Consider the following 288,358-nt stretch of genomic DNA (forward strand, 5'->3'; position numbering starts at 1 on the left):
GCTGAGGAACTCTGGGAGTTGAAGTCCACAAGTCTTAAAGGGACCAAGGTCAGAGACCCCTGCCCTATCTCATTTCAGACAAATGGCTGTCTAATCTCTTCTTAAAAATCTCCAATGTTGGAGCATTCACAATTTCTGGAGGCAAGTTGTTCCACTGATTAATTGTTCTAACTGTCAGGATATTTCTCCTTAGTTCTAAGTTGCTTCTCTCCTTGATTAGTTTCCACCCATTGCTTCTTGTCCTGCCTTCAGGTGCTTTGGAGAATAGCTTGACTCCCTCTTCTTTGGGGCAGCCCCTGAGATGATATTGTAAGATTGCTATCATGTCTCCCTTAGTCCTTCTTTTCATTAAACGAGACATACCCAATTCTAGCAACTGTTCTTTATATGTTTTAGCTTTCAGTCTTCTAATCATCCCTCCCCCTCTCTTGATAGCTATCCTAATTGTTATCACTGCCAGGAAACTTCTCCTTAATCCTAGGTTGCTTCTCTCCTTGATTAATTTTGGGAAACTGACCCCTTCTCCTTTTTTTTGTGACAGCCCCTCAGATATTGGAAGGCTGCTATCATGTCAATATCGTTGTCAGCTTTGGAAGCCATATTAGCCCGGAAGCTTCCATGCTGCCACTTTCTCATGTGTGGGAAAGTAGGAGGGGGGATTTAGTAGAGGGGCTGTCTTTAGACATGATAGCATTCTTCCTGTCGGTCAAGGTCAGGCCGATCCTGCATCTGGAGGAAGAGTGGTCCGAGTGCTGTCTCGAGATGGGACGGTTGGCGATTGCAGCATGTGATCGACTGAGGAGTGAGGGGATGGTTTGGGGTTTTTTGATTTACTGAGGGAAAACCCGGACCTCTCAGATTCTGGTTCTCCCAGATGTGCCAATTTACCTATCCTAGTAAATAGAACTTTGAAAGTTGCTTGCTTCAGAGTTTTTACTTGGAGTTGGGGTTTTGTTTTGTTTTTTTGGAACACTGAGATTCGTGTTTGGAGACCTGGCACATTTACCCTCGTCCAAAAAAAGAGAGTCCCATTTAAGCTCCAGAATGCGGCTGCGCAGGTGATAGAGGGAGCACCTCATTGCTCGCATATAACACCTATCCTGCGCGGCCTGCACTGGCTGCCGGTAGCCTTCCAGGTGCAATTCAAGGTGCTGGTCATCACCTTCAAAGCGCTCCATGGCTTAGGACCGGGCTATTTACGAGACCACCTTCTGCCACCGATAGCCTCCCAATGACCAGTGCGCTCCCACAGGGTGGGCCTCCTCAGGGTGCTGTCGACCAAACAATGTCGGTTGGCGGCTCCCAGGGGGAGAGCCTTCTCTGTGGCGGCACCGGCCCTTTGGAATGAGCTGCCTCCGGGGTTGTGCCAACTCCCCGACCTCCGGACCTTCAAACGTGAAGTTAAGACTTTATTATTTTATCGTGTGGGACTGGCCTAAGCGTAATTTTAAATTGAAATTTTTAAATGGGTTTTATGGTGGTCTATGACTGTTTTAGTTCGATTCGGCCTATTAAATATTTGGTTTTAATTCTGTTTTAAATTTGCTGTTTGTATTTTGTGTTTTTAAATATGGCTGTAAACCGCCCTGAGTCCTTCGGGAGAAGGGCGGTATAGAAATTAAATTATAAATAAATAAAATAAATAAATAAAGCTGGTGAAACAACTGGTGCGGAGTGGTTGGCTTGGATACAATCTGGTTTTCTCCTCTCGTTTTCGATTCCAGCCCCCACAATTCCTGTGCCTTGGCAATGCCAAGAGGAATTGATGGGAGCGAAAAATCTAAAATAGCTCAGCCCTTCTGCCAAGAAACAATGACAAAAAAAACCCAAAAAAACCAGCAACCCCTGAGCAGAGTAGAATTCACACTGGCAGGTCATTTTAAGATCTGTAGCAATCAGGAGGAAGTTGACAAGGGGACTTGGGGTGCCATCTGCAGAAGCCAAGAATTACAGGTGGTCCTGGACTGATGACCACAATTGAGCCCAACATTGCTGTCGCTAAAGGAGACATTCGTTGAGTTTGCCCTGTCTTACGACCTTTCTTGCCGCCGTTGTTAAGTGAATCGCTGCGGCTGTTAAATTAGTCAACTGTTGTGAAGTGATCCAGCTTCCCCGTCGGCTTTGCTTGTCAGAAGGTTGCAGAAGGGGCTCACGTGAACCCAAGACGCTGCAAACCGTCATAAATATGAGTCAGTTGACAAGCGTCACTAAACAAACTGTTGTAAGTGGGGGATGACCTGTACAGGCAACCACAGGGTACAAGGTGATGCTTCTCAACCTTAGCAACTTTAAAACGAGTGGATTTCAACTCCCAGAATTCCCCAGCCCGCATTGCGGGCTGGGGAATTCTGGGAGCTGAAGTCCATCCATCTTAGAGTCCATCCATCTTAGAGTTTCTAAGTCAGGGGTCTCCAACCTTGGTCCCTTTAAGACTTGTGGACTTCAACTCCCAGAGTTCCTCAGCCAGCAAAGCAAAGCAAAGCTGGCTGAGGAACTCTGGGAGTTGAAGTCTACAAGTCTTAAAGGGACCAAGGTTGGAGACCCCTATTCTAAATTGAGGAGCATTGTGTCCTATAGTTGTAGCTGTGATCTGGACTTGTTGACACACACAAACACCTCTTTGCACACACACATACACACACACACACACACACACACACACACGCACGATCTTTGGACCCCTAGGGCAGGGGTCTGCAAACTTGGCTCTTTTAAGACTTGTGGACTTCAATTCCCAGAGTTCCTCAGCCAGCAAAGCTTGGGTCCTTGAGTGGCTCAGACTGCTAAGACAGTCTGTTATTAACAGCAGCTGCTTGCAATTACTGCAGGTTCAAGTCCCACCAGGCCCAAGGTTGACTTAGCCTTCCATCCTTTACAAGGTAGGTAAAATGAGGACCCAGATTGTTGGGGGCAATAAGTTAACTTTGTATATAATATACAAATGGATGAAGACTATTGCCTGACATAGTGTAAGCCGCCCTGAGTCTTCGGAGAAGGGCGGGATATAAATGCAAATAAAAAAATAAAAAAAAGTCCACAAGTCTTAAAAGAGCCAAGTTTGCAGACTCCTGCACTAGACCAAACCGTCCCTTTGCTTTTGCTTAATGGTCTAATGCACCGTTTCTCAGCCTCACTCTAAGATGTGTGGACTTTATCTCCCAGAATGCTGGTTGGGAGGAATTCTGGGAGTTTGAAGTCCGCAAGTCTTAAAGGAGCCAAGTTTGCAGACCCCTCCCCTAGGGCAAACGAGACCGGGTGGGGAGATGGCGAGCAGCGAGTAGCCGCTCCTCAGCGGAGCCGAGAGAAATCCGCGGCATTGCCCGAAGCTGCTTGCAAAAGGGAATATTTTGAACCCGGCAGCTTTTAAGGAAAGGAAAAAGTACCAGTAACATCTGGGAAGCGGAGGTAAGCGGGACCACCCGGTTTAAAAATCCCCCTTCCCCCCACCACCTTCACCGACCCCACTCTCCAGGCTGAAAAACTACAAATCATAAAGAAAGGAAGTTTTGAAAGTGAGAGTGTGAGACCGTCAGAGAGAGAGAGAGAGCGCGGAGAGCGAGCGCATGGAGCGCTGAAAGGGAAAGTGAGAGAACGCGGAGAAAGACGGCCGCCTTTGCTACAATAAAACGAGCCGCCCAGAGATACTTTTAAAAGAGACACTTTTACTTTTAAAGTGATACTTTTAAAGCTGAGGCGAGCGCGTGAGAGAGAGAGAGATTGAGAGACGGAAGGATTATAATCACCTAAGGAAATAGAAAGAAAGAAAAAAATAGAGAGCAGAAGGAGGAAGCGAAGAAGAAGAGAAAGTTGAAAGGACAGGAAGAGAGGATTTGAATTGCGAACTAAACGGCCACGCTGAGCGGAGACTTAAGACTCACCAGCACCAAGCAAGCCAGTGTCTTAAGAGAGGATATAGCAGCCCAGATATAATTCCAGCTCGAGATTCAAAGGCGGTTTATTTTTCTTTCTTTTTCTTCTCCTGTTACTATACTTTTGAGTATCCCTCCACCATTTTAAACTGTACTGAAACTGAATCTATCGCCATTCCAAAAAAAACCAAACCCCAACCGGAAGACTACAAGAAACAAACGGATGCTTATCTCCCAAACAAAGGAACCGAGTAAATGGAATGCTAATTTTTTGAACAGAGCTCCTAGTGCTTAAATAACAATCTGTGCATCCTGAAGGGAGATCACTTCCTATAGCTTTGCCCTGTGTGTGTGTGTGTGAGAGAGAGAGAGGGGGGGGGGAGAGAGGGAGAGAGAGAGCGCTTTAGGGGCGATCGCTCCCCCGCATCCTCGAGAGAGCTTTAGCCTCCATCCTGAGGGGAGATCGCTTATTACAGCCTTGCCCAGTGAGAGAGAGGCGCTTGAGAGGAGAGAGAAGGGCGATCACTCCCCAAAACCTCCCACATCCGCTCCCACTTGAGGGAAAAGAGTGAGGAGATATTGATATTAAACCTTAAACCTTGCCATTCACGATTGGTATTGGACAAATTAATTGGTAAAATACAAACGGAACATCGACCATGGCAAGCAAAAATTCCAACGGACCTGCCAAACGCCCTCAAACAAAAGTTGCCGCTACAAACATTGTCCAAAATGAATCAATAATATGCTATAAATGTAATGAATCAATAAAAGAAAGTGAAGAATCCAAGAAATGCCGCCTATGCATAAACTATGCCCACTACTCCTGCCTGAAAATAAACAAATCATTAAACAAACTCCTACAATCTGATCCTGCATTTATCCATCTATGTTCATCTTGTCTTCCTAAATTAGACTGCTTAACTTGTATGACTGATAGAGTACAAACCATGAAAACAGCTATAGAATCACAACAAAATATCATTGACTCCATTCAAACAAACTTAGAAAAAAGAATACAAGAAAATATCAGGCAAACAAACTTAGAAAAAAGAATACAAGCATGTTTAGATCGATGTTTCACTAATTTTGGGGAAAAAAATACAGCACAGGAAAATGGGAACTCAACAGATCAAAATCTTTTCCCAATCCAACAAACATTGCCTAATACACAACCTAAACCACAAACATCTACCAATGAACTAAACGACCTAGCTATAATAGTAAATGATGCCTTTGAGAGAGAACAAAAACGTCAAAATGCTATATTATTTGGACTAGATAATACAAATGAACCAGATATCGATAAAGTACGTAACATCATTAAAAATTACAATTCCTCCACCTTCCACCCTAACGAAATAACCGAAGTCTCCAGAGATGGACCTGAATACAAAAACAGTGATGGCTCAGTGGCGCCTAAATTCTGTAGAGTCATCTGCATAAATGAGTCCAGCAAACGTAATTTCATTCATGCTATAAACACAATGGCCAGAACCAACCCCAGCCTCAACAAACTTAGAGCAAAACCTGATCTATCTTTTCTGCAACGGATTCGCTCCCGTGAACTTCGCGCAGAACTCAAGCGACGGCAAGCCGAAGGCGAAACCAACCTTTACATTGACTACCGTGCTGACTGCATAAAAAGCAAAACCTACAGTCAAGTGGCCGACATCCAACCCCCCATTGATCAAAGCATCCAACCATCCATCGCACTAAACTTCCAATCATCTGTCGTACAAAACCCTCAACCAACCGTCTTTCAAACAACCAACCTCCAACCACTCGTCGTACAGAACCTCCAACCATCCATTGTTCAACCAAACGTCGTTCAACCAACCAACCTCCAACCACCCGTCATACAGAACCTTCAACCATCCATCGTTCAACCAAACAACCTCCAACTGTTCGGCGCTCCGAACCTCCAAACAACTGTCATCCAAAACTAGGTACGCACGCCTCTTATTTCCTCTACACCAAACACTGCAGATCTTAAATGTAAATTGATAAATGCAAGAAGCATTGTAAGCAAATTGCCTGAATTTATCCTCTTGTTAAACAGTGGTACATTTGATGTTATATCCCCAAAGCTTTAACCAAAAACTGTCTACAATTGACCTCACCCCATTCCTAAGAGGTCTGTAAGGGGCGTGCATAAGAGCACAAGAGTGCCTACCGTTCCTGTCCTATTGTTTCCTTTCATTATATCCAATTAATATAGTTTTTTTAAAAATTTGAATTTATATCCCGCCCTTCTCCGAAGACTCAGGGCGGCTTACATTGTGTTAAGCAATAGTCTCATCCATTTGTATATTATATACAAAATCAACTTTTATTGCCCCCAAAAATCTGGGTCCTCATTTTACCTACCTTATAAAGGATGGAAGGCTGAGTCAACCTTGGGAAGTTGGCGGATCCCTGGTGGTAGCTCGTTCCAGAGGGTTGGAGCCCCCACAGAGAAGGCCCTCCCCCTGGGGGTCGCCAGCCGACATTGTCTGGCCGACGGCATCCTGAGGAGACCCTCCCTATGGGAGCGCACTGGTCGATGGGAGGCTATCGGTGGCAGTAGGCGGTCCTGTAAATAACCCAGTCCTATGCCATGGAGCGCTTTAAAGATGGTAACCAACACCTTGAATTGCACTCGGAAGACCACTGGAAGCCAGTGCAGCCTACGCAGGAGAGATGTTATATGGGAGTCACGTGTCGCTCCCTCTATCACCCGCGCAGCTGCATTCTGCACCAGTTGGAGCCTCTGGGTGCTCTTCAAGGGGAGCCCCATGTAGAGAGCGCTGCAGTAGTCCAGGCAGGAAGTGACGAGGGCATGAGTGACTGTGCACAGGGAATCCCGGTCTAAGTAGGGACGCATTTTGCAATATCCTTCCCCCAGGAGTGGGGAGGGAATGGGGATTTTGCAATATCCTTCCCCCAGGAGTGGGAAGGGAATGGAGATTTTGCAGTACCCTTCCCTTGCCAAGCCCACCAAGCCACGCCCACAGAACCGGTAGGTAAAAAAAATTGGATTTCACCATAGCTAGCTAGCTAGCTAGATTTATTCCTGCTTATTAGGGTCACAAATTTAGAATGCCAGATTTCCTGGCAAGCAAAATCTATTTTTAATAAAGTTAAAAGTAGTCTGTTTTCAGAAAAAATACTCTCAATCATAACCAGGACTCTCTTGTGTTTCTTAGTTTAATTAGAAATCTCTTTGGATGTAACATTTTTTTTAAAAAAATACGAAAATGCGTTTTAACAAATGTTAGCGCAGCACACAGTAGGAACATCACAACAGTGTGTGTGTGTGTGTCTTAATGGGTCCTATTAATCATTTAAATGTTAAGTTCATTTCCTCCTATAATCTCATTTTATCACCTCCTTTCTTCTTGCACTTTAGGTTCAGAGTGACTCAGGAGGGACATATATTTTGTCATCCCAATCCGTTTCTTGCATTTACCTCCACCGCTGTGCTAGCCAATTACCTTTCTCGTGGGTTTTTTTTTTACTGGTAATTGCTATTTGCTTTCAGAAGCAGGCAAACTTTTTAGAGTTCTAAATTAGCCTGATTTATGAGTCAGAAGGACAGTGCGCCAGCAACAACGTCACAATCGCAGCTGCAACAACTGGGGGTCTTCTGGAGCCATTGAGGAGCTCATAATACCAGAGGGTTGTGATAAGAGACCGCATATTTAGTTTTGCATATATCGACGGAAACAAGGATTATATTTGCTAAATACTGGAAAAATGAGAACACCCTGTCAGATGAGGAAGTAATTCTGCCCAAGGAGCTGCTGATCCAGTTTTACTGAGGAATTATTGAGTCTGTCATCTGCACCTCTAGACTGTCTGGTTTGGTTCTGCAACCCAAGAAGACAGACACAGACTTCAGAGGATTATTAGAACTGCAGAAAAAACAATGGCTACCAACCTGCCTTCCATGAAGGGCCTGTATCCTGCACTAGTCAAAAAGAGGGCTGTGAAAATATTTTCAGACTCCTTACATCCTGGACATAAACAGTTTCAACTCCTACCCACAAAATGACGCTACAGAGCACTGCACACCAGAATAACTAGACACAAGAACAGTTTTTCCCCGAATGCCATCACTCTACTAAACAAATAATTCCCTCAACACTGTCAAACTATTTACTAAATCTGCACTACTATTAATCTTCTCATCGTTCCCACCACCCATCTCCTGCCACTTATGGCTGTATGACTGTAACCTTGTTGCTTGTATCCTTACGATTTATATTGACTGTTTCCTAGTATGATTCGATTGCTTATTTGTATCCTATGACTATTATTAAGTGTTGTACCTTAGAATTCTTGATGAAGGTATCTTTTCTTTTATGTACACTGAGAGCGTATGCACCAAGACACATTCCTTCTGTGTCCAATCACACTTGGCCAATAAAAAATTCTATTCTATTCTATTCTATTCTGAAAAAAAATTAAGACTGTGCTGAAATGGACAGACTAACTTTAAAAATAAAAGATAAAGAAGACAGAATATTATTTGATATAGAATAGATTTTATGAGTGGTTAGACAAGAGGTTTTTGAGGAAGAAAGACTATGAATGTTCATATTAAAAATAGAGGTGGTTTATAACTACAATCATTATAATGCTTCCTGCCTGGGCAGGGGGTTGGACTAAAAGACCTCCAAGGTCCCTTCCAGCTCTGTTATTATGTTATAATTAACAAAAATGTAAATAAGCCAATATAAAAAGAAACTTTGTTAAAATTATTTGGTTATATTACACTATTATTCTCAGTACATGTGTTATTATTTGATTATTCCTGTTATTAGGTCATGTGTTAGTATTTATTACTATTTTCTGCCTGGTCTTCTTTTTCTTCAGCTTCTTCAGGGAAAAAACAGAAAGTCCAATTGCCTCTTTAAAAAAAGCACCTTTGGGATAAAGATGACCTGGATGGCTGAGAATCTCTATAGACACCTAAAAAAGGTCTTTATTTTTCTTGGAAGTGACAAAGAATGTGGAGTATATAGGCCATAAAACCTCTTGCTACAGGGCCTGTTCAAGCACCGACATCAGAGGTAGTATTCAGCAGGTTCTGACCAGTTCTGGAGAACCGGTAGTGGAAATTTTGAGTTGTTTGGAGAACCGATAGTAAAAAGTCTGACTGGCCCCGCCCCCCATCTATTCTCTGCCTCCCGAGTCCCAGCTGATCGGGAGGAAATGGGGATTTTGCAGTAACCTTCCCCTGGAGTGGGGAGGGGATGGAGATTTTACAGTATCCTTCCCCTGCCACACCCACCAAACCACACCCACCAAGCCATATCACGCCCACCAAGCCACGCCCACAGAACTGGTAGTAAATATTTTTGAATCTCCGCGAATAATTTATGGCTTCTAGGGCTAGCCAGGTTTGGGTTGACTTGTATTCATGTGGCAGTGAGGAAAGTTTGAGATTTCCCCGTTGTTCAGGTGGAGCAGGCAATCTCCACTATCCATGTAGCTGAGGTTATCTGCAGACCATTGTTTTGACAAGTTCTGCAGGAAAATGGACGAATTCTTAAACTAAACTCTCCAAAACCGTTTTCTGCAAGCCCAGCAGAAGAATTTAAAAAGTTAAAAGCCTGCAGTGATTTTGTAACAATTTATTTGGCCTATTTTTTTTTAATGGTTCCTTTTTTAAAAAAAAAATATCGTGGCTTCTTGACCTATTTTACTGTTTTTACAAGGGAGGGAGGGAAGGGAGGGAGGGAGGAAGGAAGGAAGGAAGGAAGGGAGGGAGGTGAAAGGAGAGAGAGAGGGAGGGAGGGAAGTAAGGGAGGAATGGAGGGAGGAAGGAAGGAAGGAAAAAAGGAAGGAAGGAAGGTGAAAGGAGGGAGGGAGTTCCTAAAATTGAATAAGACTTCAAAGTAGAAAGGAAGCAAATAATTAATGATGGTTAAGCCATCACCATGGACTGCTAGATTGTAAGAAGTTTGGAGCGTAAAGGAAACCGATTATCCAGAAATTGTGAGAGCTTTATTTCTGTAATAAAGTGGTCTTTAGCTGTCCTCTGGTGGATGCACACAAGCTACATGCAATAAACACTATTTTAAGAGGCTATGAGCTGTTTTTCTCTGGTTTTTGGATGCAGTTAATGTCTCTGCATGATGCAGAAGACATAAAAAAAATAGCCATAGCAGTAGTGTTCCATCTCCTCAAAAAAACCCTAAACAAACCCAAAACCAAGAACAGTTAGGAAAGATGTTTCTTAGAACTAATAAAACAATAATAACCCAAAGATATTTCTTAGAACTAATAAAACAATAATAACCCAAATTTTACAGTTCTCAGTGATTCTTCAACAGGTATAAAGTTACACAAGAGGAACCAATAGAACTTTGGCTACTATTTGTATTTCTTGGAAACTATTATTTTAACCACTTGGGAGAGACATATCTTTTCAAGGAAGAAATTTTTTCTAAGGGGCTGCCACAAAGAAGAGGGGGGTCAACCTATTCTCCAAAGAATCTGAAGGCAAGACAAAAAGCAATGGATGGATACCAGGGGTGAAATCCAGCAGGTTCTAACAGGTTCTGGAGAACTGGTAGCGGAAATTTTGAGTAGTTCGGTGAACCAGAAAAATACCACCTCTGGCTGGTCCCAGAGTGGGGTAGGAATGGGGATTTTGCAGTATCCTTCCCCTGGAGTGGGGAGGGAATGGAGATTTTGCAGTATCCTTCCCCTGGAGTGGGGAGGGAATGGAGATTTTGCAGTATCCTTTCCCTGGAGTGGGGAGGGAATGGAGATTTTGCAGTATCCTTCCCCTGGTGTGGGGAGGGAATGGAGATTTTGCAGTATCCTTCCCCTGGTGTGGGGAGGGAATGGAGATTTTGCAGTATCCTTCCCCTGGTGTGGGGAGGGAATGGGGATTTTGCAGTATCCTTCCCCTGGAGTGGGGAGGGAATGGAGATTTTGCAGTATCCTTCCCCTGGAGTGGGGAAGGAATGGAGATTTTGCAGTATCCTTCCCCTGGTGTGGGGAGGGAATGGAGATTTTGCAGTATCCTTCCCTTGGAGTGGGGAGGGAATGGAGATTGTGCAGTATCCTTCCCCTGCCACGCCCACCAAGCCACGCCACGCCCACCAAGCCACGCCCACAGAACCGGCAGTAAAAAAAATTGAATTTCACCATTGACAGATACTAATGAAGGAGAGAGGCAACCTGGAATTAAGGAGAAACTTCCTAACAGTGAGGACAATTAACCAGTGGAACAGCTGGCCTCCAGAAGTTGTGGGTGCTCTGCCACTGGAGGTCTTTAAGAAAAGACTGGATAGTCACTTATCTTGAATAATATAGAGTCTCCTGACTGAGCAGGGGGTTGAGCTAGAAGACCTCCAAGGTCCCTTCCAACTCTTTTTCTTCTTCTAACCCATCTATCCAGTCCCCTGGAATGACCAAAAACAAGAGTCGCTCTCCTTTTTGCTTGACTTACAACCAACTTTTATTTAGTTGCCATTCAAAGGTTCTGAAAAAAGTAACTTGTGGCTGGTTTTGCTACTTTACAACCGTTGCATGGTTAGTTCATTGAAGTTCAGACCCTAGGCAACTGGTATGTCTTTATGACAGTTGCGGGGTCCCGTGGTCCCGTGATCTCCTGACAAGCGAAGCCAGATTCGCTTAACAACCCGGTCCCTAACTTCACGAATGCAATGATCCACTTAAAGAACGGAGACAAGAAAGCTGTAAAATGGAGCAAAAGTCATTTCACAACCGTCTTTACCGAGCAACAGAATTTTGGGGCTCAGTTGTGGTCCGTAAGTAGAGGGCTACTTGTAAGTATCTTTTTAGGCTTTTGAAAGATGCTTTAATACAGGGGTTCTCCAACCTTGGCAACTTTAAGCCTGGAGGCAGTGGTGGGATTCAGCCAGTTCGCACCACTTCGGGAGAACCGGTTGTTAACTTTCTGAGCAGTTTGGCAACTGCTCAGAAATCATTAGGGCAGAGAACCGGTTGTTAAATTACTGGAATCCCATCACTGCCTGGAGGACTTCAACTCCCAGAATTCCCCAGCCAGAAAAGCTTACTCTCTTGTAATCCCTTCCTCTGCAATCTCTCCACTTTAAGAGATTAAGAGAAAAAGAAACAGATACAGCTGGCTAGGGAATTCTGGGAGTTGAAGTCCACCAGGCTTAAAGTGGCCAAGGTTGGAGACCCCTGCTTTAAAATCCCCAGGTACCTCTTCTTGCAGTGAAATATCCCCATCCACAATTCCTTCCTTCTTTCTTCTTAAGAGTTCGTTCGCAGTCGTTCGTTCGTCTTTCTTATTGGAAGAACAGTTTAGATCCAAGTCAGGCAGAGCAGGGTAGGATCTAAAACATTAGTCACGCTTTGGTCTAGCGATCCATCAAGATAGTATCAGATTTTAATTGCTAGGCCTTGGGACATACAGAGAGAGACTCTGCAGAAGCAACCTGCTGGGAAGGCCGGGCCCATCTGCCAGAAGGCACAATGATACTCTTAACAATTCCCATCCCCAGAAGTGGCAGATGGGAGTGTTGTCAAGGAGAAAGTCGGGTCACTTTGCTAAGTAGAGGAAAATATTAGGTTTTATTCAAAGGAAGGGAAGGGGAGGAGAGGGAGAAGGAGAGAGAGAGAGAGGAGGGTTGGGCACAGAACACAGCACCAAGTAGCAGCTTCTGGGGATGGGTGAGATGTTGGGCAAGTCCAGAAAATTGAAGCAGAAATATTTTGCTTTAGAAAAGTTTCTAATTCTGTGGAAAAGTTCAGCGGTACTAGGCAAGAATTGGCTCTGTCTTTGATTCTGTGTGTGTGTGTGTGTGTGTATGAGAGAGAGAGAGAGAGGGAGGGAGGGAGGGAGGGAGGGAGGGAGAGGTTGTTTAGAATAGAATAGAATAGAATAGAATAGAATTTTATTGGCCAAGTGTGATTGGACACACAAGGAATTTGTCTTGGTGCATATGCTCTCAGTGTACATAAAAGAAAAGATACGTTCATCAAGGTACAACATTTACAACACAATTGATGGTCAATATATCAATATAAATCATAAGGATTGCCAGCAACAAGTTATAGTCATACAGTCATAAGTGGAAAGAGATGGGTGATGGGAACTATGAAAACGATTAATAGTAGTGCAGATTCAGTAAATAGTCTGACAGTGTTGAGGGAATTATTTGTTTAGCAGAGTGATGGCAATGTTTAGAGCAATGTTTCTCAACCTTGTCCACTTGAAGATGTATGGACTTCAATTCCCAGAATTCCCCAGTCAGGAAAACTTGAGGTTGAGAAACACTGGTGTTGGGAAGTGTACCAGGGGTGAAATCCAGCAGGTTCTGGAGAACCGGTCGTGGAAATTTTGAGTAGTTCGGAGAACCGGCAAATACCACCTGTGGCTGGCCCCCGAGTGGGGTGGGAATGGAGATTTTGCAATATCTTTCCCCCAAGAGGGGGGAGAGAAGGGGGATTTTGCAGTATTCTTCCCCTGGAGTGGGGTGGGAATGGAATTTCCCCAGGAGTGGGGAGGGAACAGAGATTTTACCTTCCCCTGCCACACCCACAGAACCGGTAGTAAAAAAAATTGGATTTCACCACTAAAGTGTACCCCAGGGGGAAAATGCCAGGGACCTCATAGCACCAGAAACCTCAGAAATCGGTGCCAAGAGATTCAATTCTCCCTTTAAGAAAACCAAGAAGCACCAGCTGAAAGAAAAAAACCAGAACAGCCCTGCTAACAGAGCTGACAATAGAAACACTTAAGTAGAGCCATTAAGATAAGGGGAATCAGGCTAAAAATAACTCACCTGGAACTTCCCTTTTCCTCTTTCTTGGCAGAATTAACCCCCTAGGATAGGAAAGACAAGGCCCCCAGGAACAGGATTAACCCATTAAGGCAGTGTAGGAATTTAGCACCCACCCCCCTCCTAGAAGAATGAAATATTTTAGAAAATATTTAAAAGGCAGAATATTATATTTCCCTGGATGAGAAATGGAGAAACATGTTTTAAAGCCAAGCAGCTTCCTGACTCCCCCCCACCTTTGTCAATGGGCCATCATCTGCATCATAATAGAACCCATCTAGCAACTGAAACTCACCACATGGCACCTGGGAAGATTACATCAGCCAGCAAGGCTAGCTAAGAATTCCACCCCCTGGGAGTCTGACAGCCAATCAGGGTACTCTTCTTGTGCCCCAGAAAGTTCAAAGCTCAGAAAAAGCATAAAGCCAGGGAGCACACAGGATCTCAGCCCTTTTTCTGTTCAGGAACTCAAGCCATGTGATCCTGACCACCATTAAACCATCTTTCCAAGCAGCCTCCATGTTTCCAGTGTCTTTGTCCCCACTTGGAACTGAACCCAGATGGATATTTCTTCCAACAGCAGGAAACATGAACTAGACTGGAGGCACACAAATAAACCCATCAAACTGCAGGAGCTTCAAAGGAGAGTTAAAGAATTAAAAAGTTTGCTTGCATCCCAGGAACGCTGCAGCTGTGTCACGCCTGCTTTTTGCCTTCCTTCATTAAAGAATTGCACTTTCTGGCATCTGCTTCGGAATTCATTTCTTTTCAGCGTCCGTGTTTTTCCCCAGCTGAGAACGAACTCAGGAAATTTCTTCCAGCATTGGTTTAAAGCAGGGGTCTCCAACCTTGGCAATTTTAAACCTTGGAGGACTTCAACTCCCAGAATTCCCCAGCCAGCAAAGCAAAGCTGGCTGGGGAATTCTGGGTGTTGAAGTCCGCCTGTAGGAAGTTAGCACCCACCCCTCTCCTAGAAGAATGAAATATTTAGAAAATATTAAAAAGGGCAGAATATTATATTTCCCTTGATGAGAAATGGAGAAACATGTTTTAAAGACAAAGCAGCTTCCTGCCTCCACCCCCACCTTTGTCAATGGGCCATCATCTGCATCATAATAGAACCCATCTAGCAACTGAAACTCACCACATGGCACCTGGGAAGATTACATCAGCCAGCAAGGCTAGCTAAGACCCCCCACCCCCTGGGAGTCTGACAGCCAATCAGGGTACTCTTCTTGTGCCCCAGAAAGTTCAAAGCTCAGAAAAAGCATAAAGCCAGGGAGCACACAGGATCTCAGCCCTTTTTCTGTTCAGGAACTCAAGCCATGTGATCCTGACCACCATTAAACCATCTTTCCAAGCAGCCTCCATGTTTCCAGCGTCTTTGTCCCCACTTGGAACTGAACCCAGATGGATATTTCTTCCAACAGCAGGAAACATGAACTAGACTGGAGGCACACAAATAAACCCATCAAACTGCAGGAGCTTCAAAGGAGAGTTAAAGAATTAAAAAGTTTGCTTGCATCCCAGGAACGCTGCAGCTGTGTAACGCCTGCTTTTTGCCTTCCTTCATTAAAGAATTGCACTTTCTGGCATCTGCTTCGGAATTCATTTCTTTTCAGCGTCCGTGTTTTTCCCCAGCTGAGAACGAACCCAGGAAATTTCTTCCAGCATTGGTTTAAAGCAGGGGTCTCCAACCTTGGCAATTTTAAACCTTGGAGGACTTCAACTCCCAGAATCCCCCAGCCAGCAAAGCAAAGCTGGCTGGGGAATTCTGGGTGTTCAAGTCCGCCTGTAGGAAGTTAGCACCCACCCCTCTCCTAGAAGAATGAAATATTTAGAAAATATTAAAAAGGGCAGAATATTGCACGAATCAAGAAGAGAGCCGTGAAAATATTTGCAGATCCCTCGCATCCTGGACATAAACTGTTTCAACTCCTACCCTCAAAACGACGCTATAGAGCACTGCACATCAGAACAACTAGACACAAGAACAGTTTTTCCCCGAAGGCCATCACTCTGCTAAACAAATAATTCCCTCAACACTGTCAGACTATTTACTGAATCTGCACTACTATTAATCGTTTCATAGTTCCCATCACCCATCTCTTTCCACTTATGACTGTATGACTATAACTTGTTGCTGGCAATCCTTATGATTTATATTGCTATATTGATCATCAATTGTGTTGTAAATGTTGTACCTTGATGAACGTATCTTTTCTTTTATGTACACTGAGAGCATATGCACCAAGACAAATTCCTTGTGTGTCCAATCACACTTGGCCAATAAAATTCTATTCTATTCTATATTATATTTCCCTTGATGAGAAATGGAGAAACATGTTTTAAGGACAAAGCAGCTCCCTGCAACTTCTGCCACCCCCCCACCTTTGTCAATGGGCCATTAAGGCCTCAGCCAACTCACTCATTCCCGCCACCTTTGTCAATGGACCATCATCTGCAACACAATAGAACCCATCTAGCAACAGAAACTCACCACGTGGCACTTGGGAAAATTACATCAGCCAGCAAGGCTAGCTAAGACCCCTACCCCCTGGGAGTCTGACAACCAATCAGGATACTCTTCCTGTGACCCGGAAAATTCAAAGCTCAGAGAAAGCATAAAGCCAGGGAGTGCACAGGATCTCATCCCTTTTTCTGTTCAGGAACTCAAGCCATGTGGTCCTATCCACCATTAAACCATCTTTCCAAGCAGCCTCCATGTTTCCAGTGTCTTTGTCCCCACTTGGAACTGAACCCAGATGGATGTTTCTTCCAACACGCCAAGGCTTAAAATTGCCAAGGTTGGAGACCCCTGCTTTAAAGGACTTCATTTCACCCTCATCCATATTTCAGGCTACAAGCAGAAAAGCCACAATTTTTATTCTTTTAGAATCTTTCATACTGTTTTGAACTCTTCTTCCTTGTGATCTGTGACATTCTGGGCTGTGAATGCTTCATTCGTAGCAACATCGTATCGTCTCTCATCTTTTCCTCCCTTTAAAATAGGGGTCTCCAACCTTGGTCCCTTTAAGACTTGTGGACTTCAACTCCCAGAGTCCCTCAGCCAGCAATGCATAGAGAGAAGGATCTAGCATTCCTGACACGCTTTAACCCCAGAGGCATCTCTTTTGCTAAACCTAATGTATGAACACATTGCTCATAGAAGTAGCAATAGACTTATATACTGCTTCAGTGTTTTATAGCCCTCTCTCTAACCAGGGGTCTGCAACCTTAAACACTCAGAGCCATGTGGACCCATTTCCCACAGAAAAGAAAAAACCCGGAGCCACAAAACCCTTCCCGTGGCTATTTCTTGAGCGGCCAAAAACTAGCATACGTAGTTGAATTAAACGTTTTCTTCTGAAACTTTTCTTTTCTTGGATTTATCTGTGGTTGGCCTACCGGGGGTTGAAAAGCTCAATAAATTGCATGTCGGCAGGTGTCGCACATTGGTGGTTGTGACGTATATTTTGAGTGACAGGGAGCCGCAGCAGAGGGGTGAAAGAGCCACATGTGGCTCCAGAGCCGCAGGTTGCTGACTCCTGTTCTAAGCGGTTTACCAAGTCAGCATATTGCCCCCGACAATCCTCATTTTACCGACTTTGGAAAGAAGGCAGACTCGGCGAGACGCGAACTCCTGGCCGTTGGCTGGAATTAGCTTGCAATACATTCTTAACCATTACGGCTCATTTCATGTGGCGACATAAAATTGGACTTACCGGCATCAAGTCCAGGAAACCAGTGTTACAATACATTCGGGATGGCCGTCTTAATCTTAATGGGGAGACAGCAAGTACCCTGATTTCAGGCACAGCCTTCCATAACAGGACAGTTAAAAACAACCAGTTTCGCTAGCTACAAAATCCCAGCAGGTTTTGGAAGACTGAAGTCCATTCTAAAAACCTGGCTGGTGTTTGCTGTTAATTCTGTAGGTCAGGGGTCTGCAACCTTAAACACTCAAAGAGCCATTTGGACCCGTTTCCCACAGAAAACACGGAGCCACAAAACCCTTCCCGTGCCTGACTATTTCTCGAACAGCCACAAAACTAGCATATGTAGTTGAATTAAACATTCTGTTTTCTTCTGAAACTTTTCTTTTCTTGGATTGGATATCATTTGGCGGTTTTTGAGTGACAGGGAGCCGCAGCAGAGGGTTGAAAGAGCCACACTCGGCTCCAAAGCCACAGGCTGCTGACCCCTGCTGTAGATATATTGACCAGATAGCTCAGGCTGGGCCGGATAGCTCAGGCTGGTAAAGCCTGTTATTAAGAACACAAAGCCTGCAATTACTGCAGGTTCAAGCCCGGCCCAAGGTTGACTCAGCCTTCCATCCTTTATAAGGTAGGTAAAATGAGGACCCAGATTGTTGGGGGGGCAATAAGTTGACTTTGTAAAAATATACAAATAGAATGAGACTATTGCCTTATACACTGTAAGCCGCCCTGAGTCTTCGGAGAAGGGCGGGGTATAAATGTAAACAAAAAAAATAATAAAAAAAAATAAATTGTGTTGTAAATGTTGTACCTTGATGAACGTATCTTTTCTTTTATGTACACTGAGAGCATATGCACCAAGACAAATTCCTTGTGTGTCCAATCACACTTGGCCAATAAAAAATTCTATTCTATTCTATTCTAGATCAAGATATTGGGCAGCCGTTAAAAAACAACAACAGTAGTTTTAATCACCCTTTTTGTTTTGTGCAATCCAGAATATGCAATCACACCGTAAGGAAAAAGCTGCTATTGCTTCATGCTTGAATTAGAATCGTGGCGACTTTTTAAGACTTGTGGATTTGAACTCCTACAATTCCCCAGCCAGCCATGCTGGCTGAGAAATTCTGGGAGTTAAAGCACACAAGTCTTTCAGAATCAACAAGACACCCCACCTCTGCTATGGAGATATACAGGTAGTCCTTGACTTGTCACCTCATTGGAGGCTCATGTTTCTTTTGCATCACTTTTATGACCTTTTGTGCCAGTTAAGGGAATCACTGCAGCTGTTACGTTAGCAACGCGATTGTTAAGTGAATCTGGCTTCCCCGTTGGGTTTGGTTGTTCAGTCACAAAAGCTGATCGCGTGACCCCAGGACACTGCAACCGTCATAAATATGACTCAGTTGCCAAGCATTTGAATTTCGATCATGTGACTATGCGGGGTGTGTGTGCGTGTGAAGATACTCTTGTGAAAATGCCGTAAGTCACTTTTTCAGTGTCGTTAACTTTGAACGGTCAGTAAATCAACTGTTGTTAAATCGAGGACTACCTGTACAGGTAGTCCTTGACGTATGACCTCAATTGAGCCCAACATTTCTGTTGCTATACGAGACACTGGGTAACTTGAGTTGTGCCCAATTTTACCTTTTGGTTAAATCGCGGCCGTTGTTAAGTTAGCAAGCGAATCTGGTTTCTCTTACTAACTTTTTGCTTGTCATAAAGATCATAAAAAGGACTTGATGCCAGGATCCCCGGATCACTGTCATCAACACGAGTCAGTTAAGCTGATCTGAACTTCGATCACCCTGACCATGGAGACGCTGCAATGGTCGTTAAATGTGGAAAAACAGTTAAGTGCCGTTGTAACTTTGAACGGTCACTAAGCAAACTGCCATAAGTGGAGGACTACCTGCGTAAAGCCCAAGTGCTAATTTTGCCTTTAAGGACAGGAAGACGCCATGCCCTGCGGTTTAAGGACTTCAAGAGTGGCCTGCCAGAGGGTCTAGAAAGCAGCAGAGCAATCAATGGTCAAGACCAGTGGTCTTCAAACTTGGCCGCTTTAAGACTGGTGATCTTTAACTCCCAGAATCCTCCAGCCAGCTATGCTGGCTGGAGGATTCTGGGAGTTGAAGACCACCAGTCTTAAAGCAACCAAGTTTGAAGACCACTGGTCAAGACCAAGACACAAACGCCATCAACCTTTCAATTAAAACACCGTTAAACTAGGTCATTGCCATTGGAAAGATTTTCCCTCCCCCCGGAAAACACAATTTGGGAGACGACTCTAAACGCTTCAAAGCTTGCAAGGAACCTGTCCAAAGACTTTATTTTCACGTCCCATCAAAATTAGCCATGGCCGCCGCGTAATCATAAGCACCGTAGAACTTATCATAACCCTCCTTTCCATGTCGCCTCTTCTCCTCTTCGTCGCGTCATTTCTTCAGGCCTATATTCTTTCTCGGATCACCTGCCCCTTTCCGTTTTCCAAAAAAGCAGCGCGCCTTCTTTTTTTCCCCCAAAGGCTTCGAACAACATGCCAAAATTGTCCCGTATCGAGCGGCTTGAACGTGGGGCAACCTCCGAGCCCACGCCCCTCCTCTTATTTTTGGGCAGGCTGGGTGATACGAGACACCGTGTTTTTCCTCTTCCCAAAAATCCCTGCCCCTATCGGGCGGGGATGCGACATCACCCACACGTCACCTCCGTTTAACAATGTTCTTTTTTTTATTATTATTATTGTTATTATTATTTCCAGTTTATGGTGAAAAGATGCTCTCTCTCTCTCTTTTTTTGAATCTTCAATTAAATACTCCGTAAAGAAAAAAAAGAAAAAGAAAAAAAGAAAAGAAAAGAGAAAAACAAAATATTTACAAATTCATGTGACCGGTAATTGCATCCTTTTGTTTTGTTTTTTAAGTTTGTTTGTGGTTTCCATTGTCGTTTTTGCTTTTTGTTTGTTTGTTTGTTTTCCTTTCCCGTTACAAGCGCGCAGCTCCGTTTTTAGCTATCCAAGCGCAGATGAAGCGGGTCGCGGCTGCCCTTAATCCGTCCGCTCTGAGGCGGGCACCAGGCAGGACGGCGAAGGGTGCGAAGGGGTGAGGTTGGCCCAGGGAGGCCAAGGCAGCCATGGTGAGGGTCAGGGAAGCTCAGAGCCGCCCTCACCTCTTGGCCGGTGAGATGCCGGTAACTCCCGAGCAGCCCAGGTGAAGGGTTTTTGAAATGATTTCTCTTGCGCTTGCAAAATTGTTTTCCAAAGAAATATCCATTTGGGGTTGGGGTTGGGGGGGGGTTATGTTAATTCCAGGCGGTGATCCCCACCCCACCCCAAAAAAAGTAGGCGATGAGCTGAGAGGATCGGGGGAAGAGCCGTTTGTGTGGACAGTTTAAAGAGTTCTATTCTCCAACCTCAAAAAAGATTTAATAAGTCTATATTTATATTTTATATATATATTTATATAATCTCTATATTTCAGCCATAAAGTGGGGAGGGAGGGGTGAGGGAAAGAGGAGAGAGAGAGAGAGAGAGAGAGAGGGAGGGAGGGAGGGAGAGAGAGATGGCAGGAGCATAGGCATTGGGTTGGCTACCCACCCCTTTTCCATCTCAGACATGTGTTTCAGGGTGCTTTTGCACCAGGATTGGGCCCCCACCCCCGCTCATGAAAATCATTCAGGCGCCTGGGCGGGCGCGCGCCCAGGGAGGGGTGGGGGGCGGTTGAGGGGGGGGGGCTGAGCGGAGTGCCCACAGCAACACCTACCTCCTTGAGCATCAATTTATTATCGTCAGACACAAACCAATACAGGCTGTTAAAACCAAAAAAAAAAAAAAAAAAGAGGAAAAAAAAATCCCAACCAAAAAAAAAAAAGGGGGGGGGGGGAAAGAAAAAAAAAAAAAACAAGTCTTATGAGGGCAGGCAGGAGAAAAGTTGGCAGAGGTCAGCCCTGCGTCTCGTTTCCCACGCCAGCGCCCAAGGGAGTCCGGGCTCCGAGGAGGGGCCAGAGCAGCGGGGCAGGTTCGGGCTGCCCCCGCCGCCCTCCCCTCTTGAGGGCTGCTCAATTGTTATCGGATTCGTCCTCAGCTTCACGCAACCAAGTGTAAAAGGCTGTGACCGACTTGAGGGCGACACCTTTCCCTTGCTGCTCGGCTGGGTCCTTGCTCGACTCCCACTTGTAGAAGGCGTCCTCTTTAATGACGTCCTCGTCGTACAAGGCATCGAAGAACATTCGGAGGAGATCTGGAAGCAAGGAGAGGACAGGTCAGCTTGTGAGGACTTTTGCCCGCCCGAGCCTTGATACCGGCAGTCCTCGACTTACAACCACAGGTGAAGGCCAACGTGTCTGTGGCTAAGTGATTTTTGCCCCAATTTTACCACCGTTGTTAAGTGAATCGTGGCAGTTGTTCATGTTAGTACACATAGTCCTCGACGTACAACCAGAACAGATCCCCAATTTTATGTCACTGAGACATTTGTTAAGTGAGTTTCGCCCCATTTTGAAACTTTTGTCTTGCCGTATTTGTTAAGTGAATCACTTGCAGGTGTTAAAATGAATAACATGGTTGTTAAGTGAATCTGGTTTCCCCATTGACTTTATCAGGAGGTCACAAAAGGGGATCACATAACTCTGGGACGCTGCAACCGTCATAACTGTGAGTCAGTTACCAAGCATCTGAATTTTGATCTTAAGACCATCGGGGGTGGGGGGTGGGTGGGGTTGCTGCAATGGTCGTTAAGTGTGAAAAACAGTCATAACAAGTCACTTTTTTTCCAGTGCCGTCGTAACTTCCAAAATGAACTTGTGATATGCCAAGGACTACCTGTACCACGGTTGTTAAGTGAAGCGGGCTTCCCCATTGACTTTGCTTGTGAGAAGGTCGCGAAAGATATTTGGGCGGCACCGGGACATTGCAACTGTCACAAATCCACGACAGTTGCCAAGCTTCTGGATTTGGATCATGTGACCGTGGGGATGCTACAGCGGTTGTTAGGTGTGAAAAAATGGTCAGGAGTCCCTTTTTTCCAGTGCTGTTGTTAACTTCCAACAGCCGCTAAACAGAGGGTGGAAAGTCAAGGGCTACCCGGAGTAATATTTGCCCTTTTATAGTGGTAGCAACTTCATCCACAAGGGAACAGTTTTTTATTAAAATGCTTCAAGTTGTGAGCCTAACTATCCAAGCCCAGTTTCCTTCCTCATCGGAGAAAGGTAAGACAACACCTGGCCTTCCCGCCCAACCCTCCCCAACATGGCGCCCTCTAGATAAATTTGGACTACATCTCCCAGGACCCCAGATCAGTGGTGAAATGTAAAATTTGTTACTACCGGTTCTGTGGGTGTGGCTTGGTGGGGGCGGGGGTAATGTGACTGGGTGGGCGTGGCCAACTCCCCCCTCCTTACTTTTAAAAGCATTTTTCTATAACCTCTTCGGCTGAAGAGGTTGTAAAAAAATGCTTTTAAAAAGGCTCTGACGATCCCAGCTGAGTTGCCTGCTCGTCAGAGGCGTTTGTTTTCTTTTAAAAGCATTTTTTTTTTGCCTTTAAAAGAAAGAAAAGCCTTTGATGATCAGGCAACTCAGCCGGGATCGTCAGAGGAGCCTTTTAAAAGCATTTTTCTATAACCTCTTCGGCTGAAGAGGTTGTAAAAAAAATGCTTTTAAAACGCTCTGACGATCCCAGCTGAGTTGCCTGATCGTCAGAGGCTTTTGTTTTCTTTTAAAAGCATTTTTTTTTTGCCTTTAAAAGAAAGAAAAGCCTTTGATGATCAGGCAACTCAGCCGGGATCGTCAGAGGAGCCTTTTAAAAGCATTTTTTCTACAACCTTTTAAAAGCCTGTGATGATCCCAGCTGAGCCGCGCGATCATCAGAGGGTTTTTTTTTGCACTTTTAAAAGCATTTTTTCTGCCGAAGAAAAAATGCTTTTAAAAATAAAAAACAAAACAAAAAAACCCTCTGATGATCACATGGCTCAGCGGGGCATGAGGGGGAGGAGGGATTTTTGCTACCGGTTCTCCGAACCACCCGCCGCCATCACTACCGGATCGGGCAATCCGGTCCGAACCGGGAACGTTCCACCCCTGTGCCAGATGTACCGTGCAGGGAGATTTCCAAGTTAAAGAGTCTCGACACATCTGGGAGATGGCCAAATTACGAAAGGTTGGCAATGAAGTTTGCCTGCAATATTTCTTAGAACCAAGCAGGAGGGCTGGATTTCAAACGGCAGGACAGGAAAAAATATATATATATCAATTTGATGCATTTTAAAAGAGCCCTGCTGGTGCAGTGGTTAGAATGCAGAATTGCAGGCTCATTCTGCCGACTGCCAGCAGTTCAATCTTGATCGGCTCAAGGTTGACTTGGCCTACCATCCTTCCGAGGTCGGTAAACGGAGGACCCAGATTGTTGGGGGAGGGGGGGGGGGAATAGGCTGACTCTGTTAAATTGCTTAAGAGAGGATTGTAAAGAACTATGATGCAGTATGTAAGTCTAAGGACTATTGCTATTTTAACTATCGTGTTTTTTTGGAGTATAAGTTTTGGGGAGGAGTATATTAGTTTTGGGGAGGAAAATAAGAAAAAAGCTGATTGGCAGGTGGATTGGCCTCCCGGAATATCCCCAATCAGCTGTTCCCAGAGGTGAATTTTAGCAACAGGTTGCTTGGTTGTGAGCTCTTTCCCTTGTTTTTTTTTCCTGCCTCTGAAACTTTGGAAACTCCGTTTCAGAAAAAACTTTTTTCTGCCTCTGAAAGCCTCCAAAACAGACCTTCAGAAAAAAAGCCTCTGAAGCTCTGTTTGGGAGCTTCTTTTCTGAAGCTCTGTTTGGGGGCTTTTTTTCTGAAGCTCTGTTTGGGGCTTTTTTTCTGAAGCTCTGTTTGGGAGCTTCTTTTCTGAATCTCTGTTTGGGGGCTTCTTTTCTGAATCTCTGTTTGGGGGCTTCTTTTCTGAATCTCTGTTTGGGGGCTTTTTTCCTGAAGCTCTGTTTGGGGCTTTTTTTCCTGAAGCTTCGTTTCTGATGCTTTTCTCAGCCTCTGAAACCTCGTCTGAGAAGCTGAGCGGCGCTACATTCAGAGTATAAGATGCACCCAGATTTTCACCCTCTTTTTTGGGGGGAGGGGGGGAAAGGTGTGTCTTATACTCCGAAAAATACGATACCTTGAAAGCATTGCAAAAGCCTGCTGAGCAGGCTATAAATTGCTGGTGGTTTTAACTGAGTTTCATTATTGTTCTAGGCAAACTCCTTTTTGTTTTCATTTGCAAACCCCTTTAAAGCTGGCAGCGTGTGAACATTTGAGAAACAGAAATAGAAATTAAACTGTGCAATGGCACTTTTGAGGGTTGTCCCTCCAAGGCTTTGGAGGACGGCATATAAACCTGGCGCTCAGGTAATGCACACCTGATGTTGATCGGCAAGAGGCCCAATGGGGATTTGTAGTGTTTTGTGGGTTTTGTTGCTTGCTAGGAAAACAGTGACAGTCAACACTGTTCGTGCCTATCATTCAGCACGCCATTCCTTGAGAAATACAGTTGTCCTTGACTTACAAAAGCTCATGTATTGACTGTTCAAAGTTACAACGGCACTGAAGAGTGACTTATGACCATTTCCCACACTTACGACCACTGCAGCATCCCCGAGGTCACGCAACCAAAATTCAAATGCTTGGCAACTGACTCATATTTATGACGGTTGCAGAGTCCCAGGGTCATGCTCTCACAAGTGAAGTCAACGGCAACGCCAGATTCGCTTAACAATTGTGTCACTAACGTAGGAAGTGCGGCGATTCACTTAATGACCGTGGCACGAACGGTCCCAAAACGGGGCAAAATGCACTTGTAACCAGTGGTGAAATCCAATTTTTTTTTTTACTACTGGTTCTGTGGGCGTGGCTTGGTGGACGTGGCAGGGGATGGATACTGCAAAATCTCCATTCCCACCGCACTCTGGGGCCAGCCAGAGGTGGCATTTGCCAGTTCTCCGAACTGCTCAAAATTTCCGCTACTGGTTCTCCAGAACTTGTCAGAACCTGCTGGATTTCACCCCTGCTTTTAACTCTCTTGTTTAGCAACAGAAATTATGTGCTCAATTGTGGCTGTTAAGTCGAGGACAACCTGTATTATTTTAACCTCATCAAAATGCAAAATGCAGGAGGAAGAAAAAGGCCAGCTTTTAATACCCAATGATAATCAAGTCAGTGAAGTTTGAATATATATACCTTTATATATATATATATATAAAGGTAAAGGTTCCCCTTGCACATCAGTGCTAGTCGTTCCTGACTCTAGGGGGCGGTGCTCATCTCTGTTTCAAAGACATCTCCATGGTCATGTGGCCGGCATGACTAAACGCCAAAGGCGCACGGAAGGCTGTTACCTTCCCACCAAAGGTGGTCCCTAATTTTCTACTTGCATTTTTAACGTGCTTTCGAACTGCTAAGTTGGCAGAAGCTGGGACAGGTCACGGGAGCTCACCCCGTTACACGGCACTAGGGATTCGAACCGCTGAACTGCCGACCTTTTGATTGACAAGCTCAGCATCTTAGCCACTGAGCCACTCTGTCCCACTTGAATATATATATATATATATTCTAATCTTCCTATCTTTTTTTTTTTTGCAAACCATCTGCCAAGAACGTCTTCAAAATTCAGCCTTAAGGCCTGATAATTTCAGGACTACTTTCTGTCACGCTGATCAAAGGATGTTTCTCGGTGTCTGTAATTTTCCCCCTCCATTATAATCAGGCCCATGTGTCTCGCACCAAAAATATCAAAATCCTGCTATCTGAATAAAATGATCAAGTGGAAGAGCGCAGCTGGTTCCTAAGGTATCTGAACCAATTTGTCCCTCTCCTGATGCTTTCTGTTCTGCTTCAGTGTCCCCATTTGCTAACCAGCTTGCCTAAGGAGGACGGGGTTTAGAAAGAAAGAAAAAAACAGAAACGTAGCATTTTTGAAAGGCACATTGGTTTGATGGTTTTGAAAAGTCCAGTATTGAAGCACTGGGGGATTTTTTCCCCCCCTTCCGTTTCCTCTTCATCCAAGCAACTAATGATTTCAGAGATCTACTGGATTTTAGTAAAAGGTCAGGGAATCCTTGACTTACAACAGTTCATTTAGTGATCGTTCGAAGTTACAACGGCACTGGGAAAAAAATGACTTATGACCATTTTTTCCACACTTATGACTTTCGCGGCATTCCCCCATGATCGTGTGATCAAAATTAAAAAGCTTGGCAACTGGTTCAGATTTGCTGTGTCCCAAGGACAGGCGATTTTGTGACCTTCTGACAAGCAAAGTCAATGGGGAAGCCAGATTCACTTAACAACCCTTATTACTAACTCAATAAACTGCAGTGATTCAGTGAACAACGGTGGCGAGAAAGGTCGCAAAGTGGGGGCAAAGCTCACTTAACAGCTGTCTCAATTAGAAACAGAAATTTTGGGGACTCAAATTGTGGTCCTTAGTCAAGGACAACATATCCAAAAAGGTGGCCAGATCATATAAGGGCATCAGGCTGCTCAGGATTTTATTTTGACCTGACCTGTCCTTTAGTCTTGAAGCTGCTTTTCCCAAAATGCAACTGGGGTGTTTTTTTTGTTTGTTTGTTTGTTTATTTATTTATTTATTTATTTATTTATTTATTTAATCAAATTTGTATACCTCCTATCTCCCAGCCCTGGCTCCATGCCCAGACAGGCTGAGGAGGAGGGGCACCTCCTGCCCCAGCCCTGGCTCCATGCCCAGGCAAATAAAAACATATAAATACAAATTAAGATCACAATTAAAAAACTTATTCTAAAGCCAAATTAATTAAAAATGATATAAATACTAAAACCAATTAAAATCAATATAAATTTAAAATCTAGTTCAGTCCTGCGCAAATGAATAAATGTGTTTTAAGCTCACAACGGAAGGTTAGTCAGTGATGGCTAACTTTTTTGCCGTCGCGTGCCAAAAGCGGGGGGAACGGACGGAGGGAATGGGGTCATGCGAGCGTGTGCCCACACCTATAATTCAATTCCCTCTGCTCTGCATATGCATGTCTGACCCCCCCCCCCACTCCCCTCCGCTCTTGGCACACAATGGCAAAAAGGATACCGGTGGGCCTGGTAGGCCCATTTTTCGCCCTCCCCAGGCTCCAGAGGCTTTCTTGGAGCATGGGAAGAGCGAAAATGGCCTTCCCCACCCCTCCTGAAGGCCCTCTGGAGGCCAGAAATGGCCCACTTCCCGACTTCAGTTGGGTCCGGAAGGCCTGAAAATCAGCTGGCTGGTGCGCGCATGTGTGCTGCAGCTGAGCTAGGGCAACGCTTGCATGCCCACAGATATGGTGCCACATGCCACCTGTGGCATACGTGCCATAGTTCGCCATCACAGGTTTAGCTTCTCATCCAAGAAGCTTCTTCAGTTCAGAGCTGGTTCAGAACTGAAGAAGGTTCTTGGATGAGCAGCTAAATATTTTCAAAGAAAAAAAAAATGCAAGGAAATCCAATCGTCTTTTGGGAAAAGCACCTTTGGGACAACCATGACCTGGATAATTGTGACTCCCCATAGACATCTGTCATTTACGATTCAAAGTCCAATTCTCACAAGACAGAAACAAGCATGCTGAGCGAGTACAGCTTTCCCTGAAAATAAAAGAGTCGAGTGGAAAAGAAGCCCTAGCGTGATTTTTAAGGATGCTTGTAATGTAAGCCCTACCCCCAAAAATAAGCCCCAGTTAAGATTGTCAGCCAGACGAACACATTTAGTACCGTATTTCACCGAAAATAAGCCCTAACTGGAAAATAAGCCCTACTGTGTCTTTTGGAGCCAAAATTAATATAAGACCCGGTCTTATTTTCGGGGAAACATGGTAGCAGAGTCTGGGCTTGCTACTCGGGATGAGTTCTGCTCGGTTTCTCCATTTGTGGATGGGGAATTCATGCCACTGACTTCATGTCCTTCCCTCCCTCCCCCTCCCTGTCCTGGTTGGGATCATTTTGTGGAACGGAGAGGGGACTTACTTGCTGGCTGGTCCAGCTTCACCACTAGGGCTTGTAAAGCATAAAGGGCCTGGAGCTCCTTATCTTCATCGCTCAAGTATTTCTGCAGCAGTTTGGCTCGGCTCTTAATGACTAGACTGTCCATCCGGTAAGGATTCTCGACTGTAGCAGAGGAAGGAAGGGTGAGGTCAGCTGAACAAATGGACAGTGGACAGTTTTCTCCCTAGCCCCAAGGACCGAGGCTAGCAACATTCACAACCCCCTCCCCCACGGCCCTCCCTCTGCTTCTAATAGGATCCTGGGAGGGCCAGGGGGTCCCATTCCTCAACATTGCCTGCTATGAGAAGAGTTTATTCTGACTCTGGGCCACTCCTATCAAACACAACTGGATTCGGTGAAGGGTTAAACTTGGCCAGTGGGTTTGCACTGTCCTCGCCACCTCTCACACTGTGGGGAATCACCAAGGCCCACAGTACTCGGCACTGGCAAGACCTTTTTATTCCTCTCTGCTCCAGTGGGACCGGTCAGAATTTGGGATCGGGGGTGAGAAGAAAGCAGCGAGAGAGGATTGCAGTATTGCAATGTAGTACTGTAGGCTACTTCTGCTAACTGCCGACAGTTCAATCCTGACCGGCTCAAGGTTGACTCAGCCCTTCCATCCTCCCGTGGTCGGGAAAAGGAGGACTCAGATGGCTGGGGGCAAGATGTTAATTCTTTAAACCGCTTAGAGAGAGCTGCAAAGCACTGTGAAACGGTATATAACTGCTATTGCTATTGTCCTTCAAGGCCTAGCCCAAGAGGAAATGGTTGGGGGGTGAAAGAGGAAGACACGAACTTCTTGTATATCTGAAGCCTGATGCGGCAGTGAAGCCAATTCCAACTTAAGAGAACCACTAAAACCCTTCAATCTTGCACTTTAATGGTGGACTATGCCAGGGGTCTGCAAACTTGGCTCTTTTAAGACTTGTTGACTTCAACTCCCAGAGTTCCTCAGCCTGGGAGTTGAAGTCCACAAGTCTTAAAAGAGCCACATTTGCAGACCCCTGGGCTATGCCAATAGTGGGGAGTCCAAATGCTTCCGGTTACACACACCTAACCAATCACAGCCCTTCGTGGCCTGGATCCAGGTGACTTGAGAGACCATCTCACCCCACTGGGACTGGCCAATATCACTCGTGCTGGCAGAGGAGGCATACTGCTGGTCCCGGCAGCCCGATCATTCAGACAGGCGAGGTCCAGGAGGAGGACCTTCTCTGCTGTGGCTCCTGCTCTTTGGAACAGGGATCTCCAACCTTGGCAACTTTAAGCCTGGAGGACTTCAACTCCCAGAAGTCCCCAGCCAGCTTTGATAGTCCTTGACTCTGGACCAGAATTTCCGTTGCTAAGCAAGATGGTTAAGTAAGTTGAATTCTGGGAGTTGAAGTCCTTCAGGCTTAAAGTTGCCATGGTTGGAGACCCCTGCTCTGGAACATCTTGCCCCCCTCCCCACCTCCAATGTGAGGTTGGCCCCAACCCTCCTATCTTTTCATAATGTCCTAAAAAACTGAGGTCCCAATGGGGTAACAGCACGGTGGAGGTGGTTGACCGAGTAACAACAGATTCCCCATGTCTCCTTAAGATTTTGATGTTTCGTTTTAATTTATTTATGTTTTAATGTATACAGACAGATACATTTTTATGACTGTAAACTGGCCAGAGTTACTCTATAGTACGTTGGGCCGCCAATCAGTCAGATAAATAAATATTCAGCACGTCATAGTTGAACTGCCTTGCCTTCCCAAGCCAAGAAATTAAATTAATTAATTAATTAATATTCAGCACATCTCATAGTTGAACTGCCTTGCCTTCCCAAGCCAAGAAATTTTATTAATATTCAGTCTTGCCTTCTCAAGGTCATTCCTGCCTCAAAGATGGCGGATTTATGGAAAACATATCCCAAGCCATACTGCTGGCCTAATCAAGTTTAGGTCAAAACACTCTCCTTAAGTTGTCCCAAAGGTGCTTTCTCCCCCCCACCCCCAAATGACAACCAGACGTTTCTTGTTTTTTCTCTTTGAAAACGTTGTGCTTCTCATCCAGTTCTAACTGAAATTAGAATGAAAGAAGCTTTTTGGATGAGAAGCGAAACGTTTTCAAATAATTTTTAAAAAAAAAAAAAAAAGTCCAGTTGTCTTTTGAAAAAACATCTTTGGGACAACCATCACCTGGATCAGGGGTCTGCAAACTTGGCTCTTTTAAGACTTGTGGAGTTCTGGGAGTTGAAGTCCACAAGTCTTAAAAGAGCCAAGTTTGCAGACCCCCTGACCTGGATGATTGAGAATCTCCACGGACATCTCTCCTTCAAGTGGAGATATGCAGCTCTGGATGAAAGGTCCTTGAGACGGGAATTCTGCAGTCTCCAAGTTTGCCTTCCAAGTCTCTGCCCTGCCAGCTTAGGGGTCCTGCCAGCACCACCAGCCGTGGTTCTGTAGCCCAACCCATACTGAGGGGGGTCCAGACAACTAGGAAATGCTACTGAGGGACTACAGGGGGACTGCTCTTCTCAGCTGAGAGCACCCAATTTTGCTGCATGGGATCCCCAGAATATGTGCCTCCTCCAAAACCCCCCAACCCAACCCAACCCAACCCACCCCACCTGCCCTTCGATAACAGTAAAGGCTTACAGACTACAGCGGAATGGCACACTGACATCATCAGGGCCCTGATAAACATAATGGAGGAGACCTGTTGTTCACTCAGGTTTACCTGACAGGAGAGAGAGAAAAAAAATGCTCAAAATTAGTGGTCAGAAATACAGGTATAGTCCTCAACGTTACAACAGTTCATTTAGGGACCGTTCGAAGTTAAAACGGCACTGAAAAAAGTGACCCGTTTTTGTTGTGATCTAGGCCCAAGGAGTTATTACCAGACTCAATCGATGTCCCAAACAAATGTTTTATTAGAACAGCTAAGAATTACTTCATTCTCAGCTTAATCCAAATTAATTCCAAAATAAATCCTTCAGAAAAAGTCCTTTGGCCTTATCACAACCCTGTCTTTTTTGGCACCCTGCTAAAGGCTTTTCTTGGCAAAGCCGCATGAGAAACCGGCTAGAAACAAATGTAGCAATGTTGCTTTCCTACAAAGAGCCCAAGAGCCGTTGCTGCTCTTTTAAGCCTAATGGGAGGGGCCAATCAGCTCCTGGCCTTACTCCCGAGTCGTCCTTTTTGCTTTAGCTGCTCTTGCCTTCTGGCAGCTCTTCTTATGTGTGCATTAGGAACAGGCTCCTCCTGTTCCTCTGCCTCTCTGCTGTCCGCCTCTGGAAGCTCTGGAGTCCACGCATTGCTCCCAGACGGCCTTGGCCCCGTCTCTGCCTCTGACGCAGAGCCCTCGTCTAGGCCTTCCCCTGGCTCCAGGACTGGCCCATTGTCCTCCCCAGCCTCCTCACTCTCCGACTCCACTGCCAGGTCCACAGGCTGCTGGTGGACCACAACACTCAACATGACAGCTTTCTCCATGGAGGGTGAGAAGTGGAAGGCTAGATTTAGACTGAGGAAAATACGGTCTTTGGTTCTCATCCAGGTAGTCCTTGTGTCAGGGGTTCCAAGTAATACATGCATATCAAGCAAAACTTGAAAACAGAAAGAGATTACAGGGAGTCCTCGACTTACGACCACAATGGAGGCCAAAAATTTTGGTTGCCATTTAAGACAGTTGTCGGGTGGATTTTGCCCCATCTTACGCTCTTTTTTTGGGGGGTCAGGGAGCAGTTGTTAAATGAACCGTGTAAGTCATTATGTGAATCTGTCTTCCCTCATTGACTTAAGCTTATTTGAAGCTAGATGGGGACATTACTGTTGTGGCCTGCCAGTGGCCAGCAGAGCTGGCGGCAGACTCGGACAGTGAGGAGGTTGGGGAGGAACATGGGCCTGTCCTGGAGTCTGGGGAAGGCTCTGATGAGTGTCCTGTGTCGGAGGCAGAGATGGGGCCAGGGCCGTCCAACAGTTATCAGCTACCTTTGGAGTTGGAGATAAGTGGGGCTGAAGAACAGCTGGAGCCTGTTCCCAATGTGCACATGCACAGAGCTGCCAGGAGATGGAAATAGTTAAGGAACAAGGGCCGACTCAGGAGTAAAGCCACAGGTGGATGGTGAATGGCCCCTCCCATAGGGAATAAAGAGGAGCAAAAGGGGAATGGAGTTTGCAGGAGACAATTAGTTCATTTCATGAGGGTGAAGATCTGTTCCTGACTCTCAGAGATTCCTTGCCAAGTATTTTCTTGTACAGCATTGCGTTTGGAATGTATCGGACCTGGCAGCTCTCCAAGCCTGATAAGGTCTGTGGTTGTCAATTCACCCTGGAAAGACTGTTTGCCGGGACTTTGCTGGGTGTGAATGAGAGGAATTCACATTAGCTTAATAAAAAGGGGTTTTGTCGGGACAAGGAGTCGGCTTTGTGCTTTTGTGAAGCCTAGGTCAGAACAATTACAAACAGTGACCATATGACCCCACAACCGTCATAAATAGAAACCAGTTGCCAAACGCCTGGATTTTGATCACGTGATCGTGGGAAGACTGCAACGGTCATTTAAGTGTGGAAAAAGTCACCCTTTTCAGTGCCATGGTAACTTTGAATGGTCGGTACCCAAACGGCTGTAAGTCAAGGACTACTTGTAGTTGATCCTGCCCGTCCTTCCCTCTCTGCCTCCCCACTGGGAAAATAGAATTCTTTATTGGCTAAATGTTATTGTCTCCGGTGCATAAGCTCTGAGTGTACACACAGACAGAGTGATGGGTCATAGAGATCACAATCATAGTTACAGTCATTAATGCAAACAAGTGATGAATCATAAGATACTAACAGGAGAAGGATATAGGAAACTTGAGAAGATGAGAATAGCAATAAAGTCTACTTAACGCTCCTGTCTTAGCCCTTCAAAGGATTCCTCACCTCAATCCAATCATATATTCTTTGGTTATTGGCATTTTCTTTTAATAGCTTATCTAGTTGTCTGCAGAGTTCTTCAGAGGTGAGCTCTTTCCGACTAGGGGCATCCGAACTATCGCCCATGGTATATTCGACTTTCTGGAAACAGAAACAAAAGTGGAGCGGATGTGGTTAGGATAACAGGCACCACTGGATGTCCATGGAGAGTCTCAGCCATCCAGGTCATGGTTGTCCCAAAGGTGCTTTTTTCAAGAGCCAACTGGACTTCCTGGTTTTTATTTGAAGAAGTTTCGCTTCTCATCCAGTCAAGAGCTTGAAGAAGCTTCTTGGATGAGAAGTGAAACGCCTTCAAAGAAAAATCAGAAAGTCCAGTTGCTTCTTGAAAAAGTACTTTAAAACTTGTGGACTTCAACATGCAGAATTCCTCAGCCAGAATTCCTAAGCCTCCAATGTTGGAGCATTCACAATTTCTGGAGGCAAGTTGTTCCACTGATTAATTGTTCTAACTGTCAGGAAATTCCTCCTTAGTTCTAAGTTGCTTCTCTCCTTGATTAGTTTCCACCCATTGCATCTTGTCCTGCCTTCAGGTGCTTTGGAGCAGGGGTCTCCAACCTTGGCAACTTTAAGACTTGTGGACTTCAACTCCCAGAGTTCCTCAGCCAGCAAAGCTCGCAAACTGCCCACAGCATAGAGATCGATCCTGTTGAGCTCAAGATTGACTCAGCCTTCCATCCTTCTGAAGTTGGTAAAACGAGGACCCAGACTATTGAGGGCAATAGTGCTGACTTTGTAAACTGCTCAGAAATGCTGTAAAGCATTGTGGAGCAGTATATACTGTGTTTCTCCGAAAATAAGACCTTGTCTTATATTTTTTTGAACCCTGAAATAAGCACTTGGCCTTATTGGCACACACTCAAAAGCCCAATTGGGCTTATTATAAGGGGATGTCTTATTTTGGGGGAAACAGGGTTATTGCTATTGCTACTACTACACCAAAAAAGAAAAAAAAAACATAAGGAAGGCTGAGCGCCAAAGAATTGAAGCCTTTAAACTCTGGTGCTGGAGAAGACTCCTGCGAGTCCCTTGGACTGCAAGGTGATCAAACCAATCAGTCCTAGAGAAGATCAACCCTGACTGCTCTTTAGAAGGCCAGATCCTGAAGATGAAACTGAAATATTTTCGCCATCTGATGAGAAGGAAGGATTCACTGGAGAAGAGCCTAATGCTGGGAAAGATTGCGGGCAAAAGAATGGGACGACAGAGAATGAGGTGGCTGGATGGAGTCACTGAAGCAGTCGGCGTGAGCTTCAATGGACTCCAGAGGATGGTGGAGGACAGGAAGCCCTGGAGGAACGTTGTCCCTGGGTCGCGATGGGTTGGACACGACTTCACAACTAACGCCACCAAAAATAAATAAATAATAATGCTGGTTCAGGCCTAGTTCGTGAGAGCAATGAGGAAGCAGAAGGCAGCATTTAAAGAAGAGTTTTAACCTTGATTTTCTGCCGTTTGGATACCATCACCAACCTTACCACCTAGCGTTTTCTCCTTACCTGCTCTGTGATGAACTTATTGATATCCTGGTTCTCCGGCAGAAACTCTTTCCAACTCAGTCCACCTTCTCTCCATAATGTCCCTGCCTTTTTGTGGCTCTACAGAGAGAGAGAGAGAGAGGGAGAGAGACAATCTTTGCACCATTTTGCACACAACCTCACTGAAAGGACAGCCATTCCCCTGGCTTTGTACCTGGAGGGCTGGAACTGGGAGGCATCTCCAGATGGGATGGTGCTTTGACTGGAACCCTGACAGGAACTGCTTAAGAACTCTGTCATTCATTTAACAACCACCTTGGTCGTCAACGAAAACTCTGACCCCAACAGTGGTCCTAAAGTCAAGGGCTACCTGTCCATCATCCATCAAGAAGGCCCTGCTATCAACTCCCCACCAAGCCACCTGCTCCGAGCTCACAGCTCTTCTCCAGATGTGGAAGGAGAGTGAAAGATTGTATTGGATGTCATTTGGGATCAAGTGAACCAAATGCTGCAAAATACAGAGCATCCTAGAGGTTGATTTATCTAAACGGGCTTCTCCTAGGTCAGGGGTCCGCAAACTTGGCTCCTTTAAGACACGGGGACTTCAACGGTCCCCAAGTCTTAAAGGAACCAAGTTTGCAGACCCCTGTCCTAGGTCACCCAACGACAGGGACCCAATGACGGTGGCTAAGCGAACATGCAACCCACAACGGTCAGTCTTCTCACTCCTTCACAGAGGCCATTAAAGCAGATGGTTGCTTGCAGGAGAACATACCATTCCTTTGCAAAGTAGGCCCAGGATTTCCACTAATAGAGTTGTGGCCTTGCCAATAGGGACTAGGGGCTTAGCGATCTCCCTGAAAAAAAAGGGGAAAGAAAGTCATAAAGTTAAAGATGAATGGAAAATGATGGATAAAAGACTGCACATTTAAATATGTTTATGAGACACAAAAATAAAATACTTTTTTGGAGAAAAAAAAACAGAACAGGAAGCAAGGAGTAGAAAACACAGGAGTGTTTATGGGGATTCTCAAGGATCCAGGTCATGATTGTCCCAAACAGGGGTAAAATGCTCTTGGTTCGGACTGAATTGCCCGATTTGGTAGTGATGGTGGCGGGTGGTTCAAAGAACCGGTAGCAAAAATCCCTGCCCACCCACCCCCATGCCCAGCTCTGAGCTGCATGATCAGGTGTTTTGTTTTTTTTTACTTTTAAAAGCATTTTTTCTTCGGCCGAAAAAATGCTTTTAAAAGTTAAAAAAAAAAGCCTCTGATGATCGCACGGCTCAGCTGGGATCATCAGAGCCTTTTAAAAGCATTTTTTCTACAACCTCTTCGGCCAAAGCAGTTGTAGAAAAAATGCTTTTAAAAGGCTCTGGCGATCCCAGCTGAGTTGCCTGATCATCAGAGGCTTTTTTTCTTTTAAAGGCAAAAAAAAATAATGCTTCAGAGTCTTTTAAAAGCATGTTTTTACCACCTCTTCAACGGAAGAGGTTGTAGAAAAAAATTCTTTTAAAAGTTAAAAAAAAAGTTGGCCACACCCATCTAGTCACGTTACCCCCTCCAGCAAGCCACGCCCACAGAACCGGTAGTAACAAATTTTACATTTCACCACTGGTCCCAAAGGTACTTTTCCAAAAAGCAACTGGGACTTCTTAACTTGTTTTTTTTTTTTAAAAAAAGGTTTCGCTTCTTATCCAAGAAATGTCTTCAGTTCCAACTTAAGAATTGTCCGCCATTCAGTTAGAACTGAAGAAGCTTCTTGGATGAGAAGCGAAACCTTTTTTAAAAACAACCACCACCACCACCACCAAAGAAATCCAGTTGCCTTTTGGAAAAAAAAAACACCTTGAGGGCAAAATGCAGGGCTGTCGCTCAGCTTACCTGAAAAGCTCTTCCATGGGAATCCCGCCTTCTCTCAAAATGGGAGTGATAATCTCTGCCAGGTACAGCCATATATGGGGTATATCAATCTCCATGTCTTCCCCGATCTCCAGGATCTCTTGCAGCCTGGAAGTCGAAAGCCAGGCGTGAGGATCCTGCCAGCTCTAGGATTCCTGGCGGCGTGTCGTCCTCCTCCTTCCCAACCCTTCCCCAGCGCTTCCTGGCGAGAGGCAGCCAACCCCCCCACAACTTACCCTTTGTAGTACTGCTCCTTGGAGAGGTGGCTTGCCTTGACCAAGTGGTACAGCAGCAGCCCCATGTGCTCGCGAGCGATGGTGCTTCGCTCTAATGTCGACTCGATGCCATTCCGGACAAAGATGTAGAGCTGAGTGGGGCAGCCCAGTTCCTGTACACACTGTAGAGCTTCCTGGAAAGAGAAAGGAAGGAGGGGAGGGGGCTTCAGACCCTGCTAAAGATCGCACCAGCAGACCAAGGTCTGGCCACAATAACAGAGTTGGAAGAGACCTTGGAGGTCTTCTAAGTCCTGTTTCCTCCTCTAGCAGGAGAACATTTGTACCATTTCCAGACAAGAAGCTATCCAATCTCTTCTTGAAAACCTCCAGTGTTGGGAGCAGCCACAACCTCTGGCTGGCCCCAGAGTAGGGGGGAATGGAGATTTTGCAATATCCTTCCCCCAGGAATGGGGACAGAATGGTAGTATCCTTCCCCTGGAGTGGGAGGGAATGGGGATTTTGCAATATCCTTCCCCCAGGAATGGGGACAGAATGGTAGTATCCTTCCCCTGGAGTAGGGGGGAATGGAGATTTTGCAATATCCTTCCCCCAGGAATGGGGACAGAATGGTAGTATCCTTCCCCTGGAGTGGGAGGGAATGGGGATTTTGCAATATCCTTCCCCTGCCACGCCCACAGTAAAAAAAAATTGGATTTCACCACTGCTTAAATCAAATGGCCTATTTTTCTATTTAAGCCACAGGAAAATTTTGAATTAATAAATTCCCCCAAGGGTGGCCGTTGCCACCCTTGGGGGACAAAATACAATATTTTCAAACAGGTAGAGGTTTTCATTTGCTTGCTTCATTCGCTCCTTGTTCCAGAGTCAGAAGCAAAGAAGCAAATCCTGAGATGGTTTAGCTGGCGGTTTGCACAGAATTTACACTGTGCCTTATGTGCAACCAGAATCTGAAAATAACATTTAAGACAGCACAGTACTTGAGCAAAATGATTTGGTTGAGATCGGCATATGTGGGACTGCTTGGGGTAGATTGCAGAGGTTGACACCGAAATACAATTTTATCCTATTATATCTTAAATTATTGTATTTGATTCCAATTTCATTTTAGACTGTATTTGATTCCAATTTCATTTGAAATTATTTTTTTTAATTCCAATTCCATTTGAAATTGCATTTTATCCAATTCCATTTGAAATTGTTTTTATCAAATTTTAGTAATAATTTGTTTCTGGAACTCTGCACTTTGATATGGCCCAAGCGCTAATCAATAAATAAAGATTGAGACTGTGGTTTTACACTGATGGGAAAATCTGAAATCAGAGTAAAATAATAATAATAATAATAATAATAAAAAAAAAAATCATCTGCTGATGATCCCAAATGCAGACTCTGCAAAGAAGCAGATGAAACCATTGATCACATACTGAGCTGTTGTAAGACAATAGCTCAGACCGACTACAAACAACGTCACAACACAGTTGCTCAGATGGTCCACTGGAACTTGTGTCACAACTACCATCTGGCTGTAGCAAAGAACTGGTGGGATCATAAGCCTGAAAAAGTGATTGAAAATGAGCATGCAAAACTACTGTGGGATTTCCGAATACAGACTGATAAAGTTCTGGAACACAATACCCCGGATATCACGATTGTGGAAAAGAAAAAAGTGTGGATAGTCGACATTGCTATACCTGGTGACAGCAGAATCAATGAGAAACAACTTGAAAAAGTCACCAGATATCAAGATTTGAGAATCGAATTGCAGAGACTCTGGCATAAACCAGTGTAGGTGATTCCAGTGGTACTTGGCACACTGGGAGCTGTGCCTAAAGACCTAGGCAAGCACTTAAAAGCAATTGGCGCTGACAAGATCACCATTGGTCAGCTGCAGAAGGCCACCTTACTGGGATCTGCTTGCATAATACATCACGCAGTCCTAAACGCTTGGGAAGTGTTCGACTAATGATCCGTGATACCAAATCCAGCAGTTATCTCGTTTGCTTTGTATAGTGTCATTTTGTGTAAATAATAATAATAACAATAACAACAACAACAACCACCACCACATTCCAAGCAGCCTCTGAATTTCCTCTGCCAGACCTAGCAGGAAAAGTACGTCCTAGCCTGGTGCCGGCACATCATTCATCCAAGATCCTGTGCTCCCCCATGTCCCAAAATATCAGAGCTTCTGAATCGCTCCTCCCACTGCCAAAGTCTACTTTGGGCCAGGCAAATGCAACTATGGTCCCATTTTATGGGCCTTCTTCCTATCACAGGCCAGAACAAACCTTCATATCATTGATGTGTAGGTATTCCTCAGTGATGGCCTTGGCTTTCTTCTCCAGCTCTTCCTCGGATAAGGCAGGTTTGGCGGGCGGTTCGGGAGCCACTGGCTCACGCTTCACTGCAGGGAGAGTGAGATGCATGTGAGAAAAGCAGAGAAAAGGAAAGAAATATTTCACGTTGGAAATTTCACGTAGGATTTACGTCGTAATACAGAAGATTCCGTAGGATTCTGTAGAGCATGGGCCCTCAAACTACGGCCCGCGCGGCCCGCTGAAGCCATTAATCCGGCCTGCGCAGGACCACAAGGTTGTCCCGCCCGTAACTCCCCACCCACCCTTCAGTAGAGCGCAAGACTTGCCTTCGGGAGCCCTGCGGGCTGGAACTGAAAAGTAAGCCCAACAATTTTGGCCTGCAGAATGCTGCTGGAGAGGTGGTCGTGAAAGGAAGCCAAAAAACGGGCGAAAACGGCCTGATTTTGGCCAAAAAAATGAGCCAGTTTTGCCTGGTTTTAACCTGCAGAACGCTTCTGGAGCGGGGTGGGGGGATGAAAGGAGGCCAAACAACAGGCGAAAAATGCCCATTTTTCACCTCCCCTGCCTCCAGAAGACAGAGAGAGATATAAAGAGAGAGAGGGAGGGAGGGAGGGAGGGAGAGACAGAAAGAGCGAGAGAGAGAGAAAGAGAAAGAGAGAAAAAGAGAGGGAGAGAAAGACAGAAAGACCGAGAGAAAGAGAGAGGGGGAGAGAGAAAGAAAGAGAAAGAGACAGAAAGAGAGAGGGAGAGAGAGAAAGAGAGAGAGAGAGAGAGAAAGAGACAGAGGGAGATTTCTCAAGCTCCTTGGAGCTGAGAAGAATTGCTGCAAAATTGAGTTACCTGAAGTGGACCACTAGAGTCTTAAACAACTGAAAAAACGATCTAGTAAAGAGAAAAGGCAACCAGGAGAGCAGCGTGCAAATAAAACATCCCCAGAAGCAAAACAAAGTAAAGTTTAATTTGTGTGCATTGTTCAATGGACCGTTAAATTGGCCACGCCCACTTAGTCACATGACCTAGCCATGCCCCACCCAGCTGATCCGCCCCCCCCCAACAGTCTGAGGGACCGTGAATTGGCCCTCTGTTTAAAAAGTTTGAGAACCCCTGTTGTAGAGCCTTGGTGGCGCAGTGGTTCGATTGCAGCATTGCAGGCTAGTTCTGCCGACTGCCAGCAGTTCGATCCTGATCGGTTCAAGGTTGCCCCAGCCTTCCATCCTTCCGAGGTTGATACATTAAAAACTCAAGATTGTTGGGAGCAATATGCTGACCCAGTAAAACCGCTTAGCGAGGGCTGTGAAGCGGTATATAAAGTCTAAGTGCTACTGCTACTATCAAGGTGAGTACAAAGACAAAACCAGAGTTTTTCTTTTGGGTTTCATGGATAATGACTTTGAAAGAAAATTTGGGACGTCAACATATATGCACGCAAATGGAAGGACGCTTTGATTCCCACAATGGACAACCGACTGCAAAAGTTGATGGAGCTAGCAGAGATGGCTAAATGACTGCTTTGATTAACAAAAACGATTAATTTGGAAACCGCTTTTGGATTTTGTGCTGGGGGAGGGAGGGAATGAAACTTTTAATTTCAGGTTTTGCTGATTAGATAGGTTTGTTATTACGTTGTTCTTGTTGTTGGGTTTGGTGGGCGTGGCAGGGGAAGGATACTGCAAAATCCCCATTCCCACCCTATTCTGGGGCCAGCCAGAGATGGCATTTGCCGGTTCTCCGAACTACTCCAAATTTCTGCTGCCAGTTCTGCGAACTACTCCAAATTTCCGCTACCGGTTCTCCAGAACCTGTCAGAACCTGCTGGATTTCACTCCTGCCCTCCACATCGACCTACACTTTTTTCCTCTTTCCATTTCCCTCCCTGGTTTTCCTATTATTTCCTTTTATATTTCTGTATCTTATGTATTTTGATAAACCAAAAAAATGTTGAAATGGAAAAAGGAAAACAAGAGAAAGAGAAGTCAAGAGCTCCTTCTGGCCTGGAATTGGGGTGGGAGGAAGGGAAGGAGGGAGGGAGATACACCTTGCTTCAGGTTCTTGTTTGCACACACACACCCCCACCACTCACCAGGTTCTCTGCTTCGGTCCCGCTCTTCCGTCATGCTAGCCACTTTGCGCACCGTTTCAAGGACTCCTTGTCGTTCACGCTCCCGGCTCCGGTCGTCCATTTCTTTGCTGAAGCTGCGCTTGGTGACCGGGGTTCGGTTTCTCTCCGCCCGCTCTACCCTCTCGCTTCGCTCCACGCGGTCACCTCGCTCCGCCCGCTCTACCCTCTCGCTTCGCTCCACGCGGTCACCTCGCTCCGCCCGCTCTACCCTCTCGCTTCGCTCGCTGCCTTTTTCGGAGCGGTCGCGGCTGCTGCTGCTTCTGCAAATAGAGAGCCCAAAAGTCCCTCTCTTAGGCTAAGGGCACCCTTTCCAGCACTTTGTGGAAGAACCCAAAAATCTCTCCAACGGAGGGGAAGGTTGCCCTCATAAGGATCGCCCATCGTTTAATGCCCCCGTTGCATGAAGTGGTACAAAGGAAGGGGTAAGAGTTAAATAAAACTCCAAGGCAATCTCAAACCCGGAAGAGAGATATCATCACCTCCCAAGTATCTAAAAAGGTTAAATCGTTGACTAACTGGACCAAAGTTTATTAAATTGAGGTGTTTCATTACTCATCCAAGTAACTTCTTCAGTCAAAATGAAAATGTTTAGTTAGGCAGAGGGTCACTGGACCAACTCTTGCCATATTGACTGCAAAATGAAATGCAGTATGTAAATGAAGACTCCATCAGCCATGCCAAAAGGTTAAATCACGGCAAATGGAACGATGTTTATTAAACTGAGACATTTTGTTATTCGTCCAAGTACAGTAGTGGCCAAAATTGTAAAAACCTTTTGGGGAAAGCGTATTTTCTAAAACTACATGGTAACTTTTTTTGCCGGAAAACAATGTTGATAAGCTTCGTCTTCTTGCATTTATTTTTGTATCGGTGTCTTCTGAACGTTTCCCAAGAAAGGCCTTTGGCAGTTTGCCTAATTGGACCAAGGCTGGTGATAGGACTGAGGAATTTGTGTTGGGAGGAATTTGCTTTAATTTAGTTGAGCTACGCTGGGAATGAAGCAATTCTCAACTGTTCGAATAAAATTTGTTTGTTTTTACACTGACTGAGTTTCCTGCTATCTACTGGGGCCTGGGTCACAACAAGGAAATTCTTACAACAGAAGCGTAAAGAAGCCACACGTTGCTCCCATGTAACACCTCTCCTGCGCAGTCTGCACTGGCTACCTGTGGTCTTTCGGGTGCACTTCAAGGTGTTGGTGACTACCTTTAAAGCGCTCCATGGCTTAGGGCCAGGGTACTTACGGGACCGCCTGCTGTTACCGAATGCCTCCCACCGACCTGTATGCTCGCACAGAGAGGGACTCCTTAGGGTGCCGTCCGCCAAGCAATGTCGGCTGGCGGCCCCCAGGGGGAGGGCCTTCTCTGTGGGGGCTCCCACCCTTTGGAACGAACTTCCCCCTGGACTTTGGCAACTGCTGGACCTTCGGGCTTTCCGCCGAGAGCTGAAGACCTATTTGTTTGTTCGTGCAGGACTGGCATAGGATTTTAATAGGATTTTTAATTAGTTTTAATGTTTTAACATTTTAAAATTTGGGGTTTTATTCTAAATGTTTTAATTTGGCCATTTGTATAATAAGTTTTTTAATTATGGTTTTATGTGTATATTGTTGTTGTTTCTTATTATGGCTGTAAACCGCCCTGAGTCCTTCGGGAGAAGGGCGGTATAAAAATTTAATTAATAATAATAATAATAATAATAATAATAATAATAATAATAATAATAATAATAATAATAATAATAATAATAATAATAATAATAATAATAATCCCACCAACCTTTGAACCACACGCCGAACATCTTGGCTCTCTGCAGGAGCTGACTGTTGTAAGGCTGAGAAACGATTCAAAGTACTTGTGGCCGGGCGATTGGCGTCAGGAGGAGCTGGAAAGAAAACGGCGGGTGAGACGAGTTCAGAATTCCATGGCATCCCCCATTTCGCAACACTCCTGCTAAAATGATTGCCACCTTACCTGGTTCAGCAGGTTTGGCACCCGAACCACCACTGCTACCTTTCCCCCAGCTTAGTCGTCCACCAGGTGCAAAGAGCTGACTATTAGTGTCAATTGAACTAGGCTGTAAAAAGGAGCAAGACAAGACACAGTTCAATTGCTTACTATTTAGTATGCGTGCTTTTCTGCTGTCTTAAAATGCGCCACCTCCATCTCACGGGCAAACACGTAACAACTTCAACAAATATCTAAAACATTACAAGAAGTCCATCAAATATGTTGCAAGGAAATCGTTACTTATGGCAATTCGAAGTACTCCTCAATGCCCTCATTCATCCCAGGTGAAGTCCCAAAGGTGCTTTCTCAAGAGGCAACTAGATTTTCTTGTTTTTCTTTGCGGACTTCCACGAAGCTTCTTCTTCGGCTTTGACCGGATGATGGGGAATGGAAGCATTTATATTCCTTGCAGGCAGCTGGTCATTTGCATCCTTTTAGAGAGCTGTTGAGGTCACTTGGAGGTTTATCTGTGTCCTCAGGGTCACCCGAATAGTGCAAATGGGTGCTTTCTGCTTAATTAAGGCTCCATATCCATTTGCACTACCCAGGTTATCCTGAAGATAAACCTCCAGGTGGCCTCAACGACTCTCTAAAAGGATGTAAATGGCCAGCTATCTGTAAGGAATATGAATTCTTCCATTCCCCACTATCCGGTCAGATCTGAAGAAGCTTCTTGGACGAGAAGTGAAATGTCTTCAAAGAAAAACCCGAACATCTTGAAAAAGCACCTTTGGGACAACCATGACCTGGATGGCTGAGAATCTCCATAGACATCTCAAGGGAAGGTCTTATTTACTTAACTATTTCCTTAACACATTTATGCAGTTTTATGTTTATAAAAAGGGGCCTCTGGTGGCTCAACAGACCAATTCTGTCTGTTATTAACACAGCTGCTTGCAATTACTGCAAGTTCAATCCCCACCAGGCCCAAGATTGACTCAGCCTTCCATCCTTTATAAGGTAGGTAAAATGAGGACCCAGATTGTTGGGGGCAATAAAAGTTGACTTTGTATATAATATACAAATGGATGAAGACTATTGCTTAACACAGTGTAAGCCGCCCTGAGTCTTCGGAGAAGGGCGGAATATAAATTCAAATTAAAAAAAAACACATTATTATAACATAATGTGCAACAAATTTTGAGCCTTGACCCTTTAAAAATAAAAACCAGAGCATGTTAACTAAGGACGATCAAAAATCAGGATGTACAGATATGTGTGTGCCGCCTTCTTGCAAATGACTAGTCCTGCTTTCTGTTTCTAGAATATTTGTCAGATCTCACTTTCCACGTTCATAAAAATAAAATAATACAAACTTATTAACAGAATTCGTCTGGAGGAGATGCAAAGTAAGTTTAAGACGACTTGGGTCCGTCCTCCCCGCCCTTTCCCAAATCCCAGGAAAAAAGCAAGGCTGTTCAGTATTATGTTGGTTAGCATAATAACAACCACATTCAAAGGCCATAAAAAAGCAATCTAGATTTTTGGTGACCTAGGCAATCTCACTACAGGCTGATTTTTGAGACTTTTACTTTCCGTCTTCTAGAAAAAGAACACACACACCCCTCCAATTTTACTAGTACCCAAAACCTGTTAACCAACTTACCTTAGTGATCTTGGTTAACCTGCTGGGGTCAAGAGGCCGGTTACCCTTGCTGATGGGAACGGTGTTCCAACCGTCGTCTGATACTAAGTTTCCTCGTCCCCCTGCAGAGATAAGACAAGTCAATAATTCTGGACTTTGGGGAAAGCTAGATGTCAGGGTTCCATGAGCCTTGAGCCAAGTTTCAAAAGAAATCCAGTTCTTTATTAGGAGCAACATGTTCGCCCAGCACATATCCAAGTGGAGTCAGCTCTGCCCCACATAATTCACGGCCCCACTATGACCCTGTTTCCCCCTTCCTCCCAGGGTGTGTCATAAATCACATTCTCCAACCGGAGCACTTTCTCAGGCTGTAGAAGAAAATACGCCTCTCCGGCTGCCTCTGGTAACCTGGGATACAATCTGGAGTAAAGTATGCATGGAATGTGCTTGTGGTCATGGCAGCTCAGCTGTTCCATCAATTCCCCCCTCCCTCCTGCTTATAGCAACTCAAGAACTGGCCTGGAATGTTTTACGAGTTGACACTAGAACTCTATTTCCACTGGAGCCAAGAATTTGCTACTTTTGGAGTACAGGTGGGTCCTCGACTTATGACCACCACTGAGCCCGAAATGTCCGTTGCTAAGCAAGAACGGTGAATCTTGTCCAATTTTACACCCTTTCTTGCCACGGTTTGTTAAGTGAATCGCTGCAGTTGTTCAGTTTAGCAGCACTTAAATAAATGTGAAATAAAACTTAAAATTCCTCACTGATTTTTCTCGTCAGGAAGTCGCAAAAGGGGATCACATGACCCCAGGGACATCGTAACCGTCATAAATGCGAGTCAGTTGCCGAGTGTCTGAAATTTTGATCACGTGACCATGAGGGATGTGGCAACGATAGTGTGAAAAACGGTCATTAGCTGCTTTTTTTCCCCAGTTGTAACATCTGTCACTAAACGAATGGTTGTAAGTCGAGGACTACCTGTAATTGGAACTCTTGTGATCGGAAAACATTTCCGATCACAAGCGTTCACATAGAATTTGATTCACATGGAAACAGTGTCTATTTCTCTTGGGTTCCGCCTCACCTGCAGACGATGGAGGCCCTCTCCTCTTATCCTGCTTGGACATCAGCTGTTGCACTTTAATGTGCTCCCGGTGCTCCTCCATCTCGGCTTCCTTGTGAATCTGATCAATGGTCTTAGGACCCTGATCGCCTCTCCTTGGGACCCAACTGTTCTGCAAAAGGCATAAGGAAAAGCAGGGAGAGGCATTACCGCGTGCAGATGGCTCGGCTGCTGGAAACCGACGATGGCGGACCAGGGATGAGAGATACGAGCGATGGACAACACAGCTCCTGGCCATATTTCTAGGTTGGTCTTCCCTTCTGCTATCGATTGTACTTCAATTCTTTAAAATGAGGGTGTCCCAACTTGGCAATTTTAAGACTTGTGGACTTCAGTTCCCAGAATTCCCCAGCCAGCACTGAAAGGACAATTTCCAACTAGGCCTGTTTGGGTAAAGGTGGCTTAGGACAGACTTTCCTAGTTAGATGTCTTCGTCTCGACCCCACTTCTTTGCCCCAAAGAATCTTGACCCAAGAGTGGTCAAATTGGTGCCTGCTGCCACCACTTCTTGATCTTCCCCACTTTTTATATGTGTACTAGATCAGGGGTCGCCAAACTTGGTAACTTGGAAGACTTGTGCATTTCAAACGCCCAGAATTCTTCAGCCAGCCATGCTATGCTAGCTGGAGAATTCTGGGAGTTGAAGTTCACTTTATGAAAGTTAAGAAAGTTGGCAAGGTTGAGACACAGTGGTATCAGCGATATATAATATAATATAATATAATATAATATAATATAATATAATGTAATGTAATGTAATGTAATGTAATGTAATGTAATGTAATGTAATGTAATGTAATGTAATATAATAATATAATATAACATAATATAATATAGCATAATAATAACATAACATAACATAATAACAGAGGTGGAAGGGACCTTGGAGGTCTTCTAGTCCAATCCCCTGCTTAGGCAGGAAACCCTACACCATTTCAAACAAATGATTAAGCCAACATCTTCTTAAAAATTTCCAGTGCTGGAGCATTCACAACTTCTGCAGGCAAGTCGTTCCACTGATTAATTGTTCTAACTGTCAGGAAATTTCTCCTGAGTTCTAAATTGCTTCTCTCCTTGATTAGTTTCCACCCATTGCTTCTTGTTCTACCCTCAGGTGCCTTGGAGAATAGCTTGACTCCCTCTTCTTTGTGGCAACCGCTGAGATATTGGAACACTGCTATCATGTCTCCCCTACTCCTTCTTTTCAATCAGACTAGACATACCCAGTTCCTATAACCGTTCTTTATATGTTTTAGCCTCCAGTCCCCTAATCATCTTTGTTGCTCTTCTCTGCACTCTTTCTAGAGTCTCCACATTTTTTTTACATCGTGGCGACCAAAACTGTATTCCAAGCGTGGCCTTACCCAGGCCTTATAAAGCGGTATTAACACTTCACGTGATCTTGATTCTATCCCTCTGTTTATGCAGCCCAGAACTGTGCTGGCTTTTTTGGCGGCAATACTGATAGTAATAATAGAAATAGTGGTGATTTAAACTCGAAATGAATAGGAAAGCAGGAGAGAAGGTATTAACCTCTACCATTAATAACTCCGCTCTAGCACTGATGATGTTACTAGTTTGGTTAATGAAATGCCTGCAAGAAAACAACCAAGCTCAGAGGGCACCAAGGACCCGCAATTCCACACAGCTGGCCTTGGGAGGTAGAGGCTTCTACTTTATTTACCCAGCTGGCCTGTCCCAGAAAAAGGGGAAGGGGATTGTCATCTAGCCCAGGGACCAAAACCGAGCTGCTACCTGCACCTTACCCGCCTGAGGTCAATCACATCCTGCAGCATGAACCGGATCCGCGAGGACGTTTTCTTCTCCTTAATTATTTTCTCCATCTGGTTGAAGTACTGGTCCATTCGAGGCTGAAGAGCAAGAAATGAAAGTTGGTTTATTTACTCGGCGTACGAAAGAAGAAATGAAGTGAGACGACACGATCGAAACAGGACAGGTTGTTCTCAGGTTACAAGTGGTTCCTTTAGTGACCGTTCCAACTTAAAACGGCACTGGAAAAAAAAAGTGACCGATGACCGTATTTCACAGTTACGACCGTTTGCAGCATCTCCATGGCCACGTGATCAAAAGTCAGCTGCTTGGCAACTGGCTCATATTTATGACGGTTGCAGTGTCTGTCCCGGGGTCACGTGATCCCTTTTTGCGACCTTCTGGCAAGCAAAGTCAATGAGGAGCCAGATTCCCTTAACAACCGGGTTACTAGCTTAGCAACGAGAGGGATTCACTCACCAACGGTGGCAAGGTAGGTTATAAAACTGGGCAAAACTCATTTAACGAATGTCTCTGTGCCACCAGGGGTCTAAAAGTGATGATTTTGAAGCCAGAATTTGAAAGGTGAAATGAAGGAGATTGACAGAAGCCCTTCTAATTACATTCAAAGGGAAGTCTGCAAACCGAGCTAGATTTCCGCTGTCTTCCTGGCCACAGCCATTAAGCTTCCTTGGCTGATTCTCAAACCTGAAAATTAACCATGGGCATTGTACGTGCTATAACAGGGATGGGCAACTATGAAGTCACGCAGTGGCACCATGGTTAGAATTCAGTATTGCAGGCTGACTGTTCTGACCTGGGCTTCCTAAGCAGACTCCTTGTCCCGACAGTTTTTATTAAGTTACTGTGAATTCCACTCATTCACATCCAGCAGTCTTTCAAGGGAGAATTTACAGTCACAGACCTTATCTGGCTTGAAAAGCTGCCAGGCTGATATCTTCAAAACTTGGCAAGAATTCTCTGAGAGTCACGGAACAATTAAGCAAACTAATTGTCTCCTGCAAACTCCACTCCCCTTTCGCTCCTCTTTATTCCCTATGGGAGGGGCCATTCATCAGCCACCTGTGGCCTTATTCCCAAGTCAACTCTTGTTCTTTAGCTGTTCCCTTCATCTGGCAATTCTGTGCATGTGCACCCTGGGAACAGGCTCCAGTTGTTCGTCTGCCTCACTGATTTCTGACTCCGAAGGCAGCTGATACCTGTCATACGGCCCTGGCCCCATCTCTGCCTCCAACGCAGAGCCCTCTTCAGACCCTTCCCCAGATTCCAGGACTGGCCCATGTTCCTCCCCAACCTCCTCACTGTCCGAATCTGCTGGCAGGTCATAACCCTGACTCTGCCCACTGCCAGCAGCTCAATCTTGACCGGCTCAAGGTTGACTCTGCCTTCCATCCTTCCAAGGTCGGTAAAATTAGCACCCAGATTGTTGGCAGGCAAATATGCTAATCATGTAGGACAGGGCTGTAAAGCTCTGTGAAGTGGTATATAAGTCTACATGCTATTGCTATGGCAACTTTACAGCCTGAGGACTTGAGGTTGAAGTCTGTAAAGTTGCCATAGTTGCCCATCTTTATGCTACAATGTGCCCTCGGCACACTACCTGAAGTATGCCCCATCGGTGCTTTTCTTCTAAGAGGCAACTGGACTTTCTGGTTTTTTTTCTTTGAAGAAGTTTTGCTTCTCACCCAAGAAGCTTCTTCAGCTCTGACTGGATGGTGGGGAATGGAAAGATTTATACTCCTTGCCGACAGCTGGTCATTTGCATTCTTTTTTAGGGAGTCCTTGAGGACATTTGGGAGGTTCATCTGTGTCATCGGGTCACCTGAGTAGTGCAAATGGGTGTGGTGCCTTAAGTTAAGCAGAAAGCACAGCTCCACATCCATTTATTTATTTATTTAATCGTATTTATATACCGCCCTATCTCCCAAGGGACTCAGGGCGAGTATTTACACTACTCGGATGACCCTGAGGACACAGACAAACCCGCAAGTGACCTCAACGGCTCTCTAAAAGGATGCAAATGACCAGCTATCGGCAAAGGAGTATAAACCTTTCCGTTCTCCACCATCCAGTCAGAGCTGAAGAAGCTTCTTCAGCTCTGACTGGATGGTGGGGAATGGAAAGATTTATACTCCTTGCCGACAGCTGGTCATTTGCATTCTTTTTTAGGGAGTCCTTGAGGACATTTGGGAGGTTCATCTGTGTCATCGGGTCACCTGAGTAGTGCAAATGGGTGTGGTGCCTTAAGTTAAGCAGAAAGCACAGCTCCACACCCATTTACACTACTCGGATGACCCTGAGGACACAGACAAACCCGCAAGTGACCTCAACGGCTCTCTAAAAGGATGCAAATGACCAGCTATCGGCAAAGGAGTATAAACCTTTCCGTTCTCCACCATCCAGTCAGAGCTGAAGAAGCTTCTTGGATGAGAAGTGAAACGTCTTCAAAGAAAAAACAGGAATTTCTAGTTGCCTTTTGAAAAAAAGCACCTTTGGGACAACAATGGCCTGGATGACTGAGAATCTCTATAGCTACCTAAGACGTTTGTCCAACGCAAGGGGCATCTAATGCTCCTTGAAAGATAGAGAACTGCTTTCTCCCTTCTCCAGCAAGGAGTGAACTACCTTGGCCTTCTCAAAGTCCAGGTCTTTGCCGATGGTCGTGAGCAACCGACACAGACACTCCAGGGATTCCTCGTCGTGGTTCTTCAGCAGCTTCACCACGCAGTCGTGCATGATGGCCTCCGTCAGCATCTTCAGCTTGAAGAGTTCCCCAATGAACTTGATGTTGCCAAGAGAGCGCCGGCGGGCTTTGTCCCTCGCATCATCCAGCTCCTCTTTATTCCCTATGGGAGGGGCCATTCATCAGCCACCTGTGGCCTTATTCCAAGTCAACCCTTGTTCTTTAGCTGTTCCCTTCATCTGGCAATTCTGTGCATGTGCACACTGGGAACAGGCTCCAGCTGTTCGTCTGCCTCACTGATGTCTGACTCCGAAGGCAGCTGATACCTGTCATACGGCCCTGGCCCCATCTCTGCCTCCAACGCAGAGCCCTCTTCAGACCCTTCCCCAGATTCCAGGACTGGCCCATGTTCCTCCCCAACCTCCTCACTGTCCGAATCTGCTGCCAGCTCTGCTGGCAGGTCATAACCCTGACTCTGCCCACTGCCAGCAGCTCGATCTTGACCGGCTCAAGGTTGACTCCGCCTTCCATCCTTCCAAGGTCGGTAAAATTAGCACCCAGATTGTTGGCAGGCAAATATGCTAATCATGTAGGACAGGGCTGTAAAGCTCTGTGAAGTGGTATATAAGTCTACATGCTATTGCTATGGCAACTTTACAGCCTGAGGACTTGAGGTTGAAGTCTGTAAAGTTGCCATAGTTGCCCATCTTTATGCTACAATGTGCCCTCGGCACACTACCTGAAGTGTGCCCCATAGGTGCTTTTCTTCAAAGAGGCAACTGGACTTTCTGGTTTTTTTCTTTGAAGAAGTTTTGCTTCTCACCCAAGCAGCTTCTTCAGCTCTGATTGGATGGTGGGGAATGGAAAGATTTATACTCCTTGCCGACAGCTGGTCATTTGCATTCTTTTTTAGGGAGTCCTTGAGGACATTTGGGAGGTTCATCTGTGTCATCGGGTCACCTGAGTAGTGCAAATGGGTGTGGTGCCTTAAGTTAAGCAGAAAGCACAGCTCCACACCCATTTACACTACTCGGGTGACCCTGAGGACACAGACAAACCCGCAAGTGACCTCAACGGCTCTCTAAAAGGATGCAAATGACCAGCTATCGGCAAGGAGTATAAACCTTTCCGTTCTACACCATCCAGTCAGAGCTGAAGAAGCTTCTTTGATGAGAAGTGAAACGTCTTCAAAGAAAAAACAGGAATTTCTAGTTGCCTTTTGACCTGGATGACTGAGAATCTCTATAGCTACCTAAGACGTTTGTCCAACGCAAGGGGCATCTAATGCTCCTTGAAAGATAGAGAACTGCTTTCTCCCTTCTCCAGCAAGGAGTGAACTACCTTGGCCTTCTCAAAGTCCAGGTCTTTGCCGATGGTCGTGAGCAACCGACACAGACACTCCAGGGATTCCTCGTCGTGGTTCTTCAGCAGCTTCACCACGCAGTCGTGCATGATGGCCTCCGTCAGCATCTTCAGCTTGAAGAGTTCCCCAATGAACTTGATGTTGCCAAGAGAGCGCCGGCGGGCTTTGTCCCTCGCATCATCCAGCTCCTCTTTTAGGCGCGTTTTCTCTTCAGGCTGCCGAACAAACAAGAGAGTTATGAGTTGACTGTGGATAAAATGACTTTTTAAACTTCTTGTCTTAAAACAATTCATTTCAGCTGTTTTTAGAGAAGTTGTGAAGGGTTATGTTGTGCCTCACTCGCCCCCCCTCCCCCCCGCTGCAGCCAGGCCCCTCTCGTCTCCTGCCGGACGCTGATAGTGCAGAAGAATGTCCTGGCATGCCTCCAGCCCCCAGTCCTGGCACCATGCCCAGACAGACCGAGCAAGATGAATGGCCTGACATGCATCATCCCCCAGTCCTGGCACCATGCCCAGACAAACGGAGCAGCTGGGCCCCTCCCCCACAGCATGTGAGCCTGGGGAGTGTGAAGCCAGTCACGAGCTGGAATTGCCGGCAGCTGGAGGCTGGAGGGACCCACGCTTCCAGAGAGTGGAGAGGCGACGGGAGGGGCAGGCCTGGATAAGTGCTGAGTCATGGAGCCACACCCCATGGCCTATATAAAGGATCTGCTTTCTGGCATTCTTTGAGTCAAGCAAAGTCTAATTTGGATTGCTGAAGTCACATCCTGGTCTCCTGCCTGCCCTGAGAACTCTTGACAGAACTTTGGCAAAGCTGCAGGGGCACACTTGATACAGACTTCCCCGACTTGGCCGTCAGAGGAGGAGTGGGACACGACAGATTAATATTTTGTTCATCATCATGTACATTTTGGAATGCAGGCAGTACTCTTATCTCCGACGGCAAACCTCATTTAAGCCGTATTCCCAGCATATACAAGGATACAGGATGAAACAAAGTTTAACCTGAAACATTTGTTGCTTTAATCTTCCTTTCATACATGCATATATGCTAGAAAGCCAATGATGTAAGAACTAACCAATTATTGTGCCTTGGAGAGTCATTAGCCAATAATGAAGTAACACATATTTTAGCTGAGCTATGAAAAGCTGTATAAACTTTTGTGTAATGTTCAATAAAGATTCTTCTTTTGATTCATCATCATCAACCCTCGGATCGTTTCTACAAAGTTGTACATAAAATGAATGAGTTGTGGCCTGATAAGTTGTCCATTTGGGGCAAATCAATTCTCCTTTTTCCAACAGGAGACCTGTTGTTCTGACCTAGGCTCCCTTAAAAAGCAGGAAGCAGAGTCTTGGTCCCGGCAAAACGACTGGGAATTCCTTTCATTCACAGTCAGCAAGGCCTGTCCAGCTTTCCAAAGGAATATTTATCAACACAGACTGTTGTGTCTTGCCCGCCCTCAGAGCAGCCGGGGCCTTCTTGCCTGCTCCCGAACACTGAGGAATGTATGCCTCCCGGTCCCAGTCCTGGTTCCATGCCCAGACAAACTGCAGAAGAAGGAACACCTCCCTGCCCCAGCCCTGACTCCATGCCCAGGCAAACGGAGCAGCTAGACCCCTCCCCCTCCTCCACAGCATGTGAGCCTGAGGAGGGTTTATTACCAACAGCTGATTGGAGTAATCCTCGCATCAGAAGATTGGATAGGCGGAGGCAACAGAAGGAAGGGAGGGGCAGGCCTTAATGAGTGCTGAGTCATGGAGCCACACCCCATGGCCTATATAAAGGATCTACTTTCTGGCAGTCTCTGAGTCAGGCAAAAGTCGAACTTATCTTGCTGAAGTCACTTACTGGTCTCCTGCCTGCTCTGAGGACTTTGCTAGGACTTTGGGCAGAGCTGCAGAGGCAAGCCTGATTCGGATTTCCCTGACCCGGCCGTCAGCGGAGGAGTGGGACACGACACAGACCTTATCTCGCTTGGAAAGCTGCCAGGTTAACTAGTTTCCAAACGCAGTGCAAGGCAAAACTTAGAACAGTCTCTCAGAGTAACGGAACGAATTGTTTCCTGCAAAAGCCCACTCCCCGTTCGCTCCTCTTTTGTTTCCTATGGGAGGGGTCAATTACTGTAGCTTTACTCCCAAGTCGGCCCTGCTTTCTTAGTTGTTATTGTCTTCTGGCAGCTCTGTGCATGGGCACACTGGGAACAGGCTCCAGTTGTTCCTCTGCCCCGCTGCTGTCTAGCTCCCTCTCTGCCTCCGATGCAGACTCTCGTCCAAGCTTTCCCCAGCCCCCAGGACTGGCCCCAGTTCCTCCCCAACCTCCTCACTGTCTGGGACTCTGCTGCCAGCTCTGCTTGCCACCGGCAGGCCACACCTGTGAACGTCAACTCCTAGAGTCAGGATTTCTGCATTAAGCATCTCTAGTGACACATAGCAAGCTCCTAACATACCATCAATACCAACATAACCACACCCCCTACCTCCTCCCAATAGGATGTGTGCCAGGCTTTCAGTCCAAGTCACTTATTTGTCCAATCAAAAGAAGTCCAGGGGCTCCTATCATTCCTTTTTTCCCAATAGAAATCCTTTCTGACATTCCAGAAGGCCCTCAAAAGACTTGGCTATGCCACCAGGCCTGGAATTGCAGCGACCTGGAGATATGCTTAAATGGCTCCATTGTTGAGGTCCCTATTTTTAATCCTCTCTTCGCCTAGGGGCTGCATGTTTGTTTTTTTAATACCATTTATTCCTCAATGTAGATTTTTGTAGATTTTATATTTGCTGTTTCTTTATTTGCAGTTTTTAACTGATTGCTATGTGCCTCCTAGAGTTGCTTTTGGGAGATGGTGAACTAAGCAAATTAGATAATAGATATATAGATGAAATGATAGCTATAAAAATGACAGAAATGATTGATAAGTGACAGATAATGATAAATAGAAATAAGAGATAGATGATAGACAGATGCTAGCTAGCTGATAGATGACTGATAGGTGAATGATACGTGATATAGCTAGATGGATGGATGGATAGACAGAGATAATGGGACGGAGGGAGGGAAAGAAAGAAGAGAAAGAAAGATAAATAGATACCGTGTTTCGCTGTAAATAAGACCGTCTTACATATTTTTGAACCCTGAAATAAGCGCTTGGCCTTATTGCCATGCGCTCAAAAGCCCGATTGGGCTTATTATCAGGGGAGGTCTTATTTTGGGGGAAACAGGATAGATAGATAGATAGATAGATAGATAGATAGATAGATAGATAGATAGATAGATAGACGGACAGACAGACAGATAGACACATGGAAGAAGCCAAAAATGTCAGAATCTTTTAGGCCTTGGAACCCAAGCTCCAGATCCGTATGTTCAAGCTGACTTACAGTAGCCGCTTCATCCATCTCCTTCTGCTTCTTCTCAAAAATCTCATCGTCATCCTTGTCTTTCTCAAACTCTTTCTGGCAGCGGTTCAAGAGTACCTTGCGAAAGTTCACCATGGTGCTAGGTTTATCAGTAGTGGGGACTTTTAGCTAAAGAAAAGACAGTTGAGGATCACCATGAGAAGACAGCCAGATAAGCTCTCGTAATGCCCACTGGTCCAAGCACCATATACAAGAGATTAACAATCTTGTTGCAATCCTATCACAAGATATGGTTTATGCTGAGGTGAAATGCTCCCAGTTTGGATCAGATCGCCTGATCAAGTAGCGATGGCGGCGGATGGTTTGGAGAACCGGTAGCAAAAATCCCTGACCTCCCCCCTACCCCAGCTGAGCAGTGGTGTTGTTTTTTTTTACTTTTAAAAGCATTTTTTCTTCGGCCCAAAACATGCTTTTAAAAGTAAAAAAAAAAAGGCTCAGCTGGGATCGTCAGAGCCTTTTAAAAGCATTTTTTTACACAACCTCTTTGGCCGAAGAGGTTGTAGAAAAAATGATTTTAAAAGGCTCCTCTGATGACCCCAGCTGAGTTGCCTGATCATCACAGGCTTCTTTTTCTTTTAAAGGCAAAAAAAAAAAAGCCTTTTCTTTTCTTTTAAAAGCATTTTTTTTGCCTTTAAAAGAAAAAAAAAAGCTTCTGACGAGCAGGCAACTCAGCTGGAATCATCAGAGGAGCCTTTTAAAAGCATTTTTTCTTCAACCTCTTCGGCTGAAGTTCTGAACAGGCCACTGCCCAGTAGTAGGCCACAGATTTAGGGTTGGGGACCCCTGAACTTCTAGCAACTCGGTTATTGGGGACTTCCAAATTCTGGGAATGGACCTCCCCACTTACCTATTGTTGTGACCTAGGCCAAGTAGTTCTTACCAGACACAATCAGTCCTAAACAAACGTATTTTATTAGAACAGCTGAGAATTAACTTCATTCTCAGCTTAGTCCAAATTAATTCCAAAATAAATCCTTCAGAAAAAGTCCTTTGGCCTTATCACAAACCTTTATCTTCTTTGGCAACCTGCCAAAGGCTTTTCTTAGCAAAGCCCGACTAGAAACAAATGTAGCAACATTGCTTTCCTACAAACAGCCCAAGAGCCTTTGCTGCTCTTTTAAGTCTTATGGGAGGGGACAATCATCTCCTGGCCTTACTCCCGAGTCATCCCTTTTGCTTTAGCTGTTCTTGCCTTCTGGCAGCTCTTTGCATGTGTGCATTAGGAACTGGCTCCCCCTGTTCCTCTGCCTCTCTGCTGTCCGCCTCTGGGAGCTCCGAGTCCGCGCATCGCTCCCAGATGGCCCTAGCCCCATCTCTGCCTCTGACACACAGCCCTCGTCTGGGCCTTCCCCTGACTCCAGGACTGGCCCATTGTCCTCCCCAGCCTTCTCACTGTCTGACTCTGTTGCCAGCACTGCAGGCTGCTGGCGGACCACAATACCTATAGTATCTAAGTCAGGGTTTCCCAACCTTGGCCATTTTAAGATGTGTGGTCTTCAACGCCTAAAATTCCCCAGCCAGCAACAGCTGGCTGGGGAATTCTGGGCCTTGAAGACCACACATCTTAAAATGGCCAAGGGTGGGAAACCCTGATCTAACTGGAGATGCTATGTGTGACAATTGGGCTACAACCACCAGTTTATCAGCATCTCCACACCCTATCCTGGAAGGCACTTCAATCCACTGCACATTAGAAGCAGGGTGGGCGGGGGTGAACACCTGTGAGAATTGGTGATCCTCGATTCCCTGGAGAACTTACCCCCATAAGGCAACGGCACATGTTGGCATAGGCAACAGAGAAGTTTGGCTCAGAGATGGCCTTCTCGAAGATGAGGTCGATGACTCCCTTGAGACGTTCTTCTGTGTCGATGGACAACTCGGTGACCTGCTTCATCAGCTGCTGGAACATCTGCGGTGTCAACTTGTTGAGAATGCTGCGCACACGTCGGAACAGCTCCTGTGGGAAGAGGGGATAACAGTATCGTTTCATTGTCCCAAAGGTGCTTTTTCCAAAAAAAGCAACTGGACTTCTTTCGTTTTTTCCCCCTTTGAAAACGTTTCGCTTCTCCTCCAAGAAGCTTCTTTAGTTCTAACTGACTAGTGGGGAGTAGAAGGACTTATGATCTTTGGAGTCATTAGCTCTCTGAGAGCAGTCACGAGCCATTTGAGGGTTTATTTGTATCCTCAGAGGGTAAACAGCATCAGGTGGCAGCAGTGCCTCAGGTCGAAAGTCCATACAGAGAGTGGTAAGGACAATTGAGAAGAGCATAGGAAGCTAGCTTCCCGTTAATCAGGATGCTGCTTATAAGTGCTATGTGCTTAGAGGTCGAAGCAAAGTCAGAGTACCCCACTTCATGGTCTGTTCTGTTGCTCCCTTCTGGGAGGTTGTTTCATAGCAGGACTACCAGATTCTGTAACCGCTTTGTTCCCTAGGCCATCCGTCCAGTAAACTCGCAAGATTCGTTTATCTCGCCATGTACATGTACACATCCAACTAGACTGTGTTGTTTCTCTGTGTCATATATTAATATTATGTGGCTATATGGATAATTTTGCGGTTTTTTTTTTTAATTTTGCCATGTTTGTCGTGTATATTGAAAAGTGGAAACCCTTTTGAGAGCTGTAGGCAATGCAATTTCATTTTAAGGTATGCCGACTAGTGTACACTCAAAGTGACAATAAAGTTAGTCTAAGTCTAAGGAATGAGATAACCTCATTGTGGAAAACATCACCCGTTTGTTTCACCTGCTCAAACTCAGTGGAAATGGCTCGCTCGGGGATTGCAGAAGGTTCTTGGAAGATGACACCAAAGAGACAGGACCAGGCTGAATTATTTCTATGGAGCCAAAGATGGGGGAGGGGCTCTGCAAGTCAGAATGTTCCTTCTAAAAGTTAATGTAAGTGGGCTGGAAATGGCTTGAATGTTCTTTTTCTGCTTGGGTTTGAGAGAGAAAAGTATTCCTTACCAAGCTCCAAATAGCAAACAGATTCTTTCCACTTTTGAAGACAGCGGACTTTTAAATCTTTTGTCATGAAAAATTACACCAAATAATGTATAGTTGTAGTAGGCTGCTCAACAATGGTGTTAAAGGCCCCACAACTGCCCATTGTGGAAAGAACCATGAGACATGAGAGCACCTGATTGGCTTAGAATGTCGAGTTATAGCCATTTGTTTTGCGACCGTTTGAAGTTACAACAGCACTAAAAAAAAGTGACTTATAACCAGTCCTCGCACTTACAACTGTCCCATCACGGGATCAGAATTTGGGTGCTTGGCAACCAGCGTGTATTTATGACAGCTGCACCATCCCAGGGTCTTGCAATCACCATCTGTGACCTTCCCAGATCAGTAAAATCATCTGTTTAACAACGGTGTGATTCACTGGAACTGCAATGATTTGCTTAACGACCATGGCAAGAAAGGTCATAAATTTCAGGCGCAACTCCTTTAGTAACCACCTTACATAGCAATGGAAATTCTGGTCCCAATTCAGTTCTGCCTGTAGAGATAGTCCTCAGCTTACGACTACAACTGAGCCCAGAATGTTACATTGCTAAGTGAGAAAATTGTTCAGTGAGTTTTGCCCCATTTTGCGAGTTTCCTTACCACATTTGTGAAGTGAATCACTCCGGTTGTTAAATTAGGAGCAGGTTTGTTAAGAGAACCTGGCTTTGCTTATCAGAAGGTCACAAAAGGGGATTGCATGACCCCGGGACACAGCAAAGGTCATAAATATGAACCAGTTGTCAAACTTCTGAATGTAAATCACGTGACCATGAGGATACCGCAACGGTCGCATGAAAAATGGTCATCAGCCACTTTTGACACACAGCGCCCTATGTGGGCCCGTGAGCTATCCCCCCAGTTCAGCTCCCCATGTGCGGGGATGGGGCACCTGCAGAGGGGCTGCGAGTGCATGCACAGGGGGGGTTGCACTGGGGGGGGCTTGTGTATATGTGCGGGCACATGTGCAGGGGCCACGAGCGCATTGCATTTTGGGGATTCACACGCACGTGTGCTTTAGTCACTCGGTCCGGAAAAGGACTGGTATAGTGTCTCCTATTTAGGCAGGGGGTTGGACTAGAAGACCTCTAAGGTCCCCTTCCAGCTCTGTTATGATTGACTGATTGATACTTACCTGAGTTTTTATGTTCTCAGGATCTTCTACTTCAGTGGCCCGTTTGCTGCTGGGTTTCCACGCCTTCTCAGCCTTGTTCAACTTGACATCTTCATTCAGAGACACTGTGGCAATAATCTTCCGAGGCTCCTTCCGCAGGCTTTGCTGGGAACGCCGTTGTCCTGGCCCAGGCGGCTGTGATGCAGGACAGGGAGAGGGAGGGAGGGAGAGGGGGAGAGAGAGAGAGAGGGAGAGGGAGAGAGAGAGAGATTTTACAAACACTGTCGAAACAAGCATGCTAAACAGAAGCATGGGCTCCATAGTTGGAAGCTGTTCTCTGCCCCCCAGCCATGTTTGGGCACAACGACGTGGGCTGCCAGATCAGTTCCTCAGTTCCATCACAGAGCATCAGTGGCCCAGACACGATGGCACTAATTCGAAGTTCATCATGCAGACCCCAGAGGGCAGGAAACAATCTCACCAGGGTAAGGCCTCAAAAAACACATACCGGCCCACGGTTGGGTGGGGTTGGACGGCCCAGATTGGCGAAGGAGGGCGTGAAGTCTGGTCCACAGTTCATGGTGCTCAGACGTACAGGGTCCAGGGGACGCAGGGGCATCTTATTCACCTAGAACCCGAAAAGCAGGAAAATTAACATCGAAGGCCTGTGGTTTGCAAAAGAGTGGATGGCCTGTAACCGTGTCTCAAACTGTTGTGCCTCGCCCGCCCTCCTCTCCTCAGCCGGGCCCCTCCCATCTCCTGCTATCTGAGCCAGAGTCTGATAGTGAAGAGGAACGGCCTGGCATGCCTCCAGCCCCCAGCCCTGGCACCATGCCTGGACAGACTGAGCAAACAAACCTCCCTACACCGTGAGTACGAAGCCAGCCACGAGCTAGAATTGCCGGCAGCTGAGCAGGAGGACGAAAAGTGGACAGATCCCAACTTCCGGAGAATGGAGAGGCAACATCAGCAAAAGGAAGGGAGGGGCAGGCCTGGATAAGTGCCGAGTCATGGAGCCACACCCCATGGCCTATATAAAGGATCTGCTTTTTGGCATTCCTTGAGTCAGGCAAAGTCTCATCTGGTGGCTGAAGTCACACCTTGGATTCCTGCCTGCCCTGAGAACTCTGACAGGAATTTGGCAAAACTGCAGAGGCTTCGTGGCCACACTTAATACAGACTTCCCAGACCCGGCCGTCAGAAGAGGAGTGGGACACGACACAAACTCTGTGACTTCAAAAGAACTGCAGATCGTCACAGTTTTCTGGGACGGATCATAGCACAGTCTTCATTATCCCACCATCCCAAAGGACTGCATTGAATGGATTTGAGTTGCCTAGAACCGGGATGGGCCATTTTTCCTTGGTCAGAGTCCACCATTCATTTCCTGGCTCAGCTAAGAGCCGGGCATGACTGTTTCCTAGTTTTTGGAGGAGGATTTAATTTTTTTTATTTACCTGATAGAAATAATATTTCTATTATTTTTAGAAATAACTCCAGGCAGAACAACATACCTTCCTGTTCGTATCCCCCCCCCCAACAACAACCCTGTGAAGTGGGTTGGGCTGAGTTTGTGACTAGACAAAAGTCATTCAGCTAGTTTTCATGCCTATGGCAAGACTGGAACTCAACATCTCCTGGTGATTGGCCCAAAGTCAACCAGCCAAGCTTTCATGCCTAAGGCGGGACTAGAACTCACTGTCTCCTGGTGACTGGCCCAAAGTCACCCAGCTGGCTTTAATGTCTAAGACAGGACTAAAAGAGGCTCTCAGGGGCTGCCCCAAAGAAGAGTCAAGCTATTCTCCAAAGCTCCTGAGGGCAGGACAAGAAGCAACGGATGGAAACGAATCAAGGAGAGAAGCAACTTAGAACTAAGGAGAAATTTCCTGACAGTTAGAACAATCAATAAGTGGAACAACTCGCCTGCAGAAGTTGTGAATGCTCCAACACTGGAAAGTTTTAAGAAAATGTTGGCTAACCATTTGTCTGAAGTGGTGTAGGGTTTCCTGCCTGGGCAGGAGGTTGGACTAGAAGACCTCCAAGGTCCCTTCCAATTCTGTTATTCTATTCTATTCTATTCTATTCTATTCTATTCTATTCTATTCTATTCTATTCTATTCTATTCTATTCCTCACAGTCTCTTGCTCTACTGTTGTGTAGAACAAGTGGTGTTTTTACCACTAGACCCAACTGGCTCTTTAATGGGCATGGGAAATCTTTGGAGGGCACACTGCTTCTCATTTTGACTAGCAATTCTAACTGCTGAATCCATAGATTAGAGCACGAACTGACCGAACGTTGGTGAGGGATTGAGGGATGGGTTTTGGTGTTGTTGTTTTTTTTTGGGGGGGGGCAGGGGAGGAGAAACCTGGAAGTTGGGACATAACCACGGAAACAGAAGTAATAAGCCTTCTGGATTTGTCTTGCTACCAATTTGAACCTTCTCGGGTGGTGGTGGGGCAGTAGAAAGAAAAATGACATATCCAAAAGTCAACAATGATTTTGGTGGCAGTTGTCATCTTGTGAAGGGAGTTGGCGAGCAGATGCAACCTACATGCTGGCTTATGCTGTAAAAATACTCTAGCAAAGGAATTCTTCAATCATGGCATACGAGAGAGAGAGAGAGAGAGAGAGAGAGAGAGAGAGAGAGAGAGAGAGAGAGAGAGAGAGAAGGGGGGGAGGGAAGGAGAGAGAGAGAGGATTCTGATGGGACATCTGAGGAAAAGGAACTGGAGGGACAGACCTTTTCCAAGACCACGTCGCTGATATGGGGCAACCCTTCCGGCTTTTGCATGCTGGCGAACATAAACTGAAACCCCAGCAGGAATTCCCGGTCGTATCTCTTCTTTTCTTCTGGGTTCAAGGGCTTCCACTGCTCTGTTAAGGGAAAAAAGATAAGAGAGCACAAAGGTTGAAATCGCAGCATCCTTCAAGTAGTTCGTATATACTAGATCGGTGGCCCCCAACTTTTCAGGCACCAGGGACTGGTTCTGTGGATGGGTTTTTTTCCATGAACCGGAGGGGGTGTGGTTTTGCGTGCTGCCTGCACTGTGGGGACGGGGCTTCACTGGTTTGCACGGCCAGTGTTTTTTTTTTTTCCAACCATGACTTTAAAATTTGTGGACTCCCAACTCCCAGAATTCCCTAGCCAGCCATCCTGGCTGGGGAATTCTGGGAGTTGGGAGTCCACAGATCTTAAAAGTTGCTGAGGTTGAGATATAATGATCTAGATGTTTGCAGGCTTTAACACTCAAATGGGTTACCGTGTTTTCCCGAAAATAAGACCCAACCGGAAAATAAGCCCTAGTGGGATTTTTCAGGATGCTCGTAATATTAAGCCCTACCCCAAAAATAAGTCCCAGTTTAAGATCGTCACCAAGAAGGACGCATTTAGTATTGTACTTCCCCAAAATAACACTATAGGGCATTGCACATCAGAACAACTAGACACAAGGACAGTTCCCCTCCCTCATGCTTCCCCTGTGCCATCACTCTGCTAAACAACTAATTCCCACCACACTGTCAAGCTATCTAGAAAGGCAGTACTACCATCATTGGTCTCATCTTCCCTCTTTACCTATCTCCTTATCTTCCTATGACTAGAAGAAGATACAACCTGGTTGCTTGTATCTTACGATTTATATTGTTTACTTAGTAACTAGTACTATGTTTCCTCGAAAATAAGACCCCGTCTTATTTTTATTTTTTTTTTGAACTCTGAAATAAGCACTTGGTTTTATTTTCGGGGAGGTCTTATTATTCTGGGGTGCGTGGAGCAAGACGGGGCTCCTCTTGCCGTCTTACCTGATTTCCAGCTCTAACCCTAACTAGAACCAGCTCTAACCCTAACTAGAAAAAATGGCGGGGACCAGCTGTGCATGCGTTTAAATATTTTCAGGGAGGACTTATTTTCCACGGAGGGCATATGGTATGATTTATGTTGATTGCTTATTTAGTATCCCTGACTATCCCCTAAGTGCTGTATCTAATGTGTTATGATGATTGTATTTTTACAATGACGATGATAATTTTTTTTTTTATTTGAATTTATATCCCGCCCTTCTCCGAAGACTCAGGGCGGCTTACACTGTGTTAAGCAATAGTCTTCATCCATTTGTATATTATATACAAAGTCAACTTTTATTGCCCCCAACAATCTGGGTCCTCATTTTACCTACCTTATAAAGGATGGAAGGCTGAGTCAACCTTGGGCCTGGTGGGGATTGAACTTGCAGTAATTGCAAGCAGCTGTGTTAATAACAGACAGACTTAGTCTGCTGAGCCACCAGATAATGATCTATCACTACTGTTGTATGTACACCGAGAGCTTATGCACCAGAGACAAATTCCTTGTGTGTCTAGTCACACTTGCCCAATAAAGAATTTTAATTCTAATTAAGACCTAACCGGAAAATAAGTCCTAATTTGTCTTTTGGAGCAAAAATTGACACAAGACCCAGTCTTATTTTCAGGGAAACATATACAGATATGTATTGGCAAAAAACGTCCCGTGAAACCATGGCAGTCATCTAAGACAGGGGTCTCCAACCGTGTCAACTTTTAAGACTTGTGGACTTCAACTCCCAGAGTCCCTCAGCCAGCAAAACTGGCTGAGGTACTCTGGGAGTTGAAGTCCACAAGTCTTAAAAGTTGACACGGTTGGAGACCCCTGATCGAAGAAAAGCCAACCAGTCCTTGGGTAATGAGTCTGCTCAGATCCTCAGTTCCATCAGCGTTATCAGTGGCCCAGACACGATGGCTCATAAAGGAGGTCATCATAGAAGGCTCAATGGGAAGTTCCGCCCCCTCGCCCACACCTTTCCCAAATTGTAAGTGCTGCTCAGACCTGGCTCACCTTCCTTGTAGCCGTATTTTTGATCCGCTTGCTTGAGCTTCTCAGGATCCATCTTATCTTCCTTCTGTTCCCAGGTCTCCTCAGGTTCCTCCTGGGAGCGAACTGGGACAGGTTCCTCAGGCTCTGGGGCTGGCACTGGGGGGTTGTTCTCCGTCTCAGAGCCCCCCTCGCTGACCTGAAGAAGGGAAGCCAAAGAGATCCTATGAAGGACAGAACGAGGCAGCAACGAACGCCTCTCTCTGCAGGGGGAGGTGTGTTCATCGTGCGCCTCCAAGCTCAAAACAAAATGGGCGTTTTCTTCAACAGCACCACAATGACCACTGAAGCCCACAAGGTTCACATGCAGCTCATGACTTCAAAAGCACTGTGATAAGATGGATGGATGGATGGAGATAAAACAATAGACAGACACACAGACATGATAGATAGAGATAATGACTGATAGATAGATAGATAAAATGATAGACAGACAGATATGATAGATAATTATAGATAGGATAGAGATAATAGATAGATAGATAGATAGATAGATAGATAGATAGATAGATAGATAGATAGATAGATAGATAGATAGATAGATAGATAGATAGATAGATAGATAGATAGATAGATAGATAGATAGATAGATAGATAGATAAATAGATAGATAGATAGATAGATAAGATGATAGACAGATATGATAGATAATTATAGATAGGATAGAGATAATAGATAGATAGATAGAGAGATATGATATAATTATAGATAGGATAGAGATAATGATAGATGATAGAGATAGATAGATGGATGGATGACATACAGACAGACAGAGATAGATGATAGACAGACAGACAGATAGATGATAGACAGACAGATAGACAGATATGATAATTATAGATAGGATAGAGATGAGAGAGAGAGAGAGAGAGAGAGATGATATAATTATAGATAGGATAGAGATAATGATAGATGATAGAGATAGATAGATGGATGACAGACAGACAGACAGAGATAGATGATAGAGACAGAGATAGATTAGATAGATGATAGATTAGATAGATAGATATATAAATTTTGTGTGTGTATACAATTCTTGGTCTTGCTAATCCTTCTTCACTTAACAATTGTGGCAGGAAACCCTGTAAAATGGGGCAAAACTCACTGAACTATCTCACTTAGCAACAGAAAGTTTCCAAAACCCCACCCTGTGCGTCTCATTTTTGTCAAAAACAGGTTCGTTTTTCATGAAAACGGAGCACGCATAGGGTTTGGGAAGCCTGCAGAGTGCTCCTAGGGGCTGGGGAGGGCAAAAACGCCCCTATTTTTTGCAAATGCGACACGTTTTTGCCCTTCCTGGGTCCCAGGAGCACTCTGCAGGCCTCCCAAACCCTCTGCACATCCATTTTTTTTGCAAAAATGGGACGCGCAGAAGCTTTGGGAGACCTGCAGAGTGCTCCTGGGGCCCGGGGAGGGCAAAAACTTTTTTCTCCTTCTTTTCCTCTTCAAAATCTTGGTGCGTTTTATAGTCCGAAAAAAACAGTAATTAATTTCCCCCTGGTAATGTACAGGCTTCTCACCTCTTTGAACGCATCCAGCAAATCTCCAACAGCTTCCTTCTTGTTCAGATCCTTCAACTTTCGCTTCCTCTTTGGCACCGATACGGCTACTAGAGAATTATATAGAGGGATGGAGAGGCACATGAGCTACAGATAAGTCCAGATTAACGGGGAAAGACACTCCAGGCAACAGATAAGAAGTTAGTGCGAAGTCCTGCTCTGAAGCCATTTTCCAGGGGTAGAAAAAGAAACTTAACTCACGGCAGAGATAAGAGGACATCGCATCCCAGGAAGAAGAAGTGGTATCTATTGCATCTATTTGGGATATTTTGGGACAATATCCCTACAGCCTTTTATAAGACCAAAAGGGAACCAAGTCAGCAAAGGCATAAGTGCCTCAACTGAAGACAATAAATTCCTTGGTAGACAGGAAATACCACCCAGAAAAGAGAATATTTGTCACTGTTGTGGTCTACCAACAGCTAGCAGAGCTGGAGCAGATTCGGACAGTGAGGAGGTTGGGGAGGAACACGGGCCAGTCCTGGAGTCTGGGGAAGGCTCTGATGAGGGCTCTGCGTTGGAGGCAGAGAGGGAACCAGGGCCGTATGCCAGTATCAGCTGCCTTCGGAGTCAGACATCAGTGAGGCAGATGAACAGCTGGAGCCTGTTCCCAGTGTGTGCATGTGCAGAGTTGCCAGAAGAAGGGAACAGCTAAAGAACAAGGGTGGATTTGGGATTAAGGCCATAGGTGGACGATGAATGGCCCCTTCCCAGAGGGAATAAAAGAGGAGAGAAGGGGAATGGAGTTTGCAGGAGACAATTAGTTCATTCCTGCATTCTTGCCAAGTATTGTGGTGTCTGAAAGATATCGGCCTGGCCACTCTCCAAGCCTGATAAAGGTCGGTAATTGTGAACTATCTTGAAAGATTGTGGGAGAAGGAAGACTTTGCTCAATAGGAATTCACTGTAAATTAAATAAAAGGGGTTTATCGGGACGAGGACTTGCCTTTGTGCTGCAGGGGAAGCCTAGGTCAGAACAGTAACTCAGAGTTAAACTGTGGGGTCCTCTGAGTTTGGATGCTTTCTTGCAGAAGTTTCATTACCCAACTATGTAACATTATCAGTCCTAGAAGGAAGTAGGGTTTGTTCTCTGTTTATATACAAGGGGCTCCTCTGTCATTGTTGGTGGGGGTGTTCTTGGTGATTCCTTGATTAGCTGTTGCTTACTGAGTTGATAGTGCCAACTCAGGAACTACCTGTTGTGGTCCGCCAGCGGCCTTTGGTGCTGGCAGCAGAGTTGGGGAGGACCATGGGCCAGTCCTGTAGTCTGGGGAAGGCTCAGACGAGGGCTCTGTGTCAGAGGCAGAGAAGGGGCCAGGGCCATCTGGGAGTTATGTTCGGTTTCCGGAGCCTCCAGGGTCGGACATTAGCGAGGCAAAGAAACAGGGAGAGCCTGTTCCCAGTGCGCGCATGCGCAGAGCTGCCAGAAGGCAAGAACGGTTAAAACAAAAGGGTCAACTCGGGGGTAAGGCTTGGAGATTATTGGCCCCTCCCATAAGACATAAAGAAGGAGCAAAGGCAGGTGGGCCTTTGCAGGAAACAACTGTTGTTCGTGCTGGCCGGTTTCAAGACTGCAGCTCCATGTTGACTCTGTGCTCCATGTGGCCGTGCAAAGTTAATTGCCAATTAGGTCTTTGGCAGCCATGTGAAAGGAGATAAAGGTGGGTGTTTAGCAGCCTTATCAGAAGATCTATGGCAGACTTCTGTCAGACTCTTTACAAACTATTTGGGACTCATCTGTGAATGAACAGATTGAGAATGAAGTGTCTCCGAATGAGCAGAATTCACAGCCCTTGAAATAAAAAGAGGGTTTTGGGGACTCATTGTGTGCTTTTACTGTGTCAGGAATCCTAGGTCAGAACACTTACCAACTAAGCTCAGAAAGCACAAAGGAGCCCACAAATATCACCCACATATGGCAGCACATAGTGAAAAGCAGAAATAACCAACCCAACACCTTCTGGTGCCACTCAAAGGGAGTCATCTAAGAGGGCATCCTGCCAAAGACCATACAAAGCTACAGGGAAGGATCTTAATTTGGCCCAAACAGATTCTGTGAATTTATCGTGGAAATTGTGCTGAGATGGTCCAGAACTGCATCTCTTTAGTAACCCCAGTCAGCCAGGGCCTGGTGACAGATTCTGGATGCTTGAGTTCAACCAACCTGGACGATTTGATATTTCTCTATATTACAAAAGGAAAACAAAGATTCCTGCATACCAGTAAAGGAGAATATTTGTAGTTCTGGGTTGAAATGAGGGGCTTGATGCTCTCTGAGCTTGGCTGTTTTTTTTTCTTGTAGACGTTTCATTACCCAAACTAGGTAACATCATCAGTGCTATTAAAGAGTGGGCTTTGCTCTCAGTTTATAGACAGTAGCTTGCCCTGCTGGTGTTGGTGGAGTTTTTCTCTTTATAGTTTGTACTTCTCCAGCGATCAACACATAGATAAGCAGGGATTAACACCAGACAAAAGAAGCAAAAACAATAATCTTAAGGACATAAACTGTTTCAACTCCTACCCTCAAAATGACACTATAGAGCACTGCACACCAGAACAACTAGACACAAGAACAGTTTTTCCCCGAAGGCCATCACTCTGCTAAACAAATAATTCCATCAACACTGGATGGAATTATTATTTACTAAACTATTTACTAAACTATTTACTAAATCTGCACTACTATTAATCTTCTCATAGTTCCCATCACCAATCTCTTTTCACTTATGACTGTATGACTGTAACTTTGTTGCTGGCAATCCTTATGATTTATATTGATATACTGACCATCAATTGTGTTGTAAATGTTGCACCTTGATGAACGTATCTTTTCTTTTATGTACACTGAGAGCATATGTACCGAAGACAAATTCCTTGTTTGTCCAATCACACTTTGCCGATAAAAAATTCTATTCTATTCTATTCTATTCTATTCTATTCTATTCTATTCTATTCTATTCTATTCTATTCTATTCTATTCTATTCTATTCCATTCCATTCCATTCTAATCTAATTAACTAACAAGGAGAAAAACTACACTTCCATCAACACCGGCAGGGCAAGCTACTAAACTGAGAACAAACCCCACTCCTTACTAGCACTGATGATGTTATGATGTACCTAGTTTGGCTAATGAGATGTCTGCAGGAAAACAGCCAAGCTCAAGAGAGCACCAAGGACCCCTCATTCTGCAAATCACAGACTTCTTAGAGATTGCATCCAGCTGGGATGGAAAACGTGCTGCGGATACTCACCTTGCGTCGTCACTTCCGCGGTCTCCAAGGGTGCAGCCACCGGTTCGGCACTCTGCTCCGGGACCTCGACCGTCTCCTCCACTTCCTCCTCTGGCTCCGCCTCCTCTTCTACAGCAGGGGCGGCCGCTGGGACAATCGCCTCCTCCACTTCCTCCTCTGGCTCCGCCTCCTCTTCTACAGCAGGGGCGGCCGCTGGGACAATCGCCTCCTCGGGCTTCACCTCTTCAGGTTCAGAGATGGGGCTGATATCCGATTCGGGCTGTTCCTCTGGCTCTTCGGCCTCTTGCTTCTCTGGGGTCTCAAGCCCTGCAGGTATTGCCTGCTCTTCCGGCTCAGCAATGGGGGATTCCATGGCCGGTTCTGGTTCACACGGGGGCACCTCGGGCGTTGCCTCCAGCAGCTCCTCCTCTAAGACCCCGTTCGACTCGACGGCCTCCCCTTCGGCCACCTCCTCCGGCGGCGGAGAAGGAACAGGAGAGGCGCACGGCAGCGTTACGGGACGCTCCTCAGGTTGCAGCGCCTCCTGTTGGGTAACCACTGTCTCTTCTGCTACCACCTCTTCGTCCACCTGCATTTCTGGGGGTGGCTGGGAAGGGATCTCCAAAACAGGGCTAGCAGCGACCTCTTCCCGAGGTTCTGTGTCCAAAATGAAGGACTCCGGAGGGGGCACAAGCCCTCCTGGCACTGTAGTGGTGGTGCTAACGGGCTCGAGGATGTCTTCAGGGACCTCCAGCAGCTCCTCTCTAGTGTCCACAGCAACAGGGCTCTCTGGGCGCACCAGCGTCACAGTGGCCGGCTGCACAGGCTCCACCTCGGTCAGGGGCGGAGGGGGAGATGGGGAAGCCGATTTACTAGTCTCCAAGGATACCGGTTTACTTACTACTGGGCCGGTCTTGGAACGGTCATCTGGTGGGAAAGAGAAAGAAAGAAAGAAAGAAAGAAAGAAAGAAAGAAAGAAAGAAAGAAAGAAAGAAAGAGGGTTGAGTCCTCCAGAATGCAACAATTTATTTATGTTTAGAAAATGGCGGTTCCTATAAAGAGCACTTAGCAATAGCAGTTAAGACTTATGTAGTGTAACTTTGTTGCTGGTATCCTTATGATGTATATTGATATTGATTGCTTCCTGATTGCTTATTTGTACCCTATGACAATCATTAAGTGTTGTACCTTAGAATTCTTGACAAACATATCTTTTCTTTTATGTCCACTGAGAGCATATGCATCAAAGACTAATTCCTTGTGTGTCCAATAAAACATTCCATCCCATTCCATCCCATCCCATCCCATCCCATCCCATCCCATCCCATCCCATCCCATCCCATCCCATCCCATCCATCCTCTATTCTATTCTATTCTATTCTATTCTATTCTATTCTATTCTATTCTATTCTATTCTATTCTATTCTATTCTATTCCATATTTTATTTTCTATTCTATTCTATTCTACATAAGTATTTTACGGCACTCTCGAAACAGTATTCAGTGTCAGAATAAAGCCCCCAACAATCTGAGCCCCCATTTTAACCGACATTGGAAAGGTGGAAGGCCGAGTCAAACTTGAGCTGGTCAGGATCGAACTCCTGACAGTGGGCAGAGTCAGCCTGCAATGCTGTATTCTAGCCACCAGGGGCTGCAGCACCAAGAGCTCGTAAAGGAGAATATTTCTGGCTCAGGGTTGAAATGAGGTGTTTTCTGAGCATGGTGGCTTTCTTGCAGACATTTGGTTACCCAAACTAGGTAGCAGCATCAGTGCTAGTGATGGTGGCTCGTCTCTAAGGACATAAGGATCAAAACACTCAAAACCAAACTGGTCCAGAAAGCCATGGCCGGATATTCATAGTGAGAAATAACTGGCTAAAATGGGCCAAGTTGGCCGCGTTCGATTTCCTTTCATGTCTCAATAACCTTCCTGGATTCGCACAAGCCAAAGGTAGTTTTAAATGCACACATCTTGGGATGAAGGTCTTCCGTAGATATCATCCATGCAATGAGTTTCCTGATGAATCTGCCCACACTGAATGTGTGGACTGAATGTCCTGAGTGGCTGAGGCTAACAAGATGCTGTATCTTCATTAACAGATTGACAGAGTTGGAAGGGACCTTATAGGTCATCTAGTCCAGGGGTCTCCAACTTTGGTCCCTTTAAGACTTGTGGACTTCAACTCCTAGAGTTCCTCAGCCAGCTGTGCAACGTCCCTGAGTCATGTGATCACCTTTTGCGACCTTCTGACAAGCAAAGACAATGGGGGAAAGCCAGGTTTCGCTTAATGACCGCGTTACTAATTGAACAAACTGCAGTGCTTCGCTTAGCCAACATGGCAAGGAAAGTCATAGAGTGGGACAATACTTATTCTGGGCTCTACTGTGGTCATACGTCGAGAACCATCTGTACACGAGTCACACCAGTTACTCCCGTTAGTAAGGAAAGATTGACTTCAAGTTACACATTCTTCCTATATAGCAGCAATGGCTAACCTTTTTGCCATCGGGTGCCAAAAGCAGGGGGAGTGTGGAGGGGTCATGCACGCGCGTGCCCATACCCATAGTTCAATGCTTTCCCCCCATGCACGACCGTCCCCCATGTTTTTGGCATGTATGGCCTGGAGGGCCCATTTTCGCCTTCCCCAGGCTCCAGAGGATTTCTAGGAGCCTGGGGAGGGCGAAAATTACCTTCCCCACCCCCCTGGAGGCCGGAAACAGCCTGTTTTTCTAGAGCCTTTCTGGGAGCCTGGGGAGGGCGAAAATGGCCTTTCCCCCCCCCTCCCCGGAGGCCCTAGAGAGGCTCTGGAGCTGAGCTAGGGCAACGCTCATGTGCCCACCAATATGGCTCCACGTGCCATAGGCTCGCCATCACGGTTATATAGATACAAAAGTTTACCATAGATCCCTATGAGAACAGGAATGAATTCAAGCCAATATGCCAAAAAAAAAAAAAAAGAAAGAAAAGAAAAAAAACAACAACCACCCTGTGCCTTTCAGTTTTGTCAAATCAATTACATTTTGCATTGACTGGTGTCTACACCTTCAGCAAAAGAATGCTTAGAGTGCTGATAAATGAGACACAAAGAGTAGCCGAAGTTCCTGCTTTAAATATTGATGGCACCGAGGGAAGATACACCCCAGATTAAGAATGTGGCCTTTCAACTTCGAGAACTTGTTTTCCCAAAAAGCCACATTCCAAGCAAATTAATTTAACGTAATGTAATGTTAATCATTTAATATTAATTATTTTAATAAGAAAATGTTGGATAGCCATTTGTCTGAAATGGTGTAGCGTTTCCTGCCTGGGCAGGGGGTTGGAGTAGAAGACCTCCGAGGTCCCTTCCAACTCTGATATTATTATAATAGTAATGTAATAACTTTCCTAAAAAAAATGTTTAGGAAAGAAACAGTAGCCACCAAGCAACTGCATCAGTCGCTGAAATTGCTCTGCAGTTGGATCCATTACGCAGCTGTTCTATTTATTTAATTTTTTAATAAATTTTAGGAACGAAGCAAAACCTGTTTTTCTTTCTGATTACATGGGAAATAGCACTAGCAATAGCACTTAAGACTTATATAGCTTGCCTGCAGAAGTTGTGAATGCTCTAATACTGGAAATTTTTAAGAAAATGTTGGATAGCCATCTGACTGAGATGGTGTAGGGTTTCCTGCCTGGGCAGGGGGTTGGACTAGAAGACCTCCAAGGTCCCTTCCAACTCTGTTGTTATATTATTATATTATATACCACTTCACAGTGCTTTTTAGCCCTCTCTAAGTGGTTTACAGAGTCAGCATATTTGCCCCCAACAATCTGGGTTCTCGTTTTACCCAGAAGGATGGACAACTGAGTCAACCTTGAGCCGGTCAGTATCGAACTGACTGCAGAATTAGCCTGCAATGCTGCATTCTAACCTCTGAGCCACCATGGCTCTTTAAAGTGTTATAAGTTCAGTTCCAACCCTCGCTATGGACAGACGAAAGTGAGGTTGAGGCTGCGCTCATCACACACATACATCAGACCAGTTCAACCAGCTCAATGTTCCATCATACCTTGGCGGACAATAACTGCTACATGAGGTGTCTCCCCGTTGGCCTGTGGCTCTGAACCGCTTCCGGCCTAGGAAAACAAGAGGAGGAAAAAAGGATTATCAAGACTACGAAAACAAATATGAATCTCTCTCTCTGTCTCTCTCACACACACAAACACACACGCAGAGTGAGCGAGTAGATAATTTATTCCAGCTACATCAGATATAGATGAACCAATAGTGAAATCGAAATTTCTTTCCTATGAGTTCTGTGGGCGTGGCTTGGTGGTGGGGTCAGGTGACTGGGTGGGTGTGGCTATGTGACTGGGGGATCAAAAGACAGAATTTCAATGACAATGTCCTGCTGGAGCAGAGTTGGACTAGATGACCTCCAGGTCCCTTCCAGCCTTGGATTATCCTCTGAAGCTGTGTCTAGTGCCAGGTTTGTAGTTCTTCCTTCCTCTCCTTTTTCCTTCCTCTCCCTCTCACGAACACCCACCCCCCTTCCATTTTTTGCCTAGCCAGCTTCAGCTTTTTTACCTTTTAAAAAATGCTTTTAAAAGTTAAAAAAAAAAAAGCCTCTGACGATCAGGCACTTCAGCTAGGATTGTCAGAGCTTTGATTTAACCCTTTAAAAGCATTTCCCCCCCTTCGGCCGAAGAGGTTGTTAAAAAAATGGTTTTAAAAGTAAAAAAAAAAAAGGCTCTAACGATCGCGTGGCTCAACTGGGCAATGGGGGGGGTGGGAGGGATTTTTGCTACCGGTTCTTCGAACCACCCGCCGCCATCGCTACCAGATCGGGTGATCCGGTCTGAACCGGAAGCATTTCACCCCTGAGATGAATGCAAACTTCTAGGCGCTGGGACAGCAATCTCTAGAATTTTCTGGTTAGGAATTCCGAAAGAGCAGTTTCAACCTATTAAGGAATTGGGGAACGCTGAGTTGCAAGAGTGGCAAGGACTTTTTAAGATGTGGTCAGAGTCACGGCCTGCCTGGGTGCAGATGAAGGGACCAGGTAATGGGAACGCTACAACGGTCTTAAGCGTGAAAAACGGTCATGTCACTTTTTCAGTGGCATTGTAACATCGAACGCTCACTAAATGAACAGCTAAATGAAGTTCAAAACTACCTGTATTATGTGAAAACAACATTGGATTGAAAATTGCCACTCCCACAATGTCAAGGTTTGCCTTCATCTTGAAAAGAAACAAACACCTGGATTTGACCAGCCTCTTGCGATATGGACAACAATGAACTGAATTCGCACTGGCCATGACAGGCATGCTGATGCCCCCTATAAGTGTGGCAAAATACCATCACCAAATTGTGATTGTGGGGCCGAAAAACAAACTATCCAGCATATCGTGAGAGAGTTTATAAAGGAGACTTTGCTAATTTCCTGGCTGCGACAAATGAAGCAAAAAATTATATCTGTAATCTAGACATCACGTTTATAATATTTTAGATTTTATGTTTCATATTTTGCATTGTTATCTGTGTTTTAATAAAAATGTGATGTGAATGTGCCATACGATAAATAATAATAATCCTAATATCTCAGGCGCTGCCACAAAGAAGAGGGGGTCAACTTATTCTCTCCAAAGCCCCTGAAGGCAGGACAAGAAGCAACGGATGGAAATTAATCAAGGAGAGAAGCAACCTGGAATTAAGGAGAAATTTCCTGGTCTTTATTAACAATTATTCAGTGGAACAGCTTGCCTCCCGAAGTTGTGGATGCTCCAACACTGGAGTTTTTAAAGAAGAGATTGGAGAGCCATGGTAGAAAGTTTCCTGCCTGAGCTGAGGGGGTTGGACTAGAAGACCTCCAAGGTCCCTTCCAATTGTTATTTTTCCTGCATCAAGGATAAACTACTAGTGCTTAATCCCTAACGAAAGTTGGCTGTGATTTAGTCCCGGAGTTTTGGCATTATAAACACCAGAAAAAACATACTTGTTTATCAGGCAAGGCAGGAGACGTTTGGAAGAGAGTTGAGGAAAGAAACTGCCTTACCTGAGGAGGAGTTGGGGTAGAAGAAGTTCTAGCGCCAGACATTATTTCTTCTGTGATATCTTTGCCACCCTGATTTGGATCTCGTATTCGGATCTGCCGGACCAGAAAGAGGGGGGGGGGGGAGAGAGAAAAAACATGCTTTACGTATGGTAAACAACGCGTGGAGAGATGCCTACAAGCGTTTTGGGTTTAGTGCAACCATTAGGATACAGGCACCGACCATAACCCTTAATGCAGGAGTCCCCAATTCTCAGGCTGAGGCTTACTACTGTTTGGAACCGGGTTCAACTGGTGATCGGCTAGTATGCCTGCGAATCCTCAGTCGTGCGTACAAATGCGTATACCCGCGCTCCATTTGCGCGAAGGGTGGGCGCAGGTGTCTGCTGCTTGTGCAAATGGAAGCTGTGCCATGTGCCTGCCCTCTGCTTACCTGGGACTGTCTCCTCTCCCCCACACTGGCCACTAAAAGTTGCCTTAATGGATCCAACACACACACACACACCGTCAAATTCTTCAGCTCAGCATAGTTAAGTTCCAAGAATGGCCGTAGAAAAAAATGAAACGCGAGCAGAATGCCTGCGGATGCTTAGGATGTTATTTCAAGCTACCCACTCCTCTCTCGGGATGCTGTTAAAACTCTCTTGGGTATCACCGCTTGTAGACCGTTTCTCGACTTCTACGGACTTCTCTCATCTCACCTTACAGGCTACTCAATGTTGTGACTCCAGCCCCCGAACCTGGCCCCATGCCCGAAAGTGACTCCGAGAGTGAGGGGGAAGAGCTGGTAAGGCTTACCTCGGGAGCAACGATTCCTTTGGCCCGGCTCCAGGAGCCAGAACCAGACCAGTCAGAGGACGTAATGAGGCCGTCATCCCCTGATTTCTCCCTTCCCCAGGCTACGCCTTCAGACCCAGCTGATAATAATAATAATCAAGCTTGAATTGACCCGCGCTTCAGAAGATTAGAGAGGCGGCGTCATCAAAGGAAAGGTTGGGGCAGGAGCCCCACCCCACAGGATATTTATTTATTTATTTATTTTATTTTATTTTATTTTATTTATATACCGCCCTTCTCCCGAAGAACTCAGGGTGGTTTACAGCCAGGGTAAAAGCACAACTCAAAAAAGTTAAAAAACATTTAAAAACTACTTAAATTTATATTCCTTCAGCCTTTAATTTAAGTAGTTTTTAAATGTTTTTTAACTTTTTTGAGTTGTGCTTTTACCCTGGCTGTAAACCACCCTGAGTTCTTCGGGAGAAGGGCGGTATATAAATTAAATTAAATTAAATAAATAAATAAATAAATATATCCTGTGGGGTGGGGCTCCTGCCCCAACCTTTCCTTTGATGACGCCGCCTCTCTAATCTTCTGAAGCGCGGATCAATTCAAGCTTGATTATAAAAATAAAACCCCAAGGAGCTTTGGGATTGCTCTCACTCCACGGGAAGCAAAAGTTTAGCTGAACCGTTTCAAAAAGAGCTGAAAGTCTTGCTATAGTCAGTCATTTGTTTGAACTTTGGCAGGCAGCTGCGATTTCTCTGCCAGGACTGATAAGAGCCATGAATCCACTGGCTGAAGGCCAGCTCGTTACTCCGAAGTGAGGAAGGAGACAGAACACTCAACAAACGCAAAAGAGATTCTGGCCCGTCCAGATATCTTACAAGTAGAGGCGATCTTGAAGGCGGAGGTCAGGAAAGGGAACTGCCAGCTGCCCGTGGACCACGTCAAGGCCTGAAGTCAACCAACAACAACTTGTCCTCGGCACGGACTTCACGCTACCCATGACAGGGGGCTAACCTCCCGGAAGCCAGCTGCCATGTCTTTCAAAGCTTGGCACTTCTCCCGGGCTTGCCCTCCCTCCCGCCCTACCACAGGGCTGTGGCCAGGAGGAAGCACTTTCTTCCTCCTGGCCCTAAACGCCCAGGGTGGGTGGCTGCAGGAGGGGAGGAAAGGGAAGGCAGAGCCTTAGCAGCCACCGATGAGGTCACAAGCAAGCACTGTTTGGCACACCTGGACACAGCAGCTGAGTGAGCAAATCAAGGCCTTCCTTAGGGCTCAGGGCCCAGAAAGCACAACCATCAAATACAGAGACCCGATATTATGAACAAAGCTTTAAAACAAAACAAAACAAAAAGTGCACTAAAAGTATGTAAGGTACACTATTAGCATCTTGCTATTTGCTTCTTGTTGAAGAAGTTTCTTGGATGAGAAGCAAAATAAGGTTTTCGAGGAAATAACCAAGAAATTCCAGTCGCCGTTTGGCAAAGCACTTTAGGGGGCGACCAAAATGTGTGCGAAAATTCAAACCGTAGTTAGGACTGATAGGACAATGATAGCACTAAATTGGGCAGCCTGGAATGATCTGCCCGGGTTGCAGTCAAGATAAAAACAGTGACAGAGATTGTGCTTTTTACACGGCAAATTGTTTAAAATGGGATCCATATAGCTATCTTCCTCGATTCCCTATAGCCGTGATGGCAAACCTGTGGCACACAGAACCGTATCGGTGAGCACGTGAGCTCAGCTCTGGCGCATGGGACCGGAAGTTGGCAAATGGGCCATTTCCGGCCTTCGGAGGGCCTCCGGGTAGGTGGGGAAGGCTGTTTTCACCCTCCTCAGGCTCCTAGAAAGGCTCTGGAGCCTGGAGAGGGCAAAAAAAAAAAAAGGCTTACCGGGCCCACCGCATGCTAAAAGCAGGGGGGACCACGGGGAGGGTCATGCGCGCATGCGCGGGGCACATAGAATTATGGGTGTGGCCACATCGCGTAAGACACCCCCCTGCTCTCCCCGCTTTTGGTAAGGATGGCAAAAAGGTTAGCCATCACTGCCCTATAGAGAGGGCAATAAAAGAGTGTTTGGCTTAGGTGAGCATCTCTCTCCATGTAAACATAAATGCTGCTGAAAAGGAATATTTTTATATCATCTCCACAGGACCACAGAGGGTGGAGCATCCACCCTGGTCAAAGTGAAGGCCTGACGAAATTCCAGAATTAGGTATGAGGATGGCACACGCCCATTTGAGACAAATCCACAAAATGTAGAGATGGATATTAGGCTTACACTGGTTCGAAAATCAATACGCCATATCCCAACCCTAGCCCTGATGATGTTACCTAGCTGGGCAATGAAATGTCTACAAGAAAACAAGCACGCTCAGAGAGCACCAAGGACCCCTCATGTCAACCCTGAGCTACAAATATTCTCCTTTATTAGTACCAACGTCCAACAGTTTTCCAAATCACACCTGGCATTTTCAAGGCCTAACGGACGGACACTTTCCCCAAAAGTACCAAGGACTGGAGTTTGCCATTTCTTTTCTTAGCCAAGTTGATCTCAAATGGTCTCCAAGAATCGGTGCAGAAAGAGAAAAAAAAAAAAAAAAAAAGGGGGGGGGGAGAGAGAGGTGGTAATCAATATCAACCGGAAATTAGGAAGAGAGAACTGGGGTTTGGCACTCACAGAAACCAAATCTGTCTCTAGCCGTAAAATAACGTTCTTGGTGCATTATGGAGCCAGCCATGAGTGCTACTGTTATAAATTTGGATTGGAAAGTTTCCAGGTTATTAAAACTTTGGTCGAAATGCAGATTGGGATACCATATAAAGAAGCTGAGAGATGGCCTCAGCAAGAAAAACCTTGCAAGCTGCAGGACTCAAATGTGTCCCCCCACTTTTAAACGGAAAATCTCAAAGAAAGCTGTGAGGTTACATTGGACCGCTCCTGCCCAATACCTAAAAATATGTCTTCCAACACAAGAAAGCCTGAAACCGCACTCCAAAATATTTAGAAGTATGTACCTCATCTACTGGGCTCCCATTAATTTGCCATTTCTGTAACCTATTATTGCATCATGCAAACACTGCAACAATTTTTGATACATGCAAGTCCTCAATTTACAACCACAATTGACCAGAACTTCCATTTGCTAAAGGAAGGCAGGTGTTACATCCATTGTGCTCCATCTAACAAGCTTCATTTTTTTTTTTTTTGCTATGGTTATTAAGCGTATCACTGCAGTTGTTACACAAATTTTGGGTTCCTCCGTTGACTTAGCTTGTTGGAAGCCCGCTGAGGTGGTTGGTGAGCACATGCCACCCGGGGTGCTGCAGTCCGTCACAAATACACACCAGTTGCCAAGCGCCAGAATTTTGATCAGATGTTGACAGTTGCGAGGACTGGCTTTTTAAGTCCGTTTTTTCAGTGCCGTTATTAACATCAAACGGTCGCTAAATAAATTGGTTGCAAGTAGAGGACCACCGGTTGTTTACTACAAGTTGTTCTTTAAGGCAGGGGGTCTCCAACCTTAGCAACTTTAAGACTTGTGGACATCAAGAATTCCTCAGCCAGCCGAAGCTACAACACTGAAAAAAGGTCATTTATGATTTTTATGCTTACGACCTAGGCAGCATCCCCCATGGCCACGTGATAAAAAAAATCAGATGCTTGGAAACTGACTCATATTTATGACGGTTGCAGGGTCTCGGGGGGTCATGCAATCCCCTTTTGTGACCTTCAGACTAGCCAAGTCAATGGGGGGGGAGAGAGTCAGATTCACTTAACAACAGCGTTACTAATTTAACAACTGCTGTGATTCACTTAACAACTCTGGCAAGAAAGGTCGTAAAATGGGACAAAATTCAGTTAACAAAGGTCTCGCTTAGCAACAGAAATTTGGTGTTTGATTGTGGTCACAAGTCAATGAGTATCTACAGTCAACGGTCTGCTCTAAATCCCCAGTTTTCAGTCGGGATCCAATCCAGCAGTTTTAAGATACTTTGTGTATACAGATGTTCCTTGACTTATAAGCACAACTTATAACTGTTGGGGGCGAGTCATTGGCCCTCACGGAGAGGGCTCGCAATCTGGGCGTCCTCCTGGATGCACGGCTGTCTTTAGAAGAACATATGACAGCCGTCGCCAGGGGAGTGTCGTGTCCCACTCCTCCGCTGACGGCCGGGTCAGGGAAATCCGAATCAGGCTTGCCTCTGCAGCTCTGCCCAAAGTCCTAGCAAAGTCCTCAGAGCAGGCAGGAGACCAGTAAGTGACTTCAGCAAGATAAGTTCGACTTTTGCCTGACTCAGAGACTGCCAGAAAGCAGATCCTTTATATAGGCCATGGGGTGTGGCTCCATGACTCAGCACTCATTAAGGCCTGCCCTCCTTCCTCTGTTGCCTCCGCCTATCCAATCTTCTGATGCGAGGGTCACTCCAATCAGCTGTTGTTGGAAGTAAACTTTCCTCAGGCTCACATGCTGTGGAGGAAGGGGAGGGGTCTAGCTGCTCCGTTTGCCTGGGCATGGAGTCAGGGCTGGGGCAGGGAGGTGCTCCTTCTTCTGCAGTTTGTGGGGGCATGGAGCCAGGACTTGGGCCGGAAGGCATACATTCCTCAGTGTTGGGGAGCAGGTAAGAAGGCCCCGGCTGCTCTGAGGGCGGGCAAGACACAACAGGGAGCTTTTTAACCGGTTCGCCCGATACGCCAGTTGCGTCCCTTTCTAGACCGGGTTTCCCTTTCCACAGTCACTCATGCCCTTGTTACATTCCGCCTAGACTACTGCAATGCTCTCTACATGGGGCTCCCCTTGAAGGGTACCCGGAAGCTCCAACTGGTCCAGAATGCGGCTGCGCGGGTGATAGAGGGAGCACCTCGTGGCTCCCATGTGACACCCCTCCTGCGCAGTCTGCACTGGCTTCCAGTGGTCTTCCGGGTCCAATTCAAGGTGCTGGTTACCACCTTTAAAGCGCTCCATGGTTTAAGACCGGGTTACCTACGGGACCGCCTACTGCCACCAGTAGCCTCCCACTGACCTGTGCGCTCCCACAGAGAGGGCCTCCTCCGGGTGCCGTCGGTCAAACAATGTCGGCTGGCGACCCCCAGGGGGAGGGCCTTCTCTGTGGGGGCTCCTGCCCTCTGGAATGAGCTACCTCTGGGGCTTCGTCAACTCCCCGACCTCCGGACCTTTCGCCGCGAGCTGAAGACGCTCTTGTTTCAGCGAGCAGGGCTAGCTTAAACGTAGTTTTTAATTGGGGTTTTAAATTGGGGTTTTTAAACGGGGTTTTTAATTATTTTTAGGCCATTCATTGAATTAGTTTTTTATACTGTTATTAATGGGTATTTATATGTATCTTTGTATTTTATTGGCTGTGAACCGCCCTGAGTCCTTCGGGAGAAGGGCGGCATACAAATTTAATAAATAAATAATAAATAAATAAACAAACTGAGGCCAGAATTTGGGTTGCTGAGCAAGGAATTCGCTAAATGAATCAAGTCCCATTTTACAACCTTTTTTTGCCATGGTTGTTAAGCGAATTTCCATTCCTTTGCACTGACAAAAAAAAAGTCAAAAGTCATCACTTTTTTTTTCTCATTACACTTTTCACTTTCTTCTATTTTTCTGGGGTTTTTTTCTAATCTTGTAATGAAAGCAAATAAAATTGATTGAAAAGAAAAAAAAAGATGGAGAGCAACCTGATTTAATTAAAAGGAGCGAGCAAGCTTTGATGAGCCAACTTTTTTGAACTGCTGCTTTGCACACCTTTGTCAGCAATCTGGTCCACACCTTGATTAGCTTGTGATATATTGTTCCTCAATCCGGAGGAGTGTTGTGTCATGAAATTTTCTGTTTGGGGTTTAAAAGGCAGAGAAAATTTCCCTGTATGCTTTTGTGCAAAGCCCCTCACAGTCACTTTTTAATAGCTTATTTTTAATGGAGGCTAATTGCTCGGACGCTGAAATAACAGTTGGTGCTGTGAGCAAGCACTGCTCTGCCATGAATTCAGTTCAGCCATCCAGTGACAATCGCTACTCCCCTTCCTGTGCAATCCTGTTCTTATGGGTCTGTAGAAGATACAGGATAGCTAGCAGAATATGGACTGCAAATTCTGTGGCAGTATTAGTCCAATCTATTGAATCATCTCTCAAGAGGAGAAACAGGCGGCTCCAATAATTGCCGTTTTTCCTCATTTCTGTTTTTAGGTTCCACTCAAGAGCCTCAAAATTATTACAGATGGGAAATGGGGTTAATGTCTATCTTTTTATCTTTTTCTTAATATCTATCTTTTTATCTATGTATCTAATTTGTGTCTATCATCTCTCTCTCTCTCTCTCTCTCTCTATCTATCTATCTATTCATCCATCCATCCATCATTTGTGTTGTAAATGTTGTACCTTGATGAACGTATCTTTTCTTTTATGTACACTGAGAGCATATGCACCAAGACAAATTCCTTGTGTGTCCAATCACACTTGGCCAATAAAAAATTCTATTCTATTCTATCTATCTATCTATCTATCCATCCATCTATCCATCTATCTTTCTATCTATCTCTCATCTTTCACTCATTCTATCATCCATCCATCATCTATCAATCTCTTATATCTCTCTCTCTCATCTCTTTCTCTCTCTTCCCCCCACTTCCCTCCCTCCCTCTCATCTATCAAATTTAAATAGCCGCCTATCTCACAAGAAATGACTCAGGGTGGCATACAATAGTCAATTTGAAAATTTTGTACGTATACAAAAACAGATGTTTGAATGAGAAAAATGAACATTAAAATGGAGATGACTAAAACTAAAAATATATACAAACCCTAAGTAGAGAGAGTGGTGGGCGGGGAATGGATCCAGGTCTTTTTCTCTTACGGAAAAGACCATCCATTTTTGACTGACTGGCTTGAAAGACTAGCTGTGAGGTCCTTGGTTCTCCTGCGCATGGTAAATAAATAAATAAGTCTTAACCAACACTAAATCAGAGAGGCAGGAAGAGAAAACAAAAGAGTTCAGAGAGAAGGAAGTTCATAGGTTGTCATTTTGTTCCTCACTCTTTTTGCTGAGTGAGCAAAGGCACCCTCCTTACATCAAGGTGTGAAGCTTGTTAGTGACACGGAGACATCACAAAGCTTCAAATAGTCACCATCCCATCAAAGTATCCTGTAAAGGTACGTTTAATTTCCATCTCCCAACATTGTTGGCTGAGGGTATTCTGGGAGTTGAAGCAGTGGTGAAATGTAAAATTTGTTACTACCGGTCCTGTGGCCGTGGCTTGGTGGTAGTGGTGGTAATGTGACTGGGTGGGCGTGGCCAACTTTTAAAAAAAAAACTTTTAAAAGCATTTTTTCTACAACCTCTTCGGCTGAACGCTTTTAAAAGGCTCTGACGATCCCAGCTGAGCCGCACGATCATCAGAGGCTTTTTTTTTTACTTTTAAAAGCATTTTTTCAGCCGAAGAAAAAATGCTTTTAAAAGTAAAAAAAAAAAACCAAAAAAACCACACCCTCTGATGATCGCGCAGCTATGCTGGGCATGGAGGGTTGGGGGGAAGGCAGGGATTTTTGCTACCGGTTCTTTGAACCACCCACCGCCATCGCTTCCAGGTCGGGCGATGCGGTCCAAACCGGGAGCATTTCACCCGAGTTGAAGTGTGCACATGACTGGGAAATGCTATGCCAAGACGAGTAAAGGTGATTCCCACTATATCTTCGACGACAACATGACAATCTAGTCTATGTTCTCTGCCCATAATATGCATTTATAAAATGCCAGCAGGGATGGGAGGGCGAGTGGTGGACCCAGCTCCCTAAAGCAGGGGTCTCCAACCTTGGTCCCTTTAAGACTTGTGGACTTCAACTCCCAGAGTCCCTCAGCCAGCAAAGCTGGCTGAGGAACTCTGAGAGTTGAAGTCCACAAGTCTTAAAGGGACCAAGGTTGGAGACCCCTGCCCTAAAGGGAGAGTTTGGACATCTAGATTTCCGTTTTTTAGCACCAGGCAATAAACTTGTTATTTTCTACCACCTTTTAAGAATATTCTTTCATGCGCGGGAATTCACTGGAGAAAGCAGTTATGTTTGGGATAGTGAACGGCACAAGTAGTCTTCAGCTTACGACCACAATTGAGCCCCAAATTTTCTGCTGCTAAGTCAGACACTAAGTCAAGTCCCCAATTTTATAACCTTTCTTGCGGCATTTGTTAAATGAATCATTCCAGTTGTTAGCAGCACCATTGTTTAGTGAATCAGACTTCCCCACTGACTTTGCTGATCAGAAGTTTGCAACAGGGGAAGCATCACATGGCCCCAGGACACTGCGACCGTCATAAATATAAATAAATATTTAAAGATTCCTTTGTAGTCGTTCCCGACTCTAGGGGGCGGTGCTCATCTCCGTTTCAAAGCCGAAGAGCCAGCGCTGTCCGAAGGTGTCTCCGTAGTCATGTGGCCGGCATGACTAAATGCCAAAGGCGCACAGAACGCTGTTCCCTTCCCACCAAAGGTGGTCCCTATTTTTTTACGTGCTTTCGAACTCCTAGGTTGGCAGAAGCTGGGACAAGGAATGGGAGCTCACCCCATTACAGGGCACTAGGGATTCGAACGGCTGAACTGCCGACCTTTCGATCAACAAGCTCAGCATCTTAGCCACTCAGCCACCGCATCCTATTGGCAGGTTAATACTGTGTTTCCTCGAAAATAAGACCGAATCTTATATTAATTTTCGCTCCAAATCATGCATTAGGTCTTATTTTCCAGTTGAGTCTTATTTTCGGGGAAACACGGTATCTTTCAACCAAATGTGAGGTCCTATCCATTTTTCTCTTGGCCTTAAAATAGGGGCAGGCAATTTGTAAGAGTGTCGGGAAGTAATTTATCCCTTCCTGACTTGTTGAACAGCCACAGTGGCAAAACCTGTTTTACTACAAATGGCCGTTCATAGGGAATAGGAAGGAAGCCTCCCACTCACTGTTTTAAATTTTTATTTTCAGGGAACGGGAAAAACCGCCTCGCTAAAGTTCAGTCCCCTAGAGCAGGGGTCTTCAACCTTGGCAACGTTAAGACTTGTGGACTTCAAGTCCCAGAATCCCTCAGCCAGCAAAACTGGCTGAGTAATTCTGGGAGTTGAAGTCCACAAGTCTTAACGTTGCCAAGGTTGGAGACCCCTGCCCTAGAGTTAAAATTTTGAGGGAACCACTTCAGGAATTGCAAACGGGGTTCTGGAAATTGCCTCTTCCATAAAGACAAAACAGGAAATTTAAATGAAGTTTTGGAAAAAGCAAAAAGTGATGGAGCTAGCAGTTATGGCAAAATAAACTGTTTTAAACAAGAGAAAAGAATGTATCTAGTTTTCTTTCTACTTGGAAGCTACTTCTAGGCTCCAACAAGAGAAAAAATATATATGAAATTTTGACTTTGGGTTGAATGGGAAGGGACGGAACAGAACAGAACATAAAACAGAATATTCTTTATTGGCCAAGTGTGATTAGACACACAAGGAATTTGTCTCTGGCATGGAAGCTCTCAGTATATATCCAAAGCAACAAAGTAAAAATAATATCAATTAGAGGGACAGTAAAGAAGACAAGGATAATAATACTTAGTAAGGTAAAGATTCCCCTTGCACATACGTGCTAGTCGTTGCCGACTCTAGGGGCGGTGCTCATCTCCATTTCAAAGCCGAAGAGCCAGCGCTGTCCGAAGACGTCTCCGCGGTCATGTGGCCGGCATGACTCAATGCCAAAGGCGGACAGAACACTGTTCCCTTCCCACCAAAGGTGGTCCCTATTTTTTCTACTTGCATTTTTACATGCTTTCAAAACTGCTAGGTTGGCAGAAGCTGGGACAAGTAACAGGAGCTCACCCTGTTACACGACAGCACTAGGGATTCGAACCGCCGAGCTGCCGACCTTTCGATTGACAAGCTCAACGTCCTAGCCCCTGAGCCACCATGTCCCTAATAATACTTAGTTTGCTGTTAAAAGAAATCTCAAGTATTTACTAAACACGTAAACATAAAAAGTTGAGGCTGCAATTCTATTTAGTATTTTACTGGACTGAAAATAATCCAGGAGCCAATGCTTTTCTTTCCTCTTTCCTACTTACCTTAAACCTCTCTTCCCCTTCCCCATTTCCCTACTCCCTTTATTTTCATTTGTATTTTATCTCAAAACAAAATTGGTATATGTAGGTATCACCAAAAAAAAAAAAAAAAAAAAGAGCATGCTGCAGTTTTAAAGATAGCCTGATAAGCATTTTCACGGAAGGCGAAGTGAAAACCAGTAGCTCACCCAGGGAACGTAGCATGGATTTGAAGCAAGAATTACTCAAATCCTTTTATAAGCAGCTTAGCGCTGGCAACCGTGCTGATGTGTACACGCACCAGTATTAGGCCGATCTCAATCGGCGGAAGTAAAAATTACAGCATTCTGTCCCTTGGCAAAGGCTCAGGAGTTTTGCCCTTTAGGTGACAGATGGTTTAATAGGTCCAATTTGCAAAGGTACTTTGCAACTGAGAACGTTTCGAAACTTACTTTTCTTCCAACCAAAGATGGCTGAGCAAGGGCAGGATGCCATCTTGCAACGTTAAAAAAATAAATGAATAAAAGAGGAGAGCAGGATCTTTAGTTTCCAAGGTGTGCATGCCTACAGATGTGGGGTTTTTTTAACTAGACCTTAAGCATCAGTTACTGGTAGGTCCTTGACTTACGATCATAATTGAGCCCAAAATTTTTGTTGCTAATTGAGACATTTGTTAAATGAGTTTTGCCCCCATTTTACGACCTTTCTTGCCACGGTCGTTAAGGGAATCACTGCAGTTGTTACGTTAGTATCACGGTTTCAAATGAATCTGGCTTCCCCATTGACTTTGCTTGTCAGAAGGTCGCAAAAGGAGATCACGGGAAACTGCAATGGTCATAAATATGAGTTGGATGCTAAGCAGCTGAATTTCGATCACGTGACCATAGAGATGCCACAACGGTCATGTGCGAAGAGCTGTGGTGGCACACTGGTTAGAATGCAGGCTAATTCTACAGACTCCCAGCAGTTCGATCCTGACCGGCTCAAGGTTGACTCAGCCGTCCATCCTCCCGAAGTCGGTAAAATGAGGACCCAGATTTGTTGGAGGGCAATAGGCCGACTCTGTAAACCGTAAACCGCTTAGCGAGGGCAGTAAAGCCCCATGAAGCGGTATATAGGTCTAAGTGCTACTGCTAGTGCTATGGTGAAAAATGATTGTAAGTCACATTTTTCAGTGCGATTGTAACAGTGGTAAGTCGAGGAGTACTTATATTTGGTTTGTGTGGCCGTTCAATTCCACCACAACTGTGTAGACACAATCTAAAGATTCCTTTCAGAGTGTTTCAGCCAGGTGGTAAGAGGTTCATCAATTAGGGTGGTCTTCAGAGGAAAAATGAGTAGGGTTTACTTATCATGGTGCCCATACTCTGTCAAAGACGCAATCCCTCTGCATTTCGTCCCTTGGAAAACAGGACCTGGTCCTATTTCCCAGTTGGCCACCGTAGGAAGACGATGCTGAACCAGTCTGGCCTTCTCCTTACCCAACAGTTTTCAATTTATGATGAGGAAAGATTTATCTCCGAACACTTGGCAACCGTGGCACGCAGCACCTGCATTCCCATAATTTGCTTAAGTCAGTGACTGCATCAGCTCCTTTGCACAATACCTTACACCAGCATTTCTCAAATCTCGGCGATGCTTTAAGATGTGTGGACTTCAACTCTCAGAATTCCTCCAACCAGCATTCTGGGAGATGAAGTCCACACATCTTACAGTGAGGCTGACCTTCCGCCGCGAGCTTAAAACATACTTATTTATCTGCGCAGGACTGAGTTAGGTTTTAAATTTACGGGTTTTAAATTGGGTTTTATTTTTATATTTTTTTAGTTATTGGGCTTTTAGAATAAGTTTTTTAATTGTTTTTTATGCTGTATTTATGTGTTTTTAAGTGCCTGTTAACCGCCCTGAGTCCCTCGGGAGATAGGGCGGTATACAAATATGATTAAATAAATAAATAAATAAATAAGAAACGGTGCATTAGACCATTAAGCAAAAGCAAAGGAACGGTTTGGTCTAGTGCAGGAGTCTGCAAACTTGGCTCTTTTAAGACTTGTGGACTTCAACTCTCAGAGTTCCTCAGCCAGCAAAGCTACTAGGAGTAGAAGTCCACAAGTCTTAAAGGAGCCAAGTTTGCAGACCCCTGCCCTAGGGGTCCAAAGATCATGTGTGTGTGTGTGTGTGTGTGTGTGTGTGTGTGTGTGTGTGTGTGTATATGTGTGTGTGTGTGTGTGTGTGTGTGTGTGTGTGTGTGTGTGTGTGTGTGTATATGTGTGTGTGCGCGCGCGCGCAAAGAGGTATTTGTGTGTGTCAACAAGTCCAGATCACAGCTACAACTGTAGGACACAATAATCCTCAACTTAGAACAGAGGTCTCCAACCTTGGTCCCTTTAAGACTTGTGGACTTCAACTCCCAGAGTTCCTCAGCCAGTCTGTCATTTGCACCTCTATAACTGTCTGGTTCGGTTCTGGAACCCAACAAGACAGACACAGACTTCAGAGGATAATTAGAATTGCAGAAAAAACAATGGCTACCAACCTGCCTTCCATGGAGGACCTGCATCCTGCATGAGTCAAAAAGAGGGCCGTGAAAATATTTACAGACCCCTCGCATCCTGGACATAAACGGTTTCAACTCCTACCCTCAAAACGACGCTATAGAGCACTGCACACCAGAACAACTAGACACAAAAACAGTTTTTTCCCAAATGCCATCCCTCTGCTAAACAAATAATTTCCTCAACACTGTCAAACTGTATACTAAATCTGCACTAATATTAATCTTCTCATCGTTCCCATCATCCATCTCCTCCCACTTATGACTGTATGACTGTAACCTTGTTGCTGGCATTCTTAAGATTTATATTGACTATTTCCATATGACTATCATTAAGTGTTGTACCTTATGATTCTTGACAAATGTATCTTTTCTTTTATGTACTCTGAGAGCATGTGCACCAAGACAAATTCTTTTGTGTGTCCAATCACGCTTGGCCAATAAAGAATTCCATTCCATCCTATGCCATCCCATTCTTCTCTTCTCTTCTCTTCTCTTCTCTTCTGCCCCATTTTGCAGCCATTCTTGCTACAATCATTAGGCGAATCACTGCAGTTGTTAAGTTAATAACATGGGTGTTAAGTGACTGGCTTCCCCCATTGACTCAGCAACCGTCATCAGTATGAGTTCATCGCCAAGTGTCTGTATTGTGACCAAACGACCAAGGGGATGCTAGAATTGTTGTTAAGTGTGAAAAAATGCTCATAAGTCACTTTTTTCAAGGCCTTTGTAACTTCAGACGGTCATTAAGTGAACCGTTGTAAGCTGAGGATTAGCTGTGACGAGGGATGGGGAAGAAACGAGGAGGAAGCGATTCAGAATTTCAGAGTAGCAACGCAAGTCATGCGAGCCTAACCGAGTCTTGAGTTTTTGCAACAAGGACTTGGGAATCTTTGCTTTCTTCTGAACAAGGAGCGGGGTGGGGGGGGGGGGCGGAAGGGGGGGAGGACTTTCCAATTTTTGCCGACAGCCAATGTGGAGCGCTTGAAAAAAAAAAAAAAAAGCTTGGCATCTGAATACGACGCCGTACAGACTGTCCAGATTGGATTTTATCGCTCGAGGCAAATTGAAACAGCTACATTATGAATCTACGGCAGCCTGAAAGACGCTCAATGTAACATTGTGAGGTGGTGAAATTAAAACCAGAGGAAGCAACAGTCCACATTATGTCTGGCGGTGCACATTCAGTGCAGTGGTGGGTTTCAAGTTATTTTTACTACCGCTTCTGTGGGCGTGGCAGGGGAAGGATACTGTGAATCTCCATTCCCTCCCCACTCTAGGGGAAGGATACTGTAAAATCCCCATTCCCTTCCCAAACCAGGGGAAGGATATTGCAAAATCCCCATTCCCTTCCTCTGGTGGCTCAACAGACTAATGCAGTCTGTTATTAACACAGCTGCTTGCAATTACTGCAGGTTCAAGCCCCACCAGGCCCAAGATTGACTCAGCCTTCCATCCTTTATAAGGTAGGTAAAATGAGGACCCAGATTGTTGGGGGCAATAAGTTGACTTTGTTTTTTTGTTTTTTATTATTTGCATTTATATCCCGCCCTTCTCCGAAGACTCAGGGCGGCTTACACTATGTCAGGCAATAGTCTTCATCCATTTGTATATTATATACAAAGTCAACTTATTGCCCCCCAACAATCTGGGTCCTCATTTTACCTACCTTATAAAGGATGGAAGGCTGAGTCAACCTTGGGCCTAGTGGGGCTTGAACCTGCAGTAATTGCAAGCAGCTGCTGTTAATAACAGACTGTCTTACCAGTCTGAGCCACAGAGGCCCTTTGTATATTTTGTATATAAAGACTTTGTATATAAATATACAAATAGGATGAAGACTATTGCTAACATAGTGTAAGCCGCCCTGAGTCTTCGGAGAAGGGCGGGATATAAATGCAAATAAAAAAAAAATCCAGGGGAAGGATACTGTAAAATCCCCATTCCCACCCCACTCCAGGGGAAGGATATTGCAAAATCCCCATTCCCTCCCAATCAGCTGGGACTTGGGAGGCAGAGAAGAGATGGGGGCGGGGCGAGTCAGAATTTTTACTACCGGTTCTCCGAACTACTCAAAATTTCCACTACCGGTTCTCCAGAACTAGTCAGAACCTGCTGAAACCCACCTCTGATTCAGTTGCTGTGCCATTTATCTCTTAGACCAGTCTGCCTCGATTCCCTGGCTAGCATGGCTGGCTAAGGAATTCCGGGAGTTTGAGTCTACCAGTCTTCAACTTGCCAAGTTTGGAGAACCCTGATTTTCATGAGAAACCTTCCTCTTCTTCATTTGGGACCACTTCGGATATTTTGGGGTAAATAAAATATGGGAGCTGATATCAACCTTTTCGGGAAAACAGTGGGTTGGGACAGAATGCTAACCAGTTTTCTTAGTCTAAAGCAGTGATTCTCAATCTTGATTACTTTTAAGACGTGGCCTTCAACTCCCAGACTTCCTGTCTGGGGAATTCTGGGAGTTGAAGTCCACAAGTCTTAAAAGTTGCCAAATTTGGAGACCCCTGTTCTAAAGCAGTGGCTTTCAAACTCTGCAGTGATGCAACTCCCCAAAATAATAAATTTGTGTGAAATCCTATGCCCCCCAGAAGTAATATTTAATTGACGTTAGGGTTGGACAAGAAATAAAGAAGCTACATTTAATTACAGGCAGTCCCTGGATTAAAGACAAATTCCATTCCTAACTCATCTTTAACCTAAATTTGTGTGTGAGTCAAAGTTGTACTTGCAAATGAACTGCCTATTACTAGAAAATGGCAGATGGCTTTGTCCTTCCCCACAAGCCAACAAACTACGAGAGTAAGCATTCAGGAACCACCGAAAATAGGCTATAAATTTAAAACATGTAGCTTCAGCGGCTCCTGAAAGCATCATGTTGCTTCAGCTCAAAGAAGGCGAACCCATCCACCATTTTTAGTAATAGGCAGTCGTTTGTATCTAAGGATGTTCTCAACCCTGCCTGTACATGCAGTCCTCAACTTAATGACGCCACAATTGAGCCTAAAATGTCTGTGGCTAAGCAAAACAATGAGCTTTGCCCCATTTTACGACCTCTCTTGCTGCAGATGTTCAGTGAATCACTGCAGTTGTTAAGTTAGGAACAGGGTTGGTTAAGTGAACTGGGCGTCCCCATTAGACTTTGCTTGTCAGAAGGTTACAATATCCCGAGAAACTGCAACTGTCATAAATATGAGTCAGTTGACAAGCATCTGAATTTGATCATGGGGATGCTGCAAAGGTCGTAATTGTGAAAAACGATCGTAAGTTTAAAGTTTACTTTTTAAACTATGAACAGTCACTAACTGAATGGTTGTAGGTCAATCTGCATTCAATTTCAAATCTATGCATTCCAGGTGTCCTCAAACCTGGTACCTCCTCAAGGACCAATTGCAGGTTTGCGAAAGGTAAAATGAACGTCAAAACTGATACCACTCTGTCGTAGTGAAGGCCTGAGCTGTTCTTATTTTAAAAAGGGAAAAAATAATCCCAGGGAATTACAATGCCTGTTTTAAGAGCCCCCATTCTAAAGAAATTGATTTAAATAAAAAGTTGTTTCTTAACTCTGTGTTTTGCAGAAAACAATCTCTACACCCTGGAAAAGAAATCCGTTTTTGTAGAATTATCCCTTGTTTACAAATCCCTCGTTTACTTTACGTCACATGGTTTACCAGCTATAAAGCACAGGATAATTTTTTTTAAAAAATAGGATTTGATCTCAACTCCTAGCTATCTCCAAAGGCCAGTAGCATCAAAATTCCCACTATATCCATCTCTACACAATGATACACATTATGCAGGATGAGGACCACAGATTTTAATATTTGAACCAAGAGAAAAATCGTATTTTAGGAGTCATGTTATCAGTGCTTCCTGGTCTAATTATTCTATAAGAACTTATTCCAGGAAAATGATTACCTGAAAAATAAGGGATTCCCTAAAATACTGTGATTGGTGTTACAGGAAATCTTCCACTTACAACAGTTCATTTAGTGACCATTCCAAGTTACAACAGCACTGAAAAAAAGGGGACTTATGACCATTTTTCACATGTGTGATCGTTGCAGCATCACCACGGTCACGTGATTTATCTTCGAATGCTTGACAACTGACTCTCATTTATGATGGTTGCTATGTCCCTGGGTCATATGATCCACTTCTGAGACCTTCGGACATGCAAAGTCAATGAGGAAACCTAAATTTTGGGCTCGATTGTGGTCGTAAGTCGAGGACTGCCTATCTCAGTTCTAACACGGTCCCAAATCAATTGCTTCATTTATGGCAGCTGTAATCTGAATGAAACTCACTTCGGGGATTTTATTTAGTGAAGTTTCTATCTCATTTCTTAACTGCAGAATCTTGACGAATGCACCTTTGAAAGAAATAAGGCTTCAAAAAAAGACGACTAAGACACTCACAAAACTCACTACAAAATTGTCGGGGCATTATAGGAAAACCAGCCTAAAGCCGGTGATAGAATAAGTGCAGCTTGCAAAAACAGTAATTTTGATATACTCTGAAAGTGGCTTTTAACATTCTTTTTGCAGAGGAAATTCAAAGATCGCCTCTCACTCAAACTGGGAGCAAGATTTATGTGGACAGTGCTGTGTTTTGTTTGGCCTAGTCTACTCGAGCTTAAAAGCTTTGGGCCGATTCCTTTCTCTCAACCCAACCTACATCACAGGGCTATTGTGGGAAAAATAGGAGGGAAGGAATACGTTGAGATTTGGGGAGAGAAAGTGCAGAGAAGAGCAACTAAGATGATTAAAGGCCTGGAATCTAAAACATATGAAGAAGGTTGCAGGAATTTAGGTTTGCCTAGTCTAGAGAGGGACGCGGTGGCTCAGGGGTTAGGATGTTGAGCTTGTTGATCGAAAGGTCGGCAGCTCAGCGGTTTGAATCCCTAGTGCTGCCGTGTAACGGGGTGAGCTCCCGTTACCTGTCCCAGCTTCTGCCAACCTAGCAGTTTCGAAAGCACGTAAAAATGCAAGTAGAAAAAATAGGGACCACCTTTGGTGGGAAGGTAACAGCGTTCCGTGCGCCTTTGGCATTGAGTCATGCCGGCCACATGACCACGGAGACATCTTCGGACAGCGCTGGCTCTTCAGCTTTGAAACGGAGATGAGCACCGCCCCCTAGAGTCGGCAACGACTAGCACGTATGTGCGAGGGGAACCTTTACCTTTAGTCTAGAGAGAAGAAGGACCGGGGGTGGGGGACATGATAGCAGTATTCCAGTATTTTGAGGGGCTGCCATGAAGAAGAGGGGGTCAAACTATTTCCAAAGCACCTGAAGGCAGGAGGAGAAACAAGGGATGGAAACATATCAAGGAGAGAAGCAACTTGGAATTAAGGAGAAACTTCCTAACAGTGAGGACAATTAACCGGTGGAACAGGTTAATTCAGAAATTGTGGGCGCTTCATCACTGGAGGTTTTTAAGAAGAGACTGGACAGCCACTTGTCTGAAATGGTATAGGGTCTCCTGCTTGAGCAGGGGGCTGGACTAGAAGACCTCCAAGGTCCCTTCCAGCTCTATTCTGATTGACTAGCTATGTTTGCTGCACCGAGTCGCTTATATAAGTAATAAACGCAAGATAAGAATAAATTAAACAGGTAAATTAAAAAAAAAACCAAGCAAAGGGGAAAAACAAAGGGAGGAACATACGGGAAGTGGTGCCCTCCATGTGAATTGTGCCAGCTTTTTCCTTTGCAAAGAAAAAAAAAATTCCAATTACTGATTTATCTCACCTGATTCTCCTCCTTCTCCTCCTCCAATGCTACAGCAAGGACCTAAATCACGTGGCATGAGAGCAACTTCTGCAGAAATATTCAGGCCATAAAGAGAAGCAGCCCTGCATTTGACAGCCTTTCTCTCTGCAGAGTTGCCAGCTTGCTCCTTTCTGCTAATGTTCAGTACAAAACCATTCTGGACTCTTGTACCTTGCCGAACTCTGACCCATCTTGCGACATTCCCCACAAATGGTATGCACACAAAACACACACACAGGGCGGGGCCTGTTTCCCCTGCTAAATCTACATCTGGAATCTTCCAAAGGTGGAGAAGCAGCTGCTTACCACCAGGCTAAACGATTTTTTAATTTTTTTTAAATTAATTATTTATATCCCGCCTTTATTGTTTTTAGAAATAACTCAATGGTGGTGAACGCAACCAATATTCCTTCTTCCTCCTATTTTCCCCACAACAACTCATCCTGCGAGGTGGGCTGAGCGGAGAGTGAGGGACTGGTCCAAAGTCACCCGGTCAGCTTCAATGCATAAAGCGGGACTAGAACTCACCTTCTCCTGGTGATTGGCCCGAAGACACGCAGTCGGCTTTCATGCCTAAGACGGGACTAGAACTCACAGTCTCCTGGCGACTGGCCCAAAGTCACTCAATTGGCTTTCATGCCCAAGGTGGGAGTAAAACTTACAGCCTCTTGGTGATTGGCTCAAAGTCACCCAGTCACCTTTCGTGCTTAAGGCGGGACTAGAACTCACTGACTCCTTGTGATTGGTCCAAAGTCACCCAGCCAGCTTTCCTGCCTAAGACGGGATTGAAACTCAAGAGTCCCAGCTTCTAGCCTGGTGCCTTAATCACGTACACAGCTAGATCAGAACTCACTATACCTGTTGTACAAGGTAGGGAAGAGCATCTGTACATAAAGCCCCAAGGGGAAAAACCGAGATATGCCAAGGCTGGCCTTTTGTGAACTTTTCCCAGTTCTGCATATAAAATAGGTCAAACTGACTTTTGGAGGGGTTGTCCAACAGTTTCATTCAGAGGTATAAAGTTTGCTGGACACACCCGGGAAAACATGGATGGGTATGAGCCAGAGAATGAACGAATGAAACGTTCTGGAGAATATTAGGGTTTTGACACACCTGGTAAGAACTATAAATGGAAATTTAATTTAAAGGGGACCAGGTCGGGCAAAAGGGTGATCATTATTTCTAACTATCCATTAAATCCGAATGACAATCCTGCAGCCGTTAACATCAGTATTCAGCCGACAGACGCGGCATCATTTGTGGCAATGTTGATCGGGTGTTTGGCATTCACCCAAACGATCCGATTCATGTAATGACACCTTTATGCCAACGACATAAAATTGCTAAAACAGGGTGTGGTTTTGCTAAAATAAATTTCCTGCTGAAACTTTTATTACAATTACTCAGGAATGAGGGAGCAGGTTATAGCTAGTCCTCAACTTACGACTACAATTGGGAGCAGAATTTCTATCGCTAAGCAAGTGAGTTGTTTATAGAAATTTTTCGTCGCTAAGCGAGGTACCTGTTCAGTGAGCTGGGCCTGATTTTATGACCTTTCTCGCCACAGCAGTTAAGCGACTCACAACCACTGGAACCCGAATGTAGAGATACTTGATACAAATATCAAAACAACTGAATTTTGCAAGGAAACAAGCAAAGCTCAGAGAGCACCAAGGACCCTTTCATTTCAACCCTGAGCTACAAATATTCTCCTTTCTTGGTACAACTGAATTTTAAATGACAGCCTGGCATTTCTACGATCTTGGCAACCAGAAGGTCCGAGACCTTCTCAGTTTCATTTTCTCTCGTTTAGAATTGATGCTGTTGTCAATCTGAAACAGTAGTTTAAAATATTGATGAAGTAATGGATGGATGCATGGATGGATAGAATGAATAAATAAATAAAACAACAGGAAGTGATGTAATGTAAGGTAAAGATAAAAGGTTGGGACCATGAGACAGGTGAACAAATTAAGTAAACAAGACCGTGAATACCGTATTTCCCCAAATATAAGACCCGGATCTTATTTTCTTTTGGGCTCCAAAATAAGGACTAGGGCTTATTTTCAGGGGACGTCTTATTTTTTTTCCCCTGACGGAGTTTACGGGTACGTGGGAGGCCCACTTCTTCTTCTGCCCGCCATGTCCCACACTAGCTTACCTCAGGGTTCCCCCCCCCCAGCCAGGCCACCCATGCCCTGACTGCTGCCTCGCTTCCCTGAGGTAAACCAGAGTAGGGCATGTGGGGCAACTTCACCCCCCGCCTCGCCTCGTGGGCACAGCACCACCTACAACCAGATGGAACAGGTGGCCGGCTGGTTGTGCAGGCAGTTAAGTAGGGCTTATATTAGGCGCATGAACAAAAAAACAACAACATGGTAGGTCTTATTTTCGGGATAGGTCTTATTTTCAGGGAAACTGGGTAATGGATATTTTATTGTCCCACCCAGCTGCCTCCCGCCCCTGCCCCCCCCCTCTTACTGTCTTGCGCTCTCGCTTTGGCGGGACCGGTGGTTGAGGATTCATCATGACTTGGGAAGTTGGGAATTGTTGCACGTTCTGCGCAGGATAATATGCACCAGCTGAAGGAGAAAAGGAGAACATTTGAGTTATTGCAGTCATATCACACAGGCAGTCCTCAACGTACGACCACAACTGAGCCCAGAATTTATGTTGCTAAGTGAGAAATGTGTTCAGTGCGTTGCGGTCCCGTTTTATGACTTTTCTTGCCGCGTTAGTTAAGCGAATCACTGCACTTGTTACGTTAGTAACCTGGTTGTTCAGTGAATCTGGTTTCTCCACTGTCTTTGCTTGTCAGGGGATCACACGACCAAGGGACATTGCATCCGTCATAAACGTGAGTCAGTGGTCAAGCAACCAAAGGTAGGCTGGACTTTTGAGTTTCTAGCATCTCTAAAGTGTTCAAACTTTGTAGAGTTTTGAGTTATAACCACAACGGAGCCTGAAGTGTATGTTGCTAGGTGAAACGTTGTTAAGTGAGCTTTGCCCCCTTTTCTTGCCACAGTTGTTAAGTGAATCATTCCATTGGTCGATTTGGTAACATGGTTGTTAAGCGAATCTACATTCCCCATGGACTTTGCTTGTCAGAAGGTCACAAAAGGGGATCACATTACCCTGGGACACTGCAACCATCATAAATATAAGACAGTTCCCAGATGTCCAAATTTTGATCATGTGACCCCAGGAATGCTGTAATGGTCGTAAGTGTGGAAAAGTAGTCACGTCACTTTTTCAATGTCGTTGTAACTTTGAACGGTCACTACATGAACGGTTGTAAATCGAGGATTACCTGTACACACATGCACAGTGCAACACCGCTCACGTAGCCTACAGATAATCCTTGACTTACAACTACAATTGGGCCCCGAATTACCATAGCTAAAGGAAGCTGATTGTTGAGCCACATCAGATTTTGCAACCTTTTAACCATGTTTGTTAAGCAAATTACTGTAGTTGCTAACTGAATTGTGCCGTTGTTGGAAGTGGGCTGGGAAGGTCACTCATGGCACATGACCCCAGGCTGTTGCAACGATTGAAAATACTGTGTTTCCCCAAAAATAAGACTGGGTCTTATATTAATTTTTGCTCCAAAAGATGCATAAGGGCTTATTTTCTGATTAGGTCTTATTTTCAGGGCAATACAGTATTACCATATTTTTGTGTATAAGAAGCACTTTTTCCCCCCCAAAAAAGAGGGTGAAAATCTATACTCTGAATGTAGCCCCGCCCAGCTTCTCAAATGGAGGTTTCAGAGGCTGAAAAAAGCATCAGAAACGAAGCTTCAGAAAAGAAACCCCCAAACAGAGCTTCAGAGGCTTTTTTTCGGAAGCTGTTTCAGAGGCTTTCAGAGGCAGAAAAAAAAGTTTTTTCTGAAACAGAGTTTCAGAAGTTTCAGAGGCAGAAATGAAAGCCAAAAAAAGCAAGGCACAGAGCTCACAACCAAAGAACCTGTTGCTAAAATTCACCTCTGGGAACAGTTGATTGGGGGTATTCCGGGAGGCAGATCCACCTGCCAATCAGCTTTTTTCTTATTTTCCTCCCCAAAAACTAAGGTGCGCCTTATACTCCAAAAAAATACGGTAAATGCATCCGTGTGGCTGACTGTATTTACTGGGGCTTATTCTGAAGGTAGGGCTTATATTACAAGCATCCTGAAGAATCATGCTAGGGCTTATTTTCCAGTTGGGTCTTTATTTTCGGGGAAACAGGGCTAACACCTGGATTTTGATCAGGTGATTGTTGGGAAGACTGATCGTAAGTATCTTTTTTTCAGTCCCGTTTAACGGTTACTAAAAAGACAAACCACTATTTGTTCGGCCTCCCATACAAGAGAAAGCAGTTCACTTCCCGAGACTCTCAAAAACTATTTTTCTTTCGGTGGCTAAAGTCTCTCCACGTTGCCAAATTTCACGTGATCTTAGGCAAGCGTGCCAAAATCGTGCATGACGTTGGGGTGAGAACAAACGGCAACATCTTTCAGCTATTTTGAAACAAATGGGACAAATGCAACTCTACAGCATGATGCAAAATTGTGTGATTATCCCTGGATAAATTGACAACTCTTGCCCTATGACACATACACATCAGATAACCCTTCCTCAAACAATCCCGGCTTATAAATTACGGATGTTCCTCGCAGAGGTGGGAGGACACATACATCTCTGGCATCGGCCAGGAATGTCAAAAAACTGACCCGTGATAGCTCAGGCTGTAAGAAGCCTGTTATTAAAACACAGCTGCCTGCAATTACTGCAGGTTCTAGTCCCATCAGGTCCAAGGTTGACTCAGCCTTCCATCCTTTATAAGGTAGGTAAAATGAGGACCCAGATTGTTGGGGGGGCAATAAGTTGACTTTGTAAATATACAAATAGAATGAGACTATTGCCTTATACACTGTAAGCCGCCCTGAGTCTTCGGAGAAGGGCGGGATATAAATGTAAATAAATAAATAAAAAAACAAGTACAAACAAAGAATGTCTCAGCTTGCTTCTCTCCCCTGGTGCTGCGCATCTCTCCCCAAGACACCCCATTTCGCCACCTGGGGAACCCCTAATTTGAAGCTGCTATACCCTGTCCCAACTCAGATCAAGATATTCTTCGCAGCACAGTTTGGACGATGCTTAAATTCGCAAACACGTTTGGAGACAGGGAGGAAGGACAAAGAACAGGTAGTCCTCCAACTTACAAGCACAATTGAGCCCAAATTTTCTGTTGCTAAGTGGGACACTTTTGGAGTGAATTTTGCCCCCTTTTTCTTGTTTAACCGTTGTTAAGTGAATCACCATAGTTGTTTAGCAAGTAAATGGAGCAAGCTTCCCCACTGACTTTGCTTGTCACAAGGTCAGAAATGGGGGATTGCGTGACCCCAGGACGCTGCAACCCGTCATAAATATGAGACGGTTGCCAAGCACGTGAATTTTGATCAGGTGGCTATGGGGAGGCTGCAACGGTTGTTTAAGTGTGAAAAACGGGCATGTAAGTCGCTTTTGGCAGGGCTGTTGTAACTCTGAAGGGTCACTAAGTGAACGTTTGTAGCATGAGGACTGCCTGTGTACAATGGCTATCATCTGGAAGGATGTTTCAGAGAAGGCCCTGGGTCATCTGTGCAGCTCTGCACCCACCCAAATAAGCAGAGTGGATCCAGTACTGTAGAAAAACCAATACAGAAACCAGTGTGTGTTAGTAAGCAGAATAGAGCTGGAAGGGACCTTGGAGGTCTTCTACTCTGCCCCCTGCTCAAGCAGGAGACCCTCTCCCAGTGATGGCTAAACTTTTTGCCATCGCGTGCCAAAAGTGGGGGGAGCACGGGGGGAGCAGGGGTTGTGCACGTGCATGCACACACCCATAATTCTGTGTGTGTGTGTCCCCCCCCCCGTGCATATGCGGCTGACCCTCCCTGCACTCCCCCTGCTTTTGGCACGCAATGGCATGGTGGGCTCAGTAGACCCGTTTTTTTGCCCTCCCTGGGCTCCGGAGGCTTTCTAGGAACATGGGGAGAGTGAAAATGGCCTTCCCCACCCCCTGGGTGGCCCTCCGGAGGCCAGAAACGGCCCGTTTGCTGACTTCCAGTGGGACCAGAAGGCCCGTTTTTTGCTCTCCTCAGGCTCCAGAGCCTTTCTAGGAGCCTGGGGAGAGCGAAAAACGGGCCTTCCCCACCACTCCAGGACTTCCGGAGGCCGGAAACAGTCTGTTTCCCTACTTCCGGTGTGCGCAGAAGACCCGAAAATCAATTGGCCGCTGAGCTTGCGTGTCCACCGATATGGCTCCAAGTGCCACATGTGGCACGCGTGCCATAGGTTCACCATCACGGCCCTATCCCATTTCAGACAAATGACTGTCCAGTGTCTTCTTAAAAGCATCTAGTGATGAAGCACCCACAACTTCTGGAGGCAGTTGGTTAATTGCCCTCACTGTTAGCCATTTTCTGTTAAATGTTTGAGAACTGTTAGATGTTTGACAACTGACTCATCTTTAGGACCCTTGTAGTGTCCCAGGGTCATGTGACCCTTCCCTTTTGTGACCTTCTGACGAGCAAAGTCAATGGGAAATCCAGATTCGCTTATCAACCGTGTTACTAACCCGCCAAATGCAACGATTCTCTTAGAAGGGCTGGGAAGTGGCTCACCAGGCTAACGTAGCCTGTTATTAACACACAGCTGCCTGCAATTACAATTACTGCAGGCTCGAGTCCCACCAGGCCCAAGGTTGACTCAGCCTTCCATCCTTTATAAGGTAGGTAAAATGAGGACCCAGATTGTTGGGGGGGACAATAAGTTGACTTTGTATATAAATATACAAATAGGATGAGACTATTGCCTTACACAATGTAAGCCGCCCTGAGTCTTCGGAGAAGGGCGGGATATAAATTCAAATAAAAATAATAAAAAAATTTAAAAAAAAGAAGAATCACATTGCAGCAAGAAAGGTCATAAAATGGGGCAAAACTCACTTAACCACGGTCTTGCTTAGCAACAGAAATGCTGGGCTCAATTGTGGTCGTAGGATCGAGGACCACCTGTACTTTTCTTGGGCAACTGAAACGCTCCCCTGCAGATGTTTGCACCCAACTGATGCAATTATTTAGTGGCTTCTAATCCAGCTATCAAGGAAGAGAGGAGGGGCTTACTCCTCTCAACCTTGGTTTGATTCAGAACATTTTGGGCAGGTAAGTTTCACGTTTGAAGAGCTACAAGAGGGAACTCGCTGGAGTTTGAAACCCAGGCCATCAAAAGACCATGGTGGCTGGATCTGACACCAGCCAAAGCACAGAACAACTCAAAGTAGTAGTGGAAGGTCAGAAGATGTAGAGCAGGGGTGTCGAACTCAGTTTCATCGAAGGCCGCATCAGGGTTATGTTTGGCCTTGGGGGGAGGGGGCTGCAGTGGGCGTGGCCAGCTCAGCATCTCTTGTGTCAGGGGAACCAGTGGCGGTCCGAACACTCTACCAGCGAAAACGGGCTTCCAAGCTCAGTTTTCAGCTGCAACGGCCTCCTGCAACCGTAAAAGGGCCTTAATAGCTCAGGCTGTTAGGAGCCTGTTATTAGAACACAGCAGCCTGCAATTACGGCAGGTTCAAGCCCGGCCCGAGGTTGACTCAGCCTTCCATCCTTTATAAGGTAGGTAAAATGAGGACCCAGATTGTTGGGGGGGCAATAAGTTGACTTTGTAAAAAATAAAAATATACAAATAGAATGAGACTATTGCCTTACACACTGTAAGCCGCCCTGAGTCTTCGGAGAAGGGTGGGGTATAAATGTAAACAAAAAAAACCAAAACAAAAAAAAAACCCTCTGCCAGGGAAAATGGAGCTTGGGGGGGACTGCGTGCGGCAGAGGTGGGGTTTCAGTAGCTTCTGACCAGTTCTGGAGAACCGGTAGCAGAAAATTTGAGTAGTTCTGAGAACCAGTAGTAAAAATTCTGACTGGCCCCACCACCATCTAGTCCCAGCTGATCGGGAGGAAATGGGGATTTTAAAGTAACCTTCCCCTGGAGTGGGGTGGGAATGGAGATTTTACAGTATCCTTCCCCTGGAGTGGGGAGGGAATGGAGATTTTACAGTATCCTTCCCCTGGAGTGGGGAGGGAATGGAGATTTTACAGTATCCTTCCCCTGGAGTGGGGTGGGAATGGAGATTTTACAGTATCCTTCCCCTGGAGTGGGGTGGGAATGAAGATTTTACAGTATCCTTCCCCTGGAGTGGGGTGGGAATGGAGATTTTACAGTATCCTTCCCCTGGAGTGGGATGGGAATGGAGATTTTACAGTATCCTTCCCCTGGAGTGGGGAGGGAATGGAGATTTTACAGTATCCTTCCCCTGGAGTGGGGAGGGAATGGAGATTTTACAGTATCCTTCCCCTGGAGTGGGGTGGGAATGAAGAGTTTACAGTATCCTTCCCCTGGAGTGGGGAGGGAATGGAGATTTTACAGTATCCTTCCCCTGGAGTGGGGAGGGAATTGAGATTTTACAGTATCCTTCCCCTGGAGTGGGATGGGAATGGAGATTTTACAGTATCCTTCCCCTGGAGTGGGGAGGGAATGGAGATTTTACAGTATCCTTCCCCTGGAGTGGGGAGGGAATGGAGATTTTACAGTATCCTTCCCATGCCATGCCCACCAAGCCACACCCACCGAACCGGTAGTAAAAAATTTTGAAACCCACCACTGGAGTGCAGTCCTCACAAGCTATGTTTTCCCTGGCAGAGGCATCATGGGGCTGATCCTTCACTATTTCCAGGGTGCCCCTCCCCCCAGGCCAGATGTAAGCACCCCACAGGCCGCATCCGGCCCCCTGGGCTTTGAGTTTGAGAGACCCGGCCTAGAAAAGGACCAAGAGTCAGACACAACTGAATGAATACCCTCCTCCTCCTCCTTTTGATTATGAGAAAACTGAACAGAACTAAAACAGAAAGCAGCTCTGGAATGTATTTATTTATTTGTATCCCACCTTTATTATTTTCACAAATAACTCAAGGCCACAAATATATCCAACACCCCTTTCTCCTCCTATTTCCCGCCCCCACAACAACCACCCTGAGTGGGGCTGAGGGAGGACGACTGGCCCAAAGTTGCCCAGCTGGCTTTCGCACCTAAGGACTAGAATTCACGGGCCCCCCCCTGCCTTCCAGCCTAGTGCCTTAAACTGTTAAGACCAAATGGCACGCAAGAACCCAAATCTGTTCAGAAACCTCCTCAATGCCTTTAGAAGTTTTGGATTGCAATTCTCCTCCACTGATCACGTTGGCTATGGCAGGGGTCTCCAACCTTGGCAACTTTAAGCCTGGAGGACTTCAACCCCCAGAATCCCCCAGCCAGCAAAGCTTACTCTCTTGTAATCCCTTCCTCTGCAATCTCTCCACTTTAAGAGATTAAGAGAAAAAGAAAAAAAATATGGCTGACTGGGGAATTCTGGGAGCTGAAGTCCTCCAGGCTTAAAGTTGCCAAGGTTGGAGACCCCTGGGCTACGGGATGGTGGGCCTTGTGATCAAGCAACCTACCTAATCTTGCCATAGCTGTCATCTCAAGAGCAACATAATCTTCTTGGGAGAAGAAATCTCCCAGTCTCCCCCCTACATTAGTTTCTTACGAGTTACCCAAAGCCTCTATAGATAATAATACAAGTAAAATTCTGCTTTTCGGATTGGTGGAAACCAATTAAAAAGCTATAGGGAAGATCACATTACAGTTACAGCTTTCCTCCGAGTTTGTTCCCCCCCCCCGGCTGGCATCCTGATTTTTAATCAAAGGAACCATGTAGCGAAACAGATAAAAATCTGTCTTCCACCCCAATTGCAGCTTGACTCCGTTCAAGCCGTGGATCCATATGCTGAGGCCATCTTCCCATGCATTTTTCTATTGTAAGGGCTGCCCGGTGACATTCGTAATGATTTCTCCCCCACTTTCCAAAAGTAAAAATTTGGAAAGACAAGAGCAATGGCAGGACAGGGAAAAATCATTTTGTGCTGCCTTGTGACTATGGCAATAGATACTCTGGGTTTATACCTGGAACTTCAGGAATTTGATATTAAGCCACTCTTTTAATTTCAGCTTAGAAAGCAGAGATATTAGAAGGTTGTTAAGTTTAAAAAAAAAGAAAAAAGAAGACACACTCCATGAAAAACCCTGTACAAGATGATTTCTGGGCATCTCCCTTGTTTAGAAATTTGCAACCCGGTGCGCCAATTTCTCAGCCGCTGCAATTCCTCAGTTCTTGGAAAAAGAGAGACTACGGGTGGGTGGGGGGAGACTCCTCCAAGCTGCTGCATTGACTGGTGGAGCCTGTTTAGAGCACATGGAGCCAGCAACCCAGGCTCTTCTGCTGAGTCATCTGGCCTAATAAACTTTATGGGCGGGGAGGGAGTGCGGTAGCACATACTGATGACAGCCATCTCGGATGCTGCAGCAGACTCAGCCAGCCATGGGGGCCACCTCGGCTGCCCCCATTGTGGGAGGGACGAGCTTTGTCAACCCGAGCTTGTCCTTCAAGGCAGGGGTTCTCCAAACCCCGGGGGGCTTCAGCCCCGCTACCTGTTCAAAACCGGGGCATGGAAAAGATGGGCGAGGAGTGCACATCGATTCATTCAGGCGAGTCGAGGGCGCTTGCAAAGCTTCACTTCGCACGCAAGCACCAGCGCCATCTGCTCGTTCAAGGGGGAGCTTCGCGCACACCTAAGTGCCTGCCGCTCCCTCGCAAAGCTCCATTAGCATGAGTGGAGTGTGCACGCATGGGCACCGCTCGGACAAATTTCAGAATCGGAATAGAGCTGGAAGGGACCTTGGAGGTCTTCTAGTCCAGTCCCTCCCCCCCCCCGCTGCTCAAGCAGGAGACCCTATCCCAATTCAGACAAATGACTGTCAGTCTCTTCTTAAAAGCAGCCAATGATGAAGCACCCACAACTTCTGGAGGCAACTTGTGCTCCATTGGTTAACTGTCCTCACCGTTAGCCATTTGCCCAAGTGCCATGGTCACTTTTCTTTCCAGGCCAATAGCCATTCATACCAGGACAGATCCCTCACATCCAGGACATAAACTGTTTCAACTCCTACCCTCAAAACGACGCTGCAGAGCACTGCACACCAGAACAACTAGACACAAGGACAGTTTTTTCCCGAAGGCCATCACTCTGCTAAACAGATAATTCCCTCAACACTGTCAAACTATTTACTAAATCTGCACTACTATTAATCGTCTCATAGTCCCATCACCAATCTCTTTCCACTTATGACTGTAACTTTGTTGCTGGCAATCCTTATGATTTATATTGATATATTGGCCATCAATTGTGTTGTAACTGTTGTACCTGGATGAAGGTATCTTTTCTTTTATGTACACTGAGAGCATATGCACCAAGACAAATTCCTTGTGTGTCCAATCACACTTGGCCAATAAAAATTCTATTCTATTCTATTCTATTCTATTCTATTCTATTCTATTCTATTCTATTCTATTCTATTCTATTCTATTCTATTGACTTAACAACAATTCATTTAGTGACTGTTCAAAGTTACAACGGCAATGAAAAAAAAGTGACTTAGGGCCATTTTTTCATACTTCCAATCATTCCAGCTTCACCTTAGTCACATGATCCAAAGTCAGAAGTTTGACAACTGACTCATCTTTAGGACCTTTGTTGTGTCCCAAAGTCATGTGACCCCCCACCCCCCTTTGTGGCCGTCTGACGAGCAAAGTCAACGGGAAAACCAGATTCGCTCATCAATCGGGTTACTGCCCCACCAAATGCAGGGATTCTCTTAACCGTAATGGAGCTGTGTGCGCTTGTAACTTACGACCCACCCAGCCCCGCGCCAGGCTGCCAAGCTGTAAAAGGTTTGGAGACTGCTGCTTTAAAGAGCTGGATGGAGATGAGGAAAGCCCACCCAATTCACCTTCTCCTGCCTACCTGGGATTGCCACCCCAACCGCCTTGCTCTGCCAATCTTAAAAAGAGACCTGGGAACCATCTCAGGATTCCAAAAGAGAGGGGGGGAAAAGACCCTGCAACTCTTTTTATGAAAGACCTCACTGCTAAAAACCCTTGTGAAGTCCAAGGCCAAGAGGCCCACGTCAAGCAATTAACGGCCCTCCTGCTGGCAAATACAGCCGGCTACCAAAGGCCCCAAAGGGCCAAACTTACCTTTCGGTAAGGGGTGCAAAGTGACACTTCCCCCCCCACCTCCCCAACTGTCAGATTAGTAAATAAACAGGGACCTGCAGAAATGTGGGTGGGTCAGGGGCCTCCTCGGCTCACATTTCTGAGCCTGCAGGAGCTGCTGGGCCAGCTCCAGGCTAAATATAGGAAGAGCTGTCAGTGAGCATGTGAGCATCATGTGGGGAGAAAAATCCAAACGGCAAACAAGTCAGGAACCAAGGAGGGTCGGAGAAATGACCAGGTCCAGGGGCAGGTGAGGAACAGTGCGAATTCAAAGTGCAACCATTCTCAATTGGCCAGTTCCTGCTCCGTGAATGCATGTGTGTTCACTGACCCTCAAGCAGCTCCTAAAAAAAGAGATTAAAGGTGTAACTTGGATCAGGAGTTGTCCATAATCCCACCTTTGGATTCCCGTCTATCGTAGCTCGGACAAGGAAGCCAGGGCTAAAGTCTGCCCAGCAGCTTCTGGTTGGTCGGTTAAACATTAAACTAGTCCCACCAGAAAGGAAGGGAGGAGGAAGGAAGGAAGAGAAGAGGTCCCTGGATAGGATGACAAGCGTTTTCCAGCTTTTCTGAATAAATATGATCCAGGAAAGATTCTCCCTGCAAACACATTTGGGAAGGGGGACTGAAAAAAGGGCCAGAATTATACAAACTAAAAGCTGAGAAAGAATGTACAGCTAGTCCTCGACTTATGGCCACAATTGAACCCCAGATTTCCATTGTTAAGTGAGACATTTGTTAAGTGTGTTTTGCCCCGTTTTACCACTTTTTTTTTGCCACCGTTGTTAAGTGAATCACGGCAGTTGGTAAGTTAGTAACCGATTGTTAAGCGAATCTGGCTGGCTTCCCCATCGAGTTGGCTTGCGACGTCGCAAAAGTTAATCACATGACCTTCGGACACAGCAACGGTCATAAATAGGAGCCGGTTGCCAAGAATCTCCTGATTTCGATCACACGATTCGTGGGGATGCTACTAAGGCTGTTAACTGTGAAAAAAATGGTCACTGTTTTCAGTGCCGTTGTAAACTTTGAATGGTCACTAAATGAATCGCGGGCTACCTTGTGCGTTGAAGGAAGTGGTGAGGGAATTTGCATTTGCTTCCCTGGGATCTCTTGCACACAATCTCCCAGCTGACCATCAACCAAGTCAAATCATTCTACCGATATGCCAAGTTACGCCAGGCTTTAAAAACGTTTTTCAAAGGTGCCAACGAATGAATCTGAAGAGGCCAGAGCCTTGGGACCTTTCCAGAAATCTCCCAGTTTTAATATCCGAGACTCTCACTAAAAGAAACTGCGGGTCCAGAAAGCCTCTGGAACAAGCTACGGGAGAGTGGAAGGTTAAACAGCAGAGGGGAAATAAAAAAAGGTTGCCCGAGCAATTAAAGCAGAAGTGTCAAAATCGATTTCGTTGAGGGCGGCATCAGGGTTGTACTTGACCTTGGGGGGGGGAGGCAGGTGGGAGTGGCCAGCTCTATGTCACTCAGGGCTGGGGGGGAATCCTCTGCAGCGCTCTGCCAGCGAAAACGGAGCTTACATGGTCCTGTTGTGGCTCCCGCCCCCGAACTTGGCCCCATGCCCTAAAGTGACTCGGAGCTGGGCCTGCTGCCAGAAAGTGATTTGGATAGTGAGGGGGAAGAGCCATCAGGACTTACCTCGGAAGCACCGGCCTCCCTGGATCAGCTCCAGGAGCCAGAAGCAGGCCAAGCGAAAGAGATGAGGCCTCCTTCTCCTGACTCTTCCCCCACCAGGCCATGCCTGCAGAACAACAGAAGCAGGGGAGGGGCAGGCCTAGGAAGTGCTGAGTCATGGAGCCACACCCCACAGGATATAAAAGGCAGCAAGAGCTGGTGTGTCTCTTTGTATCAGGCAAATCCACGGATTGACTAGAGCTGAAGGTTGTGACTCACCAGCGTCTTGACAGCTAACGAGGGCTCTTGGCAGACGCTGGCTCTTTTGCTGCCAGAGCTAATAAGAGCCGGCTAATTAAGCCATCATTCAAACGGAGGCGAGGAGGACATAACAGGTCCTCCCATGTTCTGTTTTTTCTTGCAGAGGGCTGGAAGAGGCCGTCACAGCTGAAAATCGAGGTTTGGGAGAGCTGCATGATGGCAGAGGCACCACGGGCCGGTCCTTCGCTATTTCCAAATCAAAGCACCCCATGGGCCGAATTTGGCCCGTGGGTCTTGAATTTGACACCACTGAGTTAAAGGCATCGTGAGACAGAGATGGCACTGAACAAAAAAAAAAGCAACCGGACATACTAAATTAGCTTATTGTAGCTCAACACTTTTCAGAATTCTGCCATTCCATGTATGTATATAGGTAGTCCTTGAATTACAACCACTCATTTAGTGAGCGTTCGAAGTGATTTATGGCCAGTTTCCATACTTACGACCGCTGCAGCACCTCCATAGTCGTGTGACCAAAATCCAGGGACTTGGTGACTGGCAAGGATTTATATTTATGACTGTTCCGGCGGTTATGCGATCACCGTTTGTGTCTTTCCCTAGCTGGCTTCTGACAAGCAAAGGCCATGGAACATAGAATAACAGTTTGGAAGGGACCGTGGAGGTCTTCTAGTCCAACCCCCTGCTCAAGCAAGAAACCCCATACCATTTCAAACAAATGGTTGTCCAGTTTCTTTTTTACAACTTCCAGTGTTGGAGCATGCACAACTTCTGGAAGCAAGTTGTTCCATTGATCAATTGTTCTCACTATCAGGAAATTTCTCGTTAGTTCTAGGTTGCTTCTCTCCTTGATTAGTCTCCACCCACTGCTTCTTGTCCTGCCCTGAAGTGCTTTGGAGAATAGCCTGACTCCCTCTTCTTTGCGGCAACCCCTGAGATATTGGAACACTGCTATCACGTCTCCCCTAGTCCTTCTTTTCATTAAACGAGACATACCCAATTCTTGCAACCGTTCTTCATCTTCGGTGTCCTTCTCTACACTCCTTCTAGAGTCTCAACATCTTTTTTACATCATGGAGTTCAGAAGCCAGAGTCACTTAACAAATGTTTCACTTAGCCACAGAAATTTTGGGCTCAACCGTGTGTCGTAAGTCGAGGGCTAACTATACTTATGTATCCGGAGCAAGGCTAAGTTGCAAGCCAATTTTCCATGATGGAAGTCATCTGACATGCCACATTTCCATGATGGAAGTCATCTGACATGCCACATTTCCATGATGGAAGTCATCTGACATGCCACATTTCCATGATGGAAGTCATCTGACATGCCACATTTCCATGATGGGCATTCAGCCTGATGAGTCACCTACAGTTTGATAGAAAAGCACAGGTTGGCACCTTTGCCAGCTCAGCAAACACTCAATCTTCCTCCTTTATGTTCCCTAGTTGCGAATACTTTCCCTTTCCTCCTAACCTCTCTCTTTCCTTCCTGCTTAGTGCAATTTATGTTCCCTAGTTGCGAATACTTTCCCTTTCCTCCTAACCTCTCTCTTTCCTTCCTGCTTAGTGCAATTTATGTTCCCTAGTTGCGAATACTTTCCCTTTCCTCCTAACCTCTCTCTTTCCTTCCTGCTTAGTGCAATTTATGTTCCCTAGTTGCGAATACTTTCCCTTTCCTCCTAACCTCTCTCTTTCCTTCCTGCTTAGTGCAATTTATGTTCCCTAGTTGCGAATACTTTCCCTTTCCTCCTAACCTCTCTCTTTCCTTCCTGCTTAGTGCAATTTATGTTCCCTAGTTGCGAATACTTTCCCTTTCCCTCCTAACCTCTCTCTTTCCTTCCTGCTTAATGCAATTTATGTTCCCTGATGAAAAGAAGCTTCCTCATTTGTGTGTGGGTGTGTTTCTTTTTTTCTTTACTAAATATTTTTTATTGTTTTATATCACATATTCCATTTCTATGTTGAACAGTGTGTTTTCTACGTGTCGAAAGTGTTATTATTATCATTATAATCATTATAATCATTATAATCATTATAATCATTATAATCATTATAATCATATACATATGAACATATATGTGATATCAATTTGTTGTGACTCGTCCTCCCTCCTCTCCTCAGCCGGGCCCCTCCCCGTCTCCAACCAGGTCTGTTATCAGACTCCGAGTCTGATAATGAAGACGAACAGCCTGTCATGCCTCCAGCCCCCGGCCCTGGCCCCATGCCTGGAGAGGATTCCAGGAGTGAACGGACAAGCCCGATAAACTTAACATAACATAACATCAGAGTTTGGAAGGGACCGTGGAGGTCTTCTAGTCCAACCCCCTGCTCAAGCAAGAGACCCCATACCATTTCAAACAAATGGTTGTCCAGTCTCTTTTTTAAAACTTCCAGTGTTGGAGCATGCACAACTTCTGGAAGCAAGATGTTCATTGATCAATTGTTCTCACTATCAGGAAATTTCTCGTTAGTTCTAAGTTGCTTCTCTCCTTGATTGGTTTCCACCCATTGCTTCTTGTCCTGCCCTGAAGTGCTTTGGAGAATAGCTTGACTCCCTCTTCTTTGTGGCAACCCCTGAGATATTGGAACACTGCTATCACGTCTCCCCTAGTCCTTCTTTTCATTAAACGAGACATACCCAATTCTTGCAACCGTTCTTCATCTTCGGTGTCCTTCTCTACACTCCTTCTAGAGTCTCAACATCTTTTTTACATCATGGAGAAGAAGCCAGAGTCACTTAACAACCATGTTACAAACTTAATCACTGCCGTGACTCACTTAAACGACTGTAGCAAAAATGGTCGTAAAACGGTGCAAAACTCACTTAACAAATGTTTCACTTAGCCACAGAAATTTTGGGCTCAACCGTGTGTCGTAAGTCGAGGGCTAACTATACGTATGTATCCGGAGCAAGGCTAAGTTGCAAGCCAATTTTCCATGATGGAAGTCATCTGACATGCCACATTTCCATGATGGGCATTCAGCCTGATGAGTCACCTACAGTTTGATAGAAAAAGCACAGGTTGGCACCTTTGCCAGCTCAGCAAACACTCAATCTTCCTCCCTTTATGTTCCCTAGTTGCGAATACTTTCCCTTTCCCTCCTAACCTCTCTCTTTCCTTCCTGCTTAGTGCAATTTATGTTCCCTGATGAAAAGAAGCTTCCTCATTTGTGTGTGGGTGTGTTTCTTTTTTTCTTTACTAAATATTTTTTATTGTTTTATATCACATATTCCATTTCTATGTTGAACAGTGTGTTTTCTATGTGTCCAAAGTGTTATTATAATCATTATAATCATATACATATGAACATATATGTGATATCAATTTGTTGTGACTCGTCCTCCCTCCTCTCCTCAGCCGGGCCCCTCCCCGTCTCCAACCAGGTCTGTTATCAGACTCCGAGTCTGATAATGAAGATGAACAGCCTGTCATGCCTCCAGCCCCCAGCCCTGGCCCCATGCCTGGAGAGGATTCCAGGAGTGAACGGACAAGCCCGATAAACTTAACATAACATAACATAACATCAGAGTTGGAAGGGACCTTGGAGGCCTTCTAGTCCAACCCCCTGCCCAGGCAGGAAACCCTACACCATCTCAGTCAGATGGTTATCCAACATGTGTTCCTTTGGCTCAGCCGTCAGAGGAAGCCAGCCAGGTGCTGGAATTACTGACAGCAGATCCTGCTGAAGACAATTCAGAGTATGAGGACCCTCGCTTCCGGAGATCTGAGAGATGACACCAGCAGAAGGAGGGATGGGGCAGGCCTGGATAAATGCTGAGTCATGGAGCCACACCCCACAGCCTATATAAAGGACCTGCTTTTGGCATTCCAACCTTGAGTCAAGCAAAGTCTTAGCTAGTTTGCTGATATCAGACTCTATCTCTGAAGTCACAACTTGGACTCCTGCCTGCCCTGATAAACCTCGAAGGAACTTGGCAAGCTGCAAAGGCTTTGTTGCCAAGTCTGTTACGGACTTCCTTGACTCGTGCGTCGGAATGGGAGTGGGACACGACACAATTGTTATTGAAAAGTATACTATCTTCCATTATAGTATCGATTATAGAACCATCAAAATATTTACTCGTCAGTTTTTCTTTCTCATGTAGTCCACAATTCAACATAAATCCATTCCTCTAACCTCAGTATGTCATTGAACCATTTGTAGACTAGTTCCCACGTTATAAAATATTCAGTCTTCTTTTCCTTTGATTTTTAGACTTAACCTATCCATTTCTGCACATTCCAGAATTTTTTTGATTATAACATCACCTGTAGGGGTTTCTAGATTTTTCCAGTATTGTGCATATACAATATTTCATATTTCTGATAGTTGTAATGTCCCGAGGTTGTATGTGATAACCTTTTGCGACCTTCTGACAAGCAAAATCAATGGTGATGCCAAATTCACTTAACAACCATGTTGCTAACTTACCAACCATAGTGATTCACTGGAACGACTGTGGCAAGAAAGAAAATGGGGCAAAACTCACTTAACAACCATCTCGCTCAGCAACAAAAATTTTAGGCTCAATTGTGGTCATAGGTCGAGGACGACGATACAGGATGTTTGGCTAAAACACAAAACTGGGAGGAGGGGGAGCCACGCCAGAAAAAGGCAAAAATTAACCACGACTTATAACGCACGATATGGTATCCAGACATCAAATCTGATGAGAAAGGCCATTTTTGATGAGTTTTTTAAAATTCCAAACAGAGTATCAGGTTTGTTGAGAAGGAATTCCTTATCTAGGATTCGTTATCCGCAGGCTCCTCATAACTGAATCTCAACTTTTATTTTCTCTTCAAGGACTCAAATCAAATCAATCTTTTCTCCTACCAAGAATTTTTCCTGTCCACTCCAAGTTTTTCTGGCCACGATCTCCGTGTATATTCCCAAGTATTAGCCTTAATCGTTTCACCGAGAACAAAATAAATCAACACTCGTACCTTTTCAGGGCAAAGCCCCCTATAAACAAGGATAATATTGCAAAATCTAGAACAGGAGAGGGCGCTTGAAAAGTGAGAATTACAGAAGGACAAAATAGAAGCCATCATGAAACAGCTAATTTCATTAGTAGGCCAAGAACTCTCCACTCGATGTTCCATTAACGTTTCTCAATTTCTGCCTCTGATCCAGATAAATTTCCATACGCAGGTAGTTCTCGACTTAAAACCACTTGTTTAGTGGTTGTTTAGTGACCGTGAAGATATAATGGCACCGAAAAGTGTCTTATGACTGCTTTTCAGTTACTACTTTTGCAGCATCCCCAGGGTCATGTGATCAAAATTGAGATGCTTGGCAACTGGTTCGTATTTATGACGGTTGAAGTATCCCGGTGATGTGATCCCCTTTTGCGACCTTCTAACAAGCCAAGTCAATGGGGAAGCCAGATTCACTTAACAACCGTGTTACTTAACAACTGCAGTGATTTACTTAACAACCGTGGCAAGAAAAGTCGCAAAAAGTGAGACAAAACGCACTTCACAAATATCTTACTGAGCAACATAAATTTTGGACACAGTTGTGGTCATAAGTCGAGGGTTACCTATACAGGTCCTCGGCTTACAACCATTTGTTTAGTGACCGTGTGAAGTTACAAGTGAAGAAAAGTGACTTATGATGCTTTTTTTTCACACTTACGACCGTTGCAGCATCCCCATGATCAGATGATCAAACTTCGGCCACTTGGTGGCTGACCTATTGATGACGGTGGCAGCATCCCGGGGGTCACGTGATCCCCTTGCAAAGTCAAGGGGGAAGCCAGATTCACTTAACAACCATGCCATTAGCTTAAGAACTGCAGTGATTCACTTAACAACCATGCCATTAGCTTAAGAACTGCAATGATTCACTTAACAACCGTACCACTAGCTTAAGAGCTGCCGTAATTCACTTAACAACCGTGCCACTAGCTTAATAACTGCAGTGATTCACTTAACAGCCGTGCTACTATCTTAAGAACTGCAGTGATTCACTTAACAACCGTGCTACTATCTTAAGAACTGCAGTGATTCACTTAACAACCGTGCTACTATCTTAAGAACTGCAGTGATTCACTTAACAATTGTGCTACTATCTTAAGAACTGCAGTGATTCACTTAACAACCGTGCTACTATCTTAAGAACTGCAGTGATTCACTTAACAACCGTGCTACTATCTTAAGAACTGCAGTGATTCACTTAACAACCGTGCTACTATCTTAAGAACTGCAGTGATTCACTTAACAATCGTCCCACTAGCTTAAGAACCGCAGTGATTCACTTAACCGTGGAAAGAAAGATTGTTACAATTGGGCAAAGCTCACTTAGCGACAGAAATTTGTGGGCTCAATTGTGGTTGTAAGGCGAGGATTACTTTACCTTCCACCCCTACTGGAGAAGTTGGCCATCTTAGGGGTGAAACCCAAGTGGCATCCCGCAGGCATGAGTTTGTGCACTTACCAAAAGTGCCGAATTCTGTAGGGCTGGCTCCGGGGTAAAAGCTGGGGGCACCAGGTTGGACAGGATACTGCTGTGTTGGAACGACATACGTGTTGCGACCCTAGGAGAAGAGGAGAAACGGAGCGGGTGAACCTTCAAGACTGCATTCAGAAGACAACAAAGCAGGCAACGCTGAACTTACGGGAAGCGGCCCATAGAAGTTCACTATGCAGGGGTCTCCAACTTTGGCAACGTTAAGCCTGGCGGACTTCAACTCCCAGAATCTCCCAGCCAGCAAAGCAAAGCTGGCAAAGCAAAGCTGGCTGGGGGATTCTGGGAGTTTAAGTCCGCCAGGCTTAACGTTGCCAAAGTTGGAGACCCTTGCACTAGATCCAGCAGCCCCAGAAGAACTAAACGGAGATTTATACTTTGTATGCTGATCCTCAAACTGCAGCATCCAAAGATTGAGTCAATCCTCCTTACAAACTTAAGAAATGCTTCTCCCAACCTTAAACCTTTTTAAAAAAAATAATAATAATTCGTGCAGCGCCAATTTATTTACTCACCCTTTGTCTGCTTGACTGATAAGGGCTGGCACCAAAAGATTCCAATGGCTGTAAATTCTGCCCCACACCCCCCAAAACTCGCAAAATGAGAAAATGCGAATAAATAAACTCCAGATCTAACCTGTCTTCCTTTCCCTAGCCTCTGCCCTACAGGTCTCCATGAGCCCCACCCATCGCTGATTACATGCTAGTAATTATCAAAGTAACCACTGGCTTGAGAGTATCATTTGCACCAGCAATCAACACCTTCAATATGAAGGGCCGTCATGAAGATCAGTCTAGTCTAACTTGGTGCACTAAATGAGGTGACTTTTCGCTTCTCTTCCAAGGAGCCTCTTCAGCTCGGATCGGATGGCGGGGAATGGAACGATTTATATTCATTGCAGACTGCTGGTCATTTGCATCCTTTTAGAGCAGCGGTTCTCAATCTGTGAGCCGCGACCCCGTTGGGGGTCAAATGATGATTTGCCAGGGGTCGCCTAAGACCATCGGAAATATGGGAAGTATACTTGCGAGTCGAAGAATCGCGAATTCGGCTTCAGGCGCGATGAATTAAAAGAGAGAAATCTTTGCTCTGATGTCTCCCTCTCAAGCCAGCTGCAATCACTCCCAATCGCTAGCCTAATCTGGGTTCAGGCGCGATAAACTTAATAGGGGAGGAGTCTCCGCTTTAATGCCTCCGTCCTCAAGGCAATCGCAAGCAGTTCAGATCGCTAGCCAATACAGTTTCAGGTGTGATAAATTCAAAAAAACAGTTTGCCGCTTATTTTCCCCTTCTGCGGTTGGGGTCGCCACATCATGGGGAATTGTATTAAAGGGGTCGCAGCACTATAAAGGTTGAGAACCACTGGTCTAGTCTACCTTGGTGGACTAAATGAGGTGACCTTTCGCTTCTCCTCCAAGAAGCCTCTTCAGCTCTGACCGGATGTTGGGGAATGAAAGGATTTATATTCCTTGAAGACAGCTGGTCATTTGCATCCTTTTAGAGGGTCGTTGAGGCCACCTGGAGGTTTATCTGTATCCTCACGGGACACCTGAGTGGTGCAAATGGATGTGGAGCCTTCTTGGAACTGTTGAAAGGACCGTGTTGTAGACTGGAGATAGATGTTGTCTACCACTCCCCCTCCGTTGAGAGAGGGCTTTTCAATTTTGAGATAGATGGCCTCTTTTTGACCCCGCTTTCAAACCAGCCGGTCCTCTCTGTCCCAAAACATGAACTTCAAAAGTGTGGCCTTTTGTCTTTTAAAAGCAGACGGATTGCCGATGCCAGATTGCAGTCCTGATGGGTCTGGTTCTCCTGCAAATGACCAGCCGTCTGCAAGGAGTATAAATTCCTACCATCCGGTCAGTGGTGGGATTCAAGTAATTTTAACAACCAGTTCTCTGCTCTAATGATTTCTTCCAACAACCAATTTGCCAAACTGCTCAGAAAGTTAGCAACCGGTTCTCCCGAAGTGGTGCGAACCCGGCTGAATCCCACTATTGCATCCGGTCAAGAGCTGAAGGAAACTTCTCGGATGAGAAGCAAAAACGTCTTAAAAAGAAAAACCAGAAAGTCCAGCTGCCTCTTGGGGGGGGGGGGGGGAAGCACCTTTGGGACAACCGTGACTTGGAGGACTGAGGATCTCCATAGACGTTCCGCTCTGCCCCTTTTTGCAGGGAGAACACGTGGACCCCATAGGGACGAAAAGGTAATGAACTTGCGATTGAAGCATCCTTCTGCAATCCCTTTTTGTCTGAAAGGAGAGGCTCTCATAGCTGAGACTCTCTGCCTCTTGCACCGTATCTCTCACAAGGCGATAGGAGGTTCTCCTGCACGTCTCCACCGCGTAATGTCCAAACTGCCAGACACACCTCTTGGGATGCTTAGGGCAAGGCCCTCATAACTATGGGATAACGTGGCCTAAATTAAGAGTTTGGAAGAGGTGAAGAATAGCAGGAGAGGAAACCGGACGACCTAGCAAGGGAAGAGCTCAGGATGGAGCTGATGAGAGCATAGCAAGAATTCATTACAATTTCACATGGACTGAAGTCATAAATGTATGATCCATCTAAAGCAATCCCGAACCCACACAATGCGTTTCAGGTGAAACTGCAGAAGGCATTACCTGTGGGCTATTTCCCTTTCCCTTTTATATATACCGTGTTTTCCCGAAAATAAGACCCTGCCTTATTTATATTTTTAACCTCGAAATAAGCGCTTGGCCTTATTTTCGGGGAGGTCTTTTTATTTTGGGGCGCATGGAGCAAGACTTCTTGCTGGCTTACCTGATTTCCAGCTCTGTCTCCCTAACCCTAACCAGAAGAAATGGCGGGGATCGGCTGCCCATGCGTTTAATTATTTTCAGGGAGGGCTTATTTTCGGGGGGGGGCACTTATTTTAGTGCATGCGCTCAAAAGCCTGATTGAGCTTATTGGGGAGGTCTTATTTTCAGGGGAACAGGGTAGCAGGTCTCCGTTTTCTAAAATGATGCTTTCCATCTACAGAACCTGTATGATAAAAGCATCAGGAGTTTTTAGATGTCACTCCTATTTATTTATTAAGGGACTGAACCACAGGAATCGGCTCCAGTCGAATAGCCTGGGACAGAACCTTGTAGAGAGCGAGCCCATGTTACGTCTTGACCTTCAAGAGGAATCAAGAAACATTTTCACGTGTGGACTATTGAGATCAGACAGTCGGTGTGCAAGAGTTCACGTAAGGCTTCCTAAGCAGTCGTTCCTCAGTCCTGGACAAGCTATCAAGGAAATCAAGCCAAGCTCATTTCCTAAAAATTGGTGCAAAATAATGTATTTTTGTTCCAACTGGCTCGGGATAGGTAAGAAAAGGAAGGTCAGAGGAGCAGTCCTTTGCTACTGGCTCAGGGCGAGAGCTGTTAAATCCCATAAAATAAAAGAATTGGCCCCCAAGCCGGGTTGTACAAGCTGCTCAGTTTAAGTAGGGAGTCGAGTCACGTCAGTAAACCCAATCTCTGCTGTTACTTCCTCGTCCCAAATGCTTTTCTGCTGTCTCTGACCGAGACTAGTAACAGTAACAGAGTTGGAAGGGACATTGGAAGTCATCTAGTCCATCCCCCTGCTAACGCAGGAGATCTGTACTAGGGATTCGAACCGCCGAACCGCCGACCCTTCTGATCGACGAGCTCAGCGTCTTAGCCATTGAGCCACCTAGTCAGGCGGCTGGAGCCATGGCCCGGATGCTATCTGTTGGCAGGCAGGAGGGCAGACCAGAAACTTACCCCTCCTCCTCCTTACACCAACCCCAGAGGGAAGGCGAACTACACACCAGTTCCGGGACGCACAGATCGCTTGGGAAACCACCACAAGCTCTCCGCCGCTCCACCATGTAGAAGGCCGCAGCCCCGGTCTAACCCTCACCTGTCCAGGGATGTAGTAGGCACCTTGCGAAGCAGGATAGGAGATCTGTGAAGGGATCATCATGACCTGGGAAGCAGCTGGATAAACATGAGTGGGTGGGCCAGGCCGAGCCGACGTGTTACTCTGCACCCGGGAAGCACTGGTCGGTGGCTGGGCCCTGCTCTGGTAGAAATGCTTCAAGAGAGAAAGGAGAGAGGGACGCGCTTAGTTAGTAAGGCCAGGCCTGAGGCATCCCAGCTGCTTCCCCTACACTAGCTAGCCCCACCGTTAAAAGTCTCCAGAGACTGCGTGTGGCAGAAATCTGCCCCCGGGTCGAAATGCAGGTAGTCCTCAACTTACGACCACAATCGAGCCCTACGTGTAGGTTGTTAAGCGAGGAATGTGTCTGGTTTTGCCCCATTTTTACGACTTTTCTCGGTCAAGCGAAGCACCCGCGGTCGTTAAGTTAGCCAGACGGGTTGTTAAGTGGATCGGGTTCCTCCGTTGACTTTACTTGTCGCAAAAGGGGACACCGTCATCCATGCGAGTCAGTGGTCAAAAAGCATCCAAATGTAAATCACGCAGAGCGTGGGGGATGCTGCAACGGTCGTATGTGCGAAAAACGGCCGCACGTCGCTTTGTTCCCCCAGTACTGTTGTAATAGCTTCAAACGGTCACGAAATGAACTGCTGCTAAGTCGAGGACTACCTGTACAAGAATAGCCACCAGGAGCAAACCAGGAGCTTTGCTGAACTTCAGGAGGTAGCAACTCGCTCCTGAATGAACGGAACCTACTTCAGAGCCGATAAGGGTGCAACGAAAGGTCTCGAATTAAAGGCCATCGGGGCTCTGCTTTGCCCAAGTCTTCAGAGAAAAAGACAAGGAGCCCCGAGGACAAACCCTCTGTTGACGAAGTCGTGAATAAGAGGCAAGGAAAGACAAGAGAACGAGGAAAAATTAGCTCAGTTTAACCTGTGGCTTCTCCATACTGGGCTGCGTTTATATAGGTGCATAAGTTCCCTTTCCCATATGAACCGAGTTCTGTAAAACAGGGGTCTCCAACCTTGGCAACTTGAAGACTTGTGGACTTCAATGCCCAAAATTCCAACTCTGTAATTCTATTCCAGAGCTCTTCAAACTTGACAAACTTTAAGACTTGTGGATTTCAACAACAACTGGGAGTTGAAGTCCACAAGTCTTCAAGTTGCCAAGCTGCTATAAAATAAACCCGATTTACCATGGGCACATGGTGAAAATGCATATAAGGTGAGTACCTCCACTTCATTTGGTCAGTCGACCGTTGCACGGTTCAACTTACAACCGTTCAAAGTTACAGTGGCGCTGAAAAAGGGCCTCTGGTGGCTCAGACTGGTAAGACAGTCTGTTATTAACACAGCTGCTTGCAATTACTGCAGGTTCAAGTCCCACCAGGTCCAAGGTTGACTCAGCCTTCCATCCTTTATAAGGTAGGTAAAATGAGGACCCAGATTGTTGGGGGCAATAAATTGACTTTGTATATAAATATACAAATAGGATGAAGACTATTGCTTGACATAGTGTAAGCCGCCCTGAGTCTTCGGAGAAGGGCGGGATATAAATGCAAATAAAAAAAAAAAAAGATGACTTTTCTCACACTTGCAACCGTTGTGGCACACACCCCCCACGGCCACGTGATCAAAAATTCAGATGCTTAACCACTGACTCGTATTTATGATGGTTGCAGTGTCCCGGGACGGGGTGTGTGTGTGTGTGTTTGCGTGTCACGTGATCTACCTTTTCGCGACCTTCTGACAAGCCATGTCCACAGGGACGCCGGATTCATTTAACAGCTGCGTGGCTTAACAAGTGCAGGGATTCCCTAAACAACAGCGGCAGGAAAGGTGGTAAAATGGGCCGAAGTTCGCTTTAACACCTGCCTTGCTTAGCAACGGGAATGGTGGGGCTCAGTGGTGGTTGTAACTCAAGGACTACCTGCCATGCCAATGTTCCTATCCTATAAAGATAGAATTATTTGCCCCTTCCCCTTTTATCACCAGACAAAGGACCAGAAAATTACAAGTTATGTTTAAGGGAAGTTTGGCAATGCTAGGATATTAGAAACCCTGGAGACTCCACATTTTAGCTACCTTAAGGTAGCTACCCTAGGAAACTAACATGCAATCAAATGTATAACACTGGAGAAATGCAGGGACATAACAGTAGTGTTTTTTAACCTGCTTGCCCTGAAAAACCATCCTTTCCCTTCTGAATTAATTTTTAACGTTACTTTTTATCATCCTTGCCTCTTTTTAAAATTTTAACTGCTCTATACTTCCTCCCCCCCCCCTCATCTAAGCATTTTAATTGTACGCCGCCCTGAGTTCCTCTTCTGAGGATGCGATGGGTGATCCCAAAATGTTTCCTTTTGAGAATTCCGGGTTAGCATGGGTTAATCTGTGAGTTATCATCTCTAAGATTCGAGGAGTTGGGAGAAAACCGCTGTGATGCAACACTTAGGGTGAGGGGGGGGGAAGAGTGGAAGACCAAACGCATGGGGTGGGGGAAAAGAGGGAGAGGATGAATATGGAGAAGAAGTCAGACACGTATGAAGAACGATCGTGGAAAGCAAAAGAAAGGCTGTTAGGAATCACAGGAATTCAGTGACCCATCCCACTTCTCCAGAAGTTTGTGCAACATGGGATTGGGTAAAACAACAACAACAACAACCACCCCACCATTATCTTCTAAGATCTTATGATCCCTATGGTCTAAATCAGGGGGTCTCCAACCTTGGCAACTTTTAAGACTTGTGGACTTCAGCTCCCAGAGTTCTGGAAGCCGACGTCCACAAGTCTTACAAGTTGCCAAGGTTGGAGACCCCTGGTCTAAATTACAGCTGTTTTTTTTTAACACCAGCGCAAACTACAATTACAGCACAAAAAAGGGGGCGTTGAGGTACTTCCACTCACACTGGAATTAGGATGATAGAAAAGGGATTACCTGGAGAGACCTGAATCCGCCCTGTTAGCAACACACACACGCACAAACACACGCAACGCACACGCAGACACGCCAGGAGAAAAGGGAAAGAAGAGAAAAGAAGAGACAAGAAGTTACCTACAGCCAGACATGTTACCAGGCACCTGGGAAGACCCCCAACACTCAGCAAGAAAGCAACTGCAGCCATGGGAACAAGAAGCTGGAATGGGGGTGGGAGGGGTGGGTGGGGAGAAGAGCAGGTCAATAGGACACACCAGGCTTGCACCAAAAAAAAAAAATGAATAGGAAAAAAAAAAGAAGAATAAGTATCAGGGAACGCAGGCAGCAGAGATGGCATTGCTTGTTCTGGTATCCATCCCGTTGGAAGTCACCGAAATTTTGAATCCCATCCACTCACCCCCCAAACAGAGACCTGAGTAGGGTTGGTGGGCTGCATGCACCTAATAACAGGTTAACAGAGTGTGAAGGGACCCTGGAGGTCTTCTAGCCCAGCCCCCTAAGCAGATCCTCTTCAAACAGGAGATCCTATACCAAGTGGTTGTCTAGTCTCTTCTTAAAAGCCTCCAATGATGGAGCACCCATAACTTCTGGAGGCAAGTTGTTCCATTTATTGATTGCTCTAACTGTCAGGAAATTTCTCCTTAGTTCTGAGTTGCTTCTCTCCTTGATTAACATAACATAACATAACAACAGAGTTGGAAGGGACCTTGGAGGCCTTCTAGTCCAACCCCCTGCCCAGATTAGTTTCCACCCATTGCTTCTTGTTCTACCCTCAGGTGCTTTGGAGAATAGCTTGACTCCCTCTTCTTTCTGGCAGCCCCCCGAGATATTGGAACACTGCTATCATGTCTCCCCAGTCCTTCTTTTCATTAAACTAATTCCTGCAACACTTCTTCCTGTTTTAGCCTCCAGTCCTCTAATAGTCTTGGTTGCTCTTCTCTGCACTTTTTCTACCGTTTCCCACCCAACCGAAAATAAGCCCTAGTATGATTTTTTCCAGGATGCTCGTAATATAAGCCCTACCCCAAAAATAAGCCCCAGTCAACAGCAGACAGAGGCGTTTCGTACTGTATTTCCCCCAAAAACAAGACCTTAACCAGAAAATAAACCATAATGCATCTTTTGGAGCAAAACTTAATATAAGACCGGGCCTTATTTTGGGGAAAACACGGTAGAATCCCAACATCTTTTTCATATGGTTAACAACCAAAACTGGGCACAATATTCCAAGTTTGGCCGTATTTAAGGGATGATAAATAGATAGCAACATTTCACATGATCTTGATTCTATCCCTCTGTTAATGCAGCCTCTGCTGCCTCTTTCCCTAAGACCATTCTTTTCTTCGCTGCTCTCTGCCGCCACATTTCAACTCACTTCCAGGTCTCTTTTGCCCCCTGCCCAACTTCCTCTTTTCTTTCTTTCTCTCCTTTCTTTCCCCAGTGGTGACTTTCTGTTCCGTTTCCATTAAGACTTTGGCCAGCCTGGGGCCTTCTTCCGATACGTTGGAATTAATGTCTACCGAGCCAGGAATTCTAGAATACAGGTAGCCCTCGACTTACAACAGGGACTTAACGACCATTTTTTTCAGACTTATAACCGTTGCAGTATATTCCCCTATGGTCACGTGATCAAAATTCGGACGCTAGGCAACCAATTTGTATTTATGGCGGTTGCAGCGTTTGCCGGGGTGTGTGTGTGTGTCTCCTTTTGCGACCTTCTGACAAAGCAAAAGTCAATGGGGAAGCCGGTGTTGCTTCCTTAACAACCGGAGTGATTCACTTGAACAACTGTGGCAAGAATGGCCATAAAACGGGGCGAAATTAACAAAGGTTTTTACTTAGCGACAAAAATGCTGGGCTCCATTGTGGTCATAAGTCAAGGGCTACCTCTACAGCCATTTTGTCCCACTATTTCTTCCTTATGGATTGTCCCCAGACAAACACCCAGAAATATAGCGTACAGCAGGGGTGAAATACAATTTTTTTAAACTACCGGTTCTGTGGGCGTGGCTTGGTGGGCGTGGTGTGGCTTGGTGGGCGTGGCAAGGGAAGGATACTGCAAAATCTTCATTCCCAACCCACACCAGGGGAAGGTTACTGCAAAATCCACATTTCCTCCCAATCAGCTGGGGGAAGGATAGTGCAAAATCCCCATTCCCACCCCACTCTGGGGCCAGCCAGAGGTGGTATTTGCCAGTTCTCCGAACTGGTCAAAATTTCCGCTACAGGTTCTACAGAACCTGTCTGAACCTGCTGGATTTCACCCCTGGTGTGGAGGGAATTGTTGTGGTCTGCCAGCGTCCTGCGGAGCTGACAACAGAGTTGGACAGTGATGAGGCTGAGGAAGGCCCGGATAAGGGCTCTGCGTCGGAGGCAGAGATAGGGCCAGGGCCATCGGGGAGTGAGGTACGGACTCCAGAGCCTCCAGACTGACAATAACGAGACCGAGGAACAGAAGGAGCCTGTTCCTAATGCACGCATGAGAAGAGCTGCCAGAAGGCAAGAGCAGCTCAAGCAAAGAGGACGACTCGGGAGTAGGGCCAAGAGATGACTGGCCCCTCTCATAAGGCTTAAAAGACCAGCAAAGGCGTTTGGGCTCTTTGCTGGAAAACAACGTTGATAGCTTTGTCTTCTTGCATTTATTTTTGTATCAGTGTCTTCTGAACGTTTGCCAAGAAAGGCCTTTGGCAGTTTGCCTAATTGGACCAAGGTTGGTCATAGGACTGAGGAATTTGTGTTGGGAGGAATTTGCTTTAATTAGGTGAACTACGCTGAGAATGAAGTAATTCTCAGCTGTTCAAATAAAGTTTGTTTTTTCACCGAGTTTCCTACTACTTACTTGGGCCTGGGTCACAACAGGAATAACAACAATAGTTGTACGGTGTCATTGGGTTGCCTTTGCTTGAAGTCATCCATCAGGAAGCTTCTAGCAAAGACACTTAACGGGGGGAGTCTCCAAAGCTCCCAGCGTATCAGTTGCCACCTTTTGCTCTATAGGACTGACAACTCACAAGAAACTTCTTTGTCAAGAGACCCAGATGATGCAACACCTATGTTAAGTCTCCATAGAGACAGGTGTGAGATAACAACTTTTTAAAAGCATGCCAAAAAAAACAGCACGCCACCTCTAGCCTCAGAAACCGACGGCTTGCTTGATTCAGTCGTGTCACGAGAACTGTGATGGTTCTAAATCAGGGGTCTCCAACCTTGACAACTTTTAAGACTTGTGGACTTCAACAACAACTGGGAGTCCACAAGTCTTAAAGTTGCCAAGATTGAAGACCCCTGTTCTAAATAAATGAATAAGACGAAGGCTTCAAACTCTCACGGATCAAGAGTTTTACGACAGATCTTAAGACCTGTGTACCCTTCCAAGAACTTCCCATGAAACTTTTTTTTTAGTCATCCGAAACCGTGTATTTTAATATGGTTAAAGCTTTCTCAGGAAAAAGGATATTCAATGCAATAGCATATTGGAGGAGGTCAGTGTAATTACGAATAATGGAAAGGTCAAGGGAGGGGGGGAAATCCCAAATGCTTTTATGAGGCTTCTCTCTGTTTTTCCTTAAAGATGTTTTGCTTCTCATCCAGAAATCTGGAGCAGAACTGAAGAAGCTTCTTGGAATGGGAAGCAAAATGTTTTCAAAGGAAAAAAAGCCCGGTGGCCTTTTTATAAAAGCAACTTTGGGACAACCATGGCCTGGATGACTGAGAATCTCCAGAGAAAGGGAGATATCTTATGTTGAAGAAAAACATCAAACCTTTGGCCTCTTCTCCCAATTACTACTTATATTTGGCTACTTTCTAAGGATATTTGCCTTTCAGAATGGCAGTAAAAATGCCCCAAGCATTGTGGAAATAATTTCAGGTTCATACAGGAGATTCTCGACTTACAACAGTTTATTCAGTGACTGTTCAAAGTTACAACAGCACTGAAAAAAAGAGACTTAGGACCATTGTTCACTTACAACCACTGCAGCATCCCCAAGGTCACGTGATCAAAATTCAGACGTGTGGCAACTGACTCATAGTTATGACCATTGCACTGTCCCCGGGTCATGTGATCACTTTTTGTGACAGGCAGCATCCAGATTCCCTTAACAACCATGTTGCTCACTGCAGTAATTCACTTAACAACTGCGGCCAGAAAGATTGGTAAAATGGGGCAAAACTCACTTAACAACCCGTTTCTCACTTAGCCATGGAAATGTTGGGCTCAACTGTGGTCGTAAGTCGAGGACTACCTGCAACTTACTAATGCAAAGTTTTGATTCTGTGCAAGCTGTCCATCCAAGATGATCTTAAATGAAGGTTTTTGTTGTATACATTAAGGAAAGAAGTAGCCAAATCGGTGAAATGTTCTATTTCCAAACTTCTTGTACTAACTTTAAAAAAAAAGGCTTCCCTTTAAATCTCTTTATATGGTTTAAGGAGTGTTAAGTCTCAAGACTGTTATATGCAAAACATTGGAAAGTGATCTTTAACCCAGGGAAAATACCAGCGGCTTAAGGAAATAAGGTAACTTATTTATTTTGGCCAAGACTATAGTTTATCAGAGATTGCTGATAACAATATGAACACTTAAAAAGTTTGCTTACAGTTTCAGCTATTATACAATAGCAAACTTTCAGGTTGTAAGTAGAGCTGGGCAGTATACGAATATAAAAAAGAAAGCTAGGGTTTTTTTTTTTTACAAATACAGATAGTGCTCTACTTACAACAGTTCGTTTAGTGAACATTCAAAGTTACGACGGCAATAAAAAAAAGTGACTTGGGATCGTTTTTCTCAGGACCGTTTCAACCTCTCTGTGGTCATGTGATCTAAACTTCAGACGCTTGGCAACAGGCTCCTATTTATGGCGGTTGCAACGTCCTGGGGTCACGTGATCAACTTCTGCGACCTTCTGACAAGCAAGTCAGTGCAGGAAGCCAGATTCCCTCAAAAAAACCCAAAACACTAACTTAACCGCTGCAGCGAACCACTTAATAATGGTGGCAAGAAAGCTCGTAAAACGAGCCAAACTCTTTTATCGATTGTTTTGCTGAGCGACAGAAATTTGGGGCTAAGTCGTGGCCATAATTTGAGGACCACCTGTTCCTCTTGCAAGGCCTTAACAAACTTGAGGAGGGAAGAAACTAAGAAAAAAATTAAAATGTCTAGAAGAAAGGGGAGGGTCTCCCAGGATATACACCCCTTGAGTATAATACCTAGGAAAGGCTAACTTCCTCTTAACTCCCTTAGAACAGTGCCCCCCCCCATCTTTTGGGGCACCAGGAACCGGTTCCATGGACCGGAAGAGGTGCGGTTTCATGTGCTGCTTGTATCCCGCAGATGCGGCTTCGCTTGTTTGCACAGCCTGGTTTCTGGCATGCCGTGTGGACAGGTGCCGGTCAGCGCACTGGGGTTTGGCCTTAGAATATGTCTCCAAAAGCATTAAGCTGCAAAGGGGAAATATCTGTGTATGAGGAAGAAGAATCATCCTTAGGACTTTAAAAGAGCATCTATGGAACTGCCCCCCACTGACTTTTGCAAAGCTATGGGAGGATGTCTACAGCAGGGGTTTCCAACCGTGGCAAGTTTTAAGACTTGTGGACTTCAACTCCCAGAGCACCTCAGCCAGCAAAGGCTGAGCAAAGCAAAGCTGGCTGAGGAACTCTGGGAGTTGAAGTCCACAAGTCTTAAAGTTTTCAAGGTTGGAGACCCCTGGTCTACAGAACAACACAAGAGTTCACAAAAGCCGATCACAGCCTTGGGGAAATTAGCCAAGGGAAAGCTCTAAGCCAGGTTTGCAACCTTGGTGGCTTTAAGACAGGGGGAATTCTAGGAGTTGAAGTCCTCCTGTCTTAAAGTCACCAAGGTTGCAAAACCCTGCTCTAACCCGATCCCAAGAAGCAAGGAGACGATTTGAACTCCAAGGTCAAGACTGCAGTAGAGGGTAATCTATGACAATCCAGTCATCAGTGCTCAATCAATACTTATAGTTCTAACAAGGTCTGTGCTCTTTTCAGCCCCTCGCCATGGGTCTCATATGCCACGTTCTGTATTCTATTTCTACCCCAAACCTCAAACACTCACTGGGCTAGTGACCCACAGTTGTGACGGACTTCATCCTGCCTTCTGACCCTTCCCAGGTGCCCTTACAAATTGGCTGTGGGATTCTGTAGGATTTTGAGCATGGAGAGGCCATGTCTACTGGGCCAACCCAAAGGGGAACTGTGAACAGCAATGATGAGCATTACAATCCTACATTAAGGAGGGAAGAGGAGAGGAGGAAAGGTAGGGGAAATAAGAGTAGGAGAGAAGGTTAGATAGAGAGGAAGAAAGGAGGAGGGGCAGAAAGGAAGGGGAAGTAGAGTAGGAGAGGAGAGAAGAAAGTAGGTAAGATGAAAGAAGGGAGGAAGAGGAGTGAGAAGGAGAAGATAGGATTGCTGTGAAAAGGAAAAGATGAAACGGAAGAAAGGCAACCCCAAACATATTTGAATACATTAGGATAAAAACTGAAACAGTTAAAAAAAGAATGAAAGAGAATGAATAGTAATAAAAAGAGAAATTAGAACTCGAGGGCGAAAGAAGATGTGACTTAGTGAAATGAGCAAGGAAATATTAGGATATGGATAAAAATTATGAAGAAAGAATATTCTGGCAAAAATTGTAACTAAAATATATTTGAAAATATTAAATTGTATAAGATATGATATAGCCAATACTCTGTTCATAAACTATGTATGTGTGTAAGGGGGGGGGGGAATTAAAAAACCAATAAAAACTTTTTTTTTAAAGGAGGGTGAGGACTATTAAAAGATGATAACTGAGCCATTTCCGATGTTTTGTCCCCCTCCGCAGTCCAGGAGGCACAACATCCCTCAAAGCCGAGAGGAGGGACAGAAGTTGAGATGAAATACAGGTAGTCCTCAACTTACGACCACAACGGAGCCCAAAAGTTCTGTGTCAGTATGCGAGAAATGTCTTAAGTGAGTTTTGCCCGATTTTACGACTTTTCTTGCCATGTTGGTTACGCGAATCGCTGCAATTATTAAGTTAGTAACACGGTTGTTAAGTGAATCCGGCCTCCGCGTTGATTTGGCTCGTCAGAAGGTCGCAAAAAAGGGGATCACATGACCCCGGGACAACACTGCAACACTGTCATAAATACAAACCACTGTTCAAGCATCCAAACGTCAATCACGTGACCATGGGGATATCCTGCAACTGTCGTGTGAAAAACAAGAATTTGTTTCCAAGGCTGTTGCAACTTCGAACGGTCACTAAACGAACTGCTGCAAGTCGAGGAGGACCTGTCATTAGCTCTCTAGTTCCCGTCCCTCTGATGATGTGTGAAGACTTCAACCCCCAGAATCCTTAGTCAGGCACATCTTTCAGCCTGACACGCCTGGCGAGATGCCAGACTGGGGGAAGAGAGAGACTCGGAAAACAGAGGCACAAAGCACCCAATTTTCAAAGCTCGCTAGCGGTTAAAATTAAATTTAGGGTGGGGTCGTCCGCCCTGCGTGACAGATGCTTAAGAGACCGCGGCTTCCTAAGATCGCTCACTGAGATGGCTGTAGTAATAATATATGAACCGGACTTCCTCGTTCACATCCCAATCTCTCCACGGAGACTGGCTGGACCAGCATGAAAGACACCGGGAGCTTTGATCTGACTCAGAAGCTTCACGCGGAGGATCAAGGTTTCCTTCTAGTTCTTCCTGAATGTCAAAACTGCACCCAAAAGGGATAGCCAGCCCCAGAAGCGGCAGTTTTGCTCAGGCAAAACAGACCACCCAATTGGGGCTGTGAAGGTAACCATCCTATTCATTATTCACCATGTTGGAGGAGTTTCAGATACAATACGTGTGGGGTTGAACGCTTAGATAAACCAGCAGGAAAGAGAGTAAACTCCACCAAGATTCGTAGCTGGCAGGTTTTTTTTAAAGAATGCTAAAGTAAGCATTAGGCAATTTTTAAATAAATTGAGGGTTTTTAAAATCATAATAAAAAAAACAAAAAACACTCAGCTGCTGGCCAGATTGAGGACAGCATGTTACCGCAATCGCACGGGAACCGCCTCTCCAATCCCGCTGCCGAGATCTTGCCTGGGTTAACACCAGCTCAAATTCCCAAGTCCCAACCCAAGGCGACAGGGTGAAGCCTCCTGTTGTTCCCTCGACCTTCGTTCCCAATCAAGCAAATTCTCTGACAACCTGATATGATGGAGGGGGCAGAGCCCACCCCGCCCACCCTCACACAGCCAAAGGGAGGGGGGGACGTGTAGGGATGACTACTTGGGGTCAATGGCGGACACAGCCCTTTCCGGGAGTCTGCAGGCAGTCTGCCAAGAAACGTTAAAAGACGGAGAACAAGAGTCTGGGGACTCCGGAAGTCGTGCAACACACCGAAAGGGAATGACAAGGGTGAGGGAGAAGAGAAGGATCTTGCGACCAAGCCCTGGGAGAGGCCTGGGAAGTGTATTCGAGGGGAAGGGAGGAAGAAGAAGGAGGAGGAGGAGGAGCACCAAACAGAAGCCAGACAGTGGAGCAAAATGAGAAACAGTGACAGAGAAGCACTTTCATGAGTCAGAGGCCATGCAAGTCACAAGGGAAGCGGGGAAACTTCTGGGCGATGGACACTGCAGTCAAACTGGCCGTCACCACAACCTGTCGGTCGTAAACTCAAAAGAGGAAAGATGACCCTCGCAATCCCTGCCCTCCCATACTACAGGTTCATTTCTTTTCCAGGTTTCCTTGCGTTCTTTATAGACTCCCCACCCCACCCCAACAAACTCTCTTCCCTGTAGAGGCTTAAAAAAAATGCTTGGGTGATCTATAAAAGGATCAGGTCCCCCTTTCAAATGCGTTTTAAAGCAACGAGTCCAAAAGGCTCCTTAATCCAACCCAGGATGAAAAAAAATAAAATAAATAGTACAGGTAGTCCTTGAATTACAAACCATTCGTTTGGCGACTGGAAAAAAAAAAAGAGAGACTAAGGACCGGTTTTTATCCTTACGACCACTGCAGCATCCCCTACATTACGTGATCACAATTTGGGCGCTTGGTGACTGGCCCATATTTATGACAGTTGCAGCGTCCCGGGCTTTCGCAGCCTTTCAGCAAAGTCATACCGGAAAGCCAGATTCACTTAACAATTGTGTTAGTAACTTAAATTTATAGAGCCGAGGTGGCGCAGTGGTTAAGAGTGCATCACTGCAGGCTACTTCAGCTGACTGCTAGCTGCAATTCAGCAGTTCAAATCTCACCAGGCTCAAAGTTGACTCAGCCTTCCATCCTTCTGAGGTGGGTAAAATGAGGAGCCAGGTAAGAGGCTGACTCTGTAAACCGCTTAGAGAGGGTTGTAAAGCACTGTGGAGCGGTATATAAGTCTAAGTGCTGTTGCTATTAACAGTTGCGGCGATTCCCTTTTAAGAACTGTGACCAGAAAGGTTGTAAAATTATTTGTTTAGCAGAACGTCATCACTCTGCTAAACAAATAATTCCTCAACACTGTCAAAACTATTTATTAAATCTGCACTACTATTAATCTGCTCATCGTTCCCATCACCCATCTCCTTCCACTTATGACTGTATGACTGTAGCTTTATTGCTTGTATCCTTACGATTTATATTGATATTGTTTCCTGACAGCTTATTTGTACCCTATGACTATCATTAAGTGTTGTACCTTATGATTCTTGATTTTTCTTTTGTGTACACTGAGAGCATAGGCACCAAGACAAATTCCTTATGTGTCCACTCACACTTGGCCAATAAAAAAAATCTGTCTATTCTATTCTATTCTAAAAGGGGGCAAGACTCACTGAACAACTGTCTTGCTCAGCGATGGAAACCTGGGGCTCGACTGTGGTCATTAAGTTGAGGACTACCTGTATTATCTCTCTCTTAAAAAACGGGAAGGCGGACGAGTGAAGGGGGAAAAAAAACTTTCTGTAAGGCAGGAGAGCTCACAGAAGATGCAGAGATGCTTCACCCTCATCACCTCAGGCCCCTCTCCAGCCCTGTGGTCAGTTACCCTGCAGTGTCCAAGCACGACCCCTTGATCCGAAGGGCCCCCTCCCCCTAAGGATGGCATCCAGCATGCAGTGAGGCAAGCGGAGGAAGGTTAGTACCTGCTGATGTAAAGAACGCGGCCCTGCTGGAAACTAAGACGAGAAAGAGCGCGGGGAAAGGAGACAAGAGGAGAACATCACCGACAGTTACAGGCCCCTCTGTCTACTCCCTGCTCTTCCCTACCCCCCCTCCCCAAATTCCTCGCTCCTCTGGGCAGCTGAGCCACCCCTCCCTGCTTCCTCTGCGCCACTTTCCATGCCAACCCTACCTAGGCATCTCATATAACCTGGCAGCTGGCTCATTCCCCAAACCTCATCCCCACCTGGCACACGCCATAGATGCACTCCTGAGTCAGTGGCGCCTGCAGACGGAGTCAGCCTGCAGGGCTGCTTGTGCCCTGCCAGCCCCGAGCCAAACCGAAGAACCTGTTTGGCAGCACATCAGAGAAGGCTCGGCTGCCACCTCAAGAGACTCCCGCCGCTCCGAGAGCCGCAGCCCCAGGGGTTTGTTCTCCACCTTCTTACCGGTCGAGGCTGGGAAGGCGTATTCATTTGGGTAGCTTGCGCCGGGTTAAAAACCACAGGTGCCGCCTGACCAGGAGGAAATGCTGACTGCTAGGAGAAGGGAGAAGAGAAGAAGCAGGTTAGCAGCTTGGTGGCAGCTGCCCCGGCCTCTAAACCACACCTGAGGCAGCGTTTGAGGTATAGAAAGCACTCGGCTCTTTTAAGACGCATTGGAGAAATCGGAATTAAAATGGCATTGATCAACCTGACAAGCCTTCCCTTTACAAAAGCAAGACATACAAGCCAAAGGCAAGCCAACGACAGAAAAGTTCATTTTGGTGGGGTGGGGGGATTGGAGCAGTAGAGCAGGGCTGGGGAGCTCTGACCCTTTGAGGACTTGTGGACTTCCAACTCCATGCTGGCTCAGAGAATTCTGGGAGTTGAAGTCCACAAGTCGTCAAAGGGTCATCGTGCCACACCTCTGCTAGCGCAGGGGTCTCCAACCTTGGCAACTTGGAAGACTTGTGGACTTCAACTCCCAGAATTCTAGGAGTTGGAGTCCACAAGTCTTTTTTTTTATTATTTATTTGCATTTATATCCCGCCCTTCTCCGAAGACTCAGGGCGGCTTACACTATGTTAAGCAATAGTCTTCATCCATTTGTATATTATATACAAAGTCAACTTATTGCCCCCAACAATCTGGGTCCCCATTTTACCTACCTTATAAAGGTTGGAAGGCTGAGTCAACCTTGGGCCTGGTGGGACTTGAACCTGCAGTAATTGCAAGCAGCTGCTGTTAATAACAGACTGTCTTAGCAGTCTGAGCCACCAGAGGCCCAGAAGTCTTCAAGTTGCCATGTTGGTCTATGCCGGGGTCTCCAACCTTGGCAACTTGAAGACTTGTGGACTTCAACTCCCAGAATCCCTCAGCCAGCAAAGCTGGCTGAGGAATTCTGGGAGTTGGAGTCCACAAGTCTTCAAGTTGCCATGGTTGGAGACCCCTGTGCTGGAGGATCTACCTCTCAAGCTACCAGGGAAGGCAGAGCAGCAAAATGTGAGCACATCTAGGGGGGAAAAAGTAGACAGGAAGTAACCCAGGGCAGAAGGTGGCCTGGGCAGGAGAATCCTTACCTGTGGAAGTCCAGGAGAAGGGGAGGGGTGTGGGGCTGATGGGGTTCCTCCTGAGGGCTGTGGAGCTTTGTTCATTTCACGTGTTGCTGCATAAGGATCCCCTTACTATCTGCAGAGAGGGAGAACGAGAGAAGCGTCATCAAAATGAATACCGAAAGGAGCAGGCAGGGTGTGAGGTACACAACACAAGGTGAGCAGCGTCTGTAGGAATAGCTGAAACTCAGATTTTTATGTCGATTTGCCACAGACACACCCTCCCAAAGCGTATTAAAAAGGGTGTTTTTCAGAATTCTGTGACCTGACAATGTAAAAAAAAAATATTATTTCTTTTATTCATTAAACGTGAAAGTCAGTCAACTGGGCATTTAAAAATGTGTCACCAATACCGTTGACTGGTGCTAATGGTTGATACGGGGTTTTTTTGGGTTTTTTTGTTTACATTTATATCCCGCCCTTCTCCGAAGACTCAGGGCGGCTTACAGTGTGTAAGGCAATAGTCTCATTCTATTTGTATATTTTTACAAAGTCAACTTATTGCCCCCCCAACAATCTGGGTCCTCATTTTACCTACCTTATAAAGGATGGAAGGCTGAGTCAACCTTGGGCCGGGCTTGAACCTGCAGTAATTGCAGGGTTGCTGCCAGCATCCTAGGTATCAACCAAGTATCTTCTTTTTATGATTATTAGTAGTAGTCTCAATATTGTTAGTATTAGTATTAAGAAAGAGCGCGGTAAAAATGTGTGCCCAAGGACGAAGTCTTCAGAAACATCATCGCTCGAGGAAAGTAATAAACAGACCAGGAAGAACATGTATAAATCAGGATGAAAGATATAAGTTCAGTTGAAATCGTAATCCGATATAGAAACAGTAAGAGGTAAAATGAAAAACCAGGCCCAGAAGTAATTAAGACTAGCCTTCCCTCCAACTCAAAAGAAGGAAAGTCATAGAACTCTCACTTCAAATGCTGTGGAACACAGGCAACTGAGCCCCAAAATTCATGTTGCTACGCAAGACAGCCACTAAGTGAGTTTTGCCCCGTTTTACAACCTTTCTTGCCGTAACTGTTAAGTGAATCGCCGCAGTTTTTTCCAATTAGTAACATGGTTGTTAAGTGAACCTGGCTGCCCCTTTGGCTTTGGCTTGTCAGCAGGTCGTAAAAGGGAATTGCCTGACCCTGGGACTCTGCAGATTAAAACAAACCGTATGAAGAACGGTTGCAGGATGTGGGTATGACCAGTCTAGAGAAAAGAAGGCCGGGGGTGGGGTGGGGTGGAGACGCAATTCCAGTATTCGAGGGACTGCCACAAAGATGAGGCGGTCAACTTATTTTCCAAAGCAACAGAGAGCAAGACAAGAAACAATGGATGGAAACTAATCGAAGAGAGAAGCAACCTGGAATTAAGGAGAAACTTCCTAAACAGTGAGGACAATTAACCAGTGGAACAGCATGCCACCAGAAGTTGTGGGTGCTCCATCACTGGAAGTTTTTAAGCAAGAGATTGGACAGTCACTTATCTGAAACGGTATAGGGTCTCTTGTTTGAGCGGAGGGCTGGACTAGAAGACCTCCAAGGTCCCTTCCAGCTCTATTCTGATTTTCTCCACTTGAAGTTGGGTTGTACTTCCACAATGCTATTTACAGGACAGCCTCTGTCTCTCTGAAGGCTCTGAAATCTTGAGAAGCAGATTTTAGTACCCAGAAATGCTACCAATGATTTTTGTCAAATTGACTCTGGGGCTCACTAGGTTCCACAGATGTAACTGGAAAGGGATGAAGTATAGACACTGAATCTGCTCATCAAGCCACCTGACTTGTAGCAATCAAACTGGAAGGGATGGGAGAGGGGATTCTAACTACTAGTAGCCCTCGAATTTACGACCATAATTGAGCGGCCCAACATTTCTGTTGCTAAGCGAGACAGTTGTTAAGTGAAGTTTACCTCATTTTACCTCATAAGTGAAGTTTACCTCAAAGGTCATAGCTCGTACAACTTTTCCTGCCACACCTGTTAAGTGAACCGCTGCAAGTATTAAGTTAGTAAGACGGCTGTTAAATGAATCCGACTTCCCCATTGACTTTGTTTGTCAGACGGTCACAAAAGGGGATCGATCGTGTGACCCCGGGACACCGCAACCGTCAGAAATGTGAGTCAGTGGCCAAGCATCTGAATTTTTATCACGTGCCCACGAGGATGGCGCAAGCCACTTTTTTCTGTGCCCTTGTAACAACGGTCACTAAACGAATGGGTATAAGTCGAGGACTACCTGCACTTGAAATAACACCAATTTCTTTTGTTAGCTCCAACTTTTATGTTCTGTTCTATCTACCTTCAACTATCTCTGTCCTACAACAGTTGTATCTTTTCCAAAAATGATGTAGCACCAAAAGAGAACCCTGAACCAGCTATAAAATGATGCTCAGGAGGAATTTCAGAGAAACAAGTGAAAATGTCCGATATCGATACCTGGAGAATAGGCTCGTAAGCAAAGCGATTCCCTGAAAAATAGAATACTTGTCCATCTTTGGCTAAAGTAGTGCCACAGTCCAATTTCCATGAGCTGGTTAGATATCATATGGCTGAGGAACTCTGGGAGTTGAAGCCCACGAGTCTTAAAAGTTGCCAAGGTTGGAGGCCCCTAATATACACCATATATATAACCTTGAGTTTCAAAACACAACCACTACAACCTATAAATTGCCTTCTTTAATTGTAAAAGACATTCAGATGCATGTTCTACTGTCATAGAGAAAGATCGTTCTGAGAATCAACTACCTAAAAACAGAGGGTTGTTTTTTTTCCAACCTGGGGAACTTAAAAAAAGTTGTATGGACTTCAATTCCCGCGCTGGTGAATTCTGGGAGTTGAAGTCCACAGGTCGTAAAATTGCCATAGCTGCCCATCCTTGCTCTATAGTGTTCACAAATCATTGGAAATCGAAGCCGGCTGGCCCACACGTCACTCATTCCTTTCCCTTCCTCGTCACTCATTCTCTTCCTCGGCACTAACCGCTTCCCCCCCGCCCAAAAAAAGGGGGGAGTTCCATCTTCCCCAGCCTTTTGAGCTGCATGATGGACCAGGAGTTCAAGACAAAACATTTATCGAAATATTTACCAGTACATCATTTAGTTCAGGCTGGCTTTGGGTGCCTTCGCACATGCCGGGTCTCGGGAGGGAGGAGGGGAGGAGAAATTTAGCAGCTCTGAACACAACTGCACCGTCTGCAACAATTCTCTCCCCCCCCCCTCGCCTTCCCCTTGCCCAGCAGCCAATGTGGTGCAGCATCACACCCAGGTGTAGAGAGGGAGGGGGCCTGCACCATCTCTTCCTACAGGAAGTCACTGGGGCTAAGCCAATCAAGAGGTGTCGTCTCAAATGACCCCTGCTTTACGGACAGAAATACTAATCTCCTTCTAATCTGGGACAACGGAAGTCCAGGGCAGGCAACCCTTTGGGCGAATGAGCCGCTCAGCCATGGGGGGGTGGGGGGTCCAAGTACCACTCTCAAAGAGTCCGGGTACTGCTGTCGGGCAAGCTGAAAAAGTCCCCGAATTAACCCTCTACGCAGATTCTCAATCATCCCAAGTCATGGTTGTCTCTGAATTAAACATAGCCCGCCCGCCACGCCCTCCCCACCCCACATCTCAAGGAACTTCTGAAGACCACAAAACCGGCAGAGTTTTGTGATCTTTGTGGTAACTGTGGGGCAGCTCCCCCCCCTCCACTTTCTACCCAACTATGCCTGCTGAACTGTTTACACAATCGAGCTCTTGGAAGAAAAGGCCGAGAGGTTGTTTTTAAGCACAGGCCCAATCCCACCGATAACATTTGCGAGGAAAAAAAAAACAGAAGAAAAACAAAATTGCTTTGGAACTTTATTTTCGGCCTCGGGAACCCCCTTCTCTCCGAATTCTTCATACGCGAAAGAAAAGAGGCTTTTTTTTGGGGGGGGTGAGAAATCCGGCCTCCTTATCCCATTCCTAACTCAAGGCTTGCACGGAATAAGAGCTGCAGTCGAAGCCAGCAAGAAGAAGAATACTCACCCAAGTAAGAAAATCCCAGGCCGGTTTTTTTTGGTTTTTTTTGCAAGCGGCAGCGACTTTTCATCCGCCTGGTTTTCCAAAAGGGATGGGGGGGGGGGAGAAGGGAGGAGAAAAGCTCAGCCTGCAAAGCGGCTGGTGCATGGCACGGAGGTCCTCCGGGCTCGCCAAACATGGGCAAGGCAGGGGGCAGCCCCCCACCCCGGAAAGGCCGGGAACATGAGTGGTGCCGGAGAGCTGCCTCCTCCGTTGGTGCCGCCGCCTGCGGCCGTGGTGTCAGATCGCAGAGCCTTGCTGCACTGCAGAGACATAAGAGGCAGAAGAGGAGAAGGAGCCTAAGGAGAACCAGGGAGCCCTCAAAGCCCCACCCAGTCGCAGCAGCCATTCGGTCTCGGCGCTGGTTCAGCACTGCCCAAACCAGTTGGGAGGAAGCCGCACACCCACGTGTGGCTGAGTCACAGGCTCCAGCAGGAGGGAAGAAGGCTGGCAACCTTAGGGCCCACGTTAGCCCAGCCAACACCCGTCCGGGCGGCCCACAGCGGGCACAAGAGAAAGGCACAGGAAATCTGGATGCGGTGCCAACGCCGGGCGCTTCCACCCACGGGAGGCCTGCCCTCCCTCTCTCTCTCTCTCTCTCTCGGGAACGTGCCCGATCTCACCTCCGCTCCGAAGGGCAGATTGAGGAAAGGAAACTGTGTTATCTTACAATAAGCTGCTTGGGGGGAGAGTTCGTTCAGTGACCGCTCGAAGTTATAACGGCATCAAAAAAAAAGTGACTTATGACCGTTTTCCACGCTTACGACCGTTGCAACATCCCCAAGGTCACATGATCAAAATTCGGCACATGGTCAGCCGGAAGTTTAGACTGGCTTGGACAGTACTAGTCGTCCTGGGCTTACAATGATTCACTTAGGGACTGTTTATAACGGCATCGAAAAAAGTGACTTATGAACGTTTTTCCACACTTACGACCGTTGCAGCATCCCCATGGTCATGTGATCAAAAGTCAGATGCTCCGCAACTGGTTCATATTTATGACAGTTGCAGAGTCCCGGGGACATGTGATCCCCTTTTGTGACCTTCTGACAAGCCAAGTCAATGGGGAAGCCAAGCTCACTTAAACCGCCGGGTTAACTGCAGGGATTCACTTAACAATCGTGGCAAGGAAGGTGGTAAATTGGGCCAAAGCTCATGTAACAGCTGTCTTGCTTAGCAACAGAAATTTCGGGCTCAATTACAGTCGTTAAGTCGAGGACAATCTATATGCAAATACAAGGACCAGGGGAAAGGGGATGATGGCAGAGGTTTAAAAGACCTAGCCCCAATGAACATGAATTTGAGCAAATTCTGGCAGATACTAGAGGACGGGGCTGGGGCCTGGCGTGCTATGGCTCATGGGGTCACAAAGAATGGGATACTAACAGAAGAAGGAGGAGGAGGAGGAGGAGAGAACAGAAGGAAGCAGAAGAGGCAGAAAGAGAAGGAAGAAGAAGAATGAAGAAGTAGAAAGGAGAAGGAGAAGAAGAAGGAAGGAGAGAGAAGGAAGGAGGAGGAGAAGGAAGAAGAAGAAGGAAGGAAGGATAAGGAGAAGAAAGAGGAGAAGGAGGAAGAAAGGAGGAGGAGAAGGAAAAGAGAGGAGGAGGAGGAAGGAGAAGGAGAAGGAGAAGGAAGAAGGAAGGAGAAGGAAGGAGGAGAAGAAGAAGGAAGAAAGGAGAAGGAGTGTATTTCAGGTGATTTAGCAAACAATGAGACCTATGAGTATTTGGAGAGGTGAGGAGAAATGAATTAAGGAGGGAGAATGCGAGGAGAGGCAATTGCTTCTTCCTTTCAAAGGCTCTAGTTTGGGCCCAGGAGATACAGTGAAACCATTTGTAAGATATCTCATAATTTACTTTGCTTTGGGCAACATCACTTTCAGCCTCGGTTTTCCCTCTGGGAAAAAAAGGGGGGGGGGGATAAGAGGAACCCAGGTTTTGTCAAAAAGAGAACACAATTCACTGTGCAAAATTAGCACCCGACCCTAGCAATACCCAACCACGGAGTCTCTCCTGGAACTTCATGCGCACAGCCTCTGGGGGCTCAACAGACTAATGCAGTCTGTTATTAACAGCAGCTGCTTGCAATTACTGCAGGTTCGAGTCCCACCAGGCCCAAGGTTGACTCAGCCTTCCATCCTTTATAAGGTAGGTAAAATGAGGACCCAGATTGTTGGGGGCAATAAGTTGACTTTGTATATAAATATACAAATAGGATGAAGACTATTGCTAACATAGTGTAAGCCGTCCTGAGTCTTCGGAGAAGGGCGGGATATAAATGCAAATAAAAAAATAAAAAAAAAGTTAGCTTCTAAGGACTAAACTGGCATCATGGATTCAGCGCATACAATCCTCATCTTGCGTTTTCAACTCCAGATCGGGGATAAGAAGATCCCCTTTGGAGGAGTTTTTACAGTGGGGAAGAGTTCCAAAGGCAGAATAAAAGGAAGGGGACATTTTTACTAGGAATCCTTACGAGAACATACGCCAAATAAAATAAAATATCTGCTTTTACACATTGTAACAGCTGCACGAATAACATATGCACAAAATTGGAAACAGGAAAAGACACCAACAGATGAAGAAGTGATAGGGAAAGTTTTAGAGTGTCCCGAAATGGACAGGTTAGCAAAAGAAACTAAAGAGAAAGGAGAGACAGATTATTATATAATCTGGAACAAATGGTATGAACGGCTTGAGACTAGAAATAAGGTGGGGGGGGGAATATAAAGGGGAGAAATTAGAAATGTACAATATGTAAATAATAAATATATAAGAATGTAGAAAAGTAAAGCTATTAGTATTAGATAATTTAATGTGAATAAAGAAAATGGGATAAGAAAGAAAATAAAAGAATAAATGAGATATGGGGGGGGGAAGGTATAAAAGCGAAAGACGACCACTAAGAAACGTTGTTTAAAAATAGGAGATATTTATATGTTGTATGTTTGTCAGATTGTGAATCACAATAAAACAATAAAAAAAGTTTGTTTTGTTTTTTAAAAAAGGAAGGGGACAATGGGACAGTGTTGAGGGAAGCCAACGCAATTCGGGGGACCTTCTCAGCAGCAGAGGAAACCAGGTGAAGGATTCACCTGTTCATTCATTCTCAACAGAAACACTGTAATGAAAACAATGCTACAGCAGAGAGCAGTTCAGCGTTTTCCACCCCAGGGGTCTCCAACCTTGGTCCCTTTAAGACTTGTGGACTTCAACTCCCAGAGCTTTGCTGGCTGAGGGACTCTGGGAGTTGAAGTCCACAAGTCTTAAAGGGACCAAGGTTGGAGGCCCCTGTTCCACCCTAACATTCAGGAATCATCTAATTCTAAAGGACATAAGTGGAGGTTTTCCAGAGAAGAAGCCATTCCCAACTGGGAGCGAATGGCTATGGACAATTCAAGTTTGCAGCAATAAAGCAACGGAGGGGTCAGGCAGGGAACTAGGCCTCCGGCACAATTATAGGCGGCTTGTCCTCAGTTTCTCTTTCCTTCCCACGCTCAAAATGCCGTTGAGAGCTTAAAAATAAACCTTGGTCTCCCGCAGAACCTACCTGAGGGAGCTGGCGCTACACCCTAGCCATCCCAACCACCGAGTCGCCTGCCAGGGAGGGTAACAGTGACCCTCCAAACACGTGCACACAGCTAGAGAGAGAGAACACTCTTCGTTTTAGAGCAGGGGTCTCCAACCTTGGCCACTTGTTAAGACTTGTGGACTTCAACTGGCTGAGGAATTCTGGGAGTTGAAGTCCACAAGTCTTAACAAGTTGCCAAGGTTGGAGACCCCTGTTTTAGAGGACAAAATCTCAGCCGCCTGGGACTCAGATCCCACCCAGAATGCATCCCACAGCAGGGCTGGGCATCTCTGGGAGAAGAGCCAAAGCCACGCCGGGGAGGGCAACAGGAAGGAATTCTGGCAGAGTTATTCTTACAAGGAGCACTTCTAGGAGAGAAAGTAGCAGAGCAAGTGAGGAATTCTGGGAGTTGAAGTCCACAAGTCTGAAAGTTGCCGAGTTTGGAGATCCCTGATATAGATGTTGCCAAGCAGACCCATTTAAGTCTTCAGTTCCTAGAATTCCTGCATCTGGTGGTAAGCGGAGGCAACTGAGATGGGGACCTGGAGATAACCAATTGTCACTGGAATGGGGAAGGTAAGTGGAATAGGGGTAGAATGGGACTCACAATCCACAGCTAAGGTATCCCAAATCCACGGAGCTCAAACTGCAAAGAGGAAACTAGAATAGTGGCTACGCTTTGAGGGATCAACTCATAATTTCATTAATTTAGAAAAACGCACGGGAGGGAGGGAGGGAGATGGAAGTAAAGGGAATGGCCGAAATGTGCGAATGATCCATCAGTCTCACTGTAACCGACATGATCCAAATAGCTATTCATTCCTAGACCAAGGTCCAGTCCAGCCTTGTCCAAAATGGTCCTTGATTGGCCCTGTTGAGGGAGGAAAAGCGGCATAACCCCCCCACACACACACCCTCAACAGCTGCTTCCCACAAAAGCCAGCCAGCTGACTGTGGTTAAGAGTCACACTCCTCCAAGACTTCAGCGATTCAAGGTCTTCTGACAAAACTGAATTAGTCAGGCCAGCCCATTAAGCAAACACTTGAAGGTTAAAGCCTGCGAAAGCAAGGGGGGGGGGGTGGAGGAGGAGGAGAAGAGCAACCACAAGCCAGGGTCTTCCGAACAGATGCTCAAGGCCAAACCCTGGTGCTTTAAGAGCTGCGGCCATCATGAAGATGAGAGAAGATGCAAGGTGAGCAATCAGTTTGGGCAAATCGATTGGCCCTCCTTAACCGTGTTAAAATGTCAGTTCCCATAATCCTCCAGACGGGAGCATGGTGGGTTTAAAAGGCAACACAAATCCACTTCTCATTTTGAAGATGATAAGATATAAATGTACAATTATGAAATGATAGACTGGGTAAAAATAGAAAAGAAATTGAAAAGGAAGTATATATTATCAGAAGATGGGAGCTGCTCGGATACCAAACAAGGGAAATATCATACAACAAAGAAAGAAAGAAGAGAGGAATAGAAGGTAAGATAGAGGAGGTGAAGGAGAGAGAGGGATAGAGGGAAAGAGGAGGAGGAAGATAAGTTAGGGGACAAGAGTAAGAAAGGAGGTGAGAAAGGAGGGAAAGAGATGAGGAGTGGGAGAGAGGAAAGGGAAGAAGGTATGAAAGGAGGAGGAGGGAGGGAAAAGGAAGAAGGTTTGTTGTAAAACGGAGGGAAAGAAAGGGTAGAAGAGCAACTCCAAATGCAATTAAAACGTATTACTATTGTGCTTTCTTTAGAGAATATGTATGATTATTTATGAATAAGAAAATGTACATTTACTATATGTGTATAAGAAAATAAAAAATAAAAAACTTTTTACAAAAAAAATCCACTTCTCATTTCAACTGCTCTTTCTTTAGCAATAGCACTTAAGGCTTATATGCCACTTTATATGTGCTTTTATAGCCCTCTCTGAGCAGTTTGCAGAGTCGACATATTGCACCTGACAATCTGGCTCCTCATTTTATTGACCTCGGAAGGATGGAAGGCTGAGTCAACACTGAGCCGACCAGAATCGAACTGCTGGCAGGGAGCAATACTGCATTCTAATCACTTGCGCCACCAGGGCTCTTTTAAGGTAATGATAAACACGAGGAGGAGGAGCGCATAACTTGTCTCCCGAATTACCCAGTCTACACAATCTCGTTTTATTAGAGCTTGTCACCCCGATACGTTGGGCGGAGATAAATAATGTGATGGTACTTTTCAGGGCCGCAGGGAGGATTGCTGGGAGAACTCTACACAAGACGCATCAATCCTTCCGAACTCCCAAAATATCACACCTAAAAGCACGGGAGGAGGAGGAGATGGAAGTAAAGGGAATGGCCGAAATGTGCGAATGATCCATCAGTCTCACTGTAACCGACATGATCCAAATAGCTATTCATTCCTAGACCAAGGTCCAGTCCAGCCTTGTCCAAAATGGTCCTTGATTGGCCCTGTTGAGGGAGGAAAAGCGGCATAACCCCCCCACCCACACCCTCAACAGCTGCTTCCCACAAAAGCCAGCCAGCTGACTGTGGTTAAGAGTCACACTCCTCCAAGACTTCAGCGATTCAAGGTCTTCTGACAAAACTGAATTAGTCAGGCCAGCCCATTAAGCAAACACTTGAAGGTTAAAGCCTGCGAAAGCAGGGGGGGGGGTGGAGGAGGAGGAGAAGAGCAACCACAAGCCAGGGTCTTCCGAACAGATGCTCAAGGCCAAACCCTGGTGCTTTAAGAGCTGCGGCCATCATGAAGATGAGAGAAGATGCAAGGTGAGCAATCAGTTTGGGCAAATCGATTGGCCCTCCTTAACCGTGTTAAAATGTCAGTTCCCATAATCCTCCAGATGGTGGGTTTAAAAGGCAACACAAATCCACTTCTCATTTTGAAGATGATAAGATATAAATGTACAATTATGAAATGATAGACTGGGTAAAAATAGAAAAGAAATTGAAAAGGAAGTATATATTATCAGAAGATGGGAGCTGCTCGGATACCAAACAAGGGAAATATCATACAACAAAGAAAGAAAGAAAGAAAGAAAGAAAGAAAGAAAGAAGAGAGGAATAGAAGGTAAGATAGAGGAGGTGAAGGAGAGAGAGGGATGGAGGGAAAGAGGAGGAGGAAGATAAGTTAGGGGACAAGAGTAAGAAAGGAGGTGAGAAAGGAGGGAAAGAGATGAGGAATGGGAGAGGAAAGGGAAGAAGGTATGAAAGGAGGAGGAGGGAGGGAAAAGGAAGAAGAAGGTTTGTTGTAAAACGGAGGGAAAGAAAAGGTAGAAGAGCAACTCCAAATGCAATTAAAACGTATTACTATTGTGCTTTCTTTAGAGAATATGTATGATTGTTTATGAATAAGAAAATTTACTATATGTGTATAAGAAAATAAAAAATAAAAAACTTTTTACAAAAAAAATCCACTTCTCATTTCAACTGCTCTTTCTTTAGCAATAGCACTTAAGGCTTATATGCCACTTTATATGTGCTTTTATAGCCCTCTCCGAGCAGTTTGCAGAGTCGACATATTGCACCTGACAATCTGGCTCCTCATTTTATTGACCTCGGAAGGATGGAAGGCTGAGTCAACACTGAGCCGACCAGAATCGAACTGCTGGCAGGGAGCAATACTGCATTCTAATCACTTGCGCCACCAGGGCTCTTTTAAGGTAATGATAAACACGAGGAGGAGGAGCGCATAACTTGTCTCCCGAATTACCCAGTCTACACAATCTCGTTTTATTAGAGCTTGTCACCCCGATACGTTGGGCGGAGATAAATAATGTGATGGTACTTTTCAGGGCCGCAGGGAGGATTGCTGGGAGAACTCTACACAAGACGCATCAATCCTTCCGAACTCCCAAAATATCACACCTAAAAGCACGGGAGGGGCCACCTCAAGAGAAGAGGCAAAAGGAAGCAAACGCCCACAGATGCAGAAAACCTGAATTGCCAAAATGGTTGTCGGAACAAGGCTTTCATGATCAAAATATTCCAAGCCAGGCTTGCAGCAATGGCTGGTGCTTACCTAGTAAGCAACCACCACAGTCCTGGTCTAAGAGCGGCTAATGCTCATCAGCTAGAGTGGAATCTGGACATCCTGGTTGAGGAATTCTGGGAGTTGAAGTCCACATGTATTAAAGTTGGCAAGGGCGGACACCTCTGGCTTAAAATTTTTTTTTTTGTTTACATTTATATCCCGCCCTTCTCCGAAGACTCAGGGTGGCTTACAGTGTATAAGGCAATAGTCTCATTCTATTTGTATATTTTTTTTTTACAAAGTCAACTTATTGCCCCCCAACAATCTGGGTCCTCATTTTACCTACCTTATAAAGGATGGAAGGCTGAGTCAACCTTGGGCCGGGCTTGAACCTGCAGTAATTGCAGGCTGCTGTGTTCTAATAACAGGCTTCTTAACAGCCTGAGCTATCACGGCCCTGTTTGACTTACAACAGTTCATTGACTGACCAAAGTTCAACAACACTGAAAAAAGTGAGCTTTCACATGACCACTGCAGCACTCTCCCCCCCCTCCCATGGTCACATGATCAAAATTTAGATGCTTGGCAACTAGTTTATTTATATTTTATGACGGTTGCAGGGTCCTGGGCATGGCCGGCTCAGGAATTCTGGGAGTTGAAGTCCACAAGTCACAAAGGGGCCATCATTCCCCCAACCCTGCTGTGAACTGACAAGCCTTCCCCAAGAAGCATTTGAGATGTGGACCAACTTCACCCTCTCGCAGAGTTCCGCGGTTTCAAACTCCTTCACCGGCAACAAGGAACATCAGGCAAATACAGGCACACCTTGGCTTACAAAAGTTCGCTTGTTAGTTGTTAACATAGTAGTTATTAGGTAAGGCAACTTCCTGCCGGGTATCCACAACCGTCCCGGGGGTCATGTGATCAAGAGCCAAAGGTGGCGCAGTGGTTAGAGTACATCACTGCAGGCTACTTCAGCCGACTGCTAGCTGCAGTTCAGCAGTTCGAATCTCACCAGGCTCAAGGTTGACTCAGCCTTCCATCCTTCCCGAGGTGGCTAAAATGAGGATCCAGATTGCTGGGGGCAAATAGGCTGATTCTGTAAAACCGCTTATAGCAGCGGTTCTCAACCTGTGGGTCGGGACCCCGTTGGGGGTCGAATGACGATTTGCCAGGGGTCGCCCAAGACCATCAGAAATATGGGAAGTATACTTGTGAGTCGAAGAATCGCGCTCCAATGGTTGACTCCAACCATTTATGGTTGGGGGTCGCCACATTGTGGGGAATTGTATTAAAGGGGTCGCAGCACTATAAAGGTTGAGAACCACTGGCTTAGAGAGGGCTGTAAAAGCACTAGGAAGCGGTATGTAAGTCTAAGTGCTTATTTGCTATCACTTTCTGACAAGCAAAGTCAATGGGGAAGTCAAATTCCCTTAACAACCGTGTTACTAACTTAACAGCTGCAATGATTCACTTAACAACTGTGGTAAGCAAAGTCGTAAAATGGGAATCCATTTAACAAATGTCTCACTTCACAACAGAAATTTTTGGGCTCGATCGTGGTTGTAAGTCGAGGACTACCAGTTAAAATCCTGGCCCATGAGGGCTGAACACCAAAAAACCTAGAGACATTTAAGAGGGAGAGCTGGGCAGGTGTCAGTCATAAATCTTCTTGAGCCTATCACCAGAGGAGTTTCAAAGGCCGAGCTCACCTACCTAGGGTTGTAGCCAGTGGTGGGATTCAACCAGTTCACACTACTTCGGGAGAACCGGTTGTTAACTTTCTGAACAGATTGGCAAACTGGTTGTTGGAAGAAATCATTAGGGCAGAGAACCGGTTGTTAAATTACTTGAATCCCACCACTGGTTGTAGCCCCCTGATGAAACCCACTCTGTGGTCTGTTGGAATAAGTATGTCAGGATTGTAACTCAATTATCTAGCCAAGCAGGTCAGTTAAGAGTGTCGACTTAAATACACTAGAAAAAAACCAGAAGTGGTCAAGAGGGCTAAGGCATGGTCTACTTTTATGAAACGAGGCTGTGTAATTCAGAACAATTACGGGATTTGCATTTGCCAGAGCGCAATCTTATTGCTTTAAAATTCCCCATTTGCAAAACCACTGACGGTGAATACGAGCTGCCCAAGAACTCACAAAACAGGAATCGCACCTTGTTTTTCAACAACAGGGCTTGTGGTAGCTTTGTACTGTATTCTCTGAGCCAACTGCTTTTGCTCCTATAGTTAATTCAACCGCGTTTATTCTTTCACAGCAATTCGGGAGAAAAATGTTCGTAAAATATGTTACTTTAACTCACCAGAACCTAAGGAATCCAAAATTGTGTAAATTATTTTGTTCACATTTCTTCCCCTTTATCTATCCAGTTTCTCTGTCTCAGCTCTCCCTGTGCTACCACCAATTTAAGACTGTAAGCGCATTTGGGACATAAGTCACCTCTTTTCTCTTAAATGTTACACAGAAATCCCAAAGGTGCTTTTTCAAAAGACAACTGGAATTTGTTTTCCCTTGAAGACGTTTCGCTTCTCATCCAAGAAGCTTCTTCAGTTCAGTTCAGTTCAGAACTGAAGAAGCTTCTTGAATGAGAAGCGAAATGTCTTCAGTTCAGTTCAGAACTGAAGAAGCTTCTTGAATGAGAAGCGAAATGTCTTCAAGGAAAAACAAATTCCAGTTGTCTTTTGAAAAAGCACCTTTGGCACAACCAGACATGTGTTATATAGGTAGTCCTCAACTTAGAATCACAAATGAAACTGAATTTCCATCAATACGTCATGTGGTCGTAAAAGTGTGACTGCAAGGCTTTGCAATAGCAATCCCTGCAGTCCTGACTGTGGTTGTTAACTGATTCCCTTAGTTGTTAGGCAAGGCAACTTCCTGCCGGGTACCCACAAAAAAAATGGCAAGTCCCAGGCCTGCAGCTAGCCAAGTGGCCAAGGGATGGAGTGTACATGGATGCAGGGGGAGGTGGGTATGGGAGGGGAGCCACGTGGGTCAGGAAGGGTAACTGGGGCAGGCACAAGGTGCCACATGGGTTTGGAAGGGTTGGGGGGGGGCATGGCACTGTGTAAGAGGCGCCTTGCAGGTCAATGAGAATATGCAGTGGTATTAAGAGTGCAAGAGGCACCAGGCAAATTGTGAAGGGGACAAGGGTGTGTGTGACAGGCACTGCACAAGGGTGTATAGGAGTGTGCCAAAGGCACTACAGAAATTAAACAGTGTGTGCGGGGACAACACAGCTGTTCATTGTGGTCCAAATGCAGAGAGACTTGGGAGGTTGGGTGAGGGAGGCGTATTATCCCAGTAACTTGTGACATTTCCTGACTGGCTTCCCCACTGACTTTCTGGGGAAGCCTGCGGGGAAAATTGCCAATGGTGATTATTTACCGTAAGGACACTCGGATAGCCATAACTCCGAGGACCAGTCATAATGAGATCATCAGTGGCTTTGGGGTGAGATACCAACTGTACGCTGATGACACCCAGCTGTACTTTTCCACCCCGGGCCACCCCAGTGAAGCTGTCGAAGTGTTGTCCCGGTGTCTGGAAGCCGTACGGGTCTGGATGGGGAGGAACAGGCTCAAACTTAATCCCTCCAAGACGGAGTGGCTGTGGATGCCGGCACCTCGGTACAGTCAGCTGCAGATGCGGCTGTCTGTCGGGGGTGAATTATTGGCCCCGATGGAGAAGGTACGCAACTTGGGCGTGCTCCTGGATGGCCGGTTGTCCTTTGAAGACCATTTGGCGACCGTCTCCAGGAGAGCATTTTATCAGGTTCGCCTGATCCGCCAGTTGCGGCCCTTCCTGGACCGGGATGCCTTATGCACAGTCACTCATGCCCTTGTTACCTCTCGCCTGGACTACTGCAATGCTCTCTACATGGGGCTCCCTTGAAGAGCACCGGAGACTTCAGCTAGTTCAGAGCGGCTGTGCGGGTTATTGAGGGCGTCTGGAGCTCCCACATAACACCTATCCTGCGCAGACTGCACTGGCTACCTGTTGTTTTCGGGTGCGCTTCAAGGTATTGGTTACCACCTTTAAAGCGCTCCATGGCTTAGGACCGGGCTATCTACGGGACCGCCTACTGCCGGCTTCTATCTCCCATCGTCGATGCGCTCCCACAGAGGGACTCCTCAGGGTGCCGTCAGCCAAACAGTGTCGACTGGCGGCCCCAGGGAGGGCCTTCTCTGTGGGAGCTCCGACCTGGAACGAACTTCCCCTCGGACTTGACAATTACCTGACCTTAGGACCTTTAGCATGAACTTAAAACTTATTTATTTCATATGGCTGGACTAGCCTGATTTTTATTTTTATTGGATGGGTTTTTAAAATTGTGTTATTTTACAGGGGAATATGTTTTTTAACGTTTTGGGCATTCAAATTAGTTTTTTAAGGGTTGTTTTTAAATTATTGTGTGTATTTATATTTTATCTGCCTGTTCACCGCCCTGAGTCCTTGGGGAGAAGGGCGGTATACAAATTAAAATATTATTATTATTATTATTATTATTATAACCACCAATTATTCAGCACTATTGTAACTTCAAACGATTGCTAAATGAATGGTCGTACATTGGCACTGAAAAAATGGAGGGTTTATTATTGTTTTGTTTTCATAATTATGACCACTGGTCCCCATGGTCACGTAATCGAAATTTAGGACACATGACCACTGGCATATATTTAGGACAGCTGCAGTGTCCTGGAGTCATGTGATCGCCTTTTGCAATTTTCTTAAGTTAATCGGGAAGCCAGATTCACTTAACCACCATTGTTACTAACAACGGTAGTGATACACTTAACAACTGGGGCAAGAAAGGTCGTTAAATGGAGCAAAATTCACTTAACAAATGTCTCACTGAAATTTTGGGCTCAATTGTGGTCGTAAGTCGAGGACTACCTGTATTATGTATATCACTTTCAGCTCCTGAAGGAAGGACAGGATATAAATCTAACGAAACAATAAATATTGCATGTTAATGAAGACTCTCACGTCATGCAGGTACAGTTGTCTGGAAGTTGAGTCATGGCAACTGGAGGGTTTCTCCTTTTTGGTTTGAAACGTTTCGCTGCTTATCCAAGTAGCTTCTTCAGTCTGAGGATGAGACAGTCTGCTAGAGAGAAGTCCCCTGCATGAGTCCAAAAGCTCAGAAGAATAAACCTCTGGTCCCCATTACTGACCCAGATTGGATTCTGCAAGTCCAGTTGCCATGACTCAACTTCCAGACAATAAATATTGTACATATTTAAGAAACTTACCAATGTTATTTAAGTGCTTCCTTCTGCTATTTTAGGATTTTTAAAAAAAAAAAACTCTAAAAAGGCTGCTTACATTAGAGAAAGCAGTCGATACATTTTACTAAGTAATAAGGTTGATTCCCTATAATTTAGAGCTGGATAAATATATATGGCAGCCAGATGAATGTAGGTGCCACCAAGTTTAGGCGTATACGCGTACATTCAAAAGGTTTATAAGAGGGTTTTTTTTAAAAACTGCAGTGAAAGTATTTCCAGTACTGGGGGAAAATATAGGCTATAAGAAGACAAAAATTAGATGTCATTTAAAAGGGGTGGGGAAAATGTGACAGCTATAAATAAAACTACAAATTCTGTATTAATGAAAAAGGTGTTGTGCGGAGACATTGTCAAATAGCTACAAATACTAGAGAGGGAGTTTGGGGTAGTGGTTTTAAGGTGCTGGCTTAGAAAGTGGGAGATTGTGAATTCTAGGTCTCCCTTAGGCATGAAAGTTGGATGGGTGATTTTGGACCAGAGTCCCTCTCAAGCTCACCTCACAAGGTTGTTGTTGAAGGGAAAATAGGAGGCAGGACTATGATGTATGTTGCCACCTTGAGTTTAATCACCATCACTACCTAATGGTAGTCTTGGATTTACAACCAGTTGAGCCCAAAATTTCTGTTGTTCATCGACAGAATTATTTAAGAGAACCTTGCCTCATTTTACAACCTTTCCTGCCTCCGTTGTTAAGTGAATCACTGCTGTTGTTGTTAGTATTATGGTTGTTAACGAATCCGGCTTCCCCAGTGAATTTGTATGTCAGAATGTATTTACTTAAAAAATACATGACATTCTAAGTCACGGGTAATCAACCTTTTTATACCTACCGCCCACTTTTGTATCTCTGTTAGTAGTAAAATTTTCTAACTGCCCACTGGTTCCACAGTAATGCGCCATGTATTGTCTGCGCATGCCTCTCACACATCGTGGATTGGGGTTGGGGGGGGGGGCGCCGGCCACCAGCTCTGCTTGTCTGTTACAGCTGGGTAGTGTGTGGGGGGAGATGCGCGACCTATTCTGGGACGAGGCTCTTTTGTTTGCGGTCACATTATAGCGCCATTTAGTTTCACTTACGTAATGTGAACTAAACTTATGCGCAGGTGATACAAACAGTATATTTTCAAAAATTTAAATTGTCACGGGGAATTTTATGAAAACCTAATGAAAATGTTTTTAAATAATGCTATGAAATTTTTTAAAAGGTCAATTAAATAAAAAAAAAAAGGAAAGTGCTTCAGTATCGGACAAAACCCCTACCGCCCACGATGAAAGCTGGAACGCTCACTAGTGGGCAGTAGGGACCAGGTTGACTACCACCGGTCTAAGTAAATAGCAAGAATATTACTTATTCCAAAAAGAAACTGTTTCGTGGGTTATCTGCTCCCTCCTCCCTACAAAGATTAATTTAAATCGTTAAAATAGAAGACTGTTCTATGGTGTGATTGCACAACGTCCTTATGGAGCAGTTGGCAAACCACAGCATACTATTATCTCAATTTTCTGGGTTCACATAACACACTGTACCCCATGCACTAGATTCCCACAAGATACCAGATTAAAACGCGGCCGACTACGTTACACTTTAGTTTCTTGTAAAAAGGGAGGCTGTTACATAGATGAGACCTTTTCTCTTGAGTTTATTTAGCAGCCTGCAGTGAAGAGCCACAGGGGCGCAGTGGTTAGTATTGCAGGCTAACTCTGCCGACTGCTGACAGTTCGATCCTGACTGGCTCAAGGTTGATTCAGCCTTCCATCCTTCCGAGGTGGATAAAATGAGGAGTCAGATTGTTGGGGGCAAGTATGTTGACTCCGTAAACTGCTTAGAGAGGGCTGTAAAATGGGAAGCGGTTTATAAGTCTAAGTGCTATTGCTATTAAGTTCCAGTCTCCTTTACTGAGCATAGGATGTCCTTGACTTATGGCAACAATTGAATCTAAAATTTCCTTATTAAGCAAGGTAATTGTTAAGTGAGTTTTGCCCTATTTTATGACCCCAGTTGTTCAGTGAATTGATGCAGTTGTTAAGTGAAAACCCCTTGAGTCTGCTTGTCAGAACGAGGCAAAAAGTGATCACATGACCCCGGGATACTGCAACCATCATAAATATAGGTAGTCCGCGACGTACAATCCTTTGTTTAGTGACGGTTCAAAGTTACATCAGCACTGAAAAAAAGTGACTTATGACTGTTTTTTCATACTTACCACCACTTCAACATTCCCACGGTCATGTGACCAAAATTCAAACACTTGGCAACTGACTCATATTTATGACGGGTGCAGTGTGTCCCAGGCCATGTGCTCATCTTTTGCAATCTTCTGACAAGCAAACTCAATGGGGAAGTCAGATTCATTTAACAATTGTGTTACTAACGAAAGTTACATTGATTCACTTAACAACGGTGGCAAGAAAGGTCGTAAAATGCGGCAAAGCTCACTTAGCAACAAATTTTGGGCTTGTAAGTCAAGGGACTTACCTGTATCTATTTCGTTTTACTGGCATATACTGTTCTTCTTTTGCATTTTTGCTTAACATGGCCCAAAGTCATGTTTGTTTTGAGTTGGGCAGCTATGCAAATATTCTAAATAAATAAACAGCAATAGCACTTAAGACTTATATACTGCTTTACAGTGTTTTTACAGCCCTCTCTAAGCAGATTTACAGAGTCAGCCTATTTGCCCCCAACAATCTGGATCCTCGTTTTACCCACCTCGGAAGGATGGGAGGCTGAGTCAACCTTGAGCCTGGTGAGATCTGAACTGCCAAATTGCAGGCAGTCGGCAGAAGTAACCTGCAGTACTGCACTCTTAACCGCTGCGCCACCGTGGCTCAGAAACCTGAATTTGGGGGGGTGGGACAATAAAGAGAGAGTTACCATTTTGCTTATTTATGCAATGGCAGCAGATGCAATGAAATGACTCGGACATTTGCCCTCCTTTGGTAAGACTCCTTTAATTAATAGGAAGGCTGGACTAACAGCCCCATGACTGAAATGAGATTTCTATCAGACACTTCCTGGCTCGTAAGTCCACCTCGCCTCTCAAGCAATACTTATTTCAACAGAACAAAATTAAAAGGAAGAACGTATTTCTTTCTCCTTGCCTCTGGCCGTATCATTTCCTCAAATGTGCTTCTTAAGGAGGCACCTGAAGAACTACCGACAAACCCAGATAGCAAGATTTTCTTCAAGTAATGAGGATGAGAAAGAGGAAAAGGGAAGGTTTTGCACCTCCTCCCTATTTTGGGGTTCTTTTTCCTGCTGCTCCTGAAGGTAAAACCCGATTTCTTTGGCTGTGTGATTGGAAGTAACTAAGAACCAACGGAAAACAGGCAGAGAGGATGATTGGAAAAGGATTTCTGGAATGAGAGGACACACGTCTCAAAAGACTATAAAATATTCCACTGAACAAGTTTAAAAATAAATACAGGTAGTCCTCAATTTACGGCCGCCATTGAACATTTCCATTGCTAAGCGAGACAGTTAAAGTGAGTTTTGCCCCATTTTACAACATTGCCACAGTTGTTAAGTGAATCATTGCCATTGTTAACCCAATTGTTAACTGCATCCAGTTTCTCCATCAACTTTGCTTTTCAAAAGGTCGCAAAAGCGGATCATATGACTTCAGGACACTGCAACTGTCATACATATGAGCCAACTAATATGAAAGTTAAAAGAGAATATATATATATAATTAACAATGGATAACTAATTGAAATAATGTTAAGAAATTAGGATTTAAGGGTGGACGGTGATACGGTTTATATAATAGGTATAGAAGTATTAAGACAAGATAAAAAAAGTAGGAAAAAAGAATATTTTGGCAGAAATTGAAACTATGTAAAGTGTATGTGGATGTGATAAATTGTATAAGATATGATTTACTTAACAACCGTGTAACTAATTTAAGTATGGCAATGATTCACTTAAGAACTGTGGCAAGAAATGTCGTAAAATGGGGCAAAACTCACTCAAAATGTTTCATTCAGCAGTATAAATTTTGGGCTCAATTGTGGTCGTAAGTCGAGGACTATTTGTAGTCGGAAGTCTAACATGACGGATTTGGATAATAGTCAAGGCCTTACACGGAATCACAAAGTTGACTGGAGCAAGGATCTCCAACCTTGTTAACTTTAAGACTTGTGGACTTCAACTCCCAGAATTCGCTGGCTGAGGAATTCTGGGAGTTGAAGTCCACAAGTCTTAAAAGTTGCCAAGATTGGAGACCCTGGGGACTGGAGGACTGTGGGGCCAGGCACTCTCCCACACGGGGATGTTTTTCCTTGAGAAAGAAGAAAAAAACGTTTTGCTTTGTTTTCTTCGTCCTGAAGGGGAAAAAAACAATCCAGTTGCCTTTTTGAAGGGGAAAAAGCACCTTTTGAGGCAACTATGAGGGCCTGGATGACCGAGATTCTCCATGCACTTCCACACTGTTGTTGTTGTCGTTGGGATAAAGTTACGCAGGGTGCCTCGATTCTCAGAGAAAGCATATACAATATCGATGCAATAAGTAACAACACAGTAAATTGGGCACATGTAATTTCCCAGATATTAAATCAGCCTCTTGTGACCGCTGGGTGAAAGGCAGCTACGGTGGCAAGAGAAACAGGGTTATGTCCTTGGACCCTTGAAAGGTCTTGGGCTAAAATCCAGCTGGGTCACAATACTTTTCACAAGACCCTTTCAGGAAGCCACCATCCCACACACATCAGCCTCCTGAGCTGCTTCATGGAAACATGGAATACCTAAAATACAGGAGGCTTTTTGCATGTTTAATCGAAACATTAATTTTTTTAAAAAAATGAAATTTAAACCAATTAACACTATTATGCTCCCATTTTAGAACAAGGACCTACAGTGGTTCACCAAATAACTTACTTTTTCTCCCATCATGGAATTTTAGACTGCATAGACCGGGGGAGGGGTGGGTTGCCAGATACCATTCCCCCCCCCAGCACTGATGAGAATACTAGAGAGGGGAGTTTTTTACCAGCACCTAAATCATTTTATTTTTAACTTATTAATTTTTATATTTCTAAATTTATTTATTAAATTTTTACGCCGCCCGTCTCACAGGCAAACGACTCGTGGTCTACCATTTAATCTTGCAAACTCATAAATGCCAATGGTAGAAACACAATCCACTGAGGATACTTGAGAAGGACCCTGAATTCATCAGGCAGCAGACAAGACTACTCAAAAAGGAGTGGGGGGAAAAAGGCCAATAAGAAAACAACCTTTGGCTGCAAGGAAACAACCAAGCTCAGACAGCACCAAGGACCCCTCATTTCTACCCTGAGCTACAAACCTTCTCCTTTACCAACATAGGTAGTCCTGGACTTACAGCAATTTGCTTAGCGACCGTTCAAAGTTAAAACGGCACTGAAAAAAGGGGCCCGATCGTTGCAGCATCCCCCCCAGTCATGACATTTACATTCAGATGCTTAATAAGTGACTCACATTTATGACAGTTGCAGTGTACGGGGGTCAAGTGATCCCCTTTTGCAAGCTTCTGACAAGCAAAGTCAATAGGGAAACTAGATTCACTCAACAACCATGTTACTTATTTAACAACTGTGATTCACTTAACTAAAATTGGGCAAAATTCAGTTAACTAAGTATCTCAATTAGCAACAAAAATTATAGGTTCTGTTGCGGTCCTAAGTCGAGGATTACCTGTATTTGAAAACATGGCCTGAGAAATATAATGGAAGGCACCTTATAAATGATAACTTTACCATCTACCATCGTCGTCTAACCTGGTTTTTAAAACTGCCAGGACTTTACCAGCTATTGATCAGGGATGAAAAGCAGGTAACTGTTTTCACATAGTGTGAGACTCCTTCCATCCTTATTCAGGGCTCTTTCCTAAATGCCTTTATCCTGTAGCTTAGGAATTTCAAATATTTCCCCAGCCCTACTTTTGAGGCACACACCCATGTCTCCAGAATTAGAAATGAGAACCACTGTATTCCCTCAGCACAGCCTTTCTTGCTAGAGAGAGAGAAAAAAAACTCAATTACAACATTGCTCTTCCTTCTACTAATCCAATACACCTTTATCTAAAATAAGCGTAGGTTCTGCCCATGGCCAGGAGTAGGCTCGAAAAAAAGAGCCGGCTAGGACGAAATGTGACTTGTTTCAAGTTACCAACTTTCCCTGGAACCCGGCTTCCCTTAAAGGCCTTACTTTCAGAAAACCAGGAAATGTGCAGGAGAGGTTCAAAATGTCCTCCTTCCCCCATTAAGGAGAGCCGGAGTTGCTCCACACAAGGCAAAAATTCCCTTTTAATCCCCATAGGATCCCACCTCGGCGGCAGCCAATCAGGCTACAAAGAAAATGAGAGCTTTTAACTGCAGGCACCAGGTCGGTCCCCACTGTCGGTCGGTCTGTACAAACACCTGTCAAAGCCAAGTCAGACATTCCAAGGGAAGCCTGGAAAAACCAGGTTAAGACTCTCCCAGAACCAGGGCAAACATATGGTGGAAGCAGGGGAAACAAGGAGTCACCACCGTTCCCCACCCCCACCCCAAAAATATTGGGAGACCCACCAAATGGAAGAATCCAGAAGGAGGAACAGGGCAGGCAAGGTGCCAAAGCTTATTTATCCTTTCCATCTTTACAAAGGGAGAGAGGGTTTCCCTAAGAGCCCCTCTGGGAAAGGGCTGGCTGGGGGGGGGGGAAGAGACAGAAGGCAGCTGGAAAAAGGAGGGGCAGGGCCGTTTTGGGTGGGGGAGGGAGGGACGCCCCCAACAGAGAAATAATAGCCAAGTCTTACACTTCCCTCCTCTTCCAAAAGCCCCCACCCACCCAAATCCGGGCGCCCCGCCGAGCAGAAAGGCGAGCCGGACTTCTCCTGCTCGACCCCTCCCGCCGAGAGCACGTGGGACCGAAAGGGGACCTCCAGATCTTCCCCCTTCCTCTCCATTTCCCCCCCTTCTTGGCTCGCTGGGACGCCTCTCCTCCTCTGGCCCAGCACCGGCCGGCCCGGCTGCCGGAAAAGCAGGCCAGATCCGCCTGATCCAAGGACACGTGTCCCAGCCGGGCGGCCCCACAGGGGGGGAAGAAGGCAAGGCGATCGCCAGGCCCACGCGGCAGGCGGCAAGCAGGGCAAAGGAACAGCCGCGGTGCAGAGAAAGCCCGGCCGGGGGTTCCTTTCCTTCTTGCCGATCCATCTTACCGATTTCGGCCCGAAGCACGTGGGGCCGGGCCGGATGGCAAGAGGCAGGCGGACGCCGATCCGACGACCGGCGCGGTGGCAGCGGCAGCCAGCGAGAGAGGAGGGGAGGGGAGGGGAGAGGAGGAGGAGGAGGAGCCGCGCCAAGGCCAACCCCGCCACGGCCTCGGGCAAGGCGAGGAACGGAGGCAGGAAGGAAGGAATGGAGAACACGTGGGGCCGCGGGCTTTGGGCCTAGCGATGAAAAGGAGGAGAAACAGAGGATTTTTTGGCGGGGGGGGGGGGGAGTCGGGTCTGTTTGTTTCCCCACCACGTGCGCGCAAACCAGAAAGGAAAAGTAGCTTTTGAGGGAGGGGGAGGGAGGTGTTTGAGGTCCGCTGGAGGGGGGGGGGGTTCCTCTGTTTCTCACCGGCCGCAGCAGGTTCTCTTCCCTCGACCCCCCCCCACGCCACTCCCCAAACGCACGTGGGGGAAAGGGGTGTCTAAAGCTCCTCGGAACACACGAACGGAGAAAACGGGAGGCTCCCAGATACTCTCTTTGCACGTAGGAAGGGCCACACCGACACACGCGCAAACGAACACGTCTAACAAAGGCTACCTTACCCCGTAGGATAGCAATAGCAATATAACATATTAAATAGAACAGAGGTCTTCAAACTTGGCAGCTTTAAGACTTGTGGACTTCAACTCCCAGAATTCTCCAGCCAGCTATGCTGGCTGGAGAATTCTGGGAGTTGAAGTCCACAAGTCTTAAAGCTGCCAAGTTTGAAGACCTCTGGAATAGAACTAACAGAGTTGGAAGGGACCTTGGAGGTCTTCTAGTCCAGGGGTCTCCAACCTTCGCAACTTTGAAGACTTACGGACTTCAACTCCCAGAATTCTTTGATAACTTTACCGTCTACCATCATCCTCTAGCTTTGCTGGCTAAGGAATTCTGGGAGTTGAAGTCCAGGCGTCTTCAAGTTGCCAAGGTTGGAGACCCATTTCTAGTCCAACCCCCTGCTTAGGCAGAAAACCCCAAACCACTTCAGACAAACAGTTATCCAACATCATCTGAAAAACTTCCAGCGTTGGAGCATTCACAACTTCTGGAGGCAAGGTGTTCCACTGCTTCGTAGTGCTTCACAGCCCTCTCTTAAGCGGCTTTACAGACTCAGCCTATTTGGCCCCCCCCCCAACAATCTGGGTCCTCATTTTACCCACCTGGGAAGGAGGGAAGGCCGAGTCAACCTTAAAGCCTTGGTGAGATTCAAACTGGCAAAGAAGCTGGGGTACAATTACAGGTGGTCCTCGACTTACAACAGTTCATACAGTGAAGTTGCAACAGCACTGAGGAAAATGACTTGTGACCGCTTTTCACACTTTATGACCATTGCAGCATCTGCCGTGGTCGCGTGGTTTACATTTGGACACTTGGCAACCGACTCGCGTTGATGACAGTCACAGTGTCCCTGGGTAATGTGATCCCCTTTGGGCGACCTTCTGACAAACAAAAGTCAACGGGGAAGCCAGATTCACTTAACGACCGGGTAACTAATTTTAAGAACTGCAGGGATCGCTTAACAACTGTGGAAAGGAAGGTCGTAAAATGGGGCAAAACAACCTGGGCTGGGAAGTGGCTCACCAGGCTAATGCAGCCTGTTATTAACACACAGCTGCCTGCAATTGCAATTACTGCAGGCTCGAGTCCCACCAGGCCCAAGGTTGACTCAGCCTTCCATCCTTTATAAGGTAGGTAAAATGAGGACCCAGATTGTTGGGGGGGCAATAAGTTGACTTTGTATATAAATATACAAATAGGACGAGACTATTGCCTTACACAATGTAAGCCGCCCTGAGTCTTCGGAGAAGGGCGGGATATAAATGCAAATAAAAAAAAAACTTAACAAATGTCTCAATGTAAATTTTGGGCTCAACTGTGGTCTACCATCCTTCTGAGGTGGGTAAAATGAGGACCCAAAATTGTTGGGGGCACATATGGTGACTGTAAACCACTTAGAGGGGGCTGTAAAGCACTGTGAAGCGGTATATAAGTCTAAGTGCTAGTGCTATTAGCACATCTGGAGGGCACTAAGCTGAGAGCACTCAGACTGATTCATGGTTCAGATCCTTATTTTCCCCCCTCCTTTCCTGATGGGAGGGGGAACTGGGGGAGCAAGAAGCCAATACTCTATGGCCGTGATGGCGAACCTATGGCAGGTGTGGGACAGTTGGCACGCAAGCGAGCCATTGGCCAGTTCAGCTCCGCTGCGCTTGCACGTGCCTCCCACCAACCAGCTAGTGGTCGGATCACTGCCGTGCATGTGCAGGGTGGGGCATGTGCGGGGGTGTGTGCACATGCGTGGGGGTGGGGCGTGTGCAGGGGGCCACCCTCGCATGCATGGGGGGCGGGGCACGTGTGGGGCGGGGCACCTGTGGGGCATTTGTGTGGGGCTGTGCATTTGGGGAGGGTTCGGCCACACACTTTGGGCACTCGGTCCAGAAAAGGTTAACCATTGCTGTTCTATGACTTTCCTACCCAAGAAAAAAAATGAAACCGGGACAGTAAGATCAGATTTCCATAAATAGAACATAGTGGGAGAGGATTTCTGACATACAGGCAGTCCTCAATTTACAACAGCTTGTTTATTGACCGTTCAAAGTTACAACGGCACTGGAAAAAAACCCTGAGTTAGGACCGGTTTTTCATACGACTGTCGCAGCATCATTCTGGTCACGCGATCACAATTCAGACGCTTGGCAACTGGCATATATTTATGAGTTTCAGTGTCCAAGGTCATGTAATCAAATTTTGCGACCTGACCTGGAATGCCAGTATGGAAGCCAGATTCGCTTAACAACCGTGTTACTAACTTAAGTGCAGTGATTCACTTAACAACCGTGGCAAGAAAGGTTGTAAAAATGGGACAAAATGTACTTAACGTCTTATTTAGCAACAGAAATGTTGGCCTCTATCCTGATCCTTAAGTCGAGGGCCACAAGCCAGCACTGCAAATGCAAACCAAGAAGGTACACAATATTTAAAAATGTTGTGGAGGGGGATGTTTACAGGAATTGCCCAATACAACAAGGGGGTGCCAGATGAGACAATGGTTAGCTTGAGTTTACTTAGGCTCATGAAAGTATCTTTTTGAGTGACCTTAAGTTTACAGAAAGAAAGTTAATGGGCTGTCAAACTTACAAAAGGCAATGGAGAGGGAAAGCAAATGCCTCTTTGGATGTTCCATCTTTACAGAATAGGATTATTTCCTAATATTTGTATATTGCTAATTCACATTGAACTGCAGAGAAAAAAACCCTCCCACAGCTTTACAAGAAACTTACTCAACCTGGCAAATTTTTATTTTTTTAAAAAATTTTTATTTTTATTTGCATTTATATCCCGCCCTTCTCCGAAGACTCAGGGCGGCTTACACTATGTCAGGCAATAGTCTTCATCCATTTGTATACTATATATACAAATGATCGGGAGCCTGGTCACGTTTTAATAAAAGGCATAATAAGCCTTCATGAAACATGAAACCTGCTCAAGTTGGTGACAAGCGAGATGTTTGGAAGCCACATCTAAGGTCATCGAGTCTAAAGTGGCTTTACCGACTGGAGAAAAAGAGGGCAGATTCTGAATTAAAGTACCAGAGAAAATCCAAGATCACATCTCAACCTATAACACGGGGAAGGGTTTGCAAGAAGTAAACATTCTTTCAAAAAATTGTGTTGGGGCTCATTTTCAAAATAATATTTCTCTATTTGAAAGTACACCCCAACTGTTTTTTAAACCATGAGATTCTATAAGCATCTTTACTTCTTGGAAATCCTTTCTGTGTGTTACAAGTTGAGGTATGAGCTTGGACTTCAGATGATCTTCTGGCTACAGAGAAGTACAAGTAGTCCTCAATTGGCCCGGGAATTTGCATTGCTAAGCAGTAAAGTTGTTAAGTGAATCATGTCCAATTTTACAATCTATTTTACCAGGATTGTTAAGCAAATCTTGCTAGTTATTAAGCAAAGGTAGTACATCCCCCAGTCTCTCTGCTTGCTGAAAGCCTTTTGGGAAGATTGTAGATTGTGACCACTTGACCCTGGGATACCACAATCGTTGTGAATACCAGCCAATTGTCAAGTGACCAAATTTTGGTCACATGACTGCGGCAATGCTGCAATGGTCATAAGTGTAAGGACTGGTTACAAGTCCCCTTTTTCAGCACCAGGGTAAGTTTGAATGGTTATTACATGTGTGGTCATAAATCAAGGACTACCTGTAGTTTTCTTGGAAACAACATGAAGATATTTTATCATGGCCAGCGTCATGTGATATGATTTGACATAGCTTTAGAGATCAATGAAGTCCTGGAAGGAAGAGAGTAAGAGATCTGAAATTGCAAACAGAAGTTTTTCATTTAAGTAAAAACATTCTCCCACTCCCACTCCCCCCCAAAAAAAAACCCATTTAAAGGCTTAGAAACACATCAAAAGAGCAGAAAATTTGTGAAATCAAGCCAACCCTTTATGTTATTCACATTTTAAGTTAGGATGATACATAGGTCACTTTAAAAAAAGCAAAATCTCATGCTGCTATAAATTCAGAGATATATTAAATGTGACAGTAACAACCACAGTAATTTGTCTCATAGACCCTGGCTGAGAAATGAATCAGATTACTGGCTGCTTATACTTAACTTTATAGACTGAAGTCATTCTACAAATATTACCAATATTGTTAATGACTGAAGGCTCAGGCTCTCCAAATTTTGTGCAAGAACATGGCAAACACATCCTAGATAGTGTGTGCCTTAGATTCTGGGTTCTACAGATAAGATGGGAGGGGACAGGAACAAGCTCATGTAGGAGAGGAATAAGAGGAGAAAGAGGTTTTTGTCTAAGAATGTGTGTTATATAAGCAGCTGGTTTTACTTCAAACACCACACTAAGGAACTATCATTACACAGATTGCAGCTTTGCTGCTCAAAGGAAGCAAGAGAGCTCATAAATTCACTGTGTTTACACGGTCTCAGTTTTTGTAGACACTATTGGTATGACAAAATTGATGACAGTCCCAATAACATTCTGGCTGAACTGGTATGGGATTCTGGGTCCAAGAGTAAGGCTCATGGTTTCAGGTGCAATGAACGGTTCAGGGAACAGGATTTTTATGCCTTCAACAAGCCATGATTCTAGAGTGGGAGGGACTTCCACCCCCAAGGATGTTTGCAGGGAAAAGCCAGCTGCAGAACTGGATTCATTAATCATTTGTATAGTACTTCACCAGTGCAAAATTATTTACAATTCTTGCTCAATTTGGTTATACACAGGAGTAGGCCTTTGGACTTATCCCAACAAGTAAAAAGTGTAAGAAGAGAAGCAAGAACCAATTTGGTCTAGTGCAGGGGTCTCCAACCTTGGAAACTTTAAGACTTGTGGACTTCAACTCCCAGAGTTCTCCCAGGGCCTCTGTGGCTCAGACTGGTAAGACAGTCTGTTATTAACAGCATTATTAACAGCAGCTGCTTGCAATTACTGCAGGTTCAAGCCCCACCAGGCCCAAGGTTGACTCAGCCTTCCATCCTTTATAAGGTATGAGGACCCAGATTGTTGGGGGCAATAAAAGTTGACTTTGTATATAATATACAAATGGATGAAGACTATTGCTTGACATAGTGTAAGCCGCCCTGAGTCTTCGGAGAAGGGCGGGATATAAATGCAAATAATAAAAAAAAAGTTGCCAAGGTTGGAGAGCCCTGGTGTAGTGCTCAAGGTACGCAGGCTAGAAAAACCAGAGACCCTGAGTTCAAGTCCTGCCTTAGCCAGGAAAGTCAGCTCGGTGACTTTGGGCCAGTCCACCTTTTCTCAGCCCAACTCACCTCACAGGGTTATTGTTGTTAGGGGTGGGGGGGGGGAAGTGTGTTGGATACATTGGCAGCCTTGAGTTGTTTGTAAAAATAAAGGCAGGATACCAATAGACATAAAAGAATGGCAACTCCCTAGAAAAGATTTTGATTCTTTGAGGGCAGAGCTAACAGGTATGGTAGGCTATGAGCTCATAGCCAGCAGGAAAAAGTATTTTCCAGCAGGGAAAGCAAATGTTGTTGTGGTTTTTTTTCAAATCACAACTCAAAACGAAGGTGCTTGCGCAATTTTTCCAAAAGGAACAGATCCAAGAAGAGATCTTGATCTCGGGGGAATATTACCCCCATTTGCTTCTGAAGCGCAAAGCTTTCCAACGATGAACCCAGCACAGTGTAGGAATTTAGCACCTACCCCCCTCCTAGAAGAATGAAATATTCTAGGAAATATTTTAAAAAGCAGAATATTATACCTTCCTGGATGAGAAATGGAGAAACATATTTTAAAGACAAAGGAGCTCCCTGCAACTTCCTGACTCCCCCCCCACCTTTGTCAATGGGCCATTAAAAGCCTCAGCTAAGCTCACTCATTCTCCCCACCTTTGTCAATGGGCAATTAAGGCTTCAACCAAGCTCACTCAATCCCCCCATGATTTGCAACACAATACAACTGAAACTCACCACATGGCAAGGCTCAAGCAAGCTTGAGAGACAGCCAGCAAGGCTAGCTAAGACCCCCACCCCCTGGGAGTCTGACAACCAATCAGGATACTCTTCCTGTGCCCCAGAAAGGTCAAAGCTCAGAAAAATCATAAAACCAGGAGCACACAGGATCACAGCCCTTTTCTGTTCAGGATCTCAAGCCATGTGATCCTGACCACCATTAAACCATCTTTCCAAGCAGCCTCCATGTTTCCAGTGTCTTTGTCCCCACTTGGAACTGAACCCAGATGGATATTTCTTCCAACAATTGGCACCCAGATGGGACTCTGTTAACCTAACCAATGGACCTGGCCCAGGTAAGCCTCCCTTGCTAGCAGCAGACCCATTGAGTCTGTGGGTAAGTTTTCCTGGACCTTGGCCATTTGGAACTAGGTTTTAAAGGGGTTTTGAGTGTTGAGCTCAAAGACTGCTTGGAAAGAAGGTGAGTACCTCTAAATTTTAATTTTAAGCATGGAAAAGCATGGGAAATATGTGTATGCCTGCATGTGTGTGAATGAGAGAGCCCTGCTCCCAATCACAGCTGGATCTTGCATCCTCTGTGCATTTCCTAACCGCAGAAAGACCAAAAGTCTGGAGAGCATGGGGGTTTTGCCAGAGCACAGGACCTTCTGTTAGGGAAGGAAGAAGTGTGTGTGTGGGATTCCACCTGAGGAAACAGTCTGATTCCACCTCTTTGAGCAACCTCTAGCCGCACCTCTGCCTACTGCTAGCTCCACCGAGCCGTGACCGGTAGGATAGAGAAAGCAAGGGGGGGAAGCCAAACGTGGAACTTTGTGTTTATTGGGAACGGAAGCCGAGCGAGAGGAAAGTAAGTGTGAATGAAGCAATTAAGAGAGTAAAAAAGAAAAGGAGAAAAAAAAGGAAGCAGGAGATCTGCTTGGGGCCCTGGATGCCCGGAGGCTGCCAGTACTGCCTGGTATGCTAAAAGGAAGCAGGAAGCAGTGTTGAAGAGGTGCTCGTACCTACTGGCAGGGCAGTAGGTCCTCTGGGATCACCTTTTGATCCAAACGAAGCTCCCTTAACAGGAAGGTGCCCATACTCGACAGAAGGGAGTCAAGTCCTTCCCAGAACTTTTTTCTGAAAACTGTAGGAGGATCCACCGGCTAAGCCAAAGTGAAAATAAAACCTCACATCGGAGAGGGAAACATGGGAAGCAGTAGCTCGAGGGTGGAGGAAATCCCTGGAAAACCTGCTGGGGCCTGGAGTGCCCGGAGGCTGCCAGTTTTACCTGGTATGCGGAAAAAGAAATTGAGGAAATTGTGTAATAAAGATGAGAATAGGAAACAAATTTGGCTAAATAAAGGTACTTAAAAGAAAAGGAAATATATAAATAGGAATGTTTGGGTTTTGTTTTGTTTGTTTGTTTGTTTGTCTCTTTCTCTGTCTTCTATGGAACCACGTGGTCTGTCTGTTAAGATTTGTGCCTTCCTAATTTAACTGAGATTTATGGCGGAATGATCAGTGTGTGTAAATCTCAGAGTTTTGTTTTCCTCTCTGTCCTCCTTGTTTTTATGTGTGTATGTCTGTCTTTGTGGGCCCTTGAGGTAATTGTAACTGTAAAATGTATCTGATCTCTAGAGACAAGAATTTTAAATTGTTAGGAAAAACAAAAACAAAAGGTTGAAGCAATAAAATAGGAAAGAGAGAGAGAGAAAGAAGAAAGCCTTTGCCCTATTTTCGTGTGGCCACCGGAATAGGGTACAGAACTTTTCATTTCTGCTTTTTCTCCTCCTCTTTATCTTAAAGTAACAACTCAAGTTTATAAGGAAACATTTTAAGTTCACTTACAAGATAAGTTTATGAGGAAACGTTTTAAGTTCACTTACAAGAGAAAAAAATTCAGTCTTGCATTTACTGTGTATTTAAATGATTTTACCTGTTCATCCTCTTCCTGAAGTATGTGAAGTTTTTCTTTCTCATCAGTTGTGTCTCCATTTTGTTGAAACTGCATTATCTTTTAGTAACTGCAATATTGATGTGTTGTTTCTTTTCAAACTCTGCCTGCAAGATATCTACCCCCCTTTAATCCTGTTACAATGCCTTTCCTGAGAAGATTACCCACAAAAGTGGGAGGAGATCCTGTTCTAATGTCTTTCAGCCCTGAAAAGATGACTCTGCAACTGTGGAAGCAGAGCACATGGTTCCAGATGCTGCCCCAGAGGAGACCTTCCATTTGTTGGAGCCAGGAATTGAGTTTGAATCCAGCCCCACTGAAAGTCATCACAGCAACCAGATTGGAGCAGACCTTTCCAAACCTGACTGACCAACAAGCATGCCACCCAAAGATATGAAAGAAAGGACCCTGAGATGTACAAGTAAAGACTAAAAGACTCTTTTCAATTCCCAGAAGACAACTGGAAAGACTATGGGGAGGTGGAAATTCATTGTAAGGTTTTCTGTCTTGTCTCATTTACATTGTAATCAGTCTAAAGTACTCATGTAAGGATTGTATTTGAGTGGCTACCACAGCAAGTTCTGAACACGTTAGATTTTGTCTGGTGGGAGGAAATATGTCCAAAATGTTTGTATTGCCTGTATTGTAAAAGTAGCTGCATACACAGGCACACACAGAGAGACACACCATTCAGAATTAGTCTATTCCCTTCACTTACCTCCACACAAGACTTTTAGGTTGATTTTTGCTCTGTGGCACTAAAAGCCCAAGGAGTCAGATCTCCCTGCTAATTCCATGGGGGAGGGGCATCCCCCTCAGGCAATTCCTCTCTTGAAGAGATAGCAGAAAAAGTGATATCCAAAACCCAAGCCCTGACTATGACTCACAAATGATGCTGCCCAGTTGCCCAGTAAAGCAAGATATATTGCACTGGTGGTCTCATGAGTAGAAGTCCCAGGGCTCATTGTGTGTAATTTTTTTTTAAAAAAAAGAAGAAAGGAAAAAGCCTGGATTGCACACTGATTAACCTCAATTTGGACTGGAAAAAAAAAATCTTGGATAGACTAAAATAAGAGCTAGGGCAGGTTCAGTAACCAACCCTTGGAAATGAGCAGCCTGTAATTTAAAGGAAAACCATGGCTGTGAAAATTTTGGGATGTGTGCTTGCTTGACCTGACTGGAAGCTCTCAGAAAGTGATATCTAACAGCTGAAATTAATTGGCATAGAAAATTGGATACTGTAAAATTCTTACCAGAACTTTTCCCCTGGCTGCTAGACCTTCATGGTTGAAAGCTTTTGGGAGCCACTGAAGGAATCTTTTTTCTGTTGTCTCTATCAATGGCTTCCTTTGCATCAGGAAAATTAAAAGCACCCACTGATTTGATCAATTTTAATTTTAAGCATGGAAAAGCATGGGAAATATGTGTATGCCTGCATGTGTGTGAATGAGAGAGCCCTGCTCCCAATCACAGCTGGATCTTGCATCCTCTGTGCATTTCCTAACATGAAAGACCAAAAGTCTGGAGAGCATGGGGTTTGCCAGAGCACAGGACCTTCTGTTAGGGAAGGAAGAAGTGTGTGTGGGATTCCACCTGAGGAAACAGTCTGATTCCACCTCTTTGAGCAACCTCTAGCCGCACCTCTGCCTACTGCTAGCTCCACCGAGCCGTGACCGGTAGGATAGAGAAAGCAAGGGGGGGAAGCCAAACGTGGAACTTTGTGTTTATTGGGAACGGAAGCCGAGCGAGAGGAAAGTAAGTGTGAATGAAGCAATTAAGAGAGTAAAAAAAGAAAAAAGGAGAAAAAAAAGGAAGCAGGAGATCTGCTTGGGGCCCTGGATGCCCGGAGGCTGCCAGTACTGCCTGGTATGCGAAAAAGGAAGCAGGAAGCAGTGTTGAGGAGGTGCTCGTACCTACTGGCAGGGCAGTAGGTCCTCTGGGATCACCTTTTGATCCAAACGGAAGCTCCCTTAACAGGAAGGTGCTCATACTTGACAGAAGGAGTCGAAGTCCTTCCCAGAACTTTTTTTTCTGAAAACTGTAGGAGGATCCACCCGGCTAAGCCAAAGTGAAAAATAAAACCTCACATCGGAGAGGGAAACATGGGAAGCAGTAGCTCGAGGGTGGAGGGAAATCCCCTGGAAAACCTGCTGGGGGCCTGGAGTGCCCGGAGGCTGCCAGTTTTACCTGGTATGCGGAAAAAGAAATTGAGGAAATTGTGTAATAAAGATGAGAATAGGAAACAAATTTGGCTAAATAAAGGTACTTAAAAGAAAAGGGAAATATATAAATAGGAATGTTTGGGTTTTTGTTTTGTTTGTTTGTTTGTTTGTCTCTTTCTCTGTCTTCTATGGAACCACGTGGTCTGTCTGTTAAGATTTGTGCCTTCCCTAATTTAACTGAGATTTATGGCGGGAATGATCAGTGTGTGTGTAAATCTCAGAGTTTTGTTTTCCTCTCTGTCCTCCTTGTTTTTATGTGTGTATGTCTGTCTTTGTGGGCCCTTGAAGTAATTGTAACTGTAAAATGTATCTGATCTCTAGAGACAAGAATTTTAAATTGTTAGGGAAAAACAAAAACAAAAGGTTGAAGCAATAAAATAGGGAAAAGAGAGAGAGAGAAAAGAAAGAAAGCCTTTGCCCTATTTTCGTGTGGCCACCGGGAATAGGGTACAGAACTTTTCATTTCTGCTTTTTTCTCCTCCTCTTTATCTTAAAGTAACAACTCAAGTTTATAAGGAAACATTTTAAGTTCACTTACAAGATAAGTTTATGAGGAAACGTTTTAAGTTCACTTACAAGAGAAAAAAAAAATTCAGTCTTGCATTTACTGTGTATTTAAATGATTTTACCTGTTCATCCTCTTCCTGAAGTATGTGAAGTTTTTTCTTTCTCATCAGTTGTGTCTCCATTTTGTTGAAACTGCATTACCTTTTAGTAACTGCAATATTGATGTGTTGTTTCTTTTCAAACTCTGCCTTCAAGATATCTACACCCCCCCCCTTTAATCCTGTTACAATGCCTTTCCTGAGAAGATTACCCACAAAAGTGGGGAGGAGATCCTGTTCTAATGTCTTTCAGCCCTGAAAAGATGACTCTGCAACTGTGGAAGCAGAGCACATGGTTCCAGATGCTGCCTCCAGAGGAGACCTTCCATTTGTTGGAGCCAGGAATTGAGTTTGAATCCAGCCCCCACTGAAAGTCATCACAGCAACCAGATTGGAGCAGACCTTTCCAAACCTGACTGACCAACAAGCATGCCACCCAAAAGATATGAAAGAAAGGACCCTGAGATGTATAAGTAAAGACTAAAAGACTCTTTTCAATTCCCAGAAGACAACTGGAAAGACTATGGGGAGGTGGAAATTCATTGTAAGGTTTTCTGTCTTGTCTCATTTACATTGTAATCAGTCTAAAGTACTCATGTAAGGATTGTATTTGAGTGGCTACCACAGCAAGTTCTGAACACGTTAGATTTTTGTCTGGTGGGAGGGAAATATGTCCAAAATGTTTGTATTGCCTGTATTGTAAAAGTAGCTGCATACACAGGCACACACAGAGAGACACACCATTCAGAATTAGTCTATTCCCTTCACTTACCTCCACACAAGACTTTTAGGTTGATTTTTGCTCTGTGGCACTAAAAGCCCAAGGAGTCAGATCTCCCTGCTAATTCCATGGGGAGGCATCCCCCTCAGGCAATTCCTCTCTTGAAGAGATAGCAGAAAAAGTGATATCCAAAACCCAAGCCCTGACTATGACTCACAAATGATGCTGCCCAGTTGCCCAGTAAAGCAAGATATGTTGCACTGGTGGTCTCATGAGTAGAAGTCCCAGGGCTCATTGTGTGTAATTTTTTTTTAAAAAGAAGAAAGGAAAAAGCCTGGATTGCACACTGATTAACCTCAATTTGGACTGGAAAAAAAATCTTGGATAAAGTAAGAGCTAGGGCAGGTTCAGTAACCAACCCTTGGAAATGGACAGCCTGTAATTTAAAGGAAAACCATGGCTGTGAAAATTTTGGGATGTGTGCTTGCTTGACCTGACTGGAAGCTCTCAGAAAGTGATATCTAACAGCTGAAATTAATTGGCATAGAAAATTGGATACTGTAAAATTCTTACCAGAACTTTTCCCCTGGCTGCTAGACCTTCATGGTTGAAAGCTTTTGGGAGCCACTGAAGGAATTTTTTTTTCTGTTGTCTCTATCAATGGCTTCCTTTGCATCAGGAAAATTAAAAGCACCCACTGATTTGATCAATTTTAATTTTTGCCAAGAGCATGTTTCAAAACTCACGTTTTGAAAAAAAAAAAAAAGTAGGGATTGTAGGAATTTAGCACCCACCCCCCTCCTAGAAGAATGAAATATTCTAGGAAATATTTTAAAAAGCAGAATATTATACCTTCCTGGATGAGAAATGGAGAAACATATTTTAAAGACAAAGGAGCTCCCTGCAACTTCCTGACTCCCCCCCACCTTTGTCAATGGGCCATTAAAAGCCTCAGCTAAGCTCACTCATTCTCCCCACCTTTGTCAATGGGCAATTAAGGCTTCAACCAAGCTCACTCAATCCCCCCATGATTTGCAACACAATACAACTGAAACTCACCACATGGCAAGGCTCAAGCAAGCTTGAGAGACAGCCAGCAAGGCTAGCTAAGACCCCCACCCCCTGGGAGTCTGACAACCAATCAGGATACTCTTCCTGTGCCCCAGAAAGGTCAAAGCTCAGAAAAATCATAAAACCAGGGAGCACACAGGATCTCGGGCCCTTTTCTGTTCAGGAACTCAAGCCATGTGATCCTGACCACCATTAAACCATCTTTCCAAGCAGCCTCCATGTTTCCAGTGTCTTTGTCCCCACTTGGAACTGAACCCAGATGGATATTTCTTCCAACAACAGAAAAACACATTCCATCCAGCGAATGAAGAAAACTAGCCGTATTATAGACCGGAGGGTCCCCAACCTTGGCAACTTTAAGCCTAGAGGACTTCTGGTGGCTCAGACTGCTAAGACAGTCTGTTATTAAAAACAGCTGCTTGCAATTACTGCAGGTTCAAGTCCCACCAGGCCCAAGGTTGACTCAGCCTTCCATCCTTTATAAGATAGGTAAAATGAGGACCCATATTGTTGGGGGCAATAAGTTGATTTTGTATATAATATACAAATGGATGAAGACTATTGCTTGACATAGTGTAAGCCGTCCTGAGTCTTCGGAGAAGGGTGGGATACCAGGCTTAAAGTTGCCAAGGTTGGAGACTCCTGTTATAGACAACCTAGCCAAACCAGGTTTTTGTGTGTGCCTCAAAATCCCCCTCCATTCCTGGCTCGCCCAAAACAAAAAAAATCTCGTTAAAGGGGGGGAAAAAAGCCAAATTTAAAAGAAGGAAATTTAAATTTAAAGGGAAGAAGGAAAATCTCTTTAAGGGGGGGGGAGCCAAATTTAAAGGAAGAAGGAAAGGGCAGAGTGGATACAGCTTCCTAAGAGTCCCAAAGGCAATAAATCTTCAATTTGTGTGTGTGTTTGGGGGGGGGGGGAGGAGGAAAAAAAACAGGTGCCCTGGCAGGAAACTCAGCGTCGGTTCTTGGCGGCCGCCAAGGAGTTTTGAGAGGTCAAGAGTCCAGAAAGCCAAAGGGCGAGAGAGACAAAAAATAAAAAACAAAAACCACACCAGGCCGAGTCAGGCCCTCAAGAGCAGCCGCTTTTCGGCCCCTCAACCAGCCGGGAGGGCCCTTTGTAGGCAAGGCAGCCATGCCGGCTGGGCTGCGTGTGTGTTTGTGTGTGTCTCTGAGGGGAAAGGCGTCGTCGTCGTCGAACCCTTTAATTCAGCGTCGTTCCTTCACGCAGCTTAATGAGGCGGGAGCCGCCAGCTCTGGACAGCACGTTGTGAGGGAGAAGAAAAGGAAAGAAAAGGGGGGGGGGAAAAAAGGGAGCCCCCGTGTCGGCTTAGGAAGCTGGGGGAGCGGAGGGAGACAAAATGGAGCGGCGGGCCTCGTCGGGTGGTGGTGTGAGGTGAGGTGGGCTGAGGGGTGGGGGTGGGGGGAATAGAGTTCCGCAGGGCCTTCTCCTCCTCCTCAGGCCTGGCTTCCCACGTGGTGCTGAGGCGAGGCCTGGCTGGCGGGAGGGAGGGAAGGAAGGAGGGAGGGAGGGAGCAATGGCGGCCGAAGTCCCCGGCAGGGCGCGACGCGCTGAAGGGAAAGAAGGCGAAGAGCCCGGCGGAGGGGGCGGGGCTTAGGCTGGTCCCCGCCCCGCCGCGTCCCCCCCCCCTCACTCACTCACTACCACCACCACTACTACTACTACCACTACTACCAGAAGCGCCGCGGCCTACACTCTCCGCGCGCCCCTCCGGCCGCCGCCGCCACCCCCCCCCCTTCACCGCCCCGCGCGGGGCTACCTTTCAGTCGCCTTCAGTCCGGGGAGCGAGGCCCAACGCAGCCGCAGCGAAGCCCAGCACGACCATTTCCGGAGCCGCTCCGAGGGGAGGGGCGGGGCCGGGAGGGGAGGAGGGCCGGTCACGGGGCGAGGGCCAGAAGAGCGAGCGAGCGAGCGAGGGAGGGGGGGAAAGGGGGCGGGGCTCGCCTGAAGCCTCGCGAGGGAGGAGGAGGTGAAAGGATTGGGGGTGGGAAGGAGGAAGAAGAAGGGGGGGGAAAAAGAGGCCCTCGTCACGTGATCCGCGCCATGCTCTTTTTTCCTTTCCCCCCTCCCACTCCTCCCCCTTGCGCGGCCTCGAGGAGAGAAGAAAGGGCGCCCCGGCGGGTCAGCTGATCGCTCTCGGCCAGCCGACGCGGCGCCTGGGTCATGTGACCGCCCACGAGGCAGGACGGCGCCTGCGTCACGTGACGCCCGCCGGCTTCCGGCCTTTTTTTTTTTTTTTGCCTTTTTTTTTAAAAAATCTTTTCCGCCACGCTTCCAAAGCGCTGCCGGTGGCTGGGAGGACACGTGTTGGCGTGTGAACGGTTCTCCCCATCCCCGGGGTCTTCGGAGCGGATTTTCACTGCTTCGAACCCGGTTTGGGGTGGAGTCGTCCCCCCCCCCCCCCGTGATGCGGAAGGGCTGACGAGCTGCCAGTCGTCCGGCTTATAAAGCTCTTTTAAATTATTATTATTATTATTATTATTATTATATATTATATTATACAACAATTTGCTGTGTGGGAGGGAAGGCAGTGTATTATTTACACAAAATTTATCATTTTAATTTAAATTAAATTTAAATTAATAAATAATAATTTAAATTAATAAATTTATAATATTTATATTTATATATTATATTTATATAATATAATATAAATTTATTGATATTAATAAATATTAATATTTATATTAATTAAATTTATATTAATTTATATTAATAAATTTATTAGTTTAATAATAACAACTTGAAAAAGTCACCAGATATCAAGATTTGAGAATCGAATTGCAGAGACTCTGGCATAAACCAGTGCAGGTGGTTCCAGTGGTACTCGGCACACTGGGAGCTGTGCCTAAAGACCTAGGCAAGCACTTAAAAGCAATTGGCGCTGACAAGATCACCATTGGTCAGCTCCAGAAGGCCACCTTACTGGGATCTGCTCGCATAATTCGCCGATACATCACGCAGTCCTAAACGCTTGGGAAGTGTTCGACTAGTGATCTGTGATACGAAATCCAGCATATTTATCTTGTTTGCTGTGTATACTGTCATTTTGTGTAAATAAAATAATAATAATAATAATAATAATAATATACCTAGGACGCTGGCAGCAACCCGTATCAACCATTAGCACCAGTCAATATTATTTGTGATGTATTTTTGAATGTTCAGTTGACTGAGTTTCATTTTTAATGAATAAAGTAAATAATAATAACAATAGTATGAATATGGTTTATTCAAATCCCGTTAAAATACAAAACACCAAAATATTGCAACAAAGACATTAATCAGCATTCAACTAAGGAAAGTGCCATGTGTGTTATATATGTGTCTTTTTTTTTAAAGTCACTTTTTAAATGTCCAGCTATAAAATTTATTAATCTGTCCCCACGGAATAGCAGTTTCATGAGGCCATCACCTATCAATTCCTTAAGATTAGCCGCCTACCCGCAGGAAACTGCCTTTTTAAAAAATATTTAACTCTCTTTAGATGAGTCTTTTCTGAAATGATGACCCCATTAGGGGACTGCAGCCTAAAATGCAAATCCTGTTCCCCCTGCACCTTCTTAAACTGACTTTTTAATTAACCTGCTTTCTGAATTGCCCTAATACAATGTTTCTCAACCCTTCGTGGTTTTAAGATTTGCCAACTTCGAATCCCAGAATTCCCCACAGAGTTTTAAGTCTGCAGATCTTGAAGTGGGCAAGATTGAGATACACTTACTGAATAAACCTGGTGTGCATAACTTAATTAAGCCACCATTGGCTGACTGTTTCATGTGTGAATGTCATTCCCTGAGTAGTTTAGTTAATTGTGTGTAGACGGGTATATTTTGAGGCTTTTAATTTTCCATACATGACCCAGAATCATTACTCTGAGATGGGTAGCTCTAGAAATTATTTAAATCAACCAATAAAAATATCGGTGCATCTTGCTTCTCAGTTACTGAGAAAGAGGAAATTAAGTTTTAATTTCTTCCCTGCCTCTTGGCCTGCTCTAGAACAGTGATGGCAAATCTTTTCAGCATCGAATGGCAAAAAGGGAGGGCCAAGAACAGGAAGAGGAGCTACCCAGCAGAGCTGGACAGTGAGAAAGCTGGGGAGAAACATGGGACAGTCCTGGAGTCTGGGGAAGGGTCTCTGTGTTGGAGGCAGAGATGGGGCCAGGGCCATGCTGGCAGTTATGTGCGGTTTCCGGAGCCTCCAGGGTCGGACATTAGCGAGGCAGAGGAACAGGGAGAGCCTGTTCCCAGTGCGTGCATGCGCAGAGCTGCCAGAAGGCAAGAACGGTTAAAACAAAAGGGTCAGCTCGGGGGTAAGGCTTGGAGATGATTGGCCCCTCCCATAAGACATAAAGGAGGAGCAATGGCATGTGAGCCATTGCAGGAAGCAACTGTTGTTCATGCTGGCCGCTTTCAATATTGCAGCTCTGTTTTGACTCTGTGCGCCGTGTGGCCTTGCAAAGCTAATTGGCAGTTAGGTCTTTGGCAGTGTGTCAAGGGAGATAAAAGTGGGTGTTTATCAGCCTTATCCCGAAGGACTGTGGCAGACTTCTGTCAGACTTTACAAACTCTTGGTGATTCATCATGGGCTGTGAATGAACAGAATTCACAGCCGTTGAAATAAAAAGAGGGTTTTGGGGTTTAACTGTCTGCTTTTTACTGTCTCGGGAAGCCTAGATCAGAACATACTAGTTGACAATTTTGTTTCCGGGTGCAATTCAAGGTGCTGGATATCACCTTTAAAGCCCTACATAGTTTGGGGCCAGGTTATTTGAAAGACTGCCTCTCCTCAGTTACATCGACCTGGTTCACTTACAACAGGAAGGCAGGGTAAGTTGTGGGTCCCATCTATTTGGCATTTACATTTGGTGGGGCCACAAAAAGAGGGCCTTCTCAGTGGTGGCTCAAAAATCTGAAATCTGGCCGTACAGCAGAAGGTTAATGTTTATTAGATTCATCGCACAGTCAGTCAAATGTTCAGACTGGATTTCGCATTTTTGTCCGCCCATCGAGTCCTTCCCAAGGACCCTGAGATAAGCAGATGTGAATGTTTTATGGTGGGGTCTCCAACCTTGGGAACTTTAAGACTCGTGGACTTCAACACCCAGAATTCCTCAGCCAGCAATTCTGAATTCTGAGAGTTGAAGTCCACGAGTCTTAAAGTTGCCAAGGTTGGAGACCCCTGTTTTATGGTGTTACAGATACTGTCACATAATGTAAAGTTGCTGTTCCAGGCAAAGCTGCCTTTTGTTACTGTTACTACAGTACAATTATTTGCCACTCATTGAGGCAACCCTGAGGGGCTTAAGAGTCCAATCTAACAAAGCTTCCAAAAAAATATATGTTCATCTTATAGCAGGATGGCCATTTAAAGCTCCAAAGACTCAAGGCAACCCCAACTCAAAGGGTTTAAGGCCCAACTCCAAGTTTTACCGTTTCCCAACCCTGCAGCCAAAATAAAAAGAGCTCCCATCCTATTTTCCCCCTTAAATAAAAAGAAGCCAGCCTAATTCTGAAGACAGTTTATTTTCCTTCGACAAACAATTTATGTAACAAAACAAAAGAGAGAGAGAGAGACAGTTCCCCCCCCACAACCCACATCCCAACCCCCAGCCAACTCAAACGTCATAGTTGGGGTTCTTGCGCAGGATTACAAAGCCTTCCAGGATAGGTGTGACAGGTATGTGCTCTTCCGTGGCCAGTTCTGCCCGCTCGCCGTGTGCCAGCAGCACTGGGGTTGTGTGTGTCTGGAAGCCGGTGATCGTCTTTGGCTTCCCAGCTTGACCTACCACATCCACCGCCTGTAGAAGGAGGCCAGGCATTAGTAAGGGCAAAACATTCAGACAACCACCATCCAAGTTCAAAACCAAGGTTCCCCGCAACAGGCGCAAAATACTGAAGTGGTCCAGGATCTCCAAGTATCCTCAAGACCCTCTCCACCCTTGGCTGGTTGCTCTTTTTTTTTTTAACAAGTTTTTATTGATTTTTTAGTTCCCCCCCCAAACACATACATGATTTATGAACAGAGTATTGGCCATATCATATCTTATACAATTCAATATATTCAAGTATATTTTACTTAGTTACAGTTTTTGCCAAAATATTCTTTTTTCATAATTTTTATTCATTTCCTAATATTTCCTTGCTCATTTCATTAAATTACATCTTTCACCCTCAAGTTCTAATTTCTCCATTTTTATTTGTGTTCATTCTCTTTCGTTCTTTTTTTTTTTAACTATTTCAATTTTTATCCTAATATATTCAAATATATTCGGGGTTGCCTTTCTTCCATTCCATCTTTTGCTTTTCACAGCACTCCTTTCTTCTCCTCTCACTCCTTTCCCTCCCTCCTTTTTTCCTACCTACTTTCTTCTCTCCTCACCTACTCCTTCTCTACTTCCCCTTCCTTTCTCCCCCTCCATTCTGCTTCCTCCCTATCTAACCTTCTCTGTTCTCTCCTACTCTTATTTCGCTCCCCCCCTTTCCTCCTCTCCTCTTCCCTTTCTTCTTTCTCTCTCCCTCCTCCTCCCTTCCATCTCTCTCCTTCTTCTTATCTCTCTCCATTGCTGTATTTATTTTCATATCAATATTTCTGGTGTGCAGACAACCCCGGTTTTCTCATTTATTATGCATATTTCTGAAACTTCCCCTCCTGGTTGCTCTTTTTAAGACCACTTACCTGCCCCACTCTCACCGACACTGGCAATGGGCGCAGCTCCTCATCGAAAGTCACAAGCATGCGTGGCTGCATGGCAGCCACAAGGCCATAGAGCACGTAGTGGGACTTCCCAAGGATGACTAGAAGAGAAAGGAAGACAAGGGACAAAGTTTTGAGGGGACTGGAGCAAAACTGGAGGCGCTTTCTCCATACTGGTATCCTGTTCCTTTGGCAGTAACGTAGTTTATGTGACAAACAAATCCACACTTCGCTTAGGCGTATTTCGGTTAATGATTTTGTCGTCCGTGAGTCCACCTCACAAAATGGCTGTTGTTGAGGTTACGTTAGGGATGACCCGCTCTGAAATCCCCCCGGAGCTCCCAGGGGGAAGAGGGATATAAATGCAATAAATTAAATATCACTGGACGACGCCTCACATCTCCCTTAGAGACGATGCCATAAAACCAGATGGTTTCAGCTACACACAGTTCCCAGGAAGGGACACGCAAATAAAAGAGAGGCTGATCTCTCAAGATTTTGCCAAGGAGAAGTGTTTTTCCCGTCTGGCGCAAAGCAAGAGGGCTGTAACCAAATATCTCTAACCAAGCCCTAACTGTAAAACAGGATATGGTTCAAACGTACCTAAAGAGTCATCTTAAAATATGGAAACTACTTAAGATCAACTAATACTAATAACAGGATCTCCAGGTTAATAATAATAATAATAATAATAATAATAATAATAATAATAATAATAATAATAATAATAATAATAATAATAATAATTAATAAATAATAATAATAATTTCTATACCGCCCTTAATTTCTATACCGCCCTTCTCCCGAAGGACTCAGGGCGGTTTACAGCCAAATAAAACCAACAAGAAACAAATACAATACAATTAAAACCAGTATTAAAAAAACTTATTAAATTTGGCCCATAATTAAAATACATTAAAACCTGTAAAAACCCCATTAAAATTAATAAGAATAGTAATAATTATAATAATAATTATTACTGCCAGTCCTGCGTGGAAGAATAGATACGTCTTCAGCTCGCGGCGAAAGGTCCGGAGGTCAGGAAGTTGTCGAAGTCCTGGGGGAAGCTCATTCCAGAGGGTAGGAGCCCCCACAGAGAAGGCTCTCCCCCTGGGGGTCGCCAGCCTACACTGTTTGGCTGACGGCACCCTGAGGAGGCCCTCCCTATGGGAGTGCACGGATCGGTGGGAGGCGAACGGTAGCAGTAGGCGGTTCTCAAGTTAGGATTCTTGTCTGGTTATTCAACCAACCAACCAAGGATGTGTTTCAGAGGCAGGGACAGAGGGGGATCGAAAAGTGCTATTGGTTGTTCCCAGGGGTGGGATTCAGCCGGTTCAGACCAGTTAGGGTCGGTTCGGGCAAACCGGATGCTAATTTTACATCTGGTTCACCGAACCAGTAGTTGCAAGGACTGGGTAGTCCCACCCACCTTGCCCCTCCCAGGAGTCTCCACGCAGCCTGTTTTGGATGCCAGGTAAGTGCAGGACCCATGTGGAGACTCTGGGAGGGTGAAAAACGGGTCTCCCGGAAGTTGCAGAAGTCTAGAAACGAGCCCATTTCCAGCCTCTAGAGCCCGGGGGAGGCCGTTTTCGACCTCCCAGAGGCTTGAGGAAAGCCTCCGGAGCTTGGGGGAGGCAATTTTCACCCTCCCGGAGGCTCAAGAACAGCCTCCGGAGCCTAGGAAGGGCGAAAACAACCCCACCCCCCACCCCCGCTGTGGTGCAGGAGGCCGAATAGGCCACGCCCACTATGGCCATGCCCAACCAGCAACCGGGCAGAGAACCAGTTGCTAAAATTTTTGAATCCCACCCCTGGTTGATCCTCCCAACCTCCCCAAGCGGCTGGTTCAGTGAAGCAAGGCAGCCTTGCGCCTGTGGGGGAACTAGAGAAAAAGTGTCCCAGAACTGGCAGCAAGACATTCTCTAGGGTTGGCAGCCGCATTAACAGACCGTTGCAACCGTGATTGTAAATATGGACCCCGAGCCATTTTGCCAAAGCTTTCCCACCTGCCTACAATGGGAGGGAGACTTTTAAGAAGGGTGCCGGCTTTTATCCGCAAGCAATCAGAAAATCCAAAAAAAAGGATACTTACTGTTACGCACATCCAGGAAAGAGACCAGCACGGTCAAGAGGCCAGCCACAGCAACCTGGCTCATGAGCTGCCGGTCACTGTGGTAAGGACAGAGGGTAAGCGTTCCTTTCCCAAGGTGGGTCAGACCCTGCGCAGCAAAATAAAAAAGTAAGAGGTTGGTAAAACATCCCCCCCCCCAAAACTTGACTCTCGCAACGGCTTGTCATCACTAACCCCACAGGCACTGAACAGGCCAAGAGGCTGGCCGCCCTAAGAGTCAGGGGAGGAACTGCGCCAGTTGCTCCCCACTCGTGAGCTTCCATAGTTGTCAGCTATTAAGTGCTGCACTGTGCCAATTAATGGTCAATAGAGGGGTTTTTGAATTGCCTTGGACAGCATGTGAGATGATGGAGGGGAGGGGAGGGGAGTTTCTGTCTTTTGATCCCCCAGCCTGGGCATGGCTATGTGACTGGGGGATCAAAAGACAGAAACTCACTAACAATGTCCTGCTGGAGCAGGGTTGGACTAGATGACCTCCAGATCTCTTCCAGCCCTGGATTATCCTCTAAAGCTGCATCTAGTGCCAGGTCTGTAGTACTTTTTTCCTCTCTTTTTCCTCCCTCCCTCCCTCCCGCCCTCCCTCCCTCTGTTTCTTTCTTTCTTTCTTTCTTTCTTTCTTTCTTTCTTTCTTTCTTTCTTTCTTTCTTTCTTTCTTTCTTTCTTTCTTCCTTCCTTCCTTCCTTCCTTCCTTCCTTCCTTCCTTCCTTTCCCTCTCTCTCTCTCTCTCTCTCCCAAATGAACCCCCATCCCCCCATTTTTTGTCTACACTCCCCATTTTTTGCCTAGCAGGCTTCAGCTTTTTTACCTTTTAAAAAATGCTTTTAAAAGTTAAAAAAAAAAAGCCTCTGACATCAGGACCTTAACCAGGATCGTCAGAGCCTTGTTTTAACCCTTTAAAAGCATTTTTACAACCTTTTCAAGTCAAAGAGGTTGTTAAAAAAATGCTTTTTTTAAAAAAAAAAAAGGCTCTACTGATCGCGTGGCTCAGCTGGGCATGGGGGGTGGGAGGGCAAGGACTTTTGTTACCAGTTCTCTGAACCAACCGCCGCCATTGCTACCGGATCAGCCGATCCGGTCCAAAACGGGAGCATTTCACCCCTGCCCCAAGCTGTTTATTGGGGTAGAGGTAAGACTGCACCATTACCTGAGCCAGTCGCACCATGAAAAGGTTATTGGGATCCTTAGCGTGATATTGTGCCAGCTGTCTCAGCATTGCAGCCAGGCGAGCGTTGTTGGTACCTATGGATAGAACAGATAGGGTCAGGCAAGTAAAAAGGAAAAAAAAGAAAATACTTGTGGTGAAGAAAGAAAAAAGGAAGGATGCCCTATTCCAAGTTCAGGAAGGACTGCTTCAGCCACAAAACATGTGTAAATAAACTTATTGAGAGGATAAGCAGTCAGAAATAGTCCAGAAACTTTCAAGCTTGATTACTTGGTTTTTAATCACACTAATCACGTCATTAAAAAAGCACAACAAAGAATGTTCTGCGCCAACTCAGAAAGCTCAAACTGCCCAAGGAGCTGCTGATCCAGTCCTACAGAGGAATTATTGAGTCTGTCATCTGCACCTCTATAATTGTCTGGTTTGGTTCTGCAACCCAACAAGACAGACACAGACTTCAGAGGATAATTAGAACTGCAGAAAAAACAATTGCTACCAACCTGCCTTCCATTGAGGACCTGCATATTGCACGAGTCAAAAAGAGGGCTGTGAAAATATTTACAGACCCCTCACATCCTGGACATAAACTATTGCAACTCCTACCCTCAAAACGACGCTACAGAGCACTGCACACCAGAACAACTAGACACAAGAACAGTTTCTTCCCAAAGGCCATCACTCTGCTAAACAAATAATTCCCTCAACACTGTCAAACTATTTACTAAATCTGCACTACTATTAATCTTCTCATAGTTCCCATCACCCATCTCCTTCCACTTATGACTGTATGACTGTAACTTTGTTGCTTGTATCCTTATGATTTATACTGATATTGATTGTTTCCTGATTGCTTATTTGTACCCTAGACTATCATTGTACCCTAGACCGGGATGCCCTATGCACGGTCACTCACGCCCTCGTGACGTCTCGCCTAGACTACTGCAATGCTCTCTACATGGGGCTCCCCTTGAAGGGCATCCGGAGACTGCAGTTAGTCCAGAATGCTGGTGATAGAAGGAGCCCTCGTGGCTCCCGGGTGACACCTATCCTGCGCAGACTGCACTGGCTACCTGTGGTTTTCCGGTGCGCTTCAAGGTGTTGGTGATCACCTTTAAAGCGCTCCATGGCATAGGGCCAGGCTATTTACGGACCGCCTTCTGCTACCGAATACCTCTCACCGACCCGCGCCTCACAGAGAGGGACTCCTCAGGGTGCCGTCAGCTAGGCAGTGTCGTCTGGCGACACCCAGGAAGGGCCTTCTCTGCGGGGCTCCCGCCTCTGGAACGAGCTCCCCAGGACTTCGCCAACTCTCGGACCTTAGAACCTTCCGTCGTGAACTTAAAACACACTTATTCAGGTGCGCAGGACTGGATTAGATTTTTTAGTTTTTTAAATTTTAAATTTTAAATTTTGTACTGATTTTAATTGGTTTTGTTATTTTTAGTTAAATTGGCCGGTTAAATATTTCATTTTAAAATTATTTTAAATTTATTGTCTATCTATGTATTTTAATAAGGCTGTACACCGCCCTGAGTCCTTCGGGAGAAGGGCGGTCTAGAAATTTAATTAATAAATAATAAATAATAAATAATAAATTGTTGTAAGTGTTGTACCTTGATGAAGGTATTTTTTCTTTTATGTACACTGAGAGCATATGCACCAAGACAAATTCCTTGTGTGTCCAATCACACTTGGCCAATAAAAAATTCTATTCTATTCTATTCTAAATGGAGAATAGTCACGGAAGTAAACGGATTCATCAGGTGTTTATAGGACTTCTTTTTTTTAACCGTGCATGACGTCCATGAAAAAAATTCCAAGACTGTATGCCCAAAAATGGAAGGACATTTTGATTCCCACCATGGTGGATAGAGCTGGCAGCGATGGCTAAATTGTCTGTTTTAATTAAAGAAAAGAATATAAGTACTTTTGTTGCTACGTGGAGGTTGCTTCTGGACTTTGTGCTTTAGGTGGGGAAAAAAATAAAACTTGGATTTTGGGTTTTAATGATTAGATTGAAGGCTCCACACCCATTTGCACCACTCAGGTGACCCTGAGGACACAGATCAACCTCCAGGTGGCCTCAATGACTTGCTAAAAGAATGCAGATGACCAGCTGTCTGCAAGGAGTAGAAATCCTTCCATTCCCCAGCATCCGGTCAGAGCTGAAGAAGCTTCTTGGATCAGAAGCGAAATGTTCTTTGAAGAAAAACCAGAAAGCCCAGTTGCCTCTAGAAAAAAAAAAACCCTTTGAGACAACCATCATCTGGATATGACTGAGAATCTCCGTAGACATTAAGCACCAGTAATGCCCTCCCCTCACCAATACCCTGGAGGGGCTTACCGCTGCCCACCATGCCCATGGCGAAGATAGAGTTGTAGGACACCTCGGGGTCAGCATCGTGGGAAAACTTGCTGAGAGTGTCAAGGATGTTCAGGCGAGGGTTGGACACAGAGATGAGAGCCAGAGCTAACGGAACAGCTCGTCGAAGAGTCGGTTCCCCATATCGTAGCTGGGGGGAAAAAAGAGGACCATTAAAGCATCAGGATCTTTTGCTGCAGACCATTGTGGTCTCTAATCCTACCACAGCAACACACCCTGGACCAAAAATAAGCTCTTTGATCATAAGTGTGTAGGTAAGAACAAAAACTGAAATGTCCCCACAGACCCATCTCCCACTTAAGGGAGTCACGGGAAGTCATTACATTCACCCACAGATGCTTTTTCAAAAGGCAACTGGATTTTACTTCTGAACTGAAGGAGCTTCTTGGATTGGGAAGCGAAACACCTTCAAGGAAAAACAAAGGAAGTCCAGTTGCCTTTTGAAAAAGCACCTTTAGGACAACCATGACTTGCATGACTGACAATCTCCATAGGCATTTAACAAAATTCACATTTCGTGGAGAACATGCAATGGTTTCGCAGAGAGGGTAGACTGCAACCCCCACCCAGGTTATCAACTGAAAAAGTAAAGTTGAAATTGGCCATCTTAAAGTTTATCCATGTTGCTTGTATCTTTATAGCTTATATTGTTTTTATTGTTTCCTAGTATGATTTCATTCCTTATTAATATCCTATGATTAAAGTGTTGTATCTTATGATTCTTGACGAATATATTTTGTTTTTTCTTTATGAACACTGAGAGCATATGCACCAAAGACAAATTGCTTGTGTGTCCAATCACACTTGGCCAATAAAGAATTCCTATTCTATTCTATTCTATTCTATTCTATTCTATTCTATTCTATTCTATTCTATTCTCTTCTCTTCTCTTCTCTTCTCTTCTATTCTATTCTTGAGTGTCCAATCACACTTGGCCAATAAAGAATTCCTATCCTATTCTATTCTATTCTATTCTATTCTATTCTATTCTATTCTATTCTATTCTATTCTATTCTATTCTATTCTTGAGTGTCCAATCACACTTGGCCAATAAAGAATTTTATTCTCTTCTGTTCTGTTCTGTTCTATTCTATTCATATGTTTACATTTTCAGATTGCCACAATTTTGGTCCTAAATTTACGTAAAACTGTTTTCTTTATCTTCACTGTCATCATCTTCCTCAACACCTGTGTACGTATGTACCATAACTTGTGAATCGTACACCACAACCATACTTCTACAAATGCGTATACAGGATAAATTTGTTGAGGGGAAATTCAATTTCCATATTCATTTTGGAAGGAAAATATAGTGCAATAATTTTCAGCTGCCTTTCACACAGGATTATATCATCCTATGATTTGTGCACATAACCTTTGGCAGTGGCAGCCAAAAACAGAGCTCGGGAGCCTGTTTTCGTTAGCAGAAGCACTGCGGGCCAGTCCTTCGCTGTTTCCAGGGTGGCCCTGTGTGCCAGATCTAAGTCCCCCACTGTCGTGTTCCACTCCCCCTCCGACGACCGGGTCAAGGAAGTCCGTATCAAACGTGGCAACGAAGCCTCTGCAGCTTGCCAAATTCCTTCGAGGTTTATCAGGGCAGGCAGGAGTCCAAGTTGTGATTTCAGTGATAGAGTCCGATATCAGCAAACTAGATGAGATTTTGCTTGACTCAAGGTTGGAATGCCAAAAGCAGGTCCTTTATATAGGCTGTGGGGTTTGGCTCCATGACTCAGCATTTATCCAGACCTCCCTTCCCTTCCTTCTGCTGGCGTCGCCTCTCAGATCTCCGGAAGCGAGGATCCTCTCAGTTTGAATTGTCTTCTGCTGTTTGGGAAAGGGAGGGGTCAGAAGGAGTAGGCCCGAGTAATTCCAGAACCTGGCTGGCTTCCTGCTTGTCCTTTCACTTCTGGAATCCTCTCCGGGCATGGGGACAGGGCCGGGGGCTGAGGCATGACAGGCCGTTCATCTTCATTATCAGACTCGGAGTCTGATAACAGGCCCGGTTGGAAACGGGAGGGGCCCGGCTGAGGAGAGGAGGGAAGACGAGTCACAACACCCGCGGGCCGGATCCGGTCCCTGAGTTTGACCCCCCGCTATAAGTAATGACCATTTTGGAGTTAAAGAAGAGTCTAAAGCAAAGGTGTCCAACCCTAGCAATTTTAAGACCTGGGGACTTCAACTCCCAGAATTCCCAGCATGAGGAATACTAGGAGTTGTAGTCCCCAGACCTTAAAGTTGCCAAGCATGGACACTCTTGGTCTAAAGTCAGATTAGTTTGTAATCCTTGAAACATTCAATCTTCGTTGGCTGGGTTGGCACCATAGGCTTTATTTGTTATATATAAACTTCTTATCTGTTGTGGTCCACCAGCAGCCTGCGGAGCTGGCAATGGAGTCGGACAGCAATGAGGCTGAGGAAGAACGTGGGCCAGTCCTGGAGGTTGGGGGGAGGGCTCTGCGTCGGAGGCAGAGAGGGAGCCAGGGCCATCTGGGAGTGATGTGCAGACTCCAGAGCCTCCAGATGCTGACAGTAGTGAGGCAGAGGAACAGGAGGAGCCTGTTCCTAGTGCATGCATGAGAAGAGCTGCCAGAAGGCAAGAGCAGCTCAAGCAAAGAGGATGACTCAGGAGTAGGGCCAAGAGATGACTGGCCCCTCCCAGAAGGCTTAAAAGACCAGCAACGACGTTTGGGCTCTTTGTCGGAAAACAACATTGATAGCCTTGTCTTGCTGCATTTATTTCTTGTCGGCGTCTTCTGCTTTTGAACTTTTGCCAAGAAAGCTTTTGGCAGTTTGTCTAATTAGACCAAGGCTTGTGATAAGACTGAAGAATTGTGTTCTGAAGAATTTGCTTTGATTTAGTTTGGACGACGCTGAGAATGAGTTGATTCTCAGCTGTTCTAATAAAGTCTCTTTTTGAACTGATTGCGTCTACTACTATCTACTTGGGCCTGGGTCACAACATTATCTGACTTCACACAATGTGCCGAATCCTCACTAACCAAAAGTGGGTTTGCATGCATCACAAAAAGTCTAACTGGTTAAAATTAGCCAAGCTTAGCAGGTTGTATGACTGAAACTACTGCTTCAGTCTTTCCTGTAAGTCCAGTGCTTACCTATGAAACCATCAGCAACCCCTGCCAAGGTAATCCAGCTTTGAAGGCAGACGTAACTGTCTGGCTTTCTTAGCCATTCACAAGCACAATTATTTCAAATGGATCAAGAAAATAAGGAGGCCAATACTTGGCCCTTCCAAACCAAATTGTTGATGAACAAACAGAGCACAATCCCAACAACGGCAAGAGCCTTGAAGCACAGGTAGTCCTCCTATTACGACTACAATTGAGCCCCAAATCAGTGGCTAAGTGAGACAATTTTCAAGTGAGTTGTACCCCATTTTACGACCTTTCTTGCCACAGCTGTTAAGTGAATCACTGCAGTTGTTAGTAACCCGGGTTGTTAAGTGACTCTGGCTTTGCTAATTCAGGAGGTCACAAAAGGGGATCACGTCATCTAGGTCACCAGGACCGTCATAAATATGAACCAGTTGCCAAGCGTCCGAATTTTGATCACGCAACCATGGGGATGGATGGCTGCAATTACGTGTGAAATTGTACAGGTTTGTACATGTGAAAAATGGTCACAAGTCACTTTTTTCCCTGCCGTTGTTAACTTTGAACAGTCATTAAGTGAACGGTTGAAAGTTGAGGGCTACCTGTACACGGGGCTCAAGGCTGTTAAGATACACATCTTATGCAAGCAAAATGTTGGAGATGTAATTGTGATGATGCTACATATTTTCACATTTGGTGGACTTGTAAGGACATAAAGGCCTTTTGGATAAAAATTTGGTGGATCTTACAAAATGTTTTGAAAAAGAAGATAAAGTTCCTGCCGCAATTTTTTTTGTTGGGAATTATTACGGATTGTACAGTAATTGAGACTAAATTGATTTTAAATCTAATAACAGCAGCAAGATTACTAATAGGACAATACTGGAAGAAAAAAGAAGTACCTACAATAGAAGAATGGATATTGAAGGTTGCCAATTTGGCTGAGATGGCGAAGATATCAGCCTTTTCGAAAGACAATACGCAAGAAAGATACTTAAAGGAATGGAAAAAATGGATTGACTATATTCAACGCAGATATCAGACTAAGAGTTATCAGACTGCTTTTGAATGATTATGATGTATTATTTTTGATTGTTTTCGGGGGAAGTTAGGAATTGATGATTGTAGGGGTATAATTAAGTTGGGATGAAAATTTTTTAGCATGTTTGTTTTATTTTTAACTATACCTTGTGTTCGTTCCGGGAAGTCGGGGGGGGGGAGGGGGGTTGTGAAGGGAGGGGGGGGGGAAGGGGAAAAAATTTTGTAAAACTTTTTGAATAAAAAAAAAAAAGATACACATCTCGTATGTGTATGATGACGTTTATAGAGACTGTATTTCACACAGTCACTAAACAAATACCGTATATACTCGAGTATAAGCCGACCCGAATATAAGCCGAGGCACCTAATTTTAACACACAAAAAACTGGGAAAAACTATTGACTCGAGTATAAGCCGAGGGTGGGAAATGAGGCAGCTACTGGTCAATGTAAAAAATAAAGATAGAGCCAAGTAAAATAACATGAATATTTATTTGAACGAAAAACAATAAAAGTGCAAAAGGGGGAAGGAGGATTCCCAGCTCTAAACAAAGGGAAATCCCGGAATGCCAGCGCGAAAGGCGGTGCTCGCGTTCCTCCTCCCTTGCTCAAAAGCCCCAACATGATATTGGAATTGGATGCCATTATATACCTGCTGAGGGGATAATTTGAATAACTTGAAAGATATAAAAGCTCTAAACATATTTGTTTAAAAATCTAAAATCTATACTTAAAATAAATGAATATAAAGTAATAAAGTTCTTTAAAGTTGTAATTCACTTTGCTGCTGAAAAAGAAAGGAAGCTTAACACCTTAAATGGTATTTATTAACTGAAATATCATCAAATCAAATATATAATGAGGTATATTATAATGACCTTTGTTTTCAGAAAGAAGCATGATGGAAGTTTTTCAATAAAGGGAAATATAGAAAAACTTAGTGTCATGCTCATATATCATCTTTACAGATGTTGTTAACACTATACTATGGCAGCATATGATGGTACAATGTTTCAATCAATTTCAGGATGAAAAACTCATCAATGAGGAGGAGGAGTATAATTTATTAACCTTGTATGATATCAGTTTCTCAAGGACTCTAGAAGGACCCGAGGAAGAAATCTCTGCCCCCTCCCCACTTTCCCTTTCCAACCCAGCCTTCCAAGGGGACCCGAGAGGAAGAAATCTCTGCCCCTCCCACTTTCCCTTTCCAACCCAGCCTTCCAAGGGGACCTTGAGGAGAAATCTCTGCCCCTCCCACTTTCCCTTTCCAAGGCAGCCTTCCAAGAGGACCTCTCGAAAAGAGCGAAAGCTTTCTCCTGGCCGTTTACCACCACCATACCCTCCACGCCGCCATCCTAGGCTGGGTTAGAAACAAGGAGGGGAAGTTCAAGGACCACATCGATGGCACGAGCTCAGATTGCCGGCTGGGGATGATGGGCGCTGCAGTGCGATCTCGGGAGAGACTAGGGGAAGAAAGAATGACTGTTTCCCACACCCTAGGATTGGGGAAAACATTGACCCCCTTAGTTGCGGGAGAAGGGTTGCGCTCAAAGCGGTCGCCCATCCATCAATCCATCCTTCCTTCCTTCCTTCCTTCCATCCATCCATCCTTTTTTTCCCAGCGAGCGGTGCGTGTGTGTGACATGCAAGCAAGACGCTCACGGGCATGTGAACTGGGTATGTCTAGTTTAGGGGTGACATGATAGGAACATTCCAATATCTCAGGGGCTGCCACAAAGAAGGGGGAATCAAACTATTCTCCAAAGCACCTGAGGGCAGGACAAGAAGCATGGGTGGAAACTAATCAAGGAGAGAAGCAACCTAGAACTAAGGAGAAATTTCCTGACAGTTAGAACAATTAACCAGTGGAACAACTTGCCTCCAGAAGTTGTGAATGCTCTAACACTGAAAGTTTTTAAGAAGATATTGGATAAGCATTTGAAGTGGTATAAGGTTTCCTGCATAAGCAGGGGTTAGACTAGAAGACCTCCAAGGTCCCTTCCAACTCTATTATTCTGTTTTTTTGTTCTGTTTTCTTTCTAATCTATCTATCTATCTATCTATCTATCTATCTATCTATCTATCTATCTATCTATCTATCTATCTATCTATCTATCTATCTATCTATCTAATTAGCTAGCTAGCTAGCTATCATTATCTCGCTTCAAAAGACAAAACTTAAACACGAAGTTGTAGCTGAATAGCCCTACATAATTTAGCTTTTTCCAAGCTGGTGATTTCCAAAGGCTTTGAAATGCGACTTTCCTCATCCTCTGCCAGGATAAGCTGATGTGCTCAGAAGGCTGGGAATGGTGGCATTTCCCTACATTTCTTGTGGGCAGAAGGTGGACCCCTATGTTTCCTTGAAAACACCTCCCAATATTTATTAGAGTGACTTCTCTCCCCAGAAGAAAGGTGCGAGCGCTGTTTAACAATCCCGTCAGCTAAATCCTATCGAGTCAAAGGGGCCAGTCAATGGGGCTAGGATGAAATCTGGGTCACCAGGGACCCTTTTTTTGTGCCCGTTCCCCAACCAGGGCGGGCCAAGCAGCCGCTCTTTTAGCGGCTCTGGAATGGATGTTGAGGTAACCCGAAGAGGCAGCCTCTTTTCAACTCCCCCGCCCCTTTTTTTTAAACGCGTCCTGCCGGGCGGCGACAGGGACGCGGACACCAAAAGCGGCGCCCCGTTCTTCTCCGCTCTTTTATTTTATTTTAGTATTCAATCGGCAGCAGAGGCTCGAGCCTTCTGGGGCGCCGGGAAAAGGAGCCGAGGAGCTGCAGCAACGTTGCAAGAGAGCAGAAAAGAGTGGGTGGGGGGAGAGAAGCAAAAAAGAAGAAGCAGCAGCAAGCTTTCCAGCCGACTTCGGTGTGGCGCGAGAATCCGATCCACCGCCTCCTTCCCCCGGCCGACAGGGCTGAACTGCCGCTGCACCACCACTTCCCAAAACAGATTTCCAGACTTGGAAGCAGCCCGCCACGAAAGGAGGAGGAGGAGGAGGAGGAAGGCGGCGCCGGCTGCTCCTGCTGCTGTTTCGCTCTCCGCCCCTTCCAGCGCCTTGACGCAGAGCGAGAGAGTAGAGAATGGAACCGCGCCGTCCGACCGGCTGTGTGTGTTTGTGGTGGGGTCTCGTCCCAGCCACCCACCACTCGCTCCCTTTCCTCTTCGGAGCGTGGGCTGATCTTAGAAGCCGCGCTGTCCCGGCGGGGCCGTCGCCTCCTCCTCTTCCTCCACGCTCGCTCCTCTTGCACGCCCCTCAACCCCCCCATCCCCCACCCTCTCCAGCGTGAAGGTCACCTCCTCCTCTTCCAGGCGGCGGCGGCGGCGGCTCGAGCAGAGCGCCACAGCCGGCAGCTCCGCCTCCCACCTTCCTCCTTGCTAAAGGGCCAAAGTCAGCTCCCCGCCCGCTGGGACCCGAGCCAAGCCGGTCCCAGTCCAGCGAGCGGTGAAAGCGACATGCCGGCGCCGCTCCGCTTTCACCGCTCGGCTGGACTGGGACCGCTTGGCTCGGGTCCGCAGTAACTCCCGCCAGGCTGTGCCGCGAAGAAACCATTTAAAAGCCCAACTTCTGAAGCACGGAGGGAGAAGAAAGAAAGCCCTGGCGGGCTTTTAAATGGTTTCTTCGCGGCACAGCCTGGCGGAGTTACTGCGGACCCGAGCCAAGCGGTCCCAGTCCAGCGAGCGGTGGCGACATGCGGCGCCGCTCCGCTTTCACCGCTCGGCTGGACTGGGACCGCTTGGCTCGGGTCCGCAGTAACTCCGCCAGGCTGTGCCAAGAAACCATTTAAAAGCCCAACTTGAAGCACGGAGGAGAAGAGAAAGCCCTGGCGGGCTTTTAAATGGTTTCTTCGGCACAGCCTGGCGGAGTTACTGCGGACCCGAGCCAAGCGGTCCCAGTCAGCGAGCGGTGGCGACATGCGGCGCCGCTCCGCTTTCACCGCTCGGCTGGACTGGGACCGCTTGGCTCGGGTCCGCAGTAACTCCGCCAGGCTGTGCCAAGAAACCATTTAAAAGCCCAACTTGAAGCACAGAGGGAGAAGAAAGAAAGCCCTGGCGGGCTTTTAAATGGTTTCTTCGCTGCACAGCCTGGCGGAGTTACTGCGGACCCGAGCCAAGCGGTCCCAGTCAGCGAGCGGTGAAAGCGGAGCGCGCCGCATGTCGCTTTCACCGTTCGGCTGGACTGGGACCGGCTTGGCTCAGGTCCGCGCGGCGAACTGCTCAGCCTTGGACAAATCCCGCCGGACGATCTCGCCGCCTCTGGCGTCTCCTGTGCGGGGTTCCCGAAGTACATCGAGATGTAGACTCGAGTATAAGCCGAGGGGGCGCTTTTCAGCACAAAAAACGTGCTGAAAAACTCGGCTTATACTCGAGTATATACGGTAGTTGTAAGTTGAAGTCTATCCTATTTCCCCGACTGGAAAATAAGCCCTAGCGTGATTTTTCAGGATGCTCGTAATATAAGCCCTACCCCCAAAATAAGCCCCAGTTAAGATTGTCAGCCAGATGGAATGCATTTAGTACCGTATTTCTTGCGAAATGAGACCTAACCAGAAAATAAGCCCTAATGAGCCTTTTGAAAAATAATATAAGACCCAGTCTTATTTTCGGGGAAATACGGTACCTGTTATCTTTACTGCCCCCCCCTTCCCCACGTTCCAGGTGTCGTCAGCTTCCTACTCACCAGGTGACCAAAGGTACGTAGAGCCATCTCGGCCCCGATCTCCTCGCCCATAGCAATGAGCGCAATTCCCAGCACTGCCACACCCTGCAGGAGGAGAGACCTTGTGTGAAACCACAGGACACTTCGCAACATCGCTAAATACAGGGGTTTTTTTTTCTACTGGAGAATAAATGCGCTGGCCCAGCTGCTCAAGGCAAGGCAGACAAGGCTTCAAATCAGGTCGCCTCGTAAAAGGAGAGTGGGGAAGAGAAGCAGGTTTACTGAATTGAGTGTAAGTAACCACTCGGCTTGCTAACAATCCATGGCATCCCCCAGTTTTAACCAGGGTTCTCTTTATTACGTAATTCCCAATGCGCAAGTGTCAAATTTAGGGCCTCTGGTGGCCTTTAGGGCCTCTGGTGGCTCAGACTGCTAAGACAGTCTGTTATTAACACAGCTGCTTGCAATTACTGCAGGTTCAAGTCCCACCAGGCCCAAGGTTGACTCAGCCTTCCATCCTTTATAAGGTAGGTAAAATGAGGACCCAGATTGTTGGGGGCAATAAAAGTTGACTTTGTATATAATATACAAATGGATGAAGACTATTGCTTGACATAGAGTCTTCGGAGAAAGGCGGGATATAAATGCAAATAAAAAAATAATAATAATTTGGGAGTAGGGCACAATTTCCGTTTCTCGCAGTTTGATGGGTAAAGCCAAATGAATTTTAGCTGCTTCAGGCAAGAGGGTTGCGGAGTGTTTCTACCGACACCTGTATGGGTTTTCAGTATCTCATTTGTCTGTCTGCTCTGCTGGTAAAACTAGCAGAAAAAGAAACTTATGAATGGAAGACAAGACAAAAACAGTAGTTGAACAGCAGCACCCCATTTTCCATATTATTTTGCAATGCCTGTACACAGTTGGGCTTTTGGATTAAAAATCAGAAGGCAGCAATTACGTTTTTGTGCTGTTAACTGAACACATCATCACCTGTTAGTCTATTTGGCTGTTAAAGGTAAAGGTTTCCCTTGCACATACATGCTAGTTGTTCCCGACTCTAAGGGGCGGTGCTCATCTCCATTTCAAAGCCAAAGAGCCAGCGCTGTCCAAAGACGTCTCCGTGGTCATGTGGCCGGCATGACTAAATGCCAAAGGCGCACGGAACGCTGTTACCTTCCCGCTAAAGGTGGTCCCTATTTTTTCTACTTGCATTTTTTACATGCTTTCGAACTGCTAGGTTGGCAGAAGCTGGGACAAGTCACAGGAGCTCACTCCGTTACACGGTACTGGGGATTCGAACTACAGAACTGCCGACCTTTCGATTGACAGGCTCAGCATCTTACCCATTGAGCTACCGCATCCCTTATCTCAAAAGACAAAGTACAAAAAAAAATAAAAAATGGACAGAAGTCATCACCTGGTGAGCGCCCATGTCAGCCGCGTTATCTTTCTTCTCTTTGTCTTTTTTCTCCTTCTTCTCTTTCTCCTCCTCCTTCTCTTTGGAATCAAAATGCTCGCTGCAGATATGAAGGAGCTGCTGAACCTTCAACACATTCCCAGATCCTGCGGGGACACCACAGACTTATGACCGAATTCACAAGTGTCAGCAGCATTATGTGTTCTTGGGTTACACGTTGCATGCTCTGCTATGAAAAAGCCCTAGCAAAATGAAGGTGCTGAGCAAATACAGGGTGCTAGATCGTCACCCGAGTTCGCTGCGTGTTGTGTGAATGCAGACCAGGAATAAAAAGGACAGGAATCTCCCAACCTCCCATTCCCACACCAGACTGACCTGCATAGGCACAGATGTCCACGAGGGTGTTGGCAAAGCTACGGAAAGGTTCAGACACAACCTGAAGGGCAGCCAGGATTGCTTCAATGGCCTCGCCCTTTCCTGTAAAAATTGGAAAATTGCAAAAATACTTCAGCATCCACTCAAGTCACTGATGTTATATCGAGACTGCCTAAAAAGAACGTCTTCATCCATTGCCCACCCCAGGTCAATCCAGGTAGTCCTCGACATATGACCACATTCCTGAGCAAGACAGTTGTTTAGTGAGACTAGTGCACCATTTTTGGGACCTTTTTTTTTTGGCCACGGTTGTTAAGCAAAACACTACAGTTGTTAAGCAAATTGTGCAGTCATTAAACGAATCTGTCTTCCCCCACTGATCTGGCTTGTCGGAAGCTCCCTAAGAATCTTGCGAATGACAATCCCAGGACTCAGGACGCTATAACAGGGGTCTCCAACTTTGGCAACTTGAAGACTTGTGGACTTCAACTCCCAGAATTCCTCAGCCAGCAAAGCTGGCTGAGGAATTCTGGGAGTTGAAGTCCCCAAGTCTTCAAGTTGCCAAGGTTGGAGACCCCTGCACTATAACTATTGTAAACACACACCGGTTGCCAAAGTTTGATCACAAGACTCTGGGAAGTTGCAACGCTCATAGATGGGAAAACCGGTCGTACGTCGCCAACTGCTGACATAACTTTGAACGGTCATTAAACATATGATTGTAAATCGAGGACTACGTGTAAAACCTCTCTCCCCCCCCGCACCGTCCCTCTGCTTGGAAAAGAACAGATTCTTCATCTAATGAGCTCTAAAGTCACCAATTTCAAAGATCCGGTTCTAAGCACACCTGTTTATGCTTCAAAGAACTGTGGGAAGCAGGTCAAAATGTCTCTGCTTTATTTTTTGCTACTTGTGGAATCGAGCCTGTATACAAAAACTCTTTTGTTTTTCAAGTCAATCAAGGAACTGAGGATAGGAACTAAAAAGCACGGGGCATAAAAGAGAAAACAGAGCGTCCTCAAAAATAGCTCACTGATAGCTCTGATCCCAAGCGAAGTGCTGTGTCTTAATGCAGGTGTGTGTGTGACGAAAATGATACAATGCTGTTGGAATAAGGCAGCTAAAGGCTCTCTTATATTGGGGGATGATTGCTTGTGAGTCTTTTGCTCCCGTCTTTCCTTTCCCCCCACACACCCCCAAAAAAAAGATAGCTCCAAGAAAGAAGAGAAGGAGAACGTCTGAAAGCATTTCAGAAAAAGAAAAGTTAAAAAAAAAAACCCACTACGTTGAGGAGTAGAATATTTAAAAATTACTGGGTAGGAGGTCATAAATAATCCTAAAACAAAATTAATCACAAATACATTTTTGGAAAGCCGTGAAGTTTTGCCAGAGGGCCTGGGCAACCCAGAGCAGGCTGGACCTCATTAAATTGCTCGTACAAAGGTGTGTTGTCGCTGGGGTAGGAGGGTGGAATGGGGTAATTATTTTATTATTATTATTTTGTTTTATATTGTGCTTTTAATGTCCTGTAAGCTGCCTTGAGTCACCATGTGCAAGTGGGCAGCAATATAAATTTCCCAAATATAATAAATTTAAATAAATTAACAAAAAGCTCTATGTCGAACAATACAGGTAGTCCTTGACTTACAACAATTTGTTTAGTGACCGTTTGAAGTTACATTGGCACTGGAGGAAAAATGCCTTATGCCTCGTTTTCACAATTACGATCCTTGCAGCATCCCGAGAGTCACCTGATCAAAATTCGGGCAACTGGCATGTATTTAGGATAGTTGCAATGTCCGTGGGTGTTGTGGTCCACCAGCAGCCTGCGGAACTGGCAACGGAGTCAGACAGTGATGAGGCTGAGGAAGAGCTTGGGCCAGTCCTGGAGGCTGGGGAAGGCCCGGATGAGGGCTCTGCGTCGGAGGCAGAGGTGGGGCCAGGGCCATCTGGGAGTGATGTGCGGACTCCAGAGCCTCCAGAGGCTGATAGTAGTGAGGCAGAGGAACAGGAGGAGCCTGTTCCTAATGCACGCATGAGAAAAGCTGCCAGAAGGCAAGAGCAGCTCAAGCAAAGAGGACGACTCAGGAGTAGGGCCAAGAGATGATTGGCCCCTCCCATAAGGCTTAAAAGACCAGCAACTGCTCTTGGGCTCTTTGTCGGAAAACAACGTTGATAGCCTTGCTCCTTGTCTTGCTGCATTTATTTCTTGGCGGCGTCTTCTGCTTCTGAATTTTTGCCAAGAAAAGCCTTTGGCAGTTTGCCTAATTAGACCAAGGTTGGTGCTAAGGCTAAAGAATTGTGTTATGAAGAATTTGTTTTGATTTAGTTTGGACAACGCTGAGAATGAGTTAATTCTCAGCTGTTCTAATAAAGTCTGTCTGTTTTTGAACTGATTGCATCTAATACTTGGGCCTCGGGTCACAACACCGGGGTCATGTGATCAACATTTCTCACCTTCCCAGCTGGCTTCCGATATGCCACATCAAAGGCAGAAGCGAAATTTGCTTAACACGATTCAGCTGCAGTGATTCGCTTTAACAACTATGGCAAAAAGGTCGCAACATGGAGTAAAACTTACTCAAAGAATGCCTTGCTTAGCAATGGAAATTTTGGCCTCAACTGTGGTCGTAAGGTGAGGACTACCTCTGCAGTGGTCTTTTCCATTTCCTTCCAACTTAAAATTCAGAACTGATGCTCTTGTTTCGAGGTGGAAATGGGGAGAAGTGGCAGCCCGTTCACGGGCAATTATGATGTCCAGGTAGCCTTTGGCTTACAATAGTTCATTCAGTGACGGTTCAAAGTTACAACGGTGCTGAAAAAAAGTGACTTAGGGCCGTTTTTCACACTTACGACCATTGCAGCATCCCCATGGATAAGTGATCAAAATTCAGATGCTTGGCCATCGGTTCATATGTACGACGGTTGCAGTGCCCTGTGGTCACGTCAGCGGTGAAATCCAATTTTTTTTTACTACCGGTTCTGTGGGCGTGGCTTGGTGAGTTTGGTGTGGCTTGGTGGGCGTGGCAGGGGAAGGATACTGCAAAATCCCCATTCACACCCCATTCTGGGGCCAGCCACAGGTGGCATTTGCTGGTTCTCCGAACTACTCAAAATTTCCACTACCGGTTCTCCAGAACCTGTCAGAACCTGCTGGATTTCACCCCTGGGATCACCTGATCAGCTTTTGCAACTTTGTGACAAGCCAAGTCAATGGGGAAGCCAGGTTCCCTTCACAACCGGGTTATAAACTTAACCAGTGCAATGATTCCCTTAACAACTGTGGCAAGGAGAGTTGTAAAATGGGGAAAAACTCACTTAACAAGTGTTTCACTGTCAGAGCTTAGGCAGCGTAACTAGTATTGTGAGATACACCTAGGAGCAAATCACAGCACAGAGCGCCTTTTAGATAAATAACAGTGGTTTTATCTACAGCTAAATATTTACAGACTTAAATACCTTTATCATACAGCTACTGATACATGGAGACCAATGAGATACAGAGAACATGAGAAGACATGAGGAGAAAGAAACTGCCTTAAAGTGGCAGTAACTCTGCTGCCTCATTCCATTGCATCAGCTTCCAGTTGCCTCTGCTTACAACTTCCCATCAGCTTACAGATATTAACTCTTCATGCCCTGACATTCACTTAGCAGCATAAATTTTGGGCCCAGCAACATATATTTTGGGCCCAATTATGGCCGTACGTCAAGGACTAACTGTACCTATAATTAGCACTCAAGGGCACCTCCCTCTTATACAGGCCTTTTTTCTGACCATCCTAGAGAATTCACTTACCCAGATGGTTCAGGCCCAGGCCAAGAGGCAGCCATCTGGCGTAGGTATCCTTCAGCTCCGTCTCGGATTTCTCCATAATGGTTTGGAGGATGGTGGAGGTGACATCTCCGTTGCAAGAGCCCACTGCGATGATTCCGCAGGCCAGGGCTGTCACGCCAGCCACCTGGGGAAAGAATAGAATGGAATAACAAGAGTTGGAAGGGACCTTGGAGGTCTTCTAGTCCAACCCCTTGTTTAGGCAGGAAATCTTAATACCATTTCAGACAAATGGTTGTCCAATCTCTTCCAGTGGGAAGTTTTTCCAAAGAGAGAGAGAGAGCCCAGTTCACATCACCACCTTCATAAGAAACCACAGAGGTGGGAGGGAAATTTTATCAAGCAGAGTTTGGCAAGAAATAGCCTTTTCTTGCAAGCTACAGCAGGGTCTCCAAACGTGGTAACTTTTAAGTCTTTTGGACTTCAACTCCCAGAATTTCTCATCCTGGCAATGCTGACTTGGGAATTCTGGGAGTTGAAGTCCACACGCTTTGCAATCCATTGCCCACAGAACATTCTGTGAGAAAGTCCCACTTAGGTGGAGGTCAAGGATCTCCAATTCCTTGCTCCATTCCCACCACAGATCTCTCAGCCAATCTTTAGGGTTTCTTCTCTCTCACCTCCATGCTGGATTTGGAATCCCCCATAACAGGAAGCAGCAAGGTCAGGACATCTTCTCGGTTGGATCCCGCGTAGGCCAGTCCCAGCCTGCCGAGAGAGCACAATGTGGTTTGAAGGACATAGCCTGTGTGCAGGGATGGGTTCTACTTATCTTTACTACCGGTTCGCAACAGGACCGCACGCACGCACTCACTTCCCTTGTGCGCTTCTGCGCATGCAAAGAAACTTCCTGATGACATCCGGGTCAGTGGGTGGAGCCTCCCGCCAGTTTTACTACCAATTCTTGCGAACCGGTCCGAACCGGGGGCAACCCACCACTGCCTGTGTGTCAACTTGCAAAGCATCCCTGGCCTGCTCTCGAGTTACCATAGGCAAGCGGGATGGGAAAATGGCAAAGCAGCACAGCAGCCAAAAACAAAAGCACATTCCAGACATCTCTCTCTCAAGGCTGTCTCCCAGGGTTACCGACAGCGGCTGGAGAGGAGTGATCTCTACAACCCGCAAAATTGCTCTCTTGGCAAATGTGACTGATGACACACCCTGGGGGGAGGGGGTCATAAATTACATGGGGTCAGAGTTGGCTTCATTTGGAACATGCCGACATGAAGCTCCTAATAAATAACTGGATTTCTTTTGAAGCTTGGCTCAAGGCACATGATTTAATTAGGGCATCCATCGGAACCCTGACACTGCTGCATGAGGAAGAAATGGATGACTAGGCAGATTGAGGACCCAGACTGTTGTGGGGGCCATAGGCTGACTCTGTAAATGGTTTAGAGAGGGCCATGAAGAACTGTGAAGTGGTATATAAGTCTAAGTGCTGTTGCATTTGCTATCCTCACCCAAAGATGGCACCAATGCGCATGGTGTTGCTGTTGTGAAGGATGTAGTCGGAGAGCAGGGCAAGGGCTGGGTCGCATTCGTTCCTCACGCCAGAGTTCACAATGCCACAAGCCAGGAGAGCCCCTGACTGGAGGAAAGACAAGGAAGGAAAACACGGTCCAGAATACAGGATACAGGAAGAGATATATCTAAATGATCAATATGTACAAACAAATACCGCGTTTCCCCGAAACTAAGACATGTCCCAATAATAAGCCCAATTGGGCTTTTGAGCGCATGCTGTAAAATAAGCCCCCCTCCCCGAAATACTTAGATGCATGTGCATCTGCCGCACAAACAACACGATGTGAAGAGGCGAGGCTGGAGAGGGGGGGAAAGGGAGGGGGAACATGCCCCACGCGCCCCTGCCATCGACGCGAAACAGCCTTGCTGTTGTGGTCCGTCAGCAGCCTATGGACCTGGCAACGGAGTCGGACAGCGATGAGGGTGAGGTGGGGCCAGGGCCATCGGGAAGTGAGGTGCGGACTCCAGAGCTTCCAGAGACTGATAGTAGTGAGGCAGAGGAACAGGAGGAGCCTGTTGCTAATGCACGCATGAGAAGAGCTGCCAGAAGGCAAGAGCAGTTAGAGCAAAGAGAACAACTCGGGAGTAGGGCCAAGAGATGATTGGCCCCTCCCATAAGGCTTAAAACCAGAAAACAACACTGTAGCTGCATCTTCTGCTTCGTGTACGTCTTTGTTTTTGTGGCTTCTGGACATTTGCCAGGAAGGGCCTTTGGCAGTTTGCCTAATTGGACTAAGGTTTGTGAGATAACGGAGGAATTTGTGTTGGGAGGCATTTGTTTTACTTTGAGTTGAACAACGCTGGGAATGAAGTAATTCCCAGCTGTTCAAATAAAGTTTGTTTTTCCATGGACTAAGTTTATTACTACCTACTTGGGCCTGGGTCACAACACTCGCAGAGGCCGCTCCGGAGGCAAACCCTAGCTCATGCACCCCTTCTCTCAGTGGCGAGCCGGATGCACTGCTGCCACTCGGGAGAAGAAGAGAGAGAGGAGGCGTTGCAAGAGAGGCCATTTCTGATGTTCTTCTCCTCCCGCGCGGCAGCAGCAAATTCAGCTTCCTGAATCTGGCTTGCCAATCTCTGCCGGTGAGATGGTAGGGAGGGGTGAGGCGGCAGAGAAGCGAGACGGGACTCCCCTTGCCGTCCCCTCGCCCAGCATGGCAGGAGCTGGAAGTCAGGTAAGACACGGCAGAGAGACAGACAGGGAGAGAAGCAACAGGAGTGAATATCCTCCCGTCCGCTTTTATTTGGTAATGGCGCAATGGCTATTTAAGCAGATCTCAACTCCACATCCTTTGGAGATTTGGGAGGCGACTATTTTTTCCCCCTCGCTTTTCTCTCCCAACCCCCAAACTCATCCTTTAACCGGGAGGGGAGGGCGTGGAATGAGGCGTTTCTTGCTTCAGCTGCACAAGTGGCCTTAAAGCGCTGCCCACTCCCCTCTCATCCGACAGCAGAGTGAAGCCTCCCCCCAGCCTTCAATGTCCGGGCTGCACGAACCAAACCCAAGAGATAGGGAGGAGGACAGCATAGAGCTGGGGCGGGTGGCCAGGCCCACCCGCGATCTCCGCTACCAGTTCACGCGAACCGGTCCAAAGTGGCTGAATACCACCTCGGCAAAAAGGTTGCTCACCTTGATGTAGTCTTCTGAGGAATACAGGTACTTGTCAATCTGGGTGAGGCCTCCGTCCACATCCCACAAGAGGATCATCCCCAACGAGGCTGCAGCACTCAGCATCCCTGCAGAATAAATGGAGTCAGGAGAATACCAGCACATACGCAAACTGTGGCCCTTTTTATTGATTTCTGTTTGACTCCCTGCCAGCGTTAAATCAATTCTGGGTAATGAACAACTTGGGAAATCTTGCCTCCATCCACCCCCAGCTATTCACAATTCCTGGGGCTGCCCTAATTCACATATGGATAAGGGGGTGGTGTATAAAGATATACTGTATTTTTTGGTGTAAGATGCACCATTTTCCCCCCCAGAAAAGAGGACGAAAATCTGGGTGCGTCTTATATTCCGAATGTAGCCCCCCCCCAAGCTTCTCAAATGGAGGTTTCAGAGGCTGAAAGAAGCTTCAGAAAAGAAGCCCCCAAATAAAGCTTCAGAAAAAAAGCCTCCAAACAGAGCTTCAGAAAAGAAGCCCCCAAATAGAGCTTCAGAGGCTTTTTTTCTGAAGTTTTGTTTTGGAAGCTTTCAGAGGCAGAAAAAGGTTTTTTCTGAAACAAGAGTTTCAGAGGCAGAAAAAAAAGCCAAAAAAAAAAAAAAAGAAGAAAGAAAGGCATAGAGCTCACAACCAAGGAACCTGTTGCTAAAATTCACCTCTGGGAACAGCTGATTGGGGGTATTCGGGAGGCCAATCCACCCCCAATCAGCTTTTTTCTTATTTTCCTCCCCAAAAAGTAAGGTGCGTCTTATACTCCGGTGCGTCTTATACTCTGAAAAATATGGTATGCGGAGAGTGGTTGCTCATCCCTGCGTTCATTCCAAGTTACCAATTGTTTAAGCTCAGTTCAAGGCGTGGAAGAGAAGGCAAAATGCCTGAAACAATGGATGAGTGGGAAGAGAAGTCTACAGCCCTCTTCATAAAAGGGCATCTGCCATTATAAATATTAGGATAAGACCAGAGGATCTGAGCTGCAGAAACTCCAGACGGCCACGAGAGGCAGCAAAGAGATACAAGCAGCTCTTTGTTGTCCTCTAGGGACTGATCTGCCTTTTGCAGTCCAAAGGGTCTCTGGTGGCTCAGACTGCTAAGACAGTCTGTTATTAACAGCAGCTGCCTGCAATTACTGCAGGTTCAAGTCCCACCAGGCCCAAGGTTGACTCAGCCTTCCATCCTTTATAAGGTAGGTAAAATGAGGACCCAGATTGTTGGGGGCAATAAAAGCTGACTTTGTATATAATATACAAATGGATGAAGATTATTGCTTAACACAATGTAAGCCACCCTGAGTCTTTGGAGAAGGGTGGGATATAAATGCAAATAAAAAAAATAAAAATAAAAATAATAATAAAAAAAAGCTGGAACTCAATTAAACTTCCTACTATACCTATTTTAAGTTTGGCCTGTGTAAAAATAAATCAACTGCCTGCATAGCGTTGTGCAGCATTCTGTCATATTCAACTCTTCGCTGGGGGTCCTTAGTGCTTTCGGCTCTTGGTGGGAGTTTTTTGCAGATGTTTTGCTACCCGTCTAGGTAACATGATCAGTCCTAGAAGGGAGTAGGGTTTGCGCTTATTTTTCTATATGCTAATGGCTTGCCCTACAGTGTTGGTGGAAGTATTGGTAGGAGCCACTAGTGAGTAAGTGTGTGTGTGAGAGAGAAAGGCGGGGATGGGATGGGGGAGAGAGAGAGAGAAGGAATGAGAAGAAGAGCAAATCCCATTTTCTTCCAGTTCTGATGATGTTATCTACTTTGGTAATGAAATGTCTGCAAAAAAACCCCACCGAGCTGAGACCACCAAGGACCCCATAGTTCAAACTATGAGCTACAAATATTGTATCCATATCAACTGTTAGCATTCACACTACCAATAAAATAAAAGGCAATTTGAATCAAACTTCGAGTCCACCCATACTCAGGATAGCTTTTAAGGACACGTCCATGCAATTTTGTTGGCAGGACTACACAAATGATTTTCAATTTCTTCTGGCAGAATCATGCCATCCCAGTTCTGAGGTCTCCTGATGATTTTACCATTGTTGTGACTCCAGCCCCCGAACCTGGCCCCATGCCCAAAAGTGACTCCGAGAGTGAGGGGGAAGGGCCGGTAAGGCTTACCTCGGGAGCACCGATTCCTTTGGCTCAGCTCCAGGAGCCAGAACCAGACCAGTCGGAGGATGTAATGAGGCCGTCATCCCCTGATTCCTCCCTTCCCCAGGCTACGCCTTCAGACCCAGCTGACAATAATAATCAAGCTTGAATTGACCCGTGCTTCAGAAGATTAGAGAGGCGGCATCATCAAAAGGAAGGATGGGGCAGGAGCCCCACCCCACAGGATATATAAGGAGCTTTGGGACTGCTCTCACTCCACGGGAAGCAAAAGTTTAGCTGAACCGTTTCAAAAAGAGCTGAAAGTCTTGCTACGTGAGTCATTTGTTTGAACTTTGGCAGGCAGCTGCGATTTCTCTGCCAGGACTGATAAGAGCTGTGAATCCATTGGCTGAAGGCCAGCTCATGGGTCTGAAGTGGGGAAGGAGACAGAACAACCATCCTGGTACTAATTAGACCTGACTCTCTTGATTTCTGAGTTCAGGGAAAATCAACTCGTTCTGCCACTTGCTGAGTGACACCAGTGGGTTTTCAGGATCTCAGAAAACAGATCACCGAAGCAGAGTTCTAAATTCTACTCAACAATGAATTCACTGCCAGAGAGCATCTCTTGCGAGAGCAAAGTTTCCCACTCTGGAGCAAAATGTCTTCACCTTCTCCCATCTCCCCATCCCCACCCCAGTTCTTGGGGTTCTGTCCTCCCTCACCGTGGTCCTTGTTTTTGTAGAGCCACTTGTTGCCATCATCCGTCAGCAGCTTGTCCTGGCCAAAAGCAGCATTCACAAAACCGTTCACGAAGGAGGAAGCCAAATTCATGCGAGCTGAATCCACCTGCGAACCGCTACCGCCGAACCCTGAGGGAGCAGAGAACGCAAGGATGAACGGGTTGCTCCTGCCTCAGATCAGAACTGTGAAACATGCTGCGCTGTGCCAGAAAGATAGTTTTTAAGAAGTTGCAGCCTGGCTGATGCGGCGGCCGTCAAAACAACTGCAATGTCACTGGCTGCCCGCTGAATAGACACGGTTGCCTGGATTTTGTAATTGTTGTGTCTCGTCCGCTTTCACCACAGTCGGGGCCTTCTTATCTGCTTCCGAATGCTGAGGAATGTCCTAGTATGCCTCCCGGCCCCAGCCCTGGCTCCATGCCCAGACAGGCTGAGGAGGAAGAAGCACCTCCAGCCTCCAGCTCTGGCTCCATGCCCAGGCAAACAGAGCAACTAGACCCCTCCCCCTCCCCCACAGCATGTGAGCCTGAGGGAGGTCAATTACCAACAGCTGCCGACTGGAGTGACCCACGCGTCAGAAGACTTGATAGGCGGAGGCAACAGAAGGAAGGGAGGGGCAGGCCTGGATAAGTGCTGAGTCATGGAGCCACACCCCATGGCCTATATAAAGGATCTGCTTTCTGGCATTCTCTGAGTCAGGCAAAGTCTAAACATATCTTGCTGAAGTCACTTTCTGGTCTCCTGCCTGCCCTGAGGACTTTGCTAGGACTTTGGCAGAGCTGCAGAGGCATGCCTGATTCGGATTTCCCTGACCCGGCCGTCAGCGGAGGAGTGGGACACGACAGTAATTCGCAAACCATGGGCAAATGGAAGACTGGGGGTGGGGGAGCAGGGGGGGTTGATCTAGAACAGGGGTGTCAAACTCAAGGTCGGGGCGGGGGGGAGGATCCGGCCCGCGGGGTACTTAGATCTGGCCCACAGAGCCACCCTGGAAACAGCGAAAGACCAGCCTGCGGTGCTTCTGCCAGCTTGTTAAGGGTAATCTGGGTTCACAACCAAGATTGTGGACTGTTGAGCAGAGTACCCTACGCATGAAAACGACCGAGACTGGTTATATACAATAACAGTCACTTGCAGACAAACTGGGGTTTGATATTCCTTTACTTTTAGGGAAAAAGGCAAAGTCATAGTCCAAAAACAATTCCAGGTCATACACATATAAAGTCAATCAGTCAGTCTTCTTACCAACGTAGACTTGCAACAACAAACAAGGTCTTCTTTCAGTTCGGCAAAACACAGTTCAATTCACAACAGTCAGTATCTTGAGGAATCAGTAACTAGCCATGATCAAGCAACGATCATAAAGCTCAAATATACAGTTGCAGCATGTCATCAGGTTACAATGCTGTAGCGTCCCTGTAGATTCCCCACAAGCCATAATTTAGTAGTCCTTTTATACATTGGCTACAGAGCTCAACCAATCAGGATGCTTGCATGATGCAGCACAGCCTTAAAGCAATATCATGCCTTTCTACAAACATACATAGTTAGTTTATATATTGCCTGGCCAACTAGTTAGGCAAATAACAATTTCCTGACATAGCTGATGACAAAGAGTTACAACCAAGATATCCCATCAATTTTCTAGGGAACCCAGAGTCAGCAAGGACCCCACTATTTTAAAGCTCCGCACTTACGGTTATTTTCTAGATGTGTTTTGTAAATGTCATCTGGCACCTTGGGCTCCATGATGTCCAGCTGGAGGCAAAAGGAAGAATTATCTCTGATGTCTTTAATGCATATAACAAGTCTTCGCCTGATTGTTAAATAAATCCACTATCCATGTTTAAAATATATAGAGCAGGGGTCTCCAACCTTGGCAACTTTTAAGACTCGCGGACTTCAACTCCCAGAATTCCTCAGCCAGCTTTGCCCTGTCTAAATCAGGGGTGTCAAACTGGTGTTGTCACGTGATGTATCACAACTTTTTTTCTCCCTTCGCTAAACCAGGCATGGGCATGACCAGCGGCTGATGCATCCAGCCCACGGGCCATGAATTTGACAACCCTGTGGTAAATTGACCTGTTGTGGTCTGCCAGGAGCCTGCGGAGCTGGCAATGAAGTCGGACAGCGATGAGGCAGAGGAAAAACATAGGCCAGTCCTGAAGGCTAGGGAAGGCCCGGATGAGGGCTCTGCGTCAGAGGCAGAGGTGCAGCCAGGGCCATCGGGGAGTGATGTGCAGACTCCAGAGCCTCCAGAGACTGACAGTAGTGAGGCAGAGGAATAGGAGGAGCCTGTTCCTAATGCACGTATGAGAAGAGCTGCCAGAAAGCAAGAGCAGCTCAAGCAAAGAGGAGGACTCGGAGTAGGGCCAAGAGATAACTGGCCTCTCCCATAAGGTTTAAAAGACCAGCAACAGTGTTTGGGCTCTTTGCCGGAAAACAACGTTGATAGCTTTGCTGGCTGAGGGATTCTGGGAGTTGAAGTCCGCGAGTCTTAAAGTTGCCAAGGTTGGAGACCCCTGATATAGAGAATCACAGAATGACCAAACTAGGTGTGGTTCACAACACTTTTAAGTTACCAAAAAAAACAACCCCTAGCATCAAGGTTAATGCTATTCAAATATAATATATTAAACACATTCACTTGCAGAATAAGCATACAGTGGTAAAGTGATAACTAAGCTACAGCCTCATTTAGATGGGGGAGGACACGGAAAATTCATCTTATTTATCACCCTCGTCCCACTGTCACCCCAAATCAAAGCTTTGATTTTCCATGATGTAGCATCCCACATTTCAGTCCCTTTGAGGAAAACCCAACTTTCTTATAGCTGCCTGTATCTTCCCCAGGAGATCACAGTGCATCGTTTTAAAACCACCGTTTGCGAGAAGTAAGTTGGCTCACTTTGTAATTTTTCTGTTACTCAATTCTCAAGTAATCGCCCTCCACTTTTCAACCAATGCAATTAGGGAAAACTTGGGGAAACTGGGGGGGAAAAAATGAGTTTTGAGGGACTGTCAGTAGCACAGGAGTCTCCTGTGCTACTGTGTTGGATGAATGCCCAAATCAAAGGTTTACCGAAAACTAAAAAAAAAACACCACATTTTTTTTTCTTTTTTACTCTTGCTGAACACAAGACGCCCTGCTGAGCATTTCTGTTCATTAGAAATGCGAAACATGTTGAATTGGGAAATGCGACGATCTTGAAATAACTCTTTCAAAGTTAGACCAGGTTGTTCTGACCTTGCTGGAAATATTTTGAGCGGAACTTCGCTGTTTTTACATTCAGAATGCCTCTGGCATCTCGGTTCGGTTGCCAGAACATTCCAGGTGAGCTCAGAACAGCCCTTCCAAGGAACTGTTTTGAATTCAAACTATTTTGCACCCTGCTGCAAAGAGTGGTCACAAAACAAGGGTTAGAATCAAATCACTGATCACCCCACGCAAGTATATGGAGATGAACAAGTATATGGAGATGTTTTATCTGTACCTAAAATTTAGAAATGGGGACAGGTATTGGAAATCTCATTTTTTATCCTAAATTGTCCAGATAGCATTTAATGTCAAATAAGCAGCCTTGACTGTTAGAAGAGGTGAGAGCGGAGAAATGATACGTAAGTAGACCAGCACTGACTTCAAATGTTTAAACACGTGCTCAGCATTTCTAAGAAAGCAATGCAACGCCAGTGTTTAATTCCGACTGCAGTGTAGCCACAAGTTTCTTCGGCACGAGACAGCTTCCATTTCAAAAGTTTTTATTGTATATTTAGTTTCTGAGCACTTGGTTCCAAAAACTAGACGCCAACACAACCAACTTTATGATGTCTCACAATTTAAATGTTAAATGGCTTAGCTGGCTTACAATGAAATATACAGAATATATTTAGAACTGCAATCTTTAAGCTTCATTCTATCCAGACAACTTCACTGCAACGTATTTAGCTGAGTGGTTTGTATCATGCACAAGTTTTAACCTCTATAATCCTTTTTACAATTTGCTAAATCTTTCCAGATTCTAATTACATTTGCATGCCACTGCGTCATTCAATACCCTGACTGTTGAAAACGAAGATAGATTCTAGTCAAATATTCCAGGTTAAAACAAAAAGACGAAAAGAACCCACAGCAAAATTGATACGTTGAAAAACCTTCCATGCCTGACAACTGATTAAAACTCATCCTTGCATCAAATTAAAAACCGTGAAAACATCCACGCAAATGTTCAATCTGGCTTAAATTTGAGGCAGTATTACAGGCAGTCCTTGTTTAGCAACTACAATTGGGACAGCACACGTGGTTGTTAAGCAAAGCGGCTGCTAAGTGAAAGAGCACCTGAGCTTGTGATCTTATTTCAGCTTTTCTTTGCATTACTGACCTGCAAAGGTCATAAACGTGAGGACTTGGTCATAAAATTACTCTCTAACCACCATTTTAACTGTGAATGGTTACTAAACGAAACAGTCACTAAACAAGGCCGCCCTCTATTATTCCTTAACATTTGACCTTCTTTTCAAAAACATAATGGCCATTGTGGAAAAAAATCTATCAGGAAATAAACTGAGAGTATCGGCAGGCTGCATTCTCAGCTCTTGTTTGCTACAGTAGATGGTGCTAACATCAGGGGTGAAATGCTCCCGGTTCGGACCGGATCGCCCGATCCAGCAGCGATGGCGGCAGGTGGTTTGGAGAACTGGTAGCAAAAGTCCCTGCTCCCCCCCACCCCCGCATGCCTAGCTGAGCCGCGCAATCATCAGAGGGTTTTTTTAAAAAACTTTTAAAAGCATTTTTTCTTCGGCCGAAAAAATGCTTTTCAAAGTAAAAAAAAAAAAGCCTCTGATGATCGTATGGCTCAGCTGGGATCGTCAGAGCCTTTTAAAAGCATTTTTTTTACAATCTCTTCGGCCGAAGAGGTTGTAGAAAAAATTCTTTTAAAAGGCTGAGTTGCCTGATCGGCAGAGGCATTTTTTTCTAGGCAAAAAAAAAAAAAATGCTTTTAAAAGAAAAAAAAGAGTTGGCCACACCCACCCATTCACATTACCCTCACCACTACCAAGGCACACTCACAGAACCGATAGTAACAAATTTTACATTTCACCCCTAAGATGCAGAATAATGCTATAGGATGGGGGCTAGGAGGCACTGCTTAAAATTAAGCCAGATTGCTTGAAAAGCTTTCCCACGAGTCTACTGTATATCTCACTGTCATTCTGACTGAACATTTATCCCTTGCCCTGTCTAAATCAGGGGTGTCAAACTGGTGTTGTCACGTGATGTATCACAACTTTTTTTCTCCCTTCGCTAAACCGGGCATGGGCATGACCAGCGGCTGATGCATCCAGCCCACGGGCCATGAATTTGACAACCCTGTGGTAAATTGACCTGTTGTGGTCTGCCAGGAGCCTGCGGAGCTGGCAATGGAGTCGGACAGCGATGAGGCAGAGGAAAAACATAGGCCAGTCCTGAAGGCTAGGGAAGGCCCGGATGAGGGCTCTGCGTCAGAGGCAGAGGTGCAGCCAGGGCCATCGGGGAGTGATGTGCAGACTCCAGAGCCTCCAGAGACTGACAGTAGTGAGGCAGAGGAATAGGAGGAGCCTGTTCCTAATGCACACATGAGAAGAGCTGCCAGAAAGCAAGAGCAGCTCAAGCAAAGAGGAGGACTCGGAGTAGGGCCAAGAGATAACTGGCCTCTCCCATAAGGTTTAAAAGACCAGCAACAGTGTTTGGGCTCTTTGCCGGAAAACAACGTTGATAGCTTTGTCTTGTTGCATTTGTATCGGTGTCTTCTGAATTTTTGCCAAGAAAGGCCTTTAGCAGTTTGCCTAATTGGAACAAGGTTGTTCGAATAAGGTTTGTTTGTTTTTACACTGACCGAGTTTGCTACTACCTACTTGGCCCTGGGTCACAACAGGTCCTTCTGCAAGTCATTTCCACACACCGCTTCTTTTTTCAAGATTCAAAATCCTACTAGGGAAAAAAACCAACCCCCTTGTGATAGTGCGAGAGAACTTACTTCCCTGGCCAAGGCCAGAAAATTACTGTTGAGCTGGACGTTAGACATGATCTCTGTAAGATCCTCGTATTCTTCGACATCCTCACTGAGCTCCAGAAAGACACCGTGACGGCCCAGCATGAAGGCCATTTGCTTCTGGACCACTCTGCAAAAAAAACACACACACACAAAAAAACAACAGTCAGCAACCCCCCAAATAAATTAGTTAGATTGGACTGTAAGATAGTGAAGTCGAACTGTTATTTATTAAATCTTAGCAATATCCTGTTGGTGGCCTTCCTTTTTTTTTTTTAAAGTGACTGTGCTTTACAGGAGTTAATAGCATCCCCCAGAGCAGGAGTCTCCAACCTTGGCAACTTTAAGCCTGGAGGACTTCAACTCCCAGAATTCCCTAGCCAGCTTTGCTGGCTGGGGAATTCTAGGAGTTGAAGTCCGCCAGGCTTAAAGTTGCTAAGGTGGAAGATCCCTGCCCCAGAGGGATGGATGGGGCTCAGTCTTCCTGGATTTCCAAAATAGCAATAGCACTTAGACTTATATACCGCTTCACAGGGCTTTACAGCCCTCTCTAAGCGGTTTACAGAGCCAGCCTCTTGCCCCCAACAATTAGACTCCTCATTTTATCCACCTCAGAAGGATGGAAGGCTGAGTCAGCCTTGAGCCTGATGAGATTCGAACTGCCAAATTGCAGGCAGGCAGCAGGCAGCAGATGTTAGGGTGAAGTTAAATCCCTTAAAACCTAACTTTGCTTGCAGGGGAGGGCTGTATTTTAATGGCTATTTTTTAGTCCAGACTCATGTTTTGTCTATGTTTTTAATTAACTTAGCAATGGGTTCCATAAGCAGTCCAGAGCTTTGCTGCAGTGGGCAGCCATAATAAATGTCATCAAATAAATAAGATATCCCATCTCAGGAAGATGATCTTGATCACCGAGAACGTTGGCAAGTTTGACTGAAAGTTACTGTTCCTCACCCTAGTTTCCAAACATTGAGCAGTATCAATTTCAATTAAGCCACATTTTAATTTCCCCTAGAAGTTTGTAATATTGGACTTGGAGGATCAATTTTGGACTATTATTTACGATTCATTGTTTTATTTTGTACATCTATTGCTTCTATTCTGGAATGAAAGCCTGGTACTTAATAGAGGTTCTAAACTGAGTCCTCATAATTCCGACTGGTCATTGTAGACGGAGCCAAATTATTAAAAAGATAACTGGAAATACGTGAAGCTTTGACATAGTCATGTTCAGATTCCTTCTTTGTAGAAGATTGTGTTCCCCATTTTAAAAAGGAGAGAAAAAGTATGAATAGCAATAGCACTTAAGACTGATATACTGCTTCACAGCATTTTACAGCCCCCTCTAAGCAGTTTACAGAATCAGTATATTTCTTCCCAACAATCTGGGTCCTCGATTTACCAACCTTGGTAAACCATGAAAGGCTGAGTCAACCTTCTATTCTGGTTACTACCTTTAAAGCGCTCCATGGCTTAGGGCCTGGGTACTTACGGGACCGCCTACTGTTACCTCATGCCTCCCACCGACCCGTACGCTCACACAGAGAGGGACTTCTCAGGGTGCCGTCCGCCAAACAATGTCGGCTGGCGGCCCCCAGGGGAAGATCCTTCTCTGTGGGGGCTCCTACCCTCTGGAACAAACTTCCCCCTGGTTTGCGCCAAATATCTGACCTTCGGACCTTCCGCCGCAAACTGAAAACACATTTATTTATTCGCGCGGGGCTGGCTTAAATTTTGTTGGTTTTTAAATTTATATTATGAATTTTAATGGGTTTTTAGAATTTTAAACGTTTTTTAAAGTCTTAGGCCAATTGTGTAATAAGTTTTTTAATTCTTGTTTTAATTGTATATTGTATTGTTTGTTTTTATTTTGGCTGTACACCGCCCTGAGTCCTTTGGGAGAAGGGCGGTATAGAAATCTAATAAATAATAATAATAATAATAAAAAATGAGGACCCAGATAATAAACATAACAAGTATGGATTGCCGCAATATGCCCTGCATGGGGCTGTCCTTGAAAACCACTTGGAAGCTATAACTGATGCAGTGGTGTAGACAATATTACTATTATTATGAGTATTTATTATGAGTATTTTTAATCTTTTATTGGCTTTTGGGGCTTGCAAGCCGCCCACAGTCACTTCTAGGTGAGATGGGAGTCAAGGAGGGCTCATAAATATTTATTTATTTTTTTAAAAATGATGTATCTTCTTCCTTCTTTTTGAGTTGCACGGGCTGCTAGTTGAATTCTGGCTACATTTCAAAATGCTGATGACCATCTATAAAGCCGTGCATGGCGTAGGGCCTGCTGTCTGAAAAAAGGCCAATGAATCAAGTCGAGATGGCACGCTCCAGGTTGCCTCAATCAAGCAATCAGGATCCTTAGGCAGCCTGCTGTCTCTCTTGCAGCATCTGCCCTTCTGTATCCTTCAGGCAATTCTGCAGGGCTCCCATCGCTCCAGAAGTCCTTGAAAACAATGTCTGCTGTTCCAGGCTTGGAGACAAGATGGATGCTGAGTCTTCATTCATTTTTGCTGGTTCAGTCTTTCAGCGGCTTTAGTCTTCCAGCTGCACTTTTTTTTTTTTTGGATGTTTAATTTTGGAAAGCTTGCAAACCCCGCAGTCTTTCAACGGCCGAGGTTGTAAAATGCGGCAAAACTTACTTAACTGCCCAGCTTAGAAAAAGAATTTTTTTTTGGCTCAGCTGTGATCGTAAAGTCGTCTACTGCCATCTTCTATCTCCCAGCGACTGATGCGTTCTCACAGAGAGGGACTCCTTAGGATGCCGTCAGCCAAGCAATGTCGACTGGCGGCCCCCAGGGGGAGGGCCTTCTCTGTGGGGGCTCCTACCCTGTGGAACGAACTTCCCCCTGGACTTCGTCAACTATCCGACCTTCGGACCTTTCGCCGCGAACTTAAAACCTATTTATTCCGTCTAGCTGGACTGGCTTGATTTTAAAATTTTTAATTTGCTTTTATGGGTTTTAAATTTTATAAATTTTTATAGGGCGTTACTGTATTTTAAAATTTTTGGCCAATCGAATAAGTTTTTTAAGGGGTTGTTCTTAATATTATATGTACTGTTTTCTTTGTTTTTTATTCTGGCTGTGCACCGCCCTGAGTCCTTCGGGAGAAGGGCGGATACAAATTAAAATATTATTATTATTATTATTATTATTACCAGGTTCTCCCCTTCCTGATGAATGACTTGGTCCCAGAATAACAGAGTTGGAAGGGACCTTGGAGGTCTTCCTTGGAGTACAGGAAACCCTACATCAGGGGTGTCAAACTCAAGGCTTGGGGGCTGCATCCGGCCCACGTGGTGCTTAGATCTGGTCCGCGGGGCTGCCCTAGAAACAAGGAAGGACTGGCCCGCGGTGCCTCTGCCAGTGAAGGCAGAACTCGGCTGTGCAAGAAGCCATGGCAGCCAAAAACGGAGCTTGAGAGCCCGTTTTCTCTGGCAGAGCACTCGGGCATCCATAGGTGCTCCTGACACGAGTGATGTTAAGCTGGTCATACCCATCCTGGCCATGCCCACCCCCCGGCCCCCCGAGGTCAAACACAACCCTGATGCAGCCCACAATGAAATCAAGTTTGACACCCCTGCCCTAGACCATTCCAGACACATGGTTGTTCCATCTCTTCTTAAAAACCTCCAGTGTTAGAGCATTCACAACTTCTGCAGGCAAGTTGTTCCACTGATTAATTGTTCTCACTGTCAGGGAATTTCTCCTTAGTTCTACGTTGTTTCTCTCCTTGATTAGTTTCCATCCATTGCTTCTTGTCTTGTCTTCAGGTGCTTTGGAAAATAGCTTGACTCCCTCTTCTTTGTGGCAGCCCCTCAAATATTGGAACACTGCTAACATGTCACCCCTAGTCCTTCTTATCATTAATAGCAATAGCACTTGTACTTATATACCACTTCTTAGTACTTTACAGCCCTCTCTAAGCTGTTTTACAGAGTCAGCATATTGCCCCCCAACAATCTGGGTCCTCATTTTACCGACATCGGAAGGGTGGAAGGCCGAGTCAACCTTGAACTGGTCAGAATCGAACTGCCAAATTGCTTGCGGACAGCAGTCAGCAGAAGTAGCCTGCAGTACTGCATTCTAACCACTGCTCCACTGTGGCTCTTAAACTAGACATACCCAGTTCCTGCAACCGTTCTTCATATGTTTTAGCCTCCAGTCCCCTAATCATCTTTGCAGCTCTTCTCTGCACTCTTTCTAGAGTCTCAGCATCTTTTTTTATCTATCTGAAACCAAAGGTCTGTCAACCCTCAAGTTGGCTGAACTGTGGCGTGTCTTTGGACAAGGCTCTAGACCCGTGATGGCGAACCAATGGTACGCATGCCACAGGTGGCACGCGGAGCCACATCTGTGGGCACGCGAGCATTGCCCTAGCTCAGGTTCAGCACGCATGTGTGCGCCGGTCAGCTGATTTTCGGACCTTCCGGGCCCACCAGAAATCAAGAAATGGGCCATTTCTGGCTTCCGGAGGGCCCCCCGGGGGGGTCGGGAAGGCCGTTTTTGCCCTCCCCAGGCTCCTAGAAAGTCTCTGGAACCTGGGAGGGCGAAAAACGGGCCTACCAGGCCCACTGTGCCATCACATGCCAAAAGCGAGGGAAGCGCAAGGGGGTCGCGCACACATGCACGGGGGTGGTGGTGGTGGTGCGCATTGAATTATGCGCGCGCGACTCCCCATGCTCCCACTTTTTGCGCGCGACAGCAAAAAGGTTAGCCATCACTGCTCTAAACTTAACGATTCTCAGTTCACCTACCCCTGAATCCCAATTCTAGGGAGCGCTACTTACACATCTTTGCAGGAAATGAAGATGTTTTCTGCCAGTTCCATGTCATTCAGCATGAGGGCCAAACGCAGGGCTTCAGGGTAGCGATTAAACTTGCGGAAGATGCTAAGGGCACAACGAAGCAGGGCAGAATTCTCTGGCTCGGGAACGTAGCTCACACAGCTTGAAAAATAAGAAAGGGAGAGGCAGCAAATGAAGTCCGGTTAGCACTACAGCTGTTAGCCAACTGTTCCTTTTTTTCACAAATGCTACACAGTCCTTTGGGGTAGCTCCCCAAAACCTTAGTGCGGCCCTCAGTCCCTGCTGTCAAATTAAAGTTTTTCAATATGCGATGGAGAAAATCAAACTTATGAAAAATATCCTGTAGATGGGCAGGAAGAGAAAAGAATCACCACCATGTGCATACTGAGGCATACCGGAGCCACAATTTTGTCATGACACCATCACGGAAGAGTTAAAGCAGACAGAAATCCGACTGCACAGCAAATATAGAAGTTACCTAAATTGGGAATTGGTTCCTTTAAGGCGGGGAGTGGTGGTGGGGAAGCATTTTGTAAAACGATGAGCTGGTTGATAAATTTTAGAATTATGGCTAGTTATACGTCAAGTGCCTGATCTTCGGACTTTTCGCCGTGAGCTGAAAACACACCTATTTATTCAAGCAGGACTGGCTTAAAAGTCTTATTAAATTTTTAATTGGGGCTATTTATTAATTTTATGATCTTGAATTGTTTTAAATTTTGGCCATTTGTAATATGCTTGTTTTAGTTTTGTTTTAATCTGTATATTGTGTGTTTTTTAATATTTGGCTGTACACCGCCCTGAGTCCTTCGGGAGAAGGGCGGTATAAAAATCTAATAAAATAAATAAAGGTTAAGAGAGAAAAAGGTTCATTCGGATTTTGGAAGAATAAGATAGGAAGGAACTGGAAACATAGTTTTGAGCAGGTGGCGGGGTGGATAGCATTCTTCACGAATCTGAAAAGAGAGCACACCGAAGATGATTAAGTTCTGTTCTGCATTGTTTCAGAGCGCAGAGAAAGAATAAAGGATCTGAGGGACAGGAATGTAATTTCTAGTTAAGCCTTAGGAGGAAAAAAAAAACCTTTGGTAATTGAACCGCAGAACCAATTATGGAGAGAAATCTGGTGCCACTGACCATGAATGTTTTAATGTGGATTTCTGTGTTCAACCAAGGATTAGTATCAATGGCCTAATTCAGCCTTGCCAACTTTTATTGAACTCCACGAACTCAGAAAGTACAGTTCTCTCACCTGGTCAAATAGAGGCAAACTTTGGCATAGGCATTGTCGTCAATATATTTCTCCAGCATATCCATCTGCTCAACTTCCATCAGCAAATCACAGGCCTCGTGCTCAGCGTTATGGGCCATGTTGTACGGCACAATCTCCTTCACAAGAGTTAGAAGGGTGTCCTTCTGGGACTTGTCTGCCTCGTCAATTTCCTGCCACTCCTTGGCGACTTCGCCTGCTAGATGCCTGCAGCATCAACAGAAGGGAAACAGCATGGTTTTAAAATAAAACAAAACAAACTCCCTATATGGTAGGTCATTTTTTATTTTTATTTTTTGGTCTGGCAAATTTATATCTTGTTCTTCAGCCCATGATGGAGGTATCTTTACTAAATTTGGACCTTAAATCTTCCCATCTGCTTTATTGTAAGGAACAATTCAAATAAAGAGTTTAGAGTTCTTTTATTTATTTATTTTATTTGTCAAGCACGTATTTTATGACAGATACAAGTGTAAACATAATTATAAACACATGTAAAAGCTATGAATAAAAGAAAACATTAGGACAGGGATGGTAGGCATGCTGGTGCACTTATGCACGCCCCTTACAGAGCTCTTAGGAATGGGGTGAGGTCTACAGTAGACAGTCTAAGGTTAAAGTTTGGGGGTTTGGGGAAGAAACCAGAGAGTCAGATAGTGCATTCCAGGCATTGACCACTCTGTCACTGAAGTCATATCTTCTGCAGTCTAGTCTGGATCGGTTTACCATGAGTTTGTATCTATTGTATGCTCTTGTATTGTTTTGGTTGAAGCTGAAGTATTCATTGGCTGTAGGACATTGTAGCAGAGTTAAGAGTTTTACTTTATTGATTAGCCCTTCAGCCATGTTCCAGACACAAACTATTGCTAAAATCTGATAAAAACAATTTAAAATGGAATTGGATAAAATACAACTTAAAATGAAATTGGAATAAAATACAATAATTTAATATATTAATAAAATACGATAAAATTATATTTCAACCTACCCCCAATCAGTCCCACATATGCCAATCTCAACCGAACTATTTTGCTTTAAGTACTGCACTGTGTTAAACGTTATTTTCAGATTCTGGCCACACGTAAGATAAGTTGTTTTGATATGGGGATCCCAATGGGTCACTCGTTTGGTATGTAGAAAATAAGAGATTATTTGTCAAAAGAGACATCAGCAGCCTTGGGTTAATAAAATACCTGCTGCAAGAGACTGTACTGAAGAAACAACTAATACCATGATGGCAAACATATGGCACACGTGCCAGAAGTAGCATGCAGAGCCCTCTCTGTGGGCATGTGTGCCATCGCCAGCTGCTCTTCCGGGTTCCGTTGCACACACGCACACGGACAGCTGCTCTCTTCCGGGTGTTGTGTCTGCGCCCCCCGAGCCGGGCCCCCTGCCAGAAAGTGACTTGGAAAGTGAGGGGGAAGGGCCGTCAGGACTTACATCGGGAGCACCGGCTTCCCTGGCTCAGCTCCAGGAGTCAGAAAAAGGCCAGGTGGAAGAGATAATGAGGCCTCCTTCCCCTAACTCTTTCACACCCCCCAGGCCACGCCTTCAGACCCAACTGATGGCAATCAGGCCTGGCTGGACCCTAGGTTTCGTAGGCAGGAGAGGCGGGAACAACAGAAGCAAGGGTGGGGCAGGCCTAGGAAATGCTGAATCATGGAGCCATACCCCACAGGATATAAAAGCAGCAAGGGCTGCTGTGCCTCTTCGCAGCAGGCAAATCAACTGCTTGACTAGAGCTGAAGTACTGTTTGACTCATCAGCATCAAGGGAGATAACAGAGACACTTGGCAGACGCTCGTTAGTTTGCTGCCAGAGCTGATAGTGCCGGCTAATTAAGTCATCGCTCAGACTGAGGCAAGGGGGACAGAACATCGGGTTCCAGTGCTCCGGCGCATGCACACTCCAGTTTTGGCACTTGGTGCCAAAACGTTTAGCTGTCACTGAACTACTGTAAGCCAAGCTCAGGCAATGCTGATTGGGACAGCACCTCGGGGTCTCCTGCTTGCTGTGTTCATCTCTGCGGATGAAAGGTGAGCTTTAACAACGAAAAAGAACTATGTAGTTCAAAAGAACTGTACAGGTAGTCCTCGACTTAGAATGGTTCACTTAGTGACCATTCAAAGTTACAACGGCATTGACGTAGGACCATTTTTCACACTTATGACCATCGCAGCATCCCCTCGGTCACATGATTTTACATTTGGATGTTTGACAACTGATTCATGTGTATGATGGTTGCAGTGTCCTGGGGTCATGTGATCCCCTTCTGCGACCTTCTGGCAAGCCAAGTTGTTCTGTCCCCCCACCTCAGTCCGGGAGGCACGAGAAATGACTTAATTAGCCGGCAATTGAGTCCACGGCAGCTATCAGCTCTGGCAGCAACCCAGCGAGCGTCTGCCAAGGTTTTTCTGTTATCTTTCTTGATGCCGGCATGTCAACCAGGAAATCAGGAATAAACAGCACTTCAGCTCAAGTTCTGTCTAGGCAGTTTAATTTGTTCGTCACGAAGCACTAAAGCAGCCCCTCCTACTTTTATACCCTGTGGGGTGTGGCTCCGTGACTCAGCACTTTCTAGGCCTGCCCCACCCCTGCTTCTGTTGTTCCTGCCTCTCTTGTCTACAAAACCTGGGATCTAACCAGGACTGATTATCCTCAGCTGGGTCTGGAAATGTTTCCTGGGTGGGAGGAGATACAGGAGACAGAGGCCTCGTCACCTCTTCCACCTGGCCTGCCTCTGACTCCTGGAGCGGAGCCAGGGAAGCCGGCCCTCCAGAAGGGAGCTCTGACGGCCCTTCTCCCTCACTCTCTCAGTCACTCTCTGGCAGGGGGCCAGGTCCGGGGAGGGGGGGCTGGAGCCACAACACAAGTCCATGGAAAAGCCAGATTCCCTTCACATCCGTGTTACATGTAACAGACGGGTTACTACATGTCTATGGAGATTCTCAGTCATCCAGGTCAGGGTTGTCCCAAAGGTGCTTTTTTTTTTTTCCAAGCGGCAACTGGACTTTCTGGTTTTTCTTTTGAAGAAAAGAAAAGTTTCTCGTCCCAGAAGCTTCCCCGAGCTGAAGAAGCTTCTTGGATGACAAGCAAAATATCTTCAAAGAAAAAATCAGAAAGTCCACTTTGGACCTCTGTGTTACTAATTTAACAACTGCAGTGATTCACCGAACAAATGTGGCAAGAAAAGTCCTAAAACGGGGCAAGACTCACTTAACAAATTTCTCGCTGAACAACATAAATCTGGGGCTCAGTTGCGGTCGTAAGTGGAGGACTACCTGTATTATTGATTTCTAGATCATCGAACATCTCAGCTTGCTCCTTACCTCACATATTCATGTCCCCAGGAAGCTAAGGGTTCCTGAGAGCCCACCAACCGATATTTCAGACACTCTCGCTCGCCACTCATTGTCATGGCTAGAACGGATATAATGTCCGCGGCAAAACGCTGTTAAGAGGAAAAAAGAAATGATTATGAAAGCAATGAACCCACCGGCTTGTCAACCAAGCTCGACAGGGGCTTGGGAGAGAGTGACAGTTGGGACTAGTCACCCAACTGGCTTTAATTGCCTAAGGTCTCTCAGGTGCTACCCTGTAGCCAAACTGGCTCTCATTTGCCACCCAGTTTATGTTCTGCTAGTTACTTAGTTAGTTTGTTTAGAAAATCTAAATTGCTATATCCTGTAACCATCCCTGTTATCTTAATCCGGTACTTTTTTCGCTTCGGGGCACGTCCACCAGGCATGAAAGAAGGTACCTTGATGTTGATTACATTTCCAGCACTTTGGACTTAGGTTCGGGTACATTTTGGCCAACCTATCTGGCGCTAGGTGCCAGCGGTAAAGCATTTTATATTGATTTTCTTTGTAAGCAGTAGATTTGGTTAATTTTAAATTTTTATTCCAGATTAATTCCCAATTATCTAAATCTATATTGCGCCCTACATTCTTTGCCCATGCAATCATCATTTCTTTCACCACCTCTTCCGTTCTATCAAACTCTAGTAGGTATTTATATAATTTAGATATTAATTTTCCTTCTGGGCCTATCAATAATTTGTCTAGTTGGTTTGGTTCCAAATCAATTCCAAATTCTTCCATGTCTTTCTTATATCTGGATTGCAATTGTAAATATGGCCACCAATCTATCGATATTCCCTGTTCCTCTTTAATGTCTGAATGTTTTTGAGTTTTCCCTGTTTGTCTAATATTTCTGAATATCTTGGCATCTTACTTATGTCTAGTGTAATAAGAAAAATAACCCCCACCCTCTCATCCTGGCAACAACACACATTCATACCAAACCATGGGCTCCATCCCGCTCTGGGTTCCCCAGGCCCGTTGGCAGAACATCTTCAAGGCCTTCTGAAATAGTGTTAGAGTGTGGGCCAGTCTAATCTCTGGGGGGAATGATATTCCAGAGTAAGGGAGCCACCGTGGAGAAGGCCCTTCTTCTGGGTCCCGCCAGATGTACCTCCTTAGGGGTGGGATGCGCAACATTCCTTGCATCCCCGCTCTAGTGGGTCGGGTAGATGTGACTGGCAAGAGACGGTCCCTCAGATAATCTGGTTCCGAGCAATGAAGGGCTTTAAAGGTGACAACCAGCATCTTGAATAGCACCCGGAAACGAATGGCAACCCATGCAGTTCCCGTAGGAGAGGTGATACGTGCTCCACAAAACCATTTTGGAGATCGTAACAGTAACAGAGTTGGAAGGGACCTTGGAGGTCATCTAGTCCAACCCCCTGCTCACGCAGGAGACCTATACTACGGATTCGAACCGCCGAACTGCCGACCTTTCTGATCGACAAGCTTAGGGTTTTAGCCACTGAGCCATCTACCTGCTTGGCCAATCATGGGAAGGTCTACTGTGAATAGATTGATCCTTGAGGCAAAGAAAAAGGAGCCAAGCAAGTAAATGGGTAGTTAAGATTTTTGACAACCAATTTGCTCACTGTTGGAAAGGACAAAAAGACGAAAAATGGTAAAGTAGCACCAACACTTCCTCAAATCAATCCAAGCTACGCACCTTGTTCTCCCCTGCGGCCATGTTTTCGTAGATCTCTTTCAATTTGCCGTAATGTGGCCGTAGGAACTTCAAGGGCTTGGGGACGGAAGTCATGGAGGTCGTGGAAGAGCGTATCTGCCTGCGAAGTTCCTCCAGGGCAGGACGATAAAGAGCCGTGTCTTGCTCCTGCAATCCGATCGGTTGTTATTAGGAAGGAAACAAAAATTTACCCGCCAAGCCCTCCCTGCAAAATGGCTGCCTCGGTTAAATATGGCCAGGATGAATCAGCTCAAAACTTTGCTATGGGACCTGCACTAAGAGCATATTTACTAGAAACAGGCATTAAGAAGAGTCCTGACGGGTTAGGCAACTGTCTATCCACCATTTTTGGTCACACAATAACAAAAAACCCTTCCTTTTTATCACCCTGTGGTCCTTATTCAGGTAGAGTTAGTGCAATTGGATGGAGCTGAGCGTTTACTGACCAGATGCCCTTCCTGATGCCTATGCGGAGTTTGCAGCAGATATTTTTAATTTGAGCCCTAGGAAAGAAACATCCGCCGCTATTTAGGATTGAACTCTCAATCTCCAAAGTGGGGAGGGTCTTGACCACTAGGCCACCATGCTGTTCTTAGTCACACAATAGTCAGACAAAAATCACCAAGACATTTTTCATACTTTAGAACAATGCTGAGAGCTTTCTTCCATGTTACTCTCCTAACTGTTGAATAGGAAGGTGTCTAAGCTGCTTCTCAGAAGTCTCTTTAATGGAACCCTCCCTTTTACGAATAAAGCATATATAACAATTGTCCCATTTTATTTTCTGCTGCTTTGGAGATCATCTAAGAATGCAGTTATTAAGATTTGAAACAAAAAAAACAAAACCCATGCAAAGGAAGTTTTAGATTTATGACCACTATGAACCAATTGAAACATCTGTTTTACAAAGTAATAAAAGTGGGCCCAGTCAACGTAGGTGCTTCCACTAACAATCATCATGACTTAAAATGAAAATTCTGGGGTCTGTGACAGTCACAAGTCAAGGACTATCTGTACTATCTGTTGACAGTTTTACTTAAAATACCATTTTTATAAATAGCAGGTTAGAGTTTTGGATGGATCAACACTGTCAACTAGTGGGAATTAATTTCATTATGAGAACAGGGTAGACCCCGTAACGTGCAAGCTATTGTTATCAGACAGAATATACAGGCAGTCCTCAATTTACAACAGTTTGTTTAGTGACTGTTTGAAGTTGCAATGGTGCTGAAAAAAATGACTTTATGACCATTTTTCACACTTACAACCAATGCAGCAACCACATAGTCACATGATCAAACTTCAGATGCTTGACTCTTGATTCATATTTATGACAGTTGCAGTATCCTGGGGTCATGTGACCTTTTGAGACAAGCAAACCCAACGGAGACGCCAGATTCACTTAACAACCCTGTTACTAATTTTACAACTGCAGTGATTCATTTAACAACTGTAGGAAGAAAGGTTATAAAATGGGGCGGAGCTCACTTAATAAATTGTCTTACTTAGCAACAGAAATTTTGCACTCAACAGAAATTGTGGTCGTAAGGACTACTTGTATTATACATAGGATTGTCACTACAGTATAGTGTGCGGTTTATTGATGTATGAAGCTCCATAGTTCCTGGACTTGGAAAATAAGTATATTCTGATATCTCACAAGTTCACAGTCAAGAAGAGAACTTACTCCCAAGCGTTCCACAAGCATTTCCAGCTCATCTTGTAGTTGTTTGTCTTCCTCAGACTGTAAAGAATGAAGGGGAAAAAATGTGAAAATCCAGGCCTCTCTGAAAACCTAAATCTTTCAACTATTCTGAACTGTAACTGAACTGATGGATGAAACAGGAATACACAGCAATTCAACAGCAAGGTGACAAAGGGGCCTCTGGTGGCTCATCAGGCTAATGCAGCCTGTTATTAACAGCAACTGCCTGCAATATTGCAGGTTCAAGTCCCACCAGGCCCAAGGTTGACTCAGCCTTCCATCCTTTATAAGGTAGGTAAAATGAGGACCCAGATTGTTGGGGGAAATAAGTTGACTTTGTATATAGTATACAAATGGATGAAGACTATTGCCTGACATAGTGTAAGCCGCCCTGAGTCTTCAGAGAAGGGCGGGATATAAATGCAAATAAAAAAAACACCAAAAAAACCTGTAATTTAATTTAATACTAAATATATGCAACTGAAAATAGAAACTTATGAAATTCAAGAGGTGAGAGAAATCTCCATTAAGCCAATTGAGAAAAAATAGCAATAAACCACAGGCTTAATATCACAAATGCCAATATTTCCTTTGAAATTCAGGCAGATCTAGCAAGTAAGCCAAACCAGGAAAGCACACAGAAGCATCCCACCTGCTCCTTATTGTTGTTCTAAGTATTTAATCTCCCACAAGCCACCATCACATTGGAATTCATCCAGCTTTGGTCACCACAACATAAAAAAGCTGTTGAGACTGTACAAAGATTACAGAGAAGAGCAACAAAGTTGATTTGGGGGACTGGAGGATAAAACATGATGAATTGTTGCAGGAATTAGGTATGTCTAGATTAATGAAAATAAGGGCTAAGGGTGACACGATAAGTCTTCCAATATTTGAGGGGCTGCCACAAAGAAGAGGGCATCAACCTATTCTCCAAAGTACCTGAGGGTAGAACAAGAAGCAATGGGTGGAAACTAATCAAGGAGAGAAGCAACCTAGAATGAAGGAGAAATTTCCTGACAGTTAGAACAATTAACAAGCGGAACAACTTGCCTCCAGAAGTTGTGAATGATCCAACACTGGAAGTTTTTAAGAAAATGTTGGATACCTATTTGTCTGAAGTGGTGTAGGGTTTCCTACCTAAGCAGGCGGTTGGACTAGAAAACCTCAAAGGTCCCTTCCAACTTTTATTCTATTCTATTCTAATCAAGGAGAGAGGCAACCTAGAACTAAGGAGGAATTTCCCTGACAGTAAGAACAATTAACCTGTAGAACAACTTCTCTAGAGGTTGTGGGTGCTCCAACACGGGAGGTTTTTAAGAAGACTGGACAACCATTTGTCTGGAATGGTATAGGATTTTCTGTCTGAGCAAGGGGTTGGATAGAAGACCTCCAAGGTCTCTTCCAACGCTGTTATTCTGTTAATCTCAGTAACAGTTTTTTAATGACAAGGCCTCTGTTTAACTCTCCAGGGGAGCAATTCTGGGGAAACCACTGAAGATTTGGAAATGTGCTGGTGACCAAAGAGGGCCTTATAACTTAAGACTTATAGAATAACTTTATTGTCACTTTAAATGTACAATAATCAGCATACTTTAAAAATGAAATTTCATTTCATACAGTTCTCGAAAGGTCACCGCCTCCAATATAAATTACATAAACATCTAACTAACTAACTATAATAATCCTACAGCCATGGTGGGAAACCTATGGCACATGTGCTGGAAGTGGCATGCAGAGCCATCTCTCCTGTTGTTCTTCCGGGTTCCGGTGCGCACATGCGCGCTGGCCAGCTGGTCTTCTTGCGCGCGGGAGCATCGGAAACCAGAAGAGCATTTCCCTGGCGTGCATGTGCACGCCGGGAAACTGAGCTTCCGGTTTCTGGCGCACGCATGCACACTGGCCGGCTGGTCTTCGCACGCATGCATGGCAGAAACCGGAAAACAGAGTGACGGGCGCCCATGTGCATGCTGGAAACCGGAAGCTCAGCTTCCCCGTGCATGCATGCGCGCCGGGGAACTACTCTTGTGGTGTTTGGTGCTCCCGCGCGCATGCGCCCGTTTCAGCACTCGGTGTCGAAAAGGTTCGCCAACACTGTCCTATGGCTTTCCAGCTCATTGCCAACACTGGGAAGGGTCTCCTTTAAAAGGGACAGGGCACCTGTTTTGTCATCACGCCCTACCCAAACGCTCATTTTGCTGCTTTCCGAGGTCGCCTATTCCGAACACGGGCTGGAACTTGGCCCACCTGCCCAAACTCTGGATTTTCACCAGCCATTCATGCCCTTCTCTCAAAAGGAGGACAAAGGCTGACCGATCGCACACAGAGGCAAGCCACAGCAGGTGTTGCTAAAGATTCAGCCCTAGGCAAATGTTTATTTATTTATACCAGCAGTCCCCAACTTACAAGAGTGTTTTTCGTGACCGTTCAAAGTTCTGTCACCGAGAGAAGTGACTTATGCCTTATGGTTCACACTTAATCCTTATGATTTATATTGATATATTGACCATCATTTGTGTTGTAAATGTTGTACCTTGATCTTTTCTTTTATGTACACTGAGAGCATATGCACTAAGACAAATTCCTTGTGTGTCCAATCACACTTGGCCAATAAAAATTCTATTCTATTCTATTCTATTCTATTCTATTCTATTCTATTCTATTCTATTGTTTCCTAGTATAATTTGATTGCTTATTAGTACCCTATGACTATCATTAAGTATTGTACCTTATGATTCTTGATGAATGTATCTTTTCTTTTATGTACACTGAGAGCATATGCACCAAGACAAATTCCTTGTGTGTCCAATCACACTTGGCCAATAAAAAATTCTATTCTATTCTATTCTATAATTTTTACAAAAATTCCGTTATTCCCCCATGCTCACCTGATACAAAATCCAGACCCTTAGCAACTGACTTGTATTTATGACGGCTGCCGTGTTGTGGGGTCATGTAAGACCCCCCCCCTTTTGCAACCCTTCTAAATAGAATAGAATAGAATAGAATAGAATAGAATAGAATAGAATAGAATAGAATAGAATAGAATAGAATTTTTTATTGGCCAAGTGTGATTAGACACACAAGGAATTTGTCGTTGGTGCATACGCTCTCAGTGTACAAATAAGCAATCGGGAACCAATCAGTTATCAATAGTAAGGATACAAGCAACAAAGTTACAGTCATACTGATGAGCAAAGTCAATGGAAAAGCCAGATTCGCTTAACCGATTGACAAGCTCAGCGTCTTAGCCACTGAGCCACCGCACCCCTGTGGCGACAAAGGATGTGTTGGGGTTACCTTGAAACTAACCAGCAAGTATCCAAATAATTTTGACACAATGAGAATGTTGCCTACAAATGTTGGACGGGGAAGAAGGAGCAGAAGCTGTTGTATCTATGAGACAAAAGATATAGATTAGGGGTCTGCAACCTTGGTCCCTTTAAGACTTGCGGACTTCAACTCCCAGAGTTCCTCAGCCAGCTTTGCTGGCTGCGGAACTCTGGGAGTTGAAGTCCGCAAGTCTTAAAGGGACCAAGGTTGAAGACCCCTGATATAGATCATGGCTAGTTAGCAGAGTTGGAGGCAAAAAGGACTACCGTGACTTACTTCCCAACCGTAGTGATTCACTTAACGACTGTGGCAAGCGAGGTCGTAACATGGGGCACAAACCCCACTGAACAACCGTTTCGCTTGGCAATAGAAATCTATGGGGGTCGTAAGTCGAGGACTATCTGTATCCCGCCTTCCGTTCTTTTTTTATCGCTTCCTCAAGGCGGCCCAACATGCAACAAAGGCTCCTTATTTCCACCGTAACAACCGCCCCGTGAGGTGGGATTGGGCCGAGTGCGACTGACCGGGCCCAAACCCCCGGCCGCCACTCTGCACATGCTCAGATGCAGCCGAGTTTCTCTTATCCAGCCCTGGCCGGCGAGGAAGGGCTCCCCGCGTAGGATCTCCAAGCCCCGGGCTGCGGATGATGGGTCGGAGAGAAGCGCCGGGTTAAAGCGCTTCTCCCGGCTCCCGGGCCTGGCCGTGACTCAGCGCGGCTTTTTCGGCTGCCCCCGCCGGCCTCTCTCACCAGCTCCTGCTCCTTGTCCGCCGCGGGGGCGTTGGGATCCTTCTTGTCTTTGCTCCAGGGCCCCGCCAGTTTGTCGTCTCCGGAGCCGGGCGTGGAGCCCCCGGCCTGACACCGCCTTTGACTACTACCGCCGCCGCCTCCGTCCTCCATCATAAGCCGCTTCCTCTCAGAGGCCGACGGAGGCACTGCGCATGCGCCCGGGGCCGTCAACGGGGAGGAGCCTTAGCCAGCCAATCCGTGCCTCGGGGAGAGAGGAAAGGGGGCGCGAACGCCGGCGGACGCAGGGCGGCGTCGAGGGGCGTGGGAGGGGCGAGGGAGGAGGGGAGGAGCCCATCGCTCAGCGTCTGCAGGCGGAGAGTCTAGTTCAGGGCACTCCAACCTTGGCAACTTTAAGCCTGGCGGACTTCAACTCCCAGAATTCAGTGCTCTCCAACCTTGGCAACTTTAAGCCTGGTGGATTTCAACTCCCAGAATTCAGTGCTCTCCAACCTTGGCAACTTTAAGCCTGGCGGGACTTCAACTCCCAAGCTGAGGAATTCTGGGAGTTGAAGTCCGCCAGGCTTAAAGATGCCAAGGTTGGAGAGCCCTGGTATACTTTCTTGGCTCCGTTTCCAGTTACAGATTCAGATTAACAAGACTTGGAAGGGGCCTTGTAGGTCATCTAGTCCATCCCAACCCACCCAAGCAGGAGACGCTACACCATTTCTGACAGATGGCTGGCCAGTCTCTTCTTGAAAGCTTCCAGCGATGAAGCGCCGACAACTTCTGAAGGCAGATATTCTAGAAAAGTTGGCTTCTTAACATCAGCCAAAATACAATATGGGTAGTCTGTAAAAATAACTGGACTACTGCAACGCTCTCCACATGGGGCTCCCCTTGAAGAGCACCCGGAGGCTCCAACTGGTCCAGAATGCGGCTGCGCGGGTAGTAGAGGGAGCAACTTGAGGCTCCCATATAACACCTCTCCTGTGTAAGCTACACTGGTTGTCGGTGGTCTTCCGGGTACAATTCAAGGTGTTGGTTACCACCTTTAAAGCGCTCTATGGCTTAGGACCGGGTTATTTACGGGACCGCCTGCTGCTACCAATTGCCTCTCACCGACCTGTGCGCTCCCATAGGGAGGGTCTCCTCAGGTGCCGTCGGTCAGACAATGTCGACTGGCGACCCCCCAGGGGGAGGGCCTTCTCTGTGGGGGCACCAACCCTCTGGAACGAGCTGCCTCCAGGGTTACGTCAACTCCCTGACCTCCGGACCTTTCGCCGCGAGCTGAAGACACTTTTGTTTCATCGCGCAGGGCTGGCCTAATAGTTTTAATGGGTTTTTTTTTTATTAGAATTTTTTTAGGCTCTCTTAGCCAAACTGAATTTAGTTTTTTAAAATGTTTTTAATGTTTGTAGTTTTGTTTTTACCTGGCTGTAAACCGCCCTGAGTCCTTCGGGAGAAAGGTGGTATATAAATCAAAATAATAAATAAATAAATAATAAATAAATAAATAAAATAAATAAATAAATAAATAAATAAATAAATAGCAGAGTTACGGGACCGCCTGCTGTTACCGCATGCCTCCCACCGACCCGTACGCTCTCACAGAGAGGGACTTCTCAGGGTGCCGTCCGCCAAGCAATGTCGGCTGGCGGCCCCCAGGGGAAGGTCCTTCTCTGTGGGGGCTCCCACACTCTGGAACGAGCTTCCCCCGGGTTTACGCCAAATACCTGACCTTCGGACCTTCCGTCGCGAACTGAAGACACATCTTTTGACTCGCGCGGGGCTGGCTTAAATTTTATCGATTTTAAAGTTTCTATTAATAATTTTAAATGGGGGTTTTAGATTATTATATATTTTAAACTTTTTAGGACAATTATAAAATAAGTTTTTTAATTTGCATTTTAAATTGTACATTGTATTGCCTGTTTTTTACTGTTGCCTGTACACCACCCTGAGTCCTTCGGGAGAAGGGCGGTATAAAAATCAAATAAATAATAATAATAATAATAAGAGTTGGAAGGGACCTTGGAGGTCATCTAGTCCAACCCCCTGCTCACGCAGGAGTCCTGTACTAGGGATTCGAGCCGTCGAACCTGCCGATAAGCTCAGCGTCTTAGGCACTGAGCCATCCTAGTCAGGCTAGTCCTTGATTTGCGACCACAACTGAGCACAACATTTCTGCTGCAAAGCCGGTTCTCCAGAACTGGTCAGAACCTGCTGAAACCCACCTCTGTCTTGCTCCCATCCATCTTATGTTTTTGCCAAATGTAGTTTTAAGCGCCCATAAAAAGCTGCACAGGTAGTCCTCGACTTACGACCACAATTGGGCCCAACATTTAGCTTGCTAAGCGAGAAATTTGTTGACGTGAGTTTTGCCCCATGTTACAACTTTCCCTTGCCGCAGTTGTTAACGTGAATCGATGCAGTTGTTGAGCGAGCAGAATGGTTGCTAGGTGAATCTGGTTTCCCTATTGACTTTGCTTATTAGAAGGTTGCAAAATGGGATTGTATGACTCCTGCACATTGCAACCATCATAAATGAGTCAGTTTCTGAATTGTGATCACATGATCACATGATAAGGAGAAATTTCCTGACGGTTAGAACAATTAATAAGTGGAACGACTTGCCTGCAGAAGTTGTGAATGCTCCAACACCGGAAATTTTTAGGAAAATATTGGATAACCATCTGACTGAGATGGTGTAGGGTTTCCTGCCTGGGCAGGGGGCTGGACTAGAAGGCCTCCAAGGTCCCTTCCAACTCTGGTGTTATATTGTTATATATATATATTATATATTGACCATGGGGCTGGTGCAGGGGTCTGCAAACTTGGCTCTTTTAAGACTTGTGGACTTCAACTCTTGAGAGTTCCTCAGCCAGCAAAGCTCTGGGAGTTGAAGTCCACAAGTCTTAAAAGAGCCAAGTTTGCAGACCCCTGGGCTGGTGCAATGGTTGTATGGGTGAAAAACTCCAAAAACTGTCTACCATTGACCTCACCCCATTCCTAAGAGGTCTATAAGGGGCGTGCATAAGAGCACAAACGTGCCTACCGTTCCTGTCCTATTGTTTTGTCGGAAGAAATATCCATCTGGGTTCAGTTCCAAGTGGGGACAAAGACACTGGAAACATGGAGACTGCTTGGAAAGATGGTTTAATGGTGGTCAGGATCACATGGTTTGAGATCCTGAACAGAAAAGGGCTGAGATCCTGTGTGCTCCCTGGCTTTATGCTTTTTCTGAGCTTTGAACTTTCTGGGGCACAAGAAGAGTACCCTGATTGGCTGTCAGACTCCCAGGGGGTGGGGGTCTTAGCTAACATTGTAGGTTGTCCTTCAAGCTTGCTTGAGCCTTGCCATGTGGTAAGATTCTGTTGCTAGATGGGTAGGGGCTAATCCTATCCTTGTCATGTAGACAATGGACTGGCTCAAGCCTTAATGGCCCATTGACAAAGGTGTGGGGGGGAGAGTCAGGAAGCAGCTTTGTCTTTAAAACATGTTTCTCCATTTCTCATCCAGGGAAATATATTCTGCCTTTTTAAGTATTTTCTAAAATATTTCATTCTTCTAGGAGTGGGGTGGGTGCTAAATTCCTACAGTTTCTTTTCATTATATCCAATTAATATAGTTATTACATACTTACGCTCATTTTTTGCTTATATATTATATAGTTATTATCATGCTTATGCTTATATATACTGTTGTGACAAAATAAATAAATAAAAAACCGGCCCTAAGTCCCTTTTTTCAATTGAGTTAACGGTCACTAAATGAACTACTGTCATTCGAGGACTAACTATTGTATTGCTTTATAATATACTTAAATTTTTAATATTCTATTACTCAGCTACCTTACAGTACATGGAAAAGAGTAAAGTAAAAAGTGGACATTCTATCGATATTAATTATAGCTAAGGGTATTAATGTTGCAAGCATTAGGATTACTCTAACTGGCTTTTCATTCAGAATTAACTACAACTACTTACGACCACAATGGAGCGCAGAAGGTATCTTGCTAAATGACACATTTGTTAATTCAAAGCGCTTCATGCCATAGGGCCGGGTTACTTACGGGACCGTCTGCTGCCACCGAATGCCTCCCACCGGCCCGTGCGCTCTCACAGGAAGGGACTCCTCAGGGTGCCGTCGGCCAGGCAGTGCCGACTGGCGACGCCCAGGGGAAGGGCCTTTTCTGTGGGGGCTCCCACCCTCTGGAACGAGCTTCCCCCAGGACTTCGTCAACTTCCTGACCTTCGGACCTTCCGCCGTGAGCTTAAGACACATCTATTTATCTGCGCAGGACTGGACTAGATTTTTAAATTTTTAAATGTCTAAATTTCAGATTTGGTTTTAAATCGGGTTTTATTATTTATATGTCTATTTTAAATATTTGGCCTATATAATAAGTTTTTTAGATGAATGTTTTACTTTGTATATTTATGTGTTTTTTATATGGCTGTACACCGCCCTGAGTCCCTAGGGAGATAGGGCGGTATAAAAGTATGAATAAATAAATAAATAAATAAATAAATAAATAAATAAGTGAGTTTTGCCCAGTGGTAAAATTTGTAACTACCGGTTCTGTGGGCGTGGCTTGGTGGGGGTGGGGGTAATGTGACTGGGTGGGCGTAGCCAACTTTTTTTTTTTTTTTAACTTTCAACAGCATTTTTTCTACAACCTCTTCGGCCGAAGAGGTTGTAAAAAAATGCTTTTAAAAGGCTCCTCTGACGATCCCAGCTGAGTTGCCTGATCATCAGAGGCTTTTTTTTTCTTTTAAAGGCAAAAAAATAGTTAAAAAAACCCCCAAACCTCTGATGATCGCGCGGCTCAGCTGGGCATGGGCGGGGCGGGGGGGCCGCAGGGATTTTTGCTACCGGTTCTCCGAACCACCCGCCGCCATTGCTACCGGATCGGGCAATCCGGTCCAAACCGGGAGCATTTCACCCCTGGTTTTTATCCCGTTTTACGACCTTTTCCTGACACAGTTGTTAAGTGAGTCTCTGCAATTCTTCACGGTCGTTAAGTGAATCTGGCTTCCCCATTGACTTTGCTTGCCCGAAGGTCGCAAAAGGGGGATCCCACGACCCCCCCCCGCCGGGACACTGCAACCGTCATAAATATGAATCAGTTACCAAGCATCTGAATTTTTTTTTTCTTGTTTATAAATAATTTTTATTTCCATTTTCCAACATCATATTTATATGCAAACTATTATCTATCATTAATCATTAATCATACTGATTCAGGCCTGCCCGATTGCCACTTCCTTTCTTCACAACCTCCCTCTCTACCCTCTACTACTTTCACATCCTTCATCTCCTTCACTTTATTACTTCCTCTCCTCCTTCTCCACTCCTCCCTTCTTACCCTATCTAACCTTCTTATTCCCCTCCTCCTTCTCTACTCTTTCCTACCTACTTTCTTCCCTTTCAATCCGATGATACATGGATTGATTATTAATGCATAGTAATTTTTGAAGATATGAAAATAAAATTTAAAATGATATTGGGGATGCTCGATTGCCATTTCAGAAAGAAAAGGAGAGAGAAGTAGAAGGAGGGCATCTGAACTTTTTCACGTGATCATGGGGATGCTGCAACGGTCATAAATATGAAAAACGGTCATAAATCACTTTTTTCACTACCGTTGTAACTTTGAACGGCCACTAAACGAACTGTTGTAAATCAAGGAGCCCCTGTGTAACATTGGAAAAGGAAGAACGTACATCAAAGTGTTTTTTTTTATTTTTATTTATTTTTTAGACAAACAAACATCTTCAAGACAAACACAGTGTGTCGGTTGGTTGATTACAGATCTTTTGTGGAATTTCAGCATATACATATTTTTTTTTAATTTACATTTATATCCCGCCCTTTTCCGAAGACTCAGGGCGGCTTACAGTGTATAAGGCAATAGTCTCATTCTATTTGTATATTTACAAAGTCAACTTATTGCCCCCCCAACAATCTGGGTCCTCATTTTACCTACCTTATAAAGGATGGAAGGCTGAGTCAACCTTGGACCTGGTGGGACTAGAACCTGCAGTAATTGCAGGCTGCTGTGTTCTAATAACAGGCTTCTTACCAGCCTGAGCTATCACGGCCCACACAGCTATCACATACATAACATATGATTTATCTAGTTTTACGTTTTATCCATCTGATATGTAGCCAAATATTTTTGTTTAATCATTTAGTTAACTATAAATATTTCTTCCCTCATTTCATGTAACGTAAATTCTAAATTTCATGTTAATCATATTACACCATTCATTTCATCTTCTTAAATCAATAGGTATTTCAACCATTTTTCCATTATAAAAACCTCTCTCAAACTTCATTGACATGTTTTCCCTCTAACCATTGATAAAATAATTTATTTATTTATTTATTTATTATTTAGATTTTTATACCGCCCTTCTCCCGAAGGACTCAGGGCAGTGTACAGCCAGATTAAAACAGTGCAATATACAAATTAAAACAACAGTTAAAATAACGTATTATATAATTGGCCGAAAATTAAAACCGTCAAATTTGACCCCAAAAATAAAATACCCCCGTTAAAATTATTAAAATTCAAAAAATTTAAAAAGTTAAAAAGTTAAGCCAGTCCCGCTTGAATAAACAAGTACGTTTTCAATTCATGGCAAAAGGTCCGAAGGTCAGGTAGTTGACGCAAACCAGGGGGAAGTTCGTTCCAGAGGGTAGGTGCTCCTACAGAGAAGGCCCTTCCCCTGGGGGCCGCCAGCCGGCATTGCTTGGCGGACGGCACCCTGAGAAGACCCTCTCTGTGTGAGCGTACGGGTCGGTGGGAGGCATGAGGTAACAGCAGGCGGTCCCGTAAGTACCCGGGCCCTAAGCCATGGAGCGCTTTGAAGGTGGTAACCAATACCTTGAAGCATACCCGAAAGACCACAGGTAGCCAGTGCAGACTGCGCAGGAGTGGTGTTACCCGGGAGCAATGTGTGGCTCCCTCAAATAAGTCCCATATCTTATAATATTGTTTATCTTCCAGCTCTCTAATTTCAAATGTCAATTTAGTCATTTCTGCACATTCCATTATTTTCTTAATAATTTCATCTTGCGTAGGTGTTTTTTCATTTTTCCAGTTCTTAGCAAACACAATCCTAGCCGCTGTTACAACATTCACAATCAAATATCTCAATTCTCTATTATAGATTCCAGGTATAATCCCCAATAAAAAAAAAACTTCTGGTTTAAAATCTATGTGTTTTTTTATCATCTTTTCCAATCACACATAGTCCAGTATCTTTTAGCTTCTACGCACATCCACCACATATGGTAATATGAACCGGGCATCTGATGACATTTCCAACATTTGGAATTATCTGGTATTTTGTCCTGTGTCTGGGTACGCCTTTTGATGCGCCGTTCAGGAAATTAGGAAATTCAGGAAATCGGGAAAAAGCTAAGGCAACATGGATGGCAGGATTGAAAAATTAATAAATTGAAATTAATGAATAAGGAAAATAAACGGGGTGGGAAAAACCTTTCGCATGAGCCGGCCTTGAGCCCAAGGTTTTGCCTCGTGTAAGTAAACAGTCAAGGGTGGGCAGCAATCGGAAAATAAAATTCTTCAAATGGATTTATGGCCGAAATCGCTGCAGAATCCTATTTCTTAATCGTTGCTTCTTACGTCGATACATAACAAGGTTAGGGTGGTACCAAGCGGCCCACGGAAGCACAGCAAATCTGAACATAAACCAATTTGTGAAAGGAAGAAAGGAACCGTCTCGCTGGGCAGGCGAACAGTTCAGTTTTCAGCTGTCCTTGAGAAGGACGCAAATCAAAAGGTCAGAACGACCATTTTGCTGATGACGGGGTGGGGAGACGTTTCCTGTAACAAAATCTCTAAACTGACTTGTCTTTCTTCCCGTTAAAACGATTTCTGCCTGCGTATAAGTGCTCTCAGTTTTGGATAGATCAAGTGGGAGGCAACATGCGTATAGCTGAGGGTTTCTTTGCAAGGCGTGAGATCATCAAATAAGCCTCATTCAAATAACCCAAGTTGAGCAGACTGTGTAAGCGTGGTTTCTTTCTCTTAGAACAGAACAGAATAACAGAATTGGAAGGGACCTTAGAGGTCTTCTAGTCCAACCCCCTGCTCAGGCAGGAAACCCTATATCAATTCAGACAAATGGTTGTCCAATCTTTTTTTTTTTTTAAACTTCCAGTGTTGGAGCAGTCACAACTTCTGGAGGCAAGATATTCCACCGATTCTGACTGTCAGGAAATTTCTCCTTAGTTCTAAGTTGCTTCTCTCTTTGAGACGAGAATATCCATCCATTGCTTCTTGTCCTGCCTTCTGGTGCTTTAGAGAATAGCTTGACCTCCGTCTTCTCTGTGGCGGCCCCTGAGATATTTTGCCCCGTTTTATGATTTTTCTTGCCTCTTGTTTGTTAAGTGAATCGTTGCAGTTCCTAATTTAGTAAACACAGTTGTTAAGTAAATTTGGCTTCCCCATTGACTTTGCTTGTCAGAAGGCCTCAGAAGCTGATCGCGTGACCCTAGGATACGGCAACCGTCATAAATATGAACTAGTTTCCAAGCGTCTGAATTTTGATCATGTGACCATGGGGATGCTGTAACTGTCATTAAGTTTGACAAACCATCATGTCGCTCTTTTTCTATGCCATTGTAACTTCGAACGGTCACTAAATGAATTGTTATACATTGAGGACTACATATATTTTAACATATATCATTCATATCTTTCACCAACTAATCACATCGTTCACCAGCCTATGAAAATACTATTCACCAACCAATCAGGACAGAGCTGGAAGGAACCTTGAGATCTTCTAGTCCAACCCCCTATTCAAGCAGGAGACTCAGTACCATTTCAGACAAGTGACTGTTCAGTCTCTTCTTAAAAACCTCCAGTGATGAAGCACCCACAACTCCTGAAGGCAACTTCCGTTCCACTGATTACCGTATATACTCGAGTATAAGCCGAGTTTTTCAGCACATTTTTTGTGCTGAAAAACGTCCCCTCGGCTTATACTCGGGTCTATACGGCTTATACTCGCGTTTTTTTTTTCTTTTTTTCACATTTTACCGGACTGAAGCCCTGCCGGTGCAGTGAGAGGGCGGGGCGGGGGGGCCGCCAGCCTTCTCAGCTGAGGAGGAGGTTTCCCAACCGGTAGGTGCCTCATTTCCCACCCTCGGCTTATACTCGAGTCCCCAGTTTACCCCAGTTTTTGGGGTAAAATTGGGGACCTCGGCTTATACTCGGATCGGCTTATATTCGAGTATATACGGTAATTGTCCTCACTATTAGGAAGTTTCTCCTTAATTTCAGGTTGCTTCTCTCCTTGATTAGTTTCCACCCATTGCTTCTTGTTCTACCCTCAGGTGCTTTGGAGAATAGCTTAATTCCCTCTTCTTTGTGGCAGTCCATGAGATATTGGAAGACTGCTATCATGCCCCCCTTAGTCTTTATTTTGTCTAGACTGGCCAATATGGTGGCCATACTCAATTCCTGCAACTGTTCTTCATATGTTTTTGCCTCCAGGCCCTTCAATCAACAAAGATGATTAGGGGACTGGAGGCTAAAACATATGAAGAATGGTTGCAGGAACTCGGTATGTCTAGTTTAATAAAAAGAAGGACTAGGGGAGACACGATAGCAGTCTTCCAATATCTCAGGGGCTGCCACAAAGAAGAGGGAGTTGGGCTGTTCTCCAAAGCACCTGAGGGTAGAACAAGAAGCAATGGGTGGAAACTGATCAAGGAAAGAAGCAACTTAGAACTAAGGAGGAATTTCCTGACAGTTTAGAACAATTAATAAGTGGAACAACTTGCCTGCAGAAGTTGTGAATGCTCCAACACTGGAAATTTTTAAGAAAATGTTGGATAACCATCTGTCTGAGATGGTGTAGGGTTTCCTGCCTGGGCAGGGGGTTGGACTAGAAGGCCTCCAAGGTCCCTTCCAACTCTGTTGTTATATTATATTATATTGTAGTTGCTCTTTGCACTTTTTCCAAGAACCTCTTTTCTGTAATGTGGTGGATGCAAGTGGATGCAAGACTGGATGCAAGTATTCCAGGTGTGATTCTTGGCTTTTACAAAAGCTTTACAAAGCGGTACTAACACTTCACGTGAATTTGATTCTATGCCTCTGTTTATGCAACCGAGGATTGTGTTTCGCTTTTTTTTTTTGGATCACACCAAATATCATTAATAAAATACAATTACCGTAACATTTTATTACTTTCAGCTGAGATTTAATGGTTAGTCTTTGCTTGTTTGTTTGGCATTGTGGCTGCTGGACTACATTCCAGTGAGGAGTGCTATAATAAAAACATTTGTTTGGTACCTCTCTGTGTCTCTTGTCTGTATTTGAAAACAGTCTTTGACATTAACCAGACCTCTTCCCTTCCTCAGCTGACAGCTGTCTCCTAAGCTTAGGATCTGTCCCAAGGATTCAGGCATCCTAACCTCTAAGGTTACGCCCATCACGCCCTGACAAATTGCTATTGTCTGATACATGGTTAAGGTAAAGGTTCCCCCTGGCACATATGTGCTAGTCGTTCCCAACTCTAGGGGGCGGTGCTCCTCTCCATTTCAAAGCCGAAGAGCCGGCGCTGTCCGAAGACGTCTCCGTGGTCATGTGGCCAGCATGACTCAATGCCAAAGTCCCACGGAACGCTGTTCCCTTCCCACCGAAGGTGGTCCCTATTTTTCTCCTTGCATTTTTTTTACGTGGTTTCGAACTGCTAGGTTGGCAGAAGCTGGGACAAGTAACAGGCGCTCACCCCGTTACGCGGCACTAGGGATTCGAATCGCTGAACAGTGGCAAAAATCCAGAGCACATAGGGTTTTGTTTAGCAACCCAGGCATAGAGATTTTTATGAGATTTCTCTGCAGCATCCTCCGAGTTCATAATTTTGAAGGCTCCTGCCTGCCTCCTTCCGTCTCTCTCTGTCTCTCTCTTCCTGTGCAATCTGGCTGTGCCACCTACAAATTCTTGAATGTGCTTACTAAGTGTCTGGCACTTGTTCAACACTTGGAATGATGAATTGGCCAAGCAGCTGGGTTTGTTCATCTAACCAAGATGAAACACTAACCGATCTTGGTATGTTTATTTATTATTTACATACTCCAGCATTGATGTATTTACTGCGGGTGTAGTCTCTCCCCCCCACCCTCATTTACATATAGTCATCTATCTTATGAGTGGCAACTCTGAGTGGCGAACCCTGGATTAAAAACCAACAAAAAACTAACAAAAGGAACAAGAAATAAAATGCAATAATAAGAGAACGATGGCCAAGGGCGATCTCACTGAATCCATACAACAGCAGTCATACTAAAAAAAAATAAAAAACCAAATTGATGTTATCTGGTGTATTTAACTATAATGAGCAAAGACAGCCCTTGTTCTGGGCAAGTAATGTGATTGTCTCGTTCTGTGTTGCTATTGTGTCTTGATAACACGGTTAGCTTTTGTGCCCTGGGAGGCGTGACTCACGCCCAAGCTATTTTTCAATATTTTGTCTTGTCTTTCTTTACTTAAGCAATGCGCATCACCAAGGAGTTGCCAACTTGAAAGTAAGAACAAGGGTGGAGCTTTCTCCCACTCACGCCCCCCCCCCAAAAAAGCTCCGGATATACAGGTAGTCCTCGACTTATAACGGGTTACTTGGAGACTGTTTGAAGTCCCCCCCCCCCATCCCGGGAATGGGACAACTGGCCACAGCCAAACTCACCGCAGCCGATTCGCTGCGAGACAACTCACAGGAGAATTTACCAATTCCATTTAATGATTTAAAATAAATAAAAATGATTTTCGTTTTTGCCGTTTGCATTTCATCCTTGCCCCCTTCTTTGCATCCCTTCTTTAACGATTTAATGACCGTATTCCACCATTTCTTTGATATTAGTGTAACCCTTGACCCGCAGTGAGTTGGCCTGTAATAGCCGTGGCAAGTTGGCTACAACAAATTGCCACCCACCCAAATTGCCATCCCATTTAAGGTGCTTCTGGGTTGAAAGGATAAGCCGGTGACATCACTGGTGCCCGGGAGGATGCCCAGGGGGTTTCCTTTCATGTGCCGACAAGGAGCTGCAGTGAATGACAGGAGCTCAACCCATCCCATGATAGCATTCGGGTCTCAAACCTGGGCTTGCTAACCTCCAGCTGAGCTCCTAACCATGTGAGCCACCAGGCTCCTTCACTGTTTGAAGTTAGGATATAGACCCTTCTCCAAAGGTACTTACGACCTGGTTTCAAAGTTCTGACAGCCGCCCCCACTCCCACCTCCTCAGTCACATGACTGCATTTTGAGCATTGGTAACAGACCAGTGGTGGGATTCAAATTTTTTTTAAAAAAATAATTTTTATTAAGCTTTTCACCCTTAAAAACAAATGAAGAAAAAACACAACAACAAAAACACATTAAAAATACATAACCAACATAGCGTTACATATATTACAGCTTGTCGTGTCGGCAATGATATATATTCTCTATTCTTATTTACTCATTCCTCTATATATTTATATTTACATTGGTTTCTATTTACCAATCCAATAGTTTACATTTCCTAATTTTAACTTAGTTAGGTTAACATTCCAATTTATAATTTTGATTTCTTTTTTTCCAACCAATCGTATAATTTATTCCACACTTTGTAATATTCCGACTCTTCCCTTTCCTTAATTTCTAATGTCATCCTGTCCATTTCTGCACACTGTAAGATTTTTCGAATTATTATTTCCTCTCCTAGAACATTATTTTGTTTCCATACACGTGCTACAGCGATCCTTGCTGCCGTTAATATATGAAGTATTAAGTATTGCAAAGATTTATCCATTTTTGAACTAATTATTCCCAATAGATAAAATTCCGGTTTAAATTCCATTTTTAGTTGGGTAATTCCCTTTAGCCAATTTTTGATCTTTTGCCAACAAATTTTTATATTGGGACACATCCACCACATATGGTAGTATGTGCCTAACTTATACCCACATCTCCAACAATTTGGTGGTAAATTTGGGAACATTTTGGCCAATCTCGCTGATGCCAGATGCCATCTATGAAACATTTTATACAGATTTTCTTTATAGGCTACTGCCATTGTTAATTTATAATTTCTATCCCACAATCTGTCCCATTTTTCTAATTATATATTATTTATTTATTTATTTATTTATTTATTTAAAAGTTAAAACAATTAAATATACAAAATTAAAATATCAATTTAAAATACATATTCAATAATGGCCAAATTAAAACCGTCAATTGACCCAACCTAAAATACCCCATATAAAATTACAAAAAATTAAAATTTGGAAATTTAAAAATCAAGCCAGTCCCGCTTGGATAAATAAATAAGTTTTTAATTCCCGGCGAAAGGTCCGAAGGTCAGATAATTGGTGCAAACCGGGGGGGAAGTTCGTTCCAGAGGGTAGGTGCTCCAACAGAGAAGGCCCTTCCCCTGGGGGCCGCCAGCCGGCATTGCTTGGCGGACGGCACCCTGAGAAGACCTTCTCTGTGAGAGCGTACGGGTCGATGGGAGGCATAAGGTAACAGCACTTCGGTAATGCCCGAAGTGGGTTTCAAAATTTTTTATTATCAGTTCTGTGGGCGTGGTTGGTGGGCATGGCAGGGAAAGGATACTGCAAAATCCCCATTTCCTCCTAATCAGCTGGGACTCAGGAGGCAGAGAATAGATGGGGGCAGGGCCAGTCAGAGGTGGTATTTACCGGTTCTCTGAACTACTCAAAATTTCCGCTACCGGTTCTCCAGAACCGGTCAGAACCTGCTGAATACCATCTCTGCAACAGACCTATGTTTACCTCTCACAATCACATAAGTGTGATTGACAGCATGTTTTCTAAAATGTTCCAGTGCCCATGACCTGGTTTCCTTGGCTGTAGGAACACGATGAATGGTTACGTAGTTAAATTTTTATTGCTGGAATTTTTTGTTCTTATTCTTATTGCATTGCAACTGTTATGGGATTGCTCATGGATGTTTACGCATAGTTCTTTTACTGGATAGTTAGCTGCCGCTAGAGCTTATTTATTTTATATAAATACATCGTCATTTTAGCCATTGTCTATCTACTGAAGGGTGAAGGCCTCTTCCGCATAGTTCCATCCTAAGCGGTCCTGAGATTCCTTTTGCCAATTGGGCCCACAATACTTGCTTTTATCGCCAATCCATCCAAAGTCCAAAGGCAGCATAATTTAATTGATAATTCTTAGCACCCTCTGTCTTTGGGCAGCTCTGTCTTCCCGTTGCTGTGGGGTAGTTGCCCTAGGCTTAGGGCCTCTGGGGAATGAGGGCGGTTTTTGAGGTTGTGTTGACATGTGGAAGGAATAGATCATAATCTGCCAACCTGGTCCAATCCAGGTTGGCAAATATGATCGGTGTTAGTCTGGGGGTATCTGTCATAGCCTGTTCCCCTTGGGAGATCCTTCTGGATATATACTTGTCTGCAGTGGTGGGATTCAAGTAATTTAACAACCAGTTCTGTACCCTAATGATTTCTTTCAACAACCAGTTTGCCAAACTGCTCAGAAAGTTAACAACCGGTTCTCCCGAAGTGGTACGAACTGGCTGAATCCCACCACTGCCTGTCTGCCGACTTAGCCCACAATTTCATTTACCCACACAAACCCCTTCACTTCGTCAAGTCCCTATTCATAGAAGGAGATACAAATAAATACATAATGTTGTGACCCAGGCCCAAGTAGGTAGTAATAAACTTAGTCCGTGAAAAAACAAACTTTATTAAAACAGCTGGGAATTACTTCATTCCCAGTGTCGTTCAACTCAAAGTAAAACAAATGCCTCCCAACACAAATTCCTCCGTTATCTAACAAACCTTAGTCCAATTAGGCAAACTGCCAAAGGCCCTTCCTGGCAAATGTCCAGAAGCCACAAAAACAAAGACGTACACGAAGCAGAAGACGGAGCAGAAGACACAGCTACAACATTGTTTTCCGGCAAAGCTGAAATGCTGTTTTAAGGCTCCTCCTGTTCCTCTGCCTCACTACTCCATGGCTTAGGACCGGGATACCTTCGAGACCGCCTTCTGCCGCCGATTGCCTCCCAACGACCTGTGCGCTCCCACAGAGTGGGCCTCCTCAGGGTGCCGTCGACCAAACAATGTAGGTTGGCGGCCCCCAGGGGGAGAGCCTTCTCTGTGGCGGCACCAGCCCTGTGGAACGAGCTTCCTCCAGGATTACGACAACTACCCGACCTCCGGACCTTCAGACGTGAACTGAAGACTCTATTATTTCAGTGCGCAGGACTAGCCTAAGATAAAATGTTTTAGCATATTTTAATGGAGTTTTTATTGGTTTTTACTGTTTTAGTGACCAGGCCATGATAATATTTAGTTTTAACTGGGTCTTAATGTTTATTTATTATATTGTTTTAATCTGCCTGTGAACCGCCCTGAGTCCTACGGGAGATGGTGCGGTATATAAGTTTGATAAATAAATAAATAAATAAATAAATAAATAAATAAATAAATAAATAAATAAATAAATACTATCAGTCTCTGGAGGCTCTGGAGTCCGCACCTCACTCCCCGATGGCCCTGGCCTCACCTCAGCCTCATCGCTGTCCGACTCAGTTGCCAGCTCCGTAGGCTGCTAACGGACTACAACACATATATATGTATATGTGTATATGCATATGTGTTTGTGTGCCTGTGTACACATACTGCTTGCAATTACTGCAGGTTCGAGTCCCACCAGGCCCAAGGTTGACTCAGCCTTCCATCCTTTATAAGGTAGGTAAAATGAGGACCCAGATTGTTGGGGGGGCAATAAGTTGACTTTGTATATAATATACAAATGGATGAAGACTATTGCTTGACATAGTGTAAGCCGCCCTGAGTCTTCGGAGAAGGGCGGGATATAAATGCAAATAATAATAATAATAATAATACATATACTACAGGTATATGTATATGTATAACCTGTGTTAGCCATTCATACAGCCTGCTTATATATATGGGTGTGTGTGTGTGTGTGTGTGTGTGTGTGTGTGTGTATACAGATATATATCTATATCTATATCTATATCTATATCTATATCTATATCTATCTATATATATATATATATATATGTATGTATGTATGAGTGGTAAAATCCAAATTTTTTTTACTACCAGTTCTGTGGGTGTGGCTTGGTGGGGGTGGCGTGGCGTGGCATGGCATGGCATGATTTAGTGGGCATGGCAGGGGAAGGATACTGCAAAATCTCCATTCCCACCCACTCTGGGACCAGCCAGAGGTGGTATTTGCCAGTTCTCTGAACTGCTCATAATTTCTGCTACCGATTCTCCAGAACCTGTCAGAACCTGCTGGATTTCACCCCTGGTCTGTCTGTCTGTCTGTCTGTCTGTCTGTCTGTCTATCTAACTATCTATCTATCTATCTACACCAGGGGTGAATTGCTCCCAGTTCGGACCGGATCAGCCGATTCAGTAGCGATGGCGGCGGGTAGTTTTCCTGGCCCCCATGCCCACCTAATTGCCCGCTTGCCTGCTTGCCGCTTCTTTCTGGCTCTCTCGCTTTTCCCACCCAAATGGTAGGAATAGGTTGTAAAAAACGCTTTCAAAAGGTAAAAAAAAGGCTCTGACAATCACAGCTTTTGCAACGTCAATGGGGAAACCAGATTCACTTAGCAACCATATTTGCTAACTTAACAACTGCAATGATTCACTTAACCACTGTGGCAAGGAAGGTCGTAAAATAGGGCAAAACTCACCTAACAGATGTCTCACCTAGCCACATAAATTTTGGGTTCAACTGTGGTGGTAAATTGAGGATTACCTGTATATATCAGGTGTAAAAACCCTGATGACCTGTGATTGGCAGCAAGAATTTTCTGTGCTCTTTACTGCCATCTCATGGTCACTCCAATCTTTGCAGGTCAGATAAGATGGCAATACAGGTAGTCCTCGACTTATGACCATTTGTTTACCGACCATGGAAAGTTAATGGCGCTGAATCAAAAGTGACTCACAACTGGTCCTTGCACTTTTATCTGTGGCAGCATCCCCGATGATCATGCGGTCAAAATTTGGGTGCTTGGGAACTGGCATGTCTTAACGACAGCTGCCACGTCCTGGAGTCATTGTGTGAAAGCCATTTGTGACTTTCACAGCCACGTTTGACCAGCAGAGTCAACAGGGTGAGCCAGATTTGCTTAATAACCATGATTCACATCATCCTGGACATAAACTGTTTCAACTCCTACCCTCAAAACAACGCTGTAGAGCACTGCACACCAGAACAACTAGACACAAGAACAGTATTTTCCCGAAGGCCATCACTCTGCTAAACAAATAATTCCCTCAACGCTGTCAAACTATTTACTAAATCTGCTCTACTATTAATCTTCTCATCGTTCCCATCACCCATCTCCTCCCACTTATGACTGTATGACTGTAACTTTGCTGCTTGTATCCTTACAATTTATATTGATATTGATTGTTTCCTGATTGCTTATTTGTACCCTATGATTATTATTAAGTGTTGCACCTTATGATTCTTGATGAATGTAGCTTTTCTTTTATGTACACTGAGAGCGTATGCACCAAAGACAAATTCCTTATGTGTCCAATCACACTTGGCCAATAAAGAATTCTATTCTGTTCTGTTCAGTTAACAACCTGATTTGCTTAATTGCAGCCCAAAAAATTTGTAAACTTGGGCACAACTCACACAATAGTGGCCTTTAATGGACGTTCCAGTCACAATTGTGGTGGTAAGGTCAAGGACTTTTTACAGTTTTCTTTAATTCGCAGAATAATGCTTCAGCAAAGAATTTGCTGAATTTGCTGAATTTTCCGGAGAACGACAACAGAAGCTAAATTATAACTTAGCAGGGAATAGAAAAACTACCTTAAGGATAATTTAGGAGGCGGTTTATCAACTCGCTGCCTGACACAACCCTTAACAGAAACAAGTAGAAGTCATTAAAAATCGAGAAGTCCATAAAAACCCCTTTGGCATTTATTTCACACATCCAGCCCAGTTGCTTTCTCAAATCCTGCAAATGCACAGACTATCTTTTTTTTTTTTTAATTTGCATTTATATCCCGCCCTTCTTCGAAGACTCAGGGCAGCTTACACTATGTTAGCAATAGTCTTCATCCTATTTGTATATTTATATACAAAGTCAACTTATTGCCCCCAACAATCTGGGTCCTCATTTTACCCGCTTCATTTAACCATGATGCAATATTCTGTGTTTCAAAGAGAGATGAAACATTTTTTGGTAATCATGACTTTTTGCATGTGTTAATGGAACATTTTTGATCCATCATTTTCAACTCCCAGAATTCTCAGCGATGGGCATGCTGATGGGGAATGCTGGGACTTGAAGTCCAACCACCTGAAAGTAGCCAGGGCTGAAAATCGGGGGCTTAAGAGTATTATTTGGATGCTGGGACCAATGGCTTCCAAACCATGGTTTGTGGCCTAACACATTGTGTAAATTCAACTACAAAACTGAAGTAGATAAACCCTAGCTTTGTCGTTCAATTTTATTCACAGCCAAAAATCCCAAAAGCTAGTTCCTAATACAAACTTGGCATTGGATAAAAGTTTTAACAAAATAATATTAGCTAATGTTAATTAAGGGGATGCAGTGGTTCAGTGGCTAAGACGCTGAGCTTGTCGATTGAAATGTGTCGGCAGTTCAGCGGTTCGAATCCCTAGTGCCACATAACAGGGTGAGCTCCCGTTACTTGTCCCAGCTTTGAATCTTCAGGGTTGCCACATTTATTACTGCGTGAAACTGGGAGGGGGGATTGTATGGAGTTGGAGAGATATCTAGCCATAACATTCCTTTCTCAGAGAGTCAAGGACATCTTGCCCTGCACCTGGAGGGCTGGAAATGGGAGGCATTTCCAGTTGGAACGGTGCTTTCATTGGACCTTGTGATGGACATGTGGGTACAGGACAGGGTCTTCGACTTTCTTTTCCTTTGGGTGGAGAATGTTGTGACCCAGGCCCAAGTAGGTAGTAATAAACTCAGTCCGTGAAAAAACAAACAAACTTTATTCGAACAGCTGAGAATTACTTCATTCCCAGCGTCGTTCAACTCAAATTAAAACAAATGCCTCCCAACACAAATTCCTCAGTTCTCTTGCAAACCTTAGTCCAATTAGACAAACTGCCAAAGGCCTTTCTTGGCAAACGTTCAGAAGCCACAAAAATAAAGATGTAGACGAAGCAGAAGACGCAGCTAAAACGTTGTTTTCCGGCAAAGCTCAAACACCATTGCTGGTCTGTTTTAAGCCTTATGGGAGGGGCCAATCATCTCTTGGCCCTTCTCCCGAGTTGTCCTCTCTGCTTGAGCTGCTCTTGCCTTCTGGCAGCTCTTCTCATTCGTGCATTAGGAACAGGCTCCTCCTGTTCCTCTGCCTCACTACTATCAGTCTCTGGAGACTCTGAAGTCTGCACCTCACTTCCCAATGGCCCTGGTCTCACCTCAGCCTCATCGCTGTCCGACTCCGTTGCCAGCTCCGTAGGCAGCTGACGGACCACAACAGGGAAAACCTGGAAGTTTTCAGATTCAGGTTTTTCCAGATGTGTCAACCCTAACCGTAACCCTCTGAGTTCTTTTCATTGGGGATGTTACTTGGAACCCTGACACTTTGTTTTTATAGCTGTCATTAAAAATCCAACTGTTGCCACACAAATCTCACAATTTTCATCTGCCAATAACATTTTTACATACCCAGAAGTGCGTTTCCCTTATTTAGATTCCAAAACAGGCCACATAGCTTCCTGCCAAAGACTCTTATAAAATTCACAGTACAATAAAACGTGTCCCATCATTTCAGCATCCGTAGCATTACAGGGACATAATCTTTGAGAGAGAGAGAGAGAGGATTTATTTTATTTTTTTTTGAAATCTGCCATTTAGAATTCTTTGATGGCAACGCATTTAATCTGGCTTTTGGAAAAAAGCGATCCCGTTCACTTAGGGATGAGATTACAACGAATAAAGAAATAAGACAAGGTTCTGTATGATGAATGAAGCTCGTCAATAGCCCTGGAAGTGCTGTGAGAGCCCAGCTTTAGAAATTTCAGTTCTGATTTCTAGAGCTAAAATGTTCCGTTCCTCTTAAGAAACCAGCTTAATCCCCTGGTCACCTGCTTGCTTGCAAGAGGAATCTTGGGAGTGGACCAGAGGTGGGTTTCAGCAGGTTTTGACCAGTTCTGGAGAACCGGTAGCGGAAATTTTGAGTAGTTCGGGGAACCGGTAAATACCACCTCTGACTGGCCTTGCCCCCATCTATTCTCCAGCTCTTGAGTCCTAGCTGATCGGGAGGAAATGGGGATTTTGCAGTAACCTTTTTTATTTTATTTTTTTTATTTTTATTTGGTCACAACAGTATACGTAAACTTCGACATAAAACAACAACACATCATAAAAGAAAAACATATATATATAAGCAAAAGTATGCAACAACTATATTAATTTGACATAATGAAAGGGAACAATAGGACAGGAACTGTAGGCACTTTTGTGCTCTTATGCATACACCTTCCCCTGGAGTAGGGAGGAAAGGGGGATTTTGCAGTATCCTTCCCCTGAAGTGGGGAGGGAATGGGGATTTTGCAGTATGCTTCCCCTGGAGTAGGGAAGGAATGGGGATTTTGCAGTAAACTTCCCCTGGAGTGGGGAAGGAATGGGGATTTTATAATATCCTTCCCCTGGAGTGGGGAAGGAATGGGGATTTTACAGCATCCTTCCCCTGGAGTGGGGAATGGAGATTTTGCAATAACCTTCCCCTGGGATGGGGTGGGAATGGAGATTTTGCAGTAACCTTCCCCTGGGATGGGGAGGGAATGGGGATTTTGCAGTAACCTTCCCCTGGGATGGGGAGGGAATGGGGATTTTGCAGTAACCTTGCCTTCCTGGCAAACGTCCAGAAGCCACAAAAACAAAGACGTACACAAAGCAGAAGACACAGCTACAACATTGTTTTCCAGCAAAGCTCAAATGCCGGTTCTGGTCTGTTTTAAGCCTTATGGGAGGGGCCAATCATCTCTTGACAAATTGATTCATATTTATGACGGTTGCAGTGTCCTGGGGCCATTGTGCGATCACTTTTTGTAGCTTTCCGAACAGCAAAGTGAATGGGGAAACGGAGATTCACTTAATGACCCTGTTAACTTATGATGTGATTAGAATTTGGATGTTGGCAACCGGTTTGCATTCATGGCAGTTGCAGCGTCCCAGGGTCACGCGATCCCCTTTTTGCGACTTTTTGACAAGCCACGTCCATGGGAAGCCAGATTCACTCAACAACGATGTTGCTCACTGAACAACCGCAGTGATTCACTTAACAGCGGTGGCAAAGATAGGTCGTCGAACGGTTTAAAATTCACAGCCTTGCTTAGCAACAGAAAATTTGGGCTCAATGGCTATCGTAAGTCGAGGACTACCTATAGAAGCCTACAGGGCTGCGTAGCCTCATTGTGAGCATTGAAGGGGGAAATGGGAGAATCTTCCCTACACAAAGGCTAAATCAGAAAGATAAGGTGGCAGGAGGGGCAGGATTTACATGCCACCCTCCATACGATTTGAGCATCCTCAGCGCCAGGTAGCAATCACAAGCAAGGGTTTAGGGTTGACGGAGGGGGTGATCATGCAGCTGTTGTTCCGCACCCATGAGGACTTGAAACGTGAGACAATCAATCTCAGTTTGGAGACGATCAATCATAAAATAAGGTGGCAAGAGGGGCAAGGACGCCTGTGCTACCCGCCCTACAATTCAAAAGCATCCTCAGCCCCAGCCAGCCGCCCAAAATGAAGGGGGTTTGGGTCGTCAGGAGGGGAACGAGCGCAAGGCAGTTCTGGGCTCATGAGGACTTGAAACTTGAGATGATAAAATCATAAAATAAAGTGGCAAGAGGGGCAAGGACACCTGTGCCACCCGCCCTACAATTCAAAAGCATCCTCAGCCCCAGCCAGCTGCCCAAAATGAAGGGGGTTTGGGTCGTCAGGAGGGGAATGAGTGCAAGGCAGTTCTGGGCTCATGAGGACTTGAAACTTGAGATGATAAAATCATAAAATAAAGTGGCAAGAGGGGCAAGGACACCTGTGCCACCCACCCTACAATTCAAAAGCATCCTCAGCCCCAGCCATCCAACCGCAAGAAAGGGGTCAGGCGGGTGGAGGTGGAGGAGGGGAAGGAGCGCCCGACTGCTCCCCACCCATGAGGACTTGAAACTTGAGAGGACAAATCTCAGCTCCAGACGATCAATCATAAAATGAGGTGTGCAGGAGGGGCAGGATACACGTGCCATCTTCCATACAATTCCAGCATCTTCAGCCCCAGGCAGCAATCACAAGCGAGGGATTCGGTTGACGGAGGGGTGGGGGTGGGGTGATCCTGCGGCTGTTCCACACCCATGAGGACTTGAAACTTGAGACAATCAATCTCGACTCCGGACGATCAATCATAAAATGAGGTGTGCAAAGAGAGGCAGGATATACATGCCATCCTCCATACGATTTTGGCGGAGGGGGGGTGATCCTGCGGCTGTTCCGCACTCATGAGGACTTGAAACTTGAGACGATCAATGTCAGCTCTAGGATGATAAATCATAAAATAAGGTGGCAAGAGGTTGCCGCAGGATGGCGGTGCCACTGTGCCCTACGATTCAAAAGCAACCTCATCCCCAAAAGGGATTGCTGGGGGCGGGGGAGGAGGAGGAGGAGGAGGAGGGAAAGGATCGGGCGGCTGCTGCTGCTCTGCACCCATGAGGACTTGAAACTTGAAACGACAAATCTCGGCTTTGGAGACCATAAATCATAAAAACAAGAGGGGCAGGAAGGATGATGGAGATGATAAAATCCTAAAATAAGCCATCGAAAAGGAAGGGGATTTGGGTCGGCGGGAGGGGAAGGAAGGCAAGGCTGTTCTGGACTCATGAGGACTTGAAACTTGAGCTGACAAATCTCGGCTTGGAGACGATCAATCCTAAAAAACCAGAGGGGCGGTCAGGAAAGATGCCGATGCTACTTTGCCCTACGGTTCCAAAGCATCCTCAACCCCGGCTATCGACTCGCAACGAAGGGGTCGCCGGGTTGTGGGAGGGGGAGGGGGAGGAGGAGGAGGGGGGGTGGGGGAAGGACCGCGCGGCGGCTGCTCCGCACCCATGAGGACTTGAAACTTGAGCCGGCCATCTCGCGCTTAAGACGACCATTCTCCGCCATTCACAGCCAGCCAGCCCGCCCGCCCGGCCAAGAAAGGTGGGCGGCCAAAAAACGGCAGGCGAAGGCCGGCTGGGTAGGTGGAAGGGAGGGAGAGACAGAAAGAAACCCCCGGGAGGCTCCCCCGCAGTTCCTCGGGCTCGTCGTCCGGGCTGCAGCCGAGCCAGCGGCCCGCTGACTTCAACCTGCAGGGCGCGGCTCCGGGAGCCAGCGAACGAGCGAGCGAGCGCTCAGTTTTTGCCCTCCGCCGGCCGGGCATCATCCTCCGCCGCCTATCAGGGGAAGCAGGCGCCCTCCGGGGAAAAGGACGGGAGGGGAGAAGCCGGCTGCCTGTCCCCGGCCCATCCACCCCCTCTGGCGGAGCGGCTCCGCATGGCCCGAGCGCCGGACGCCGCCGTTGCCACCGCCCCTGCCCGCCTCGCCCCCGGCTGGCTCCCGAGGTAGGAGGCGGCAGCGGCCGGTTGGTTGGTCCCCCCCCCCTCCATCCATCCATCCACCCACCCACCCATCCATCCATCCGTTTCTTCCCACCGGATCGCCAGCATGAGCGTGGCTCTCCAGGAGCTCGGCAACAACGTGAGTAGCGACAACGGCGGCTGCCCACCCATCCACCCACCCGGCTTCTTAACCCGCTGCCAGGGGCTGCCCGATGGGCCGACCTTGGCTTTTGCAAAAAAAAGCGCAGAGCCCCCGAGGGCCGGCAAGCAAAGGAAGAAGCCTCCCTTTGCCCTGCCAAAAGCGGGGAGGCTTTTTTAAATTGGGGGGGGGCTGGGGGGGGGAGAAGCAAACGTCATGCCTGCAACTTTTATCCCTCTCCTGCGCACCCACTCGCCCACTCACCCACCCGTGTCCGGTGGGGGGGAAACTCGGGCGTGATGGGTCTTGAACGCGGGGACACGCGCGGCCCTCCCCGCTTGCAAGTTGAGGCGAGGGAGGGGGGGGGCGGCTGTGGAGCATGGACCTTTTTTTCAAGCCGGGCCCCGGCTGGTTTGAGTCCTTCCTTGGGATGGATGCCCGGACAACGAAGGGTCTAAGCTAGGACTTGGGTGCCCTTGTCCATTTCTCCCAAACGTGCTTTTTTATTATTATTATTATTATTATTATTATTTATCTTTATTCATTAAACATGAAACTCAATCAACTGAACATTGAAAAGGTATTTGCATACCTGAAAAGGTATTGCAAGTGGTCAATAGTATTTGTGATGATGATGGTGATGATTTTCAAGAGGCGAATGGACTTGCTGTTTTTTGCTTTTGAAGACCTTTTGCTTCTCATCCACTGGAAGCTTCTTCGGTTCTCAGGAAGCTTCTTGGAGGAGAAGCGAAAGGTCTTCAGAAGAAAAAGCAGAAAGTCCAGTTGCCTCTTGGGCAGTGGTGAAGTCCAGTTTTTTTGTGTTTTTTTTTTACTACCGGTTCCGTGGGCTTGACTTGGTGGGCGTGGAAGGGAAAGGATACTGCAAAATCTCCATTCCCACCCCACTCTGGGGTCAGCCAGAGGTGGTATTTGCCGGCTCTCTGAACTGCATAAAATTTCCGCTACCGGTTCTCCAGAACCTATCAGAACCTGCTGGATTTCACCTCTGCTCTTGGAGATAAAATCCCATCTTTGGGACAACCTGGAGGACTGAGACTCCCCATAGGGCAGGGGTCTGCAAACTCAGCTCTTTTAAGACTTGTGGACTTCAACTCCCAGAGTCCCTCAGCCAGCAAAGCTGGCTGAGGAACTCTGGGAGTTGAAGTCCACAAGTCTTAAAAGAGCCGAGTTTGCAGACCCCTGCCATAGGGCATCCCTCAATCCTAGCCTTCCTTTCTGATGCCTCCTAGCCTTGCTTGCCTTTCCATCTTTTGCAAATGGCTTTTCTCCCAACAAGCCCTTGATAGCGGAGCATTAATAAGCCCTCTTGCTGGTATCGAGGGTGGGCGACGGTTCAGAGGTGGCCACACACCTGTGGTTTCCTGATTGCCAAGGCTAACTGGGCAATGGAAGCTGGAAATGCTCTGGTCTGTCCCTGAACTTTTGAAGCTGGTGGGCTCTGGATAAAAGTCGAAAGCGGACTTTGATGCTGACCTAGAAGGGTCTTTTTGTTGGAATCCTGGTTTTAGAATAGAATAGAATAGAATAGAATTTATTGGCCAAGTGTGATTGGACACACAAGGAATTTGTCTTGGTGCATATGCTCTCAGTGTACATAAAAGAAAAGATACGTTCATCAAGGTACAACATTTACAACACAATTGATGATCAATATATCAATATAAATCATAAGGATTGCCAGCAACAAGTTATAGTCATACAGTCATAAGTGGAAAGAGATTGGTGATGGGAACTATGAGACGATTAATAGTAGTGCAGATTCAGTAAATAGTCTGACAGTGTTGAGGGAATTATTTGTTTAGCAGAGTGATGGCCTTCGGGAAAAAACTGTTCTTGTGTCTAGTTGTTCTGGTGTGCAGTGCTCTATAGCGTCGTTTTGAGGGTAGGAGTTGAAACAGTTTATGTCCAGGATGCGAGGGATCTGCAAATATTTTCACGGCCCTCTTCTTGATTCGTGCAGTATACAGGTCCTCAATGGAAGGCAGGTTGGTAGCAATTATTTTTTCTGCAGTTCTAATTATCCTCTGAAGTCTGTGTTTTTCTTGTTGGGTTGCAGAACCGAACCAGACAGTTATAGAGGTGCAAGTGACAGACTCAATAATTCCTCTGTAGTTTGGGAGAAAGGATTTATTTATTAGTTTTAAGTTTGGGAGTAAGGATTCATTCGCTCTAAGCTTGTGACGGCTTTCATCAAACCTTAGAGTGATTTACAAGGGATTGTAGAGATGAACTGCTCCAATGGGGGAAGACACTTAACCATCCTAGGAGGTAGGTACCCCCTCCCCACCTATCCCCTTGCAGTCCCCATATGAAAACTACCAGCAATGGGGAAAACTGGTCTATTTCTTACCATCTTCAGCCATCAGAAAATTCTTCCTCGTCAACCTGGATCTTCTCTCTCTCTGTCTTTTTTTTAAGTTTCATCAGTCCATTGGTCCTTTCCTACTCATTCCACCATTCTCTCTGTCTTGCCTAACTCTTCTTTTTCTTATGTTTAAACAGACCCTGGTTTCTTAACTAACTCATTGGGCTTGGTTTCCAGGTTGTTGTTGCTGTTGTGGTGGTTCAGTTGCTAAGTCATGTCTGAGCAGTGTTGAAATCCAATTTTTTTTTAAACTACCGGTTCTGTGGGCGTGGCTTGGTGGGCGTGGCAGGGGAAAGATATAAATTATATCCAATTTATATAGTTATTACATACTTATACTCATATATAAACTTATACATTATATAGTTACTTCACACTTATGCTTATATATACTGTTGTGACAAAATAAAATAAATAAATAAATCTCCATTCCCACCCCACTCCTAGAGGAAGGATATTGCAAAATCTCCATTCCCACCCCACTCTGGGGCCAGCCAGAGGTGGTATTTGCTGGTTCTCCGAACTGCTCAAAATTTCCGCTACCGGTTCTCCAGAACCTGTGAGAACCTGCTGGATTTCGCCCCTGTGCCTGAATCTTCATGACCCCATGGACAGCAGCACTCCAAGCTCCCCTCTCCTCCCCTGTTCTGGAATATGTCCAAATTCACATTCATTGCATCAACCATCTAACCATCTCACCCTCTGCCATCCCCTTCTTCCCCTTTTTCTTTCCATTTTTCCCAATATCGGGCATCTTCTCCAATGAGTCCCCTCTTCTCATTAGGTGGCCAAAGGATTTGAGCTTCGGCTTCAGGATCTGTCCTTCCAAAGAACCGTCAAGATTGATTTCCTTTAGGATTGACAGATTTGATCTCCTGGTAGTCCAACCAGGTTACTGTGATCAACCCAATCTTGAAAAGGGCCTCTGTGGCTCAGACTGCTAAGACAGTCTGTTATTAACACAGCTGCCTGCAATTACTGCATGTTCTAGTCCCACCAGGCCCAAGGTTGACTCAGCCTTCCATCCTTTATAAGGTAGGTAAAATGAGGACCCAGATTGTTGGGGGCAATAAGTTGACTTTGTATATAAATATACAAATAGAATGAAGATTATTGCTAACATAGTGTAAGCCGCCCTGAGTCTTCGGAGAAGGGCGGGATATAAATGCAAATAAAAAAAATAAAAATAAACTATGATGGGAGATACACAAGAAGAGGGTTTGCAGGGAAGAGGTATTATGTGTTCTTCACCAGGAGTCTGATTCAGTAGTTATTATTCTATTCTATTCTATTCTATTCTATTCTATTCTATTCTATTCTATTCTATTCTATTCTATTCTATTCTATTCTATAATGTGTTGTAAATGTTGTACCTTGATGAACGTATCTTTTCTTCTTTGTACACTGAGAGCATATGCACCAAGACAAATTCCTTGTGTGTTCAATCACACTTGGCCAATAAATATTCTATTCTATTCTATTCTATTCTATTCTATTCTATTCTATTCTATTCTATTCTATTCTATTCTATTCTATTCTATATAATATAATATAATATAATATAATATTCCACTCTATTCTATAAGAATAGAATATACTTATAGAATAGAATTCTCTATTCTATTCTATAATATTCTATAATATTCTATTCTATTCCACTCCCTCCAATTTATTCTGTTCTATTCTATTCTATTCTATTCTATTCTATTCTATTCTATTCTATTCTATTCTATTCCACTCCCTCCAATTTATTCTGTTCTGTTCTGTTCTTATTCTGTTCTAGTCAAGTTTAGTCTAGTCTGAGCTGAGGTGGCGCAGTAGTTAGAGCTACTTCAGCTGACTGCTAGCTGCGGTTTGGCAGTTCAAATCTCACCAGGCTCAAGGTTGACTCAGCCTTCCATCCTTCTGAGGTAGATAAAATGAGGATCCAGATTGTTGGGGTCAATAGGCTGACTCTGTAAACCACTTAGAGAGGGCTGTAAAAGCACTATGAAGTGGTATATAAGTCTAAGTGCTATTGCTATTGCAATTGCTATTGCTATTCTATCCTATCCTATCCTATCCTATCCTATCCTACTCTACTCTACTCTACTCTACTCCTATTTCTTTTCTCTAGTCTTGTCTTGTCTCGTCTATTATTCTAGTAGTTTTCTGAATGTCCCATCCAGGTGACCATTATATCTTATAGGAGGATCCATTTCAAGATTTCAGCTAATCCCATTGGAGGGTTCTTCTGATTGTAGGTTCCTATGTCGCCTTCCAAGTTTATTGGTTGATTTATTCATCAAATTCATGTGGTTGCCTATCTCATGGAAAAAGTGACTCCGATTCCTCCCTCCCTAATGACTTATTAGTAAGGATATTTATCCCAGCCTGCTTTGTCACCATGGCATGGACTTCCTGGTGCAGGCGTCAGTTCACTGGGAACTTTGTAAATTGTGGCTTTTCTTCCAAGGCGGAATGAAGCAGGGAACCCATCAGTATAGGTTCATAAGCAGCAATGAAAAGAACATTTTAAGAAAGGTGAGAACTTCCTTAGAAGGTGTCCAACACCTTCTGTGCCATCAGGAATTAGTAAAAACGAGAGGTCATAGGGATATGTCTACTATTGGAAGACCATAAGCTCATCTCATTAGGATAGGATAGGATAGGATAGGATAGGATAGGATAGGATAGGATAGGATAGGATAGGATAGGATAGGATAGGATAGGATAGGATAGGATAGGATAGGATAGGATAGGACAGGACAAGACAAGACAAGACAAGACAAGACAAGATAAGCTTTATTGTCATTTTTTTTACGAATAAAGAAAAAAAGAAAATATTAGGACAGAGACGTAGCCATGCTGGTTCGCTTACGCACGCCCCTTAAAGACTTCTTAGGAATGGGGTGAGGTCTACAGTAGACAATCTAAGGTTAAAGTTTTGGGGATTTGGGGAAGAAACCACAGAAATTAGGTAGTGCATGCCAGGCGTTGACCACTCTGTTACTGAAGTCGTATTTTCTGCAATCAAGTTTGGATCGGTTTACCATGCGTTTGTATCTATTGTGTGCTCTTGTACTGTTTTGGTTGAAGCTGAAGTAGTCATTGGCTGGTAGGATATTGTAGGAGATGATTTTATGTACTGTGCTTAGGTTGGACTGAAGACGGCGAAGTTCTAAGTTGTCTAAGCCCAAAATTTCGAGTCTGATGTCGTAAGGTATTTTGTTGCGAGCGGAGGAGTGGAGGACTCTTCTTGTGAAATATCTCTGGACACGTTCGATTGTATTAATGTCCGATATGCAGTGTGGGTTCCATACAGATGAGCTGTATTCAAGAATTGGTCTGGCAAAAGTTTTGCATGCCCTAGTTTGCAGTTCAATATTAACGGAGAAGAAGCTACGCAAGATGAGGTTAACAACTTTTAGTGCCTTTTTAGCAATGCTGTTCCAGTGAGCTCTGGCACTTCGATCGTTTGAGATGAGTATTCCAAGGTTTTTGACAGAGTGAGGGTTTAGTCTTTTAGGTCGTATCCGTCCAGCTTGTATTTGGTGTTCTGATTATTTTTTTTTGCCAATGTGTAGGACAGAGCATTTGTCTTGCACATTGTAGAGTGTGCAGATCACTGGAGTTGTTAAGTGAGTAACATGGTTGTTTAGTGAATTTGGCTTCCCCATTGACTTTGCTTATCAGAAAGTCATAAAAGTCACGTGACCCCAGGACACTGCGTCCGTCGTAAATATGAACCAGTTGTCAAACATCCGAATGTAAATCACGTGACCCATGGGGATGCTGCAGTGAAAAATGGTGCCGTTGTAACGTCAAACGGTCACTAAATGAACTGTTGTAAGTCACGGACTACCTGTAACAAATTTCTTTATCATATATTATCACTAATATAATACATACTAATATAATATATATAGAGAGAATTTTTTCTCCTGTCCCTTTCTCCTTTCTTATTCCGGTTTCTACTGAGCTACAGGTGGTCCTTGACTTATGACCACAACTGAGCCCAAAATTTCTGTGGCTAAGCAAGGCAATTGTTAAAGGATTTGTACCCCAGTTTATGGCCCTTTTTTGCCATGGTTACTAAGTGAATCACGGCAATTGTTAAGTAAATCATGCCATTGCTATGCGAATCTGGCTTCTTCCATTGACCGCTTGTTGGAATCCGGCTGGGAAGGTTACAAGTGGGGATCACATGACTCTGGGGAACCACACACAATTTTTTTTTTTTGTTTACATTTATACCCCGCCCTTCTCCGAAGACTCAGGGCGGCTTACAATGTATAAGGCAATAGTCTCATTCTATTTGTATATTTTTTTACAAAGTCAACTTATTGCCCCCCCAACAATCTGGGTCCTCATTTTACCTACCTTATAAAGGGTGGAAGGCTGAGTCAACCTTGGGCCGGGCTCGAACCTGCAGTAATTGCAGGCTCTGTGTTCTAATAACAGGCTTCTCTACTGCCTGAGCTATCCCGGCCCCTAAATTATGTCCTAAATACATAAATAGACAAATTACAACGGGGCTGAAAAATGTGGCTTGCAACTGGTCCTCAGACTTACGACCATCTCAGCATCCTCACGGTCACGAGATTGCAATTCAGGCGTTGGATTTAGGATGGTGATGGATCACCATTCCCAGACCACTTCCAACAATAATAATAGCAATAACACTTTGACTTATATACCGCTTCATAATGCTTTACAGCCCTCTCTAAACAGTTTACGGAGTCAGGCTATTTGCCTCCCCTCAACAACCTGGCTCCTCATTTTACAGACCTCGGAAGGCTGAGTCAATCAGGAAGCCAGTCAGGATCAAACTGCTGGCAATCGGCAGAGCTGCAATACTGCATTCTAACCACTGCACCACCACGGCTCCTTCACTTCCACCGCAAGGAAAGTTCACTGGGGGGAAAACTAGGTTTGCTTGACAATGGTGGTGTTGTGTCTTGCCCGCCCTCAGAGCAGCCGGGGCCTTCTTACCTGCTCCCGAACACTGAGGAATGTATGCCTCCCGGCCCAAGTCCTGGCTCCATGCCCACACAAACTGCAGAAGAAGGAGCATCTCCCTGCCCCAGCCCTGACTCCATGCCCAGGCAAACGGAGCAGCTAGACCCCTCCCCCTCCTCCACAGCAGGTGAGCCTGAGGAGGGTTTACTCCCAACAACAGCTGATTGGAGTAATCCTCGCATCAGAAGATTGGAGAGGCGGAGGCAACAGAAGGAAGGGAGGGGCAGGCCTTAATGAGTGCTGAGTCATGGAGCCACACCCCATGGCCTATATAAAGGATCTACTTTCTGGCAGTCTCTGAGTCAGGCAAAAGTCGAACTTACCTTGCTGAAGTCACTTACTGGTCTCCTGCCTGCTCTGAGGACTTTGCCAGGACTTTGGGCAGAGCTGCAGAGGCAAGCCTGATTCGGATTTCCCTGACCCAGCCGTCAGCGGAGGAGTGGGACACGACAGGTGGCAAGAAAGATCATACATCACTCAATGTAGCTCCGCTAACAACCAGATGGATTAGCAACAGAAGTTCCAGTCCTCAATTATGGTCATAAGTCAAGAACTACCTGTAACTGAAAGACGGAAAAATAAGTCACTGTTGTGGTCCGCCAGCAGCCTGCAGAGCTGGCAACGGAGTTGGACAGCGATGAGGCTGAGGAAGAGCGTGGGCCAGTCCTGGAGGCTGGGGAAGGCCCGGATGAGGCTCTGCATCAGAGGCTGAGGTGGGGCCAGGGCCATCGGGGAGTGATGTGCGGACTCCGGAGCCTCCAGAGGCTGACAGTAGTGAAGCAGAGGAACAGGAGGAGCCTGTTCCTAATGCACGCATGAGAAGAGCTGCCAGAAGGCAAGAGCAGCTCAAGCAAAGTATGTTGAGACTCTAGAAAGAGTGCAGAGAAGAGCAGCGAAGATGATTAGGGGACTGGAGGCTAAAACATATGAAGAACGGTTGCAGGAACTCGGTATGCTTAGTTTAATGAAAAGAAGGACTAGGGGAGACATGATAGCTGTGTTCCAATATCTAAGGGGTTGCCACAAAGAAGAGGGAGTCAAACTATTCTCCAAAGCACCTGAGGGTAGAACAAGAAGCAATGGGTGGAAACTAATCAAGGAGAGAAGCAACCTAGAATTAAGGAGAAATTTCCTGACAGTTAGAACAATTGATCAGTGGAACAACTTGCCTGCAGAAGTTGTCAATGCTCAAACACTGGAAATTTTTAAGAAAATGTTGGATAGCCATTTGTCTGAAATGGTGTAGGGTTTCCTGCCTGGGCAGGGGGTTGGGCTAGAAGACCTCCAAGGTCCCTTCCAACTCTTGATATAATAATAATAATAATAATAATAATAATAATAATAATAATAATAATAATAATAATAATAATAATAATAGTAGTAGTAGTAGTAGTAGTAGTAGTAGTAGTAGTAGTAATAGTAATAATAAAGAGGACTACTCCGGAGTAGGGCCAAGAGATGATTGGCCCCTCCCATAAGGCTTAAAAGACCAGCAACAGCGTTTGGGCTCTTTGTCGGAAAACAACTTTGATAGCCTTGCTCCTTGTCTTGCTGCATTTATTTCTTGTCGGCGTCTTCTGCTTTTGGAACTTTTGCCAAGAAAAGCCTTTGGCAGTTTGTCTAATTAGACCAAGGTTGGTGATAAGACTGAGGAATTGTGTTATGAAGAATTTGCTTTGATTTAATTTGGATGACGCTGAGAATGAGTTAATTCTCAGCTGTTCTAATAAAGTCTGTTTGTTTTTGAACTGGTTGCGTCTAATACTACCTACTTGGGCCTGGGTTACAACAGTCACTTTATATGCAGTAGGAACAACATAAATTGTTCTTTCAAGCTTTGAGATTGAAAGACTGTATTTATTTATTTATTTATTTAGTGAATCTTCTGGGTTTTTAACTGAGGCTGCTGGCCTTCCTGACCTTCGAACCTTTCGCCGCGAGCTTAAGACACATCTATTTATTTGCGCAGGACTGGACTAGAATTTCAAATTTTAAATTTGGTTTTAACGGGGTTTTATTATCTTATTGTAATTTTTAATATTCGGCCTTATTTAATAAGTTTTTTAATTGGTGTTTTATTTTGTATTTATATGTAGGTTTTTATTAGGCTGTAAACTGCCCTGAGTCCCTTGGGAGATAGGGCGGTATAAAAATGCGATTAAATAATAAATAAATAAAATAACACACACACACACACAAATAAAATAAAAAATAAAGTCTTTTATAAAATTTATGGGGAGCCAACCCAATAAAATCTCCCAGGTTGCTAAAGGCGGTGAACTGTGCAAGATGCGGGCGTCGCAAACAGCCAGGCTGAGAGGACAGAAAGATCTTATTCTCAAATTCAGATGGAAGGAAGAAAATGAGAAGAATGAATGGAGACGGGGGAGCCGTCATGCAAGGAAGGGCGAGAGAGAGAGGCAGGTTTTGAATAACCAAGCGCTGAAAGAAGAGAGGCTCATGAAAGGCCAATTCTGTCTTGCAATCGGGCCATTTCTGCAAATTAGAAACGGCAGCGTAAATAAGAGGTGGAGGGAGGGAGATAATACAGCAGCCTTTGAATCGGGTTTTTATGTCGCAAAAGACGACTGGTAGAATTATATAGGAGGTTTTGAAGAGCTTCTGTCTAGACATGGTTGGTTGCTGGTGAGTCCTTTTGACACTTGGGCAATTCCCAGCGTGTGTGGAGTCCTTGGTGCTATCTGGGCTTGGTGGTTTTCTTGCAGACGTTTCATTACCAAACTAGGTAATAACATCAGCACTGATTGGTGGTGAGTCCTATTGGCACTTGGGCAATTCCCAGCACATGGAGTCCTTGCTGTTTCCTGAGCTTTTTGCAGATGCTTCATTACCAAACTAGGTAACATCATCAGCACTGATGGCGTTATCTAGTAGGGTAATAAGACATCTGCAGGAAAACCACCAAACTGAGAGAGAGAACCAAGGACCGCATAGGTCAACCCTCAGTTACAAATATAGGTAGTCCTCAACTTACAACCACAGCTGAGCCCAAAAATTTCTAAGCGAGAGTTCCATTCCATATTTTCTATTCTATTCTATGCTATGCTATGCTATGCTATGCTATGCTATGCTATGCTATGCTATGCTATGCTATGCCATGCCATGCCATGCCATTCCATTCCATTCCATTCCATATTTTCTATTCTAGTCTATTCTATTCTATTCTATTCTATTCTATTCTATTCTATGCTATGCTATGCTATGCTATGCTATTCCATTCCATTCCATTCTATTCCATTCCATATTTTCTATTCTATTCCATTCTATTCTATTCTATTCTATTCTATTCTATTCCATTCCATTCCATTCTATTCCATTCCATATTTTCTATTCTATTCCATTCTATTCTATTCTATTCTATTCCATTCCATCCCATTCCATTCCATTCCATATTTTCTATTCTATTTCATTCCATTCCATATTTTCTATTCTATTCTATTCTATTCTATTCTATTCTATTCTATTCTATTCTATTCTATTCTATTCTATTCTATTCTATTCTATTCTATGCTATTCCATTCCATTCCATTCTATTCCATTCCATATTTTCTATTCTATTCTATTCCATTCCATTCCATTCCATATTTTCTATTCTATTCTATTCTATTCTATTCTATTCTATTCTATGCTATGCTATGCTATGCTATGCTATGCTATTCCATTCCATTCCATTCCATTCCATTCCATATTTTCTATTCTATTCTATTCTACTCCATTCCATTCCATTCCATTCCATTCCATATTTTCTATTCTATTTCATTCCATTCCATATTTTCTATTCTATTCTATTCTATTCTATTCTATTCTATTCTATTCTATTCTATTCTATTCTATTCTATTCCATTCCATTCCATTCTATTCCATTCCATATTTTCTATTCTATTCTATTCCATTCCATTCCATTCCATATTTTCTATTCTATTCTATTCTATTCTATTCTATTCTATTCTATTCTATTCTATTCTATTCTATGCTATGCTATGCCATTCCATTCCATTCCATTCTATTCCATTCCATATTTTCTATTCTATTCCATTCTATTCTATTCTATTCTATTCCATTCCATCCCATTCCATTCCATTCCATATTTTCTATTCTATTCTATTCTATTCTATTCTATTCTATTCTATTCTATTCTATTCCATTCCATTCCATTCTATTCCATTCCATATTTTCTATTCTATTCAATTCCATTCCATTCCATATTTTCTATTCTATTCTATTCTATTCTATTCTATTCTATTCCATATTTTCTATTCTATTCTATTCTATTCTATGCTATTCTATGCTATGCTATGCTATGCTATGCTATGCTATTCCATTCCATTCCATTCCATTCCATATATTCTATTCTATTCTATTCTATTCTATTCTATTCTATTCTATTCTATTCTATTCTATTCCATTCCATTCCGTATTTTCTATTCTATTTCATTCCATTCCATATTTTCTATTCTATTCTATTCTATTCTATTCTATTCTATTCTATTCTATTCTATTCTATTCTATTCCATTCCATATTTTCTATTCTATTCTATTCTATTCTATTCTATTCTATTCTATTCTATTCCATTCCATATTTTCTATTCTATTCTATTCTATTCTATTCTATTCCATTCCATTCCATTCCATTCCATTCCATTCCATTCCATATTTTCTATTCTATTCTATTCTATTCTATTCTATTCTATTCTATTCTATTCTATTCTATTCTATTCTATTCTATTCTATTCCATTCCATTCCGTATTTTCTATTCTATTCTATTCTATTCTATTCTATTCTATTCTATTCTATTCTATTCTATTCTATTCTATTCCATTCCATTCCATATTTTCTATTCTGTTCTATTCTGTTCTATTCTATTGGACTTGGAGCAGGTTGAGCAGATTGGTGTTTCTCAATCTCAACAATTTTGGGATGTATGGATTTCAACTCTCGGAATTTCTGCAGTCAGCCAGCTGAGATGCTTTTTCTGGTTTCCATTCCACTTTGAACTCAAATTTCTCTTATCTGAGCATTGACTTGGCTCTGGTTCTTCCTCCTGTTCCTCAAGGTTATTCGCAAAGCCCTTTTACCTGGTGGCTCAGTGGCTAAGACGCAGAGCTTGTCGATCGAAAGGTCGGCAGTTCAGCGGTTTGAATCCCTAGTGCCGCATAACAGAGTGAGCTCCCGTTACTCGTCCCAGCTTCTGCCAACGTAGCAGTTCGAAAGCAGGTAAAAAATGCAAGTAGAAAAATAGTGGGAAGGTAACAGCATTCCATGCGCCTTTGACATTGAGTCATGCCGGCCACGTGACCACGGAGACGTCTTCGGACAGCGCTGGCTCTTCAGCTTTGAAACGGAGATGAGCACCGCCCCCTAGAGTCGGGAACGACTAGCATGTATGTGCGAGGGGAACCTTTACCTTATACTAAAGGTATGCCCATGGTCCTTGACTTACCACCACAATTGAGCTCAAAATTTCAATTGTCAAGCGAGATAGTTGTTAATAATAATAATAATAATAATAATAATAATAATAATAATAATAATAATAATAATAATAATAATAATAATAATAATAATAATAATAATAATAATAATATTTTAATTTGTATACCACCCTTCTCTCGAAGGACTTAGGGTGGTTAACAGCCAAATAAAAACAACAATCAAACACATACAATACAAATAAAAACCATAGCTAAAAAACTTATTTAAATTTGGCCCAACTATTAAAATACATTTAAAACCCTAAAAAGCTAATTAAAAAAATTAAAAACCCATAAAATCATCTAAAAATTCTATGCCAGTCCTGCACGAAAAAATAGATATGTTTTCAGTTCGCGGCGAAATGAACTTGTTAAGTAAATCTTGCCACATTTTTCTACTTTTCTTGCCCCAGTTGTTAGTAACATGGTTATTAAGCGAAACTGGTTTTCCCACCTTTGACTTTGTTTGAGCGAAAGTCATAGATAACAAAGACCGCCGGACATTACAACCATCGTAAATATGAGCCAGTTGCCAAGCATCTGAATTTTGATCAGGTAACTGGGGGGACACAACAATGGTCCAATGTGTGCAAAACGACAATAAGTCACATTTTTCAGCGCTCTTGTAACTTTGAACGGTCACTACACAAACTGTTGTAAGTTGAGAGCTCCCTGTACTTGATTTGGATCGATACCAGTGGTAGTCAACCTGGTCCCTACCGCCCACTAGCGGACGTTCCAGCTTTCATGGTGGGCGGTAGGAGTTTTGTCCGATACTGAAGCACTTTCCTTTTTTAAAATTTAATTGACTTTTTAAAAACTTTTCATAGCATTATTTAAAAACATTTTCATTAGGTTTTCATAAAATTCCCCTGGACAATTTAAATTTCTGAAAATAGACTATTTGTATCGCCCGCGGATAAGTTTAGTTCGCGTTACGTAAGTGAAACTAAATGGTGCTATAGTGCGACCGCAAACAAAAGAGCCTCGTCCCAGAATAGCTCACACATCTCCCCCCACACCACCCAGCTGTAACAGAGAAGCAGAGCTGGTAGCTGGCGCCCCCCCCAAACCCAATCCACGATGCACGAGAGGCATGCGCAGACAACGATACACGGCGCATTACTGTGGAACTGGTGGGTGGTTTGAAAATTTTACTACTAACAGAGATACAAAAGTGGGCGGTAGGTATAAAAAGGTTGACTACCCCTGGTTTATACAAAGACCCCCAAAATGTGCATTTCTTCCCTCTACCAAACTGCCATCTGGCACCTTCTTTCTTCAATGCGGCCTTAATCTCAGCTGTCTTTCTCCCTTTAAAATCCAGGCATTCCTCGACTTATGACCACAACGGAGTCCAACATCTCTGTTGCTAAGTGAGACGTTTGTTAGGTGATTCCCCCCCCGTTAAGACCTTTCTTGCCACAAGTTGTTAAGTAAATCTCTGCAGTTGTTAAGTTACTAACATGGTTGTTTCCTGTGCCGTCGTAACTTTGAACCAGGGGTGGTATTCACATACCTTCACTACTGGTTTGCAAATGCGAGCATGTGTGCCAGTGGTCGGTTTCAAATTGTTTTTACTACCGGTTCTGTGGGTGTGGCTTGGTGGGTGTGGCATGGCTTGGTGGGTGTGGCTTGGTGGGCGTGGCAGGGGAAGGTTACTGCAAAATCCCCATTTCCTCCCGATCAGCTGGGACTCGGGAGGCAGAGAATAGATGGGGGCGGGGCCAGTCAGAATTTTTACTACCGGTTCTCCGAACTACTCAAAATTTCCGCTACCGGTTCTCCAGAACTGGTCAGAACCTGCTGAAACCCACCTCTGGTGTGTGTGTGTGTGCATGCTGGCTTTGCACCTTCGCGCATGCGCAGAGCCTTTCGTGCATGTGCAGAGCATAAAAAACGGGATGTGATGACGTCCAGGCAAGTGAGCAGAGCTTCCCGCAACCGCCACTACCGGTTCACCCGAACCGGATAGAACTGGCTGAATACTACCACTGCTTCAAACGGTCCCTAAATGAACTGTTGTACGTCGGGGGCCATCTGTAACTGCCTGAAGTGGCATTGTCAGGGTCCCAAGTAACACCCCCAATGAAGGAACGCAGGAAACCCGACGCCTGGCAGTCCTGAAGATCCAAAATAAAAGATGGCTTCCAGGACTGACAGGCGGCGGGTTTCCTGCCTAAGCAGCGGGTTGGACTAGAAGACCTCCAAGGTCCCTTCCGACTCTTTGTTATTCGATTCCATTTTCTTTTCTTGTAACATCAGATCTTGGCTGGAAGGGTACTGAACGAGGTGCGTGGTGCAGTCCCGTGGATGTCATTTGATATCTTGAGATTCTGTTGTTTTTCTCGCTTTCCTGCCTTCTGATTTCCTTACCCTCATGTTTCCTCCAGAGAGAAAACTACAAAGCGGTGGCTCACAAGATGAAAGCATAAAAAAACCAGGAGGGCCCACAGTGGGGTGGCTGCGTTTTATAAGAGGCTGAAAAAGCTATTTAGATCTCTTATTGTTATATTGCAGGTTTAATAAATAATGACCTCAAGTTTTTAGGCCGTGATTAGCTCTCCTAGCAGTGGATTCTGACAAGCTGAGGTATCTTATCTAATCCTTTCTGGGTTTGGTTCGGTTCATTCTGGATATCCTGCTGAGTGATGTATCTTTCTTTTCTTTTCTTTTTTTTTTGAGGTAAATTTTTTTTTAAAATTTTTAAACATACATCAATATCATCAATATCGTCGCGTGGGCAGTGTGGTGCCTGAACATCATACATTTTGATACAAAATCAATACTAATACAAATAAAAATTACTACGTTAGTCAAACTTACATGGTCTAATCCAGTGGTAGTCAACCTGGACCCTACCGCCCACTAGTGGGCTATTCCAGCTTTCATGGTGGGCGGTAGGGGTTTTGTCCGATACTGAAGCACTTTCTTTTTTTTAAATTTAATTGACTTTTTAAAAACTTTTCATAGCATTATTTAAAAACATTTTCATTAGGTTTTCATAAAATTCCCCGTGACAATTTAAATTTCTGAAAATATACTATTTGTATCGGCCGCACATAAGTTTAGTTCACGTTACGTAAGTGAAAGTAAATGGCGCTATAGTGCGACCGCAAACCAAAGAGCCTCGTTCCAGAATAGCTCGCGCATCTCCCCCCACACCACCCAGCTGTAATAGTGCCCGCATGGATGTAATTCGTCCCATTGTACCCAAAGAGCTGGTAGTCAGCGCCCTCCCCCCCCCAACCCAATCTACGATGGATGAGAGGCATGCGCAGACAACGATACATGGCACATTACTGTGGAACTGGTGGGCGGTTAGAAAATTTTACTACTAACAGAGATGCAAAAGTGGGCGGTAGGTATAAAATAAAAAGGTTGACTACCCCTGGTCTAATGTGATTATACATATTTACATAAACATGTATTCCTTCCTTTTTCAATTATTCAGTATTTGCTACATCCTTCTAATGGTCATAATATTGTTCTTGGGCATATCTGATAACATCCTTTTTCAAAATGTAATCTTAACCTCAAGCATTCACTTTAAATGTGTTATGTAAAAATATGTCTAACAATAACCCCCTGTTTCTAATTTCTTACTCTGTTCTAGCTCTCAGTACAGCCAATCTTATTTTTTTAAAAGCTCTTTTCTATCCATCATCTCTCACTCTGTTCGAAGTTTCACTTCTTCTCTTTTTAACTTGCCTCCCATATTCCTATCTTTGTTTTCTTGGAGATCACGATACAGGGAGTCCTCCACGTACAACCCACAATGGAGCCCTAAGTTGATGTTGTTAAGTGAGACATTTCTTTTGCTCCATTTTATGACTTTTCTCACCACGTTCGTTAAGTGAATCGCCGCTGTTCTTACACAAGTAACACAGTTGTTAAGGCTTCCCCCTGGACTTTGCTGGTCAGGAAGGTCGCAGAAGGGGATCATGGGACCCCAGGGATGCTGCCACCGTCATAAATGGGAGTCAGTGGTCAAGCATCCGAATGTAAACCATGGGGATGCCACAACGGGCATTAGGATGAAAAATGGTCATAAGTTGCTTTTTTCGGGGCCATTGTAACTTTGAACCATCACTAAATAAACAGTTGTAAGTAAGGACTACATGTAGTAAGCAAGGATGTCCAACCTTGGCAATTTTAAGACCTGTGGACTTCAACTCCCAGATTTCCGCAGCCAGCCATGCATGGATGTTTGACTTTGACATATCCTGGGGTAAATAGAATCCTTCACTCCATCACTGGTACTTCATGCCATTTCAAAAAACCTGAATTTGCTTTTAGAAATCTCCTCCTCCTCCTCCTCCTCCTCCTCCTCCTCCTCCTCCTCCTCCTCCTCCTCCTTTTCCTCCTTCTCCTCCTCTTCCTCTTCTCCTACACCTCCTTCCTCACCTCCTCCTCCCTTCCTCCCCTCCTCCTCTTCTCCCTCTTCCTCTTTTTCTCTACCCTCCTCCTCCTTCCTTCCTCCTCCTCCTATTCTTCTTCCTCTTCTCCTCCTCCTCTTCCTCCTCCCCTCCTTTCCTCCTCCTCCTATTCTTCTTCCTCTTCTTCCTCCTCCTCTTTTCCTCCCCCTCCTCCTCCTTTCCCTTCCTCCTCCTCCTCTTTTTCCTCTTCCTCCTCCTCCCCTTCCTCCTCCATCTCCTCCTCGTCTTCTCCTCCTTCTCCTTCTTCTTCCTCCTCCTCCTCCCTCCTCCCCTTCTCCTCCTCTTCTTCTTCCTCCTCCTCCTTCCTCCTCCTCCTTTCCTTCCTCCTCCTCCTTCTCTTCTTCCTCTTCCTCCCTCCTCCTCCTCTCCTTCTTCCTCCTCCTCCTCTTCTCCTCCCTCCTCCTCCCTTCTTCCTCCTCCTCCCCTTCCTTCCCCTTCCTCCTCTACCTCCTCCTCCTCTTCTCCTTGTCCCCTTCCTTCTCCTACTCTTCTTCTTCCTCCTCCTCCTCTTCTTCCTCCCTTCCTCCTCCTCCTTTCCCTTCCCCTTCCTCTTCCTCCTCCCCTTCCTCCTCTTCTTCACCTTCTCCCCTTCCTCCTCCTCCTCCTCCCCTTCTTCCTCCCGCCCTCCTCCTCCTTTGCATGAGTAATACCAGGCCCCTACTAATATTCATTCTTCTAGTTTTTTTAACACAGATTATCTCTGAAGTATCTCTAAGCTAATTCATTTTATTTCTAGAAAATGACAAAGACTCCCAGAACAGCAGATCAACACATCCTGAGAGCGGGGGGAAAAAGAGCCATCTGGGGAACAGCAAAATGCTTTTCGCATCCCTGTCATTCATCAAGTCTCCATTATACCCATTAAACTATATTTCTCTTCTGTACTCAAAGTAGAAGCTCGTCTCATCTATTTCCCATACTTGGAGCTTTACCGTATAAACTTCAGGGACTCTGTACTTTATGAGCATAGTTCTTTCTAATTATTTTTATGGAATGTGTAATAGATCTCATGACAACAGCACACAGTAAGCACTTGTGAGGAAACCGTGTGTCACAGGATCTTTATAGCATAGGTTAGTTATGCATCTAAGCAAGCAGGAACTGGGGGGGTAGGTGGGAGTGGGAAATGACACCACCAAAATTAGGAGATAATCATTAAATACCAAGAAATAATTTAGTGAGGAAGAGGCATCCAAGAAAAAGAAGCAAGTTATCAAACTAGCATTGAGCAGGCAATGGAAAAAAAATGTGTGCATGCAGAATTCCAAGCAGGGTCCAAAGTGGGGGGGAAAGGCAAGGTTCTACATTTAGGCAAAAAAACCCAAAATGCACAGGTACTGTATATGTGGTACCTTGCTCAATAATAGTACCTGTGAGAGGGATCTTGGAGTCCTAGTGGACAACCATTTAGATATGAGCCCAGCCGTGTGCAGCAGCTGCCAAAAAAGCCAACACAGTTCTGGGCTGTATAAACAGAGGGATAGAATCAAGATCACGTGAAGTGTTAGTGCCACTTTATAATGTCTTGGTAAGGCCACACTTGGAATATTGCATCCAGTTTTGGTCGCCACGATGTAAAAAAGATGTGGAGACTCTAGAAAGAGTGCAGAGAAGAGCAACAAAGATGATTAGGGGACTGGAAGCTAAAACATATGAAGAACAGTTGCAGGAACTGAGTATGTCTAGTTTAATAAAAAGAAGGACTAGGGGAGAGACATGATAGCAGTGTTCCAGTATCTCAGGGGTTGCCACAAAGAAGAGAAAGTCAAACTATTCTCCAAAGCATCTGAAGGCAGGACAAGAAGCAATGGGTGGAAATTAATCAAGGAAAGAAGCAACTTAGAACTAAGGAGAAATTTCCTGACAGTTAGAACCATTAATCAGTGGAAAAACTTGCCTCCAAAAGTTGTGAATGCTTCAACACTGGAAATTTTTAAGGAGATGTTGAATAACCATTTGTCTGAAATGGTGTAAGGTTTCCTATCTGGGCAGGGGGTTGGACTAGAAGACCTTCAAGGTCCCTTCTAACTCTGTTGTTGTTGTTGTGTTGTTGTTGTTATTAAATTCGGAGAATCGGTTAAAGATGTGGAATTTAAATGTCCCTGGAGATTCTCAGTCATCCAGGGCACAGCTGTCCCCAAGGTGCTTTTTCAAAAGGCAACTGGACTTTGTTTTTCCTTGAAGACGTTTCGCTTCTCATCCAAGAAGCTTCTTTGGTTCTTCAAAATGGTCTCTGGGGACAGAACTGAAGAAGCTTCTTGGACGAGAAGCAAAACGTCTTCAAGGAAGAACGAAGCCCACTTGCCTTTTGAAAGAGTACCTTTAGGGTGTGGAATTTAGTTCTAAAATTCTGCTTGGAGGGGATGTAGAAAGGAGGGACTTAAGAAAACCTGGAAGAGAGAGAAGGTTGAAAAGATACTTCTCTTCAGTGGTGAAATTCAATTTTTTTTTACTACTGGTTCTGTGGGCGTGGCTTGGTGGGTGTGGTGTTGCTTGGTGGGCGTGGCTTGGTGGGTGTGGTGTTGCTTGGTGGGCGTGGCTTGGCGGGCATGACAGGGGAAGGATACTGCAAAATCTCCATTCCCACACCACTCCAAGGGAAGGATATTGAAAAATCTACATTCCCACCCCACTCTGGGACCAGCCAGAGGTGGTATTTGCTGGTTCTCCGAACTATTCAACTTTTCCACTACCGGTTCTCCAGAACCTGTCAGAACCTGCTGGATTTCACCCCTGCTTCTCTTGAAACTTCCTAGAGTAGAGTAGGGCTCCCCAAATTTTCCCTCAAAAATGATTTGAAAGTCTTATCGGACTTCGAAGAAGCGCCTTCTATCAGCACTGTCATAACTTCAAAAGATCGCTGACTGAATGGTTGTAACCAATGGTGGGTTTCAAATTTTTTTTTTTTACTACCGGTTCTGTGGGTGTGTCTTGGTGGGCGTGGCATGGCTTGGTGGGCGTGGCATGGCTTGGTGGGCGTGGCAGGGGAAGGTTACTGCAAAATCTCCATTTCCTCCCGATCAGCTGGATCTTGGGAGGCAGAGAATAGATGGAGGTGGGGCCAGTCAGAATTTTTACTACCGGTTCTCCGAACTACTCAAAATTTCCACTACCGGTTCTCCAGAACTGGTCAGAACCTGCTGAAACCCACCTCTGGTTGTAACTTGAGGACTTTCTGCGTTGATTGCCTAGCTGCTAATCCATGGTTTCACCTTCCCGTTTATAGGCAGTCCTCAATTCAACCACCAGATTTAGGATCTAAATTTCCATCCTTTTTCTTTTCCCAGTCCCAGTTCCAAGCAGTCCCGTGCTTGGAATACTTTACCTGACTCTGTGGTCTCTTCTCATAATCCTAAAAGCTTTAACCAAAAACTTTCTACTATTGACCTCACCCCATTCCTAAGAGGACCATAAGGGGCGTGCATAAGCGCACAAACGTGCCTACCGTTCCTGTCCTATTGGTTTTTTTCTTTTCTTCTTCCTATATTTATTTATTTATTTATTTATTAATCGTATTTGTATACCGCCCTATCTCCCGAAGGACTCAGGGCGGTTCACAGGCAAGTAAAAACATATATGTACAAATTAAGATAACCATTAAAAAACTTATTCTAAAAGCCAAATTATTAAAAAATAGTATAAATATTAAAACCAATTAAAACCACTATAAATTTAAAATCTAGTCCAGTCCTGCGCAGATGAATAAATGTGTTTTAAGCTCACGACGGAAGGTTCGGAGGTCCGGAAGTTGACGGAGTCCTGGGGGGAGTTCGTTCCAGAGGGTGGGAGCCCCCACAGAGAAGGCTCTTCTCCTGGGCGTCGCCAGACGACACTGCCTAGCTGACGGCACCCTGAGGAGTCCCTCTCTGTGAGAGCGCACGGGTCGGTGCGCACGGGTCGGTGCGCACGGGTCGGTGAGAGGTATTCGGTAGCAGTAGGCGGTCCCTATATATATATATATATATGCTTATACCTCCTATATTTACTCATATATATGTTTATATATTATATAATCTTTTTGTATGATACCTACATATATTGTTGTGACAAAATAAATAAATAAATAAATAAATAAATAAATAAATAAATAAATAAACATGTAACTTCAAACAATTGCTGAATGAATGGTCAGGGGTGAAATCCAGCAGGTTCTGACAGGTTCTGGAGAACCGGTAGCGGAAATTTTGAGCAGTTCGGAAAACCGGCAAATACCAGCAAATATATAGCATGCTTTGCCAGCCAGCAGATCTGGTCTTCACACGTGTGCTTCGTTTCTCGTAGTAATGAGTCACCAACACGCTCAAATGCCAGAAAGCAGATCCTTTATATAGGCCATGGGGTGTGGCTCCATGACTCAGCACTTATCCAGGCCTGCCCCTCCCTTCCTTCTGTTGCCTCCGCCTATCAAGTCTTCTGGCCTTGGTCACTCAGTCGGCAGCTGTTGGTAATTGACCTTCCTCAGGCTCACATGCTGTGGGGGAGGGGGAGGGGTCTAGTTGCTCCGTTTGCCTGGGCATGGAGCCAGGGCTGGGGCCGGGAGGCATACTAGGACATTCCTCAGTGTTCGGAAGCAGATAAGAAGGCCCCGGCTGCGGTGAGAGCGGGCAAGACACAACACCTCTTTTTTCATGCCTGTTGACATTCTGACTGCTGCTCTTGAATATATCAGTGATGCGTAATACCTTTCCTTTTGCTCCTCCGTTTCATTGTGTTTCTTTTTTTTTTTTTTATAAAAAAAGTTTTATTTTTACAATCTTATCAAATAATTCATCCAATGTACAGTTATATACAATTAGTCGGGCCTGCCCAGTCACCACCCCTCTTTTTAACCTTCTTCCCTCTTCTACCTTCTTTTACTTTCCAAACCTTCTTCTCCTTCTCTTATCTACCTCCTCTCCTCCCTCCACCCTACACTCTTCTCCCTCTTCTACCCCTCTTCCTTCCTCTTCTCCTCTTTCCTACCTCCTACTCTCTCTTTTTTCCCTCCCCACCATTCTAAAATGGCAACTGGTCAGACCCGACCCTACATTAATTATATTTATACATCTTCAATAATCCCTGTACATTAACCATCACTCCATCACTAACCTCAACCCCCCAATTCCCTTCCCCTTTACCCCCCACCCCGACTTCCCAGAACAAAATGCAGGGTATCAAAACTAACAATCATAATCTAAAATAATTCCTAAATTATAATCTCTAGTCTCTCCACGCTTATTCACACTCTCAATTCCCCTCTCCTTCAAAAATATATCTAATACAAATTATTTCCTAAATTTACTCATATGCTATTTGATATTTTTTTATCTGATACTTATTTTGAATATAATCAATCCACATTTTCCATTCTAAAATATATTTTTCTTGTGTATAGTCTTTCAAGTAAGCAGAGATTTTGCCATTTCTGCCAGATTTGATACTTTAAGAGTCCATTCTTCAATTGTAGGTAATTCTTCTTTCTTCCAATATTGAGCAATCAAAAGTCTTGCGGCTGTTATTAAGTTCAGAATCAATTTAGTCTCTATAGCTGTACAATCCATAATTATTCCTAGTAAAAAGAACTGCGGGGTAAACTTAATCTTCTTTTTCAAAATATTCTGCATGATCCACCATACTTTAATCCAAAATGCTTTAACTTTTTTGCAAGTCCACCATATATGATAATAAGTAGCATCTTCACAATCACATCTCCAGCATTTAGCCTGTACATTAGGATACATACATGACAATTTTTTGGGGTCTAAATGCCATCTATAAAACATCTTATAAAAATTTTCTCTCATATTTTGCGCTTGTGTAAATTTAACATTCCTCACCCAAATTCTTTCCCAAGTTTCCAACATTATTGGTTGCTGAAAATTTTGTGCCCACTTAATCATACAATCCTTAACCAAATCAGTCTCTGAATCTATTTCTACTAATACATTATACAACCTCTTAATATGCTGTTGACCTTGATCTCTCATTTGTTTTAACAAATTATCCTCAATTGCTTAACACCTATTTTTTGATCTAATTTCCATCTAGCTTGTAGTTGTCCATATTGGAACCATGTATAATTTTTCCCTTCTTCCCCCATCTTTTCTCTAGATTTTAATTGTAACTCCCCCTTTTCCATACAAAGAAGTTCTTTATAAGTAACTACCTCCATCTTTTGATATATATTTATATTTTCTATCATGTGTCTCGGGTTTGCCCATATTGGAATCTTTCCATCTAATTTGTATTGATATTTCCTCCAAACCCTCAATAATGCATTTCTAATTATATTATTTTTAAATATTTTATCAACTTTCTTATCATATAATAAATAGGCATGCCACCCATATAACAAACCATAACCTTCTATATTCAGAACTCTTTCCTCAGTTAAATTAATCCAATCAGTAATTAATGATAAAACAACTGCTTCATAATACAATTTTAAATTAGGCATTTTAAGACCCCCTTTCCCTTATATCCTGCATTACTTTTAATTTTATTCTTGGTTTTTTGCCCATCCATACAAATTTACTAATCCCTTTTGCCATTCCTGTAATTTAATATCATTCTTAAACACCGGTATCATTTGAAACAAAACAAAAACCTGGGCAAAACATTCATTTTATAGCCGCTATTCTTCCCAGCAAAGATAGTTGTAACTTCTTCCAACTCTCCATTTCTTTCCATACCTTCTGCCACAATACCTCATAATTATTTTTGTATAATTTAACATTTGAAGCTGTAATATATATTCCTAAATATTTAACCTTTTTAACGATTTCAAAACCTGAAGTTCTTTCTAACTCTTCTTTTTGTTGTATATTCATATTTTTAGTTATCATCTTTGTCTTTTGCTGATTCACCTTAAATCCAGATACTTTACCATACTGACCAATTATATCTTTTAAACCAGTTACTGAGTATATTGGTTGAGATACAGTAACAACCAGGTCATCTGCAAAAGCTCTTAATCTATAATCTTGATGTTTAACTCTAATTCCCTTTATTCGATCAGAACCACGTATGTTATTCAGAAGAATTTCTAAAGTTAAAATAAAAAGTAATGGGGACAAGGGACATCCCTGTCTCGTCCTTTCTCAATTTTAAAAGTTTCTGTTAACCCACCATTTACTATTATTTGTGCTGTTTGCTTCTGATATATTGCTTTAATTGCATGAATAAAATAATCCCCAAATTGCATTTTTCTATTACTTTAAACAAAACTGCCAATCCAATCTATCAAAAGCTTTTCAGCATCCAAAAAGGAATGCCGCTGATACTTGGTTGTTTCGTTCCAAATATTCAAGTAAATTTACGATTTGCCTCACATTATATCTCATCTGCCTACCCTTAATAAATCCTGACTGATCATTATGAATTATTTGATTCATCACTGGCATTAATCTATTAGCCAATATCTTGGTAAATATCTTGTAATCAGTATTTAAAAGTGATATAGGCCTATAATTCTCTGCTTTAATACCATCTCGATCTTCCTTGTATTAACGAAATAAAGGCTGTCCTCCATGAAGGATCATCTCCTCCCATTTGAATTTTATTAAATAACTCTTTAAGTGGTTCAACCATCTCATTTTGTAAATTTTTATAATAAACAGCTGTTAAACCATCTGTTCCTGGTGCTTTACCGATTTTAAGTTGTTTAATTGCTAAGAAAATTTCCTCTGAAGTAATTAATTGATTCAATTCTTCTCTTTGATTTTCTGTAAGCTCACAAATATTTTGTTGTTGTAAATATCTTTCTATCTCTGTATCATCAACCATATCCCTAGAATATAACTTACTATAATACTCTAAAATGCTTTTTAATCAAGTTCTTTTGATAAACTTCCTTACCCGTATATTCTATTTTATCAATCGTTCGTGATTTCTGTTTTTTCCTTATTAAATAGGCAAGCCATCTTCCTGGCTTATTGGCATTATTAAACGTATTATGTTTTACATATTGTAAATTAATTGCTACTTGATCTGCCATTAACATATTAAACTGACCTCTCAATATATTTATTGATTCTTTTATTTTACTATTTCCTGGGCTATTTATCAATAATTGTTCTTTCTTTTTAATTTCCTCTTCCAGTTCCTTTTCTTTTTCTGCAATTTATTTTGTATTTAATATTCATTTGTATAAGATTTCCTCTCATATAAGCCTTACTGAGTCCCAAATCATCTCTATAGATGTCTCTTTTTTCATATTCATAATAAAAAATTCTTTCATTTGTTTTTTACATTCATTTACATTTTGTTCATATTTAAACAAATTCTCATTCAACCTCCATGATCTCCTAGCCTCCTTTTCCCGATCAAATTCAATCCAAACTGGACTATGATCAGATAAAGTTCTTGAACAAATCTTCGTCTTCTTCACTCTAGAATACAAGTCATTAGTAATCAAAATAAAATCAATCCTCGAAAATGATTGGTGCCTATCAGAAAGAAGGTAAAATCCCTCTCTTCTGTATTATGTTCTCTCCAAATATCTCTTAATTCCAAGTCCTCCATCATTTCAAAAAAAGCCTTTGGTAATTTCGACTGACTTGATATCTTCCTTAAGCTTTTTTTGTCTTTTTGAGTATCCAACATTCAATCACCCATTAATATATATGATTTATAATCCCAAAATACTATTCTTTTATGTAAAAACTTGAAAAATTTTCTTGTTGTTGATTGGAGCATAAACTCCTATTAATAATGTCTTCTTTCCTCCAACAAGAGTTCAATAGCAATGTATCTTCCTTGCTTATCCACCTCAATTAATTTTGCTGATATATCCTTCTTTATATATATAACTAAACCATTTTTTTTCTCCAAAGAGGAGGCAACAAAATGTACTCCCAGTTTTGAATTTATCAAATATTTCTGGTCTAAAGATCTAATATGTGTTTCTTGTAAACAAGTAATGTCATTTTAAATTGTTTCAAATAATGAAATACTTTCCTTCTCTTCTGCGGTGAATTCAAACCATTAACATTCAAGATAATAGTTTAATTGCCATTATCGGCCAAAGGAAACTTTTGGAACACTAACGCATAAATCACATTTTGCTTTAGGCCTTGCTCCTCCACTGTTTCCGTTGTAGTAGTTGCCAGTTGTTGTTGTGCCTTCATCTCTTGTTCCTTGCGTTTAGCAGCAGCTCTTGTCAGCCTTTGTTCTTTTGAATCTGGACCCGTCATAGGTATTTCCAACACTTGTAATAAATCTTCTTCCATCGCAATCTGTTCTTGAACCTGCTTCACTTCTCTTTCCTTCACTTCAGTCTCCTTTCTTCTAGCATCCAGTGGAGGAAGACTTCCAACTTTAATGCCTCAACATAAAATTCTCTCGCTTTTCCAACTGTATTGAGACGATGTACTTTCCCTGCATAATATACTATTATACCAGTTGGAATATCCCATCTATATTCAATCTGATGTTTTTTAAGTTCATTCACCAGGAAAGCAAATTCCTTTCTAGCCCTTAACATTTTTGGTGGAATTTCCTTTAATATTAAAATATCCTGACCAGCAATCTGAATCTTCTCCCCCTTATATGAGGCTTGCAAAATCTGATTTCTCACTGTTCTATTTGTAAAATAAATAACAACATCCCTTGGCAACTTTTTTTGCCTTGCTATCCAAGAATTCACACGATATATTTTATCAATTTGATAAGCCACATCTGCTGGACGAGCTGCTAATATCTCAGCAAATACTTCAGAAAAAATTTCCCTTAAATCCTCTTCTTTATTCTCTTTCAGACCACGAATTCTTAGAGCAAATTCCATATTTCTGTATTGTATCAAAACTATTTCATCATCCTCCGTTTCATTGTGTTTCTTACGACAATTGCGATGCCTTCAGCTTCCGCTGTACCCCTTCAGTTGGTAGAGCTGATGCCAGGGGTCGGCAACCTTAAACACTCGAAAAGAGCCACAAAAATCCAAACCGGAAGCCCCCATTCAATTCTGGAGCCAACCGGAAGTCCAGTTCCCCCATCATAGTCGCCTCCTAGACGGGTGACCTTTTTCCTCTGCTGACCGGAAGTCCGGTTCCCCCACCATAGAGTCTCCTCCTAGTGTGGCCATCTTTTTTCCTCTACCTGTCCTAACCGAAAGCCCTATCAATTGTGGAGCCGACCAGCAACAGGGAGCCGCAGCAGAGGGATGAAAGAGCCACATGCGGCTCCAGAGCCGCAAGTTGCTGACCCCTCAGCTGATCGATATTTATCCTTTTCCATCACTGAATTATGAAGATGTACTGGTGCAATTAAGGGGGCTGGAGGCTAAAACATATGAAGAACGCTTGCAGGAATTGGGTTTGTCTATTCTAGTGACGTGGTGGCTCAGGGGCTAGGACGTTGAGCTTGTTGATCGAAAGGTCGTCAGCTCGGCGGTTTGAATCCCTAGTGCTGCCGTGTAACGGGGTGAGCTCCCGTTACTTGTCCCAGCTTCTGCCAACCTAGCAGTTTCGAAAGCACGTAAAAATGCAGAAAAATGGACCACCTTTGGTAAGGTAACAGTTCCGTGCATCCTTTGGCATTAAGTGCTTGACCCTTGACCAGGCGTCTTACAGCGCTGGCTCTTTGGCTTTGAAACAGAGATGAGCACCGCCCCCTAGAGTCGGCAACGACTAGCACGTATGAGCAAGGGGAACCTTTACCTTTACCTTTATTATAGTGAAAAGAAGGACTAGGGGTGACAGGACAGCAGTGTTCCAATATTTGAGGGGCTGCCACAAAGAAGAGGGAGTCAAGCTATTCATCCAGTTTTGGTCACCCCGATGTGAAAAAGAGGCTGAGACTCTAGAAAGAGTGCAGAGAAGAGCAACAAAGATGATGAGGGGACTGGAGGCTAAAACATATGAAGAACGGTTGCAGGAATTGGATACCTTGACTTTGACGAAAAGAAGGACTAGGGGTGACATGATAGCAGTCTTCCAATATTGGAGGGGCTGCCACAGAGTGGAGAGGGTCAAGCCATTTTCCAAAGCACCTGAAGGCCAGAAAAGGAACAATGGATGGAAACTGACCAAGGAGAGGTTCAACCTAGAAATAAGGAGAAATTTTCTTGACAGGGCGGACAATCAACCAATGGAGCAGAAGTTGCCTTAAGAAGTTGTGGGAGCTTCATCACTGGAGGCTTTCAAGAAGAGATTGGACTGCTATTTGTCTGAAGTGGTGTAGAATAGAATAGAATAGAATAGAATAGAATAGAATAGAATAGAATAGAATAGAATAGAATAGAATTTTTTATTGGCCAAATGTGATTGGACACACAAGGAATTTGTTTTGGTCCATATGCTCTCAGTGTACGGGTCTCCTGCTTGGGCGAGGGGTGGGGGTTGGACTAGATGACCTATAAGGTCCCTTCCAACTCTGTTAATCTGTAATCAAGGAGATTTTATTTAAATTAATAGGAAAATAATTTAACAGCAGTTTATTAGAATAATTAAAGCGATTTCCCCAGGGAGCTCCATCACAGATTATAGTAAATGGTAGACTGTACGGTATATAGGATCTCCTGCATGAGCAAGGGGTTGGGCTAGAAGACCTCCAAGGTCCCTTCCAACTCTGTTCATTATTGTTTTCTTCAGACTCTAACCATTATTCACATAATTAATGAAGCAGATGCGAATTGATGTCAACAATATGTGTATAAAGTTTCACTTCTTTTCCTTAAGGTACCGTCGGCAAAGTCTCTTGGGGCCTCTGTGGCTCAGGCTGGTAAGACAGTCTGTTATTAACAGCAGCTGCCTGCAATTACTGCAGGTTCTAGTCCCACCAGGCCCAAGGTTGACTCAGGATTTAAAATAAATCAGAATAAAACAAAAGTGATAATTAGGATATGATTGATTTGAAACAAAACCTAGAAAAATGACAGGGACGAGGTAGTATAAAGGTTATATATTTAGGTCTATATTCTCTCCCATCAACAAAACTTTATAAAATAATTATGACTTCTATGGCAAAAGTTCAGATAATGAGTAGACAAAGAAATTGCAGTTATCCCTATTGGGAAGGATTGCGGCTGTAAAAGATCCTCTTACCTAGATTTGTTGATGCTCTCCAGATGATACCAATAATTAAAAGGATAAAATATTGGAAGATTGGCAGATTAGGATTAACAAATTTTATATGGCAGGACAAAGGCTTAATCAGAGCAAAATAATACAAATAGGAACTGCACCAGGGAAGGGAGAATCGCCAGGCCAGAGGTTGAGAGAACGGTAAAATTAGCAGATCAGTTTAGACCTCTTTTGCTTTCTGGTTTTAAAGGGGCGACTTCTTCTTCTTCATGTAATTATTTTATGAAAAAAAAGTGGATAGGGCTTTTAAAATCATGTGTTGAGAAGTGCTTTTTCTGGTCTGGAAAAATATTCCTATAAATTAGATTACAAGATTTATAAATATAGAACAGAGAAAATGATTACGCTGAAGGAGGTTTAAAATCATTACAGGTATTAAATGAAGAAGGAGGAATTATACTTGGTTTCAATATGGGCAAATAAGTGCTAGATGGAAGAAGATCAAAAATTGTATAATGCAAAACCAGGTAGTGACAACAGCTCTTTAATATATGGTGAACCCAGCAACCTGGCTGGGAAAAACCTCTCCTTATATACTGTTTAAGGCTTCAACCAATCAACAACGTGCTTGTTTCCCAAAACATTTAAAGATACATAACACTCCTCCCTCCCAGAAAACACTTTACCTATATTTACATATTATTTACATGTTATTTTTTCGGCGTAGTCACGCAAATAACCTGGGCGTCTCCTGATTCTTTCGGACCTCGCGGTTCAGTCCTTGGGAGTGGGTTGAGCTGGTCGGAGGGCTGTTGCTCCTCCCAGCTCTTTCTCTAGGCCATCCGGCCCTGGATTACTGCAGACTCTTTTCTAGGCCATCCGGCCTTGGATTACTGCAGAGTCGTCCCTGCTGTTTCCAAAGGGAACCTGATGGCGTCGCTGGACCTCCTGGGACTCAGCTAAGTCTTGCGCCTCCCGGGTTAAGTCAGCTGTGGTTCAAATAATGTGTGGTCATGGTCTGTTTCATTTAGCTCAGATTGTTCGGCTATTCGTTTTCTTATTTGATCTATGTGGCGCCTCCATACTCGGTTGTCTTGTAACTCAACTAAGTATGACTTTGGACCGGTTGCTTTTATGATTTGCCCTGCCAGCCAACTTGGGCCGTCCCCATAGTTGCGTGCCCACACTCGATCGCCTATGTCCATTCCTCTAGTTTTCCAGTTCCCCTTGTAACCCTCTGGTGTGTAATGGGGATTTAAGCAGTCTAGTGGGCACGGGCTTCCGTCCATCAATAATTCGGCTGGGCTTCTGCCTGTTGCAGTGCTGGGGTTCTATGCTGGACCACTAGAAAGAAATCTATCTTTGTTTGCCAGTCGCCTGGCTTGAGTCTGGACAATGCCTCTTTGCGCTCCGGACGGAGCGCTCTGCAAGGCCATTCGGCGCGGGGTGGAAAGGCGCAGAGAGGGCATGTCGGATGCCCTCTGCCAAGTATTCCTCAAACTGGGTTGCCGTGGTGCGGGCGTTATCGGATACTAGCGTGTCGGGCAGCCCGTGGGTTGCAAACAGGTGCCGTGGGCTGCGATTACTGCCTCGGCTGTCATGGATCTCATGAGAATGATTTCCAGCCATTTAGAAGCGTCGACTACCACTAGGAAGGTTTGGCCGTGGAAGGGCCAGCAAAATCAATGTGGATTCTCGACCAGGGCCCTTGGGGTTTTCCCATTCCTGACTGGGGCCGTTGGGGTAGTGGTCTGGATTCCTGACAGGCCAGGCATTTCCCTACCCTCTCAGCAATTTCTGAGTCCATTAGGGGCCACCACACATAGCTTCTCGCTAGCCCTTCATCCTTGATCCCTGGGTGACCCTCGTGGAGGTCCAATACCTTTCCTCAATTTCTCCGGGATCACCACTCGATCCCCCATAGCAGGCACCCCCTTGAGCCGATAGTTCCCACGTTTTACAAATTCCTTAAAGCGTTCGCCCGGCGCAGCGAACCCTCTTGTACCCAACCAAGTACAGTTCTCAAGATAATGTCGGTATGATGCCGAGCCACTTCCTTAGATGTGACTGGGCCAGAGTCAGAGAGTCAATTCAGTAGTACAGGTCCCGGGTGGGGTCTCGATTGCCCTGGTAGTGGGCATCTGTATCGTCTGCATGCCCCAACTCCTTTCCTGGTCGATGCTGCAGCTTGTAGGGTAAGCGGCCAAAAGATAGTCCATCTGGTCAATCGTGGCGAAAGTGCCACAGGCGTTGGTGATCGCCAGCCAATAACCTAACAGGGGTCTATGGTCTGTAACAATTTCAAAGTCTCTGCCAAAACGTATTCGTGAAACTTCTTTACCCTGACACTATAGCTAGGGCTTCTTTATCCAACTGGCTATAGTTCCTCTCTGGGAGGACATCGTTCTGGAATAGAAGGCTATTGGGGCTTCTGTGCCATTTGGAAGTCTGTGGCTGAGCACAGCCCCCACTCCGTGAGGAAGCGTCACAAACCTAGCACCAATGGCAATGCTGTGATACTGGATTAGCAAGCTATTGCTCGAGTAGGTTTTTACTGCTTGAAAGCCCTAGCTTCGCCTTCCCCAAGACCAAACAGTATTCTTTCCCAACAATTTATGTAGCGGCTCAGCAATCGTTGCCTTATTTTTAAAAAGACCGTAAAAGTTCACTAGACCCAGGAATGCCTGTAGCTCTGTTTTGTTTTGGGCGCTGGAGCCTTTCTTATTGCCTTGACCTTGCTCTCAGTGGGGTGAATTCCTCTTGTCTATTCTGTAGCCCAAGAATTCTGGATTCTACCCCTATCTGGCATTTGTTCACTTTAACCTTTAGTCCGGCTGACGGAAAATGCCCAAAACTTTTCTCAACGCTCCCCAATTCCTCTAAATTTTCTGATATCAATACATCATCAGTAGGGAACTACCCGGGAGCCCTTGCAGAAGTCGTTCCATTAAGTTTTGAAATAGACCTGGTGCCACACTCACCCCAAACTGTAACGGGTACACTTGAAAGCCCCCTGTGAGTCACAATCGTTTGGGCTTGGCTGTGTTGGCGTCTCGGGTAGTTGTTGATAGGCTTGGGCCAAATCTAATTTGCAAAACTTGCCCTTGTCCCAGAGTGCAGCAAGTGTTGCACCACGGGAACTGGGTGGCGCTTTTCTGTAAGGCTTTGTTTAACGTTGCCTTGTAATCAGCGCAGATTCTAACTGACCCATCTGGTTTCACTGGGGTGACGATTGGCGTCTCCCATTTGGCATGGTCGACTGGTACCAGTATCCCCTGCCTTATTAGCTTGTCTATTTCCTTATCAATTTTGGGCTTAAGGGCAAAAGGTACCCTCCTTGCTTTTATCCGGATAGGGGCTACCTGGGGGTCTAGATTAAAAGAAATAGGGGTCCCCTTGTACTTGCCCAGGCAGTCCTTGAACACATCTTCGAATTCACTCATGAGTGCATCTTTTAAGTTAACGTCACTTCGGTAGATGCCAATCACTCCCATGCCCAATGCACGGAACCAGTCTAGTCCCAACAAACTAGGCAGGGTCCCTTCGACGATCGTGATGGGCAGGGTCTTCTTGTGTGGTCCGTACTCGATTCGGAAGGAGATGGTCCCTCGAACAGGGATGCGATTCCCTTGATAGTCGTGGATTCGTAGCCGTTGTGTTTGCAGGTTTCGTTTTGCTACAGTTGGTAGAGCTTTCGCAAAAGTGTCCCAGGACATGATTGTGATCGCTGACCCGGTGTCCACTTCTAGTCGGCACGGCACTCCTTCTATTTTGGGTTTGGTGAAGATTTTCTTCTCCACCGGGTTATGTGACCTATGATCACAGTCGTTTGATTCGATTGATTCGCCTTTTTGTTTGAGCCAATCACGGGTCGCCTTGCGATCCAGCGCTCTGATTGGCTGATTTGAATTTTCGGCGGGAAGGTTGGGGTGCTCGACAGACTTGAGCCAGGTGCCCTTCTTCTCGCACCGCCGACATGTAGCGTCCTTGAACTTGCATTGTTGGCGCTGGTGTTGACCTCCAACTTCCGCATTCATCCCGGTCTTCTTTGCCACGTTTCTCGGTACGACAAACCCCTTCCTCATCCTCGCCGTCTGATTCGGTCTGGATCTCTTCTTGGTGCACCGGGGTTGATTTTGTGCTCGCCTTTGGTGTGAGTGGCTTTTGCAGGGTCTCCGCCGCTTGGGTGGACATTTCATGCGCTCTGGCTTCATCCAGAGCGTTTGCCAGCGTTAGATTGCTTTTTGATAGCAGCCGCCTCCGCAAACGCATGTCTCTGACCCCACGGATGAGTTGCTCTAACAGCGCCTCGTCCAAGTCTCTCGGTACCCACAGTCCTTGGAGGCTTTCCGCAGGGCGGCCATGTAGTCGCTGATGGATTCGCCCTCTAGCTGTCTGCGCTCTCCAAATTCAAAACGCCGCACGTATTTGGACGGCGTTGGCGCGAAATGATTTTTTAGCAGGGTTTGCAGAGTTTGCCACGATACCGATTGTACCGGCGTTGGCTCTGCCAGGGCTTCCGCGATGTCAATGACCTCGGGACCGCAGTGGCTCAAGAAATATGCCCTTTTGCGGTTGTCTGGAACTCCTTGCAGTTCGTTTGCTTCTAGGAAGCTTTCGAAACGGGTCATATACGTTCCCCATTTCTCTCTGGCTGGGTCAAACGGCGCGGGCGGCGTGTAGCTGGCCATCTCCGCGTTTCTGCCCTAAGTTTGCTGGGTTCGGTTCTTCCGTGCTTCAGCTCGGTTCTGGTGCTCCTTAGCCTCGAAATCCCACCTTCGTCGCCAGTGTTATGTTCGGGAAGTAACGAGGCTGGAGACCAGGATAGTGACAACAGCTCTTTAATATATGGTGAACCCAGCAGCGTGGCTGGGGAAAAACCTCTCCTTATATACTGTTTAACCGGCGGCTTCAACCAATCAGCAACGTGCTTGTTTCCCGCCAAAACATTTAAAGATACATAACAATAATAATAATAATAATAATAATAATAATAATAATAATAATAATAATAATAATAATAATAATAATAATAATAATAAAAATAAAAATAAAAATAAAAATAAAAATAAAAATAAAAATAATAAAAATCTTCCATCCATATACAAGGAGCGACTTCTAAGTCTTCCACTATATTAAAAAGAATTAGAAATTGGGGGTTGGGGGGGATTGGGGTTGGGGGTGGTGGAGAGGGAAATTGTGCGGGAGGACCAGGGAACTTTTAAAGAAAGGTGGGGGTTATTCAGTGGCTCGTCTTCATAAAAAAGAATTCAGTGGGGTGTTTCCCCCCCCCCATCTCCTTCCTGTAGGAAATCGATTGATTCACATACAGTAAATGAATGCCAATCCAAGTCAAAATGAGTCCCATGTTTGGCTGTTCTTCCTTCAACCAGGCTCCCTGAAATCTTCCTTCCTTCCTTACTCTCTCCCTGCCTCCCTCCCTCCTCATTCCTCCCTTCCTCCTTCCTTCTCATTCCTCCCTTCCTCCCTTTCATTCCCATCTCCCTCCCTCCTTCTTCCTTCCTTCCTCCCTCCCTCTCCCACCCATCTCCCTCCTTCCTCCTTCCTTCCTCCCTTCCTCCCTTTCATTCCCATCTCCTCCCTCCCTCTTCCTCCCTCCTCCCTCCTCCTTCTCATTCCTTCCTCCCTCCTCCCTTTCATTCCCACCTCCTCCCTCCTCCTTCTTCCTTCCTCCCTCCTCCCTCTCCTCCCTCCTCCTCCTTCCTCCTTCCTCCCTCCTCCTTCCTTCTCCTTCCTCCTCTCCTCCCTCCTCCTTTTCATTCCCATCTCCTCCCTCCTCCTTCCTCCCTCCCTCCCTCTCATTCCCATCCTCCCTCTCTCCTCCCTCTCTTCCTCCTTCTCATTCTCTCTCTCTTTTTAAAATATTTTTTATTAAGCAGGTTTTTTTCCATTTTATATCACAATTTTTGTCATCTTTGCAACACTTCAATATCATTGTGCATCTGGTATAAATATATTTTCCCCTTTATCTATGTAATTTCATACATGTGGTTCCCTTATATATACTAATATACTACCATGTTTCCCCGAAAATAAGTCCCTATCTTATATTTTTTTGAACCCTGAAATAAGCGCTTGGCCTTATTGCCATGCGCTCAAAAGCCTGATTGGGCTTATTATCCGGGGAGGTCTTATATTGGGGGAAACAGGGTTTTGTTCATTTATGAACATGTTCATTTATATACAGTGCATAGTTATTTTTTAAGTATTTTTTAACATTTTACATTTTATATCACATCTTATCCTACTATAATACAGCATGTTCTTCATTTATCTTTATATTTGTGCTTTTTACTGTTTTCTAGCGGTCCCTCCTTCTCATTCCCATCTCCCACCCTCCCTCCTTTTCATTCTCATTCCCATCTCCCTCTCTCTCATTTCCATCTCCCTCCATCCCTCCTTTCTTCCTTCATTCCTCCCTCCCCTCCTTCTTCCCTCCCTCCCTCCCCATCTCCCTCCCTCCCTCCTCCCTCCTTTTCATTCATTCTCATTTCCATCTCCCTCCCTCCCTCCTTTCTTCATTCATTCCTCCCTCCTCCTTCCCTCCCTTCCTTCCTTCCTTCTTCCCTCCCTCCCTCTCATTCCCATCTCCCGCCCTCCTTTCTTCCTTCATTCCTCCCTCCCTCCCTCCCTCCCTTCCCTCCTTCTTCCCTCCCTCCCTTCCATTCCCATCTCCCTCCCTCCCTCCTCCCTCCTTTTCATTCTCATTCTCATTTCCATCTCCCTCCCTTCTTTCTTCATTCATTCCTTCCTTCCTTCCTTCCTTCCTTCCTCCCTCCTTCTCATTCCCATCCTCCTCTCTCCTCCTCCCTCCTTCCTCCTTCTTCTCTCCCTCCCTCCCATTCCCATCTCCCTCCCTCCTCCCTCCTTTTCATTCTCATTCTCATTTCCATCTCCCTCCCTCCTTTCTTCATTCATTCCTCCCTCCTCCCTCCCTCCCTCCTTTCCTTCTTCCCTCCCTCCCTCTCATTCCCATCTCCCTCCCTCCTTTCTTCCTTCATTCCTCGCTCCCATTCCCATTTTCCCCCCTCCCTCCCTTTGTAACTTTGAATGGTTGTTAAACAAATGATTGTGGGGCGTCCCAGATCCCACATTAGAAGACCGTGTCGTTGTTCTTTTAAAGTGCATGCATGTTCCATCAAGAAAACAGAACTGTAGCGTGAATTGTTTATTTATTTGTAAATAGGGTGAACATATTCCTGTCATATCAGTTTGGCCACACGCGCCAAGGAATGGGGGACCGTGTGCCCCAACAATTTCTTCCATAGAATTATTTTTTTCCAAATTAATTATATGCCATGAATTTGCTTTTGACTCCCTAGCAACCCCATAGATTTTTCTCCGGGATGATCAATCTGGAAGCTGTTCTTTCATATCTCCCAAGGGTCCAGTATATCGAACAGAGTCAGTCTATCTGGCTGCCGGCTGTCCTTTTTCTTCTCTTTCCTTCTTCCTCTGGCAGAATTAGAATCGCCCTTCTTAAAATAGAATCTCTGTTTTAAAAAATGACATTAGGCAGAAGTTGGACCTCGGCTTTCCTTTTCTCTGTTTCTGTATGCTCATGTCCGGAAAAGCTGCGCACAATTATCGCTGGATGGAAATGTGGTGATTTTCCGCACTGTAGAAAAACGTTACCTTTCTCAATTAACTCCTGAAAGAGCAACAGTTTCAGGAATATGACAGTATACACAGCAAATGAGATAACTATTTATTTATTTATTTATTTATTTATTTATTTATTTATTTATTTATTTATTTATTTATTTATTTTGTCACACAGTATATATAAGCATAAGCATGAAATAATTATACAATATATAAGCATATATATAAGCATAAGTATGTAATAACTATATTAATTGGATATAATGAAAGGAAACAATAGGACAGGAACGGTAGGCACGTTTGTGCTCTTATGCACGCCCCTTACAGACCTCTTAGGAATGGGGTGAGGTCAACAGTAGACAGTTTTTGGTTAAAGCTTTTGGGAGTTTGAGAAGAGACCACAGAGTCAGGTAGTGTGTTCCAAGCGTTAACAACTCTGTTACAAAAGTCATATTTTCTGCAATCAGGATTAAAGTGGTTAACATTAAGTTTGAATCTATTGTTTGCTCTTGTATTGTTGCAATTGAAGCTGAAGTAGTCTTTGACAGGAAGGACATTGTAATAGATGATTTTATGAGTTAAACTCAGATCATGTCGAAGGCGGTGGAGTTCTAAATTTTCTAAACCCAGGATTTCAAGTCTGGTGGCATAAGGCATTTTGTTGTAGTCAGAGGAATGGAGAACTCTTCTTGTAAAATATTTCTGGACACGTTCAATTGTATTGATGTTAGAAATGTGGTGAGGGTTCCAAACAGTCGAGCTGTATTCAAGAATTGGTCTAGCAAATGTTTTATATGCTCTGGGTAGTAGTGTAGTGTTTTTGGGAGAAGAAGCTACGCAAGATTAGGTTTACAACTTTTAAGGCCTTTTTTGCGATGTAGTTGCAGTGGGCTTTGGCACTTAGATCATTAGAAAGCTCCAAGGTATTTAACAGGGTGGGGGTCACCAGTAAGGTAATGTCCATCATTACCTTATCATTACTATTACTATCTTTCATTACTATGCTGGATTTCGTATCACAGATCACTAGTCGAACACTTCCCAAGCGTTTAGGACTGCGTGATGTATCGGCGAATTATGCGAGCAGATCCCAGTAAGGTGGCCTTCTGCAGCTGACCAATGCTGATCTTGTCAGCGCCAATTGCTTTTAAGTGCTTGCCTAGGTCTTTAGGCACAGCTC

The 288,358-nt window shown here is 44.9% G+C and overlaps 4 protein-coding genes and 2 non-coding genes across 6 annotated transcripts in view; 2 read left to right on the forward strand and 4 right to left on the reverse strand.

The window, feature by feature from the left end:
• The first annotated feature begins 3,194 nt into the window (after nt 1–3,194).
• Nucleotides 3,195–8,595, forward strand: LOC131201392 (uncharacterized). Its single transcript, XM_058189239.1, has 2 exons — nt 3,195–5,818; nt 7,261–8,595. The coding sequence occupies exon 1, from the start codon at nt 4,529–4,531 to the stop codon at nt 5,816–5,818; it is 1,290 nt and encodes a 429-aa protein (XP_058045222.1). The 5' UTR covers nt 3,195–4,528; the 3' UTR covers nt 7,261–8,595.
• A 12,601-nt stretch (nt 8,596–21,196) lies between these two features.
• On the reverse strand, nt 21,197–172,527 carry EIF4G1 (eukaryotic translation initiation factor 4 gamma 1). The gene is made up of 32 exons (XM_058189240.1): nt 172,398–172,527; nt 133,458–133,566; nt 132,346–132,432; nt 118,803–118,976; nt 114,880–114,979; nt 96,839–96,939; nt 75,184–75,276; nt 73,195–73,261; nt 69,163–70,068; nt 65,870–65,958; nt 64,314–64,488; nt 62,202–62,335; nt 59,967–60,086; nt 59,480–59,653; nt 57,099–57,296; nt 55,301–55,447; nt 51,899–52,135; nt 47,850–47,954; nt 46,045–46,195; nt 44,979–45,079; nt 43,337–43,439; nt 43,142–43,247; nt 41,325–41,623; nt 39,215–39,330; nt 36,927–37,099; nt 36,673–36,798; nt 35,565–35,646; nt 34,811–34,909; nt 33,261–33,395; nt 30,996–31,077; nt 28,354–28,494; nt 21,197–21,599 (listed from the first exon to the last, which is right to left on the reverse strand). The coding sequence occupies exons 2-32, from the start codon at nt 133,530–133,532 to the stop codon at nt 21,418–21,420; spliced, it is 4,878 nt and encodes a 1,625-aa protein (XP_058045223.1). The 5' UTR covers nt 133,533–133,566; nt 172,398–172,527; the 3' UTR covers nt 21,197–21,417.
• Nucleotides 59,832–59,912, reverse strand: LOC131201522 (small nucleolar RNA SNORD66). Its single transcript, XR_009155889.1, has one exon. It is a non-coding gene; the product is annotated as a small nucleolar RNA SNORD66 (small nucleolar RNA).
• Nucleotides 64,167–64,242, reverse strand: LOC131201521 (small nucleolar RNA SNORD66). Its single transcript, XR_009155888.1, has one exon. It is a non-coding gene; the product is annotated as a small nucleolar RNA SNORD66 (small nucleolar RNA).
• Nucleotides 172,528–176,219: 3,692 nt separating the features above from the next.
• Nucleotides 176,220–226,635, reverse strand: PSMD2 (proteasome 26S subunit ubiquitin receptor, non-ATPase 2). Its single transcript, XM_058189237.1, has 21 exons — nt 226,449–226,635; nt 222,350–222,406; nt 220,645–220,809; nt 218,943–219,064; nt 215,593–215,817; nt 214,323–214,481; nt 209,495–209,639; nt 205,178–205,238; nt 203,463–203,609; nt 200,609–200,715; nt 198,912–199,039; nt 198,069–198,156; nt 197,413–197,575; nt 193,614–193,715; nt 193,239–193,384; nt 191,843–191,926; nt 182,972–183,140; nt 180,610–180,704; nt 179,427–179,553; nt 177,317–177,435; nt 176,220–176,438 (listed from the first exon to the last, which is right to left on the reverse strand). The coding sequence occupies exons 1-21, from the start codon at nt 226,599–226,601 to the stop codon at nt 176,256–176,258; spliced, it is 2,745 nt and encodes a 914-aa protein (XP_058045220.1). The 5' UTR covers nt 226,602–226,635; the 3' UTR covers nt 176,220–176,255.
• Nucleotides 226,636–250,198: 23,563 nt separating this feature from the next.
• ECE2 (endothelin converting enzyme 2) overlaps nt 250,199–288,358 on the forward strand; it is a 130,000-nt gene continuing 91,840 nt past the window's right edge. Inside the window, exon 1 of the mRNA XM_058189158.1 lies at nt 250,199–250,231. Coding sequence (XP_058045141.1) covers nt 250,199–250,231 — 33 coding nt within the window. The remainder of the gene's footprint in view (nt 250,232–288,358) is intronic.

The sequence above is a fragment of the Ahaetulla prasina genome, chromosome 6, assembly GCF_028640845.1.
Source record: "Ahaetulla prasina isolate Xishuangbanna chromosome 6, ASM2864084v1, whole genome shotgun sequence".
NCBI lineage: Eukaryota > Metazoa > Chordata > Lepidosauria > Squamata > Colubridae > Ahaetulla > Ahaetulla prasina.

Coding starts and splice junctions, on each gene's coding strand:
- LOC131201392 (XM_058189239.1), top strand. CDS start 4,529: ATGGCAAGCAAAAATTCCAACGGACCTGCCAAACGCCCTCAAACAAAA.
- EIF4G1 (XM_058189240.1), bottom strand. CDS start 133,532: ATGAACAAAGCTCCACAGCCCTCAGGAGGAACCCCATCAGCCCCACAC. Junction 62,336..64,313: donor AAAATACGGCTACAAGGAAG/GTGAGCCAGGTC, acceptor TTCCCTTAACAG/AGCAGTGGAAGCCCTTGAAC. Junction 60,087..62,201: donor GCGACGTGGTCTTGGAAAAG/GTCTGTCCCTCC, acceptor TTCGGGTTCTAG/GTGAATAAGATGCCCCTGCG.
- PSMD2 (XM_058189237.1), bottom strand. CDS start 226,601: ATGATGGAGGACGGAGGCGGCGGCGGTAGTAGTCAAAGGCGGTGTCAG. Junction 219,065..220,644: donor TGGCCGCAGGGGAGAACAAG/GTGCGTAGCTTG, acceptor TCCTCTTAACAG/CGTTTTGCCGCGGACATTAT. Junction 193,716..197,412: donor CCTGGGCCTGAACCATCTGG/GTAAGTGAATTC, acceptor CAATTTTTACAG/GAAAGGGCGAGGCCATTGAA.